Source organism: Mustela lutreola, chromosome 11, assembly GCF_030435805.1.
Source record: "Mustela lutreola isolate mMusLut2 chromosome 11, mMusLut2.pri, whole genome shotgun sequence".
Lineage (NCBI taxonomy): Eukaryota > Metazoa > Chordata > Mammalia > Carnivora > Mustelidae > Mustela > Mustela lutreola.
This window is the reverse complement of record NC_081300.1, coordinates 60982296-61270653: the sequence shown is the minus strand read 5'-3', so window position 1 is coordinate 61270653 and position 288358 is coordinate 60982296. Positions and strand designations below refer to the sequence as shown.

General features: G+C 39.7%; 2 protein-coding genes and 1 long non-coding RNA gene across 9 annotated transcripts; 1 reads left to right on the top strand and 2 right to left on the bottom strand.

Moving 5' to 3' along the window:
- Nucleotides 1-67937: 67937 nt before the first annotated feature.
- CEP192 (centrosomal protein 192) lies at nt 67938-194188 on the bottom strand. Of its 5 annotated transcripts, none has more exons than XM_059140950.1 (46): nt 193754-193915; nt 192933-193103; nt 188771-188938; nt 187624-187749; nt 178417-178592; nt 173426-173478; nt 171176-171296; nt 159304-159449; nt 158043-158181; nt 157337-157470; nt 145052-145412; nt 144500-144643; nt 138149-138213; nt 137511-137720; nt 135113-135239; nt 133550-133668; nt 126692-127520; nt 126479-126605; nt 120407-120575; nt 117367-118285; nt 116043-116191; nt 114281-114511; nt 110280-110405; nt 109936-110079; nt 109763-109826; nt 108985-109124; nt 108794-108886; nt 108120-108238; nt 107050-107226; nt 102810-102900; nt 102483-102659; nt 98841-99101; nt 98477-98592; nt 96728-96837; nt 93384-93531; nt 88235-88410; nt 87504-87627; nt 85703-85808; nt 85069-85276; nt 82595-82674; nt 81579-81674; nt 77251-77370; nt 76677-76798; nt 73836-73965; nt 73287-73345; nt 67938-68382 (listed from the first exon to the last, which is right to left on the bottom strand). In XM_059140950.1, the coding sequence occupies exons 2-46, from the start codon at nt 193040-193042 to the stop codon at nt 68241-68243; spliced, it is 7752 nt and encodes a 2583-aa protein (XP_058996933.1). In that variant the 5' UTR covers nt 193043-193103; nt 193754-193915; the 3' UTR covers nt 67938-68240. The 5 variants fall into 5 exon arrangements, with proteins under 5 accessions (XP_058996933.1, XP_058996934.1, XP_058996937.1 ...); XM_059140951.1 differs by having other exon boundaries at nt 73836-73962; XM_059140954.1 differs by lacking the exons at nt 188771-188938; nt 192933-193103 and adding an exon at nt 183949-184060 and having other exon boundaries at nt 193754-193914.
- LOC131811905 (uncharacterized) lies at nt 106037-110461 on the top strand. Of its 2 annotated transcripts, none has more exons than XR_009346163.1 (3): nt 106037-106234; nt 106887-107725; nt 109927-110310. It is a non-coding gene; the product is annotated as an uncharacterized LOC131811905 (long non-coding RNA). The 2 variants fall into 2 exon arrangements; XR_009346162.1 differs by having other exon boundaries at nt 106040-106234; nt 107628-107725; nt 109927-110461.
- A 3829-nt stretch (nt 194189-198017) lies between the features above and the next one.
- Nucleotides 198018-227102, bottom strand: SEH1L (SEH1 like nucleoporin). 2 transcript variants are annotated; one of them, XM_059139471.1, is made up of 9 exons: nt 226850-227102; nt 221952-222002; nt 219027-219173; nt 212591-212802; nt 208746-208844; nt 204024-204164; nt 202901-203058; nt 201375-201525; nt 198018-198695 (listed from the first exon to the last, which is right to left on the bottom strand). In XM_059139471.1, the coding sequence occupies exons 1-9, from the start codon at nt 226958-226960 to the stop codon at nt 198500-198502; spliced, it is 1266 nt and encodes a 421-aa protein (XP_058995454.1). In that variant the 5' UTR covers nt 226961-227102; the 3' UTR covers nt 198018-198499. The 2 variants fall into 2 exon arrangements, with proteins under 2 accessions (XP_058995454.1, XP_058995455.1); XM_059139472.1 differs by lacking the exon at nt 198018-198695 and adding an exon at nt 199852-200329 and having other exon boundaries at nt 226850-227101.
- Between the last annotated feature and the right edge of the window lie 61256 nt (nt 227103-288358).

Here is a 288358-nt window from a genome sequence, read left to right as displayed (position 1 = left end):
GCACAGTCCTGAGCTCCTGGGCTGGCCGGGTTGGATGAAGGGCAATGACTCCTCTTGCTGTCCTGGCCTCCCCTGCACTGGCTGTCACATGAGGCACAGCCAGGCACACAGCCTGCCACCAGCCAGCTGTCAGCTCACAGCCAGGGGACACAGGCCTATGGCCGCAGCTGAGGGACCAGGGCTGGTCCTCACATCGCTGGTAACTGAGTACATCTGTGCGCGAGAAGACGGTGTGAGCTGCCACCCCCAAGCCCCAGGCCAGTGCCAGGGCCGTTCCACCAGCTGACTTTGTCATTTGCACATAGCCCAGGGTGGTCCACAGAGCCTTTTGCTCCAACGACCGCCCTCAGTTCTTCCCATGCCCTCGGCAGCCCTCACTGCCCAAAAACGAGAGAGATCACTCATTGGACCCAAAACAGGGCTGCCCAATTCTAGCTGAGCTTCACGGCCACCTAAAACCACAGCAGTAATGATGGCAAGTGTACGTGGGATGCTCTCTGGGCCAGGTACCGCCTCTCGTGCTGTCTTTGCATTACCCCCGCTAACTGCCCTGCAGCGGCAGAGGAACACTAACTCTACTATCACCAACCCCATGGACAAAGGAAACTGAGGGAAGCCTGTGAAAACAGGAAGAGGTGACAAGTCAGATGCCAGAACTCTGACAGGCCCTCCAGGCCTTGGAGGGATCTTTCCAGGGAGGAGAGAAAAGCTTCCCACCTTCCTCTCCTTTCGAGCGTTGAAGGCTCTTCCTGGCCCCCCTGTAAGGCAGTGTGTGTATTTTCTCTCTCCCTGGGTACCTGATGGGCCTGATGCCTGACGGGCCTGGGAAGACTGGAAACCAACAGGAAGGCTAATGAGGCCCAGGATCTGGCGCTCAGGAGCAAACCACAGCAAACCACATTCCCAAGTGTGAAGGATAAAACCAACATGGCTAACCAGAGGGATGAAACTGTGGTTTCATCAAAGGGCAGGCTTCAGCTGCATCTTCTGGCTGCGGGAAGAAGCTTTGGGACAAAAATCTAATCCCTGATTAGCCTTATGGGGTCAGTCCTAACAAATATTCTTCCTCATCAATCTTTACTCAGTTAGCCAGCGTCTTCCTTGGGCCACTCATGGAATCCCATGTGGAAAGTTCATTTCCATTCTCCTCCCTGTATACACGAGGGTTTATTTCAGGGCTGATCTGTTCTACTGAGCTCTGTGTCTGTTCTTATACCAATAACCAGACAGTCTTAATGACTACAGCTTTCTAACAGAGTTCGGAATAAAGGTGTCTACTGTCCCCAGCTTTGTTCTTCTTTTTCACGACTGTTTCAAATCTTCAGGGTCTTTTATGGCTTTATACAACTTGTGGAACTGTTTCTTCTATTTCTGTGAAAAATGCCATTGGAATTTTGATAAGGATTGCACTGAAACTGAATATTGCTTTGGAAATTTTAACAGTATAAATTCTTCTAATTCATGAATGTGGAACATGTTTCCATATACTTGTGTCTTCTTGAAATTCTTTCATTAATGTCATGTACTTTTTAATATACAGGGTTTTCACCTACTTGCTTAAGTTTATTCCTAGGTATTTTGCTTTTTAGATGGATTATAAATTGGACTGTTTTCTATTTATTATAGTTCTTTATTAATGTATGGAAATGCATCTGATTTTTGTATATTGATTTTTACCCTGCAATTTTACTAAACTTGTTTATTAGTTCTAACAATTTTCTGATGAAATTTTTTGAGTTTTCCCTATATAATATCATGTCATCTGCAAATTGTGAAAGTTTTACTTTTTTCTTTCTAATTTGGAATTCCAATTTTGTTTCTTTCTCTTACATTATTGCTCTGGCTAGGATTTCCCATACTATGTAGAATAGAAGAGGCAAGAGTGGACATCCTTGTCTTGTTCCTGATCTTGAGGAAAAGTTTTTAGCTTTTCATCATTGAGAATGAATGTAGCCTTCATTATGTTGAAGTATGTTCCCTCTATACCTACATTGTTGAGAGTTTTTATCAGAAATGGATGTTGAATTTTGTCAAATGCTTTTTCTGTATCTATTGAGATGATCATATGAGTTTTATCCTTTAGTTTGGTTAATGTGTTGTATCACATTGACTGATCTGTGGATGTTGGACCATCCTTGCATTTCTAGAATAAATCCCACTTGATCATGGTCTATGATGTTTTTAATGTATTACTGAATTCAGTTTATTAATATTTGTTGAGGATTTTTACTTCTATTTTCTTCAGGGATATTGGCCTGTAATTTTCTGTTTTTGACGTGTCCTTGTCTGGTTTTAGTATTAATGTAATGCTGGCCTCATAAAGAGAGTTTGGAAAAGTTCCCTCCTCTTCTATTTTATGGAAGTGTATGAGGACTAGTATTAATCCTTTGAATATTTGGCAGAATTCACCAGTGAAGCCGTCTGGTCCTGTACTTTTATTTTTTGATAAGTTTTTTTTTTTAATTGTTGATTCATTCTCCTTACTAGTAATTGGTCTCTTCAGATTTTCGATTTCATCATGATTCAGTTTTGGTACATTGTATGTTTCTAGGAATTTAACAATTTTTTCTAGATTGTCCAATTTGTTCGTATGTAATTGTTCATGGTCATCTCTGATGATCCTTTGTATTTCTCTAGGATCAGTTGTAACATCTATTTCATTTCTGACTTTATTCAAAACCTCTCCCTTGTTATCTTGAGAGGAATCTAGCTAAAGGTTTGTCAAGGTTTTATCTTTTCAAAGATCCTGTTCTTAGTATCACTAACCGTTCTCTTTTTAGTCATCATTTCATTTATTTCTGCTCTAATCTTTGTTATTTCCTTCCTTCTGCTAACTTCGGGTTTTGTAATTCTTTTTCTAGTTCTTTGAGGTGTAAAGTTAATTGTTAATTTGAGATTTTTCTTCTTTCTAGAGATAGGCATTTATTATTATGAATTTCCCTCAGAGCTTCTTTTGTTGCATCTCACACATTGTGATACATTATTTTTTATTTCTCTTTTGATTTCTTCATTGATGCATTGGTTGTTCAATAGCATGTTGTTTAGTCTCCACATATTTGGGAAGTTTCCAGTTTTCTTCATGTAATTAATTTCTAGTTTCATATCACTGTGTTTAGAAAAAATGTTTGATATGATTTCAATCTTCTTCAACTAATAAGTTTCATGCACCACCCACCGCCACCCCTCCCCACTCTACCTCCTCACCCCTCCACTCCACCCCCCACCCCACCCCACCTCCGGCATCCCCCAACCCCCGACCCAGCAGCTCTGGAGCAGCTCCAGATCTTAGCTCTTTACATTCAAATCAACCCCATACTCTCGGGGACAGTTAACAAATTATCTAAACCTGAAAAACTCTGTCTATTTATAAACAATTGAAAGTTTTAATAATATCATTAAATGCCTATGTGGTTTGACAGTCTCTTACACTGAAGGCACTAACAAACGCTAATTAATAATGAATGCTAAATAATTATAAGATGATGGTAAAGTCTGTATCACTTTATAATTATAATCAGGAAGATAATTAATAATTAAACTCTAAACAAAGAAGAATACAGAAAACAGTTCATGTAGACTCAATTCTTTTGTACTTTCCATTAAATTCATTAAAGAAGAAACTTTAAAATCACAACAAAATTTACAATATCACTTTTTTTTTTTAAGATTTTATTTATGGGATGCCTGGGTGGTTCAGTCGGTTAAGCAACTGCCTTCAGCTCAGGTCATGATCCCAAGGACCTGGGATCCAGCCCCACATAGGGCTCCCTCATTAACAAAGGAGTCTGTTTCTCCCCATTCGCCTGCTCATGTTCTCGCTCTCATTCACTCTTTCTCTTTCAAATAAATAAATAAAATCTTTTAAAAAATATTTTATTTATTTATTTGAACGACAGAGCATGAGAAAAGATGAGGAGCAGAGGGAGAGGGAAAAGCAGGCTCCCTGCTATGCAGGGAGCCCAATGAGGGCTCCATCCCAGAACCCCCAGATCACGACCTGAGCCGAAGGCAGACTCCTAAACAACTGAGCACCCCCCAGGCACCCCTACAATATCGTATTCTTGACAAATGAGTTAAGACCCCACAAGAACGTGAAACAACAAAAACACAATGACCGGGTCTCTCATGATGAATTACATACTGAGTTTGGAAATCAACACAAATGGTGAAAGATACACGTGCATTATAAACTACTTAAACATCCAGGAAAATAAGATTACTCCAGAAAAATGTGAACATAGAGATTTCTGTTATTCAGTAAATCATAAGTAAATATATGTGCTAACCACATATGTATTAAATTATATATGTGAAACCTTTATGTCAGTTGAAGTTCTGAGATGCGTAAATGAATTCTATAAGCCAGTTTGACTATGAACTAGAAGGTCAAATGTATACATTTTGGTAAGTAATAATTCGTGTAATAAATGGGCAGTGTAGAAAGGCAAAGTTCCCTGTACGTGTTTCCGAGGCGATTCCCAGAGCTGACACAGGGCCCTTTCTCCACTAACCACCCAGTGTGTGTAGCCAGCAACCTCTTCCTCAAACTTCTCATGTAATCCTGAAATGACTCCCCATGTTGGTGGTTTGTTTTCAAAGTATTGCCCCAAGCATAGCTCAGCTACAATAACACCTTCAATTCAGCAATTCCACCTGTAAATCCGTTTATGCTGCTCAAATGTCAAACACAATTACACGTTCTGTAAAGTCTCTCTTTTTACTCACTGACAATCATGCCCTCACATAACACGTCATCAATACCAGGAAGGGATTCGATCATGCCTTAGTGCACTGATTTACAGCTTGAAAATGCCTTTTTAAAGTCCAAACAATTTACTAGTTTTCTGAAGGTCCCTGCGTTTTAATAAAATGTAGTTTACGCTTCTGCTACAGACCCAGAAACTGTCTTTTAACATCATCTCTTGGCACCAGATACCATCTCCTGGGACCCAGGAGCCCCATCAGGGCCAGTGTGCCAGTCCTAATGTTTGCCCCCTGTGGCCTGAGCTGGTTACATACTCTTTATCCTCATCCATGAAATGGCCACAATGTAGTGTTCACCCTGGTTTTTTCAGAGAAATTTTACAAACCAAATAAAGATTTTTGGGGGCACCTGGGTGGCTCAGTCATTGAGTGTCTGCCTTTGGCTCAGGTCATGATCCCAGGGTCCTGGGGTCAAACCCCACATCCAGGCTCCCTGCTCCATGGGAAACCTGCTTCTTCCTCTCCCACTCTCCCTGCTCGTGCTTCCTCTTTCCCTGTGTCTTTCTCTGTCAAATAAATAAATAAAATCTTTTATTTAAAAAAAACAAACAAAGATTAATTGAGACAAAATATCTGTAAGATGAAAAGCGCTATCTAACCTGAGATCCATGGAGAGGAGAGAGGGGACAGGGGACAGAAGAGAACCAATCAAGAAGAAAAAGGGGGAGAGTCATGGTACTGAATTAAGACAGCAGCACATGAGATAAATATATAGAAAAAAGTGGAATAAATAAGTTTATCCTCAGAAGCCTTAGTGGAGACATTCCTCCTAACACAGGTAAAAGGGGACTACTTAAGATGAAGAAATTCGTTTTCCAAGAGCCATCTGTAGAAGGTGCTTCCAGGGATGGTGGCAGGTCCTCACAGACCAACCCTCCCTCAGGCAACAGCCATAAACTCGGGACAAAATATAAGCAGCTTTGAGGAGGCACCAGAGAGCACCAGAGCAGACCAACTCTGAACGGAGTCTGTATCTGGAAGAAGGAAGCTGCAAATTCTTGTTTTCTGTGGCTTTTAGCCTGAAGACTGCCCCAGCCCCTCTAAGTGGGGGTAGCAGGCATTTAGAAGGTCTGAGGGCTTGCTGGCTTGAAGAACCAGAGAGCAGGATTTGAGCCTCCCAGAAACCCTGGAAAAGGAAAAAGCCAAAGAAGCCTCAATTCTGTGGTTACCTAAATCTCCTGGAGACTCCAGCTCAGGGAGGGGGTTGTAATTGATGGGTCTCCTTGCCAGATCTGATGCATTTTTAAAATAATATCAACATGGCCTAGTAGCATGTTGCGATATTATTTATTCTGGAATAAACTATGTTGAAAGAAACTGGTAATTGGTGGAAATGATAGTGCTTACAAAGCATGTTAATGTAGGCAACTACAACTTTTTATTGGAGTGAAAGTCTAAATAACATTTTGCTATCCAAAAAAAATTTTTTTTAAAGATTTTATTTATTTGACAGAGAGAGATCACAAGTAGGCAGAGAGGCAGGCAGAGAGAGAGGAAGGAGGAAGCAGGCTCCCTGCCAAGCAGAGAGCCCGATGCGGGTCTCGATCCCAGAACCCTGAGATCATGACCCGAGCCGAAGGCAGAGGCTCAACCCACTGAGCCACCCAGGCACCCCAATTTTTTTTTTTTGCTTTGGTTCAATACAACAAACTTTGAATAAAAGGTAAGCGAATTTCTTCAGGAGAGAAGCCTTCTGTGGAGCTACTGATGGAGGCTAGAGGTATGAGCTTCTGTGGAATGATGGCCTCAGTCTCCTAGGAAGTGAGTGATACCAAAAGGCACCAAAGATTTTGTGTCTACATCAAAATGTGGACCTTGGAAGAGCCGGCAGGCCTCAGAGAACTATGATCAGCAGCCAGCTATTTTTTTCACATGCTGGTTTTTTTTTGGGAGGGGGTTGTTTGGTTTTTTGTTGTCAGAGAGAAAGTGCACAAGCATGGGAGAAGCAAGGAGGCAGCCTTCTGAGCAAGGAGCCGGACTTGGGACTTGATCTTGGCACGCTGGGATCATGACCTGAGCAGAAGGTGGACGCTCAATCAACTGAGCCCCCCGGCGTCCCACCACATGCTGTTTCCATACATGCACATCAGAGTGCCTGTGGGATCCGTTCATGTCTCACTCTTGATCACATGCCTCCATAGGTCCAGGTAGACAGCCTTGACCAAAGGAGTCCCATATTCAGCCACCACATAGAGATAGTCAACAGGCTTTTTCTTGTGTAAACTGTGGGGTATAGCTAAGCCCACCAGAAAGATTTCAAAAGAGTAACACGGGCATTAGCTTCACTGTCCTCCTGATTCCCTTATTAGTGAGTTCAATACATCCGTAACACATCTTTACTCTACATTTCTATGAAAGGAATGCTTTTTCTCTTTCTGCAAATTAGTTGGACAATTTTGGCAGCCCCATTGAGATGCCTGGTGGACTCACCCAACAGAAGCACAGAATTCCCCCTCCTGAGAGTGCCTCAAGGCTACAGACCTGATTCTTGAACCCCAGAGTAGATCCCAAATGGCCCTAGAACGTTCCCTTCACTGACTCATTGGTTCTTTTTCTCCTGACCCTGTGTTTCTGTTTTTGTTTCTCGTTTTTGGCCAGCTTTGATTCTGTTTCTGGTTTGGCCAGATCCAGTACTTTCTTCCCCACTACCAGCAGCAGCAATGCCTAGAGCCAGGTCTTATGGCTTGCAATTAGAAGGCCATCTCCACTGGGGTGTCAGGGATCTACTCTGCACCAGTGACAGAAGACAAAAAGTCTGGTTTATTCACCTTTTTTTTCTGCTTGTGTGCTCACCTCCATCAGAATGATTGTTGAAGAAGAAGAATGGGTTTTTAAGGTCTCCGTCAGGGGGTTGTTATGTTTCTGTGTTGACTTCACCTGGGGCTGAGATTATAGAAAGAAAGCTGTAAGAGCTCGGTGCTGTGTGTTTCCAGTGAGAATTTTCTCATCTTCTCTTCATCTGTCTTCATCAAGCAATTGAAACATTTTCTGTATCAAGAGTAAATTAATAAATTAGATTATAAAGTCTATCACAATAAATAAATGTTGATTGGTTTATAGCCACTAATAATGCTTATATAAATGTAACATTCTCAGAATTCCTAGAAAATAAAGAAACTCAACTTCTAATAGTTTATTTAATGTGCTAACCTTTTAAGAGAAAATCTTTCTTTCCAAAATGTCTACCACTTACAGCACTTTTCTGTAAGAAACAAAGCGAATATAATCAAAATGATTAAATAATCATACTAGGTTAATAAGTACATTATTAAGTTTATTAATAACAATTAATGATTATTAAGTTTATGAAGAATAATAAAACAATTAACAATATCAGTATTTGTTATTAATTATATGATAATTAATTATAATTATATATTATACTATAATTATATATAATTACATATATTTGCATATTATAATTGTATATTTTATATATAATTATATTTATAAATATAATCAATTCTATATTATGATTTTATATAAATGTATAGTTATATAATATATTATATAATTAAAATAATTATGATATTGAATAGTGAATAATATTAATAATATTAAATAAGTTTAAAAACAGCTAATATGCTTTTTTCTTGTTTTTAACCTATATGAAGTATAATGCAAGCATATATTTTACTTTTTATAAATTTGAGTTTGTTTTATCCTGACTAAATAAGATAATCGGAACTTCCTATACCTCTTATATTGACCAGGTATGCTAATATTACTTCCATATAAATTTTCAGATTTAAAAAATGTAAAATTGTGTTCAACTCTATTGAATTACAAATCTAACTTTATTATACCACCAGTAATTATGTTCTGTAGAATGTCATTTTTACATATCATTTCCAAGGTCCTTAATTCCCTTTAAGACATTGCATTAATATTAAACTAATTAACAGATCATCTTCACATACTTACTTTTCTTATTGTTATATGTGCCATGTTACAAATGTGTCCATTTTTACCACTTTTTTTTTTTTTGACAGACAGAGATCACAAGTAGGCAGAGAGGCAGGCAGAGAGAGAGAGGAGGAAGCAGGCTCCCTGCTGAGCAGAGAGCCCGATGGAGGGATCATGACCTGAGCCGAAGGCAGAGGCTTTAACCCACTGAGCCACCCAGGCGCCCCTACCACTTTGATGGGTACACTGTAGGGGTCCTCTTCTATGTCCGTGAGCCTCCCTGGCTATGGTGGGTGTGCGGATGTGCAGCCAGGGGGCCCCACTGAGGAGGGACACACTGGAGGTAGTCAGAGCCACCTCCCTGGAGATGTGTGGTGCCTGGGGCTCACTACTGAATAGGGAGGGGCTTCACAGCCCCCACTATTCAGCCAGTGCAGGATGCCTCTCTCTGTCACTTCTGGTCCCACAGGCCCTGACTCCTTCCTCTGTCCAATTCTGCTTCTTCCCTGTCCTCCTAAGTGCTGGACCCTAGAAACCATTGGCAACCCCAGCTCTGTCTTAGCAACTTCCCCAGAGACTCCTACATGGGACACTGCTCAAATGCTGCACAGTCCGGGCAGTTCGCAGTCACCTACCTCCCAAGTCTGTCTGTGAAACAGAAGTTAATGACTTGGGTTAACCCTGGTAATTAACACTGGTAATTAATTATGGTGACTGAGACCATACTAGGAGCTGTAGTGGCTCTCAGGATGTGCTTTTGTTTATCAAGGAGAAGAGATTCATTTGTCTAAAATAAAGTGTTGGTTTACTCCAGAGTGGGAGAGAGATTTGCAAAAGATACAGTTTGAGAGAAAACAGAAAGTTATAGAAGGTTTGAAGAAAGTGAGGAAATGAAATGAAGAAAACTTCATTTTCCTTGGTTCCAAACATCAGCAAATAATGTATCCAAAGAGAAACAATGAGTTGTGTTAAAACTGGGGCAAAATTTGTTCATACTTAGTGGATTTGTTCATAAGAAAGTATAAAAGTGTATGAATTCTTCCCCACCAAATATCATATTAATGCAGCACTGGAATTTGGGTTTTCTCTCTGTTACAATAACAAATCAGCACTGGGGTATTTAGTCGGCTATTTTAGAAATGATCATAAGTTACTAAGTGATGGTGCATCAACCTGGATAACAACAATGTTGAAAAATCTAAATGTCAGAAGAGTTAGGAGTATGTGAACAACGCTATGCCAACAAATTTGACAATCTGGAAGAAATGGATGTATTCCTAGAGACATATAAACTACCACAAGTGAACCAGGAAGAAATAGAAAACCTGAAAAGACCTATAACCAGTAAGGAGATTGAAACAATCATCAAAAATCTCCAAACAAACAAAAGCCCAGGGCCAGACGGCTTCCCGGGGAAATTCTACCAAACATTTAAAGAAGAATTAATACCTATTCTCCTGAAACTGTTCCAAAAAATAGAAATGGAAGGAAAACTTCCAAACTCATTTTATGAAGCCAGCATTACCCTGATCCTAAAACCAGACAAGGATCCCATCAAAAAAGAGAATTACAGACCAATATCCTTGGTGAACACAGATGTGAAAATTCTCACCAAAATACTAGCCAATAGGATCCAACAGTACATTAAAAGGATTATTCACCATGACCAAGTGGAATTTATTCCAGGGCTGCAAGGTTGGATCAACATCCACAAATCAATCAATGTGATACAATACATTAATAAAAGAAAAACAAGAACCATATGATACTCTCAATAGGTGCTGAAAAAGCATTTGACAAAGTACAGCATCCCTTCCTGATCAAAACTTTTCAAAGTGTAGGAATAGAGGGCACATAATATTATCAAAGCCATCTATGAAAATCCCACCGCAAATATCGTTCTCAATGGAGAAAAACTAAAAGCTTTTTCGATAAGGTCAGAAACACGGCAGGGATGTCCATTATCACCACTGCTATTCAGCATAGTACTAGAAGTCCTAGCCTCAGCAACCGACAACAAAAAGAAGTTAAAGGCATCCAAATTGGCAAAGAAGAAGTCAAACTATCACTCTTTGCAGATGTTACAATACTATATGTGGAAAACCCGAAAGGCTCCACTCCAAAACTGCTAGAACTTGTACAGGAATTCAGTAAAGTGTCAAGATATAAAATCACAGAAATCAGTTGCATTTCTCTACACCAACAACAAGACAGAAGAAAGAGAAATTAAGGAGTCAATCTCATTTACAGTTGCACCCAAAACCATAAGATACCTAGGAATAAACCTAACCAAAGAGGCAAAGAATCTATACTGAGAAAACTATAAAGTAGTCATGAAAGAAATTGAGCTAGACACAAAGAAATGGAAAAATGTTCCATGCTCCTGGATTGGAAGAATAAATATTGTGAAAATGTCTATGCTAACTAAAGCAATCTACACATTTAATGCAACCCCATCAAAATCCCATCCATTTTTTTCAAAGAAATGGAACAAATAATCCTAAAATTAATATGGAACCAGAAAAGACCTCGAATAGCCAAAGGAATACTGAAAAAGAAAGCCAAAGTTGGTGGCATCACAATTCCGGACTTCAAGCTCTATTACAAAGCTGTCATCATCAAGACAGCATGGTACTGGCACAAAAACAGACACATAGATCAACAGAACAGAATAGAGAGCCCAGAAATAGACCCTCAACTCTATGGTCAACTAATCTTTGACAAAGCAGGAAAGAATTTCCAATGGAAAAAAGACAGCCTTTTCAATAAATGGTGTTGGGAAAATTGGACAGCCACATGCAGAAAAATGAAACTGGACCATTTCCTTACACAACACATGAAAATAGGCTCAAAATGGATGAAGGACCTCAGTGTGAGAAAGGAATCCATCAAAATCCTTGAGGAGAACACAGGCAGCAACCTCTTTGACCTCAGCTGCAGCAACTTCTTCCTGAGAACATGGCCAAAGGCAAGGGAAGCAAGGGCAAAAATGAACTATTGGGATTTCATCAAGATCAAAAGCTTTTGCACAGTAAAGGAAACAGTTAACAAAACCAAAAGACAACTGACAGAATGGGAGAAGATATTTGCAAACTACCTATCAGATAAAGGGCTAGTACCCAAAATCTACAAAGAGTTTAGTAAACTCAACACCCAAAGAACAAATAATCCAATCAAGAAATGTGCAGAAGACATGAACAGACATTTCTGCAAAGAAGACATCCAGATGGCCAACAGACACATGAAAAAGTGCTCCACATCATTCGGCATCAGAGAAATACAAATCAAAACCACAATGAGATACCTCCTCACACCAGTCAGAATGGCTAAAATTAACAAGTCAGGAAATGACAGATGCTGGCGAGGATGCGGAGAAAGGGGAACCCTCCTACAGTGTTGGTGGGAATGCAAGCTGGTGCAGCCACTCTGGAAAACAGCGTGGAGGTTCCTCCAAAAGTTGAAAATAGAACCGCCCTATGACCCAGCAATTGCACTACTGGGTATTTAACCTAAAGATACAAACGTAGTGATCCAAAGGGGCATGTGCACCCGAATGTTTATAGCAGCAATGTCCACAATAACCAAACTATGGAAAGAATCTAGATGTCCATCAACAGATGAATGGATAAAGAAGAGGTGGTATATATACAACAATGGAATACTATGCGGCCATCAAAAGAAATGAAATCTTGCCATTTGTGACGACATGGATGGAACTAGAGGGTATCGTGCTTAGTGAAATAAGTCAATCAGATAAAGACAACTATCATATGATCTCCATAATATGAGGAAGTGGAGATGCAACATGGGTGGTTAAGGGGGTAGGAGAAGAATAAATGAAACAAGATGGGATTGGGAGGGAGAAAAACCATAAGTGACTCTTAATCTCACAAAACAAACTTAGGGTTGCTGGGGGGAGGGGGGTCTGTTGAGGGGGGTTATGGACATTGGGGAGTGTATGTGCTATGGTGAGTGCTGTGAAGTGTGTAAACCTGATGATTCACAGACCTGTACCCCTGGGGATAAAAATATATTATATGTTTATAAAAAAATTTAAACAATTAATTAAAAGAAGAGTTAGGAGTATGATTCCATTCATAAGTTCAAAGCCGTGGAAGACTGAACAGGTATGGAAATGTGTGTGCGCACGTGTGTTCGGGAACTGGCTTTAAAACCACAGAAGGGCAAAGGTGTGACTACTCTGGCACTCAGGAAAAGGGTTAGTCTTGGAAGCAAGAGGTTCCCAGGGTGGAGACAGAGGGCTGAGCTGATGGTCACATCCCTGGTGACACTCAGGTTTCCATATTGGACATGGTGGGGCAGCACCCTAGACACCAGCCCGCTGCAGGTGCTGCTGGACAGGTGTCCGAAGCTGCTGCCTCTGGTGTGGAATGGGCCTGGGGACTGCCAGCAGGCACGCATGAGGAAGGGTACTAGCTGCCCTCCCCTACCCCTGGTGAGACCTGTGGGTGCTCCCACAGGGTGACAGTAACGACAGCACTCTGCCTCCCCAACTTTGGGCTGATTTCTCTTTGGGCTCCCTCTCACCCAGCATTGTGCGGAGAGGGGATTCTGGAAACAAGGTGTTAGCTGAACCTAGCCAGGAGAGAATTTATGTCCTCAACGGAAGTCTCCAAGCCTCGTGGAAAGGACTCCACTTCGTGGAACAGTCATTGATACAGTTTGGGAGCTGACATTGCTTAGATACTATCAGATAGTCCCAGGGAATAGAGTTAAGATTTCTGGGATTCTCTGTAGTCCAGAAGCAGAGAATTTTAGGTATAAGATCCCTTGAAACAAGAATTAATTAAGCAGACCTGAGTGGATGAGTGGAAGAGATGTTTTATTTTCTGATTAGAAGATGACGAAGCCCTTTCTCTTTCTTCTCCACCTCTCTCTAACTTTTAATTTAACAGACTATGCTTTTGCAAGTTGATATGAGACACTCTTAAATATCTTATTCTTGATTCTAGCTCAGAATTCATAAACAAGTAGTTTTATTAAATTCCTTTGCTTTGAATGGCATAATCTGTGTACATTCAGTAAAAACCTTCCTTATTTTTACCAGCATAAAACTGGACAAATTGTGCACTTTGTTTTGCACTTTTGTGTTTTTTTTTTAAAATTAAAGATTTTATTTATATATTTGTCAGGGAGAGAGAGAGAGAGAGAGAAAAGAAGCAGGGGAGCTGCAGACAGAGGGGGAAGCCAACTCCCCGCTGAGCAGAGGGCCTGATGTGGGACTTGATCCCAGGACTCTGGGATCATGACCTGAGCCGAAGGCAGATGCTTATCAGACTGAGCCACCCAGGCACCCCTAGTTTGCATTTTTGTATTTTTATAATAAATCCTATTTGATCAGGTATGGCAAACTCATCGTTGAGGAACATCGATTGGACTTCAAATGTGGTAATAATACCTCTAAAGCCCTCCTGGGGAAAAGAGAGTAAGGAAAGCTATTTTCTCGCAGGCTGGGAATTTTAGCAGTTTGTAGGACTTTAAAGAGAGTGGGATTCACCCTCTTTTATAGGTTCTGCAGGCAAAACTGAGCTTCATTTTGTGGGTTGAATGTCCCCGCATCAGAGTAGAACACATTAAGAGAATTTCTAAATCTCTGGACTGGTAAAGGCTATTGAAAATGCAGTCCTTGCGGCACCTGGGTGGTTCAGTGGGTTAAGCCTCTGCCTTCGGCTCAGGTCATGATCTCAGGGTCCTGGGATCGAGTCCTGCATGGGGCTCTCTGCTCAGTGGGGAGCCTGCTCCCCCCCCCCCCCGCCTGCTGCTCTGGCTACTTGTGATCTTTCTCTCTGTGTCCAATAAATAAATAAAATCTTAAAAACGGAAAGAAAAGAAAAGAAAATCCAGTCCTCGGGGCACCTGGGTGGCCCAGTCATTGAGCGCCTGCCTTCAGCTCAGGTCAGGATCCCAGGGTCCTGGAATGGAGTCCCACCTCGGGCTCCCCGCTCAGCAGGAAGCCTGCTTCTCCCTCTCCCCCTCCCCCTGAGAAAGAGGAAGGAAGAAAGGAAGGAAAGAAGAAGGGAAGGAGGGAGGAAAGGAAGAACGAACGTGCAGTCCTCAGATCCTCCTGCCGTCTCCTCACAAAATGAAGTGAATTTTCTGGCCGCATTTGTCACTCACACTCTGAGCTCCAGTTCTGATGAGAGAGTACAAGGAGTCTGACGTGCCTTAACTCTCCTGGCTCGACCTGTGTCAACCAGTCAGACCAGCCTTTCTGTGTGCTGGGTAATACTGGGAGCTTATCTGTGGTTACAGCGGGGAGCTCTTAAGAAAAGAGCAGTATCAACTGGCAGCCTGTTCTCTCTTTCTTTCTCTCTCTCTCTCTCTCTTTTTTTTTTTTTTTTTTTTTTTTTTTTTTAAGATTTTGTGTATTTATCTGACAGAGAGAGACACAGCCAGAGAGGGAACACAAGCAGGGGGGGAGTGGGAGAGGGAGAAGCAGGCCTCCCGCTGAGCAGGGAGCCCGATGCCCGATGGCCAATGTGGGGCTCCATCCCAGAACCTTGGGATCATGACCTGAGCTAAAGGCAGATGCTTAACGACTGAGCTACCAGGTGCCCCCAGCCTGTTCTCTTAATGTCACCCCAAAGCACCCACAAGACCCCACCCGGCAATTCTCACTGAACGCACTCTATCATGAGGGTAATTTATAAACCTCATAGGGTAGATGCTATCTCTTAGGAAACTGATAGCGATGCAAATTATCCTTGCCCAACAGCAAGGTGGTGAATCTTGTCCTGCAAACATACAAATGGTCACTGTCCAATAGAAAAGATTACAACCCAGAGGACACACTGTTTTTCTGCCCTGGGGTGTTGGCCAGTTTTGTATATAATTTAGCCACTTTATTCCTCCAATCTTTCAGTAACTAAAATATTTTTTAAACCAGCTCTATCATCCTACTTGTTCCCTCCTTGATGAGTTAAACAAGTCCTTTGTGTGTGCTCATTCTTAAAAACCAACCAACAAACAAAAAGAACAACATCAAGGTCACTAGACAGTGGGTTCTGTCCCTGGCTGCCGCTCTCTGCAGGGCTTCACCCTCAGAATTCCCCAGGCTCTCCCCTTGGTGCTACCCTTGCGGCCCCCATCCTCCTGGGGGCTTGGCAGGTGTCCCTGGAGGGTCTCGCACATCTCACGGGTCTAGTGCTCCCAGAAAGCCAGCTCCCGGGGCACTCGGAGCAAGTCATCCACATTGCTGGGTGGCTCTCCTGACCTCTACTCCTCTTCCCCACGCCAGCCCTTATTCCAGGGGCCGTCCTCCGTGTAGTGCTCAAACAGCAAGACGGGGGAACAAGCAGCTTCCTGACATATCCCCACATGTATGTGTACCTTTGGGGGCTGATGGCTCAAGTGAGTCTGGAAACCACACGGATTCCATCATGAGCATAAAGTTCTTTCTGTAGACCAGTTACAGCCCTAGCTCAGTCGTTGCCTTTTCTTGAGGGACAGAAGCGCCACTCCTGAGCTGACAGAAAAATCCTTCCAGACGGAGAGGCCAGTGCGTGGGGGCATGCAGGATGCTCCCTTCCCCACGTACCTGGGGAGCAAACCCCATGCTCTTAGCCACCCAGAGGGTGCGAGTAGGCTCCCCCAAGGCCTCAAGTGGTCTGTAGTCTAAGGTGAGGCAGCGAGGAGGGTCCTGGCCCAGTTGTCTATCTTTAAGCCTGGGCCATGCTCTGAGTGACCCCTCTGACTCCTTCCACCCCCTCATCACTGGGCTCCCAGCCAGGCACCTCTGGTCACTCCTACCTTCTGTCCCTTTGTCCTCTGTTCCTCTTCCTCTGGGCCCTCTGTCTGAAGTCATCAGTTGTCCGGACTCTCACTCAGGCCACTAGCCTCCCCAATACTTTTCCCTGGTCCCCATGGTGTGAAGCCATGCCCCCCACATACACACTTGTTGGGCGCTGTGGCCCCTGCTCCCCACTCCCAGGGCCATCACAGTCCCGGTGCTCCAGGCCCAAGACCTTCAGTGGCCACCCATGGGGTCCCAGTGCTGCCTGCCCTGGCCATGCCTACCCAGGAGGGCTGTCCTGCCCACAGTCCCCACACACCTCTCCCACCGGGCTTTCCCACATTCTGTCTCATAACCACCCACATGTAGAACAGTGTCCCCCAACAAACTGGGCCTTGCTCCCCTTGGCCGTGTCCCACTTCCCTCACCAAGTCTGTTCTGTGGAAAATTCTCCAAAACGTACTCAATTAAAAAGTCAAATCTGGTCTAAGCCTCTCATTTCACAGCACAGAAAGGGAGTTGTAAAGAAGTAATCAACTTGCCCAAGGTCCTGTAGCTGGCTACTCACTATCAGAACTGGGACAAGATCCCAAGTCTGCTGGGGCCACTCTAACACGTGGAGTCCAGGGTGGCTGCAAGGACGCGGCTAGGTTCATCAAGGCTACAGGCGCCCACACTGGAGTACTTGGGGGGGGTGAAGAATTCTGGGGTGAATACCAAGGATGACCGGGGTGAAACCTGACTGGGGTGGGGTGCTCAGGCAGAGCCCACAGGCCCTCTCTGCTGCCTCCTCTTGGGGGATTCCAACACATTGATGGAGCCCTTTCTATACTTCAGGGCACCTCATACTTCCCACCAAGCTCACTCTCTGGAAGGAAGAAGCAGAAGAGAAGAAGAAAGTGATGACAGTAACTCTTACCCCTACATGAAAATGTCTGCCTTCCCAAGGTGGTCCCTCAGCCCTGGGAGTGTTTGCCCAGAAGCTGGAGAGCCTTTGGCAGAGGTGAGGATGGGCAAAGGGGACCTGACCCTGGGGAGAGGTCTGGACCATTTGGACTCAGCCCCCTTTAAGCTAGAGTTCAACTCTCCAGTGGGACAGTCAGACCGAGTCATGCTGCCTGTGGTAAGGCTGCCCAGAGAGAGGAGGGAATCTGGCCCCAAGGTCAAGCTCTCTTCATTCTTGGCCAATGACCTCCACAAAGTGATCCCAAGGTACTTATCTAGCAGTCTTCTATCTATCTAGTATCTTCATTACTGTCCTTTCCTCCTCCGAAACAACCGCACATCTCCTAAGCTTACAAAGTCTATTCTTGGGACTTTGTTCTGGCTGAGTGCTTTTTGGCCAGCAAGCAGCACACTCTCTGTCATCCCCATGCACCTTCTGCCAGCCCTAATACTCTGGTTCCAGGGCCACAGCTTGCCACTGGCAATCAACACCATGCAGATGGCCTCACTGCTAATGGCAAGACTGAAGGGACAGTGCCTCTCAACAAATAGCATTCACATAAATGTAGAATAAAACCTTTCTCCTTGTTTTTTAGGGTTTTTGTTGTTGTTGTTGTTGTTGTTGTTGTGATTTTTATTGATCTCTACACCCAACATGGAGATTGAACTCAAGACCAGAGATTAAGAATTGCACTCTCTTCCTACTGAGCTAGCCAGGTCCCCAAAACTCCTCTACATGACCTGCCAAACCATGTTCTTGCCCACTAGAAGGAAAGTGGTTATATCCTGAGGACAGAATGTCCAGCACGTGGCCCTGAGTCTAACCACTGCTGTCACCTGCTGTTAACCAGATCTGGCGTCCTGTGTCTTCCCTAGGAGGTAACTTTCTACTGAGACTAAGGAAACTTCAGCTTCAGGAAGGTAGAAGGAGTGGTGCAAAGAGGTCTGGAATCAGAAGATGAAGACTTGGGTTCTAGTCTTAGATTCACCCTTTTCATACTGTGCATTTGGAGCAGGTCACTTAATCAGACCCCCAGTTTCCTTATTTGAGGAATGGGGATACTAATTCTTTCTTTCCCGCTTTGGAACATTATTTAAATCAAACAATCATTTCCTTAGCCAATGTGACAAACAATCCTCGATTGTTCACTGACTGATTACTTCTTAAGTAGTCCTTTTACTTTTTTTCTCTTAAGGTGTTTTAGTCTTGGGAGCCTGGGTGGCTCAGCCAGTTGAGTATCTGTCTCTTGATTTCTGCTCAGGTCATGATCTCTGGGTTGTGGGACTGAGCCCTGCATCAGGTTCTGCACTCAGTGCAGAGTTTGCTTGTCCCTCTCCCTCTGCTTCTTCCCTTGTTGCACTCTTTCTCTCTCTCTCTCTCAATAAATACATAAAATCTTTAAAAAAACAAATGAATAAAACTAAATAAATAAAAGTATTTTAGTCTTTTAACCATTGAAAAAGCACCAGATTTTCCTTCCCAAAATAAAATTACTTCTTGCACAAAAACACTCCCTACTTACTACCACTGAATTGGATACTTAAAAATGGTTAAAATGATCAATTTCATTTTATCTTAATTTTCCTACCCATAAACAGAAAGCACTCCTTATTCTCCTGGAATGTTCCTTTCACCCCAAACCACCCTAGGTAGCCAACTCGAGCTCTGCCCTCTCACAGTGCCTGCTCCAGTCCATAAGCTACCTCCTTGATCCCCCCATCATCAGGACACCTGACACCCACTGACCATAACAACTGGGGATATTGTACCTCTCCAGCAAGATGGCCATCACCAAAATTAAAAAACTGAGACTTCCAGCAGGTTGGCCAACACCTTATGCAAGAGGGATAGTCAGCTGATTTCTCCATCCACAGTGAAGGGAGGGAGATGAGGCTCAGGCCTTTCAGGGATGTGTCTTAATCGGGTGTCCTTTATGCCTCATGAATTTTGTTCACTGCATCTTTTTGATGTCCATATTAATTCCTATGGCTGTCATAAGAAGTTACCAGAAGGGAGTTATATCAGCCAGATGGCAGAATGGGAAGCCCCAGATCTCATTCATTTCCCCACAGAGACACCAACCGAGAAACCATATATAGTCCAAAAACAAAACAAACAAACCAACAAAACAAAACAAAACAAAAAACATTATGAGAACTCTAGAAATTACTAAATACGTTATAATAAGCCCAGGCAGGCTTAAAGCCAAGAACAGACAAATTGAAATAGGTAAGGAGAGCTGTTTAATTTCAAACCAGTTGCCTTTTCCCCAAGCTAGAAAGCTTGGTGCAATAGGGTGAAAGAGCCCACATGTAGCTTTTCCCTCAGGAGGAAAAAAAGACAGGTAGAATGTACATCTAACATTTCAGCTTTCAAGACGCTTCCTGAGGGACTGGTTTTGGTTTCACCTGCCTCAGGAGGCTGATGGAATAAACATACTTCGGATGCCTGGGGCCATGGAAAGCAAAAGACCTCAGAGGACCCAGGATTTGTAGTACCATAGACAGACACCAAAGGAAGGGGCAGATTACTAGCTTCTAAAAAAGAAAAGGCAAATGTCTCTGGTTGGAAGACACATCATCAGAAAAGGACTGAGAAGCTCCCAGCAACCTCTAGCTGTGGCTGATTGGTGAGATCTTTTCCTGTATGAAACCAGTTGAAAACCAAACACACAAAAAAATGTTTTAAAGACATATGAAGAGACAAGGAAACATGGCCAAATCAAAGGAAAAAAAATAACCCCCAGAAATTCTTCCTAAAGAAACAATATATGAAGGTTCCTACAGGCAAGATGGCAGAGGAGTAGCAGACTGAAATGACATCAGGTCCAGGAGTTCAGTTAGATAGTTATCAAACCATTCCAAACACCTAAACTCAACAGGAGATAGAAGAGAAGAAGAGCAGCAATTCTAGGAACAGAAAATTGACCACTCTCTGGAAGGTAGGACATGTGGAGAAGTGAATCTGAAGCCCTGGGAAGATAGAGCATGGTGGGGGAGAGGCTGGCTCCCAGCAAGCAGCAGAGGAGTGGAGCACAAAATTGGAAATTTTAGAAGTCTGCTCCACTGAGGGACATCACTCCAGAGGTTAAGTGGTGGTGGAGCCCTCACGGGGACAGTGTGGTCTCAGGTCCCCTGGGGTCACAGAAAGACTGGGGGTATCTGGGTGTGGCAGAGCTCCCAGGTGTCAGAGTGGGGAAGCCAGCTGCAGAGACTGAACTGAGGAGGGGCTCTCAGCTCAGGGTTACCTTACACCATGATCTAAGGCACAGTCGGGCCACTGCTTTTTGAGCAAGGACCCCACAAGTGGCAGATCCATAGAGAACCTTCTTCCTCTGGGAATAGTGGTGCAGGAGCAGCATGGCAGGAATCAGCTGGGTTTGGAGACTCCAAACGGGACAATGCACCAGAGACAGAAATGCTCAGTCACAGGCTGGGTATACAAAGCGTGCTGCCAGAGACCAGGGAGACAGGAGGGATTGAAGGCTTTTCGCTGAGGGCACACTGAGGAGTGGGGCTCCAAGCTGTCTGCTCCTATGGAGTTTGGGAGGCCGCCATTTTCATTTCCATCCTCCGAAGCTGTACGGAAAGTGTTCAGGGAACAAAAGCTCCTGAGAACAAACCCAAAAAGATTACTTAGCCTGGCTCTGGCAAGGACGGTGCAATTCTGCCTCCAGCAAAAACGTTTTAGAATTACTGCAACAGCCCCCCCACCAGAAGATCAGCAAGAACATCCAGCCAAGACCATCCAGCCAAGACCAAGTTCACTGATCAACGAGAACAGCGGAACTCCAGAGGCAGGGGGAAGCAATGCATAGAATTCATGGCTTTTCCCCCATGATCCTTTAACCTTGCAAAATTAAATTTTTTTAATTTTATTTTTTTCTTATTCTACTTTATTTTAACCTTTCCTCTTTCCTCTTTTAACTTTTTAAAACTAGTTTATCTTAACTAAACTTTTTAAAAAATCTTTTTAAATCTTCATTGTTATATCATATTTTATCCCTTCATTGTATTTAAACTTATTTTTTGTATACATACAAGGTTTATTTTCTTTAAAATTTGGGATGCAATTTCTTCTAATAGATCAAAATATACCCTAAATCCAGCACATGGCTTTGTTCTAGTCTCCAGCCTGATCACATTCTGTCCTCTGTTCTTTTTTCTTTTTCTAACAGACATATCTTATCAATTCCTTTTTTAGAATTTTTAAAAATTTTCATCTTTACAGTCATATTCCATCCCTTTGTCATGTTTACTCTTATTTTTGTATATATTTGTTTTTCTTTCTTTAAAATTTTCAGAGGTTATTTCTTCTAAGAGACCAGAATACACCCAAAATCAAAGGGATGGCTCTGTTCTATTCACCAGTCTAACATATTACATAAATATTTTTAAAAATTTTTTCTCCCTTCCTTCTCCCCCCAGTTTTGGGTCTCTTCTGATTTGGGTAGCTTATATCTTTCTGGGATCTTTGTGACCCTTTTAGTTTTTTATTCTTTCATTCAAATATTCTTATCTGGATAAAATGTCAAAGTGGAAAAACTCACTGCCAAAAACAAAAACAAAAAGAAGAGGCAGTACCAACGTCTGAGGACCTGATCAATACAGACATTGGTAATATGTCAGAACTAGAGTTCAGAATGACAATTATCGAGGTGCTAGCTGGGCTTGAAAAAGGCATGACAGATATTAGAGAAAACTGTCTGGAGAAATAAAAGAACTAAAATCTAACCAAGTTGAAATCAAAAAAGCTATTAATGAAGTGCAATAAAAAAAAATGGAGGCTTTTACTGCTAGGATAAATGAGGCAGAAGTGATATGGAAGACCAATTGACAGAGAATAAAGGAGCTGAGCAAAGAGAGACAAACAACAACTGGACCATGAGGGGAGAATTCGAGAGATAAATGATACCATAAGATCAAACAATATTAGAATAATTGGGATCCCAGAAGAAGAAGAAAGAGGGAGAGGGGCAGAAGGTATATTGGAGCAAATTATAGTAGAGAATTTCCCTAATACAGCAAAGGGAACAAGCGTCAAAATCTAGGAGTCACAGAAAACCCCCCTCAAAATCAGTAAAAATAGGTCCACACCCCATTATCTAGTAGTAGAACTTATAAGTCTTAGTGAACAAAGAGAAAATCCTGAAAGCAGCTCAGGACAAGAAGTATGTAACATACAATAGTAGAAATATTAGATTGGCAACAGACTTATCCACAGAGACCTGGCAGGCCAGGAAGAACTGGCATGATATATAGGGCACTAACTGAGAAAAATATGCAGCCAAGAATACTATATCCAGCTAGGCTGTCATTGAGAATAGAAGGGAAGATAAAAATCTTACAGGACAAACAAAAATTAAAAGAATTTGCAAACACCAAGCCAGCACTACATGAAATATTGAAAGGGGTCCTTTAAACAAAGAGAAAGACTAAAAGTAGTAGACCAAAAAGGAACAGAAACAATATACAGTAATAGTCACCTTACAGGCAATACAATGGCACTAAATTTATTACTTTCAGTAGTTACCCTGAATGTAAATTGGCTAATTGCCCCAATTAAAAGACTCAGGATATCATAATGGATAAAAAAAAAAAATCTGTCAATATGCTGTCTGCAAGAAACTCATTTTAGACCCAAAGACACCTCCAGATTTAAAGTGAGGGGGTGGAAAACAATTCACCATGCTAATGAACATCAAAAGAAATCTGTGGTGGCTATCCTTATACCAGATAAATTGTATTTTAGGCCAAAGACTATAATAAGAGTTGAGGAAGGACACTATATCATATGTAAAGGGTTTGTCCAACAAGAAGATCTAACAATTTAAAATATCTATGCCCCTAACATGGGAGAAACCAATTACATAAACCAATTAATAACAAAATCAAAGAAACACATCAACAGTAATACAATAATAGTAGGGGACTTTAACACTTCCCTCACTGAAATGGATAGATCATCCAAGCAAAAGATCAACAAGGAAATAAAGGCTCTAAATTATACACTGGACCAGATGGACATCACAGATATATTCAGAACATTCCATCCCAAAGCAACAGAATACACATTCTTCTCTGGTGCACATAGAACATTCTCCAGAATAGATCACATCCTGGGTCACAAATCAGGTCTCAACCAGTACCAGAAGATTGGCATCATTCCCTGCATATTTTCAGTTCACAATGTTTTGAAACTAGAACTCAATCACAAAAGGAAAGTTGGAAAGAACTCAAATACATGGAGGCTAAAGAGCATCCTACTAAAGAATGAATGGGTCAACCAGGAAATTAAAGAAAAATTGAAAAAATTTATGGAAACAAATGAAAATGAAAACAAACTGTTCAAAATCTGTGTGACACAGCAAAGGCAGTCCTGAGAGGAAAGTATATAGTGATACAAGCCTTTCTCAAAAAAACAAGAAAGGTCTCAAGTACACAACCTAGCCATACACCTAAAGAAGCTGAAGAAAGAACTGCAAAGAAAATCTAAACCCAGCAGGAAAAGAGAAATAATAAAGATTGAGCAGAAATCAGTGAAATAGAAACCAAAAGAACAGTAGAGCAAATCAAAAAATTTGTTCTATTCATTGACAGAATCAATTAATAGGAGCTGCCTTTTGGATAAAATTAATAAGATTGATAAACCCCTGGACAGACTTATCAAAAAGAAAAGAGAAATGACCCAAATAAATAAAATCATGAATGAAAACGGAGAAATCACAACCAACACCAAAAAATACAAACAATTGTAAGAACATATTATGAGCAATGATACACCAGCAAATTTGACAATCCAGAAGAAATGGATGCATTCCTAGAGACATATGACTACTACAACTGAACCAGGAAGAAATAGAAAACCTGAACAGATCCATAACCAGTAAGAAGATTGAAGCAGTCATCAAAAATCTCCCAACCAACAAGAGCCCAGGGCCAGACGGCTTCCCAGGGAAATTCTACCAAACATTTAAAGAAGAATTAATACCTATTCTCCTGAAAAATAAAAATGGAAGGAAAACTTCCAAACTCATTTTATGAGACCAGCATTACCTTGATCCCAAAACCAGACAAAGTCCCCATCAAAAAGGAGAATTACAGACCAACATATTTGATGAACACAGATGTGAAAATTCTCACCAAAATATGAGCCACTAAGATCCAATCGTACATTAAAAGGATTATTTACCATGACCAAGTGGGATTTGTTCCTGGGACGCAAGGTTGGTTCAACATCCACAAATCAATCAATGTGATACAATACGTTAATAAAAGAAAGAACAAGAACCATATGTTACTCTCAACAGATGCTGAAAAAGCATTTGGCAAAGTACAGCATCCTTTCTTGATCAAAACTCTTCAAAGGGTAGGGATAGAGAACACATACCTCAATATCATCAAAGCCATCTCTGAAAAACCCACAGCAAATATCATTCTCAATGGGAAAAAATTAAGAGCTTTTCTCCTAAGTTCAGAACAAAGCAGGGATGTCCACCATTACCACTGCTGTAGACATAGCACTAGAAGTCCTAGCCTCAGCAATCAAACAACAACAACAACAAAAAATTAAAGGCATCTGAACCAGCAAAGAAGTCAAACTCTCACTCTTTGCAAATGTTATGATACTTTACAGGGAAAACCTAAAAGACTCCACTCCAAATCTGCTTGAACTTGTACAGGAATTCAGGAAAGCATCAGGATATAAAATCAATGCACAGAAATCAGTTGCATTACTATACACCAAGAGCAAGACAGAAAAAAGAGAAATTAAGGAGTCAATCTCATTTACAATTGCACTCAAAACCATAAGATACCTAGGAATAAACCTAACTAAAGAGGCAAAGAATCTGTACTCAGAAAACTATAAAGTAGCCATGAAAGAAATTGAAGAAGACATAAAGAAATGGAAAAACGTTCCATGCTCATGGGCTGGAAGAACAAATATTGTGAAAATGTCTATGCTACCTAAAGCAGTCTACACATTGAATGCAATCCGTATCAAAATAACATTAAGCTTTTTCAAAGAGATGGAACAAATAATCCTAAAATTCATATGTAACCAGAAAAGACCCTGAATAGCCCAAGGAATGTTGATAAAGAAAGCCAAAGTTGGTGCCATCACAATTCCAGACTCCAAGCTCTATTACAAAGCTGTCATCATCAAGACAGTATGGTACTGGCATAAAAACAGACACATAGATCAGTGGAACAGAATAGAGAGCCCAGAAATAGACCCCAACTCTATGGTCAACTAATCTTTGACAAAGCAGTAAAGAATTTCCAATGGAAAAAAGATAGTCTCTTCAACAAATGGTGCTAGGAAAATTGGACAGCCACATGCAGAAAAATGAAACTGGATCATGTCCTTACACCACACACAAAAATAGATTCAAAATGGATGAAAGACCTCAAGGTGAGATAAGAATCCATCAAAATCCTTGAGGAGAACACAGGCAGCAACCTCTTCGTCCTCAGCTGCAGCAACTTCTTCCTAGAAACATCACCAAAGGCAAGGGAAGCAACAGCAAAAATGAACTGTTGGGATTTTGTCAAGAACAAAAGCTTTTGTACAACAAAGGAAACAGTAAACAAAACCAAAAGACCACTGACAGAATGGGAGAATATATTTGCAAATAACATATCAGATAAAGGGTTAGTATCCAAAATCTATAAAGAACTTACCAAACTCAACACCCAAAGAACAAATAATCCAATCAAGAAATGGGCAGAGGACATGAACAGACATTTCTGCAAAGAAGACATCCAGATGGCCAACAAACACATGAAAAAAGTGCTCACCATTACTTGGCATCAGGGAAATACAAATCAAAACCACAATGAGATACCACCTCACACCAGTCAGAATGGCTAAAATTAACAAATCAGGAAATGACAGATGCTGGCAAGAATGCAAAGAAAGGGGAAGCTTCCTACATTGTTGGTGAGAATACAAGCTAGGGCAGCCACTCTGGAAAACAGTATGGAAGTTCCTCAAAATGTTGAAAATAGAGCTACCCTACGCCCCAGCAATAGTACTACTGGGTATTTACCCAAAAGATATAGATGTAGTGATCTGAAGGGGCACATGCACCCAAATGTTTATAGCAGCAATGTCCACAATAGCCAAACTATGGAAAGAACCTAGATATCAATCGACAGATGAATGGATAAAGAAGATGTGGTATTTATATATACAATGGGATATTATGAAGCCATCAAAAGAAATGAAATATTGCCATTTGCAACAACGTGGATGGAACTAGAGGGTATTATGCTGAGTGAAATAAGTCAATCAGAGAAAGACAATTATCATATGATCTCTCTGATATGAGGAATTTGAGAGGCAAGGCAGGGGGCTTGGGGGGCTAGGGAAGGAAAAAATGAAACAAGATGGGATCGGGAGGGAGACAAACCATATGAGACTCTTAAATCTCACAAAACAAATTGACGGTTGCTGGGGGGAGGGGGGAGGTAGAAGATGGTTGGGTTATGGACATTGGGGAGGGTATGTGCTATGGTAAGGGCTGTGAAATGTGTGACCTATACCCCTGAAACAAATAATACATTATATGTTAATAAAAATACTTTTTCAAAAAATTTTTAAAAAGAAACAATATATGACTTCCCTTACAAAATAACCACCTCAAAGAAGCTCAACCTACTATAAAAGAACACAAATAATCAAGGAAAAGCAGGGGGAAAAATGCATGAACAAAATGAGAATACCAACAAGGACAGAAATGTAAAAAAGAACCAAACACAGATTCTGGTAAGATGGCAGAATAGAAAACAACAGAAAGCAGTCTCCCTACCTAGACGGTAATTTCATTGGCAGAATCTTTTGCTATAACTATTTTGGAACTCTGGAGCCTATTGAAATCTTGCAACTTCCAGGGGGAAGGCTTGGATAAAAAAGTTGCAGTTGGGGTACCTGAGTGTTTCAGTCGGGTAAGTGGCCAACTCTTAGTTTGGGCTCAGGTATCATCTGAGGGTCTTGGGATCAAGCACTAAGTCAGGCTCAGCTCTCAGCAGGGAGACTGCTTGAAGATTCTCTCTCTCCCTCTCCCTCTCCCCCTCTCCCTACTCCTGTGCATGCATTCTCTCTCTAAAATAAATAAATAAATCTTTTCCTTTTTATTTTTAATTTTTTTATTTTATTTTATTTTTAAATTTTTTATTTTTTATAAACATATAATATATTTTATCCCCCAGGGTACAGGTCTGTGAATTGCCAGGTTTACACACTTCACAGCACTCACCATAGCACATACACTCCCCAATGTCCATAACCCCACCCAATCTTTTCCTTTTTAAAAAGAGTTTCAGTAAATTTCAGTCAATTTTAGCTCTTTTTAAAAAAAAGATTTTATTTATTTATTTAAGAGAGAGAGAGTGAGAGTGAGAGAGAGAGCATGAGAGGGGAGAGGGGCAGAGGGAGAAGCAGACTCCCTGCCGAACAGGGTGCCCAATACGGGACTCAGTCCTGGGACTCCAGGATCATGACCTGAGCTGAAGGCAGTTGCTTAACCAATTGAGCCACCCAGGCGCCCACAACTTTAGCTCCAGCACAGTAGTGACACACAGACACATAGATCAATGGAACAGAATAGAGAACCCAGAAATGGACCCTCGATTCTGTGGTCAACTAATCTTTGACCAAGCTTCAAAGATTATCCAATGCAAAAAAGACAGTCTCTTCAACAAATGGTGTTGGGAAAATTGGACAGCCACATGTAGAAGAATGAAACTGGGCTACTTTATTACATTTTACACAAAAACAAACTCAAAATGGATGAAAGACCCCAATGTGAGATAGGAGTCCATCAAAATCCTAGTGGAGAACACAAGTAGCAATCTCTATGACCTTGGCCACAACAACTTCTTGCTAGACATGTCTCTCAAGGCAAGAGAAACAAAAGCAAAAATGAACTATTGGGACACAGAAGATAAAAAGCTTCTGCGCAGCAAAGGAAGGAGTTGACAAAACTAAAAGGCAGCCTACAACTGATTGAAGATATTTGCAAACATCTTATCAGATAAAAGGCTAGTATTCAAAATTTATAAAGAGCTTACCAAGCTCAACACCCAAAAAAAAAAAAAAAAAAACACAAAAAAATCCAGGCAAGAAATGAGCAGAACACATGAACAGGTATTTCTCCAAGGAAAACATACAAATGACCAACAGACAGATGAAAAAATGCTCCACATCACTTGTCATCCAGGAAATACAAATCAAAACCATAATGAGATACCACCTCACACTGGTAGTATCTCACTAGAATGACTAAAAATAACAACTTAGGAAACAACAGATGTTAGCAAGGATGTAGAGAAAGAGGAACTCTTACACTGTTGGTGGGAATGCAAGCTGGTGCAGCCACTCTGGAAAAGAGTATGGAGGTTCCTCAAAAAGTTTAAAATAGAGTTACCCTATGATCCAGCAAGTGTACTACTATGTATTTATCAGAGGGATAAAAACAGTGATTCAAAGGGATACCTATACCCTAATGTTTATAACATCAATGTCTGCAATAGCCACACTATGGAAAGAGCTCAGATCCATTGACAGATGAATGGACAAAGAAGAACTGGTGTGTATGTGTGTGTGTGTGTGTGTGTGTGTGTGTGTGTATAGCCATTAAAAAGAATGAAATATTGCCATTTGCCATGACATGGGTGGAACTAGAGGGTATTGCGCTAAGCAATATAAGTCAGTCAGAGAAAGACAAATACCATATGATTTCACTCATATGTTGAATGTAAGAAACAAAACAGATGAATATAAGGAGAGGTAAGGAAAAAAAAAATAAGATGAAAATAGAGAGGGAAGCAAACCATAGGAGATAATGAACTCTAGGAAATAAACAGGGTTTCTGGAGGGGAATTGGGTGGGGGGAAGGGATTATTGGGTAACAGCATTAAGGAGGACACTTGACACTGGATATTATATGCAACTGAGGAATCACTAAATTCTACCCTTCAAACTAATAATAGAGTATACATTAACTAAATTGACTTTAAGTAAATAATTTTTAAAAACCAACTCTATAGAGGGGGTATATTAGAAAGTGACCATGCCTGCCAAAAAGGCTCAGAAAAGAAATGAGAGTCTCATCTCCTGATGACCTTGGCCACAGATAAAACCTACAAGAATCACAAAACCAAAACATCAATAAAACCCAACAAATCCTGGGGAAAGGGGAGAATCTGATTTCCAGAGTTACCACACCATTGGATTCAAGTGTCCAGTGTTAAACAAAAAAATCATAAGGCACACAAAGAAGTAGGAACTAGGGCCCATTCAGAAAAAAAATAAATAAATAAATCAACAGAAAAAAATTAATCAAACAGTGGTGGGGCACCTTGGTGGTGAAGCTCCCAACTCTTGATCTCAGCTCAGGTCTTGATCTTAGGGTCGTGAGTTAAATCTCCCCACCCCTGCCTGGGCTCTAAGCTGGGCATGTATTCTCCTTTTAAAAAACGAACAGTGGCAGGTATATTGGGCCTGGTGGAAGGTATACAAGACAAAACTATCTTAAACATGCTCAAAAAACTAAAGGAAGATGTCAATAAAGTCAAGAAAATCTTGTGTGAACAAAATGAAATATCAAAAAGATAGAAAACCTAGATAGAAACTGAAAAGAAATTCTGGAGCTGAAAAATATAGGAACTAAAATGAAATATTCTCTAGAAGGAGTCAGACAGATTTGAGCAAGCAGAAGAAAAAACTAGTGAACTTGAATATAGGACAATGGACATTACTGTCTGAGGAATTGAAAGGAATTGAAAGAAAAAGCCATCCGAGAAGTGTGAACAGAACCTGACAGACACATGGGACACCACCAAGTGGACCAACATACATAATGTGGGAGTCCCTGGTAGAGGAGAGAGAGAAGGTCACAGAAAGACTATTGGAAGAAATAATGAAAATGTCTCATGTGTGATGTAATACATGAATCTAAACATCCAGGAAGCTCTGTGATCTTTAAGTAAGATGAACTCAAATAGATAGACATTGAGACACTTTAAAATAAAACTTTCAAAAGACAATGAGAGAATCTGGAAAGCAGCAAGAAAGGAGAGAATTATCATATACAAGGGAGCCTCAAAAAGATTTTCGGCAGATTTCTCATTAGAAATTTTGGAGGCCAGAAAGCAGGGAGTTGATATATTCAAGTACTAAAAGGAAAAAAAAACCTGTTAATTAAGAATTCTATATCTCTGGGGCGCCTGGGTGGCTCAGTCGGTTAAGCATCTGCCTTTGGCTCAGGTCACGATCCCGGAGTCCTGGGATCGAGCCCCACATCAGGCCTCCTGCTCAGTGGGAGCCTGCTTCTCCCTCTTCTCCCTGCTTATGCTCTCTCTTGCTATTTCTGTCACTATCTCTCTCTCTCTCTCTCAAATAAGTAAGTAAAAATAAAATATTAAAAAAAAAAAGAATTCTATATCTGGCAAAATTGTCAAAGTGAAGGGGGAATTAAGACATTCCCAAATAAACAGAAGTTGAGGACATATGTGACTGCTAGTCTTGCCCTGCAAGAAATGCTCAAGTGAATCCCGCAAGGTATAATGAAAACTGTAACCTGAAGCCATATGAAGAAATAAAGATCTCAGTAAAGGTAAATACATGGGTAATTACAAAAACTAGTATTATTCTAACAATGGTTTGTAATTCTACTTTTTGTTTTGCACAGAATCTTTAAAAACGAATACATTAAAAAAAAAAACTAAAAGTCTACAAGTTAGTATTACTGTAATTTTGGTTTGTAATTCCAAATTTTGTTTTTAGACAATGTAAGACACTAATGCATTTAAAGAATTATTAGCTTATATTTGGGGGCACACATGTGTAAAGTTTTTTGGTGACATCAACAACCAAAAGGGGTGAAGGCAGAGCTGTAGAGGAGCAGAGTTTTTCTGTGTAATTGCTGAAGTTAAGCTGGTATAGATTCAAATGAGGGTGTTATAACTTTAGGATGTTAAATGTAATCCCCATGGCAACCATAGAGAAAAATAGCTACAGAATATATACAAAAGGAAATGAGAAAAGAATTTAAACACTTCACTACAAAAAAAATCAAACATGAAAGAATAGTAATGCAGGACAGAAGGGACAAAGCTATAAGGCCAATAGCAAACTACTATATCAAATAGAAAAATGACAGAGGAAAGTCCCTCCTTAGTAATTACTTGAAATGTAGAACAATTAAGCTCTCCAGCCAAAAGACAGAGGTTGGCAGAATATATAAAGACCACATGATCTATATTCTGTCTACAATAGACACACTTTATTTTGTGTGTGCGGTGGGGGTTCTGAAACTGGTTTCCTCATTATTGTTATTTTGTAATGGACCGTGAACACCTTTTCCATGCACCTGGTGGACGTTCCTTACTGAAAGACAGAGAACACTGTAGTTGGATCAAAAGGCTGGTGGTAACAAGAGTGACACTGACAGCAAAGTGTCAGCATAACATCAAAACACTTAGCCTGTGGTGACTAACATAACCTAATATAAATAAATAAATATTAAATTAAATAATTAAAAAAAAAAAAACACAAAACATTTAGCCTGGAAAATGCCTGCCATGGAAAGCATGGTTAGAAATGCTCTAATCAGAGAAATTAGAATTGAAGGCCGAAAGCATTAAAGATATGGGTCCCTTTGCTCCTTACCTCTGTCCCTCACTCTCCTGACATCTTTGGGGTGAATGGGTCTTGTACATCTCTTTGTATCCAATAAAAACAATGCATTCTCTGTTTTTTTCTTAGCTTTTTCTGAGCCCTTGCCGTACTTCCACATTCTCTCGTGATCTTCTCACTGCCCAAGTGCCTTTTCTAGAAGCCCTCCTGATGGTCCTTGGGGGAATCATACATCCTCCCATTTTTCTTTTGGCTTTTCTGGGCACACCGTCTTCAACTAGGTGATTTTTGGCATGACCCATGGCTCAGTCACAGCCTTTGCCAGGAATTCTGGCTTGCCCTCACTATGTGCTTTTGCTCTCATTTTCAGACTCGCCCTGCTTTTCTTGCTTTCTCTCACCTTCTGGTTGTCTTTCATCATCTGGCTATCCCTCATTCTGGAGCTTTCCCTCATGCCCTGGGTTCCCTTCCACTTCCAACTTCTCTTCTCATCTGGTTTTCCTTCATCTTCAGGCTCGGCTTCATCTTTTGGCTTTCCCTCGATTTCCACCATTCCTACATTTACATTGCAGAGTTCTTTCATGTTATTTCCCTTTTCTTCCTGTCTTGCAGGGATTCTGGACAGGCTCTTCCTCCTTTTCTAGCCTTGCAGAGTGCTGGGGACAGACACACAAACCTGCAGGCCCAGGGCAAGCCTGTGTCTCCTCGGGCTCACCAAAGCTCCCACAGGAGCACCCCCACCAGGCAGCCCAGGCAGCTGGTTCCATGCAGGCAACAGGAGTGGTCAGTACAGGGACAGGATCGCAGGGCAGATGAGAGGGCTACAACAGACTCACTTTAGCCTCAAACACACAAATAGATTAATAATGGAAGTAAGAGAAAAGATTTCATGTAAATAGTAACCAAAAGAAAGCAAGGGAGGCTATGCGAATATCAGGCAAATTAGATGTTAAATTAAACAATCTACAAGAGACAAAAAAAAAGACATTATACATTAATAAAATATTTACTAGAGCAAGCACCCAGTATCGAACCATCAAAATACGTGAATCAAAAATAGATTAGGTTCTTTCCATAGCCAAACTATACTTTCATACTCTTAATCTCACAAAACAAACTGAGGGTTGCTGGGGGGAGGGGGGTTGGGAGAGGGGGGTGAGGTTATGGACATTGGGGAGGGTATGTGCTATGGTGAGTGCTGTGAAGTGTGTAAACCTGGTGATTCACAGACGTGTACCCCTGGGGATAAAAATACATTATTTGTTTATAAAAAAATTAAAAATTAAAAAATAAAGATTAAAAAAAAAAAGATTAGAACTGAAGGCAGAAATACACAGTCCTAAAATAATGACTGGAGACTTCAACATCCTATTCTCCATATGGATAGAACAACCAGACAGGAGATAGAGAAGGAAATAGAGGACTTAATATAATAAACCAAACAGATCAAACAGATACATACAGAAAACTCTGCCCAACAATAATATGTAATTCTTCTCAAGTGCATGTGAGACATGCCAGGATAGATTAGACCACAAGTTAAGTTTCAGTAGATTAAAATATGTAAATGTCTGACAGAGTATCTTCTCTAACCACAATGGGATAAGGTTAAAAATCAGTAACAGACATGGGGCATCTGGGTGGCTCAGTCAGTTAAGCATTTGACTCTTGATTCCAAGTCAGGTCATGGGTCATGAGATCAAGTCCTGCACTGAGCTCTGTCCTCAGTGGGGAGTCTGCTTGAGATTTTCTCTCCCTCTGCCCTTCCCCCCACTCACACATGCATGCTCTCTCTCTCTCAAATAAATGAATAAATATATCTTTAAAAAATCAGTAACAGACATAAAATTTGAAGAATCAGAAACGTGAAAATTAAACAATACACAATTAAACAACCAGTGTATCAAAGAATAAATCACAAGAGAAACTGCAAAATTCTTAGAGATGAATAAAAGTGAAAGCACAGCATACCAAGATTTTTGGGACTCAGCAAAAGCAGTGCTAAGTGGGAAATTTTTAGCTATAAACATATTTAAAACAGGGGTGCTTGGGTGGCACAGTCATTTAGAGCCCCAAGAGGGGTGCCTGGGTGGCTCAGTGGGTTAAAGTCTCTGCCTTCGGCTCAGGTCATGGTCTCAGGGTCCTGGGATCGAGCCCCGCATCAGGCTCTCTGCTCGGCGGGGAGCCTGCTTCCTCCTCTCTCTCTCTCTCTACCTGCCTCTCTGCCTACTTGTGATCTCTGTCTGTCAAATAAATAAAATCTTAAAAAATAAATAAATAAAAGTTAGTTCTTTGAAATTGACAAACCTTTAGATAGATGGACTACTAAAAAAAAGATTCAAATAACTAAAATTAGAAGTGAAAATAGGAACATTATTATTGACTCAATAGAAATAAGAAAGATTATAGGGAATGCTATGAATAGCCATATGCCAACAAATGGGATAACCTAGGTGAAATAGACAAATTTCTGGAAATACAAAACCACAAGGCAAATCACAAAGAAATCGAAGTTTGTTTTGTTTTTATGCATAGAGTTATAACTAGTAAGAAGGTTGAATCAGTAATAAAAATTTTCCAACAAAGAAAAGGCCTGGACCCTATGGTTTCATTGATGAATTCTCTCAAACATTCAAAGGAGAATTAACATCAATATTTCTCAAACTTTTCAAAAAAATGAAAGTGGAAAAATACTTCCTAAACACATCCTAAAAAGCCAGCATTAACCTGATAATGAAGCCAGACAAAGACTCTACAAGACATGAAAACTACAGACAAATATCCCTTATGAACTTAAGGGATGCAAAAGTTGATGCAAAAATCCTTAACAAAATACTATCACATTCAACACCACATTAAAAGGATTATATACCATGACCAAGTGGGATTTTTCCTGGAATGAAAGGACGGTTCAACATAAAAAAATCAATTAATGTAATACATCACATTAACAGAATGAAGTATAAAATCTCAATTGATGCAATAAAAGCATTTGACAAAATTCAACACCCATTTATGAGAAAAACACTCAACAAACTTGGAATAGAGGGTTACTACCTAAACACAATAAAGGCCAGATGCAAAAGCCCACAGTGGATATCACATTCAATGGCGAAAGACTGTAAAAGACTGAAAGCTTTTCCTGTAAGATCAGGAACAAACCATGGTTGTCCACTCTTGCCATTTCTAGTCAACATAGTACTAGCCAGAGCAACCGGACAAGAAAAAGAAATGCAAGATACCCATAGCAGAAAGGAAGAGGTAAAGTTATCTGTTTGCGGATGACATGATCTTATATGTAGAAAACACCAAAGATTCCACAAAGAAATTTTCAGAACTCATAAGTGAATTCAGCAAATTTGCAGGATACAAAGTCAACACACATAAAGGAGGGTTTTTTTTGTTTGTTTGTTTTGTTTTTATGCAGTAACAATGAACAGTCTGAAAAGGAAATTAAGAAAATGCCTTTTATAGTAACACCAAGGGGCACCTTGGTGGCTCAGTTGGCTGGGCGTCTGACTCTTGATTTAGGCTCAGGTCATGATCTCAGTGTCATAGGATCATGGCCTGCATCAGGGTCCCTGCTCTATGGGAGTCTGCATGAGATTGTCTCCTGTTCACTCATTCTCCCTAAAATAGATAAATAAAATCTTAAAAAAAACCAACGGCACCAAAAAGAACAAAGCATTTATGAGTAGATTCATCCAAGCAGGCAAGAGACTTGTACACTGTATACTGAATACTACAAAACACTGAAATTAAAGAAGGCACAAACAAATGGAAAGAAACCCTTTGTTTGTGGATTGGTAAACTTAATGTTGTTAAAATGTCCATACTACCCAAAGTGGCCAAGAGATTCAGTACAACACCTACCAAAATCTCAGTGGCATTTTTGCAGAAATAGAGAAAAACTTCCTAAAATTTACATGGAATTTAAGAGGATCCTGAATAACCAAAACAATCCTGAGAAAAAGAAACAAAGCTGGAGGCCTTGTACTTCCTGATTTCAAAACATGACAAAACCATAATGCAGTTTTGCAAGATGAGAAAGTTCTAGAGATGTATTATATAATAAAGTGCTTATAGTGCATACAATTGTACTGTATACTTTGAAGTGGTTAAGATGGTAAATTTTATGTTTTGTGTTTTTTATCACAGTAAAAATAAATGGAAGATAAATTCTATGATGTCAAAGACCTTGTCTCCATGGTCTAAGACAGTGCTGCCACATAGTAGTTGTTCAACAAATATTTGCTGAATAAATGAATGAATTCATGAGCCCAAATCCTATGCTTTTCACTATTATGAAGTTCTCTTTCTAAAGTGGTAATGACCATCTTATTTTGAAGATCTGGAATTATCTTGTCCAGTCAGTTCATTTAGTGGAAAAGAAACTGAATCTCAAAGCAGTTTTGTAATTTTTTCAAGGTCATCAAACAATCCCATAGGATGATTTCTGTAGAAATTATTGTATACAAATGTTTTAAGCAGTCACTTGAACTAAATAAAATGACTTTCTTGGAAAACAAGTCACCACAAGCTTAACACTTTAATCAAAACAAACATTTTCTCCTGCAGTTCTGGGAGTCAGAAGTTCTGTTTGGGTTTCACCAAGCTCAAGTTTGTGTTGGCTTGCTGCCTTCCTTCCTCAAAGCTTGTTTTCCTGATGATTCAGTGGTTGGCAAAATTCAGTGCCTTGTGGTTGTATGCCAGAGGTCCCTGTTTCTCTGCTGGCTGCCAGCTGAGGGCCATTCTCCACTTCCAGCGGCCACCCACACTCTGTGGTTCCATTCTCAAAACCAGCCCAGTGGACCCGGTCTCTTTCTTGCTTCCCTCTGACTCTCTCCTGGGGTGTCATCTGTCTCTGACCACACTGGGAAGTGCTCTCTACTTTCAAGGACTCAATGGCCACAATGTTAGTTGCATCTGCAAACCCCTTTTTGCCAAGTAAGGGGTAGAGGGACATCACAGGGGAGTGGACTTCTTTGGGAGGGCATTATTTTGTCTACCACACTGTCACTAACATTTCTTGTACATGTGTCTTTGCTGTAAACTATAGTTAAATCTAGAGATTTGAACTTATTCAGGCTTGATTTCTTTGGTGAGCCTATGTTGGACCTTGCAATGCACCAGGAAGCACGTGTCTGATTTGGGGAGGCTGAGATTAACCAGAGGGTGTTGCTATTATCAGATTAATGTATCCATTCCACATCAACAGTTCCCCGGACTGAGCAAGGATGGATGATTTTTGCCTTGACCTATTCCTTCATTAAAGGTTGAAATGGGGGGCGCCTGTGTGGCTCAGTAGGTTAAAGCCTCTGCCTTCAGCTCAGGTCATGATCTCAGGGTCCTCCTCTCTCTCTGCCTGCCTCTCTGCCGACTTGTGATCTCTATTAAATAAATAAATAAAATCTTTTTTTTTAAAGGCTGCAAAATGGTAATATTCTATTTTTCCTTCTTTATTCTGGACAATGAGTTGAAATTTCTCTATAAGAAAAAGAAAAAATTTCTCTAAAAGAAAAAGAGAAAAATCTCATCAATTATGTGATTACTGGGAGCTATAGTTTATAACACAAAAGCAGGGTAAATTCATGATTGTTTTCTTTTATTTACAAGTTTTTGTTCAAGAATCATGGCTTCTTAGCATCCTCCTAAGTGAAGCGATGAGTTGTGGGTGTTGTTTGTTTATTTCAGCATTACGGAGTCCCGGATTTAGATGTAATAATGTGTTTCAATCCTTTGCAATTACTATTCTTTTTAATGTTCAAATGGTTGCATCTGGGGCCTAAGGAAATGCCTTCAAGTTGGCATCTGAGTCTTTCTGGAATGACCCTGGTCAACTGTGATGACTTCCTTGTTTTCTGTTGAGACAGGATGTCCCATATTCTGGACATGTTTTGCCTCAGGCCTGGAAGCAGTGTTTCTCCAGGGATGTCTGGTTCTTTTTACTTTAGAAGCTCATCTGGAAGGCAGGGGCGCCCCTTGCTCTTTGGCTAACGTAGGCTGTTGTAGTATTTTTCAACAGATAGAGCCAGGAAACAAATTTTTTCAGAAGAAACATAACATGAGGTTATTCTAGTCCCAATTCAAATTTAGTATTAAAGGACTTTTACTTAATTTCTTTAATTTCATACTCCTTTCTCTTCTTCTAATGCTGAACGTTTTGACTCCTAATGACATAATACAATTAAGTATTTGCTTCGGCCTACCGAACCTAATAGCTTTTGAGTAACAATGCCAATTATATTAGTAGTAGTAATCATATTGTTAATAGTGCTGGTATACAATTCTTCACAATAGAGTTGAAGATACATTTATAATACTTTTTAGCCTTAGGATATATCCCACTAGGGATGTAAAGTTAAATTATTGAAATCTAAAGTCATTTGAAGTCATTTCTCTTGACGTGGTGTGAAGTCGTAATTCAGTAGAATTCGTTTCACCCGTTTTATTTTTATTTTTTATTTTTACGGATTGAGCTTCCAAACTTTAATATTGATTTATAATTATGCAGCCTGTTCACAAAATTTTAAAGTCAAATCTACAAAGCAAAGTACATTCAGGTGAGTGTAACTTTCCTCCTGTGTCTCCTCCCTCGCACCATACATAATGATTTTTATTAGCTTTTTATTCTTTCATTTTAAAAAAGTGTAGACAAACATACATTTATTTGAAAACATACTAGTTTTCTGTTGCTGCATAACAAATCACCGGGAACTGGAGAAGGCATGAAACACTGATTAGCTAGCTCACAGTTCTGGAGGTTGGAGCCCAGCAAGCTCTCGGCTATGTTCTCTGCTCAGAGTCTCACAATGCTGAAATCAATGCGTTGGCTGGCCCATGCTCTTATCGGGATCTTGGAGAGCCCTTCTAAGCTCATTCCTTTGGTGACTTTCAGTGCGTGGCTGCTTGTCAACCACTAGTCACCATCCTGGCGGCCTCTCTCAACTTCTTGGGCAGGTCACACCATAGCTGTTTGCTTCTTCAGGCTGGCAGGAGCTCACCTATAGATCGTCTTCTGCAACTTCCTGGAGAAAATCTGGCTTTCAAGAGCTCATCTGATTAGGTTAGACCCACCCCAGATGCTCTTTCTTTTGCCAGATAACACAACATAATCTCAGGCATGATCTGATTCTGTTTAGAGGGACACCCACACTCAAGGGGAACATATAGGGTGTGTATACAGGGTGCAGTGATCATGGGGAACACCTTAGGATCTGGCCTGCTCTTCCCCTTTCTTAGGTAACAGGTAGCATGTAATTTACACCATTCTGAACTTCCTGTTTCCACATAATGTTTCCCACAGTTCATCTAGAGAGGATACAATGATAAAGATGGTAAAAGATGATAAGATGATAAATAAGGGTATAGACACATTCCCCCATCTCTTTTGTTGTCACGGCAGTTTCACTTCTATTTTATTGTCTTAACATTTCACATGCAGGAAATTCACTCTTTTGGGTGCATATTTCTGTGAACATAAGTAAATGCACATAGGGATGCAACATCAACACATTCAAAATAAAAGCTTTTGGGGAGTGCCGGGGTGGCTCAGTCAGTTAAGCGTCTCTCTTCAGCTCAGCTCAAGATCCCAGGATCCTTGGATGGAGCCTCATGTGGCTCCCTGCTCAGTGGGGAGTCTGCTTCTCCCTCCTCCTGTACCCCACCCCCAGCTGTGCTTCCTCTATCGCTCAATCTCTCTCTCTCAAATAAATAAATCTTCAGAAAAAACCAGTTTTATCATCCCGCAAACTTCCCTGCATGCTTCCTTTTTGTAATCAACCCTTCACTTCACTTTTAATTTCTAGAAACCACTGATCTGTTTTCTGTACCAATAATTTTGCCTTTTCCACAATGTCCTTTAAACAGAATCGGATAGTATGTGGCTTTTGGGTTTGGTTTTTTTTTTTTTTTAACTTTTTACTTGCAAAGTACATTTGACATTTATTTATGTTCTTGCATATATCAGTAGTTTCTTCCTTTTTCTGCTGAGTAATATTCCATTATGGTGTTTATCCACTCACCAGTTGAAAGATATTTAAACCTGGTTGCTTCCAGGGCTTTTTTGGTTATGGTAAATAAAACTGCTATGAACATTCATCTAAGGATTTCCCCAGGAATGCATGTTTTCATTTCTCTTTGGTTAGTACTTAGGAGTAGGATTTATGATCATATGGTAACTATATATAATTGTAAAAGAGATTGCGAAACAGTCTCCAAAGTGTGCATACAATTTTGCATTCCCACCAGCAAATGAGTTCTGGTCCCTCCACATCTTCATCAGCACTTGGTGTTATCAACTTTTTGTTCTTTTTATTTTTAAAAAAATTTTATATATTGATTTGACAGACAGAGATCACAAGTAGGTAGAGAGGCAGGCAGAGCAAGAGAAGGGAAGCGGGCTTCCTGCTGAGCAGAGAGCCTGATGTGGGGCTCGACCCCAGGACCCTGAGATGATGACCTGAGCTGAAGGCAGAGGATTAACCTACTGAGCCACCCAAGCACCCCATGTTCTTTTTATTTTTAATGCTGTTCTAATAGACATACACTGGTATCTCATTGGCGTTTTAATATGCATTTCTCTAGTGAATAACGATATTCAGTATCTTTTGCTGGGTTTAATTGCCATCTGTATCTCTTCTTTAAAGAAGAGTCTGTTCAGATTTCTTTTTTGTTCATTTAAAGTTTTTCTTATTTTGACTCTTGAGAATTCTTTACTTGTGATGGATACAAGTCCTTGGTCATGTATGTAATATTAAATATTTCCTCCCAGTCTGTGACTCCTTTTTTCATTCTCTTAATATTGCCTTTAGTAGAATAGGAGTTTTAAATTTGATAGAGTCCAATTCATCTTCTTTTATGGATCTTATTTTTTTTTGCAAAAGATTTTATGTATGTATGTATTTGCCAGAGAGAAAGAGCATAATCAGGCAAAGTTGCAGGCAGAGGGAGAGGGAGAAGCAGACTCTCCACTGAGAAGGGAGCCCAACGTGGGGCTTGATCCCAGGATCCTGGGATCATGTCCTGAGCCAAAAGCAGACATTTTACCAACTGAGCTACCCAGGCACCCCTATGGATCTTATTATTTACAGTGTATTTAAAGACTCTTTCCCTTTCCTAAGGACGCAAAGATTTTCTCCCTTGTGTTCCTTTAAAAGTTTTATGATTTTAGATTTTACATTTAAGTCTATGGTTCATTTTGGGTTCATTTGTTATAAGGTGCAAGGACACGTTAATTTTTTTCTTTTTATCATATTTGCATTAAAATGTATTTATTAAATGCTAACCTCCAGATTATTAGGAATATTAAAGTTGCAAATATCAATAAATATATCATCACAATTGAATTTTTTTTTTAAAGATCTTATTTATTAATTTGACAGAGAGAAATCACAAGTAGTCAGAGAGGCAGCCAGAGAGAGAGAGAGAGGGAAGCAGGCTCTCTGCAGAGAGCCCGATGCGGGACTCGATCCCAGGACTCTGAGATCATGACCTGAGCCGAAGGCAGCGGCTTAACCCACTGAGCCACCCAGGCGCCCCCACAATTGAATTTTTTATTAAGTTTTTATTTTAATTCCAGTATAGTTAACATACAGAGTTGTCTTACTTTTAGATGTACAATACAGTAATTCAACACTTCCATAGGACTCCTGGTACTCATCACAAGTGCCCTCTTCAATCTCTATCCTATTTCACCCACCCCCTGCCACAATGTCCCCTCCAGTAACCATCAGTCTGTTCTCTATAGTTAATAGTCTGTTTCTTGGTTTGTCTCCCTCTTTTCTCGTTTCCTTATTTTGTTTCTTAAATTCCACATATGAGTGAGATCATATGGCATTTGTCTTTCTCTGATTTATTTTGCTTAGCATTATACTCTCTAGATCATCGATGTAATTGCAAATGGCAAGATTTTAGTCTTTTTTATGGCCGAATAATATTCCATTGTGTATATATACACATACCACAACATCTTTATCCATTCATCCATCAATAAACATGTGGGCTGCTTCCATTATTTGGTTATTGTAAATAATGCTATTATAAACAATAGGGGTACAATTATGCTTTTGAATTAGTGTTTTTTAAAATTTTTTATTTTTTATAAACATATATTTTTATCCCCAGGGGTACAGGTCTGTGAATCGCCAGGTTTACACAGTTCACAGCACTCACCATAGCACATACACTCCCCAATGTCCATAACCCCACCTCCCTCTCCCGACACCCCTCCCCCCAGCAACCCTCAGTTTGTTTTGTGAGATTAAGAGTCACTTATGGTTTGTCTCCCTCCCAATCCCACCTTGTTTCATTTATTCTTCTCCTACCCCTTTAACCCCCCATGTTGCATCTCCACTTCTTCATATCAGGGAGATCATATGATAGTTGTCTTTCTCTGATTGACTTATTTCACTAAGCATGATACCTGAATTAGTGTTTTTGTAATCTTTGGGTAAATACCTAGCAGTGCGATTGATGGATTCTATTTTTAACTTTTTAAGGAACCTCCATACTGTTTTCCACAGTGGTTGCATCAGTTTGGTCTTCCAGCAGTGCAAGAGAGTTCCTTTTTCTCCACATCCTTGCTACTTTTTTTTTGTGGTTTTGATTGTAGCCATTCTGACAGGTGTGAGATGATATCTCATTGTGGTTTTGATTTGCATTTCCCTGACGATTAATGGTGTTGAACACATTTTCATGTGTCTGTTGGCCATCTGTCTTCTTTGCAGAAATGTATGTTCATGTCTTTTGTCCATTCTTTAAATAGGATTATTTGTTTTTTGGGTGTTGAGTTGTATCAATTCTTTATATATTTTGGATACTAACCCTTCTTCAGATATGTCATTTGCAAATATCTTCTCCCATTCTGTCAGTTGCCTTTTAGTTTGTTGAGTGTTTCCCTCACTGTGCAGAAATCTCTTATTTTAATGTCATTCTAATAGTTTATTTTTGCTTTTATTTCCCTTGCCTCAGGAAACATATCCAGGAAGAAGTTGCTTGGCCAATGTCAGAGACATTACTATTTGTGTTCTTTCTAGGAGTTGCATGGATTTAAATCTCACATTTAGGTCTTTAATCCATTTTGAATTTATTTTTGTGTTTGGTGTAAGTAAGTGGCCCAGTTTCATTCCTTTTCCTATGGCTGTCCAGTTTTCCTAACACCATTTATTAAAGAAACTCTCTTTTTCTCATTAAATATCCTTTCCTGTATTGTCAAATATTAATTGACTATACTATAATTGAGGGTTTATTTCTGGGCTTCCTATTTGTTCCATTGATCTATGTGTCTATTTTAATGCCAGTACCATACTGTTTTGATTACTATAGCTTTGTAACATAACTTGAAGTCTGGAATTGTGACACCTCCAAGCTCTGTTTTTTTTTTTGTTTTGTTTTTTTTTTTTCAAAATTGCTTTGGCTATTCAAGGTATTTCATGTTTCCATATAAATTTTAGATGTTCTAGCTCTATGAAAGATGTTGTTGGTGTTTTGATAGGGATTAAATTAGATCTGCTGATTTTATTGTTAAAATATTGTTATTTTAACAATAACAATATTTTGTTATTGTTAAATAACAAAATTTTATATATTGATTTTCTGTACCAATATAGAAAATATTGGTACAGTATTGTACCAATACTGTTAAAATATTTTAACAATATTTGTTCTTCAGGGTGCCTGGGTGGCTCAGTCAGTTAAGCACCCAACTCTTGACTTTGGCTCAAGTCATCTCGGGGTCATGGGTTCGAGCTCTGTGTCAGGCTCCATGCTCAGTGTGAAGTCTGCTTGAGGTACTCTCTCTGTCCCCCACTCAGTCTATAAAATAAACAAACAAATAAATAAATAAATAAAATCTTAAAAAATACCGAACAATATTTGTTCTTCCAGTCCATGAGCATGGAATGTCTTTCCATTTCTTTGTGTCCTCTTCAATTTCTTTCATAAATGTTTTATAGTTTTCAGAGCACAGGCCTTTTGCCTCTTTTGTTAGGTTTATTTCAAGGTATCTTATTATTTCTCGTCCACTGTAAGTGTGGTTGTTTTCTTAATTTCTCTTTCTGTTGCTTCATTTATTAGTGTATTCAAATGCAACAGATTTCTACACATTAATTTTGTATCCTGCAATGTATTGAATTCACTCACCAGTTCTAATAGTTTTTCGGTGGAGTCCTTAAGGCTTTCTATATATAGAATCATGTCATTGGCAAACTGATTGGATGCCTTTTATTTCATTTTGTTGTCTGATCACTGTGACTAGGATTTCCAGTAGTATGTTGAATAAAAGTGGAAATCTTTGTCTTGTTCCTGACTTTATGGGAAAACTTTCAGTTTTTCTCCACTGATGTGATGTTTGCTGTGAGCTTTTTATATACAGCCTTTAATATATGGAGGTATGTTCCCTGTAAACCTACTTTGTTGAGGACTTTTATCACAAATGGATGTTGTACTTTGTCAAATGTCCTTTCTGCATCTGTTGAAATGCTTATATGGTTTCTATCCTTCCTCTTATTGATGCTATGTATTACATTGATTGATTTGCAACTATTGAACCACTTTGGAATCCCAGAAATAATCCTAGTTGATTGTGGTGAATGGTTTTTTAAGTGTAGGATTTAGTTTTCTAGTATTTTGTTGAGGATTTTTGCATCTGTGTTCATCAGAGAAATTGGCCTTTAGTTCTCTTTTTTGGTGGTTTCCTTATCTGATTTTGGTATTAGGGTGATACTGGCCTCATATAATGAATTTGGAAATTTTCCTTCTTCTTAATTTTTTGGAATAATTTGAGAAATATAGGCATTAACTCTTCTTTAACTGTTTGGTAGAATTCCTCTGTGAAGCCCTCTCATCCTGGACTTCTGTTTACTCGGAGTTTTTTTTAATTATTTTTTCAATTTCTTTGCAGGTTATTAGTCTACTTAAATTTTCTATTTCTTCCTGCTTCCGTTCTGGCAAGTTACATGTTTCTAGGAATTTATCCATTTCTTCTAAATTGTCTAATTTGTTGGCATAGTTTTTCATAATATTCTCTTATAATAGTGTTTCTGTCACGTCAGTTATATTTCTTTGCTTTCACTTGTGATTTTATTTGTTCCTTTCTATTTTTTCTTGATGAATCTGGCTAGATGACATCAATTTTGTTGATCTGTTCAAAGAACCAGCTTCTGGTTTCATTGATCTGTTCTCTTGGGGTTTTTTGTTTTTGTTTTTAGTTTCTATATCATTTATTTCTGCTCTAATCTTTATTATTTCCTTCCTTCTAGTTTTGGGTTTTGTTCATTCTTTCTCCAGCTCTCTTAGGTGTAACGTTGTTTATTTGAGATTTTTCCTGCTTCTTGAGGTAGGCTTGTATTGTTATAAAATTTCTGCTACAAAATTCCCTCTTAGAACCACTTTTGCTGCATCCCAAAGGTTTTGGACCATTGTGTTTTCATTTTTGTTTCCTTCCAAGTACTTTTCAATTTCTTTGATTTCTTGGTTGACCCATTCACTGTTTAGTAGCATGTTATTTAGAGTCCATGTATTTGTGTTCTTTCCAGATTTTTCTCGTGTGTTTGATTTCTAGTTTCTTAGTGTTGTGTTAAGAAAAGATGCAAGATATGAATTTGATCTTTTTGAATTTGTTGAGGCTTGTTTTGTGGCCTAACATGATCCATTCTGGAGAATGTTTCATGTGCACTTGAAATGAATATGTATTCTGCTGTTTTAGGATAGAATGATCTGAATATGTCTGTTAAATCCATCTGGTCCAGTGTGTCATTCAAAGCCCTTGTTTCCTTGTTGATTTTCTGTTTGGATGATCTGTCCATCGATGTAAATGAGGTGTTATATCCCCTACTATTACTATGTTACTATCGATTAGTTCCTTTATGTTTTTTATTAACTGTTTTGTGTGTTTGGGTGCTCCCACGTTGGGTGTATAAATATCTACAATTGTTATATCTTCTTATTGAATTGTCTTCTTTATTATTACATAGTGTCCTTCTTTGTCTCTTTTTACAGTCTTTGTTTCAAAGTCTAGTTTGTCTGGTATAAGTATTGCTACTCTGGTTTGGCATCTATTTACATTATAAATGTTTCTCCATCCTCTCCCTTTCAATCTGCAGGTGTCTTTAGGTCTAAAGCATGTCTCTTGTAGGCAGTATATAAATGAGTCTTGTTTTTTTATCCATTCTGACACCCTATGCATTTTGATTGGAGCATAGAGTCCATTTACATTCAAACTACTTATTGATAGATACTTATTTATTACCATTTTGTTGGTTGTTTTTGTAGTTTTTCTCAGATCTTTTCTTCTCTTTCTCTCTTCCATGGTTTCTTGGTTTTCTTTAGTGATATACCTGGATTCCTTGCTCTTTATTTTTTGCATATATATGACTGTTTTTTAATTTGCAGTTATCATTCTGCTTATAAAGAACATCTGCATGTAGCAGTCTATATTAAGCTGATGGTCCTGGGCATTAACAAAATTTGCGCTAAGCACAGGCTCTTGGCCAGCAGGTTTGAAGTGGGCAAGTCCTTAGGAGAACAAGTGGGCAAGGCACATCACTAGCTAGTAGGTAGTGTATCTGTGCAGCACTGCCTCCTGGCGGTGGCTCTGTGTTTATGACAGGGGGCGGGGTAGGAAAATGGCACCTGCCATTTCCTTTGTTTCCAAAGAAGTCCCTCAACAGGCTCTGAAATCAGAATAAATAGATCTTACTCCCATTTGCCCCAGTCACTTTGCCTCTCCATGAGCTGCTGTCTGTTTAAGGGCAGGCACCCAGCTTTCTCTGGCCCTCCTGGCTGGCCCAGTGTTAAGTCAGCTGATTTTTAAAGCTCCTGCTGGTTACATAGAGTCAGGGAATTCAACTCCTCTGGTTTTCAAAGCTAGATATCATGGGGATATGTCTTCCCCCGGTGGGTTCCCTGGTGCTTTCCCCTCTCCACAACTGCAGCTCTCCCCCTCCTGTGGGCAGCTTCCGACCACCATTTTTGTCCTTCCTAAACTCTCAGATGTTGCTTCTCTTCTACTACCTTCAGTTGTGGAATTTGTTCTGCCAGTCTTCAGATCATTCTTCAGTTTATTTACATGGATGTGAATGATAGTTAGTTGAAAATGTGGGACAGGGTAAGCTTTAGGTCTTCCTACTCTGCCATCTTCCCAAGCTCCTAAAAATTAATTTTTTTCATATGGATGTCCCGTTGTTCCAGCACAATGTGTTGAAAAGATTATATTTTCTTCACTGAATTGCCTTTGCACCCTTGTCAAAAATTAATTGACTATGTATGTGTAGGTCCATGATACATTTTCATTTAGTTTTATACCAAGTGTGAGGTATATGTCTAGGTTCTTTTTTTTTTTTTTTTCCATATGGACATCCAATTATTCCAGCACCATTTGTTAAACAGACTGTCATTTCTCCATTAATTACTTTTGCAGTTAAAATCAGTTGAATATATTTGTGTGGGTCTACTTCTTGGATTCCCATTATGTTCCATTGATCTAGATATGTCTATCATTTTGCCACTACTCTTGATTCTTGTAGCTTTATCATAAATCTTGAAATCAGGTAGTACAATTCCTTCTATGTTGTTCTTCTTTTTCAAAATTGTTTGATTCTTCTATTCCTTTTGTTTTTTCATATAAATTTTTTTGAATCACCTTGTCAATACCTATACAAAATTCTGATAGGATCTTGATTAGGATTACATTAAATCTAAAGCTCAGTTTGGGGATAATCACCATTTTAACAATTTAAGCCTTCCAATCCATGAACATGGTACATCTTCTAATTTGTTTAGGACTTTGATTTCCTTTGTAAGTGTTTATAGTTATCCGCACAGAGATCTTACATGTATTTTCCCAGATCTAAGTACTTCTTCGTTAAAATGTTATCCCAACAATTAATTTTGAAATTTTTAAACAAATGAAGATATTAATAAGTCATCTCTATACTGTAGTCTGTATCAGACTAAGTGTACCCAGATGAGTTGGTGAACAGCATTGTGAGGAGTGGCCATGAGGGATCCCTGGGAATAGAAACAAACATGTTGTTTGGTGTCTGTGGATATTCAGAGCAAAGTGACCTCTCTGCTTAATGAAACTCTTAACAATTAGTACAGATTGTAAATTCCATTAAGAACTGTGTGCTGGGGCACCTGGGTGGCTCAGTGGGTTAAAGCCTTTGCCTTCAGCTCAGGTCATGATCCCAGAGTCCTGGAATCGAGCCCTGCATCGGGCTCTCTGCTCAGCAGGGAGCCTGCTTCCTCCTTCCTCTCTGCCTGCTTCTCTGTGATCTCTGTCTGTCAAAAAAAAAAAAAAAAAAAAAAAAAAAAACTGTGTGCTGAATGAAGAAGCTTGCTTTCCCTTTGAGATGAAGAGCTCTAAGCAAATTCAAGTACTGTTTAATGCTAAAATAATCTGGTGGCCTTGAATGAGTCTAACAGGATCAAGTTATAAAAATGAACTTAGAACAGTGCTCCAACAAAAGAATTAAGATCTTTCTAATTTATTTTTACTCAAACAAAACAATGAATTGCAAAGCTTGCTAGTAAGGCAATTCTCTCCTTTGAAAATAAGCCAACTATGACTTTCCAGGGGAACTCTGATCACTCCCTTCCATTGTAATGATAAATTTGACAACTCTTTTTCAGAAATTAAACATTTGTTTGATATGCACCCAGGCAAGTAATTAGGACACAATATCTGCACTTTGTTTTGTTTTGCTTGACAGAGAGGGTGGGGGAAGGGGAGAAGCAGAAGGACAGGGAGAGAATCTCAAGTAGGCTCCACACTGAGTGTGGGCCTCCAGTGTGCCCTGTGTTGGGCATTGGTCTCAGCCCTGCACTCACAATCATGAGCCACATGGAGCCTGCCCTCTCCGGGGTTCATTCTGCCACCAGAATATTAGTGGGTAAAAGATGCTATCAGGAAAAATTAAGAGGGGAGAGGGAAGAAGTGGAGGGGTGAGGGACATTTCCTCTGGGGACAGCAGGGAAAAAGTGGAGAGAGAGTGATGTGGGGTGAGAGTCACCCATAAGCGTTTGTGGGGGAATATTCCAGACAGAGGGAATAGGGGTACCACACGGGAGGCCGGAACAGGCCTCCCCATGACTTACTATGAGAAAAAATGGTCATATCCAAATATTATTTGTGACTTACTCTTCAACCTTAACATTTTTCTTACTATAGAATTTTTTAAACATAGGCAAAGGTAGAAAGAATAGAGAATATGAACCCCTCCATATCCATCACTCACCTTCTGTAATTATCAACACTCTTCAGGTTTTCCTTCATCTAGTTTCCATCTCCCAGCTTTTGTCTATTGCTTTTCCAAAGACTCTGAAGTAAATCCCATACAACCCACCGTTTTATCCATAAATGTTCCAGCATGTACCACGGACATAAGGAAATTTTTAAAAATTCTTATCACACAATAAAGTTATCAATACTTTTGTAATAGCCAATCCCTTGTCCATTTGCCAGTTTCACTTTTCTCTTTTTAATAGGCACTTTGTTTGAATCAGGACCCAAACGGGGTGCTTTAGGCTGCTGTGGTTGGTGTCCCTCTCTCTTTTCTGCCTCTGAGACTTTTTTTTTTAATTGGAATATAACTGCCATAAAATATCCTATTAGTTTCAGGTGTGCAAAGTATTGATTTGGTATTTCTGTGCATCACGAAGTGATCCCCAGGAGAAGTCTAGTTACCATCCGTTGTGCTGGTCTCTTGACCTGGGTTAGGGCTCCAGAGCTGTGAGGTGCCCGCCTTCCTGTGCTGGAGTTCCCGCCTGTGAAATGTGAGTACTGAGCACCTCCCTTCACCTTCCTTACTGGGCATCTGACGGGACACCTGCATAGAGCCAGGGATTGGGCAAGAACTTGTCACCATTTCCCATGGCCCAAATGGGTGCACAGAGTACAGAGTACAACCGAAGCATGCTGTCTCAAAGGTGGGCCAGTCTTCGTTGTGCCTTGGAAGGCTGGTCAGGGTGTGTGGCTGTGGGGCAGCAGACGGGCTGACACAAAGCAAGGCACATCAGCACAGTCCTCAGCAGGGTCACCTGCCGCCAACACACAGTTGGGTCGACCAGCAGTCACAGGCCTGACCATCCCCTTGTCACATTAGGCAAACTATCCAGGAGCCTTGTTTTCTGCCCCTCCCCCAGCCACACCACGTCCCCCCGCCCCCCCCGCCCCCCAAAAACACACAAATGGGCAGAACCAAACCTTCAAGGGCACCATAAACTTGCCTCCTTGAGACAGTGGTTCAAGAGCTCAGGATTCATGAGTTGAGAGCTGAGGGGGATTTAGCCACGCCACCCTCCCCTCTAAGCCCTTTCATTCCGCTCACCGCCTAAAGGGGAAGAGCTATTAATAGTCCTTCTTTTCGGAGAAGAAACCAAGGCCCAGAGCAGGAAGCCTCTGAGGTCAGGTGTCCCGGCGCTGGAGCCCAGGTGGCCTGCTGCAGCTCCCCTTCCTGTCCTCTGTGTCACACGGGCACCGCAAACCCAGACCAGGTGGGCCAATCCCCTGGAGAGACTTGGGGGAGAAACTGAGGCTGGAGAGGGATTTTGAGGAGAATAAGGAGGTAAGAATAAAGGGCGGAGAGTGAGAGGCGGGAGGGAAGAAGAGGAGGACAGACTAGAGTGGGGCGTCTCACAGGTGAGGCCGGAGGTCCTGTGGACCAAAAGAAAGGGCATCAGTGCTCTTTTGCCCCAGGAATGATCTCCGTGCCACAACCTTCCTCCGCCACTCCCAGGCTTCAGACCACACCCAGAACTGCCCCAGAGGGCCCAGCGACCTCACCAGACCCTACATCCAAGAGCTTAGCAAAACAGTTTTATCCTAACACTTGACTGCATGACAGCTGCCGTAAGACTGAATTTTAGGCTTTGAGATAAAATAGGAAACAAATGAGATGTGTATTCTTTTATCCATTTCAAAATTCAAGGTGTGCGGCTGCGGGAGGGGTGCCCTCTGTGTGTCATTCTGGGGAATGAAAGCAGGTTTTCCCTGCTGTTCCCACTTGCAGGTAGAATCTCGCACCTCCCTCCCCCTGCAGAAGCTGTTTTGTACCCTGGATTCGTTCAGTTGTCCTACTCGGAATGCTTCCAGCTCCAACATGCCTTTCTTCCCTCAAGTGCTGTAGTGGGCGTGGTCCGGGGAGGCTGCCTCTGCCTCTCTTCCCTTTAGGATTCTTGAAGCTCCTGGCTGTGGGCGAACTTCCTTCCTTTTTATCAGCCCAGGACAACCTGCATGAAGACCGTCTCCCCCCAAATGGGTCAGGCTCCCTGAGGCCAGCAAGTGGATGGGTCTGGACGCCAGAGTTCTGGCCAAGGCTAAGTAAGCTACCGCAGCATTTTCTTTTTACCTTTTTATCGTCTCATGTGTGGAGAAGAATGGCTAAGCAGAGGATGTAGGAACATCAGTTAATTCTCTGTGTTGAGATTCAAGACACTTCAAGGCAAAAAACTCAGGATACCGTATCTGGAAGGGAGACCCCCTGCGCCCCCTGCCATGGTAAGAGGCTCCTTGGGGCCCGGTCTTTGGGTCCCTCTGGGCATTTTCTAGCACCGCGTGGAAGCAAACAGGATTGCTTGAATGTGCTCAGAAGAGGGTACTTCAGTGAGAAAAGCTGCTCCCTCCCTTTGGAGTGCTGCTAGAAGTCTCTAAATGGGACCCCTGTAGCTTTTTGTCTGCCAGACCTGCTGGACACAAAAGCTTACAGAGACACAGAGGTTGCTGGAGCCCTGAGTCTGTGTGTGGTTCGGAGCTCATGTGGTCTACTCACCAGGAAATTAAGAGACGCCAACTCTAAAATGAAAAAGGAAGAAAGGAAGGAAGGCAGGGAGAGAAATCTTGAAGGACTGATGAAGGATGTGATGAAAATGTGAGACATGGAACGCGTCAGCCTTCGATGTGTCCAAAGGTTCAATTTGGGACACTCAAGAAAACCGAGAGAGCATTAACTGTCTCCAGTGAGGCTTTGTTTGGGGTCAAGGTTTTCTTTCGGTCCTCATCGCCCTGAACAGCTTCGGAAAGGAAAGGCATCCATATCAGATGCCTCTTTCCGGACCTGAGCTCCAAACTAGCCGACAAATCCAAGTGCATGGGGACCTTGGGGCTGTGTGAGGCCCTGCCTTCCTCGGTCCTGTCCCCTCTACAAGGAGCTCCTGGCCTTGGGCTGTGACCAAATGAAATTCCAGACCAAATGAAATGCCACCAGGAAGAGCTATGTTTTGGAAGTTTGGGCATCTTTTCCATGACTGATTTTACTAATTTTATGCTAGGTGGGCTGACTGCAGATTTTCTTTTTTTCTTTCTTTTCTTCTCTCTCTCTCTCTTTTTTTTTTTTGTATTCTTTATCTTTTCCCTTTTTCCGTCCATTCCCACGTGGCTCAGTTTTCTTTTTTGACCAAAGCAGAGAAAGGCAAAGGAGCAGTGCCCTGAAGTTGCATGGTGGGCTGCCTGCTCCTATGATCAGAGGGCCGGGGGGTGCGGACACACACGTGTGCTCCCCAGACCCGCCCCAGCAGTTTGCCTCCGCCATCCCAGGTCCTGGGGCTGTGTAGTCTGCTTATTCAGCTCTCGCAAGGGCTGGATTTGAACTTCCAAAATGGCAAATGTAAATGGTTTCCCTGCAAATGGTTATCTGGTGTTCACAACACACACTGAGCGTTTGAATATTTATTGTGAGTGCGCAGCCCTTGTCAGAGAACGTACAAAGATCTCTTACTGCAATTATCTTGCTCCAGCTTTAAAATATCAGCTGTCACTTCTTTCACGGGTCTTGTGAGAAAGGAAAGTCCCTCTTTCTTTAACTCTCTTTTCCCTTGAACGCAATTACCACCCCATTCACGGCTCTTTGTGGCCACCTAATCTCGCTGATTATGCTGGTGACATGGCCACAAAGCGACATGACTGACGTACCTGACAGCTCTGGCTGGTGACAGAGCAGCCACAAAGAGGGACAGCCCTTTGTGGGATGAGTCCCACTGACCGCCAAGCTCTGAGGAACGCAGGGCGGGAAGGTGGGTGCACCCAGGGAGGGAGGGCAGGGTGACCCCTTCTTCACCCGCGGGGGTCCCTTGCTTTTAACTTGATAGCCTGGTGGCACGAAGAGCAAGGACTCCTGAGCACACCTATGGGATTTGTCCACTGTTGCCTCAACACAACACTTTGCCCAATGAGGCAGGCAGGCCTGGAGGCCTGGGCTCCCGTGGGGTCACTGGGGTTTAATCTACCCTTCCCCAGGCCCCTCCCTGAGTCCTGCCACCCCCCCTACCCCCTCAGCAGGCTGGGGGGCGGCACATGGTGCTGCAGCCGGACACCCAGCTGCACGCCTGGTGCAGGGACCGCGTGCGCAGGGTCTCCATGGGCAGCCTTCCTGGGTCAGAAGGAAGCAAATACACCAACCTGACCTGGTGTAGGGCCCCCAAAGAAGCCCCAGTGCTCTCAAGCTGCCTCCCAGCTCCGCTCCTTGGTGCAGAAAGTGGCCCTGAGATTCGCCCCTTGGATGGCTTAGCTACATTGGGCTGGTTATAGTCTCTGAATTCTGGTCCTTTTCCTTCACCTTTCCTTCTTGGACAGCAGCAATAACACATACTATTAAAACATTACCCACCCTCCCATAATACAAGCTGGTGATCATTGCAGAGCTTGTTCTCGGAAATGTTCTCTGTCCATTTAGTAACATCCATTCGTCCTACAGAAAAGGATCGCCCCCATGCATACGGTCTTACAACTGACTTCTTTTCTTTATTCTGTCGTGGCCATCTCTGCATGACTGATGTTTTTAGTAACTGATCTTCGGTCAGATTTAGGGATAGCTCAGGCTTGGGCTGGGGGGTGGGGAAAGCAGTCATCAACCCTAAGAATCAAAACTCACCTCGCCGGCTGGAGCCCACTCTGTGGTCATAGCTCTGGGGGAATCACCCCAGCCCCCTGAAAACAGGCTTGCTACATGTCCAAAGATCAAATGAGCTAGAAATGCAGAAAAACGCTTGGTGGCTAAGCATGGACATTAAAATAACAGAAACCCTTATCAACTATACTTCAATTAAAAACAACAACAACAACAATACAGAACACTGACTTGGAATGCAACAGAACAAAGCAGACACAGTGTGACCAAAGGTCTCCAGGCATGACTGATATTTCACTTCCCAAATGCCAGGCAGGATGGAGGGTCGTCCCTGCAATGGCTTCCAGATCTCTCGGACTGTCTGGGGTCTCTTTCCCCAAAGGCTCGCCAAGGTGACCGGCCAGGGGGACACCAAATCACCCAGCTCTGTAAGCTGCTTCTCACCGTGAACACCAAACTGAAACCCTTGGCAAAGCAGAGCTGATGGGGAACATCCAGCTCCCTGGTGACTTCTGCTAGATGAGCGTTCCCATGCCAGGCCCTGGGGAGGGACCCAAGGAAAGAATCCATCTAGAATTTTACTAGGAGGTGTCATTTCAAAAGCCTTCTGAGCAGCGCCTGGGGGGCTCAGTTGGTTAAGCGTCTGACTTCGGCTCAGGTTGGGATGTTGTGAGCAAGCCCCACGCTGGGCTCCCTGCTCAACTGGGAGCCTGCTTCCTCCTCTCCCTCAGCCCCTCCCCCTACTCAAGCCCTCTCTCTCTCTCAAATAAATAAAAATCTTTTTTTAAAAAAAAGCCTTCTGAAAAGGACTACTGTCAATAGGTAGTATTTGGTTGCCCAATTAATTGGCCCAAACACCTTAATTAAAAAGCGCATACCTTCCATCAAGTTTACTGAATGTTGACGGAGAAAATCTCTTACTAAACTCTGGTTATGTTTACCTTTAAAACGTCATTACAAAAATTGTTAATACTTGAACATGTTAGAAAATTGGGGTACTCCAGTAAAGGCAAGCTCTCCCCCAACTTAGTCCAGAGGTTCTGGGGTTCTATCTTGAAGCAACTGCAGTCACAGGCACCGCCATGGAGGGGTTCCCACGCACAGGAGCAGGGCTATCTGTGCAGGATCCTAGCTCAGTGTTGACCGTTACTGTTGTAAGACAGCGGGAGGTCGGGGCTGGCAGCTCCTTAGTGACCTACGTGGCCCAGGCTGTCATCCTCTGCCTTTCCATTCTCAGAAGTGGCTTCTTGTCCACATAGTTGTCGATACGTGGTCACAGATGGCTGCCATTGCTCCGGGTCGCATGTGACAGCATCCAGAGCCCAAAGGGAAGGATGGTCCTATCCTCAGAGGGTCTCTCTTTTGAGCTCAGCTTCCGGGGGTGCTAGCATAGCCAATGTCTGGCACATTCGACCTTCTTTACTGGAGTGAGCCCTGGTGGGAAGTGGGTGAGGGATGGCTCCTGGGGGCTCTGCTCCGTGTTCAGACACATTGTGCATTTTAAACCAGACACCATCTTTCACCTACTAGAGTGGGAAAACTGAAAGTTGGCTAACATGCCGTCTTGGCAAAGATGTAGAGAAACAGGCGCTCTTCATAGATTTCTGGCAGGAGTAAAAGCTTGTCCGACCACCATGGAGAGCAATTTGGCAATAACTATCCAAATTAAAACTGCTCATACCTTTTGACCTAGCACGCCTAGTATTTTATCCTGCCGATATCCTTGAACATATGTAAAATGACATCTGTATGTAGACAGTCTTAGTAATACTGCTCACGATAGAAAAATACTGGAATAGCCAATATGTCAATCAAATAAAAATTGTCAAATAAATAATGGCAGAGCCATACAAAGATGCTAGGTGGCCATTAATGAGAACAGAGGCAGTTTTACAAGTGCTGATACAGAATGATTTCCAAGGTATACTTTTAAGTTAAAAAAAAAAAGCAAATATACTGACTTGTGTTTTAAAAATTATATATATAATTATGTAAAACTACAATTATATGGGTGGCTCAGTCAGTTAAGCATCATCCACTCTTGATTTCAGCTCAGGTCATGGTCGCAGGGTCGTGGAGATCGAGCCCCACAAGAGGCTCCGTGCTGGGTATGAAGCCTCCTTAAGATTCTCTCCCCCTCTTCCTCTGCCCCTCCCCCCTCTAAAAAACCCCTACAATTATATATACTACTTTATGCCATTTATTATGTGTCAGGCATTGTTCTCAGCACTTTAAAAATATTTACTAATTTTCACAAAAACTCAAGGAAATGGATACTAGTACTGGTATTATACTAGTGAGGAAATGAAGCACAGGTCCGATTTGCCCAAGGTCACAGAACCAGTGAAGTAAGTTGGTGGGATTTGAACAGTGTCGGCCTGATGTATGCACGTGTGCGCTCTCTCTCTCTCACACACACACAAATACACACACACACACACTCAGGAAAGGCAAGAAACTGACACACTCGTTTGCTTCTAAAGTCATTCCACGGCTAGTGGGCAGATGTGAGCAGACTTCCTTACTATAAACCTTTTGTGTTTCATACCACGTGCCTGAATTACTTGTTCAAAAGAATATCCATCATGGCAAATGTGACTGTTGTTCCACATCCTTCATGACCTCCTGTAATACATAGAATTACACCCCTGCACCTTCTAGGCCCCCACGTTGGGTTTGCCTGTGTGACGTGCTCTGGCCCACGAGAAGGCAGCGGTAGGGAGTGACAAGAGCTAGTTCCAAGCCAAGGCCTTCGGAGTCCTCGCATGTGTCTGCTGGACCACCTGTGTCTCGAGTCTCACCCTGAGGAGAACATGACCCCTACTGGCCACAGCGAGGGAGAAACACAGGGGCTATCTGAACACAGGCAGCCTGGAGCCTGGCCCTGCCACGCCTACCCGTAGGTGGGATATACCATATCCTGTATGACACCTCCCACCCACCCGAGTGAGAAAGACAGGTGCATCCGTACAGACACTTGAGATTGAGATCATTTAAAAGTTGATTAGCATGCTTACTTAAAAAAATGTTAAAGTTATTTGTGTTCTCTATTAACTACCTGCCCATGTCTTTTGCCTGTATTTCTTTTTTTTTTTTTTTTTTTTTTTTTTTTTTTTTATTTTTTATAAACATATATTTTTTATATACATATATTTTTATCCCCAGGTCTGTGAATCACCAGGTTTACACACTTCACAGCACTCACCAAATCACATACCCTCCCCAATGTCCATAATCCCACCCCCTTCTCCCCAACCCCCTCCCCCCGGCAACCCTCAGTTTGTTTTGTGAGATTAAGAGTCACTTATGGTTTGTCTCCCTCCCAATCCCATCTTGTTTCATTTATTCTTCTACGCACTTAAGCCTCCATGTTGCATCACCACTTCCTCATATCAGGGAGATCATATGATAGTTGTCTTTCTCTGCTTGACTTATTTCGCTAAGCATGATACGCTCTAGTTCCATCCATGTTGTTGCAAATGGCAAGATTTCATTTCTTTTGATGGCTGCATAGTATTCCATTGTGTATATATACCACATCTTCTTGATCCATTCATCTGTTGATGGACATCTAGGTTCTTTCCATAGTTTGGCTATTGTGGACATTGCTGCTATAAACATTCGGGTGCATGTGTCCCTTTGGATCACTACATTTGTATCTTTAGGGTAAATACCCAATAGTGCAATTGCTGGGTCATAGGGCAGTTCTATTTTCAACATTTTGAGGAACCTCCATGCTGTTTTCCAGAGTGGCTGCACCAGCTTGCATTCCCACCAACAGTGTAGGAGGGTCTCTTTTTTGGTGGGATCCTTGTCTGGTTTTGGGATCAAGGTGATGCTGGCCTCATAAAATGAGTTTGGAAGTTTTCCTTCCATTTCTATTTTGCCTGTATTTCTATTGAATTGCTTTTTTCTTTTCTTTTTTTTTTTTTAATTTTTATTTATTTGACAAAGAGAGAGAAATCACAAGTAGGCAGAGAGGCAGGCAGAGAGAGAGAGGGGGGGGGAGGAAGCAGGCTCCCTGCGGAGCAGAGAGCCCGACATGGGGCTCGATCCCAGGACCCTGAGATCATGACCTGAGCCGAAGGCAGAGGCTTTAACCCACTGAGCCACCCAGGCACCCCGAATTGCTTTTTTCTTAATATCTGAAGCCCCTTTACACACTGTTGTAAATTTCTCCCCAGCTTGTCATTTGTCTTTTGACAATGACAAAAGGTTTTCTCCACCCAGAAAATTTTAATTTGTGTTTATTTGTATGTGGTTGAATTTTATCAGTCTTCCTTACAGAACTTCTAGTTTTTGTTTCATTATTAGAAGTTTACTGAAATTCCTGTCCCATATTTTCTTCTGGGACTTCTATAATTTCATTTTTAATGTAAAATTCATCTGGAAGATATGTTGGGATAACTCATCTTTTCCTCACAAAAATGCCACCATATATTAAATTTCTATATATATTTGGGTCTTTCTGGAGTCCATTCTGTTTCCTTAATTTTTCATAAACCAGTCTCACACAGGCCATCTTAATTACTGTTGTTATGGCTTGAAGTGGCCAACGAATCCCACCACCAGCTTTTCCCCCACAGGTTTCCACTGGCAGACGGGAAGATCAAATATAAGCTTCCTTGCTGCTATGTTGCTTCCTAGTACTTTCTGTCCTGAAGGAAGACAGCAGCTCTGACAGGCAGCGGCCCCAGCCCCTAGCCCTCAGATGGAGGGGAGAAGGCCCAGAGCTGATTCCTCCTCCCGAGGGAGCTGGAGTTGAGGCTGGAGAGGGCTGCCTGCTCTCTCTCCAAGGGCTGGAGGGTCCTCACCTCTTTAGTGCTCCAGAGGGCCAACAGCTGGAGCCTCCCTCCCTCCCTACCTTTTTTCTGCACTGTCTTGGGCACTTGTGCACAGCCTTGTTCCACATCAACATTAGAGTGATTTTTCCACTTTAAAAAAAAAAATACTTTGTAGGTATTGTCACTGGAAACACATTAAATATGAGATCAGCTTGGGGAGAATGGACAGATTTAATTATTGGATCTTTTTCTTCAAAAGCAGATTCCACAATAATGCAAAATACGTATTCCTAATGAGCCTCCCATTCACACACTGAAATTGAGGAAAGCAGCGTTTGGGAGTAACTGCTTAAATTCAACTTTGAGGGCACGTGGGTAGCTCAGTCAGTTAAATGTCTGTCTTCAGCTCAGGTCATGATCCTGGGGTCCTGGGATCAAGCCCTGCATCAGGCTCCCTGCTCCGCCGGAGTCTGCTTCTCCTTCTCCCTCTGCCTGCTGCTACCCCTGCTTGTGCTTTCTCTCTGTCAAGTAAATAAATAAAATCTTAAAGAAAAATAAACTTTGTAACTAAAGCAGTAATGATTGTTATATAATCTTCACCAAACTTTAGACAAGTTAAAAGGACTTGCAAAATTCTAGTAAAAATATACATTAAGTGTAGGGTTTTATCCTTTAAAAAAAAGGAGATGCTAGGTTGATGGAGGTGCCCTAAGGAAGGTTGAGGCAAGAGCAAAGATGAGGCAGCTGGACAGTCAGCTCCAAGCCCACAGACGAGGGTCGAGGCCCTTCCCTGTGTTTGTGGAGAGCTCCCACCCAGGAGGGAGTCCAAAGCGTTCGTCGTGGGGGGACACCACGGGGCAGGCATGCGTGACCAAGCTGCAGGGTCCCGCCCAGAGGTGATGTAGGCCTGTGACCTTCCTCCTCTTCGAGCTTCCTTCGGCTCCCTCCAGGGAGACTTTCAAGTCTCCTTCATATACATTTTACACATTTCTTTACACATTTATTCCTAGGAGTTTTAACTTGTCTGCCACTATATTGTGACTGTCTGTTATTATCTTCTCGTGTATGGAAAGACAGATTTTTGTATATCGATTTGGTACCAGTTCCAAGACTGAATTCTCTTGATGTTTATAATTTTTAAAGGAAATTATCTCGGAAACCCACATCAACACTGACATCACCTGGCTGAGCCATTTCACCTCTTGCCCTTGTCCACCTGCCCAGGGCCAACAGGTAGGCGTCCAGGGCCACACCACGTGCTGTCGACAGGGTACCCTGCTCCTGACTCCGGCGCTGCTCCATTAGCACCACTTGCTCGTGGCTCAAGATAGAAGTACATCATCATATTAGAGCACCTGGCTGGCTCAGTTGCTAGCGCACATGACTCTTGATCCCAGGGTCATGAGTTCAAGCCCCACGTTGGGAGTGGAGCCTACTTAAAAAGAGAAAGAAAGAAGTACATCATTAAATACATATTAAACAAGGGTCCATCCATTCCTATGTTATTATGCATACATTCTTAGTATTTTCACGTAAATCTACACACAGAGGCTTTCAAGGTAAACCGGACAGCCCTGGTCTCTGCCTTCATGGTGCTTGCAGTTGACTCTATGGAATAGACACTCAACAGAGAATTGTTCAACACTATTACCCATTAGTCATGGGGCCATCTTCCCTGAGGGCCTGGAAGGGAGGTAAGAAAGGCCCTCCTGTGGGGGAAGTGTCCCCCTGAAAGGGAGAAAGTGTTGGGAGGCCCATCCCGGGATGGGGTTGGGGTCGGCATGTGGCAGAGCGAGTGAGGGGGAAGCCGGCTGGAACAGAGGACCGAGGGCATGCGTGGGCCCAGCAGCAGAACAAACTGGACTTTCTGGGTGTTTCAGTGAAGATGGTTCCCCAAGAAGCTGCCGAAGAACCAACTTCCAAGACTGAGGATAGAGTGCTCTGCTGATTGAGGTGCCCTCTGCAAAGCTGTGCCACAGCCCAGTGGCACTGGTGCCCTCTCCCAGCCCCCAGCAGGCCTACACCCGCCCCCCCACAGATCTGGGGGATGCCTGCTGTGAGTCCGTTTGGATGACAGGGCTGTTTCTGGTGCCAAAGCTTCTCAGGGCCCAAGCCTCATGCACAGCCAAGCATACAAGACTGCATTTCCACACACTGATCCCTACACAAGGGCAGTTATGGGGGTCAACCACGATATAAGGAGAATCTAGCTGACTCAAGCAGCACAAGGCTTCCTGTCCCACCTGAAGTCATAGGAAGAAGAAGGCTGCCTTAGGCGGTATATGCCAAGCGTGCCTATGGAAGTCAACACAATCACGTTCGTGTGCTTACACATACCTTTCAGGGTAGGCACTGGCTGTCAAAATGAAAGTTATAAACATTCTAAGGAGGGCTCACCTAGCTCCTCCTACACCTCAATGTCACGCTCCTCAAAGCTGGAGTCGCTCAGCTGTCAGCTCCCAAATGGGTGCCCCATCAGGTGTGTGCCACCAACCCCACACACCCTCCTGTCTAAACAAGCCCATCCCTCTGGCCACCCCAGAAAAGTAATACAGACTCTCCTTCTATTTCCTTTAGAGCTCAGGAAGCTCTAAATGCTTGCAGTTTTTTGGTGTGCATTTGAAAACTTACAGGATTCATGGATCCAGTATGCCCAGATCTTTACTTGGGCGTAAAAGGGAGGGTCCATTTGGGGATTAAGAGAGCCTTCTAATCACTAAAGGATCTATAGTTGTTAAACTCTCTCCATCTGTTACATATAATGATTTACCAATGTAGCTGATTTGTATGAGCTTGTTCCATTGGCAATGGTTATTTTTTTCACTAAGCGTCACTATGTTAAGTATCTTCTGCCTCCTAACAAATTGCCACAAACTTAGTGGCTTAATCAGCAAACATGCATGATCTCAGTTCCTATGGGTTAGGAATTGGGGGCGGCTTAGCAGCTGGGGGTTGGAGTCTCTCACAGGCTACAATCAGGGTGTTGGATGAGACTAGGGTCTTGTCTGAAGGCTCAGCTGGGGAAGGGCCCACTTTCAAGCTCATTTACTTGGTGGTTGGCAGGATTCACTCACTGCCTTTTGACCTGCTAGATTGTACTTCGAGGCTTCCCCCAAGATTTCTTACCTGGTTTCTCACCGGTCTCTGGTACATCGTTCCTCATCATAACAGGTGAACATAATCAAGGGCTTCCTATGTGACAGGTAGCGTCTCAAGTGCCCTCTATGCACTGTACCCCCTAATTCTCATCAGCTTTATTACAGAGACAGACCCTTTCTCGGCAGGGAGGTCTGGGAGCAAGAGGGTCAGAGGCCTTCCAAGCCTCTGTGACTGTGTCTGCAAAAAGACTGGTGGATTGTTAGCAGGCTGTGGCAATAGGATACCTGCAGGTTTCTTATATTCCACATATGAGTGAAACCATGTAATTGTCTTTCTCTGACCTTAGCATAATCCCCTCCAGTTCCATCCACGTCAATGTAAATGTAAGTATTGATACTTTCTGATGGCTGAGTAGTATTCCCTTGTGTATGCATCTGTATGTATGTATATATACACACACATCCCCCACACCTTCGTTATCCATTCATCTAGGTTCTTTCCACATATTGGCTATTGTGGACATCGTTGCTATAAATGTTGGAGGTTTAGGTACCCTTTCAGGCCACTACAGTTGTATCTTTGGGGTAAATACACAGTAGTGCAATTGCTGGGTTGTAGGGAAGCTCTATTTTTAACTTTTTGAGGAAACTCCATACTGTTTTCCAGAGTGGCAGCACCTTGCATTCCCACCAACAGTGTAGGAGGGTTCCCCTTTCTCTGCATCCTCACCAATATTTGTTGTTTCCTGTCTTGATAATTTTTGCCATTCTAACTGGTATGAGGTGGTATCTCATTGGTATGGGTTTGTATTTCCAAGTGACGTGGAGCATTTTTTCATGTGTCTGTTGGCCAAAAGACCATGTCTTCCCTGAAGAATGTCTGTATGTCTTCCTTGGAGAAATGTCTGTTCATGTCTTCTGCCCATTTCTTGACTGGATTTTTGGGGTTTTTTTGGGGGGTGTTGAGTTTGCCAAGTTTTTCTTCTTCTTCTTCTTCTTTTTTTTTAAAGATTTTCATTTATTTGACAGAGAACACAAGGCTGAGAGGCAGGCAGAGAGAGAGAGAGGAGGAAGCAGGTTTCCTGCTTGAGCAGAGAGCCTGATGCGGGGCTTGATCCCAGGACCCTAAGATCATGACCTGAGCCGAAGGCTGAGGCTTTAACCCACTAAGCCACCCAGGCACCCCAATTGCCAAGTTCTTTATAGATTTTAGATACTAGATACTAGGGCTAGTATCTAAAATCTAGCCCTAGTATACTAGACATATCTGATATGTCATTTGCAAATGTCTTCTCCCATTCTGTAGCTGCCTTTTAGTTTTGCCGATGGTTTCCTTTACTGTGCAGACCTTTTTATCTTGATGAAATCCCAATAGTTCATTTTTGCTTTTACCTTTCGAGACATGTCTAGCAAGAAGTTGCTGTTGCCAAGGTCAAAAAGGTTGCTGCCTGTGTTCTCAAGATTTGGATGGATTCCTGTCAAACATTTAGGTCTTTTCTCCATTTTAAGTCTGTTTTTGTGTACAATGTAAGAAAGTGGTCCAGTTTCATTCTTCTACACGTGGCTGCCCAATTTTTCCAGCACCATTTGTTGAAGAGATTGTGCCTTTTCCATTGGATCTTCTTTGCTGTTTTGTCGAAGATTAGTTGACCACAGAGTTGAGGGTCCATTTGTGGGTTCTCCATTCTGTTCCATGGATCTATGTGTCTGTTTTTGTGCCAGTACCATGCTGTCTCGATGATTACAGCTCTGTAATACAATTTGAAGACTGGCATTGTGATGCCACCGGCTTTGGTTTTCTGTTTTCCTTTCTCCTTCCTTTCTTTCTTCCTTCCTACCTCTCTCCTTCTTCCTTTCCTTCCTTTTTCTTTCTTTTCTCCTTCTTTTCTTCCTTCCTTCCCTTCCCTTCCCTTCCTAGATTTTACTTGAGAGAGTGAGCAAGAAAGAGAGTGGGATCAGAAGGAGAGGGAGAAACAGACTCCCTACTGAGCATGAAGCACAATTTGGGGCTCAATCCCAGGACCCTGGGATCATGACCTGAGCAGAAGGCAGATGCTTAACTGACTGAGCCACCCAGACACCCCTAGTTTTCTTTTTCAACATTCCTCTGGATATTCGGGGTCTTTTCTGGTTCCATACAAATTTTAGGATTATTTGTTCCAGCCCTGTGAAGAATGTAGATGGTAGTTTGAAAGGGATTGTATTGAATGTGTAGATCACTCTGGATAGCATAGACATTTTGACAATATTTGTTCTTCCAATCCATGAATATGGAATGTTTTTCCATTTCTTTGGGTCTTTCCTCAATTTCTTTCATAAGCATTCTGTAGTTTTTAGAGTGGGGATCCTTTATCTCTTTGGTTGGGTTTATTCCTAAGTTATGGCTTTCAGTGCAATTGTAAATGGGATCTATTCTTCAAATTTCTCTATCTTCTGTCTCATTGTTTGTGTACAGAAATGCAACTGAAAACCATCTCTGAGTTTAACTGAAGACTAAAAACAGATGCCCTCTTACCTAGTCTCATTTCTGGACTAATTAAATCAGTAATGATGCACATTAATCATCCCTGAATCCTCCGGAACTTCTTGCCTGCTAAAATATCTTCCCTGGCTGAGAAGCATGACTGTCAAATGTGCTAATAATCTGTGATCTCAGGGTTTACAACCAAAGGGATTCAAACTTTTAAAGACATATACCAATGTTAAAATTTCTCTAATTACCGCAAGAACAGTTTCTACTATCTTCAATTAGGCACCCAAGTCAGAAGAACCAAGGTTTGGATCCCAGCCCTGGCCTATAGTCTGAGCCTGAGTTTTCTCATCCACACCAGGCTATCAGGGCCATCCTGCCCTCCTGAGGCTCAGCACCACCCACAGCCCGCTACCGATGCACCAGTCTGTTCCCAGATACAGTCACAAGTAACCGGAGACTACAGCAGGATAAAGGCCTCTGACCCTCTCTCTCAGGCCTCCCTGTCAAGAAAGTGTCTGTCTCTATGAAGCTGATGAGAATTAAGGGGGACAGTGCATAGAGGGCACTTGAGACACTACCTGCCACATAGGAAGCACTCAATTAATGTTCACTTATTATGGTGAGGAACAACCTACCAGAGACTGGTGAGAAACTAGGTAAGAAATCTTCGGGGAACCCTGGGATGATGTTTACTGGGGCTGGTGAAAAGCATGGCTGGGCTTTTGGGTCAGGACAGTGTGCAGAGAACCTTCCAGAACAAGGAATGCGGTCAGTCATATCATACATACATGGGGCTGACCAGGTCTGGGGATGTAGTGATCAGGATGGGAACCCAGGCCTGTGGTCACACAGAGCTGGCATTCCTGAGGGAGCACAAGTAAACTAGTCAACAAGTATATAAGAAAGACACAGGGTTGTAATGTGAAGCAAGAAGTATGATATGAGATAGTTAGGGAGGGACTCTCCTGGACACAGTGGTCAGGAAAGGTCCCCCTTGAGGAGGGAAGTAGCCATGCCAAGATCTGGGGAAGAACTTTAGAGGCCAATGGTCCAGCAGGCAAGAAGGCCCTAGTGACTGAGCCAAAAAACAAAGGCCACAGAGCTGGTGCAAAGTGGTTGGGAGAGTGGATGAGGCCTCAGAGGGAGGCAGAGAGGCCAGAGGACCAGTAACCTCCTAGGCCAACAAGGGAGTGAGTGTGGACTCAGACTATGTGTAATGGAATTATGTATTTTAGGCAGGGGAGCCTTGGCTCTGGTCTACATTTTTATCAATGTAACTCTGCCTGCTGGTGAAGTGCTTCCTGAGGCAGGAGTACAAGCAGCAGTGTGGTGAGAGGACTATGGCAGCGGGATGAGAGTGAGGATGGTGGCATGGGCTATAGTGGCTACCCCTGGACACAGACTGAAAGAGTTCTGTGAGACACGTTCAGTAGAGTTGATGGGGATGAGGGTAAAACACCCAAACCTATGGTTTTAGCTAAGAAATTGGATGGAGAGTGAGGACATCTGTGGAGACGAGGAAAGCTGGAGAGAACATCTTTGAGGTAGGGAAGGAATCTAATGTTCGAGATGCCTATTCGAGAACCACCTAGAAATGTCCAGCTGAGTTTGAAGCTCAGAGGAGAGGGTAAGACTCAAGGTTTCGATCTGGGAAGGAATGGGAAAGAAGGGGGACCAGCTTCTAGATGGAAAGCTAATTAGAGAAAGCAGATACGGTAACTCTGCCTATCAGATGCTCTTCCACGCTGTAGATCACAGCAAAGAGCCAGTGGTCACAGCTGCTTTATGGCAATGACTGGCTACAGTCAATCACTGGTTCACGTTCAACTGCTCTCGAAACTCCAAACATCCAGCTTCCAAAACACAGAGGCACAGGAAGAAATGAATATCCATAAAGGCATATGGTCTACAGGATAATCATTTAAAGTTTTTTGTTTGCTTAACCACCCCTCCCCCCCCTTTTTATTTTTACCTCCTGAGTATAATCTAAAAGGCAGAGTGATCACTAAAAGGCAGAGTGATCATTCCACAGATATGTAACAACCCTGAGAAACTGAAAGACCATGGCAAACACTTTTTAAAAAGCAACACTGGGGCACCTGGGTGGCTCATTTGGTGAACCGTCTGCCTTCAGCTCAGGTCATGATCCCAGTGTCCTGGGATCGAGCCCCATGTTGGGAGGGGGTGTCCCTCCTCAGTGGGGAGTTTGCTTCTCTCCCTCTCTCTCCCCCCAACTCATGCTCTCTCTCTTGTTCTGTGTTCTCTCTCAAATAAACAAAATCTTTAAAAAAATAAAAAATACCACTATTTGAAAATTTTTGAGGCTGAATGTAATCAAATTAACACATTGAAGCATCAAGTCACCCACATTTGATGTATGAAATCCAAACTGGAGTAGGGTAGTATCAGTAACAGCAACAACTGTTTAACTTGTGTTAAAATATGTTTTTATTATTTTCTATTTTATAAAATGTTTTTATATTTTTTAATCTTATAAAATGTTAAAGAATATGTTTTTATAAATTTTGGTTTTTTTTAAAGATTTTATTCATTTCTTTAACAGAGAGAGAGAGAGACAGCGAGAAAGAGAACACAAGCAGGGGCGGAGGGAGAGGAAGAAGGTTTCCTGCCGAGCAAGGAGCCTGATGCGGGGCTCAATCTCAGGACCCCAGGATCACAACCTGAGCCAAAGGCAGACACTTAACAACTGAGCCACCCAGGTGCCCCTATAAATTTGATTTCTAAGAAAGAACTTCTAAGCAAGAGATAATAAGGTAGAAGAAGAAAGAAAAAAATTATTTTTAAAGATTTATTTTTTATAGAGAGAAAAAGTGTGTGCAAGTGGGGGGAGGGGCAGAGCGAGAGAGAGAATCTCAAGCAGAGCACCATACTTGATGTGGGGCTTGATTTCATGACCTGAGCTGAAACCAACTAAGAGTTGGACACCTAACTGACTGAGCCTCCCAGGCGCCAATCCCCCACTTCTAAGGATGTATTGATTTCAGAGAGAAAAGAAATCTGTTTTTCTAGCTCCAGCTTACCATCACTGGTTCCAAACTATTGCAGACTGAAGCCATCCAGGAAGCTTCTTGCATGTTCCAGTCTTTCTACTCCATCAATAATATCCACTTGTGATGACCCCAAGCCACCACACAACTGCTCACAATCTGGGATTTTGCTGCTCCCAACAACAAGGCTGTTAGCTGGGGCTCAGGAAACTTTGTCAGGAGACTTAACAGTAATGGTTGAGAAGCATTTCATCATCCTGGTCTTCCTGGGTAAAACCAAGTCTGTGTCACGCCTTCTCCACCTCACAGCTCAAGATGCCACAATAGGGTACTTCTGCCCCCTCGGCAACTCACAGTCTCTCCACCAGCACCTGCTTGTGGAGCCTTCCTTCTATGAAGGGTTCTGGAGCAGCTGTCCCATTTAACTTTAATTACAATAAATGCTATTTTAAACTATATCAACCTCTCCAATGTATTTGCAGAGAATATGAATTCCCCTACTTTGGAGAAAATCATTTTCTTTAAAAGTACACTTCCTTTCTAGTCTGGGCAATTAGCTAAAAGACAGAAGGACCAGAGAAGGGATTTCTTAGAGGAAAGGAAACTGTGTAATGAAGAAAAAAAAAAATCACAAAATAGACCCAGCAGCTTGAGAAAATAATTAGCAGAATAAAGCAATATTCTGATTTCTGTAAGACATCATCATATAAAAAAGACAGGTTCAGTGGAAATTACATTTATTTCTGGGTATACCACATTAAAATATACACTGTATTTGTTCAGAGTATCATAATCAATGCAAAAATAGAATTCTCTTCTCCCCCATAAAAAAGTTAAGTACAATATTGTAGGCTACATACATGATATTTTAGTTGGGTCTTCAGTATTAGCTTCTTAAACAAACCAAAATCTAGTTATACATATCAAGTCTATCTTACAAAATATATACAAAAGAATATCGTAGTGTAAAAAAACAAAGTTACCAAAATATAACTTATGTAATTTACTTTACACACAAGGTATCTAGTTAACTTTTTCAAGAGCTTCACCCATTAGTCGAATAGCAACACTCTTGCCTTCATCTGTTTGGATAACAAGCAAAGCTTCAAATTTGCCCACTGCCTTTGGTCTGAACTGCACAGGCATGTTGATGTAATGCTGGGCTCTGTAAAGAGAAAGGAAAGGTCACTGGCCTGAAGTTCCGACAGCACGAGCATCCCCTGCCACATTCCTAAGCACGATGCATAGCAGAGCGCGCAGTCGGTTTTCGTGAAAGAACTTAGTATTGTTACGTTCCATTTAAATTGGGTTCTCATTTCTTTGATGCTATTACTAAGAAACTGGCCGAGGAGAGGATAATCTAAAATCAGATTTAAATAGTATTGCATATATATTCCTGGCTACCCAACAGAAGAAGGGAGAGGAGAGGTCTGTCCTATTGTGTATGGAACTCTGGGTTCTGTCTGCAGAGAGGACACCTGACATATCCTGCCCGTCTTCCACCAGCAGCATACTCAACAGGAAGGAAGTAAACCAACCTGTCCCATGCCCACCAGTATCAGGGCAGGGCTGTACAGGTTCTGCTCCAGGACCGTTAGGAACTTTTACAAAAAATTTTCTTGAAAATTTCAGATTACGTTTGACCCTTGAACAACACAGGTTTGAAATGAGCAGTCTGCTTACCTGAGGATTTTTTTTTTTCTCAAAAAAGTGTAGTACTATAAATGTTATTTTCTCTGATTTTCTTGATCACATTTTCCTTTCTCTGCCTTATTGTAAGAATATAGTACATAACACACATATGAAAATACATTAACTGACTGCTATTGGGAAGGCTTCTGGCCAACAGTAGACCATTACGAGTTAAGTTTTGGGGGAGTCAAAAGTAATACACAGATTTCCCACTGCATGAAGGTCGGTGCCCATAACCCTCGCATTGTTCAAAGGTCAACTATATCTAGAGTCAGGTAATGAGCACTCTGTGTTTAAGATTACTATGTTGGGGGCCTGGGTGGCTCAGTTGGTTGAGCATCTGCCTTTTGATTTTGGCTCAGGTCATGATCTCAGGGTCATGAGATTGAGCCCTGTGTCAGGCAGGCTCCATACTTGGCAGCGAGTCTGCTTGAGATTCTTTTTTTTTTTTTTTTAAACAAGTCAATTTTTTATTTTTTTAAATTTATTTATTTGACACAAAGAGAGATCACAAGTTGGCAGAGAGGCAGGCGGGGGGCGGGGGAAGCTGGGGTGGGAAGCAGGCTCCCTGCCAAGCAGAGAGCCCAATGTGGGGCTCAATCCCAGGACCCTGAGACCATGACCTGAGCTGAAGGCAGAGGCTTTAACCCACTGAGCCACCCAGGTGCCCCCTAATGTGCCTTTTTAAAAATGGTACCTAGTCCTTAGCACTGACAAACTACTATTTTATCTTTCATGTTGCATTTCAGTACCCAGAACAATGTACAATTTGCCAACTTAAGAGGCATAAGTTATAACATAAGTTATAAGTAACTTATGAATTACGAAAATAAAGTATCCTGAAACAAATCTGACAAACCCATCATTAAAAATTTTAATATGGAACATAGAACTGTTCTATACTCAGCTGAGAATGTGTTTTTGGATTTACAGATACTCTGAATAAACTAGAATGTAATTTAGAAAGAACTGTGAATTTAATAAGCTCTAGAACACTACATGATGGATGTTTTAAAAACAGTACTTTGTACTATTATCTCTTTAACCTCTCCCTCTTACACACACACACACTCTCTCTCTCTCTCTTAAAAGGGAAAAGGCAGAGTAAAGTATGCTGTAGCCAGAGGAAAGGTCTCATTCAAAATCCCTCACTAGCTGAAGTCTAACGTTAGAGCAAAGACACAGCCAAGAGGGAGGCAGGAGCTGTGGTAGAACACTCTAAACCACATCCATAACTACATGCCTCCATCTACAGAACCTACAAAGTATATAAACCAGGTTTCTTCCTTTTTTCTTTAATTGTAAAGGAATACTCTGTGTAGGAAAAAAGGAGTCCGTCAGCACAGTCAAGATACCATCGTTACCAAAGAAAGTGAAGAGGAGACAAACTCCTTGGCTCCTACGTGTTGGTAAGAAGGATGGCTCAATGACAGTGCTGTCCCGGCTGTGACTTCCCCCTGGGATGACCCAGCAGGGTCTGGCAGCTCAGCAGCAGGAGCCAGCCAGGATGCTTGGGTGCATGCAGATGTGGGCACAGGAGATAAGAAATGTATTCCGATAATGTCTCAGCAGATTAGACTCGAATAGAACAACAGGTGAGCAGAAAGAATGCTTTTTAGGGCTAAGTGGGAACATAAATGAATTCTTTTTACAGAGCTAGGATAGAAATGATCACCTGGAACCCCAAAAACAAACTTTACAAAAATTGACAATCAGGGTTTCCTTCCCCTATTACCTTCTTTATAATTTACTGCTTTAAGGGGGCTAAATCCCCAACATACTTCCACGCTCCCCACCTCTGAACTAGGCAAAACCTCTGTGGCCTCTGGAGGAAGCTCCTACTTCTGTGGCATATTGCAAAGGCCTCAGGCCACTTTCACAGTTCAGTGTGAGAACCTACCCCGAGCAGCCCTGTCAGGCCTCACGACTGCCCTGGGGAAGGTGCCTATCTGGAGTGAGGCACGGATCACCTCAGGTTCTCTACAGATGACTAAAGTCACAGTATTACTCTGGAAGGCTAGAGTTCATGGTGTCGTAGAGCAGAAAGTGATCAATGAACAAAAACATCACTAATGCAAAGCTGGGAACTGCTTCTCAGATTCTGAGAACAGATTCCGTTCCACCTGCCCAGGCAAGCTAACCATTACTCTGAACCAGCATTTGTATTTCATGAGCCCCTGTGCAAAGTCAAAGTGGGATAAACACAAAAGCACTAACCATTACAGTAAGAACAGGCAGCACTATTTCAGTTTTGTGGTAAAAATTTTCAAGTGAGGGGCGCCTGGGTGGCTCAGTGGGTTAAGGCCTCTGCCTTCGGCTCCCGTCATGATCTCAGGGTCCTGGGATCGAGCCCCGTGTCAGGCTCTCTGCTCAGCAGGGAGCCTGCTTCCCTTCCCCTCTCTCTGCCCGCCTCTCCACCTACTTGTAATCTCTGTCTGTCAAATAAATAAAATCTAAAAAAAAAAATTAAAAAAAAAATTTCAAGTGAGATACTGTAGCAAAGTTTTGCTTCCTCTCCAAAGCTGAAAGAAGTTGTTCTCAAGTACAAAGAAACCAGCTTTTCTGCTGAACTTTATGTAAAATTTCAGCCTATGGAGGGGTCTTGAGAGAAGTTTTCTGTGACCTGGGGTTTACTTACTTGGTCTTCTTACTCATGTGTTTCACAGTGCCCACCTACGGTAACACACAGGCTAACATCAGCAGTCCTCGATCAGTCGGGCAAAGCCTCATTAACTGGAGGCCCACAGGCTGCTGGGAGTCAAGGACTCAAGCTGCAGAAACTAGAAAATATGCAGCTACTGGTATTTTACAACTTAGGGCCTTTCTCCTCCACGTGGCTGTTGAAGCGATTAAAGGAAAAGCACGGACACAGAACCGTGGCGCTCCATTAAAATCCACGGGGTTGGTCCTGATGGACCTCACCAGGGATGCTGGCTGAAAGGAAGGCACGGTCAGTAACACCCGAGATGCTACCACCTCCCGAGTGCCCCCAAGGGCTAGACACTAACACCAGCACATCGCTTATGTCCTTCTCCTAATGAACCCGGGCTGCCAGGAGCGCGGTCGTCTCTTACAAATCAGGAAACTGAGGCTGAGATGAAGCCTATGGTAATTTTCTAGATACATTCACTATTTGGTTTGCACAGCTTGTGCTCTTAGGTCAGGCGCTGAGAGGCAATGGAAGTGCTCGACCCTCAAGTACATGCATAGCAGATTTTACAGTCCGGAGGCTGGGAGGGGAGGTAGAAGAGGTGAAGAGAGAAAAGAGAAAGAGGAGAGGGAACGGGCCTCCCCCGACAGCATCTTTTTGGTATCTAGAGATACAGGTAACCTTCCAGAGTGTGGCTCTGCGAGTCTTAGAGCCTCAGAGGCAGTCCTAGAATGTTCACAGGGTGGTCCAAGTTTTCATGGAACATAACATGTTTTTGGAATCACCTAATACTAAAATATAAGAGTTTATAATTAATTAAATGGCTTAAAGATTCAAAGATGGAGATAAAATTATTCTTCAGTGTTAAGTCTGACAGAACACTATTGTTAAAATTCTAGATAACAGTGACAACCCAGTTTGATATTTCAATCTAAATGTAGATCCTATGGGGGAAAAAAAAATAAATGAAGATCATATGGAAAACAAAAAGTAGCAAGAGTGACAAGAGAAAAAGGACCCGCTTTAAGAAGTATAGGATATTTCAGGGCAGCCGGGTGCTCAGTTGGTTAAGCGTCTGCCTTCAGTTCAGGTCATGATCCCTGGGTCCTGGGATGGAGCCCCGCATCAGGTTTCCTGTTCTGTGGGGAACCTGCTTCTCCCTGTCTCTCTGCTCCTCCCCCTGGCTTGTGTACTCTCTCTCTCAAATAAATAAATAAAATCTTAAAAAAAAAAAAAAAAGGGATGAAGTACAGGGTATTTGAAGAATGACAACCAGAAAAATATCACAATAAAAAAATTTTCCTAATTAAGCTGGGACACTTTTGTCCCAATTACTGAAAATTCAACTCCCTGATCCTTAGTATAGTAAAAATAACATTTAAAGAAATTATTCTAAATCACAAGATAATTAATGTTCTATGTATTTACGTGACAGACAAAATACCGGGTAACAGGAATCATGTGCTAAATTCCAAAACATCCCACAAAGTTTGGGTTGCTACATAGTAAAGCACACTTGTGGGCAGTCATAAAATGCTTTCCTGGCAGGTTCCTCAGCATTTATTAAAATTTATGACAAGGGATGCGCTGTGGTGCTGGTGATGGAGATGATGGGCTATAATGGAGGGGGGAGAGCTCACAAGGCACAACTCTTAGGAGAAATTCTGAAGTCCTGAAAATGAAGTCCTGCACTCGAATGAGAACATTCTGATTTATGATAAACTCACCTCAAAGAATATTTTGAATGTTTGACGTAGAAAGGCTCTCTAGGACTTAAAAACTTGAGCTGGAATTTAATATGAAACACTTTATTAAATTATGCAAGTTAGACATTTGAGCATACATAAACATACCATGCATTTCTTTAATTAAAGGTATTTAGTAAATTTAAATATAGCCACAAAATTAGGTAAGATAATAAATCCTCATGAAAACACATTTAAAATAATTTTAATATGAATTTACTCTGGTTCTGACTAGAGTAAATGTTATCCAGAAATATGTTGGTGTCAATTAGTACAGAAGAAAAAGAAAACAAGAGAAAAAATTTAAAAATGAAAATATGAAAACAAATGCCAAATATTTTCAATTTTCAGATAAAGGGTCATGAACTTCTCATGAGTTACTTTTCAAATACAGCATAAAGCATTTAAAAAATTAATCATTAAAACTTAAGTATAATTTACAAAACAAGCTTCTAAATTATCAGGAGAATATTCATTAAATAGTTGAATACATCCATCTTCCCAAAACCCACAGTACTATTTCCAACTTACGGAGTGCATAATGAAAGAATTATTTCGCAAGTTGACTTTCAACGTCCTTGACTCCCCAACCCTAGTAGGCAGAAACTGATACACATCTTCTGGGGCATAAACTCCACGGTGCGTCAAGTCAAACTGTCTGCTTTGGAAACAGGTTTAAAAGTCAACTATTTAAAATACAGAGTAATTTAAACAATTTATATATATTTGACAAGGAAGCGTTTTGTGTTTCGATTTGTATTTTCTCTCACAGCTCACAGGAAATTAGTTCTGTAATGGCAACTTCACTAATCCCTATGAAGACAGAAGGCGCAGCACAGTTCTCTGAGAAGGTGCAGCGGTGGGCTGCTGCGCGGACAGGACACAGATGACAGCACTACCTCTGCCCCCCTTCTCCCCGGGGCCTGGGTCTCTGCTCGCCTCTGGCCCATGTGTGCGCGGGTGCTCCTGTCACCTTAGTTCACCTCACCCAGAGCACTCCCAGCGCAGTCCACTGGACGCTCTTTATTTGTCCGGACAGACTACCCTGACAGTGGAACACAAGCTCTGGCCTCTCAGCAGCATCTGACGGCAGCGATGCAGACGCCAGCTCAGTCTGTGCTGGCTCACCCCCTCACTGCCCCTGCTGCTGTCCCCTGTGGCTTGGCCCCGGACACCTCTAACTGCTCTCGCTGCAGTCTCCCTAGAAATCCCAGCTCGGTGAACCAGCAAGCCTGCCCCCGTGTGACTCCCAGATCCACAGCTCAGCTCACAATGAGCTGCTGGGCAACATGCCTGTCACCACACAGTGATCTGATGCCACAAATCCGGATTAAACCTGGGATCCTTCTTCTCAGACCTGACCCTCCACTTGTATTTCTGTCTGGGAGCCAACTCTGATCCCCTTTCTCTCTCAAGCCCCCTTACTGAACCCATTCACTGAATCCTTCAAATTTCCTTCCTATACACCTCCCAAATCTGTCCATTTCTCATCATCTTCCTGGACACTGCTTTAGTCCTGGACTACTTAAATAGCCTCCGACTTGTTTTGCCATATATACTCTTGCCTCCTTCTTAATCAGACTGCACCACAGCCAGAGGATTTTTCTATAAATACTCAAATCTGATCATGTCATTCATGGCTTCCAACAGCTTCCCAGATAAACCCCAAATTAATATTTACCATGTGAGGCCCTGCACAGTCTGCCTCTGCCCACCAGCCCTCTGGCCTCACCTCACACTACTCTCCCTCCATCTGGGCTCTAGGCCTGGATGCTGCCTTTGGTTCCTCAAGGGCCAACGATCCCCACTACCTGGTCCTTACAAAGTCAGGAACTTCTCCTATGCTCGTCACGTCCGTCATTTCCACTTATCCTCCTCAACTTAAAGGTCCCATTTCGGGGAGGCTCCTCCCAGGTATCACACATCAAGCTCCCTCTGTCATGTTTCCCTTGTTTCCCATTTCTTTCCTTCCAGTCCTTTCCACAGGTTGTAATCAAGCCTGTTAGTGAGACTATCTGTGATGTGGCTCCTTCTCTAGGAGGTAAAGCCCCTGGAGACAAGGACTAGGGCAGTTCTGCCTCCACTACCCAGCACATGGTGTGTGCTCCGTAAAGACGAGATGAACAAAAGAGTACGTAGCGAAAGTGTGTGGTTAGAACACATAATCTTTAAAGGAGCCTCAATGCTTACAAAATGTTTACAAAACTCCCACTAGAAAATAAATAACAACATGAATATTAAATTTAGCAGGTACTTAACACATACTTTTCTTACAAGTGTCTTCCTCTAGGACAAAGTTAGATCTAAGTATTAGTTAATTAAGGATTGTAAGAAACATGTTTATTAGGCAAAATACTTAAATATTACCATTAGAGCTGTGTAAGCTACTGGTATAAAAAACACATTTTAAAAAAAGTTTTTAAGGGGTGCCTAGCTATCTTAGTTGGAGGAGCATGCGCCTCTTGATCTTGGGGTTGTGAGTTCGAGCCCCACACTGGGTGTAGAGATTACTAAAAAATATAACAAAATATATTAAATAAAAATTAAAGAATTTTTAAAAAGATTTTATTTATTTGGGTGGAGGAAGTTCAGATGGAGTGACAGGGAAAAGCAGACTCCCCACTGAGCAGAGAGCCCCATGGGGGCTTGATCCTGACCCCAAGATCATGACTTAAGCTGAAGGGCAGACGCACTCCCCACCAAAAAGAAGTTTTCAAGAATTGACTTTCATACAGTGTTTTTTGGGAACATAAAATGGTATGGTCGCTTTGGTTAAACTATTTGGCAGTTTGTTTTAAAGTTAAACACATGCTGACCATATGACCCAGCAATTCTACTCTTCAGTTATTTTTACCCAAAAGAAATAAAAAAGTATGTCCACAAAAATACACATACAATAGTGTTCATAGCACCTTCATTTATAATTCCAGGCTCCAAATGAGAAGCCACCCAAATGTCAAATGAATAAATTGAATAAATGAATAAATTTTGGTATGATCACATAAAATGAATAAATTATGGCATGATCACATAAAACAATACTCAAGGACAAACTAAATGTACACCCTACAACACAAATGCATCCCAAAAACATGTGTGACGAAAGAAGCCAGACTCAGCGAGTGTGTATGTGTACAAAATTCGACAAAGCCAACCTAGATCAGAAAAGAACAAATCTTGGGGTGAGGGCAGGGCTGACTGCAAAGGGATATGTAAGAGCTCTCTGGGTGAAAAGAAATATTCTCTATTTTGATTGGAGTGGTAGCAATGCATGAGAACTCACAGGTAAGGACACTGAGCATTTTACTGAATTTAATTATATCTCAATAAAGTACTGGAAAAAATGTCATAAGAATGACAAAGACAACATACCCGGGTATAAGAGCAGAAGCCTCTGACACAGCTTGTCTTCGGGACTTAACTAAATTATCTAGTTTAATGAGGGAGTTTGTGGAAATTTTTGAACTTTCAGGCTCATTTTCTGCTTTGACACTCTGTATAAAACAAAAATCACAGGGTGGGGGAGGAAAAATAAATATTCTTGGAAAATATATGGATAATTACCCGTTTAAATTCTACTATTTCCTTCACAATTTTTTGAAGAAAACTTAAGATTTTTAAATTCCCTAAATCGCAATACCTACATTTTTTCCTGGTCAGCTTCTTTACACACACACACACACACACACACACACACACACACAATCTCACCTAATCAAGTCAAACACAGATTTCACAGAGCCAACCCAGACCTCAAGGCATGCCAATCAATAAAAGCAAATGAGAAAATTAAGATTACAGGGCCAGACAATAGAATTAATGAGATTAGAATAATACCAGGAAAATAGTCTGCATTTTCAGGACAGTTTTCCCATGTCAGTTTCACTTAATGTTTTTAATACACACACACACACAATAATTCACTTAAATTCAGTTTAATACTCACTTGTCCAGAGAGTTGAAATCTCAGGGTATGTTTCATGTGAGACTCTTTAAGGGGGTGACACTCAACATCCCAAAACTGAGCATAATCCCCTCTATCTCTGGGCAAAAAAGTGATGGAGACCTACAAAACAACACACCCAGGGGAGAAATTTAGACACTAAGCCTCACACACCATGTAGTTGGTATATGATTTAGCACTGGCTAGTTTTGACACTAACTGAAAGGGATTTGAACAACTCTTCTTTTGGCAGAAGATTATACCAGATTCAAGATACACTCTTTTTTAGGGCTCTCTGTAACACAGTCCTCAAAATGCAAATGCTCTTTACATTATCAAAAAATTCTAGAGCTGTCAAGTACAAGACCTAAATGAGGAAGGTCAACCCCAGAAACACAATCCAGTCTTTCGATGAAATGGTTATGGACCCCTCTGCTGGCCACACAGTAAAGGCCTAAGGCCTAGAACCAGTTACCCCAACCACACACCTCAAAGTCATACACACGAACTGCATGCGTACAATCTGTAAAAAGGTCAGTAATGAGAAAGCTGTAGTATTTAAAAAATAGTATTTTATAAAGTTTGCCAGTGTTAAGTGCTTCCTTTATCAACGAATTTAGTGTTAAAAAATGCTATTAGCTACATTAACCATTAATCAGTATCTTTGAGTCTGGACTTTACATTAAAACTGTTAAGTGACCCAATTTCTATCAATACAGAACATAAGAAACAATGCAGCCAGCAAGTCTTAGGGTGTGGAGGCAAAGGCAGGATACTCATGGAAAAGAGGTGATCATCAAGATTAGGGAATTACACTGTTAAAGGGGGTATGGACACTGCCAAGATCAAGGAAGAAAGAATGAAACGAAACCATTTAGTTTCCCCTAAATGGTGAAACTTTATGAATTATCTGGAACACTGTTTTCCAACACCAAAAATAAAGAGGAGGGGACAACCTACTAGTGCTGTATGTGACACACACTAGACACATATTAGGAGCCTGAGCATTCGTTAGCTCATTTAATCCCATTCAAACTGACCGATGTTTCAGAAAATTACTATGTACATCTCTTACTTTAAGAAACAGGTACCTAACAAACTAATTTTTTTCTTCCTTCTGGATCACTATTACATACATCAATAGTGGTACTTTTTAGGGAGTATTTCCCTAAATGGTCCCAGAGCGATGTGCCTTGCTTTCTTCTCCACTAACATAAATTAAGTATTCAGACCTGGAATTCAGTTGATGAATGTGACCTGACAGTGTGGCAAGCAACGAGTTCAGTCCAAAATATACAGTGATGAACACACAAAAAAATCAAAGATCCCACAGAGGTTTCATTTTTATGTTCTACTGTGTGAAAGGAGAAATCCTGCATACTTTTCTTTTTTCAAAGCTTCATTGAGATAGAATTCGTATACCATACACCCACTTAAAACGCAGTCAGTGTTTCTAGTGTATTTCCAGAACTCTGCAACCACCACAACCTGATTTTAAACTATTTCCAACAATCCACAAAAAACCCAGACCCATACAATCAGCAGTCATTCCGCACTCCCGACCTTCACTTCCAGCCCAAACAACCACATATCTACTTTCTGTCTCTACAGATTTACCTATTTTACATATTTCACACAAACTCAGTCACACAATATATGGCCTTTTATCTCTGCACTGTTTCACTTAGCATGTTTCCAAGGTTCATGTTGTAGCATGTTATCACTACTTCATTCCTTTTTATAGCCAAGTATTACTTCACTGTATGGGTATACATTTTGTTTCTCCATCTATCAGTTGATAGACATCTGGGTTATTTCCACACTTTTTCGCTATCTTGAAGAAGGCTGCTATGAACATTTGTGTATAAGTTTTTGTTTGAACACTGGATTTCTTTTTTTTTTAAGATTTTATTTATTTATTTGAGAGAGATGGGGGTTGGTGCATGAGCAGGGGGTGGTCAGAGGGAATATGGAGGAGCAGACTTCCTGATAAGCAGGAAGCCCCATGCAAGGCTCGATCTGAGGACCTGAGCTAAAGGCAGATACTTAACTGACTAAGCCACTGAGGTGCCCTGAACTCTGGTTTGCAGTGTTTTGGGGTATATATTCAGAAGTGAAGTTGGTGGGTCATATGGTAATTCTACATTTAACTTATTGTGGAACTGTCAAACTGTTATGCAAAGCAGCTGTACCATTTTCCATTCCTACGAACGATGTATGAGGGTTTTAATTTCTCCATATCCTTACCAACACTTGTTACTGTCTGATTTCCAAAATCTGGGTCATCCTAGGCATGTGAAGTGATATCTCACTGTGGTTTTGTTCTGCATTTCCCTAATGAACAGTGATTCAAATATTTTTTCATATATTTATTGGTCACCTGTATATCTTTTTTTTTTATTTTTTTGAGAAACATCTATTCAGGTTTTTTTTTTTAAGATTCTACTTATTTATTTGGAGAGGGGAGAGAGAGTGAGTGCACAAGAGCCGGGGGAGAGAGCCCAATGTGGGACTAGATCCCAGGACGCTAAGATCAACACCTGAGCAGAAGGTACTTAACTGACTGAGCCAACTAGAAGCCCCTCTTTATAATCTATTCAGACCTTCACCCATTTTTTAAAACTGGTTATTTGTCTTTGGGTTATCTAGTTGTAGGAGTTCTTTACACATTTGGGGTATAAATCCTTCATTAAATGTATGATTTCTAAACATTTTCTCCCATAATCTGGTATCCCTTTTCATGTTCTTAATAGTATCCTTTGATGCACTCAAGTTTTACATTCTGGTAACTCATCTATTTTTTTCTTTTGTCACTTGTGCTTTATTTGTGTCATATCTAAGAAACCAAGGCTTAACCCAAGGTCATGAATATTTACTATGTTATCTTTCAGGAATTTTATAGTTTCAGCTCTTATATTTAGGTCTATGGTCTACTTCAAGTTACTTTTTGGATATGGTGTGAGGTAAGGATCCAACTTAATACTTTTATAGGAGGATATCAGTTGTCCTGGCACTACTTGTTCAAAATATTCTTTCCCTATTGAACTGTCTCAGTACCCTTATTGAAAAAAATCAACTGACCATAAATATGAGGGTTTATTTGGGAACCCTCCAGTCTATTCCACATATTCTATATTTCTATCTTTATGTCAATACTACAGTTTTGATTAGTATGGTTTTGAAAATGAGAAGTGTGAATCCCCTAACTCTATTCTTTTTCAAGATTGCTTTGGTTATTCTGGTTCTCTTGCATATCTACATGAATTTAGGATCAGCATGTCAATTTCTTTAAAAAACAAACAAAAACCCAAACACCACCTGGGATTTTTTATTGAGATTATATCAAATCTGTAGATCAATTTAGGCCATACTGCTATTTTAGTAATGTTAGATATTCTGATCCAAGAACATAGGATGTCTTTCCTGCTGGGGTTTGTTTTTTTTTTTTTTTTTGCAACCCTTCCCCCACTGCGCCTTTGCCCCAGATGTTGAACTTTTGTTAAGCAATGTGTCTGTTCTTTATTATACTGCTTTGCCATTACTGTGGGCTGGGAAATGAAATAAACTACACCATAGAAGAGTATGCCTTTCCAAAAAAGTCAGAAACCTTCTGGAAGCCTGTTACACAGACCTAGTAAAGTGCACAAGGTTTGTGACTATCATTGCTCAAAGATTCTTCGATAGTCAGTAATGAGTCCACAACTATAGTCTAGAACTGATTACCAGGCTGAATCTCTGAATAAATGGACCAATGTCATATAAATGCTATAGTTTAAGTGCATTTCAGCAGTTAGCAAATGCAAAAGTATATTACTGAGACTAAGTGAATGACTATGTCACTAAGGGATATTTGAAAAAAACTATGTCAGGTCTACCAATGGATTAGAACTTAAGAGGATCATGGTACTAAAAGGATCCATCACCATTTGCCCATGAAGATATACTGTTGACTATGACATGAACACAGTTGTTCTTGAGTGGTAGCAGATTATTACGGCTGGTGGACAAAATAATGTCTAGATTAGAGCTATTCCAAGTGTGTTATAAGTACTGGCAGCCTGTGGCCACCTAAAGCGCTTATATCAGAATGTAAATCAATCCTACCATTAAGCATGGCATTTTGTTTAGCTACTTAGAAAGCAAGAGCTCTGCTGCAGGAAGCAGCCCACTGACATGCACTGAGGCAGGTCTTCTCCTGTGGAAAGCTGGTTGTTAGCAGAGCAACACTAGTCTAGGTGAAGCCACTACTCTGGGTGGAAACAAATGAAGGTCCCCTGGTCAAGCAACACCATGTTCTTACCAATGGCTATGAAAAAAATGTCAAAACTCACCTTCCGAATTCCACGGCTTTCCAGTATACCAGAAATAGGAGAACATATGAATGCTGCATAGGTAGCTCTAAAAACATCTCCACTGTCATCAACTCCCTACAATCATTTAAGCAATCAAAGGAAAAAAACAGAAGTCAGAGTGACACCATTACCTTTATGGTTACCAAGGACACACAAACCCATTCTGCAGGGGCCAGGAGAGCTCAGTGCCCACCTAGGAGTGGGAGCACTCCTTAACTCTGCTCACAAAGGCCCATGCTGACGCCCCTCCTTCCATCAGCAGCCACTCCTTCCTGGCTAGTCAGCTTTAGGATGGTGCTCATTCTGTTCAAGGGCGGCCTGCTCCTCAAGGACCCTGAAGACCCTTTGCTGAATGTACATTTTAACATCATATGCAATACCAGTTTTTTTTTTTTTTAGTAGATACAGCACTATTTTTGCACACATTTTGTTAGTATGAGGGCTCCAAACTACCACTGTCACACAAAATATACGGCAGGAAGGACATAGCATTCTAAACAACATAGGTGACGACATGCTCAATTCAGGTATAGAGCCCGATGCTGGAGACCATTTGCAGTATAGGGTCGGCTAGCACTCACTGACAAAGAGTCTGTCTCCTACACTAGCTCCTACTGGCTGAAAACACGGAACAGTACCCAGACTGTGGAAAAGAAAAATGCATGTGCATGTGCACATGCACACAATATTCCATAATAAAACTTTCAAGTTTTTTCAAAATAAAGTTATTTTCAGATAAAAATCAGGATTGTAGGAGGTAGCATTAAATGAGCAAGCACATATTTCCAAATATACTTTCTAATCTGACTCTAAAAACAATCTTGTGAAAAAGATGGGGCATGTATTAGGCCCATCTATAGAGAAAATCAAGTAAGTGAATTAGTGGGACCAAAAAAAGCCCAATAATCTCAACCTATGTTCATAATTCAGTATAAAAACACCCTGAGTAAAGTTTAAACATTAAAATGAATATATTTAAGGTAATTATTACTGACCTTGACGTAAGGGGGAGCTAAGGATGACAGATGCCACTTTACTTCTGTGTTACCATGATTTTCAAGTTCCAGAAAATTTTCTACAAGAACACACATGTCACAAGTCAAACAATTCTTGGAGATGTAAGTAAACAAGCAGATTACTGTGATACTGTATAATAATGACTAATTACCTCATCAGAGGGGAAAAATACACTCATCAGATCCTCAGAGAAGCTCCATGGGAATTTACAGTATTTTCTAACAAAATCAAATTTGACAGATATCTTGTTTTGGATTTAATCAAAGGATAATGAAGGGCTTAAGCAAGAGAGCTGTAGATGATTTTCATGTTAATTTACAGAGTTACTGGCTGCTGTGGAGAGGAGAGACCACAAGGGGGTCAGAGTAGATGAGGTTCCCTGGTAAGCAACAGCTGCATGGAGAGAAGACACGTGGGGTAGTGTCTATCAGGCTTGAGTCAAGGCAGTGGGAGGAAAAGGAGCAGGCAGACAGGGGATCCATTCTGAACACGGACTGCAAAGGACTTGCTAGTGGACTGTGTGGTAAGAGGGAGAGAGAAGACAGCAAATAACTTCCAGGGATTTGGCTTAATGAGCAGACAGCAGGGCCACTTACGGACATGGGTAGAGCTGGAGGAGAGGCAGGCTTCATGGGTAAAACAGGAGTTCTGTTTGTGAGATGCCAACAGGGCAGAAGCTGAGCAGCATGCAGGAAGAGCCAAGATAAAGAAGGGGACACAGGCGGGCCCAGGAAGAAAGAGTCATCAGTGAAACCTGAGAAGGAGCCTGTGAAGCAGGGAAAACTGGGAGAGGCACAAGAAAGTAGTCCAAGGAAGAAGGAGTGGTTGACCCCAGCCTTGAGGGGTCAAATTAACAAAGACCTATCAAGGACACACTCCCTTTTCAATGACCTTGATAGTGGGGTCAAGGCAGGTGGCAGAACCAATTCGGTTACAGCCCGAGGAAATGAAGGCAGGGAGCACGATCCTTCCATGAGGAAGGGGTGTCGAGGAAGCAGGGAGATAGTAAGGAGATGTGGGGCCGAGAAAGGCATTCCTTAGACACGTGATGGCAGAGAGGACTGTGTGCCAAGGGAAAGGCATCAACAAAGGGAGAGGCTAAGGACACAGGAGAGAAAAGGGGCAGAGGAAGGCCCTGAGATGGCAAGAATAGATGGGCCTAGATTCTGGGCAGAAGGGTTCATTTGGGATGCAAGCAGAAGCCTCCCACTTAGTCTAATGGCTTTTGTATTTGCAGTGATGTGTGAGGCAAAATCGAGAGTTGGGAAGAGAAACCAGGAGCCGGGGAGGGGCACGAAGAGTGAAGATGTCGAATGACTACAGGAAACGGGAAAGGACACACACCAAGGAGGGCTGCTAGAACAGCCTGGTGGCCAGTGGCATCTGAGAACAGAGACCACAAATGTGCGGGTGCGGCCACCGTTTCCTCTGGCAGCGAGGTTCGGCTACAGGAGACACAGAGCTGGGAGGCGGCTGGGTCTGACTTGGCTTAGGATCTTGCCGCGCAGGACCGCAGAGGGAGGGGCACACAGCAGTTAAGAGCATTCCTAAGGCATAACTGCAGTGACAGATGACAGAATTCAAGCAGAAGTGGCCGAGACCTGGGTGCGGGAGAGTGAGGAGGTAGTAGGCCTAGTGGCCTGGACATCGGAATGAGGCCAGAGAGCTGCTGGAACTCCTAGAGGATGCGAACGGGGAGGATGGAGTGAGTGGACAGGCGATGACCAGGGAGGGACAGGCTGGACGGGCAGTGGAAATTGAATGTGAGTGCAAGACAAAGCCAGTGAGAGAGGCAGGGAGTGAGGGCCAGGTGACAGAAGGCCCACACCCTTTCCAACAAGTCCCACATGCAACCTCAGTCACTTAGATGAGCCATCACAGGGAGGTGAAGGGGGGCAAGCAAAAGCAGGGTTCACGGGACCCTGGAGGAGTACTAGCAATACTGAGTACCTACTATGTGCCAAACACTATGCCGAGCACCTTAAATACCTTATTTCATTTATACCTCAAAGCCCTCCGTGAGAATCGTTGACTATGACAGCCATTTTCCAAATGGGGAAACTGAGTGTATCTATTTAACCTCTTTCAGTGCTTCAGTCTCATTAGTGAGGGACGGAACCAGGTTTTACCTACTTTCTCCTCTTCTTCAGCTGCTAACTAGTTAGGAGGTCTGGTAAAAGACCCAGTGAGAACTGAGGAGGGATGGTTCTGACCAGGTGGAATATGAGACTCCCAGAATACACAGAGTTCTTAAATACCTAGATTTAACATTTTACAATTTTTAAGCTCCTCCAATCTGGCCTGTGATTGAAGTGACTGCCAATGACAACCTGAGTATCTCCTGAAATAGGGGACAATATTATCCCTGTCACTACAACGAAGGTCACTAAAAACAGTGTTAGACTCAACAAAACCGTGATCATTTGAATTATATAACCTTGTGATACCAGACCTGAGGTTTCACCAGGTTCTGTTGCAGGAAAAGTAATAGTCTTATTTCTTATCTCAACTTTTGTGGAACGTGGTTTTGTCACTGGTTTCACCAGATGACCAACTGCAGGCTCAGCTCCCGGAGAAAGGATTCCAAATGTGCTGGTGGTCAAGTGAGCAAGGAGTTCTTTCTGGGTTAAGTCTTCTCGAATTTGAACTTTCACAATTTTCTGAAATGAGCCAAATAATTTAGGCGGTAAGACACAAGTGGATCTATCATTTTAAAGAAACAATTCTTATTTTTAAAACATGGTGGAGAAAAGTAATGCCAAACAAATGAAACACGGATGCATTAGAAAATTTACTCAGATCTCAAAGTAAATCTTTGACTCTCCCAACTCCCTTCTTTTTCAATGCATATTTTACAAATCAATAGTGGTTTCTAGGCTCCACTTTCCATTTCTGCCCCATCCAGGAGAATCATTCAGATCACTAATGGAAAAAGTCTGTGCTAAGCTCTCTCTATGAATACATCTAGCCCGGCTGAAAGGACAGGCCCCTTCATTTCACTTCTGAAAAGTAAACGCTAATAAGGATCACAACACTTAAGTTGCAAAACAGGAAAAATGCTGCTTAAAAACAAACACTTAAAATACCTTCTGTCCATTGTCAGAGTGTACATAGATTAAACCACTCCATGGGAACATTGAATGTTTTGTAGATAAGGAGGAATTAGGACTCACAAGAATTTGTAGCTTACTCCTGGAAAAAATAATTTAATAATGAAAACCAAGGATATCCTATACTTGAACAGCAACAACCACAAGTTATAAATACTGTTCTATCAATGCCCAGCTCTCCTTGTTGTTCACAAAGAGCAGAGAAGAGGTGAGATCCCGGACATGTCTGATTCTGCAACAGCCCCAACTCATGGCTCACAAAAAGTTGAGTGGCATAAACCCATGAACCTAAGGGGAAAACTCATGTAAAAACAGACCATATTGTAGAAATACCATTTAAAAAGCAATTCAAAATAAAAATTTCTAGAGCACAGGACCAGTATACAAAAGCTCTGAGCCATCTGATAACAAAGAATGATACCGTTTACCATACACAGAGAATGAAACAGCAGGAAAGAAAACTGTAAGAAAAAGGGAGCGGGATGGAAAAGAAATGAGTAAGATTCCTTTTTATCCAATTGCTAAAACTTTCTGAGCTCACTGTCCTCTTCAAGAGCTATGGAATGTCAAAGATGACTTTTAAACGTGGACAATGTAATCAGATTTGTGACTCAGAAGAAACAAAAAAAGTTGTAAAAGATACTTTGGCACACATGTCAAAAATGGCAGAGCAAGCGTGCCTGGGTTAAGCATCTTGCCTTCGACTCAGTTCATGATCTCAGTGAGGACTGAGTTGGGCTCCCTGCTCAGCGGGGAGTCTGCTTCTCTCTTTCCCTCTGCCCCTTACCTACTGTTCATGTTCTCTTTCAAATAAAATAAAATCTTTTAAAAAAATGGCAGAGCAAGATTATTTTCCATTCCTAACAGCTAAATGTGTGGGATGATGTTAAAAGTTATTTGTGAACAATCTACTCTATCATTTCCCTATCTTTTCAACCATTAATTAGTAAATGTTTAATTCATTGCTTTGGTCCTACGAATGTTTCTCTGGAGTATCCCTAACCCTACCTTAGGTCAGTATTAGTCAACTATAACTCTTCTAAAATGCATACTTCATCACTTTGCAAAAGTAAGTAACTTCATGTTGCTCTTCTGCGAAGCTTCCATTCCCAAATAGGAAGCAACCTGCAGATGTGGATGTTCTGTGCCAACCCAGACGAAGTCCCTGAAAAGCTGCAGAAGTGCAGCTTTACCTCCTATTAATAATTAAGCTGCGCAGAGAGGACAGCTGCTTATCAGCATCTGGTCCCCAAGACTTCCTTCTTAGAATATTATTTGTAAAAAATGGCCAGCCAGGTTATGGTTCAGACATATTAAAAGTCAGGAAGCTTTGTCTATAAAATGTCTGTTAGACAAAACTAGCAGAATAAGTTGAGCCAGACCCAAGGTAATGAAGGACAGAACCATCTGGGCTTTAGGGACCACCACCCCTCATCATCCGCCCAGCTGCATCTCCTGTTTTGTAATTTGGTATGCAGAGTAACATGTCCGCACAATCTGATGTTTTCTACTTCAGGAAATCTTTCCCACCTCACTCATATCTCTTAACTCTTTTAGGCTATATACACTATAAGTGGCCATGGACGTGGGCTCTACTCTGCTAAGGAGCATGAATCTTAAATTTCAGTGTGGTCTCACAAAAACACAGGGAACTCTGTATAGGGAGCATATGACAAAATTCTACTGAATAAATTAAAATGGCATAATATCTAATCCTTCAAAAGTCACCATGCTAACATCTGAACAACAACCTCGAGGGAAGGGAAGTCATACTTACTCTGGTGGGATAAATCCATGTTGTGGTGTTACAGTAAGGCAATGTGCCGGCCAATACAATTCAAATTTCAGTAACATAACGGAATTATTTAAAATCTGGAAACATGCAGTTTTTGCCAGATCACCTATTATATCAGAGAAATAAAATATAACTTACATTTAGCATTAGTGAAAAAAACCCTAAACATTAATAAATAGTAAAAAAGAATCTTAAATACATTAGTCTACCAACTTAATTTTGCTTTATAGGAATTTCAAATCCCTGGTAAAAAAACAAACATTGTGTTTACTCTTAAACTACAATGATACTGAACAAAGAGGTAAAAGGACATCTGGAAATTGTTACCATCTGGTCTTATCTTGGGCACATACAGTGGTACCAGATTTATTCCTACTCTGAAGCAACCATATCAATGTGAAGAGTAAAACATGCCAAGTACCAAATGAGATCTTTGGGGCAAGGGATGTGGTGGTAGAAAGGGCCCATGGACTAGTGGCCCAGCCAGACGGAGAACTGGAAGCTTGGAATGAGAACAATGGCCTTGTGCTGGACAATGCAAAGGTTGCGTGTGAGTTAGGTCTCACTCAGTAGGGGAGAGGAGGACCTGCATAAGGCATTAGTCACATCTGTATACACTCCAAGTATATTTCCTAGATGAGCAATGGGCTCAGAGTGAGTTCAGCCCTGGTTTCCAGAGTGCACTGCTGTTGTGTTGTTACTGATATACTCACAAGAAGGGGCCATCAAAATCAAGTGTTCAGGCTGGACAGTCCACATTTCCTTAGAGGATGATTTATCTTGGGGTGGGCAAACAGCTTGTGAAAGAAGTGGAGAACCCTGAGGACCCTTAACTGGTAAAACATCCAAAGAAACATTGCCACCATGCTTCCCAGGACCTTCAGATTCACTATAGAAACAGAAAGAGAGATGGGGAGAGGAAAGAAATTAAAAATGATAAAAAGCTGGGGTGCCTGGGTGGCTCAGTCATTACGTGTCTGCCTTCGACTCAGGTCATGATCCCAGGGTCCTGGGATCGAGCCCCATACCAGGCTCCCCGCTCAGCCGGAAGCCTGCTTCTCTTTCTCTTGCTCCCCTACTTGTATTCACTCTCTCGTTGTGTCTCTACCAAATAAATGAATAAAATCTTTAAAAAATATCAAAAACTAAAAAGCTTATGACTAAGGATGTTAACCATTTGCCATGCACTATAAATGAAATACTGTGTTTTCTCGCCAATATTTTATTGCAATGTTTCACTTTTTGGTTGTATAGAAGCTGTATATTAAAATATTATATTTCTGCTTTTAAAAAAAGATTAAAAAGCCAGACCATGTCATATTTTTATATTAATTCTTCATAAATCTAAAAATATTTAGATAAAACTGAAAGTGTATTATGGAATATACTGTGTATGTTTCATGGAATAAAAATTGTTCACTGTGTATTCTTTTTTTTTTAAGATTTTATTTATTTGACAGAGAAAGAGATCACAAACAGGTAGAGAGAGGGGGGAAAGCAGGCTCCCCACCAAGCAAAGAACCTGATGCGGAGTTCGATCCCAGGACCTGGAGATCGTGACCTGAGTCAAAGGCAGAGGCTTAACCCAATGAGCCACCCAGGCGCCCCTTCACTGTGTATTCTTAAAGTAATGTATAAAAATACAGTATAGTTCAAATATTGTTATACTAATCTTTCATTAGAATACTGATTTAATTTCTTTCCGGTCTTGACTTAGCATGCCATCTGAAGTCTCTTAAAAGATTTATGAGAAAACCACCCAAAATTAAGAATTTTTAAAAAACAAAACTCTTAATGTATCTATAACTGTACAATGATAACTGGTTTCATGATGCTAACATCAAAGAAAGTCTTCTGGGCAAAATACTATGGTAAGAAATGCTGATAAGGTTTAATATTTTTATTAAGTGTTAAAAAGTGTTTAGCCTTAGATTACAAAAAATTGTAATTCTAATGAATTTTGTAATCATAGAAGCATATGATTTAACAAGTTCACTTGGGTGGTGCCCAAATTCTCCTACCACAGAGCAGAGCTCCATCTTTATTTCAAGCAGACACTCAACAGACGAGAAGAATCTTCTCCTCACCCTCTTACCCACTGCCTTCTCACCTGCTCCTTTTCCAATCAGACCTCTACTGCCCCAGAGACAGAGATATAATGCAGGTACCAGCTAAAAGTCAGAAACAATTTTTTACAGATTATAGAGCTGCTTCTTGGTTGTTTATTTTCCTAAAAACCAGCTCCTCACAATTTAATTGGTTTTTGATATAATTTTTAATCTATTTAACAACTATTTTAAACTCTTTGATTGAATATCTTAGAAAAAAGAAATTATCATTAGAAGCATAGGAATCCTTTTAATAGATTGTTGAATTCAGTCTGCCAATATTTTGTTGAGTATCTCTACATCTGTGTTCATTAAGGATACGGACATGTAATTTTCTTTTTCTAAGGTGTTTCTGCCTGGTTTCGATATCAGAGTAATGCTGGCATCATAAAAGAAGTCCTTCTTTCCTTTTATTTTTTGGAATAATTTGAGATACTAGCTTTATTTAGTGAAGGGAATCATCAAAACAAAATGAAAAGGCAACCTACTGAAACCTACTTACAAATCATTTATCTGATAAAAGGTTAATATCCAGATGACAGAAAGAACGTATACAACTCAGTACCAAAAAAAGGAAACAGCCTGATTTAGAAAATGGGCAGAGGACTTGAATAGACATTTTCCCAAAGAAGACATACAGATGACCAAGAGGCACATGAAAAGATGGCTCAAAAAGAAAGAAAAGATGCTCAACATTACTAATCATCAAAACCACAAGAAATCACCTCACACCTCTCAAACTGGCTATTATCAAAGACAACAAAAAAGTGCTATCAAAGATGGAGAGCAAAGGGAACCCTTGTGCACTGCTGGTAGGAATGCAAACTGAAGCCCCTATGGAAAATAGTATGGAGGTTCCTCAAAAAATTGAAAGTAAAGGTACCATATGATCCAGCAATTTATCCAAAGAAAATGAAAATACAAATCTGAAGAGATATATGCATCCCCACATTCACTGCAGCATTATTTAAAATAGCCAAAATATCAACATAACCTATGTCCATGATAGATGAATAAAGATGCTGTTTATATGCCCAGTGGAATATTAGTCATAAAAAAGAATGAAATCTAACCATTTGTGACAACATGCACCTAGAGGGTATTAAGCTAAGTGAAATAAGTCAGACAGAGAAAAACAAATACTAAATAATTTCACTTATATGTGGAATCTAAAATACAAAATGAATGAACAGACAAAACAGAAACAGACTCTTAGACACAGGAAACAAACTGTTGGTTTCAGGGGGTGGGAGAGGGGCTGGGTTTGGGTTAAACAGGTGAAGGGGATTAAGAGGTACAAACTTCTAGTTAAAAAATAAACAAATTATGGGAATGTAATAAACAGCTTAGGGAATATAGTCAATAATATTGTAATAACTTTGTATGGTGACAGATGGTAACTAGACTTATTGTGGGCACCATTTCATAATGCATAAAAATATCAAATCACTATGATGTACAACTGAAACTAAAAGGATATTGCATATGAGTTGTACTCTAATAAGGTTTTTTGTTTTGTTTTGTTTTTTTAAATATAGGGAAGAAGGCAAGTTGGAATGAGTTGGAGGCACTAGGTAGGTGTGTTAGCCCTCAGTTGGTGGCTGCAACTTCCAGAGAACTCTCAGCCAATACGAGTTGGCAACACTGTGCTAAGGAGAGCCCACATGATGAGAAGATGTTAAAAACAGGAGAACTGCATAAATCCAAATATACTGAGGATAATGAAGCCAGGTTTCTCAATACTGGAGATATCAGTGTAAACTCATGGTTTCAACATATTTATAAACGGATTTGGATACATGGGGATGTATATATAAATACATGTATTTCCTAGCTGTGACCACTGAGGGGTCCTAGAAGTAGTAACACCTGAAAAGCAACAGCACACTTACTACTCATATCCTGGTTTCTAATACTATTCTCTACCAAAAGGACTCAGGACTTCTATTCCAGGACTGGGACAGGGAAAGCATACATGAAACCTCGAATATCCATTGTGCCAGTGAATAATGAGCCAGGTTAAGTGACCAAATGGTGACAGTAAAGGATTAATACTGAATCCAGCAGTCTGCCCTGAAGTAAGTACATAAAAGAGGGTAAGGTAAATCTCTTCTTCATCGTGAAAGACAACTAGAAAATGTAGAAACACAGAATTAGAAAATCACCATTTGGTAAATAAGACAATACTAACAGGATTCAGGCAATAATCATCACTGGGGTGCTACAAGTGTGAAAAGAAACATGATACTCATTATCTCTAAGGATCTCCCTTTAAGTCATTCATTAACTATAGTGGAGAAACTGGCAGACACCATTTTAATTAAGCAATAAAACATTTCTAGTAATGGGACAAATCAGCATTGTTCGTTACCTGAGAAGATGTACTGAGAAAACAAACAGCATCATTTCCATGGTGTGAGGGACATTTTACAAAGTAACTGGTCTATACAAAAACATCAAGGTCACTGGCAAGAAAACAGTTAGCAGCTTGCCTGCACCCTTTCCCCCACTTTTTACTAGGGAATGCCCAGGAAAAAAAGAAGGATAACTTGGTCAAATTCCCTGTGATCTTCCTAATGACATTTCCCAGCAAACACACTAATTTACTTTTCTATGATATGCTTATAAAAGGATATTCCTGGTCTGTCTAGTATTGGTTATGGTAAAGAAATCTGAAATTTATGAATTTATGTGGCACAGCTGTTTGAAAAAATATCACATAAAGTATGTAATTACACAAGTATAAAATAGCTTTTGTAACTGAAATAGCTCCCCCTTTTGTGTAAGCAACGGATAATCGCATGCACAACTTAGAAACCTCATGTTAAATTTGAACCAGTTTTTTTAAAAATTTTTTAATAAACATATAATGTATTATTAGCCCCAGGGATACAGGTCTGTGAATTGCCAGGTTTACACACTTCACAGCACTCACCATATCACACACCCTCCCCAATGTCCATAACCCGACCACCCTCTCCCTAACCTCCTCCCCCGGTCACCCTCAGTTTGTTTTGTGACAGTAAGAGTCAGAGTAGAGTATTAATGTTGCAAAAAGTGCCTAGGAAGCATCATTAGCAATCCCAATTTCCTCATGTTTTCATCTAAAATTATTACTAAAGCTTAGTTCTGGGTAATTGATTCTGTGGCTCTGGGATGATGATGCAACCCTCCGTTCTTTCATGAAAGAGGACAGACTGAGGAAGTGCTCTATGTTCAAAAAGGATAAAGAAGACAGGCTAACTAAATGTAAGGTGTGATCTCAGATTAGACTCAGAACCAAAGAGGAGATTTCTTGCTTATTTCTTTGATTCAAATACATAAAACTTTATTAGGGAACTGGGGGATTTGCATGGAATCTGTGGACTAGCTAGATCTTAGCACTTTAACAATACTAAGGTCCTAATTTTGATGAGTTTACTATAGCTATTTGGAAGAAGGTCTGTGTTTTCAGGAAACTTAGGACAAACTGGTCATTATACCCGCAAATGATTCAGAAAAAAGTTATATATATACATGTATAAAATAATAAGGTAAATGTGGTAAAATGTTAGCAACTCAGGAATCTCAATGGAGGCAGCATATATTCTATTTTTAAACTCTTCCATAAATTTGAAATTATTTCAACTTAAACTAAAATATAAAGATGAAATAAACATTTTGGGAGGCAAAAAAGTACAGAGAAAAGATCAGCTCTACTATGAATTAAATTATCTTGAAATCTGGTGAAAGATGTTTTGTTTGTCTATTTTACCTTTTAGATTCTGAGTCAGCTTTGGAAGACTGAAGGAATTCACTGCTAGACCTGGAATCTCTGAATTCTCCAATTACTGAAAGTATAATTTTACGCATGTTTCCATAAAAGAGCTGAATATCATTAGGCCGTTGGGGAAGATCATATACTGAAACAGAAAATAATGTTTGAAATACATGAATCTTCACATAATCACACCACAAAGTAACAGATAAACTTACACATTAACCACCACAGAAAATTATTTTCTTAAGAAGGTTGAGGATGAGTGACAATTGATGTTTACCTCTACTGACTAGCATGAAATCATAGGCAGCTCAGGCTCTGGCTTTGAATTTGGCAACTTAACCTCTCTAAACCCTAGTCTCCTCAAGGATAAATATAAAGTAACAATTCATCTCAGAAGTTATTGTGAGCATTAGAGTATTAATATGCTTAAAACTCCATATGCAACAAGCTGACTGTGGGCCAGGTACTATTCTAATCCCTTTGTGCATATTAATCTAGTCAGCCTTCACAACAGCTCTTTGAGGTAGTAAGTATGTATTATCTCTACTTCAAGGATGAGGAATCTGAAGCACAAAGAGGTTAAGGATACACAATTTATAAGTGGTGGTCTCACAGACATTTAACTTTAGCAAATCTAGAAACCCAGAAATAATACTACTAAATTTGGTGATTAATAAAATAGTGCTAGAGTTGAACATCTCTATCTTAGTCCACCCAAATTTGTATACACAAGAAATTTTACAGAACATCCCTGTATTCCACATTTAAATAAAACATTAAGAGGGGAGCCTGGGTGGCTCAGTCAGTTAAGCCTCTGTCTGACTCTTGTTCTCAGCTCAGATCTTGATCTCAGGGTCATGAGTTTAAGCCCCCATTGGGCTCCATGCTGGGCATGGAGTCTACTTAAAAAAAGTAATAAGCTGGACATTAAAAATTACACTTTTTTTTTTTTAAAAGACTTTATTTGACAGATGGAGATCACAAGTAGGCAGAGGGACAGGTAGAGAGAGAGGAGGAAGCAGGCTCCCCACTGAGCAGAGAGCCCTTTGTGGGGCTTGATCCCAGGACCCTGGAATCATGACCTAAGCGGAAGGCAGAAGCTTTAACCCACTGAGCCACCCAGGCGCCCCAAGAATTATACTTTTTAAATGAAAAAATTTTTAAAAGAACACACTAAGTGTAAATTGACATTTATAATAACTAAGATATTGGACCATAAAAATTTAAATCAAGTATGAAAATATTTGCCGCAAATCGTATTGTCTTGCAAAAGCAAGATTATAAATACCTGTAATGATAACGTGTTCAAATAACCATATAAAAAGTTCAACTGCAACATTCTCACAGGTGATCTACTATACTAACCAACACAAGACAAAGTAGGATTGGTTCCTCCTTTCCTCTAGATAATATACCATCTCAAGGATTCTAGTACTCTGGTGTCCCAAAGACCTACCTGAAGTCCCAACTCAACCCCATCTTAGATGGGAGTCTTGACAGCTTACTTAAGCTCCTGGTTGGGTTTGTCAACATGACCCTTAACATAACACATTTCTTGAATTTCTGTACATGCAAATCTCTTTGGACTATCCTTCCCCATTCTGGTCCCCATCTTCTGCATCTTGTCAACTTCTCATTCTTCAAGATACTTCAAGAGTCACCTCATTTTAAATGGGGTATCCTTTCTCTATATTCTCCAGATTCCTTTTTTTTTTTTTTTTAAGATTTTATTTATTTATTAGAAAGAATGCAGGAGAAGGAAAGAGAACACAGAGGGGGAGGGAGAAGCAGACTCTCTGCAGAACAGGGAGTCGGATGTGGGACTTGATCCCAAGAACCTGAGATCATGATCTGAGCCAAAGGCAGACACTCAACCGAGCCACTGAGGCATCCCTATATTCTCCAGATTCCTAAACACACATCCATCATGGCCCTTTTCATACCACACATTAATCACCTGTGTGATGTTGTTGCCAAATCATGCAACTGTGCCAACTTCTGAACCACCACAAACCCATCTACCTATTTTTAATCACAGTATTCAGGACTGTTGTAGTATGTTACTAAGTGCTTCTGTCTACAAAGCATAATTCAGTTTAACTCCTTTATTTATTGAGATCTTTCTTACAATAAAGGCAGGAGGAAGGTAAAGCTCAGAGGAGATAAACTGACAGGCATGGCTTTACACTGTTTCAATTCCAAATCCAAGGTTCTTTCCATATTCAGCTCCCTTAAACTGCTGACAAGATCCATTTCAAATCTTTTCACTTTTTTTTTTTTTTTAACTAATCCACCCCTACCTTCCCTTTGAGTAGATGATCTAGACTCCTAATTACCAAAAAGATCACAGACTATTCTACATCACCTCTACATAGGCATAAATATTCCTTTATCATTTCATATCTTAGAAGTAATATATATTTTACCATTAAAAAACTAAGTAACAAAAATGGGGAGGGGGGAAACACTACCACCTGAAATTCTATTACCAGAACATAACCACTGTCAATAGTTGGTGTGTATACTCCTGCAATTTTACCTACGTAGCTGTATATAGACACATTATTTTTACCATGAGATCTTAATATGTAAATTTTAAAAGTTTGTCTTAATTAATGAAGAGATTTCTCTTGTCATTTAATATAGAGTCATACTGTTTTAAGAGCTTCAACATATTCTATTACATAATTAAACGATGCCCTATTCTTGGACACTGAAGTTACTTCTGACTTCCTGCTGTTATGAACAACACTGTGACAAAATCTGTCCATTATTACACAATTTGTATGTCTCAGTACATATATTTTTTAACAGTAATAAACACCATTAGATGCTTAAATGATTCAGCTCAAATACAGCTAAAAATCTAGGGTGGAATTATTCCACAGCTGTCTATTTTGGATTTTGTTCCCCACTGTCATATCCTCCTCCATATATTGCACAGCAGACACAGAAATCTCAAAATGAGTTCAAGTTTGCAATCATTAAACCTTAAACAGTAATTACTTTGAGTTTAATAATGACCATTCTCCTCCAGTTTATAAGTCTATTCATAGAATAGGTGCCACAATACATTAATAATATCCAACATTTATATAGCAAAGCTCTCTCATTTTACTTTCACAACAACTCCTTATGGATGAGAAGTTAGGTATTATAGCTCTCATTTCCGGAAAAGGAAACAAGCTCAGTGATGTCCCGAGTCATACAGCAGAAATGGGGCTCAAACTCAGCCTCACTCCATAATCTAATACTCCTCCACCCTATAACACATCACTGGACCTAGATAAATCTTTTGAGTCATTTGTAGTAGTTAGACATGTTGAAATTCTTACCTTCAGTTACTAGTAACTCATCCTGAAATTTTTCCGCAAAATCAACATGCTGCAGCACACTATGTTCTGGAAGTACTTGTTCTATGATCCCTGGTTTATGAGATAGGGCTCTGCCAATAGAGATTTTTATTCAAAAATGATTTTACAGAAATTAGATTTTCATTAGTGTATTTGGCAAATCTCACAAACAGCATGCATAATGTGTTGGTATATAGATCTCATGTCTTAAATCCTAATATAAGTAATTTTTAAAAGAAAATCTATTTTGGAAGTTCCCTTCAAAGTTATACATGGTAGTACAGTATCATCACTTTCAGTGAAATATTAACATTAAAACAAGAACTCCCTAAAATGAGGGTAGAAAGAAGAGTGAAATTAGCTTCTTTTCAGGTCTTACATTTTTCAATATTTGTATGAATTTGATCATAGTTAGAAATCTGTCTCAGAAAAAAAAAAAGAATATGGCAAGAACATGATATAAGTAAGAGTTGTCAGAGAGAAAACGTTTAAATTGCCATGTGACTGTATTTTACCTGACCTCTTCTAAAGAATCTCTGAGGTAAGAGAACAGAAATGTAAATTTCTCTGTAATACTCAGATGTTCACAAACAAAAGAAATCTCATTACTATGTATATGTGGCAAAGAGGAGTTCTAAAACAATATGCTCATTTCTATATCCCCGTAGAGATAAAGGGGGAAAAAAAAACGCAAACCTGTAATTTAATTTCTCCAAATGCCAGTTTCTATATTTAAAATACTTAATTGAGAAACAAAACCAGGTTCAAGGTTGAGCTCTTTATACTGGGTCTATTCTAACATCATGTAGCTATCTATCATTCAAGTCTCTTTTTAAAGGGTCTAACAATCCTCAACAAATTAAAAATAAAACGATTTCCTAAATTATGTATCAGAATAACACAAAGCAGAGCACAAACGGTTGGATGAAGAACATACTGGTATATTCATGTAACACTCTCCTACTGGGAGTGAATGATTTCCTACTAACAGATGAAATGTTGTGAGCTTCACTTATTTTATATTCAGGCCCTGTAGGCTAGGAAATAAAATTTTATAATGCAAGAACTCTTGAATTCACCATGCAAAGTTACCTATGTTTAAATCACACCTAAATCTAAATGTCTAAATTTGATATTTTTGTGTATTAAAGTATATTTAGAAGTACCAAATTTTCTAGAAGCACATGCGTTAAGCCAGTCAAGTTAAATACCCTTTTTAAGGGTATTTCTAAGTACAACTTTCTAAGTACAACTTATTCCTTTTCTAAGTACAACTTAGAAAAGTACAACACTTCTAAGTACAACTTAATCCTTTCAAATAATTCACAACACTCCCAGAAATACTACAAATAAGTAAGGTGTGTTCATACACAATATATTCTTTCAGTAGTTCCTAAATCTGTTCTAAAATTGACCTATCGTCATTAGGAACATCATCCTATTATGAAGTCTAAGGTTCCTATTTGCGTAAAGGAGAAGAGGCACAATATATATGTCTAGAAAAGAAGGCATAATGCAAATATGGCAAATGGGTTTCCTACACACATTTCTTCCTCATAAATTAGACTATCATAGTGGACTATCAGCTATACAAATTTTACCAAGATTTTTTCAGCCACCAGTTTACTAATAAGTAGCTGAGCATGTATAACTTTCAAATCCCAAACCATTTTTAAGCTTTCATTATTTCTACTGAAGAGTTTCCAACATCATCTAAGATAAATAACCTACCTTCGATATTGCTGTCTTGAAATTTCATCACCACCAAAGAAGTATATAGTTGACAGTTCTGTTGTGGTTGTATAATTGCTCTCCCTGACTGATGGATTATATATTATAGTAACATCCTGATGCCAAGGAAAAAAAATCATGAGTGAATATTAAATATTTTTCTTAAGTCATTTCATTGTGAGTTAAATATCATATGAGCCTAGGCAGTCAATACACATGGATGTACATGACAGAATTTCTAGGAAGATCAAGTATTCCCATTCCTTCATTACTCTCAAATACTAGTTTTTAGCCATAAAATATGTAATTATTAATTTAACCTAAAAATGAGTCCAATATTTTTAGTGCAGAAACTTATACTTACTTCTCGTGATTTTTCTTTGAGCACAAATTTATCTGGAAAAATCCTTAAAACTTTAGGATCCAGCAAAACTTTTTTCTGAGAATCCTTAAAACCTACTGCTTTAACAAAAGCTGCCCGAGAGCCAGTGTTATGAACAGAAAAAACAATTCTACTTTCTTTGCCAGGTATTAAGTCATTCACTGTTACCATGTAACTGTCAGATAACTTTTTAACATCTTCCAAAATAAGATTACTTGTTCCTCCATATCCAGACAAAGGTATCTATGAGCAGAAAATACATATATCCAAAATTATTTTTTATGTAAGCAGAAAGAAGATTAAATTATAGACAGAAAAAAAAAACCTTCACAAATTTAATACAACTATTATTTCTTGTGTACTTTGGCTAGTTACCCCAATTCCAGTCCAGCATTATATTAAAGAACTTCTCTTAGGACAAAAACAAATCAAAGAGTTGCAAAATTATTTACCTTCCAATTTTTAGGTATGCTAAATTATTTCATTGTTATACAAGCCAAGCTTAGATGATTAAGGAGTAAAAGATTAGTATAGATAAACTTGCTTAAGAAGCGTTCAGGGTGAAACATACTGATGTCAGTAATTTACTTTGAAATGCTTAAAAAAAAAGAGACAAACTGATGGATGGTTGAGATATGTGATCTAAGAAATACAGCAAAATGTTAATTGTAGAATCTAAGTGGTAGGGTATGTGAGGGTTCACCATATAATTCTTTCAACTTCCCAATAATTATCAATTTTGAAAATGAAATGTGTTAATGAAACAAAATCTATTGTTCTATACTCCTGTTAGCTTTTGATCTACCAGCATGAGAAAAGAAGTATGCCAAAGGGACTGAACAGAAGCCAAGAACTCAACTCCCAGAGGACAGACCCCCTGGTAGCCAGAATGCAGACTAGAGGCAGGCTTTAGGGGCCAACCGGTGTGGTCTCTAAGCCAGGCTGCTTCCACAGGGTTCAGCACTATCAGAAAACAAGGATTCAAGAATAAAGACTATAAATAAAAATGTAAGAAAATAGATATGGTGCTGGAAAACCAACTTTCCATATCCTTTAAAATGCACTCCTTGGAGCGCCTGGGTGGCTCAGTGGGTTAAAGCCTCTGCCTTCGGATCAGGTCATGATCCCAGGGTCCTGGGATCCAGCCCCGCATCGGGCTCTCTGCTCCACAGGGAGCCTGCTTTCTCCCTACTTTCTCTGCCTGTCTCTCTGCCTACTTGTGATCTCTGCCTGTCAAATAAATAAATAAAATCTTTAATAAAATAAAATGCACTCCTTTAAGTGGCACCTGGGTGGCTCGGTTTATTAAGCACCCAACTATTTTGGCTCAGGTCATGATCTGAGGATCCTGGGATGAGCTTCTAGCTCAGCGGGAGCCTGCCTGAGATTCTCTCTCTCCTGTTCCCTCCCCCAGCTCACACACACGTGTTCTATCTCTCTCTCTCTAAAATAAATAAACAGGGGTACATGGGTGGCTCAGTCAGTTAAGTGTTTGCCTTTGGCTCAGGTCATGATATCTAGGTCCTGAGATTGAGCCCAGAATCTCTCTAATAAATAAATAAAATCTTTAATAAAATAATCTTTTAAAAATGCACTCCTCGGGCACCTGAGTGGCTCAGGGGTTTAAAGCCTCTGCCTTCGGCTCAGGTTATAATCCCATAATCCCATAATCTCTGCTCAGCAGGGAGACTGCTTCTCCTTCTCTCTCTCTCTGCCTACCTCTCTGCCTACTTGTGATCTCTGTCAAACAAATAAATAAAAAATCTTCAAAAGAAATACACTCCTTTAAAAGTGATCTATCATTCCTAATTATTAAACTGTGTTTCAGAGGCGCCTGATGGCTCAGTTGATTAAAAGTCTGCCATCTGCTCAGATCATGGTCTTGAGGTCCTGCAAGAACCTGCTCAGGCTGCCCGCTCAGAGGGGAGTCTGCCTCTTCCTCCCCTTCTGCCCCTTTCCCTCTCTCTCTCTCTCTCTCGCTCTCGCTCTCTCAAATAAATAAATAAAATCTTTTAAAAAATAAAATAAAATAAAGTGTTCCAAAGAATGTCTTGCAAACTTGAAAACACTAATAGCTTATTTTGAGTTGTGTTATGCACTTAAATTAACGTTTTGAAAAATTAAATTAGGGACCTCATAATTGGTACTGGCTTGCCCATGTAGTCCTCTCCACAAACCACCTGATTCTGACTTGAAACCAGACCATTAGGTTATGTGGTACTCTGGCACTGTGTCCTCAGCTCACGTAGAAGAATGTTCTTCCTGAAGACAACACTTACATGCTCTTTTTTTTTTTTTTTTTTTTTAAATTAAGTAAACCCTACCCCCAACATGTGTCTAAAACTCAGAATCCCAAGATCAAGAGTCACATGCTCTATTGACTGAGCCAGCCAGGCACCTGACGACTTACATCTTTAAACAATTTTGCCCACCACAGCTCATGGGGCCAAGGTGAGAGCTCCACAGAGAATAAGTCAAGCTTCAGCATCAAAAAAAGCTAGATTTGGGACGCCTGGGTGGCTCAGTTGGTTGGGCAGCTGCCTTCGGCTCAGGTCATGATCCCAGCCTCCTGGGATCGAGTCCCACATCGGGCTCCTTGCTCCGAGGGGAGCCTGCTTCTCCCTCTGACTCTGCCTTCCACTCTGTCTGCCTGTGCTCGCTCTTGCTCGCTCTCTTTCTGACAAATAAATAAATAAAATCTTTAAAAAAAAAAAAAAAAAGCTAGATTTGCCATAAAGATCTACTGTTTTAAAAAACCATTTCAAGGGTGCCTGGGTGGCTCAGTAAGTAAAGCGTCCAGCTCTTAATTTTCGCTAGGTCATGATCTCAGGGTCATAAGATCGAGGCCTGTGTTGGGATTCTTTCTCTCTCTCCTGCTGCCCTTCCTCCTATCCCCCCTCACTGTTCAGTCTCTCTCTCTCAAAAAACAAACAAGCAAAAAAACAACCTTCTAAGCACTGCTAATCTTGTAATTCATTACATTCCTTCTCTAGCACTAGAAAATAGACCAACATTTTAGTTCCAGCCCCACAGCCAAAAACTGGGTTGTTTTAAAGGTATGCACTTTTACGGAGTACACTGTGTTTGATTACCCTGTCCTTCTTTCCTTTTCTCAATGATACACCAACTTCATCTCTCACTGCTCTAAATAAATCTAAAGAAATGAGTTGAAATCCTTTTTAAAAATTATGTTGGGAAGAAACAAAATATAAAAAGCTCTCGTCTTTGTATCCCTAGTTCTGGATGAGTCTAGTAAATGGTGTCAATAGATATGTTGCTGAATTGAAAGAATACAATTTACTTGGAAAGGCAGTATATTAAACAATTTGATCTGGTTTTACCAAAAAATATGTTCCTGTTGGGTACACTTCAAAATTCTCAAGCTGAAATGAAATTTAAAGGCACAAGAAGAGATGGTTTCCTATAGGAATACTATGGAGACTACTCTCAAAATACAACACTTGTACAAAGTACATTAGTTACTTCCTAACTTGTTTGCAAAGCAAGGCAATCACCTATTCTGACTTACAAAAAGCAGAGTATACATAATTTACCAATATTAAACTAATAGTTACAACATGTAAGAACTCCACAGGAGGAAAAAAAGCAATAAAATCATCTTACCGTGAACTTAATGCCTGGTTGTGATCGAATTCCCAGTTGTTTAATTTCTAGTTTAGCCAACATACAAGATAATCGAGTAGGTGCAAATAATACAGAGATGTGAATGTCTTCTTTTGGACGCATTCTGATCTCACAGTTACTGGTTAGTCGTTCTTCTGAACCAAAAGTGTGCTGAAGCTATAATTTAAAACAATCACTGCATACAAAAAAGCAGGAGTCCAAATAAAACTACCATCAACCAACCCAAAGCTTTTGAAGCACTACCCAATGGTCTGCACAGGTAAGTGGTCTAAAAGAACATGGAACAGCACCAGGCACTCTACCAACCTGAAAGCAGTCCTGGTCTTGTCCTCTGATGAGCAGTCGCAGATGTTGGGTTGTAGATGTACAATTATTGCGTAAAGCTAGCTTCTGAAGCCTAGAAACAATTACACATTGTAAATGCAGTTTCCCTCCATGGATACTGCTACAACTATAAAACCAAAGCCAATTAAAACTGACTGCAATGTTTAGAGATGGGCTGGAATATACTACTTTATTAGCAGCCTGGAGAGGTAATCTCCACAGTCCTAAGATGCCACATTTCTGAAAACATACTCAAAACATAACCACTTTGTCAAAGAAACTCTTTGGGCTTAATCATTCTCCTATTATAGCTCCTTAGCAGACCTTGTTATTTACACTACACATAGAAGTCTTTAGCTGTCTTGTAAAACAATCAAATGAAAATCCAGATTAACAAATTCATTAAGTCGCTAAGTCAATACTATGCTTAGGTTGAATTCCTAGCTTTCATGCGAACAAGGAGTCCCAGGCACACCACTTAGACGTTTCACTCTAAGAGCCTCATTTGCACAAATTAGTCTTTTAAACAGTACATTGAATTAACCATACTTTTAAAAAGTTGTGATATGCAAGTACAATAGACTATGAATAACAGCTGGCTGGTGGTAAAAAAAAAAATAAATAAATAAACAAAAAAACAAAAAACCTCCTTCAATCTTTGAAAATACATGAATCCTCTTCATTGGGAGAATAGAAGATCATTAGTAAATCTCCATTTTATTCAAATTCTGAATAATGGCAGTTACGTTATTTAAACTGTGGTCTATGTCTTGTCCAACTTGGGATAAAGGGGAAAGGGTGCTGAGCTTAACGTCAGAATAAAATATAAGACCTTCTGCTATCAGCATATCCAAGAAGAACATTCATACTGACTAGGAGAGATTTACTGAAAAAAAAAAATTCTTTAAAAGCTTTTATGTTTTGGGGCACCTGGGTGGCTCAGTGGGTTAAGCCTCTGCCTTCGGCTCAGGTCATGATCCCAGGGTCCTGGGATCGAGCCCCGCATCGGGCTCTCTGCTCTGCAGGGAGCCTGCTTCCTCCTCTCTCTCTGCCTGCCTCTCTGCCTACTTGTGATCTCTGTCAGATAAATAAAGAAAAAATCTTTAAAAAAAAAAAAAAAAAGCTTTTATGTTTTATCTTTTTTTAGAGAAACGTAGTTATCATTTTCAAGTAGCAGAGTTACCAATCTGGGGAAGAGGGAGTTCAGTTTCTAGTTTTAAAAAGGAACTACACAAAATAAAAAAGGGTTAACTTCTTTATTATATAGGGGGTCACACAAATTAGTAAGAAAAAAATACTAAATCCTAACCAACAAATAACCAAAGTATAGATGCAGACTTATGAGAGAGAAGCTAGAATGAATGAATATATGGAAAAATGAAGAACTTCAAAAATCCAAAAACATTGGAATGAAATACCACTTTGGACCACTTTACCCTTAGAAAATATAATTTTATTAATTATCATTTCTATCTATAACTGAGGCAAAACGCATTACTCAATGAGAACACTGCGCCCCCACATTATACATGAATTTTTTCCTCTTTACTCTAGAAGAGCTCCCTTCAAATCTCCATTTTGCAACAAGCACAAAAACAGGCAGAGAACAGGCAAGTACCACATCAGAAGGGCATCTAGTAAGAACCAGCGTCTCCCACCCTTTGTTTCTGAGTCCTCTCCTAGCACCCACAGGGTCACAGCCCTCTGACTGTTTCCTACAACATTTCTAATGGACAGAAAATGATCTCTTTCTAAGCAGACAGTACACCACTTCATCATAAACTCTGCTGCAACATCCTTACAAAGGATCTATCCTTTGTAAGATAGATCCAAAGGATCTATCGCTTTCAACAAGACCACTTTTAGGCATCATGTGGCGTAGCATCCAAGGACTAAGGTAGGCTCCTTTTTCATATGACTGGCAAGCTCCTCCAGGCTGAGTTAAGAATAAGACACCTAATCAACTATAAACAGGGGACATGACAGCTCTTCAGGTCAATTCGCTGTGCTCGCATGGGGCTTACACTTAGATCTGTTGGATTAGAAGGTGGACCATGAATCTCCATGAGGAAAGGAATTCGAGAAATAAAAGAGGACAGCCTGAAGTCCCTTCACTTAGGAGAGAGCCAGAGAAAAAATGCCACTGACAAGTCTAGAAGTATGCATAAGGCAGTGCCCCCATTTTCAACCTCACTAATGGAATTTCTTATCTGGAAAAAAAAAAAAGTTTAGCACACATTAATTTTGTTTCACATGAGCTGTAAGATTTTAGGATGTTACAGCATCTGGAGCAGCTAGATTTTAAGAGCAGCCATTTTTACCACATTAATCATTTGCTACAAATTTTATCAGAAGGTAGGGAATTCTGTCAAGAACAACACAAGGATGATGATGACTCCTACTGAGCTCTCTTCTGCCTTTGGTTAAAGGAAAGAGCAATAATAGAATAAGCTGTCAACAGAGACACGTAGTAACTGATGCTTGCCAGAGTCTGCACTGTCGTAATGCCTGTGGTTGCCAGGGCGTACTGGAAAGTGATTTTCCACTTCCTTTTACTTAGACATCAATGGCTGATCTGAACAGCTAAGTTATTTCAGCCACCTTCGACAGCATAGAACTTCAAGGTCTCAATCACTATTTGTATATATATTGGAGCAGACCACAAATTAATGTTTCAAGGAAAAATCTGGCATACAGATGCTGTTCAGATGCTGTACAAAACTGGAAAAACCTTCTATAGAGAAACAGGCCCTTGGTTCAGCCTTTCCTTTCAATGTGTATTCCTTCTTAACTGCTGCAAAAAGCATATGACCTAAGAACACAGGAGCTAACTGAAGAGGGCACAATACCTCAGGATTTTTCAAAGGTCTAGCTGAGAGAATCTTTACTGAGAGCTGCTTTAAGAATACACAGCCCATTAGGCCCCTAGAAAGGTCCTAAGCTGTCTCAAACAAGCCACCACATGCTTCAATACCAAGAAAACGCTGTTAGCTGAGTGTTCCCATGTGATGCGTCCAGACTGGACTGAGCACCTCAAAGAGGGAGCATACTCATAGGAGTATTTGCTGTGAAGCTGTTGTACTTTGAGACTCACTATATTGTATGGATTTCTCTTTAAAAGGATCCTGGAGGAAACGCCTTAAGTCCATAGCAGGAACAGCTACACGCCCTCCTCACACAGTAACTGGCTTGTTCTTAACCTCTGAACACTGTGCCTTGTTTCAGGATGATGGGGGAGGAGTCAGAACTGAACAAAAGACCCACGTCAAGGCAAGCGTACAGGGTCTGCACTGTACGCTTGGACACTACCTTTATGGTGACCACGTCTCATTTTCCCACAGCCATCTGCCCTCAACTGTTTTTATCTTACTGTGTCTTTTTGAAAGCTGCTTTTGGAACAAGACAAGGTAAGTATGACTACACGGGTGGTTAAGCAGATGTATGAACTCTATAAAGTAAGGCGGTTCAATTAGATCCTTTGTGCACTGACAAAACGAATTTTAAAGAAGATTCAGCCAGAAGTTTCTGATCTCTCAGGTGTAAAAAAAAAAATGTATGGGGGGAAAAAAAAAGGTATTGCGTTTTAGGTCAAACACAAAAATGCAAAGTATGAAAGAGGAAACACTGAGGTTTAATAATTACTAGGTTATTACTTGGTATGTATGAGGTTGGTAAAAAAATTTTAGCTATGTTACCAAGCTTATGAAGGGAAAAAAATTACCATACTATATATTATATGCCAATTTATTAATTCAGAGTTCATATTCAAAATGCATAATCAAAGTACACATAAAAATAAGATCCAAGATGTAATTCACATTAAGCTATGACAGAATATATCTGCTCTACTAAAGACTCCCTACACTCTTTAAAGTACAAAGTATTCACCAACTACTTCGTGAACTCCTTAAGCAGAATGCCAGGTCTCTGATTATTTTTCCTTCCTACCTTCCCATACGGCTTTCCAGAGAAGGAACAAAGAAACTCTTAATAGCTAAATTTGGTAATCAGCAGAGAAAAGAGCTAAAGAAAACTGAAATGTATTTTTCTGGATTGCAGAGGTGAAAATTTTAATGAAAACATCTGAATTCATGATAGGAAGATAAGACAGCTTTATTTCAACTCTAAAAACATGAACGTGATCAAAATTATTACAGCAGAGACTAACACTAGGTGCTGACAGCAGAATCTTCAGTTCAGAGGCTGCTATGCGCATACTTACTGAGTTCTACCGAGAGGAACACCCCCCCAGGCCAGAAATTGCTTGTTGGACAAAATCGCTGGAACATCTGAGCAGCAAGAGCCAGGTGCCAGAGGTTTATTTCCCGAAGAAACTACTTCACCTTTTAACACCACTTCATACTGAGGTCCAAATGGCTGCACGAATATTTTCAGGATCCTAACAAAGAAAACCATCTAAGTTGAATGCCCAGAATTCAATTCTACTGGCATCTATTACCCACAGGCTTCCTCTGTCCCAAGAGACTGAATGGGTGCTGAGGATACAAGGACATTCCCACCCTAAGCTTGTACTCCAGAGAGGAACAGACAAGGAAAGAGACAATCACAACCTCTACATAACGGGAGAGGGGACGTTCATGGGGCCATAGGAATGTTACCAACTACTATTAATGAGGTGTTTGAGAAGAGTTGAGGAAACCTTCTTAGATGAAAGAATTAACCCAGTGATGTTGCAGGCACACGTTGCAGAGACAAGCAGTCCCATCTGTGCAGGCCAGCTCTTCTCCATAAGGTCACAGGGGCGGACTGAGCACACTAAAGCATTCTACATTCTTCCAGGTGGAGGACAGGCCATTGTGTCTCAGGACAACAAGCTTATAAGCTGTTTACCAAGCAAGTTCAAATACTAAGGACAATGGTGCTCTGCCCACTATCAGGTAATATTCACTTATGATTTGGGCACCAAAATGTCACAAGCCTGGAGAAGGGGTGGTGGGTGGGGAAGCATCTTTAACAACTGGCAATGATTCCCTTGGAGAGCAAGAGCAAGGAAAGGTTAAAGAGAAATATCAAGACTGACATTTTATTATTTACTTTTGTCAGAATATATTTGAAAAATAGTAATTTCTTAATTTCTAGTCAGCTGGTTTAAAAGAGAGTTTTAGTAAACAAAAAGAAGAAATCTGAGGCAAAAAAAAAAAGGGTAAAGAGAACTATACTATCTATTCGGTGAGATAAAACATGTACTCTATCACTCAGGCTGTGGACTGAAGCACATGGCTATTTTGAGAGAAGAGTAAAAACTTGTCATTATAAAGAATTTTATATTACCTTTCCTCACAGGCTTTGGGGTCCTTTGGAGTAAAGGTAACTATAACTTCGTGTTCTTCTCCAGGTTTAAGGAATAGATTCTCTGGATCCACTGAAAAGTGACTTCCTTGATCTGGGATCTAAATATTTATACAATTATAACTAAATGCTGACTTGGGCAAATACGGCTTTTACTCAGTTACTCTCATTTTTCATTTACTCTGATAGGTTATTTTTCCCTTCTGTCTTGTCTGTCACTGCCCCACCTTGTCTTATTCTTTTGGAAAGGGCGCTTTCTCTTCCATAACAAATTTCATCTCCCAACCCTGACATCCCAAGAGATTCCTGTCACTGATACCCTCTTGCTCACTGACCCGTTTCAGAACTGAAATCTACATATGTGATCACTCTCCTCCAATTCCACCTATCCACTAGGATAACACATACATTTTTCCAGAACTAATCTAGAACTTGGTTCTTATACATAAAACAGCAGATGTCAAAGTTATAGTACCCCACCATCTATTTCATACTAGTGTAGCCCCCGGCTTTTAAAGCACTCATACGGGTTCTTCTGTTTGATCCCCATAGCACTCTGCCAACGTAGGCAGCTGAGCAGCCTTCAGAATGTGAGGAGATACATTCTCACAGTCTGAGGAAATACTATGTCATAGCATTCTGACACAAATCCTTACCTTGATGTCTAAGTAAACATCAATATTCCCCGCATTTTTCAAAGGTAAGTGCTGCTTTGTTGAGGAAGCCACACTGGCAAACAAGTGCATAGTCTGGAGGACAGGGTAAAACCAACATTTTAAATAATGTCACAATTAGAATGAAATCAACCTGAACATAAAATCACGGCAATGAGAAGAGTTTAGGGTACCTGTAAGTCTTTTGGAGCATGTATCCTAGCTATTCCTGTTCTTGCTTGAAGACCAATACTTTTAATGACTGGAGTAGGGTTTGGGCTGTCAACTTCTATATCGACTCTTGCCAAGAACTCTTCTGCTGAGTCTAAAATCTCTGTAAAAGTTCATTCTTTCAGTTCGGAGACCAGAGACGTATTTCATTCTAAATGCTTCATGTGCTCCAACTTTATCCCCTCAGGGGTCACAAGAAATTCTAAGCAAAATGTCTTTCTGTTCCTTCTTTTTCTTTTTAAAGATTTTATTTATTTATTTGAGAGATCACAAGCAGGCAGAGAGGCAGGCAGAGAAAGTGGAGTGGGGGAGGGAAGCAGACTCCAAGCTGAGCAGAGAGACCAATGTGGGGCTCAATCCCAGGACCCTGAGATCATGACCTGAGCTGAAGGCAGAGGCTTAACCCACTGAGCCACCCAGGTGCCCCTCTGTTCCTTCTTAAAGGAACAGAAATGAGTGGAAGGGAAAGGAGAGAAAGAAAGAAACATCCAACTAGTAGATGTGATAAAATCAGTGAACAGAAAAGATGCCGAAAAGTTTTCAGTGGTCCTTACTGGGGTTACCCATACATGGGTTTGACTCGAAACAGCATGCATGCTCTCTGCCCCATTTTAAAAACAACATAAAATATTTGACAAATTACTCAAAAGTATTCACATTTATTGATGGAGGAAATATGCCTCAACTTTGTGGTTTATTTAGCCAGAGTAAAGCAATTCCCTAAAAACATACACATGATACCTGAAGAAGTGACCCGTTTCTTTGGACTATGGAAAAGAACCCAAATGATCAGAAATTCTGGATCCTGTAAAATAAAATAAAATAAATTTACATTATAGCATTAAGATTTAAGTCTTAATGAAAGATAAGCTATCTGGAACCTTAACTTCCTCTTTAATTCTAAGCCATCTTACCTGTCCATCGTAAGTGGCAGGCATCATGTGGTTGACCACAGAAGGAGCTGCCAGCTGAGCGATCACGTCGGCATATGGAGCAGCTTTCAAAGAAGCATGGATGGGTGCCTTGGAAAACGTGAAGCAGCGCCAGGCTATGGCATTCTGTTCAGAAATAGAAGAATCAGTTTCAATAAAGCCAACAGTACAATGTTGGTGTGATGTTAAATGTTAAATCTGTTGACAGAATCCTTAATCAAAAAATTTACTTCTGTAAGAAAAATTAATCAAGAATGGTATCAGGAGTGTCTACAATGCCAAATCAATGTGCTCTGTAAAGTTTCTTACTGTATGTTCGTACTTACAGCATTAATAACAAGTCTGATTGGCACAGTGGCATGAGTCTTGTTTATCAATTTTAATGGCAGAGCCTTCCAGCCACCATAGGTCAAGTCGCCAAAATCAAGAACATCTTTCTTTTCTGTTTCTACCTAATTACGAAAGAAAATACTGATTTCTAAAAAGCAATAAATCAATATATACCACAGCTTATATTCATGTCACTACTCTTTACAGCCACAAATAGTCAGCATTAAATGTAAACTTACTTAAGTTTCCCTAGGCCATTTACAGCTGCTATTTTCTACAACAATAAACATTAAGGGGTTTTTTTGAGGTAGTCTATGTATACAAATATAAACTATAGAATAAAGCTATACGTTTGTTGTTGCTACTTTGAAATGACTGTTAGATCTTAAGACAAACTGACAATTTTATAAAATATATAGGCTTCCCTTCAAAAAGCTATGAGCTTATTATTACACAATTTTAACTTCTCAATTCCCTTCTAAATATATGTTGACATTTTCAGATTTAGTCCAAATTTCTGACAAAACTGAAAATGTTTAAAATGAAATCAAAATAGACATATCAGAAGTTTAAAATGAGTGCCTGTCATCATGACAGATGACTTCTTTAAACACTGGAGAACAACCTAACACAGACCTCTCACACCCACACATGCAGAAATGTTAGATAATATTTAAAATATACATAAATTTCTTTAGCCTGGTCAAATGCAAAAGGAAATAAAAGACAGGGAAAAACAAATGGGAGCTGATTTCCATGAAGGTCTGGGATCAACCCGTTCCCAAGGTAGCTGAGCTTCAACACCCTCCTGAGAACAGAAGGTAGGACCCTGAGCTTGTTATGGGCAGGGTGAGGCTGGGATGGAGTGTGAGCTCCTCGCATCAAATGCAGAGTTCCAAAGAAGTGTCCTTTTTATGAAAAGGGACTTGGAAAAATTCTGTTTACATGTCTGAGGTGATATCAGGGAAGTTTGTCCAGAGATGGGTGGGTGTTAGAAGATCATTTGTAGGAAAGTAAAACCCCAGGCCTATACCACACTAGGCATGGGAGCTCCAAGTTGAAAATCAATGAGACCTTTAGAGCCCCCAGCATTTCTACAGAGTACTCTCCATGGACACACAGGATTTCTATAGCAGAGAGCACCTCCGTGACAAGAATCCACATTTAAAAAATTTAAATTACTAGGGACACCTGGGTGGCTCAGTCGGTTAAGCATTTGCCTTCGGCTCAGGTCATGATCCCAGTGTCCTGGGATCAAGTTCCGCATTGGGCTCTTTGCTCAGAGAGGAGCCTGCTTCTCCCTCTACCTGCAGCTCCCCCTGCTTGTGCTCTCTCTCTCCGTAAATAAATAAATAAAAGCTTTAATAAATAAATAAAAATAAAAAATTTAAATTATCAATTCGAAAATCAGAAACCACATGAGGAAAGTAATCAGGAAGACCTAGCAAAACTAGTGGAAGAATCAGCAGCTGAGGAACTAGAAATAAGGATTAATTATAAAATAAGTGCATTTTAAATACAGATAATAGAGTCTGTGAAAAAGGTAAAAATATAAGATTCAAGAAACAATAATGAGCAAAAAAAATGTATAGCTTGATCAGTCTGTTAAAAAAAGTTCAATTCTGGAGTTTTAAAATGGTTTGGGACTAAAGTATTAATCAAAGATATTACAGAAGGAAAAGATGAACACTAAAATACTGACTACAGGTTTTTGAGCTGTTTGAGCTCTTGATTAATTTTATACCTGAGTAACCAATTTGAATAAGAAGGGAAGAGAAACCCATAATTTCCAAACATACAAAAGAAGGGTTAAAGACCATTTTTATTTTAAAAAGGAACAATTTCACACAACACCTAACAATTCACATAACAACAGAGCTCAGAATACACAAGACATAAATAAATAGAAGAATTATAAGGAGAAAGAGACAAATCCACAAACACCTCTCTCAGAGGCCAAAAGACAAAGCACACAGAAACATTCGTAATGATACAGAAGACTGGAACCACAATAGTAATAAATCAGAGCTAAAGGATATGTGAAAGAATTTCTCCACTCAAGAGAAAGAAGAGCAAGCCATTCTTTTCAAGCACACAAGAAACATTAACATGAATCAAACACATACTACACTATGGAATCTCTCACTCCTTTTCCCTCTCCCCAACCAGTATTCTGACTCCAATGTGGGGAGTACAATAGCGAGAGGCAGCTGAAACATTCCCAACACATTTGCAAACTATAAATGTACTTCAAGGGCGTCTGGGTAGCTCAGTTGGTTAAGCGTCCAACTCCTGGTTTCAGCTCAGGTCATAATCTCAGGGCCTTAGATCAAGCCCCACATCAGGCTCTGCACTAAGCAGAGTCTGCCTGAGATTCTCTCCCTCTCCCTCCACCCCTTCCCCAACATTGTGCTCTTTCTCTCTAAAAATAAATAAAATCTCAAAAAAAATAAACCCAGAGAAACTATAAATGTTCTTTAAATTGCATAACAATCCAATTTCCCCACAAAAAACTATCCAAAGTCTTCTTTAGCCAGACTTAATACATAAACCTTTATCCATATGGATGAAATAGCCAACTGACTATATTCATTGGTCTTGGTACACATATATGCAATATGTAATAAAATATTTCAAAAACCATACATGCTTAGAAATACTGCTATTTCTACTTCTATTTGCAGCAACAGTTCAACTATTACTTGAGCCCCACTATGTGCCAAGCACTATTCTGGAAGTGCAGAAGAGACAAACATCCTGCCCCGCAAAAAGCTCTAGTGGAGGCAAGGAGGATCAGACAATAGACAGGTATTTAGTATGTCACTGCTGAAAATGCTAAGCAGAAAAGTAAAGTGAGAGGAAGGGAACTGGGCATGTGGGGATGAGGGGAGAGGTAGGGATTGCCATTCTATCAACAGTGTGAGGTAACATCTGGACAAAGCGACAGTATGGTATGCAGTGTGTGGGAGAAGTACTCCAAGGAGAAAACAACTGTACTCAACCTCTGGCAAAACTGTCAACACTGGTGGCTTCTTCATCACTAGAGACACTGAGCCGTCCTCCAGCTTTTTCTTCAAGTCCATTTAAAACTAACATAAGGGCACCTGGGTGGCTCAGTGGGTTAAAGCCTCTGCCTTCAGCTCAGGTCATGATCCCAGGGTCCTGGGATCGAGCGCCACATCAGGCTCCCTGCTCATCAGGGGGCCTGCTTCCCTCTCTCTCTCTCTCTCTCTCTGCCTGCCTCTCTGCCTAGTTGTGATTTCTGTCAAATAAATAAATAAAATCTTAAAAAAAAAAAAAACAAAGCTAACATCAAACATTTAAAACTAATATCAAAAGTTTTTAAATCTGTATGTGATGTGGTCAATGAACATTATTCCAAACTGAAACACTCATTCCTGTAACATAGGGCAGCTGTTCTTATTTTCCCTACCTATATACAAGATTTCCCCTACCTAACCACTTACTGTATTGTGATATTTAAACAGGTAATATTTAAACAGGTGATATATGATATTTAAACAGGTGATATTTACACAGGTAATATGGGGCACCTGGCCGGCTCAGTTGGTGGAGCAGCAACTTTTGATCTCGGGTGTTGTGAGTCTGAGCCCCACATTGGGTACAGAGATTACGTAAATGAATAAATCTTTTAAAAATTTAAAAAATAAGAAAAGGCTAATAAATAACATCCAACGTTTACTACAGCACCAGGGATAATCACTGATGTGGTTACCTTTCTTAGTCTCCTTTAAAATAAACAACCCAGTATGTCTAGTGACTTAAGAACATCCCAAACTAACACCCACATCTAGCAAGTATATCTGTGTTTCTGTAAAATAACAGAAATAATTTTAAATTATAAAATAAGAAGATATGAAGAACCAATGGTTAGCTTAAAAGCTATTTAACACCATATTCATTTTTCCCAAGTAACAACCTTCATTCAAATGCCAGGCATGTGGACAAAGACCTGCTTACAGGTCGAGGTAACTACCTCGATCACAGGGGTCTCAGCAACAGCCGTGAGAATGACTCGACTTGCCAAGGCTTCTGCTTGTGCTATGGTCTCAGCATCTGCTGAAAATGGCCAAGAAGCAACACTGAATATACATCTGAAAATCCCAGGATCGGATGGTATGAAAAGTACTTTTATCTCTTCCGTGGCATGAGGTCTTATGATGACTTTATTCTTGAAGACTAAACAAGGATACGCTGAAAGATCCACCTAAAAAAAAAAAAAAAAAAAAAAAAAGGCCACACAGTTCATTAAGAAATGGCTTCACAAGGAAAATCAAGAATTAGGGTCAACTAGTTTAAGGTCCCTTTCTTCCTGAACTATCAAATCCAAAAATTTATTACTCTTCCAAAATATCCGAGTCTTTTAACTCATTATCTGTAAAATACAATTAGCCAAAATTATGAAGACTTATGGAGCTCAGTTGAACGTGTATTCCCTGGTCTGTTTTAAAGTAAACACAGCTATCTACACTCTCACTTGCACTGAAAGAGCCCCTGGAGCAGTACTCTGGCACCCCACACATTGTCTATGAATGGCTTTTGCAACTGTAAATCAGGGGGCCTAGACTGACCTCTCAGGTCCTAATCAGGCCTCCAAGTACATGGTTATGACTCACTTCAACCCTTCCCTCCTCACTGTACACAAGGGCATTCTTTTCTACTCCTAGGTCCAGAAGCAACACTACTTTCTAAGTGCCCCTAAAAGGGCCTCCAAGCTTACCTCTCACTGTTAACGCTTTGCTCCAATGACATACATTCCACCTAACCTCAGGATCAGAGAGGAAAGGGTAGGAAGAGGGAAAGCAGACACAATCTTACTTTCCCAGTAAGTAAGGGTTATTACCAGGAGGTAAGAGGGAAAGTAAACTCATACACTAACGCTCACTACAAGCAGCAGTTGCAAAACCAGGATATTCCAAAACAGAAGTTGTTGACCGTATTTCCCACCCTTCCTGCTCCCTCATGTCCACATAGGTCACTGTAATCATGAAAGGAGACGTAGAATCGTGTCCTTTAGCACCTCTAGCTGATCATGTGAGAGACCATTGCTGGAAGAGTTTATGTTAAAACTGTATTTCCAGGTATTTGAAGATTTTATTTATTTATTTAACAGACAGAGATCACAAGTAGGCAGAGAGAGAGGGGGAAGCAGGCTCCCCGCTGAGCAGAGAGCCCGATGCAGGGCTTGATCCCAGGACCCTGGGATCATGACCTGAGCTGAAGGCAGAGGCTTAACCCACTAAGCAACCCAGGTGCCCCTGTAGGTATTTAAAAAGAGCATGTTAAGAACATGGTCAGATAAATTAGTCAAAAAGACTCCACTTACTGAATGAGGGTATAGGGCCCAAGAGTAACTTTTTAAATAAAAGTCAGTAACTTATATTCGATCACATTTAACAAAAACCAACAAACAGCAGAAATCAGAGCTTTCAGTGGTTTAAATAGCACAAAAAGTGCATTTACACAGTCTGATGAATAAATAACAAAATATAAATAACTGATAGAAAAAGGAGAAACAAAGAAATTTCAATTCTTACACTGGATGTACTACAACAAAATGGGGGGCTAAGAAAAAGATACAATGTTATTCTTTCATATATCATTGCAATGATTCTGTGCAAGGCATGCATGGATGGGGGGGGAGAGACTCCCCTGTATAAAAGGAAGTACTAAAGAGAGATCCAGCATTAACTGTAACGCAACTGCTAAGTCACAGGAGAAAGACACAAAAAGCTTACCTTTTCACCATTAACACTAACGGTGAGAACCCCAATGCTGACCTGCAGCCAGCGGTCAGTTGGGTTAAGTACACTCAAGAAGGTCTGCGAAGCAATGCCAACACAGCAAGCATGAGGAAACTTCAGTTCCTCAGGCACTCTGACCTTCCCTGGGCAAAGACAAAGCATGGTCAAATGCTAGTTATATCAAACACCTGATTAAAAGCACAACTGGCTAAATGGAAATTTTTACAGAAGACTACCTGCTGACACCCAAGAGCTATGGTATGACGTGCCCTGGGTCTTAAGGAGTCCTTGACATTGTATAAGCCTCAGCACAGGCCAACAATTTTCTCCTGTTGTATCCAGCCCAGAAAGAACAAACTGAAAGAACTGATCAAACCCACAATCTGCAGCTAATCAGTTCTTTGATGTGACTACCTATTAGTAATCTCTTCCTTTTTTCTCCCACAAATACAAGCCACTGCCTAATAAAAAACTTACAGAAGGCTCTTTCAAGGTTTGCACATCTATGCAGAATTTTAGTAAGACCAATCTTTTCACCATCCTTATGCAGAAACTTCGGAATTTCCTCAAGAAGAAAAGAGGGTAGAGAGGAAGACCGCAAGCCAGTGGCCGTGTGCACTGCATCAGGGAAAGCACGGCACCCAGCTCTGCTTAGAGTGGCCGTCTCTAGCGAAAGAATCTGGGGCCAGTTCAGCCATTGCAGATAAGGGTGGAAGGGTGCTGTCTCTCCCAACTGTCATCCCTCAAAAGACTTTAAAAAGTGGAAGGAGACTTACTCCTCCAGGGAGCCAATTTCAAACTGGGTGGTTGCTAACTGAAAGAGGAACAGAAATCTAGGCACAGAGTACAGGAGAGACAGAAAGACAAAGGCAGCAGGGAGTTTACCTGCATAAGTATTTCTGTTTTTCTAAGGCCATGTCAGGGACCCTCACACAGAAATGTATTATGGTCTGTGTTCTCAGTTTAGGACAAAGAATAAAATGAAGAGAAATTCAGACCAACCAGTATGTCCTTGAAACAAACTCGTTTTGTGGCCTTGTTTGAGAAAACTCAATTTTTCTTTTTTTTTTTTTTTTTTTTTTTATTTATTTATTTGACAGAGACCACAAGCAGGCAGAGGCAGGCAGAGAGAGAGGAGGAAGCAGGCTCCCTGCCAAGCAGAGAGCCCGATGTGGGGCTTGATCCCAAGACCCCGGGATCATGACCTGAGCTGAAAGCAGAGGCTTTAACCCACTGAGCCACCCAGGTGCCCCGAGAAAACTCAATTTTTCAATAATAGCAAGCAATAATAAGCAATAACAGAGAAAAAGCATCTTACCAAATCCTGACAGCATTCCTGAATCCCACGGCTCAATTCCACAATTTGTACCAACAGACTGCACAGGAAAAGGTTTTGCAGTACTTAGAAGATTCTGATTTAAGGCATTAGGGTATGGGTTATAAAGGGAAGAGGGACCCATCAACCCAGAGCCGATATTTTGTCCTAGACAAATTCCCATGGCCACAGAATTCTGAACGTGCTCTCCTGCGACAGGTGGATATGGACAGCTTCCCGAGAACCCACAGACAGTGGCACTGCCAGCACGGCACTGGGGCAAAGCAACATTTCCAGCTGAAGGTAGCGTTCCCAAATACTGCTGGGCAAAGGGAGCTGTGGTAAAAGAATGTTGAGTCAAGAGTGTAGGAACTGCGCTGGGCATGTTCTGCATCTCAGGAGCAGAGCCACAAGACAGAGTGCTGGGAATAGGGGTGCCCTGGTGTCCAGGGGCCATCCGATGAGGAATCTGGCCACTTACTGCACTGTCGGCAGTCAGCGTATCTTCAGAGGCTACTCTTTCACCTTTGTTCACAGACGCCTGGTGTGACACAGGGCAGTGTGGCATCGCTGACACAATTGGGTGGGTGAGACCTGACTTGCTCTGTAGAGCCAGGCTGATCTGGTCCAGTTCACTGGGGTTAGAGGTCAACCCTACTGTACCAGTTTCTGTTAGGTCTCCACTCCTGGAGGAAAGATCTTTATTCAGCCTAAAGTAAGGTTTTACATCTTCAGGTTTGCTACTCAGATAAGCTGTTTCAGTCACACTGTCTGTATCTGAGTTCTTCTGATTATACGATGGTGCTACTTTACTTCTACTTTGACATGGACCTTTTTCTTCCAGCTTTTCCACAGCCTGCTCCTCTGATGGAATTAGACTGGCTTGAATAATCGTGGCGCTCAATTCACTGGTGACATCACTCTGTGTGACAAAAAATGTTAAATAATCCACAAACTATTACTAATTCAAACCATGCTGATATAAACTCAAAGAAGAGATCTACACAACATGAGCTCTCTGGAAAAAAAGTTAACTTTTTACAGCTGTGTAACTCAAGATTAAAAGAAGGTGTTAAGTTACTGCTTCACAGAAATTATGAGGAGATTAAAGAGGAGCTACATACCGATTACATCTCTAACAAATTTACATAAATAAAGGACCAGCGACAAGTACTTCCATTCAAATTTAAGGGATTGTTTTCCTGGCAGCTGTACAATAAAAATCTAATTAAATTAATAATACAGGCATGGAGGCTAAGCAAGCTTTCCAATGAAATCGACACACGGTCAGGAAGAATCTATGCAGGTCACAGGCTTTCCCACCCCTGGTGTTTGTTTATACCACTATTATGCTTGAAGACACTAATTTCTATGAGCACTAAGTCTTGTCGGTGCCTAAGATGAAGCAGTTGTTTTCTTAGGTAAGAAGTAACAGCCCCAGTCAATGTTCGTGTGCTCATTTCATTATAAGGCATCACCTCAGGAGTGACGCCTACAACTCTGCAGGATGGACCAGCTGGAATTTACAAATAAGCTAAGATGCACTTAATGATTCTCCAAACTTGGTTTGAAAATTTCTCTTAGACCACATAGAAACAGACATTAATAAACAAAGACCAGGTTATTTACTAAACATCATCAACCCATCAGTCAATAAAAATAAGTAACAGCCAATAAGTATTTAGCGGTAACTTCTCAGTGCCAAGCACTGTTCTCACATCACTGTCCATCCATACCGATGAAGAAACGGGCTTGGGGAAGTTACAGTCTATCTTAGAAAACAGTGAGGAGAACCCATTTAACTCTACAACTTAGCCTGTAACCACTAAGCTAGGAACAAAGAGACCCAACATTTACCACCATCATCAAAAAGATGGCTTTCAATGATTTGTCCAATGTGACACCATATATATAATAACTCTAGTGGATATATTTACTAAGGGCTTGGTGGAAGAGGACTGTTTTGAACACAACAGTCATATTTAGCTCATTCAAAAACTGAATACTATCCTATTCTCAACACACACACACACACACACACACACATATAGATAATAGAAGTCTAGCTTCTCCCACATAATCTCTTGGATCTACCTGCTTCTCTCTACCCCTACTGCCACTACCTTAATCTAAGCCCACAACATCTCTTGCCTGACTACCGCAGCCCTGTGTCAAATTCTCCTGGTTTTAATCTCACCCCTCCTCGGGGCCCCCTCCACAATGCTTGTGCCATGAGCTTTTAAAACATCTACACAGGGGTGTGGGGGTGGCTCAGTGGGTTAAGCGTCTGCCTTGGGCTCAGGTCCTGATCCCAGGGTCCTAGGACAGAGCCCTGCATCAGGCTCCCTGCTGAGTGGGAAACCTGCTTCTTCCCTCCCTTTGCCTTGCTCTCCAACCCTGGCTTGAGCGCGCTCTCGCTCTCTCAAATAAATAAAATCTTAGGAAAATAAAAATAAAAAACAAAACATTAACACAAATCAAATCATGTCAGTGCCCTGCTTAAGGTCTTTGAACTCCCAAATTTTACATCCAAGACTCTTCGTGGTTCGGCCTCTCCTCCTTGCCCCCTGTACAATTCACTGTAGCCATTCCAGACTTACAGGGGTCCTTCAAATGCAGTGTGCGTTTTACAACTCCATCTCTTCCCTCGTTTGTTTGTCTGCTTCCTTCTCACAGAATATGCCTTCGGTGTATTGCTTATCCCCCCGATAACCTTTGTTGAACCATCACTAAGTCCACTTAGATTTATAGTTAGCTCCCTCTGGATCCCACAGCACAGGTGGATCACAGCACACTTCATTCCAGCGTGCCTGGCAAGTGTCCTCCACCAGAATGAAAGATTAAAATAGCTGTACTTCTGCCTCCTCAGCATGAGTAGCTATTTGATCAACACACACACACACACACACACACACACACACACACAATTTTAAAGTTAAAACAGCAAGAGAAATTACAAAGACCTCAACTTCAGTCTGACTCCTACAACCACTAACTTCAAAGCCATAAGCCTTACTAAAGAAATAATAGAAATGCTGCCTACCTTGTGGCCCTCAAGGCCAGGATCGGAGGCCGCAGTGGGACAGGAGCTGTCCTGTTCAGACACATAAGTCAGCCTACTCACACTTGCTTGTGGACACACCATCTGAGACGACTCACCCTCAGAAGGGGGCTTCGGATGAGCTGCTAAATCAAAAGACTCTAAAGCACACCTGAAAAGGAGAACATCTTGTGATTAGTTTTCCATTCCTTTATCTATGCTAACAAAAAAAAAGCCATTTCTGCTTGCCTATGAGCTTGTTAATCTATAGTCTCTGTTCTTGCTGCCATGTATGGTAACTCAACAATTGTACTCTTAATTATCTAGAATTATAACTCATAGTCCCGTTGAGTGAAATACTTGGTAAACTCTTGTAAAAGAAAAAGGCTGTGGCATTTTAATTAATAAATTTCATACAGTCATATTAATAATGTTAGCTATTCATCTGATAAACATTTATCGAATACCTGATATAAAGCAATGAGCCAAGCCTTCAAAAGTTCCTGCCCTGAAAGAGCACATGATTCTTTCTTTTCATAAAGAAAGAATCATGTACATATGTTCAAAGAAACGGGACCGGCCATACACTGCTAAGTGGAATATGAAGTGGGGCACCTTCTGACTGAGTAATTAAGCAATGCTTATCACAGCACTTTGACTCAGACATTCCAAACCTAGGAACTAATCCTAAGGGGGGAAAAAAATCAATGCTAATTATAAAGACTCTGCCAAAAGGCTACGTCTTAAAAATGTGCGAGAAATTAGGCTATGACACAAACATACAATAAAACCCTATTCAGCTATTTTAAATCATGCTGTTAAGTACTATCCTTTGACTCAGAAAGATGTTTGTGGCATTAAGAAAAAAAAAATTAGAAAGCAATAAATATGAAAAGATCCCACATCTACCTAATACACATGCCATGTTCTGTTAGCCAACACCCATCCCAGGGCCAGATCAACCCATTGCAAGGAGAGAGATGAAGCAGCAGAGCCCCACTGAACAGGAACAACTGCTGTGGACAGCAGCTGTGGCACCTATTGCAAGCACACTCGGCCCTGTTGCTTCAGTTCAGCTCTTACTGGACTGAATTTTACCCCAACACTTTTTTTTTTTTGCACAAAGTTCAGAATACTAAGCTGGGCATCACATACTGAGAAAACCCCATTTTGAATTCTGGATCTTTGGAAAGCCCCAAATTGAGACAATGTTACTGACAAAAAACTAGTTAGTGCATTTCTAACCAATGGTCATAGAATATTAACCAAATTGCTTCAGGCCTATTTCAGCTTCTGCATGACATGCACCCACATGGGTTCCTATATGTATGTACACACATGCACATGCACACATGCGTGCACACACACAGATACCATGATACAACATGAAAAAAGTTCTGGGTTACTAGGGTGATGTGCTGCATTACTCTAGTTCCTTTTTTTTTTTTAAACGATTTTTTTTTATTTATTTGAGAAAGAGAGAGCACAAGCAGGGAGGAGGGGTAGAGGGAGAGGGAGAAGCAGACTCCCTGCTGAGCAGGGAGCCCAATGCAGAGCTCCATCCCAGGACCCTGAGATCATGACCTGAGCTGATGGCAGATGCTTAACTAACTAAGCCACCTCAGCACCCCTAGTCTAGTTCCTCTGATTGAAAGGAACAAATGCATTTTGGGTGTAGTACCTCAAATAATGAGAAGTGAACTGTAAGAACACTTGGAAACAGTTAAGTGTAGCTTAGTCAGTTAAGTGTCCAACTCTTGATTTCAGCAGGTCATGATCTCAGGATTGTGAGATCCAGCCCCAGGTCAGGGTCTGTGCTCGGTGTGGCGCCTGCTTAAGATTCTTTCCCTCTCCTTCTGCCCCTCCCCTTCTAAAAGAATGGAAACAGAGAATTTTAGCTAAGATGTCAAACTTCAAAGGAATCCCAAAACTGCCAAGGTGCCAGCCACACAGAGATAGAAAGGTAGTTCTGGAACTAGAAGGTCTAAATCAGCTCTATGGACCTGCTGGAAACCAGCTGGAAGACTAGCTAACAGGAATGCTAACGAGCAGCAAAACTTACCAGATAAAAAGTACACTCACCAAGAAAATGTTGCCACTGAAGAGAGAAAAATTCTGGCCAACAGTATAGCTATAATAAATATTAAAACAAAACACAAAAAGGCACCTGGGTAGCTCAATTGTTAAGTGTCCGCCTACAGCAGACACATCGGCTCTCTACTCAGCAGAGCCTGTTTCTCCCTCTCCCTCTGCCTACCTCTCTGCCTACTTGTGTTCTTTCTGTGAAATAAATAAAATCTTAAAACAAAAAAAACCAAAAAACAGGGGCACCTGGGTGGCTCAGTTGGTTAAGGGGCTGCCTTCGGCTCAGGTCACTATCTTGTGGTCCTGGAATGGCGCCTCACATTGGGCTCCCTGATCAGCGGGGAATCTGCTTCTCCCTCTCCCTCTATCCCACCCCCAACTCAGGCACTCACGCTCTCTGTCTTTCTCAAATAAATAGTCTATAAACAACAACAACAACAACAACAAGAAAACCTTAATGCAATACAAGTTGGTAGAAACCAGAGAAAAAGAATAAAAATATCACACTTGAAAAAAAAAATCACACTTATTTTACCATATTAAAAAAGTACAAGGAGAACTTCAATAAAAATAAATGAACACAAATCCAAAGTTGATATTGGCAGCGATAAAAAGCCTAACTGATGCTACAGAAGATCAGTGATGCAGATGATAAACACCCGAGCCACTACCCCACGGTACAGAGTAAATGTATAAAGAAATGAAAATTAGGGAAAAGAAAATCGTCATAAATGACCAGAGAATGGAGTGTCAACTAATGGGAAATCAAGGTTCTCAAGAGGAAGAGAGAATCGGTGGAACATGTCAACAATCAAAAGTAACAGAAAACAAAACTTCTTCCGCTGAAGAAATAACTATGTATACAGAGTTTACCATAATTCAGGAAAACCAACAAAGAAACTGACACAGGCATTTGAAGTTGACAAGGAAAAAAAGAGAAAGCTGTAGGGGAAGCTAAAACAGAGCTGGAAATGAGGCTTAGATGCAAATGCATACTCTGCCCCAGGGGAACAGATACACAGGATGGTGACAGTCACATGATGGGAATGCTACACAGCAATGCACAAGAGCAGCTACTGGTACAGGCAACCACAGGATAAATCTCAGAAACCTGTCAAAGCATTGGCAGCTAGACACAGAAAAATATATGATTCCACTCATATGAAATATAATAACAAAAACTAAACTATGACGATACAAGTGGGTGGCCGGGTGGGAGTGGGAGGAGGAGAATTGACTTGAAAAAGGCAAAGGGGGCACCTGGCTGGCTCAGTTGTTAAGCAACTGCCTTTGCTGAGGTCATGATCCTGAAGTCCCAGGATCAGTCCCACATTGGGCCCTCTGCTCAGCCCCTCGCCCCTCTCATGCTCTCTCTCTCAAATAAATAAAATCTTTAAAAAAGAAAAGAAAAAGGCAAAGGATTGTTAATGGAGGGACGTACATGTTTTATATATTCTAGGTGGTAATGTTTAAATAGGTATATATAAGTGTCAGAAACCCACTGAATGAAACCTCTAAGATCTGTGTATTTTACTGTATGTTAATTATACAACAGTAAAAATAAAATACAACAATGCATACTGCGAAATCCTAAAATTGAGTTAGGAGTGGGCCAAAAATCTGACAGGAAGCACGCTAGCAGACTAAACCACACCCCCAAATGATTCATGGATTAATCTACATGCCAGGGAGTGATGAAGAGATCTCAACTAGTATTTGTTTTGGTGGCTATGGCAGTAAAACACGTATGCTGAGCAACTCAGCAACACTCCCTCACTCTCACTGCATCTTCCCCTGCGATTTTAATTCAGAACACACTTACCCTCTTCTAAATTGGCCTTTTCTTTTTAAGCCCCGTTGTGTTGCCCCACGCTAAGAACTGGGGTTGCAGGTGCCTGGTTAGCTTACCCATGTGGAGAAAGCTTACCAATTCCATGGTCACTTTAGAAAGGTTAAATATTCAAAGTATCTGAACATATACCAAGTTCATGAGAAACGTTAGTATTCCCCTAATATTTCCTACACATAACAGATAAGTATATTTTCTTAGAAAGACAAAAAAAAAAAAAAAAAAAAGGCAGGTGAGTCCAAGAGTAATAAGACCAGCCAGCCAGCATTCTATCTCTGACCAAGGGCAGTGTGATGGAAAAAAATAATAATGTAAGGCTTTATATGAGAGTACTAATAGTTTTTATTAAATGCCTTCATATGTAATTAAAAAATACCAAAACCACAGAAAACAAGATGAAAACTGTAAAGTACGCACAGAAAAGGAGACCCTCTAAAAAACACTGCAAGGAGTGCAGAGATCAAAAATGTGAAATGCAAATAAGATGAAAGAGAAATTAAGAAAGAGTCAGAGCATTGTGGTGGTGGTGAAGTTCTGTGTCTCTGATTGTGGTGGTGGTTACATGAATTCACACCTGTGATAAAATGACACCAAATTCTACCCACACATTCACTGTTCCACAAGTTTCTGGTGATGACACCCTGCTATAATTATGAGAGATGTAACCACTAGGGGAAACTGGTTTAAGTGGATATGGGAATCCCTCTATATCTTTGTAACTTCCTGTGATCTATAATTTTTCCACAGTAGTAAGTTCCTAAAGGATTAAAGAGAAAATAAATGCAGATGTCAAGCAAAATAGATCCCACATATGCATCACTAGAGTTCTGGGAGCAGTAAAGGGCTGGAGCAAATTTTCCTTCAATAAATAAATGCTTGAATTCCCATATTGAAGGGTATACTGTATGATGCAACAAAATAACCATGAAGAGTCAACACAGAGATACAGCCTAATAAAATTAAACTAGACTTGAAAGAGAGCATCTCTGGCATAAGCTTACAAAAAGACCAGGTCTGAAGCGGAAAGAAGTGGGGTGCCTCAGATTTCTCTCCTACATTCCACAGAAACAGTAAAGCATTCCACAGAAACAGTAAAGCAATTCCTACAAAAGACTTAGGGGAGGAAAACGTAAGCCAAAGATTTTAAACAAAGCCAAGCTATGCTTTCATTACAAAAGCCACAGGTTAACTGTGGAACATGAAAGAGCCTAGAGTACTGTTCCCTCCGTCATCTCAGCAAACTACCACAGGACCGACTTCCCTCAGTGGAGAGAGGAAACACCTGATGACTAGAAAAGAATGTACCTAACTACAGAATAAAAACTAAACAAGTGTAGGATACAGTGATGAATCAAAATGCAAATGAAATGCCAATGCAGAAATTATGTAACTAAAAAAAAAAAAAAAAGCAGAAAAGGAAAGAACATGAGAATAAGCTCCCTCATTTTCTCATTGGTGAAAAGGCTGTTATGGGTTGAGCTGTGTTTTCAAAAAAGCGTATGTTAAAGTATTAATCCCCAATACTTAAGAATGTGACTTTACTTGGAAATGGGGGTCACTGCAGATGTAATTAGTTAAAATGAGGTCATAGTGGAAGAGGCTGGACCCTTGATCCACTGTGAATGTAGAGGCAGAGATTAGAGTAATTCATCTAGAAACCAATGGATGCCTACAACCATCAGAAGCTGAAAGAGGTAAGGAAGGGTCCTCCCCTAAAAGCTTTAGTCTAAAGATTTTTTTTTTTTTATTTGTAAGTAAACTCTACACCCAACAAGGGGCTGGAACTCACAATCCTGGGGTCAAGAGTTACATGCTTTATCAACTGAGCCAGCCAGGTGCTCCTCCCCTAAAAAGCTTCAGAGAGAACATGGCCCTGAACTTCTTGCCTACAGAGTATGAGGTAATACCTTTCTGTTGTGTTAAACTACCCAGTTTGTGGCACTTTGCTATGGCAGCCATGGGAAACTAACACAGGTGGGACTCAAAGAACATCATTTAAAAGTTGGCAAAACAAGTGGTTACCTTTGAGAAATGAACCTATAAATGATTATTTTTCTTCTCTACACTTTTTCCAATTTTCTTATACTGCACACATATTTTTATTTTTAAAGAAAAAGGAAAAAAAAAAGGTAAGCACCTACCCTGATAAACTTGTTCCAGAAATTTCACTAGGAGAAGAATGACTCAGTGGAGAAGAGGAAGGTCTGAAGCTATCCTGGTCATCCTCTGAGCTATGTCCACCATGCTCAGGAGAGTGATTTTTCAAATCTATCAGACAGGTGTTATTTTTGATGAGAACAACAAAAAAAATCACTTGTAATTTTGTGAACATGACCAATTACTTCAATACTTACCAACATTTTTAGGTGTGATTATGGAATGTTTTCCAAAAGTCACATGTTTTTCACCATTGCTTGCTTCACTAACACACTCATTTTGCCTCTGATTTTCTCTACTGTTTGGTATTTCTTCACAGTCTCCTGACAGCCAAACGGATGCTATCCTGTGGTTCGGTACTAATGAATACCTATTAGATGTTGGAGTGGATACTGAGGTGGCTGTTTCACAGTTACCAGTATCTGGTAATTTGTTGTCCATAGGATATATCGTCACATCAACTATGGTACTTTCACTCTCTTTTCTATTTGTAAGAATTGAATTGGGACAGTTTGTTCTCAATGATTCTTGATTCTTGCTCTCTCTGTTTTCACCATAAACAGAAAATGCTTTATTTTCTTCTGGTTCCCTTATACTTATATTAGTGGCACCTAAGTCCACTGTATGGATGTCTTGTGTAGTCCGTTCTTTTGGCAAAGATGAATCCCACAGACCAGATGTACCAGCTCTTGAAAAGTTTTCTAGTCCACTTTCGTATCTACTGAATTCTGTTTTTTTAAGGTATTTCTCCATATCAAACATGCTGGATCCATTACTTTTTTCTGTATCATTAGGCAAGAAATGAGGCAGCATGGAACAGTCCTTTTGTTTATTATCTTCCTGAAAAGTCTTCTCTCTGGTTTTATTTGAAAGTGCCTTGATCATGGCAGCAAGCTGGGCAGGATCGGTACTTACCGACACATCTGCAATGGCTGAAGCGATGGTGCTTATCCTAAGGACAGAATCATTGCCAGAAGGCGGCTTGCTTTTGTATCTTTGGGGTTGGCTACTCATGAAGAAACTGTCCTAGAAAGGAGAAAATTCACATCAGATAAATTTATCTCAGTTCCCACGGACATATACATATTAGTTTAATCTTTACATGTCACATAAAGTTTAATAGCAGCTAGAAATTAATGGTATACCAATTAAATATCCTAATTAAAAAACAGATAGCTGATATCAACTTTAATTACAGAGTACTAGGTTACTCACAAAATTGGATTATCAATTATTTTTGAGAAGTCTTCAGTTGTTGAATAGATGCTAAAGAGGAGTTAAAACTGAACCAGATGATAATTATTTTTTTATTTTTTTAAGATTTTATTTATTTATTTGACAGACAGAGATCACAAGTAGGCAGAGAGGCAGACAGAGAGAGAGAGAGGAGGAAGCAGGCTCCCCGCCAAGCAGAGAGCCTGATGCGGGGCTCGATCCCAGGACCCTGGGATCATGACCCGAGCTGAAGGCAGAGACTTCAACCCACTGAGCCACCTGGGCGCCCCCCAGATGATAATTTAAAACAAAAAATTAAGATATTGGGATTGAGAAACCTTTGAGCCATTGTGATTCCAAGTATAATTCTTGGTAATTTCATTCAGTTGTTAGAAATGAGGAACACTAACAGTCTCAGATCACTTTGATCCAGGTATTGGGATTGAGCTGATTGGAGCTGGGCCTCAGCCCTTATGAGAGCCAGCCTAATTTTGGTTCATCTTTTCTCCAAAGGTGTGTAGCCCTTTATGGTCTCATCCTAAAGCATGGTTGTTTACATGGTTAGGCTCTCATCATTGGTGGACACTGAACTCTGTTTTGATTCCCTCACTCCCATAAGAACACCTTTGCTAAGTTTCTTCTTAAAACTCTTATCCATAGCATCTTCTTGAAGCAACAGATCTCCACAGGAAAGAGTATCCTCAGTACTGGGATTCTTCCTTCTCTTGGATTCTTGGATTTTGGCCCAATATTTTTTTGTTCCTTTTTTTTTTTAAAGCTCTCCTGCGCCTTCTAAGAGATGCTTCTGGATACACTATCCAGTTCTAACAGTTGTCAGCCAGAGTTGGTTTGCATTGCTTAGTCTGCTATTACTGGAGCAGAAGTCTTAACTTGCATTTTTAAAATAATAAATAGGTTTATGTTTCTTTGCCGTGGCTTCCATTTCAGTTGTTTACCCATGGTTCCTATTTATGTCTTGCTAGTGTCCTCTTTCATGTCAGAAGCAAACACAAATCCTGTCTGGAAGACTGTATCTCCCATGGCCTCAAATTATTTCAGCGACTTTTCCTGTAAAAGGTTAAAAGCAAAATAGGAAAAGATACAACACGTAAACACTCAATAAACACTACAGAGTAAAAGCTGGTATCACCTATGTTAACACTGGACTCGACTTAAGGCATAAAGCGTAACCACAGACAAAGGCAGACATACACAATGACAGAAGGTCTGATTCATCAGAGAGAACAATTCTAATTTGTATGTACCCTAAAAACACAACTTCAAAATTTTTAAAGCAAATAATGCCAGATTCACAGTATGTAATAGACAAATCCATAATCACAGTGTGAGATTTTAATATCTAAATAACTGAAAGAACAAGTACAATATTCTTAATGATAGTTTCATCACTATGATTTAATAAATTTTCCTAAATAAAACATACAAAAGAGAGCAACCAAAGATCACACCACAGGCATTCCTGTCATGTGCACAGAAGATATTTTCAAAAATGGAACAAATGTTGAGCCATACATCGTGTTTCAACAAACTTCAAAGGACTAAAACCTATCTTTCTCTGACTACAGTATAACAGGCCTAGAATCAATATTTAAAAATCTGGAAAACCCCTAAATGTTTGGAAACTAGGCAATACACTTGCATAACACAATGGACCAGAGAAATCAGAAAATATTTAAAATGGAATTATAAAGACAGTATGACTAGGGCACCTGGGTGGCTCTCTGCTCCGTGGGGAGCCTGCTTCCTCCTCTCTCTCTCTCCCTGCCTCTCTGCCTACTTGTGATCTCTGTCAACTAAATAAATAAAATCTTAAGAAAAAAAAAAAGAGAGTATGACTTAGCAAAATATATGTGATGTAAAAAATAGTACAGGATGCAACAAAATCCCTGCTCTCAGGGAAATTTATACCATTAGATGTTTATGTAAGAAAACCAGAAAGGCAGAAAAATTAAGCTTAACATTTATATCTAGAAGTTAGAAAAACAACAAATTAAATCCCCAGAAAATATAAGGAAGGAAATAAAGACCAAAAAATATGAATAGAAGATAGAGAATACATAAAATGAATGAATTAATAAAATTGAGAAATACCTGCTAAGAATGACTAAGAAAACAGAGGGAAAAGAGCCAATATATAACAAAGAAGATATTCCTTAAGAACCTAAAATATTGGGCGCCTGGGTGGCTCAGTGGGTTAAGCCGCTGCCTTCGGCTCAGGTCATGATCTCAGGGTCCTGGGATCGAGTCCCGCATCGGGCTCTCTGCTCGGCAGGGAGCCTGCTTCCTTCTCTCTCTCTCTCTGTCTGACTCTCAGTGTACTTGTAATTTCTCTCTGTCAAATAAATAAATAAAATCTTAAAAAAAAAAAAAAAAAAAAAAAAAAAGAACCTAAAATATTAAACAATCACAAGAGGATATTACGGTCAATATTTGTCAATTTATACAGAGTGATAGATTTTCAAGTTTAGATGAAAGGTTGTAATTCCTAGGAACCTACAATTTATTAAAACTGACACAAGTTTTAAAGATCAGAATAGTCCTATAACTATTTCAGAAATCGAGGGGCACCTGGGTGGCCCAATCAGTTAAGTGTCTGACTTCAGCTCAGATCATGTTCCCGGGGTCCTTGGATCAGGCTCCCTGCTCAGTGGGACTCTGCTTGCTCCTCTCCTTGCCATTTGCCCTTCACCCTGCTCATGCAGTTATGTGCTCTCTCTCTCAAATAAATAAAATCTTTAAAAAAAAAAAAAAAACTGAATCAGTGATTAAAAAGTATTAAAGAAAATTCCAGACTCTGAGGATTTCACTGATGTACACTACCAAAATCTAACAGCACCAATTTAAAATAAATAAATAAATAAATAAAAATAAGAGTACCATTCTTCCACTCTTTGAGAAAAACAGAAAAAAAAAAAAATGAGATGATCAAAACCTTGATAACGAAACCAAAAAGGCATTCTGCTCACTCACAGACACACAGTCTAAATAGACCATAAGCAACGAATCCAACGATCTATAAAAAGGATAGGTGTATTCCAAGTATAGAAGAACAACAGAACATTTAAAAACTATTTCTTGTGATTCACCACATTACCAGAAAAAAAGAAAGCTGATGCTTACCTTGACAGATGCAAAAAAGCATTTGACAAGATTCAACCTCCTTACAAGTTAAAAACAAAGCAAATTAGCCAACAAGTATCAGAAGGGATTTTTAAAAACTGATAATAAATAAAAAACTACAGCACCCATCTAATTTACCTTTTTCTTCCAAATTTTAAAATTCTAGTTAGTTAACAGACGGTGTAATACTGGTCTCAGGAGTGGAATACAGTGATTCATCACTTACATATAAACACCCAGTGCTCATCATAACAAGTGCCCTTCTTAATGCCCATCACCCACCCACATCCCTCCATCAACTCTCAGTTCGTTCTCTATAGGTAAGAGGCTCTTGTGTTTTGCCTTTCTCTTTTTTTCACCCGTGTTCATCTGTTTTGTTTCTTAAATTCTACATATGAGTAAAGTCACATGGTATTTGTCTTTCTCTGATTTATTTGGCTTAGCATAATACGCTCTAGCTCCATTCATCGATACAAATGACAAGATCTCTGATGGCTGAGTAATCGTCTATTTTAGATATACACCACATCTTCTTTATCCATCCATCAGTCAATGGACACTTAGGCTCTTTCTGTAGTTTAGCTATTGCTAAACTATTTAGCTATTGCTAATGCTGCTATAACCACTGGGGGCCATGTGCCCCTTCGAATTTGTATTTTTGTATCCTTTGGGTAAATACCTAGTAGTAGTACAATTGCTGGGTCATTGGGTAGCTCTATTTTTAACATTTTGGGGAACCTCCATACTGTTTTCCAGAGTGGCTGCATCCATTTGCATTCCCACCAACAGTGTAAGAGTGTTCCCCTTTCTCCACATCCTCACCAACATCTATTGTCTCCTGTGTTGTTCATTTTTGCCGTTCTGACAGGTGTGAGGTGGTAGCTCATCTTGGTTTTGATTTGTGATTCCCTGATGATGAGTGATATTGAGCGTCTTTTCATGTGTCTGTTAGCCATCTGGATGCCTTCTTTGGAAAAAAGTCTATTCATGTCTTCTGCCCATTTCTTAACTAGATTATTCGGTTTTGGGGTGTTGAGTTTGATCAGTTATTTATAGATTTTGGATACTAGCTCTTTATCAGGTATGTTGTTTGCAAATATCTTCTCCCATTCTGTAGGTTGCCCTTTAGTTGCGTTGTTTCCTTCGCTGTGCAGAAGCTTTCTATCTTGGTTAAGTCCCAATAGTTCATTTTTCCTTTTGTTTCCCTTGCTTCAGGCAACATATCTAGTGAGAAGTTGCTACGGCTAAGGTCGGAGATGTTCTTGCCTATGTTCTCCTCTAGGACTTTGATGGTTTCCTATCTCACCTTTAGGTCTTTCATCCATCTTGAATTTATTTTTGTGTATGGTGTAACAAAGTGGTCCAGTTTCATTCTTCTCCGTGTTGCTGTCCAGTTTTCCCAACACCGTTTATTGAAGAGACTGTCTTTTTCAAGATTTGTAGAAGATTAGTCGACCACATAGTAGCACACATCCAATTTAAAAATAAAATACTGAAGAGCTTTCCTGCCCTGTCAGGAAACCCCAACATCATTACTTCTTCTTCAACACTGCTCTGAAGTATAATCAGGTAGGCCAGTCAAAGAAATTGAAGGTATCAAAATCAGAAAGGAACAAAACTATTGTTCTCAGAAGATAAAACTGCATATATAGAAAATACGAGTAATTATTAGAGTTAATAGTAAATTGAGCATGGTCACTACATGTAAGTTGAGTATTTGAAAAAACATGTATTTCTGTTTAGCCAAAAAAAGGAAGAGTGAAGCTAAGCAAGGCAGTATTAAAACACTGTTTCAACAAGTTAGAAAGAAATCCAAATGATGCACAGTCATCTCTGCACGCCCACAAAACAATCATAAAATACAGAGAAAAATTAAAACCTAAGTGGAAGGTATAAAATTTTCATGAATTGTAAGATTCAGAATTATAAAGGTGTCAAGCTGACTGTTTGACAGATTAAATGGAACACCAGTTAAAAGCCCAACAGTACTACCGGTTGGTTTGCTGAAGGTGGCAAAGTGATTTTAAAATATATATGGAAATGCAAATGGCCAAGAATAGTCAAGATACTTTACAAGAAAAATAAGGTAACAAGACTTACAAAGCCACAGTGTCATATTGACATAAGACCCCAAATGTCCAAAGGACATGTCTAATGGGCTTAATGCAGGGTATTCATATAATAGAATACTACATATAGTAATAAAAATGAGCTTCTTCTTATACTTAAGAGGTGCATCTAGCAAACACAAGTGAAAAATAAATCTAAGAAAAAGAATACATGGTACATGATTTCTTATAAATAAAGTTCAAAAGCAGGGAAAATTAATAGCACATAGAAGGAGAAGTGCTCAGGAGGAGAAAAAAAAAGTGGTTTCTGAGCTACTACTGATGTTCTTTCTCGACCTAGGGGTATGCATGGGTAAGCTGTGGTAATTCACTGACTGTAAGGTTGTTTTATAAATAAATTTATGTATCCTTATTATGTTTAGTATGTACATATGTACTTGGCATGCATATTTATTATACATGGACTAAAATATTTATGAAAATTCAAAGGACATTTATAACAAAACTGAATCCAAAAAAACCCAACAAATATTATACTGTATATATTTTTCACATGTGACCTTATGTTGATCTTATACAAGAACTATGACAATGCAGTTTCAGTTTTTCTCTATGGAAAGCTCAAGATACCTCTGTTTTGCTGTTAGAGGCAGTTAATGTCACATCACTTTCATCCACTTGTGAAATACTCTCCAGTTCTTCAGCCTGAAGTGTAACTGATCCTTCACTTAGCTGTGCTTTTAAGTCTCCTGTAGAAAATAAACAATAATTCAACTTACATCTATAGACTACCTCACAGAAACAATCTGTGGGATAAGGACCACTCAGCGTGACTAACTGCCAAGGAAGTCTTTGGACCTCAATTTGAGTTTGCCAAGTTTCAACTTTAGATTGTGGATTTTAATCTCTCCCTTTCAAGTACTGACAAACTCACTTAATATTTTCAGCTTTAAACATTTCACAAATATACAATAAGCTGAATTCAAAAATGAGAACTTCTTGGGACACTAGGTGGCTCAGCTGGTTGAGCATCTGACTCTTGGTTTCAGCTCAAGTCATGGTCTCAGGGTTGTGAGATCAAGTCCAATGTCAGGCTCTCCACTGAGTGTGGACCCTGCCTGAGATTCTCTCTCTCTCCCTCTATCTCTCTCTGCCCCTCCCCTGCTGCTCATGCACACACTTGCTCTAAAAATGAATAAAAATTAAAATGAGCCCTCTTTACAATAATAGAAAATCAACTAATTTTATATCTAATCTCTTCATCCCAACTCCTCCACTGGATATAGGCTCTTTTTTTTTTTTTTAAGATTTTATTTATTTATTTGACAGACAGAGATCACAAGCAGACAGAGAGGCAGGCAGAGAGAGAGGGGAGGAAGCAGGCTCCCCGCCGAGCAGAGAGCCTGACGTGGGGCTCGATCCCAGGACTCTGGGATCATGACCTAAGCCGAAGGCAGCGGCTTAACCCACTGAGCCACCCAGGCGCCCCTAGATATAAGCTCTTTAAGGACTGGAGCAAATCTTGTACAATTTTATATACGTAGCACCAGGCACTGTACTAACAAAAAGTAGCTGTTCAGTAATTGTATGTTATTACTGAGAAAGTCTGATTTTAAATATTTATCATGGAGGGGTGCTTGGATGGTTCATTTCGTTAAGCATCCAACTCTTGATTTTGGCTCAGGTCAAGATCTCAGGGTCATGAGCTCAAGCCCCGCATCAGGTTCCACACTCAGCAGGGAGTCTGTTGGAGATTCTCTCTCTCCCTCTATCCCACCACCTCCTAAGATAAATAAATAAATCTTTACAAAAAATATTTATCATAGATACTTGTCATACTTAGACTACTATGGTCCAAATCTCAAAATATCATTTTAACCAAAAGTCTAATTAAGTTCATCAACTCAGTAGTTGAATAGACCAAAATTAACTAACCCATTTGAACTAACCCATTAAACAAAAGATGTATTTCATTTACTTTGTTTTTTACAAAAGGATTTAGGTGGGTTTTGGTTGACTTGTTTCCACTTTTGACTAAAAAAGGCAATATGGGTTATATAAGAATAGAATCTGTAACAAATACTGAAAAAATTCAAAACAACATATACATTTTCACTCATTAATACGATCACAGAACCACTAACTTATAGTTTAAAAAAAGGTTACTAAAAACTCCTTCATTTAATCCATTACCTGAAAATATATCATGCTTAAGATGAGCCATTTCTTTTTCCAAATTACTTCCTGATACATCAGATTTTCTTATGAGAGCAACAGGTTCTCTCTTCTCTGGTGATCTAATAAAATAACCAAATGATGGCTACAAAATAAACATGTGAGTTATTTCCTGAATTTTTAACTGCTCTGAGAAATTCTAGACTATTTTATTTTACTATTGGTAACCTAGCTAAATTACTTCAACAAAATAATTGTTCTTTTCATTTAAACTCAACTAGAGATAAATTTTAAAAGTCTAGTTTTATTTACTTACTGCCATATTCAATCATCAAACTAATACTGTCAGATATGCTGCTTTTACTAAAAAATCCAAATTCAAACCACCCAGGAAAGACATTTCATTCCTTCAGGAATTATTATGGAGTAGCTGCTGTGTCAGTCACTGTTTATAATCAGTGTGATATATCAATGAGATAAAAGATAGAATGTCCTGCCTTCTTAAAACTTGTAAGTATAAGGGTATTTATTTTATACAATACATCCACAAAAATCTGCATTAAGATTAGTTGGGGGTGGGGGGAAGATTAGGTATGTTCCTAGCACCTGGAAGAAAGGGCTAAGGAGCAGGGAATTCCCACTTGTCTTTCTTATACAACTTTGACATGTCAGACCTGAAATGTAAATTCATTAAATGCACTCAATTTTCAATTGAGCTTCACCTGGGAATTTTTTCCCTTGATCCAGTAACTTGAATGCAAGTAACATTTCATAATTTAAACCAAAACAGAAATTCTAAATGATAGATGTATTTTTCCACGATCCAGTGCTTTGTTTGTTCAGTAAGGATTTCATTTAATCTTCAACTTCTCTTATAACGTCAAATTAAAACAAAAAATCTGTCTCTCCAAAGCACTTATTTTCATTTTTTAATTCACTGCGCAGACAGGAATGTATAGGGATGGGATGTGTCAGCGAACCCCAACATCATCACTCCTCTTTAACACTGCTTTGAGGTGCAATCAGGTAGGCCAGTCAAAGTAACTGAAGATACCAAATGCAGGTACCAGTTCAAATCAAATTTAAGTCCTGTATCTGGACTTTGAGTTCTAACACCATGGCTATTATTTCAAGTTATATTTAGTAAAATCCAGTTTTAATACCACTCCCTCCAATAACCCAACTCTCCTATAAAGAATTTATCAAGCCTTTTGACTCGACCTCTGAAAGGAATCTTGAATCCTTGATTTTTCTGGGTCTATACTATAATTCTAGACACCGGCCTTCACATCTCTTCCCAAGTATGAACCCTCTGCCTGTTGCTATTCCTCTTGCCCCTCTCCACCCAGGTTCCTTATACAGTAGCATCATGTCACACTTGGAGATGGCGCCGGCACCACGACAAAGCTGCTTCCTGCCTCCAAGCATTTCTTCCCAATTAATTTCAGATGAACCCAAGTCCTACAATGACCCCTCATGATCTGGTCCTGGTATTTTTCTACCACTGAACCATCCTACCCTCTCTCCCTTCCCCCATTTACATCAGCTCCCCTGGCCTGCTTTCCAAGCCTCCACATAGATGATTGCCCTTTCCTGAGAGCACTCTGCCTCCAGATCTTTTGGCAGCCTCCTCCTTCCCATCATTTAGGTCCCAGTTCAATGCCATCTCCTCAGAGGTGGTCGCCCTGACCACCGCAGCTAAAGCAACTTCTTTTTTTTCACCCCATGTTCCAAAATGCATTGTTTAGGCACCACACGCACTGCTCCCTGCAATACGTGCCCTCCGTAATTCCCACCACAGGCTCACCCAACCTCCCATCCTCCTCCCCTCCAAAACCCTCAGTTTGTTTCTCAGAGTCCACAGTTTCTCATGGTTTGTCTCCCCCATTCTTCATAGAACTTACTATTATTGCTTACATTTTCAAATTTTTACATGTATTACAGCTTATTAAACCAAAACTTTCCTATATTCCAAAACATGTTTTCAGGTAAAAATTTAAAAAAAAATCAATCTTCAAATTCTTCCCATCAACCAATGATATAACAATAGCAATATCAACTAACAGGTATTGAACACCTGCTGCAAGTTAGTGTTAGTGCTAAGTGCTTTATGTGTCCCATCACACTTAATTCTTATGAAACCCTATAAAATAGCACTCCATTTTAAAAACTGGAAAATTAAGGCACAGATGAGTTAAATAAATTGCTCCATGTCACAGAAGGAGTTAAAAGATAGAACCAGGACTGGAGTCAGGGTCTGACCGACTATAAAACCCGAGCTGTCTACCACAATTCTATCATATGCCTATTCTGTCCCGGCTGTAAAGATACTATGCTATAGTTAATATCATCATAACATTCAAAATATAAGGGCTGGTGAATTAATTCAACCATTTTCAGCACATATCATACTTACTCTTTTCACATTGTAACCACCACCAAGGCAACCAAGAGCTTCAGATCTTTGAGCAAAGAACTCTCCTAAAGATAGGCGTAAATAACTGGCATCATCTTTGTCCAAATCTGATGTGCTAAGTGATTTCCTTAACAAATTATAATTAATTGAAGTTCCCCAAGATGTATCCCCTAGTGCAGCTGAAGTGTTCTGGGCATCTATATTTTCTTCCTAGGGAGAAAGTTATTGTTTCATTTTACTTCCCCATCAAGGCTTCCTTCTGTTCTTCTAATATGCAAAAATAAGAAAATTTAACTAAGAAAATTTAAACATCTTCATTTTAAAAACATCAGGACAAAATCAAGCTTAAATAGCTAATAATAAGGTAATCAATATATTCAATTTGTTTAAATAGCATTACTTCATTTTAAAACATGGTTAAAAACTATGGTAAGATCTTTAAAGCCTATTAAGGTGAGTCTAAGTAAACTGAACTTATTTAGTATGCAGTTATTTTTAATTAATAATTGAGAGCATGACTAAAAAAGAAATTGTGTAAACATGAGAAAGCAAGATATAATTCTATACAAACTATGTATCTATCCAGAAAGAATATAGGTAAAATTTTGAACTTTGGTTAATCCCAATAAAATACGAACCTGCATAAATTGATGCTCTTTATTAAATTCTTCTTCATCTTGGTCAATCAAATCCAGGGCTTCAGCTTAAAAAAGAATTAGTTTATATAATTAAATTATACTAATGCCTAATTAAAAACTAGCAGATATTGAAAACTTAGTTAGGAAAATGAAACAGTAAAGAAATAACTGAGAAAAGTATATGAAAGCTTTCATCATATAACTGATGTATCTATTTTAAGTATGTTAAGTCTCTGGTTCTTAAACTTTTAGTAATGAACACTCCACTGTTAATGATTTTATCAGTTACTAACTTGTCCTAACTTGCTAAAGGGCCCTTACAATGTAAGCTTATTTGTAAAAGATGCACTTTAATTTTAGCTTTTGAAGATTTTGGCACAACTGACTTAAAGTACTCCAGGAATACCTGTGAAATTTTATCTGGAAACAGCACAACAGGAAGTCACCCTATAAACTTGTAGTGAAGAGGTCTGCTGGGATGCCCAACCACCTGTTTGCTCAGGACTGTCTCACAGCCCCACATCCCAGCAAACCCCAAAGGCTGGACAAACTAAAACAAGCGGTCATCCAAATTCTGCCCTCAAAGTCCCTACTGAGCAACTCAGTTTACCTTAGGGAAATGAACGGGCCTGGACACCTTAAATCTCTAAGTCAAATCCACAAACTAAAATGCCTCAGAGGCCAGAAGTGGATGAGCATAAAGGTCCAGGTGTGACATGGCAGGGAGTGATGGGATAGTGGCAAACTAGAAAGCACATGATCCTGCTCAAGTCATTGAAAGAGAAAAGAATTTTAAACATTTGACTAATCAGACAGTCTGCAGGCTCTCCGCCTACCTGCTACCCACTCTGGGTCTGTGCTTGGTACTTTGGGAGACTGGCTGAAACAGGAAGCTGTATGCAACCCAGAAGAGACAGTCTACCATGGCCCAAACAAGAGGTATCCCCCTCTCTCATTAGCTCATTAGGAGCTAATCAGATCCAAACTGCTTTTTGGAAACCCTTACAGTTCAACATTAACATCCTGAGAAACATAATGAGAATAGAAATAGACTTATTTCCAGGGCGCCTGGGTGGCTCAGTGGGTTAAAGCCTCTGCCATCGGCTCAGGTCATGATCCCAGGGTCCTGGGATTGAGCACCACATCAGGCTCTCTGCTCAGCGGGGAGCCTGCTTCCTCCTCTCTCTCTGCCTGCCTCTCTGCCTACTTGTAATCTCTGTCTGTCAAATAAAATAATAAAAATCTTAAGAAATAGACTATTTCCAATCAGGAAAAAAAGAACACCAGAGATAGCTCAGGTCCTTACTTGATGGGATAGTGGGGATTTTTTTTTTTTTTTTTTTTTTTGGTAAAGATTTATTTATCAGAGAGAGAGTGCGCATGCACACAAGCAGGCAGAGTGGCAGGCAGAGGCGGAGAGATGGGCAGGCTCCCTGCTGTGCCAGTAGTTCCATGCAGGACTTGATCCCAGGACCCTGGGATCACTACCCGAGCCGAAGGCAGTGGCTTAACTGACTGAGCCACCCAGGCATCCCAGATAGTGGGGGTTCTTTACTTTGTGAACCCATCATTTCTTATGTAAACATATTCTTAACCTATGAATAGGCATCAGGAGAACAATGAAACTCTCAAATCACATTAGAGATACAATCTTTCACGTAAAGACTTTTCTATGAGGATTCTCTGTGATGCCCATGACTCAAAGAGTTAAAAGCCACTGCCCTAAAATGTGAAAACATCAACCAACCATCTCTAAAAGCCAAGGGAGGGGAAGTAGGAAATCAGACCACTAAGAAGATAACCCAGAAAGACTTCATTTACTTCACTGCATTAAATATCGAGTGTTTTTCTGTGGTGCATGGGTGGCTTAGTTGCTTAAGCAGCTGCCTTTGGCTGCATCATGATCTCAGGGTCCTGGGATCGAGCCCCACATCAGGCTCTCTGCTCACCAGGGAGTCTGTTTCTCACTCTCTGTTTATACTCTCCCCACCCCTCTCTCAAATAAATAAATAAAATCTTTTAAAAAAATCAAATGTTTCTCAAATCATTAACTAAACAGTTCCAACTGATATTTGTTAGATTCTGAAGTACTTTCTTCTCCAAACTTTAACAGATTCTTCCATTCAAGAAAAATCTACAGTAATATTGCTACTCTGTATGCTCACCAGAAAATCAGTCAGCAATTACGAGAAAAAAGAACTTCATTTTTTATAAGAATCTATACCCACTTTTTTGCCAAATATAAAATAGTCCTTTCAAATATCTCCTGAATGCTTCCACTGTTAAATTTTGAAGCAGGCCATATACCCCAGCCCTCCAGCCAGTTTTAATCCTAGGCCATAAGCACAAGTGATACAGTGACTCAGATGCATGGAGCTGTCAGAGAGGGGGCAGAGCAGAAATGGAGCAGAGGGTGCCATATCTCTTATTTTCTGAATAAAGTTTATTAAGTAGATAAATTTTCATTTTGAATGACTTTGACATTATGAAATTACACTTTGGTCCAACCTTCCTCTTCTGAATTATCTCTTCTTATGTTTTAAAAATTCCCTTCCCCTTTCCTATAAAAATGCTTCCCCTGCATTTATGCTCCCCTGATGCTGATTTCCCTTAACCTAGTTCATCCTTTCTTTCCTTCCATCACACTTTTCCCCACAGTATTCCATAATCATTTTCCCCATTTCTTCACCACTCATCCTTTCCAACCTGGCCTTTGTTCATTCCCTGATCACAAGGATGGTTTCATTAAACTTCTTTTATCTATTTTAGTTTTCCGTGAATAGCAACACACCCACATAATTCAAAATGCAATGGTACCCATATACATGTTATGCTTCAACAAAGAATTTTTAGAAGTTAACCAAAGACATAAAAGGGAATATGGCACTGAAAAGTCTCCCCCTTATCCCTGACCCTACATCCCACATCTCCAAAAGCAACCAATATATAAAGTACCCCTGATATCACGATTTGAATCTATTTGATTTCTGAGTTCAGTAATTGGGGATTCCTTGCAATCCATTTCTTTCACTTTCAAAAAAATCTTGGCCACCATATGTATTTATGAATACATGTGTGTCCTTCTCCCTTCCACCTTTTTACACAAATGTCAAAATATTTTATGTGCGTTTCTATGTCTTAGAATTTAAACTATTTCAGTGATTATTCCACATTAGTACCTAAAGAGCCTCTTTCCATTTTTTTAATGACCACAATGTATTTTCCTTATATAGATGCACCTTATTTAATTAGTTCCCTATTTTGTACAACCATATTGCTTCCAATCTTTTGTTATTATAAACAATATGTATTCACATACCATTTCTGCAAGCATATCTGAAGAATAAATGCCCAGCAGAACCCCTTGGTTACAGGGTATATACATTTATAATTTTGCCAGATGCTTTAATACTTCCCTACCTACATAAATATTACATAAATACTACAGTACCTTTTCCCTCACACTCTTGCCAATATAGTTTTATTACCAAACTACTGGATCACTGCCAAAAAAATAATGGAAAAATAGTATCGTGGAGTAGTTTCTTTCCATGAATAAATTCCATTAACTTTTTTTGAACATTTAACAACCATTTTCATTTCCTTTTCTCTAATTTGTCTGTTTATATCTTCTGCTTAATTCTACACTGAGAAGCTGGTCTTTTTCTTACTATTTATTAGAACACTTTATACATTAGGAAAACAGGCCTTTAACCCATAACAGGAATGCAAATATATTTCTCAGTCTGACCACTAATTTTTAAAAATTGCTGACCAAAGCATAATATATATATATATATATATATGTGTGTGTGTGTGTGTGTGTATATATCTATATATGAAAAGTATTTATGTGTACAATTCAATGAACACATTTGTGTGGCCAGATTAACACCCTAGGTCAAGAGAGATAACATTGCTAGCACCCCCAAAAGGCCAATCAAGCTTCCTTCCAGTTACTACATTCCCATCAGAGGGTAACCAGTATCCTTACTTCTTACTTCAGAGAGCAGGGTACATTTTGAAATATATACAGAGAGATTTATATAGCATGTACTCTTATTTTGCATTATTTCATTCAATATGCTTGTGAAATTCATCCCCGCTGCTACAAGTAGCTACACAGCATTCATTTCCATTGCTACATAGCATTCCAATGTGTGAATAAACACCATCCATTGTATCATTAATGAGAATCTGGGAGTTTCTAATTTGGAGTTAATCATATAGTGCTGCTATAAATACTTTAGTCTTTTGGTGAAGAGTACCTCTATACATTGGGTATATACTCTGGTGTAGAATTACTGGGGGCCCTAAAGTATGAAGTTCATAAAGTTTACCTTCAAAAGCTCCTGTTAGACAAATTTCCCAAATGGTTCTATCACTTTATACTCCCACCAGTTACACATGAAAATTCCATGACCACTGACTTTTAAGTGATACAATCGCTATCCACTGTCCAGTCTGTACCCTCTTGTTCTTTCTAAATCAAGATATTGTTGAGCAAGCTCGAACTGTAACTTAATTTCCAGTTTCTGGCTCACACTTCCCACCTCAAATTATAATCATTCAAAATTCTACAGTTTCTTCTGATTTTCCCACCTCAGTTCATGGTACTTCCATTTTCTCAAGTAACTCCAACCACAAACCTCAATCTTTTCTTGCCTCTCTCTCTACTGAAATCCAGTCACCAAATCCTAACCATTTTATTTCCAAGTCTTTCAATCTCTACTTGCTTTTCATTCTCACTGTGACACCTAGATTTCTCCAACATCCTGAGAAATTTCCCAGTCAACTGACCATTGCTGCCAGAAGACAACTCACAAAGGAAGTTGGACACTGAAGTCTGCAGTGGCTCCCTATTGCTTATCACACAAGCCTCAACTCAGACACGGCAGTCAAAGCTCAACTCTACTTTACTTGGCCCTACTCTACCTCTCCAGCTTCACCTCTTCATCTCTTACTACTCTCCTCTTCCCATACCTTGTCATAAATGCTAGCTACATTGGACTATTTACCACTCTCAAAACACACCCAGACTTCCTCATTTGATTCTCTTTAATTGGGTTTTCTATCCATTTGGAATTTCTCATGCCCTGAAGCATTTGCCTTTTGAAACTCTTACCTCAAAAGCTACTACCTCCTACGTGAAATCCGTCACCCATTCATGCAAAAGTTATTTTTCCTCTAAATTCCCAAAACCATTTGGTTTGTGTCTCTTATGCTGCTAATTACTGTTTTATTCTTATCTTTTCCCCCTTTAGCTGATGGACATGGAAAAATACCTTATGTGTCTCTATCTTCCACATCATTACATGGTTAGGAGGAGCTCAGGACAAGCAGTAGTCAGAATGACTTCTTCCTGAGGTATGTTCTGAGACTATTAAAAATACGACTAGGCTTGACAGGCCACTGAATGCCTTTCTTTATCGCAGGTTTACAGATGCTCAGGGGCTGGAGGCCTCAGTGGCACAACACCTCCACAGACTAAGGCTCAAAATGTAATTTGTTCTGCAGACTTAAACTGGTTTTTCCTTTCACAGTCAGAGATAATCAACAAACCTAGCTGATATTCCTAATGCTCTCATTCTTTGAGATTTATGTTTTCCGTCACTTTTCTCCCATCATTTCCACATTTCTTAAGTTTAACACCAAAATGGATAGGACTTTGTAATTGCTCATTTTTCAGAGGATATTTCTTTTGTTCAGGACAGAATTTTAAAAGTGAAAATGTACAGCTTGAGGTCCCTTCCAACTCTGCAAGATGGAAGTTTTAAACTAATGTGAAAGAATGATAGTCTGACTCACTGTCCTTGTTTAAGGAAAAGGCTCAGCTCATTCTATAATGATTAGCACTGGCTAATTCAAGACTTTGTTCCTATAAAAACTACTGATAAGCTCAGTATTACAGCTGACCCTTGAACAACATGGGTTTGAATCCACACAGGTCCACTTAACAAAGATTTTTTTTTTTCTTTGATCAATATAGTATAGTGCTATGAATGTATTCTCTCCCTTATGATTTTAACTTTTTCTTCCTCTAGCTCACCCTACTATAAGAATACAGTATATAATGCATGTAACATGTAAAACAGGTGTTAATTGTTTATGTTACTGCTTAAGGCTTCTGGTAAACAGTAGGCTGTAAGTAATTAAGATTTTGGGAAGTCAAAAGCTATATACAGATTTGAAATATGCAGGGAGTTGGTGCCCCTTAATCCCCATATTGCTCAAGGCTCAAATGTATAGTCCAAAAACGATTTGATATGGCTAATCTATATATAGAGTAATCTCAGAATACCATGAAAAACAATGAAAATGGTACAATAAAGTGGTTATCAATACACTTACAACCAGATCTGAAGTCTTCATTCATCTCGTCAGTTAGAGACATATTTAAAATTTGTTCTTTATTAAAAGATGTATAATATGCAAGGTCAGTGACCCATCTGCCCTCTTCGTTCTGATAGACAACATTTTGTGGTAGATCTGTTTCTAAAAAATTCCAAAAATATCCAATCACATATGAAATAAAATGATGTAATATTCTAAACAATTTTACTTTGTTGACTTATCTTAGATATCAACAGTATTGCAATCTGCCCAAAACTAGTTAGAAAAAAGAAAATCCATTTCCACAAAAGAAAAATTCTCTTATGGTGGATAAGCCAGCCTTAACCCAGAAAAGATCTGTAATGGAGAACCAGTGGCAAAAGGAAAAACTGAGACTTAGAGTAGTATACTTCCACTAGATCTGTGAATAAATATACAATTTCTAATCCATAAGAAACAAAATTCTAATACAAAAGATTAGGCAAGTTCCACTTGAAAACATATTCTATTCAAAATGTATAAACATTTTATACATTTCTTAACTTTTATTTTTTTTAAAAAACTACTTACGCTCTTTGCTCTTTTCAACAGACTTGTAATATTCACATGTTCGCCTTTCACTAGTTGGTGACCGAAGACTATCAGTGTAATTAATTTCATTGTCATTAATAGACTTCAAAGATGCTACGTCCACATATTTTTGAATGGACACTTCAGGAGTTTCAGTGTCTAAACATTTATCCACAGGCAAAACTGTTTCTGAATCAGATCCCAAATGCTTATCTTGATGAAGAGACCTGGCCTCCAGCTTCAAAGGGTCCATTAAATCAAAATCACCTTTACTGGTATTTGTGTCATGAAAATAGACAGGGTTAAGTTTCACATTAGGAGCCTGGATAGTCTTCACAGGAATTTCTTCTCTTTCACTTTCCTTTAAAAATGTATAACAGAGTAGCCATTAGTTTTGTTTTTCATAATTTATTCTAAAACTTTATGGGAAAAATTTATGTAGTAGACATAAATGATTATTATATGAAGCATCAGACTATAAGGAATTCATTCTATTCTTTTAGACTATATGTAAACAAATTTTAAGCAATATACCAGAACCATAATGTGGTCATTATGAACATTTATCAACAGATTCAGATACCAAAAGTAAGTCCAACATGTTCATTATATTACAGGATGTAAGAAATATCACTTTAATTTTTAAAATTACCACCAGAACTCTCAACAAGGATGACAAGCCCATTAACGTAACCTAACTCATAAGTACGATTAACATCCCTTGAAAAGATATATTAACACCTTTTAGAAATAATCCCATTTACAGTTACACCAAAAAAACCATAAGATACCTAGGAATAAACCTAACCAATGAGGTAAAAGAAGAACTGTACTCTGAAAACTACAAAACACTTATAAAAGACATTGAAGAGGACACAAAGAAATGGGAAAGCATTCCATGCTCATGGGTTGAAAGAACTAACATTGTTAAAATGTCTATACTACCCAAGGCAATCTATACAATCAATGAAATCCCTATGAAAAATACCATCAGCAATTTTCAGAGTTAGAACAAACAATCCTAGAACTTATATGGAACCACAAAGGACCCCAAGTAGACAAAGCGATCCTGAAAAAGAAAAGAAAAGCTGGAGGCATCACAATTCCGGACTTCAAACTATATTACAAAGCTGTAGTCATCAAGACAGTATGGTACTGGCACAAAAACAGACACACAGTTCAATGGAATAGAACAGAAAACCCAGAAATGGACCCACAACTATATAGTGAACTAATCTTCCACAAAACAGGAAAGAATATCCAATGGAAAAAGTCTCTTCAACAAAGGGTGTTGGGAAAACTGGACAGCAACACGCAGAAGAATGAAACGGGGCCACTTTCTTACACCACACACAAAAATAAATTCAAGATGGATGAAAGACAAAAGGTGAGACAGGAAACCATCAAAGTCCTAGAGGAGAACAGAGGCAGGAACATCTCCGACCTCAGCCGTAGCAACTTCTCACTAGACACGTTGCCTGAAGCAAGGGAAACAAAAGCAAAAATAAACTATTGGGACTTCACCAAGATAGAAAGATCTGTACAGGGAAGGAAACAATCAACAAAACTAAAAGGCAACCTACAGAATGGGAGAAGATATTTGCAAATGACATATTGGATAAAGGGCTAGTATCCCAAATCTATAAAGAACTGAACAAACTCAACACCCCAAAACCAAATAATCCAGTTAAGAAATGGGTAGGAGACATGAATAAACTTTTTCTAAAGAAGGCATCCAGATCGCTAACAGGCACATGAAAAGATGCTCAAAATCACTCATCATCTGGGAAATACAAATCAAAACCAAGATATGCTACCACCTCACACCTGTCAGACTGGCTAAAATGAACAACACAGGAGACAACAGATGTTGGCGAGGATGCGGAGAAAGGGGAACACTCTTACACTGTTGGTGGGAATGCAAATGAATACAGCCACTCTGGAAAACAGTATGGAGGTGCCTCAAAAAATTAAAAATAGAGGGGCACTTGGGTGGCTCAGTCAGTTAAGCCCGACTCTTGACTTAGGCTCAGGTCATGACCTCACAGTTGTGGGACTGAGCCCCACATCAGTCTCCATGCTCAGCATGGCATCCGCTTGAGATTCTTCTTACCCTTACCTCTGCCCACACGCCCTCCCCCACTCACCATTTCTCTCAAAATAAATAAAATCTTTGAGGAAAAAAAGTTAAAAATAGAACTACCCTACAACCCCGTAATTAGACTACTAAGTATTTACCCAAAGCACACAAAAATACAGATTAAAAAGGGGTACATGCACCCGATGTTTATAGCAGCATTACCAACAACAGCCAAACTATGGAAAGAGCTCAAGTGTCCATCGACTAGTAAATGGATAAAGATGTGGTACATACATTATTTTTACACACACACACACACACACACACACACACACACAGAGGAATTTATTTTTTTTTAAAGATTTTATTTATTTATTTGACAGACAAAGAGAGATCACAAGCAGGCAGAGAGGCAGGCAGAGAGGGAGGGAGAAGAAGGCTCCCTACTGAGCAGAGAGACCGATGTGGGGCTTGATCCCAGGACCCTGAGATCATGACCTGAGCTGAAGGCAGAGGCTTAACCCACTGAGACACCCAGGGGCCCCCACATAGAGGAATATTATTCAGCCATTAAAAGAATAAAATTTTGCCATTTGTAATGATGTGCATGAAGCTACAGTGCATTATGCTAAGTAAGTCAAAGAAAGACAAATACCATATGATTTCAGTCATATGTGGAATTTAGGAAACAAAACAGATGAACATATCAGAGTAGGGAAAAAGAGTGGCAGCAGAGGGGAAGCAAAACATAAGATCTTCTTAACAACAGAGAAAAAACAGGGTTGCAGGAGGGAGGTGGGTGGGGGATGGGCTAAATGGGTGATGGGCATTAAGAAGGGCACTTGTTATGATGTGCATTGGGTGTTATATTAAGTGATGAACCACTGCATTCTACTCCTGAAACCAATATTGCTCTATATGTTAACTAGAATTTCAATACAAATTTGGGAGGGGGAACAAAATACCATTTAACAGGAGTAAAACAGCATATACTACAGACATCCATGAGATGTCCCATAACAACTGCATCAGACATGGCAAATTAAGCCAGCACCTCAAAACCATGCTCTTTCCTAATTGGTATTTCTTATTCTTTCCTAGAATAACTACTGCTGAAAAAGGGCCCAAGTGCTTAGAAAACTCTTCTCAGACATTCAGCTACCATCATAATGTCAAGTCCCCATAAAGCATGTTAAGAGTCATCTTTCCTGTTACAAGATGTATGATGACAAAAACAGTCTTACAAAGTTCTTTAAAGTTAAAATACTAAAAGCAGGTAGTTCTACATAAAGGAAAAGATGCTGACTTTGAAAAAAAAGCCATAGGTTTAAATCCTAGTGCCAACACTTATTAAATGAGTAATCTCCCAATAATGTTATACAAAAAATAAGCTTACATTTATCCTACCTTACATCAAAATAAATCCCAGATGGCTTAAACATTCGAAAGCAAAAGTGCCAGGAGAAAATACAGATGAATAACCTTATACTTTTTAGTAGATAACATCTATGTATAACACTCTTGTGAGTTAAAAATTTCCCAGTCTTGGGGCGCCTGGGTGGCTCAATGGGTTAAGCCGCTGCCTTCGGCTCAGGTCATAATCTCAGAGTCCTGGGATCGAGCCCCACATCGGGCTCTCTGCTCAGCAGGGAGCCTGCTTCCTCCTCTCTCTCTGCCTGCCTCTCTGCCTGCTTGTGATCTCTGTCTGTCAAATAAATAAATAAAATCTTTAAAAAAAAAAAAAAATTTCCCAGTCTTTTTTTTTTTTAAGGTTTTATTTATTTATTTGACAGACAGAGATCATAAGCAGGCAGAGAGAGAAGGAAGCAGGCTCCCTGCAGAGCAGAGAGCTCGATGCGGGGCTCGATCCCAGCACCCTGAGATCATGACTTGAGCTGAAGGCAGAGGCTTTAACCCACTGAGCCACCCAGGCACCCCCAAAATTTCCCAGTCTTAACCCCAGGTCCCATAAATTGTCATCTTATCTTATCTGGAAACGGGGTCCTTGCAGATGTAATTAAGGATCATGAAATAAAACCATCCTGGATTTTTAATGGGCCTTTAACCCAAAGAGCAATGTCCTTATAAGAGAAAAAAGAGTTACCAGGACACAGAGACACTGAGAAAAAGACCATGTGAACATGGAGGCAAATATTCAGATAGTGCCACAAATTAAGGCAAACCAGGAGCTACCAGAGGCAAGAAAGGAGCCTTTGAGGGAGCTTAATTAGCCCTTCCAATACCTTGATTTACATCTGCTGGCCTCTGGAGCTGTGAGAGTAAATTTCTATTGTTGCAGGCTACCAAATGTTGGTAGTTTGTTCTGGCAGCCCTAAGAAACAAATGTAAACATTAAAGCCTAAAATGCATAAGGACTGAGAGAGGGAATGCCATCTGAAGACACAAGGAGAAAAATGCCATCTGTAAGGCAGAGAAAGAAGCACAAGGAGAAAACAACTCTGCTGAAACCTCAATCTCTGACTTTTCTAGAAGTGTAAGAAAATAAATTTCTATTGTTTGAGCCAAATAAGTAAATAAATAAATAAAATGTGTAAGAATCAAAATATCTCCTTAACTCAGAAAGCTTATAAAAACAGTAGTTAAAATATGAGTATTCCAACAGAAAAAAAAAAAAGACAAAGAAACAAAGTCATGCCATTTAAAAACAGATAACTATTTTTCATATAGAATACTAGCAAAAATTAAAAAGAACCAGAGTGAAATGGAGATTAAAAGAATAATAGATAAGATCAATGAAACCAAGAGTTGGTTCTCTGAAAAGATAAAACTGACAAGACCTCAGAGAGACTTATCAAGATAGAGAACTCAAATAAATAACATTAGAAATGAAAGAAGAAAAGTTACAACCAACACCACAGAAATACAAAGGATTATAAGAATACTATGACATATTATAATCCAACAAATTGGACAATCTGGAAGAAATGAATTAATTTCTAAAAACATCCAATCTTCCAAGACTGAATCAGGAAGAAACAGAAAATCTAAATAGACTGATTACTACTAACAAATTAATCAATAATCAAAAAACTACCAAAAAACAAAAATCCAGAACCAGACAGCTTCACTGGTGATTTCTACCAAACACTTAAAGAAGAGTTAACACCTATTCTTCTTAAACTGTTTCAAAAAAATAGAATGCTTCCAAATTCATTCTACCAGACCAACATTAATCTGACACCAAAATTATAGACCCATATCCCTCATAAACATAGATACAAAATCCCCTAAAATATTAGCAAACCAAATTCAACAACACATTAAAAAGATCATTTACTATGATCAGGTGGGATTTATTCCAGGTATGCAAGGATGGTTCAATATCCATACCTCAATCAACACAATTACCAAAATGAAGGCTAAAAATAATATGATCATCTCAATAGGTACAGGAAAAAATATTCGACATAATTCACTATCTATTCATGACAAAAACACCAAAAGTGGGTTTAGAGGAAACACCTCAACATAATAAAGGCTATGTATGACACACCTTAACTAAATCATACTCGATGGTGAAAGCTGAAAGCTTTTCCTCTAAGATCAAGAAAAAGACTTGTCCACTCTTACCACTTTTATTCAACATAGTCTTGGAAGTCCTAGCCCAGCAATAAGATAAGAAATGAAATAAAAAGCATCCAAATTTTAAAAAGGACCAAAACTGTCACTATTTGCATATGACATAATGCTACAGATAAAAAACCCTAAGATCCCACCAAAAAAACTATAAAATAAATAATCTGAGTAAAGTTGCAGGATACAAAATTAATATACAGAAATCTGTTGTTTTCTGAAGCTAATAATGAAGTAGCAAAAAGATAAATTTTTTTAAGTTCTATTTAAATATCAAAAAGAATAAAATACCTAGGAATAAATTTAATCAAGGAGGTAAAAATCTATACTTCAAAAACTGTAAGACACCAATGAAAGAAACTGAAGACAACCCAAATAAATGGAAAGATAAAACCATGTGTGTGGATTGGGAAATACTGTTAAAATTTCCATACTACCCAAAACAATCCACAGATTAAATGCAAGACCTACTAAAATACCAAAAATGTTTTTCACAGAACTAGAACAAACAATCCTAAAACTTGTTTGAAACCACAAAAGACTCCATATGGCCAAAGCAATCTTGAGAAAGAACAAAGCTGGAGATATCACCATCCCAAATTTCACCCTATACTATAAAGCAATAGTAATCAAAACAGTTATGGGGTACCTGGTTGTCTCAATAGGTAGAGCATGCAATCTTTGATCTTGGGGTTGTGAGTTCAAGCCCCACATTATGTATCGAGAATACTTACAAATAAAATAATAAAAAAACAAAGTTATGGTACTGACACAAAATAGACACAGAGATCAATGGAACAGAATAGAAAGTCCAAAAATAACCCACACTTAGTCAGTCAATTAATCTATGGCAGAAGAGGCAAGAATATACAATAGTGAAAAACAATCTTTCCAATAAGCAGTGTTAGAAAAACTAGACAGCTACAAGCAAAAGAATGAAACTGGACCACTTTCTTTCCCAATATACAAAAATAAACTCAAAATGAATTAAAGTCCTAAATATAAGTCCTGAAACCATAAGACTCCTAGAAGAAAACATAAGCCATAATCTTTTAGACTTCAGCCTTAGCAATATTCTCCCACAACTGTCTCCTCAGGCAAAGTAAACAAAAGAAAAAGTAAACAATGGGGACTACATGAAACTAAATAGCTTTTGCACAGTGAAGGAAACCATCAACAAAATGAAAAAGGAATCTACTGAGTAAGTGAAAGTATAAATAAGTCATATGTCCAAAAGGGGTTAATATCCAAAATACATAAAGAACTCATAAAACTCAACAGTAAAATAATATCAAACAATCCAATTAAAAAATGGGAAGAAGACATGAACAGACATTTCTCCAAATAACACCTACAGATGGCCAAAAGACACACGAAAAGATGCTCAACATCAATCATCAGGGAAATGCAACTCAAAACCACAATGAGATACCACCTCATACCTGTCAGAATGGCTAAAATAAAAAACACAAGAAACAAGTGTTGGTGAGGATATGGAAAAAAGGGAACATTTGTGCACTATTGTGTGGGAATGTAAACTGGTGTGGCCTCTATGGAAAATGTATGAAAGTTCCTCAAAAAAATCAAAAACAGGGATGCCTAGGGGACTCAGTCACTTAAGCATCTGCCTTCAATTCAGGTCATGATCCCAAGGTCCTGGGATCAAAGCCCTGTTTTGGATTCTCAGCTCAGGAGAAGCCTGCTTCTCCCTCTGCCTACAGCTCTGCCTGCCTATATACTCTCTCTTCCTCAAATAAATAAAATCCTTAAAAGAAAATTTAAAAAAAGAAAACCTTTTGATCCAGTTATCCCACTGCTGGGTATTTATACCAAAAAAATGAAAATAGTAATTAAAAAGAATAAATGCACCCTCCAGGTTTATTACAGCATTATTTACCATAGCCGAAGAGATGGAAACAACTCAAGTGTCCATCAATAGATGAATGGATAATGAAGGTGTGGTGTACACCCTTACATACACACACACAAACACACACACACACAGAATATTACTCAGCTGTGGAAAAGAAAGATTTGGCCATTTGTGACAAAATGGATGGACCTAGAGGGCACTGTGCTAAGTAAAATAAGTCAGACAAAGAAACACAAATATGATTTCACTTCTTTGTGGAATCTAAAACACTAACCAAATGAACAAAACAGAAACAGACTCATAAATACAGAGAACAAACTGGCAGTTGTCAGAGGGGAAGAGGGTAAAGGGATGGCAGATAAGACACATGAAGGGGCATTAGGGATACAGACTTCCAGTTATAAAAAAAAGAGGGATAAAAAGTACTGCATAGGGAATACAGTCAATAATACCATAATAACTTTGTATGATGACAGATGGTAACTACACTTATCAAGGTGAGCATATCATGACATTTATAATTGTCAAATCACTATGTTGTACACCTGAAATCAATCTAATCTTGTATGTCTACTGTACTTCAATTTAAAAATAAAAAAAGAAAAGTCAGAATGTTGGAAACTAGCTATCTTCTCAGTGAAACTACTTAAAATAGTCGTGAATAAAGAATGCAGCCAAGTGAGTCTCCAGAAACACTGCACTATCTGATGAAATGCATCTGAACCCTTTATGTGTTGGGCTGAGGAACCAATGGAGCAAAGCTAGCATCTGTGGGATTATGACTGAAAGCCTCTATGTCAGAATCCTGCCCAGGCTGAATGATAAGGCAGTGACATGGGGCCTCAAACCATTTTGTCAAACCCACATTGATGCACTGTTGGTGGGAAAGCTGGTGCTAAACCATTTCATCAATGACCTGCTCCTGAGTTGGGGTTCCCTCCAGAACAGAACAGTCCCCCTCACTCTGATCTAATAATAATGAATAAAACAAAGACAAATGCAGTTTCTTTGACAATTTTTAAACCTAAACATAAAATAGGCTTTTGTTTATATTTTGAAGGTGTAACTTTCCCAGAAAACTTGAGTTAGGAAATGTGAGGTGAAAGGAAAAAGTAAAAGAATCCCAAATTTTCTTAGGAGGTGGGTTTTCAAAAGGAGATACGGAAATTATTGTAAAGTCCCATCTTATTGGCATCTAAAAGAAACAAAGAGGCAACAAAACACCCTGATGGGAACATGTTGACGTCATCTCAAATAATGACTGAGCAATATGGCTGAGAATGAATTAAGGAAGAGATGCCCTCCAAAAAATGAAAAAAACAGCATCCTCCATAGACTCTAACCACTGATTTTAAGATTGCCATTACTGTATGTGCCACTAAGAAAGAGAACATAAAACTACAACATATCAGTAACTATAAGACACATATTGATTTCAGAAGTGTTAAAATATTGGGCGTCTGGGTGGCTCAGTGGGTTGAGCCTCTGCCTTTGGCGCAGATCATGATCCCATGGTCCTGGGACCGAGCCCCACGTTGGGCTCTCTGCTCAGCGGGGAGCCTGCTTTCCCCTCTCTCTGCCTACTTGTGATCTCTCTCTGTCAAATAAATAAAATCTTAAAAAAAAGAATGTTAGAACCAGTATCTTAAAGATGCTCAAGGAGCTAAAGGAAGATGTGGACAAACAAGAAAATGATCAATGCACAATATGCATAACAATAAAAAGATAATTTTTAAAAAGAGCTAAACAGATATTCTGGCACTGTAAGGTACAATAACTGAAGTGAAAAATTCACTAGAGGGGTTTGAAAACAGATGTGCACAAGCAGGATAAAGATACAGCAAACCTGAAGATAGGACAACTGAAATTACAAAGTTTCAGAAAAAATGAGCAGAGTCTAAGGAACCCATGGAATATCATCAACACATTGGGGACTAAGAGCACTTTCTGCAAAACACAGAAGACAGAAAAAGGGAAAGAAATTATGGCTGTAATAAGTAATGCAAGCAGTACACACTACAGTATTCCTAATAATACCAACGTATTTCTCTTACAATTACCTTAATAAGTTTCTTTTCTTTAGCTTACTTTATTGTAAAAATACAGTACATAACTTGTATAACATAAAAAATACTTATCACTACTTATGTTACCAGTAAGGTTTCCAGTCAATATGCTATTAGAAGTTAAATTTGGGGAACTCAAAATTAGTAGCTTCTGAGTTCCTAAGATGGCATTAAGGAAAATGGGCTGCTAATCTTCCCAAAAAGAGAACAGAAAATTGTCACCTCATGGTAACACAAACCACATGACCTTATGAAATGGGAAAAATAAGACATCTCATGAAATAATGTAACATACTTTATGGTTGACCCACAGGTAGGAATTTCCCCCCATCTAAACAACAAAGCTCAAATGCAAGTGCTCGTTCCACACTGTCTGGAACATCAGCAGCCAGAGGCCACTCCTACCACACTTGATGCCCTCCTCCAACCACAGCTGAAGGCATCAGGGCTTTGTAGTCAGAGGGTCTGAATGCTCCTCCAGAACCTGGTTATCTTACGATTAAATTCTTTTTTAGAAAATGGACTAGAAATGAATCATCAGAAATTATGTTTTCACTTAGAAAGACCTCAAAACTCCAAAGAGCTTTTTAGAATGTAACTCAATCTAGAACTTGGGGACTTCCTTCAGTAAGCATGATAAGATTCAACAGAAAGGATTCTGCCTTATTTTACAGTTATCCAAGTAATTCTTTTACTTTCCTACTATGTTTCATGAAGGAAGATGACCTTTGTATGACCTACAATACCAAGCACCACACCTATCACCAAGATGTTACCAATGATTCTTTTCATTAAAATGGCCTGACGAAGATGCCAAGCAATTTGCGAGTATTCAACAATATTAACACTACTGTTTTTTAATGACAAATAACTGCTGATTAGAAAATAATTATTATAACAGAACAAAGTCCTTAGCCTAAAATTAAATGGCCATGGATAGAAAGATTTATAAAGTTTATCAACTACCACATTTTGACAAAATGAAGATTAATAGATGCAGTCTCCCTTTTCTCATTGGCTACCCCTAATCAGCTGAGGGCTGGACTATTAAACTAGATATATTAGAAATATAACTCTAAACCGTCAGATGACTAAACATATGACCAAGTGCCCACAGCACTGTCCTAGAAGGATAAACCCATTGACTCTGAACACTTGTTCTGGTTGTCTGAGGCAAGGGGTTCGACTGTATTTGTACATAACTGGCTCTTTGGATGACTAAGAAATTCTTGAAGCTGCTGACTAGGCAACTTCTGGATAAGTAAAATACTCCTGTATAAAAGAAAGTACTATACTGTGGAATACAAACACTGTAATAAGAATTTAGAATAATAAATGTAATCTAGAGTTACTGAAAAGTAACCAAGGCTTCATGAAAGATTGGAAAAATGATCATAATCAGGATTAGGGAAGAAAGGGAGAAAACAAAACAGGAACAGGGATTTGTAGAAGAAACATATAAGAGAAAAACAGATTAATATGGGGTCAGATTATATTAATTTGAAACACTGAGGCATAGAAAATACTTATATGTATTATATACATTAAAACCCATTTTAACAAGATTAACCTGGTGTTGACAAATATAATGGAAAGGCACAATAAATCAGACATGAGGTAGTAAGCATCTTCAACTTTAGTAGTGGTTAAGGAAATAAACCAAGGAAATTAACCAAGTTAAGTGGTTAACTGAACTTGGTGGTTAACTTAACTAAGTGGTTAAGTGGTTAACTTTAAAGAAATAAACCAAAAGAAATTAACCAAGTTAAGTGGTTAACTTTAATAGTGGTTAAGGAAATAAACAGGAAACAATAAACTTAAGACACAGTCCTGAGAACACACTGAGAGAAATCAGTTTTCTGAGCTGCATTACCTTTAAAATGACAATCCCATCACCACTTACTGCCTTAATCACTCAAAGGATTACTATGAGGATAAGTGACTGTCTCTACATATACCAACACACACACTCCCTCTAAATTAAAAACCATCATACAATCTTGAGGTATACATTACTTTTAAAAAGGGGACAAAGAATTGGTTAAGAGTCAGAAATGACTATTAAGTTTCAAGTGTAGGAGTAATGGGTTGCTATTAAGAAATAGAAAACAAGGGGCTCAGTGGGTTGGGCCTCTGCCTTCAGCTCACGTCATGATCTCAGGGTCCTGGGATGGAGCCCTACATCAGGCTTTCTGCTCAGCAGAGAGCCTGCATCTCCCCTCCCCCTCTGCCTGTCTCTCTGCCTACTTGTGACGTGTCTGTCTCTTTCTCTCTCTTTCTCGGTCAAATAAATAAATAAATAAATCTTTATTAAAAAAAAAGAAAGAAATGGAAAACAAACATGCTTAAGCAAGGTTAAAGATGAACAGTTTGCTTTTTTATTTAATGTTTTGGTACCAAGCTGAAGAACTTTTCAAATTAATAATCTAAATGCAAGTCAAAAATATTTAAAATTAAGAAAAATGTACATAATTATATATTAATATAATCTCAGTGATCTCAAAGATACATACCAACATACACATAAAACATTATCAATAGGGAAATTTCTTAATATTTTTTCTATGTTTTCCAGAAATCAACAGTTGTTACTTTGAAAAAAAACCTGATACAATTCAAAAGGCTTTTCATCCTTTTCAGAGAAAATTTGAAGAAAATGTATATAAACTTACTCTGCCACGATGTGGGACAATATCCTTCAAACTGTCTGCCCTTTCTTTCTCCTGTTCAGTTCTCTGAGTACTAGAAGAAAATGATAATACACCATCTACATGCCTTCTACTATCTCCATTATCTATATAATTACCTGAAATACAAGAAAAAAATTTAATAGAGCAATGTCAAAGTTTCAGTAATCTAAGAACTGCTTCGTGCTATTCAAATTATTTTATGTAAACCTAGTAACTAACAATCATAGGACAAATATAGCAATTTGCATACAAGAAAAGGTAACCATCAGTAAGAGACAACAGGAAATATGACAAACTGTGACTACACAGTTCATTTTTAATTCTCAAATGTTTGAATAAAACATACTCATTTGTAATAAGTGATGTAAGCAATATACATTATGGTTTTTCTAATAATATTCTTTTGAAAAGTTTGAAGGAATTCAACAGTTAAAATAGGTTACACTATACCACAGAAATGAATTCTTTGGAGAAAAGACAAAGTCAAACAGAATTTAAGAACAATGGTATTAAGAAGGACACGTGTTATGATGAGCATTGGGTATTATACACAACTAATGAATTACTGAACACTGCATCAAAACCTATGATTTACTGTACGGTGGCAAGCTTAACATAATAAAAAATAATAATAAAATCTTTAAAAAAAAAAAAAAAAAGAACAATGGGGTCATATTTCCATACTTACTGGTCCCAGGCAGACAAACAACGTGGCCTATTTCAAACTCTCTGTGGGTTGTTTCAGAATTTCCTGAAGAGTGTGAGCCATGGGAAATCAGAGAGCTGTTACCTTCTGATTGAGATTTATAGCTACCATTTTCATTTGCCTGTTGAGAAAATATCTTAGCTGTATTAATTTTTTAAATTAAAACCAACAATTTTTAGGGGGAAAAACATGACTGAGAATGACTTCTTGACAGAAGGATGCCAAGTTATTAATGTAGAAGGAACTGGAAACATCACCATGGTGATTATTAGAAACAAGTGTTTCTAGGAGGCCTCAGCAATGATACTAAATCCAATTTGTGGAAGGTTCTTGGGGAATAGGAAGTTCACATGGCCTCAATGCATCATTCCTCAGAATACTTACTGACAACAAAGAAGAAAAGAAAGGCACCTACACAAAGTAGACATCTAGCCAACACCACATTAACCAAGATTATCAAACACAACATCACCAACAGTGGGACCAACATACTTCTATGTCTCCTGATGTGATTCAAGGAGAAGCACACATCATCCTTACTGTTTAATCTTAACCTGTTCATGATAAACATGCTTACTGGGACTTCTTGCCCAAATCCTTAATCTAATCAGGAGGGAGAAAAAGCAATCAGATATAATTAGCTTATGGTTCATTTTATAAAAACTTTAATAATATGGAAGAACTACTCCAAAGTGAAATACTGAAGAGATATGAAAACCAGAAGACCCTGTAACCCTTGATTAAATCCTAGATCAAAAACAATAAAAGGACATTTTGGAGACAACTGGGTAAATGTAAATATGGACTGTATATTCATTTACATTACTGTATCAAAGTTAGATAACAGAATTGAAATTATGCAAGAAAATATCTTCATACACAGGAGAAAATGTCAAAGTATTAGGGTGACTTGTCAAAAATATCCAAATTCCTCTTAAAAGTACCCATGGAAGGACAAAAAAAAACCCATAAAGATGACCAAATGTTAACAACTGGTTAAAATGGATGAGGGGCATACACATGTTCACTATGATATTCTTCAATTTTTCTGCAGAGGAAGCAAGAGTAAGAAGCAGCAAGAAAGGATGGGCAAGGTATTTCTCATCACAAGGTATTTCTTATCATAAGGTATCATCTCATCACCAAAGAAAACCAAAAGCTTACACCTTATGGTAATATCTAATGAGACCAGTAATAGTTTTCTAAAGTCAAATTTATGAAAAACCATAAAACTAGAACATACCTGACATGGATCACTTGTTGGTAATTTAAAATCTTTTTCTGGATGTTCCTGTTCTAGGTCTTCATATATCATTCCTGGAATAGCCAGTTGTTCAAAGTAAGCCTCCAAATGTTCATCATAAAACTCTTCATCATCAATATCATCATCTATTGGTAAAGTGGGGGGAAAAAAGGAAATGTTTTAAAGTACTGATTGAACTACAAATAATATTTAATCAAAAAGGTTGATAAAGACTTCTGAGGAAGAAGGAAAAGTATGGGGGTCCCTAAACTTACCTCGTTATATGGATACAACTAGATACCACCCACGTAAGTATGAATAACCCAGAAAAGACCCAAAGACTGCCAGAACAGACATTCCACAGCTAAATGTAGAGAAGAGGCCACATCAAAGAGGACAGGAAGGGCAGAGACACAGTCAGGAGCTAAATGAACCCATGGGAGAATCTTCAAAAGGGAGGGACTCCAAGGGTGCAGAGACAGGAGAGAAACCGACCCTCACACCTGGCACCTTACAAACCCCATGACATCTAACTTTGAAAAACATAGGGGTTAAATTTCACAAGTTCTTTCAATCACTGGGGCATATCACCTGGAACTTTAAAAATCAGTGGGCTCGGAGCCAAGAGGGCAAGAGAAAACTGAGTCCCTGCCTTTAAAAAAGACAGCACAACAAATAGCTCTGCAGAGATACAAACACAAAACCAATAGTCCAGAAACCATCTCCCTTCCCTACTCCCCAGCCTAGATACACAAACACCTGTGGGGACCAGTGGACAAAGACACTCGCTACGTAACTTGCTAACAGTGCACCCTGCCCCACGTTCTCCTATAGACATACCCCTTCCATTATGCCCTTGGCCGGAGCCCATCCAAAGCAGTGCCACAAGCCTGGCAGTGTGCAAGCAGCCCTGACAGGGGCCAGCACCACTCCAAAGGGATTCCTGCCCCAGGGAGAGGGGATTACAGCCATACACATATCAAGACTGTGGTGCCAGCAGTAGGCTTGAAGACAGCTAATCTGACTACCAATCTACCAATGAAAGCTTCTCAGGGGAAAGCTCCCTGTAGTTTGGTGCTACCACAGCTCTGGCAAATACTTGGTCTGACTCACCTCAAGCCCAAGGCAGCCCCAGACTGCCCCAATATAACACAGAGACCAAACCCTGCTCATAACAGACAAACAGAAACTGCAGATGACTGCACTGAAAGCAAAAGGGGCTCAGCTCAGCCACAAACACACACAAGAGACAGCCCTTAAGCACCAGGCTCTGGTAAACAGGGGAAACTGCACTGGAGGGCACTACAGGACCTCTCTGTCATAAGGCTGCCACTTTCAAGAACAGGAGATGCAGCTGTCAAACCACATAGAAACAAACAGAGAGAGTTGGACAAAATAAGAGGAAAATGTCCCAAATGAAAGAACAGAACAAAAATCAAAGCAACAGACCTAAGATAAGTAATATTCCTATAGAGAATTTAAAGTTATCGTCATAAAGATAGGCACTAACTAAAAAAAAGACTAGAGGACATCAGTAAAACCCTTAACAAGGAAATAGAAAACAAAAAACAACCAAAGTTCAACAATATAATAAGTACAATTAAAATACATGGAATAAACAGATGGAATAAATAGACGAGATAAAGCAGAGGAATGGATTAGCAACCTGGAAGACAGAATAACGAAAAATAATCAAGAAGAACATAAGAGAGAAAAAATAATTAAAAAAGTGAAAATAGACTTAGGTAACTTAACGATATCACCAAATTTAAGAACATTCACAATATAGGGATCCCAGAAGGAGAAAAGGGAGTAGAAATTTATTTGAAGACACGAGCTGAAAACATCCTGAATCTGGGGAAGGAAACACCAAATCCAGACCCGGAAGGCACAGAGAGCCCTCAACAAAATCAACCCAAGGAGGTCCACAACAAGATACATAACAATTAAAATGGCAAAAAATAGAGATAAAGAGAGAATTCTAAAAGCATAAGAGAGTTGGGGTGCCTGGGTGGCTCAGTCAGTTAAGTATCCAACTCTTGATCTCAGCTCAGGTCTTGATCTCAGGGTCATGAGTTTAAGCCCCATGTTGGACTCCATGCCTTAAATAGATAAAAATAAAAATAAATAAAAGCAGCAAGAGAAAAGAAAACAGCTACATGCAAAGGAATCCACATAAAGCTATCAGAGGATTTTTCAGCAGAATTCTTCTGCATGCCAGAAGGACCAGCATGATATATTCAATGGGCTGAAACGAAAAAACATGCAGCCAATACCCTATACAGCAAGGCTATAATTCAGAATAAAGAGAAAGTTAAAGAGTTTCCCCCACAAACAAAACTTAAAGGGATTCAAGACCACTAAACCAGCCCTATAAGAAATGTTAAAAGGCACTCTTTACTGGAAAGACCTTAAGTAGGAGTATGAAAAGTAGGAAGCACAAAGCAGTAAAAATAAGTACAAGAATTAGTCTACACATTCACAAAATAAAAGGATGTAAAGCATGACATATACCTAAAACATACACATATACCTAAAATGTGGAGGGGAGAGAAGTAAAGAATGGGTTGAAACTCAAGCGATCATCAAATTAATAGGCTGCCATATGCAGAAGCTGTTATATACAAATCTAATAATCACCACAAATCAAAAATCAGTAATAGATAAGGAAATAATAAAGAGAAAGGAATCCAAGTACATCACTAAAGAATGCCACCAAACCCTGAGAGAAGAGAGCAAAAGAAGAAACAGAGAACTATATATACAGACATAAAACAAATAACAAAATGGCAGTAAGTACTTATAAGTATTGATAAGTACATACTTATCAATCATTACTCTGAATGTAAATGGACTAAACACTTCCATCAAAAGTTGGGGCACCTGGGTCACTTAGTGGGTTAAGCCTCTGACTTCGGCTCAGGTCATGATCCTCGGGTCCTGGAATTGAGCCCCACATCGGGCTCTCTGCTCAGCAGGGAGCCTGCTTCCTCCTCTCTCTATGCCTGCCTCTCTGCCTACTTGCGACCTCTGTCTGTCAAATAAATAAATAAAATCTTTTAAAAAAAATCTATTTAAAAAAAAATAATAATAAGATACATGGTGGGCACCTGGGTGGCTCAGTGGGTTAAAGCCTCTGTCTTCAGGTCAGGTCATGATCCCAGTGTCTTGGGATCGAGTCCCGCATCGGGCTCTCTGCTCAGCAGGGAGCCTGCTTCCCCTTCTCTCTGCCTGCCTCTCCGCCTACTCGTGATCTCTCTCTGTTAAATAAATAAATAAAATCTTTAAAAAAAAAAAAAAAAAGATACATGGTGACGGAGCAGATGAAAAAGCAAGACCCATCTATAAGCTCCCTGTAAGAGACTCATTTCAGGGGTGCTGGGTTGCTCAGTCATGAAGCATCTGCCTTCGGCTCAGGTCATGATCTCAGGGTCCTAGGATCAAACCCAGCATTAGGCTCCCTGCTGAGCAGGAAGCCTGCTTCTTCTCCCTCTCCCACTCCCCCTGTTTGCATTCCTTCTCTGTCTCTATCAAATAAATAAATAAAATCTTAAAAAAAAGAGAGAGAGAGAGAGAATCATTTCAGACCTAAAGAAACATGCAAACTGAAATTGAAGGGAAGAAGCATTTATTACGCAAAAGGAAGTGAAAAGAATGCCAGGGTAGTAGACAAAACAGACTATAAAACAAAGAAGGTAACAAGAGACAAAGGACACTATATAAACATAAGGGGACAATCCAACAAGATATAACAATTATAAATATACATGCACCCACCATGGGAGCACCAAAATACATTAAGCAACTGATAACAAATATGCAAAATGTAATCAACAGTGACATAGTAATAATAAAGAGCTTTAACACCCCATTTACAGCAATGGACAGATCATCTAAACAGAAAATCAACAGAGAAACAGTGACTTTGAATGACACACTGAACCAGATGGATCTAATAGATATATTCAGAATATTCCATCCTAAAACAGATACTTCACAAGTGCACAAGAAATATTCTCCAGAATAGATTACGTATTAGATCACAAAACATGCCTCAACAAATTCAAAAACACTGAAGTCATACCATGCATCTTTCTTACCACAACACTATGGAACCACAAATCAAACAGAAGAAACCATCTGGAAAGAACACAAATACATGGAAGTTAAATAACATGATACTAAGGAATAAGTGGGTCAACCAAGAAATCAAAGAGGAAATATGTAGACAAATGAAAATGAAAATACAACAGTCCAAAATCTTTCGGATGCAGCAAAAGCTGTTCTAAGAGGGACATTTATAACAATAAAGACCTAACTCAAGAAGCCGAGAAAAATCTCAAATAAACAATCTAACCTTACAAATAAAGGAGCTAGAAAAAGAACAAACAAAACCCAAAACCAGTAGAAAGAAGGAAATAATAAAGATTGGAGTAGAAATAAATGAAATAAAAATTAAAAAACAATAGAAGAGATCAATAAACCCAGAAGCTGGTTATTTGAAAAGATCAACAAAAGTGACAGATTTTTAGCAGTATTCATTTAAAAGAGAGAAGGCAAACAAAATCAGGAATGAAAGAAAAGAAATAACAACTGACACCAAAGAAATACAAAGGATTTTAAGAAAATATTACAAAAAAGTTACATGCCAACAAATTGGGACAACCTAGAAGAAATAGATGAATTCATAGAAACATATAACATCCCAAAAGTGAATCAGGAAAAAAAAATAGGAAAACTGACTGATTACCAGCAAAGAAATTAAATCAGTAATCAAAAACACCCAACCAAAGTCTAGCACCAGATGGCTTCACAGGTGAATTCTACCAAACATTTAATAGAAAGTTAGTATCTCTTCTTCTCAAACTCTTCTAAAAACTAAAAGAGGAAAGAAAGCTTCCAAATTCATTCTATCATTACCCTGATACCAAAATCAGATAAAAATACTACAAAATGGGCACCTGGGTGGTTCAGTGGGTTAAGCAGTTACATTCAGCTCAGGTCATAATCCCAGGGTCCTGGGATTGAGTCCTGCATTGGGCTTCCTGCACCATGGAGAGCCTGCTTCTCCCCAGCTTGTGCTCTCTCTTGCTCTCTGACAAATAAAGAAAATCTTTAAAAAAAAATCCATCTTAAAAAAAGAAAGACAAAATGGAAAAACTCACCTCAAAAAAGAAAACAAGAGATAGTACTGACTGTTAGAGACCTAATCAGTATGGACATAAGAAAGATGTCAGAACTAGTGTCCAGAAAAATGATTATAAATATACCAGCTGGTCTTAAAGAAAAGAGAGAAGACACTAGAGAATCCCTTTCTGGAGAAATAAACTAAAATCTAATCAAGTCAAGATCAAAAAGTTATTCTAAGATACAATAAAAAAAAAAAAAATGGAGGCTCAACCTGCTAGGATAAATGATGCAGAAGCAAGTATTAGTGATATAGAAAACAAAATGGTGAAGGATAAAGAACCTTAAAAAAAGAGAGAGAAAGAACTACTGGATCATGAGGGGAGAATTTAAGTGATTAGTAATCCTATAAAGCAAAACATTATTAGAATAATTGGGATGCTACAAGAAAAAGAGAGATGAGCAGAAGGTATATTAGGGCAAATTACAGCTGAGAACGTCTTTAATCTATGGAGGGAAATGGGCATTCAAGGAGGCACAGAGAATCCCCCTCAAAACCTATAAAAACAGGTCAACACCCAGACATCTAATAGTGAAGCTTGCAAATTTCACGGATAGAGAAAATCCTGAAAGTAGCTCAGGACAAAAGGTCTCTAACCTACAAGGGTAGACACATAAAGCTAGCAGCAGACCCATCCACAGAGACCTGGCAGGCCAGAAAGGACTGGCATGATACATTCAGGGTGCTAAATGAGAAAAATATGCAGCCAAGAATACTTTATTCAGCAAGACTATCATTAAGAATGGGAGTAGAGATAAGAGTTTCCAGGACAAAAAGAAACTAAAAGAATTTGTGATCACTAAATCAGCCCTGCAAGAAATAATAAAGGGCATCCTGTAAGCATAGAGAGCCCAAAAGTAACACAGAACAGAAAGGAACAGAGACAATATACAAAAACAATGACCTTACAGGTAATACAATGGAAGTAAATTCATATCTTTCTCTGAATGTAAATGGGCTTAACACCCCAATCAAAAGACACAGTGTATCAGACTGGATAAAAAAAGGAAGACCCAGTGATATGCCGCTCACAAGAGACTCATTTTAGACCCAAATACACCTCCAGATTTAAAGTGAGGTGATGGAAAACCATTTATCATGCTAATGGACACCAAAACAAAGCTGGGGTGGCAATTCTTACATTACACAAAATAGATTTTAAATCAAAGACTGTAATAAGAGATGAGGATGGACAGTATATCATACTTAAAGGATCTGTCCAAAAAGAAGATTTAACAATTGTAAATATTTATGCCCATAACATGGGAGCAGCCAATTACATAAGCCAATTAATAACAAAATCAAAGAAACACACTGGCAATGATATAATAATAGTAGGGGACTTTAACACTTCACTCACTGCAATGGACAGATCGCCTAAGCAAAATATCAGTAAGGAAATGAGGGCTTTGAATGACACATTCCACCACATGGACTTCACAGATATATTCAGATATTCCATCCCAAAGAAACAGAATACACATTCTTCTCGAGTGCACATGGTATATTCTTCAGAAAAGATCACATCCTAGGTCACAAATCAGGTCTCAACCAGTACCAAAATACTGGGATCAATTTATGCATATTTTTGACCACAATGCTTTGAAACTGGAACTAGATCACAAGAGGAAAGTTGGAAAGAACTCAAATACATGAAGGTTAAAGAGCATCCTACTAAAGACTAAATGAGTCAACCAGAAAATAAGAGAACAATTAAAAGAATTCATGGAAGCAAATGAAAATGACAACAAAATTGTTCAAAACCTTTGGGATATGGCAAAGGCAGTCCTAAGAGGGAAAGACATAGCAATACAAGCCTTTCTCAAGAAACAAGAAAGGCCTCAAATACACAACCTAACCCTACACCTAAAGGACTGGAGGAAGAAGAGCAAATAAAGCCTAAATCCAGCAGGAGAAGAGAAATAATAAAGATCAGAGCAGAAATCAATGAAATAGAACCAAAAGAACAGTAGAATAGATTAATAAAACCAGGAGCTGGTTCTTTGAAAGAATTAATAAGATTGATAAACCCCTGGCCAGACTTATCAAAAAGAAAAGAGAAAGGACCCAAATAAATAAAATCACAATTAAAAGAGGAGAGACCAAAACTAACAACCAAGAAATACAAACAATTATAAGAACATATTATGAGCAGCTATATGCCAACAAATTAGACAATCTGGAAGAAATGGATGCATTCCCAGAACGCATGAACTACCAAAACTGAATCACGAAGAAACAGACACCTGAACAGACTCAAACTGGGAAAGAAGTGGAAACAGTAATCAAAAACCTCCCAACAAACAAGAGTCCAGTGCCAGATGGCTTCCCAGGAGAATTCTACCATAACATTTAAAGAATAATTAATACCTATTCTTCTGAGGCTGTTTCAAAAAATAGGAATGGAAGAAAAACTTCCAAACTCATTTTATGAGGCCAGCCATTACCTTGATCCCAAAACCAGACAAAGACCCTACTGTAAAGGAGAATTACAGACCAGGATCCTTGATGAACACAGATGCAAAAAATCTCACCAAGATATTAGCCAACAGGATCCAACAGTACACCATGACAAAGTGGGACTTATTCCTGGGCTGCAAGGGTGGCTCGACATCCACAAATCAATGTGATACACTACATTAATCAAAGAAAGGACAAGAACTGTATCATCCTCTCAACAGATGCAGAAAAAGCATCTGACAAATACAGCATCCTTTCTTGATCAAAAGTCTTCAAAGTGTAGTGATAAAGAGAACATACCTCAATATCATAAAAGCCATATATGAAAAGCCCACAGCAAATATTGTTCCCAATGGGGAACACCTGAGAGCTTTTCTTCTAAGGTCAGGAACACAGCAAGGATGTCCACTATCACCACTGTTGTTAGACATAGTACTAGACGTCCTAGCCTCAACAATGAGACAATTAAAAAAATAAAAAATAAAAGGAATCTGAATTGGCGAAGAAGTCAAACTCTCACTTTTGCAAATGACATGACACTCTATGTGGAGTATACAAAAGACTCCACTCCAAAATTGTTAGAACTCCTACAGGAATTCAACAAAGTAGCAGGATATAAGATCGATGCACAGAAATCAGCTGCATTTCTATACACTAACAATGAAACAGAAGAAAAAAAAAATGAGTCAATCCCATTTATAATTGCACCAACAACCATACGATACCTAGGAATAATTCTAACCAAAGAGGGAAAGGAACTGTACTCAAAAAAGTATAGAACACTTATGAAAGAAATTGAGAAAGACACAAAGAAATGGAAAAACGTTCCATACTCATAGATTGGAAGAATAGTTAAAATGTCTATGCTACCTAGGGCAATATATACATTCAATGCAATCCCTATCAACATACCATTAACTTTTTCCAAGCGCTGGAATAAACAATCCTAAAATTAGTATGGAGCCAGGAAAGACCACGAATAGCCACAGGAATGTTGAAAGAGAGAACCAAAGCTAGCAGCATCACAATTCCGGACTTCAAGTTCTATTACAAAGCTGTAATCATCAAGACAGTATGATACTGGCACAAAAATGACACCTAGATCAATGGAACAGAATAGAGAACCCAACTCTATGGTCAATAATCATTGACAAGCAGGAAAGAATACCAATGGAAAAAAGAGTCTCTTCAACAAATGGTGTTGGAAAAATTGGACAGCCACATGAAGAATTATGACAGTGGACCATTTCCTTTCACCAGACACAAAAACAGACTCAAAATGGGTGAAAGAGCTAAACTTGAGACAGGAACCCATTAAAATCCTTGAGAACACCAGCAGCAACCTCTTCAACCTTGGCCCCAGCAACTTCTTGCTAGACACGTCTCCAAAAGCAAGGGAAGCAAGAGTAAAAATGAACTATTGAGACTTCATCAAGATAGAAAACTTTTGCAAAGCAAAGGAAACAGTCAACAAAAGCAAAAGACAACCGACAGAATGGGAGAAGATATTTGCAAATGACTTATCTGATAAATGGCTAGTATTCAATATCTAAAAAGAACTTATCAAATTCAACACCAATAAACCAAATAATCCAATCAAAAAATGGGCAAAAGACATGAACAGACATTTCTCCAAAGAGAACATACAAATGGCCGGCCAATAGACACATGAAAAAATGCTCCATATCACCTGGCATCAGGGAAATACAACTAAAATCACAATGAGATACCACCTCATACCAGTGAGAATGGCTAAAATTAAGAAGTCTGGAAATGACAGATGTTGGCGAGGATGAGTAGAAAGGGGAACTCTCCTACACTATTGGTAGGAATGCAAGCTGGTACAGCCACTCCGGAAAACAATATAGAGGTTCCTCAAAAAGTTGAAAATAGAACTACCGTAAGACCCAGCAATTGCAGTACTGGGTATTTACCACAAAGGTACAAATGTAGTCCAAAGGGGCACCTGCATCCAAATGTTTATAGCAGCAATGTCTACAATAGCCAAACTATGGGAAAAGCCCAGATGTCCATCAACAGATGAATGGATAAAGAAGATGTGGTATCTATATACAATGGAATACTAGTCACCCATCAAAAAAATGAAATCTTGCCATTTGTAAGACATGGATGGATCTGGAGAGTAGTATGCTGAGCAAAATAAGTCAGAGAAAGACAATTATCATATGATCTCACTCATACATGCAAATTAAGAAACAAAACAGAGGAGCTTAGTGGAAGGGAGGGAAAAATAAAACAAGACGGGATCAGAGAGAGAGACAAACTGTAAGAGACCTAATCATAGGAAACAAATTGAGGGCTGCTGGAGGAAAGGTGGTGGGGGACGGGGTAACTGGGTGATGCACATTAAGAAGGACACATGAGGGGCGCCTGGGTGGCTCAGCGGGTTAAGCCTCTGCCTTCCGCTCAGGTCATGATCCCAGCGTCCTGGGATCGAGCCCCACATAGGGCTCTCTGCTCAGCTGGAAGCCTGCTTCCCCCTCTCTCTCTCTGCCTGCCTCTCTGCCTACTTGTGATTACTCTCTCTCTCTCTCTCTCTCTGTCAAATAAATAAATAAAATATTTAAAAAAAAAAAAAAAAAGGACACATGATATAATGAGCACTGGGTATTATATAAGACTGATTAATCACTGAACTCTACCTCTGAAGCTAATTATATACTACATGTTAATTTAGTTTAAATTTAAATTTTTTAATTAAAAAATGAGGGAAAATAAATAAAATTTAATTAACCTAATCAAAAAACCCCACTAATTCGAAGGGCTTCCAGCACCCCTATGTTTACTGCTCATTATTTAGAATAGCCTAACTATGGAAGCAATCCAAGGGAGTCTCCATCTTCCTCCCTCTCTGCCTGCTGCTTCTCCTGCTTGTGCATGTGCTGTACCTCCCTGACAAAATAATAAATTAAAAAATCTTAAAAAAAAAAAAAAAAAAAAGGCAGGAAGAAAAAAAAGAAAATAGTGTGCCAAAGGATAACTATCAAAAAGGGACAGATAAGCATGTCACAGGAGTAGTAAAAATAAATTTCAGGTGAACTAATGATTAAGTATAAAGTGAAACCTCACATATCTGATCTTGAGAAAGAAGCAACTAAGGAAAATATATATAGCAAAGTTGAATACTAATAGATATGAATAAAAATTATTCAACTTCCATCAAACCAAAAAGATGTATATAAATAAAACACTACCTGGTTTTTAATATTCTAAAATCCAGCCCAGCAAGGCCAGGACTAGAACTAGAACTCTCAGTCACTAGTAATGGTATTATAACATGTCACTGCCTTTTCAAGAGGATAATTTTGCAATCATTAAAAGCCTTAAAAATGCTCTTAACTTTGGACTTCAGCATTTCACCTCTAAAAACCTAGTCTACTAAAACAAAGATCTGTATGAATTCAGTCAATGATTCCTTATTTATAATGCCATAATCTGAAAATATTTTAAAAATTTGGCAGGAAAATTCTGAATCCTGAATTCATAATTTTTATTTATCCCACTCAGCTCAACAGCCTGGCCTTCAAAGCTGTAATTAATGTGGTCCCTTCCTAATTGTCTGAGTTTATTTCCCAAAATAGCCTTCTACAGGTGCTGTAAACTTGCTGCACAAAACCACAAAGTCTGGTCATTCTCCAAACATGGTCTAAAATGCCCCCACCATAGCACCTTTACAGATGCTGACCCACTTCCTGAAATATAGTTCTCTTCACAAATCTATGTTAAGGCCTATTACGGGCCTCTTCATGAAAAAGGAAAACCGGCATCCCCTTTTTAATAAAGCTTCATAAATACTTCCCTCGATGAGAACTAATTTGTCACCCTCCTATGATTCCTGCACGATTTGTACTGTTGAAATATACTTAAGGTATCAGAGGGTTAGCTGTGCATCTCTTTTCTCACTTGACAGAACTTTCAGAGAGCAGAGGCTAAATATTTCATTGTTCCTCCAATTTCTTAACGAACTGCTTTATACTCGGTACCCTAATGATAATAAACTGAGGATGAACATAATCATATCAGGTTTCATATTGCACAAGTTTTTAAAAATTCTACCAATGGAAGTGCCTGCAAGTGCTGATAGGGAGGAAGTAAAGGAGAAGATAGAAACAAAAGGCTGGCATAGTAACTATGAAACAAAGAAGCAGAAAGACATGGAGCAGCAAGGTAAGGACTAAGAAAACACAAGTCACTTTACGGTACCAGAAGAATCCTCCAAGCTCGTCAGTGATGTAAGTTTCTCATCTTCTAATAAACTAATGTGGCTTAAGTCACTGGGCGGATTCTTCTCTTCAAAATGTTTCCCAGAATGAGGTACAACAATCTGTAAAAAATAAAATGCCAAGTAACAGAAGCAAACTTCATTACTCTGAGGACCACAGTACAAGGTTGCAAAAAAGACCACCAAATGTGCTCAGTATTTGTAATCCACAATTTAGGCAATGAAGGTCTAGCTGTTTTATGTGTATCAATAATTTTCTTCCTGCCCCCATGCCTCTCTCCTCCCCTGACCCACCCACTGAGACACTGTTAAAATTTAGCATCTCAAAATGTACATACAAGCTCAGAAGACCTAGTAATAGTTAGGACACTAATATCCAAATGAATATGAATACAAGGCTTGCGGTAGGAAGTGAAGATAGAGCCAAGTTGGACTCTGCAGCCTATACTAGAATCACTGATTGTTCTACTTCTCAACTCAGGGACAACATAATCCTAAAGGCACACAGCAGGTTGTTAAGGGCATTCAAGGCCAACAAAAGGTAACATTGCCTTCAACTTTATTTCACAATCTTATTAAATTTATCTTTAAAATTAGATTGCAAAATACACAATTTTTAAGATAAAAACATGGGCTCGCTATATAACTGCATACTTGCAGAAAACAGTGAATTATGCTCATAAAGATCAAAGATGTGGCAATGAAAGAAACAATGAACAAACAAACAAAAAAAGAAAAAAACAGGAACAGATTCAAACACATCTGAGAACAAAGTGGTGGTTCCTGGAGGGGAGAGGGTGGAACAATGGGTAAAACAGATGGAATACATAAAATCCCAGTTATAAAATAGATAAGTCACAGGGATGAAAAGTACTACATAGAGAATATAGTCAATAATATTGTAGTAATTTGCATGGTGACAGAGAGTAACTACACTTCTGGTGGAGAGCATTTATGATGTATAGAGTTGTTGAACTGCTTTGTTGTATACCTGAAACTAAGAGAACATTATATATGAACTATACTATACTTTCATTAAGAATAAGAAAAAGAGGCGCCTGGGTGGCTCAGTCCATTAAGTGTCTGGTCATGGTCATGGTCCCAGGGTCCTGGGATTATACCCCACATTGGGCTTCCTTCTTGGAATATTCCTTTGAGGAGCCATGTGGAACTGGTGGGGCTGACAGCTGTATGTATATACATACACACACACACACACACACGCACACACACACACACATATATGTACACTGATGTATATGTATACACACACACACACTCACAAAGAAGTGGACCTGAGTGCAGGCTCAACAAACAGAGTATTTTATTCCAACCTACCTCTTGACAGTGATTTACATAGGGGAGAACTTAGGACCCAAGTGAGCCCATTAGAGTTGTCTTTTTTTCTTTCCCCTCAAAGAAAGTTCATGGTCTTTTTTTTTTTTTAAGATTTTATTTATTTATTTGTCAGAGAGACAGCAAGAGCAGGAACACAAGCAGGGGGAGTGGGAGAAGGAGAAGCAAGCTTTCTGCCAAGCAGGGACCCTGAGGCAGGGCTTAATCCCCGGACTCCAGAATCATGACCTGAGCTGAAGGCAGACGCTTAACGACTGAGCCAACCAGGCACCCCAGCATGGTCATTTTTTTTTTTATCACAAATGTTAAGAATGTAGGCTTGCTACAAAGAAAGACAGCTTCCTGATCATTCAAGTAATCACTGAGTGCCAACTATGTGCCAGGCACTCAGGATACAATAAACAAAACAAAGATGGACACATGGGTGGCTCAGTCAGTTAAACATCCACCTTCAGCTTAGGTTATGATCCCAGGGTCATGGGATCGAGTCCCACGGGGGGCTCCCTACAGGGAGCCTGCTTCTCGCTCTGCCTGCCATACCCCCTGCTACTGCTCTCTCTGGCAAATAAATACAACCTTTTAAAAAAATAAAATAAATGAAACAAAGAGAAACCTTTACCCTCCCAGAGCCATCTTTCAAGAGGGAGCCAGCATGGAGTGAAACAGAGCAAAAGTAGAAACGTCCTAATGACAAGGAAGCCCTGGACCAGGACTACACTCACGTGCCGATTACTTGAGGCAGTAACGTGGATCTCTGCTATTTAAAGTACAAGACTTCTAACTGAAATTACTACTGTTTAATACTTGCACATGTGAAATGGAAACTTTCACTCTCCCAGTTACACTCCAGAAATTGGTAACATATAAAAGATTACCTTGTTCTCCTTATTATCCATCCATGGTTGTAAACAAAAATCAACAGGTGAGTCTGTTTTACAAAACAAAAATAAGTGAGACCAAATTATTTTATCAATAAAAACGCAATAACCCCTAAAAGTAGCAAATTAATGAACTAAACATTTTTTCCCTTTAGTAGAATAGAGCACTTTTATATGATGGTACAAGAAGTTATCACTGGTCAATTTAATTAAAAAACTATCAGGGTGGGAAGTATGAAAAATTATACATATGCCAAAAAAACACTCACTATGAATCTAATCAAGGCTTTAAAGCTAACTTTTGCTTTACAGAGGATACAGGGAAGAGAGAAACAAGAAAAATGACAGCATGACTAAACAGACAGACAAATCCAAATCATGGGACAATCTACAGGGTCACAAACTGAGCTTTTTTCAACAGGAACTGACTTGGGACATACAACAAATAATATACTTGAATTGGACTCCAATTCAAGCAAACCAACCTGGATAATTAGTAAAATGAATATGGACTAGAGTACTATATGATAATAAAAGAACTGTTAAGTCTGTTAGCAGTGTTAATAGCACTGTGCTTATGTAAGAAAACATCTGTATTTTTACAGATGCACACTAAAATATATAGGAATAAAACGATACTTGAATTTTAAAATATCAGAAAAAAGTAACACAAAACAGAAGAGATAAAGCAAGTATGACTAAATCTTATACTAACTGGGACTGTGATATAAGTATATGGGTTTTTTTAATGGACATAAAATTTGCATACCATGAAATCACCACTCTCCTAAAGCATTCAATTCCCTAGTTTTTAGTAAATTCTCAAGGCTGTACAACCATAAGCACTCTTTAATGCCACAATATTTTCATCACTCCAGAAAGAAACACTGTATCTACTAGCAGTCATTCCCCATTCTCCCCTTTCCCTGGCCCTGGCCACCACACATCTACTGTCTCTATGGATTTGCTGATCCGATCCGATGTCTACATATATCTATGGATGAAAAGATCCTACAACATGTGGCCTTTGTATCCGTCTTCCTTCACTTAGCCTAATGTATTCAAAGTTCATCCATATTATAGTACATATCAATACTTCACTCCATTTTAAGGCTCAGTAATATTCCACTGTATGAAGTTTTTGCATTGTTTCCACTCTTTCACTATTGTGATTTATGCTGCTATGAACATTCATGTACAAGTTTTTGTGTGGACATATGTTTTCATTTCTCTTGGGTATATACCTAGGACTAGAACTACTGGCTCAAACAATAGTGTAATGTTTAATGTTTTGAAGAACTGTCAAACTAGTTTCACAGCAACTGCATCATTTTAACTACCCACCAGCAATGAATGAGAGTTTTAATTTCTCCATATCCTCACCACACTTGCTATTTTCCAACTTTTTGATTATAGCCTAAACCCAGCAGGAGTTAATAAGCCTAAACCCAGCAGGAGAAGAGAAATAATAAAGAGCAGAAATCAATGAAACAGAAACCAAAAGAACAGTAGAAGAGATCAATGGGGACACCTGGGTGGCTCAGTCAGTTAAGCGTCTGCCATTGGCTCAGGTCATGACCCTAAAGTTGTGGGATTGAGTCTCACAACAGGCTCCTTGCTTAGCAAGGAGCTCTGACCCTCCCCTGCTGTGCTCTCTCTCTCCAAAAATTAAATACAATCTTAAGAAAAAAAAAAAGAAGAAGAAGATGATGATGATGAGATCAACGAAACTAGGAGCTGGTTCTTTGACAGAATTAATAAGCTTGTTTAAACCCCTGACCAAACTTATCAAAAAGAAAAGAGAAAGAAACCAAATAAATAAAGTCACAAATGAAAGCAGAAAAATCACCACCAACACCCAAGAAATACAAACAATTATAAGAACATATTACGAGCAACTAAATGCCAACAAATTAGGCAATCTGGAAGAAATGGATGCATTCCTAGAAAAGAATAAACCACCAAAACTGAACCACGAAGAAACAGAAAACCAAGAGATCCATAACTGGCAAGGAAATGGAAACAGTAATCAAAAACGCCCCAACAAACAAGAGCCCAAGGCCAGATGGCTTCCCAGGAGAATTCTACCATAACATTTAAAGAAGAATTAATACTTATTCTTCTGAAGCTGTTTCAAAAAATAGGAATGGAAGGAAAATTTCCAAACACATTTTATGAATCCAGCATTACCTTGACCCCCAAACCAGACAAAGACCCTACAAAAAAGGAGAATTACAGACCAATATCCCTGATGAACACGGATGCAAAAATTCTCACCAAAATATTAGCCAACAGGATCCAACAGTACACTGAAAGGATTATTCACCATGACAAAGTGGGATTCATTCCTGGACTACAGATTGGCTCAACATCTGCAAACCAACGACTGTGATACAATACACTAATCAAAGAAAGTACAAGAATCGTATCATCCTTCCAGATGCAGAAAAAATTATTTGACAAAGTACAGCATCCTTTCTTGATTAAAACTCTTCACAGTGTAGGGATAGAGGGAACATATCTCAATATCATAAAATCCATATACGAAAAGCCCACAGCGAATATAATTCTCAATGGGAAAAACTGAGAGCTTTTCCCCTAAGATCAGGAACACGGCAGCGATGTCCACTATCACCACTGCTATTCAACACAGTACCAGAAGTCCTATCCTCAGCAATCAGACAACAAAAAGAAGTAAAAGGCATCCAAATAGGCAAAGTAGTCAAACTCTAACTCTTTGCAGATGATATGACACTACAGGTGGAAAACCCAACATTCTAATCCAAAGTTGCTAGAACTCATACAGGAATTCAGCAAAGTAGCAGGATATAAAATCAATGCACAGAAATCAGTTGCATTTCTATATACCAAAAATGAGACAGAAGAAAGAGAAATTAAGGAGTCGATCCCATTTATAATTGTATCCGAAATTATAAGATACATAGGAATAAATCTTACCAAAGAGGCAAAGAATCTGTACTCAGAAAACTATAGAGTACTCATGAAAGAAATTGAGAAAGACACAAAGAAATGGAAAAACGTTCCATGCTCATGGATCAAAGGAATAAATATTGTAAAAACGTCTATGCTACCTAGAGCAATCTACAGAGGTAATGAAATCCCTATCAACATACCATCAACTTTTTTCAAGTGCTGGAACAAACAATCATAAAATTTGTATGGAACCAGAAAACCCCAGATAGCCAGAGGAATGCTGAAAAAGAAAACCAAAGCTGGTGACATAACAGTTCCAGACTTTAAGTTCTATTCCAAAGCTGTGATCCATCAAGAGAGCATGGTCTTGGCAAAAAAACAGACACACAGATCAATGCAACAGAACAGAGAACTCAGAAATGGACCCTAAACTCTATGGTCAAGTATTCTTTGACAAAGCAGGAAAGAATACCCAATAGAAAAAGACAGTCTCTTCAACAAATGGTGTTGGGAAAATTGGACAGCCACATGCAGAAGAATGAAACTGGACCATCTCCTCTCACCATACACAAAAATAGACTCAAAATGGCTCAAAGTCCTAACTGTGAGACAGGAATCCATCAAAATCCTTGAGGAGAACACAGGCAGCAACCTCTTCGACCTTAGCTGCGGGAACTTCTTAGACATACAGCCAAAGGCAAGGGAAACAAGGGTAAAAATGAACTATTGGGACTTCATCAAGATAAAAAGCTTTTGTATAACAAAGTAAATAGTCAACAAATCCAAAAGACAACTTACAGAATGGGAGAAGATATTTGCAAATGACATATAAGATAAAGGGCTAGTATCCAAAATCCATAAGGAACTTATCAAACTCAACACCAAAAAACAAAAAAATTCCAATCAAGAAATGTGCAGAAGTCAGGATGCCTGGATGGCTCAGGTCATGATCCAAAGGTTCTGGGATCAAGTCCTGCATTAGGTTCCTTGCTCAACAGGGAGTGTGCCTCTCCCTCTCATTCTGCCTGCTGCTCCCCCTGCTTGTGCTATCTCTGACAAGTAGATAAATAAAATCTTTTTTAAAAATAAAAATGGGGAGAAGACATGAACAGACATTTCTGCAAAGAAGACATCCAAATGGTCAACAGACAAACACATGAGAAAGTGCTCAACATCACTTGGCATCAGGGAAATAGAAATCAAAACCACAATGATACCACCTCACACCAGTCAGAATGGCTAAAATTAACAAGTCTGGAAACGACAGATGTTGACGAGGATGCAGAGAAAGGGTAACCCTCCTATACTGTTGGTGGGAATGCGGTGGGAATGCAAGCCGGTGCAGCTACTCTGGAGAACAGTATGGAGGTTCCTCGAAAAGCTGAAAATAGAGCTACCCTATGACCAAACAATTGCACTACTGGGTGTTTAACACAAAGATACAAATGTAGTAATCTGAAGGGGCACCTATACCCCAATGTTTATGGCAGCAATGTCCACAATAGCCAAACTATGGAAAGAGCCCAATGTCCCCCAACAGATGAATGGATAAAGATGTGATATACAGACATACAGTGGAATATTATGCAGCCATTAAAAAAAATTAAATCTTGCCATTTGCTACAATGTGGAGAGAACTAGAGGGTATTATGCTAAGCGAAACAAGTCAATCAGAGACTCTTAATAACCTTCAGCAAAGTGAGGGTTGCTGGAGTGGAGGGGGTGGGAGGGATGGGGTGGCTGGGGGATGAACACTGGGGAGGGTTTGTGTTGTGGTGAGCACTATGTATTGTGTAAGACTGATGAATCACAGACCTGTACCCCTGAAACAAAAATACATTATATGTTAATACCATAAAATTTTTTAAATAAAAAGATTAATCAAGACACCATTTCCTATAAAAATATTAATAGGTAAATGCCAAACCGTAAGTGTCTTTCAGTTTACCGTACTGTAGCTTAAGATAAATAACAAAGATAGACAAATCAAAAAGGAAACTGAAATATATACATTAGGCAGTAATTTCTAAAAGTAATTTCTATAAGTTCAGTACCTTGCACTTGTTCCAGTGGTGAAATCTTATCAAAAGGGTCTTGGCTCTGAAAGCATTTTGCAGTTTTAGCCTGCTCCTCTTCTGTTCTTGCTATATCACTTTGCAAAGCAGACTCTTCAAGAACAGCATCTGACAAATGTTGACTTTCTATATGGTTCTTTTTCTTAGAGACAGAACTTTCCAGTAGGGAACAGAATGATTAAATGTTAGTTACCTTGGGTAAATCAATAAAATATTCATTAACCAGTTATGTATTTAATATCACAAAAAGAAAAAAATGGATACAGTGGAAAGAAAAATTTCAAGGACCAGCCAGACACTACAACTGGCTCCACTGTAGGTGCCCTGGGGACTGCGAACCATCTTGGATCCAGAGATACAGTCTACCAAAATCAAATACAGTATCATATTGCTATCCTGCCTCTCAAGTGATAAAATGAGGGGTTTTATTCTTTCCTAAGTAAGTATCTCTGAATCTATCATATATGGAGAAAAACTCAGCTTTCTAAAAACAAAGAAGACTTAAAGGACACTAGTATATATGCCAAAAAGCTGATTCTCTGAATTATGAAATGCTTTAAAAGTTTTACTTTTAGCCCCTGCCACTGGCTTTGTCCTCATCTTTGTATCTCTGTTGTTTTATACTTGGATGACAATGTTTTTCCTTAAAGACAATTTTTCTCCCAATCTTCAGCAAAAGCTCGTGGGTCTCATGCAGCTCATCACAGCCTTCTGCCAGCAAGAGGAGGGGTAGGGATGAACTTTTTAGAAAAATGCCTCTAAATGCAATCAAGCCATCATCTGACAAACTGCTATCTAGGGCCAAGCTTAAATCTGACCAGGATGGATGAAAAGATAGTCCTTTTACATATTCCGAGTGCTAACCCTCTTTGCCTGAGGCAACTCCCAACTGTAATTTACCTCCCAGTTTCTCCATGTCTGTACTGGGGTTGTAACACATAGAAAGCCATTACCAACAGTTCAATCCAAAGGTGCATTCATAGGTTGATATAGGAAAGTTTCATCCCAATCAAACAGAAGCTGAGTAAAAGAGAGGATAGAGGTCGGTGGAAAGACTGTAAGTGGATACAAAGTTGTATGATAAAGAAGAGTGTGGGGATGTGCACAAGAAAGGAAACTGAAAAAATGAAGACAGTCTACAGAATGGGAGAAAATATTTGCGAATCATATCTGACAAAGGGTTAATATCCAAAATATATAAAGAACTCATACGACTCAATATCAAAAACAAAAACAAAAAGCAAACAAGCAGACAACAGGATTAAAAAATGGGCAGATCTGAATTTTTTTTTTCCAAAGAAGACAGACAGATGACCAACAGGTACATGAAAATATGTTTGGAGCGCCTGGGTGGCTCAGTGGGTTAAAATCTGTGCCTTCAGCTCAGGTCATGATCCCAGAGTCCTGGAATTGAGCCCCGCATCGGGCCCTCTGCTCGGCAGAGAGACTGCCTCCCGCCCCCACTCCGCCTGCCTCTCTGCCTACTTGTGATTTCTGTCAAATAAATAAATAAAATTTTTTTTAAAAAAAAGGTGTTCAATGTCACTAATCATCAGGGAAATGCAAATCAGAACAATAATGAGACATCACCTAACACCTGTTGTAATAATCATTATAAAAAAGACAAGAGGGACGCCTGGCTGGCTCAGTTGGTGAAGCATCTGCCTTAGACTCAGGTCATGATCCCAGGGTCCTGGGATTGAGCCCCACATTGGGCTTCCTGCTCAGCAGGGAGTCTACTTCTCCCTCTCCTGCTGCTCCCCCTGCTTGTGCACACACACACTCTCTCTCTGACAAATAAATAAAATATTCTTAAAAATAAATTAAAATTAAAAAATTTAAAAGACAAGAAATAACAAGTATTGGTGAGGATGTGCAGTGCTGAGATGTGAACTGGGAATGTAAACTGGTGCAGTCACTATGGAAAATCGTATGGAGGTTCTTCAAAAATTAAAAATAAAACTACTACATGATCCAGCAATCCCACATCAGAGTATTCATCCAAAAAAACTAAAGCCTTAACTCAAAAAGATATATGGCACCTCCACGTTCACTGCAGCACTATTTACAATAGCCAAGAGGGAAACAAGCTAAGTGTCTGACAGATGAATAAAAAAAATGTTGGGGCGCCTGGGTGGCTCAGTGGGTTAAACCGCTGCCTTCGGCTCAGGTCCTGGGATCGAGTCCCGCATCGGGCTCTCTGCTCAGCAGGGAGCCTGCTTCCCTCTCTCTCTCTCTGCCTGCCTCTCTGTCTGCTTGTGATCTCTGTCTGTCAAATCAACAAATAAAATCTTTAAAAAAAAAAAAATGTTGTATATATACACGATGGGGTATTATTCAGCCACAAAAAAAGGGAAATCTTACCATGTGCAGTAACATGGATAGACTTAAAGGGCATTATGGTACGTAAGACAGAGAAAGACAAATACCACATAATCTATTTATATGCAGAATCTAAAAATAAGAACAAAAAACTAACCTCACAGATAGAATAATGGTTCCAGAGGTAGGGGATCGTGGCAGGAGAAACAGGTGAAGGGGGTCAAAAGGTACAAACTTCCAGATATAAAATAAGTAAGTCATGGATATAATGTATAGCATCGTGACTACAGGTCACAGTGCATATCTGAAAGTTACAAGAGTAAATCTTAGAAGTTCTCATCTTAAGAAAAAAAATTTCTGCAACTATGTAAGGTGACCAATATTAACTAGACTTATTGTGGTGATCATTTTGCAGTATATATAAATATCAAATCATTACGTTGCACAACTGAAACTACTATGTTATATGTCAACTATATTTCAAATAAATGAGAATATAAAAGGGAAAATAAAGACAGTAAAGGTCCCTAAGTGACATATTAAAAAAGAAAAAAAAAAAGGTGGTGGGGAAGCAAAATGGTGACATGAAATGAATAAAAAAGTCATGACATTTAGGTTAATTTCATATTTCAAAGCCCCCCCACTCCAAGAAAAGCATGTGCGCTTTACCCTCGAACAAGATGGGGGTTGGGGCACTGACCTCCTGCATAATTGGAAATCCACGTCTAACTTCTGACTCCCCCAAAACTTAACTACTTAATTGAACTACTGTTGACTGGAAGCCTTACAAATAACATACAGTTAATTAACACACACTTTGTGTATATATACATATTTACATATATATATGTATATAAATTACATGCTATTTCTTATAATAAAGCTAAAGAACATGTTATTAAGAAAATCATAAGAGAAAATACACTTTTAGCACTATGTATTTACTGAAACAAATCTACATGTAAGTGGACCATGCAGTTCAAGGGTCAACTGTAGCGTGACCATTAGAACTTTATAACAGAGCCAGTTAAATTAACCACCTCCCCTAAATCCATGTCCTCAAAACTATAGCTATCACTTGTTCTTACTAGCCCATCAAAATTCCTCAAATTAAGTCAAATATTAAGTCAAATAAGCTTCAAATAAGTGGCAAGAGTAACTTCTAGGAGTGCATGAAAATGACAATAAAGGACCTCTATAAAAGTGAAGCAATCTTGGGGCGCCTGGGTGGCTCAGTGGGTTAAAGCCTCTGCCTTCAGCTCAGGTCATGATCCCAGGGTCCTGGGATCGAGCCCCGCATGGGGCTCTCTGCTCAGCAGGGAGCCTGCTTCCTCCTCTCTCTCTGCCTGCCTCTCTGCCTACTTGTGATCTCTCTCTGTCAAATAAATAAATAAAATCTTAAAAAAAAAAAAAAAAAAAAGGTGAAGCAATCTGTGGGGCTGGGGGGCTCAGATGGTTGGGCGTCTGCCTTCGGTTCAGGTCATGATCCCGGGGTCCTAGGATTGAGCCCTGCATCGGGCTCCCTGCTCAGCAGGGAGCCTGCTCCCTCCTTCCCCCACCCCTGCTCCCTCTGCTTGTGCTCTTTCTCTCTCTCTCTAATAAATAAATAAAATCTAAAAAAAAAAAAAAAAAAAAAAAGTGAAGCAATCTGTATGAGAGCCACCAGTCCTAGCCCAAGCTTATCTCAGATTCTAGAATCTGAACAGCAGATGGGCTATGCAGGAGAAACAAAAGCATGGTCCAGAACAAGAACAAAAGGGCCCGGAAGCAGAAAACAAATCTGCCAGGAAGAATTGCAGAAATGTTTCCTGACTACAGTAGGAAGGAGGACAGGAGGGAGTCCAAAGGAAAGGGATGACTGAAAGTTTATCAGGTGCCCATGCTGGGCAGTGCTCCACTCTCGCTCCCCAGCCCACACAAACAAAACAGCAGTGTCAACATGTCGCTGTACACCTAGGAAGGCTCTTCTAGGAACGCATATGAAACGCCTGTGCAGAATGAAGCTATGGTGGTGACAGCAGCATTAAATACCCGGCATGGAATCTGTAAAGTGAAGCCGGCCATGAGCTTGCATGAAGACCTAAGAAAAATGAGATCTGGATACCCACTAGCCCACACTAGCAACCTAGAAGACAGCCATAAATCAGATGCAGGAGAAGGAGCAGCTTGAGAGATAAAAATAAAGATGAACAAAGTAAACAACCCCAGACACAAGGATAATTTATAGAACTTTGAAAAATCTCAATTAGAATTCTCAGAAAACATTGAAGTCGCTATTATATCCACAAAAAGGAGCTATTATAAAAAAAAAAAAAATGAAAAGTTCAGAAAAAAGAGCTCTCAAAATTATGACTGTCAAATGATTTAATAGAAGGGCAGGGAAAAAATTAGGAACTTTATCTAGAACACTGCCTATTTGCACTGAAACAAAAGAAAAACAAAAACAAAAAAGGAAAAAAATAATGGAAATAGATCAGCCCAGGCAATCTAAAACAGCAGTCCCAGAAAGAAAGAAAATAGAAAAATACCAATGTAATAATAATTACCTAGAACTAAAGCATACAAATCTCTGGATTGATGCCAATTAGAATTTAGTTGGGGGTATGGACTCAGGGAGGATTCTAAGAGTTTCCAGAGAGAAAAAAGTTCAGATACAAATGGTCAAGTATCAGAATGACATCAGGCTTCTCACACTATGTAGCAGTGCCTTCAAAATTTTGTGAAAGTTATTTTTATCTTTAAATCCTATCCTCAGCTAAAATATTCCTTAATTCCAAAGTTAGAATAAGGATATTTTTTTTTAAAAGATTTCATTTATTTACTTAACAGACAGAGATCACAAGTAGGCAGAGAGGCAGGCAGAGAGAGAGGAGGAAGCAGGCTCCCTGCTGAGCAGAGAGCCCCATGCGGGGCTCGATCCCAGGACCCTGGGATCATGACCTGAGCTGAAGGCAGAGGCTTTAACCCACTGAGCCACCCAGGCACCCAGAATAAGGATATTTTAAAAACGTAAATTTCACCCTCCCCCAGAAGGAGCCACAGAAGCCATCCTTCACACGATAAGAGCATACTTCTGCAGGCTGTGCACCCACCATCACAAGCAGCCCACAGGAAGTCCAGGCTCTCAGACTAACAACCCAGATCTTCAGACTACTCAGTGGGGGCAAGGAGCAGCCCCAAAGCACTCACCTCTACCCAATGAAAGTCTAGAGTGAGGCCAGTACACTGCATGTAGGACTCCACCTTACCAGGTCTTCTATCTTCCTTTAACAGGGATCAACAAGACCACTTCCCAGATCTCCTGGCCCACATCAAAGAGTCAAGAATTACTTCCGATAGTCTCCTCCCCTCCCCCCATGTCTAATGTCTCATTGCCAACATCAGTTCAGTGGCACTAACTTCATGATGCCCTTCAATAAGCCCAGGACTCCTTACCAATGACAAAGATCCACAAGGATACTCCCCCTACCCAGCCCAACAAATCAATGCTGAATCAGCAAAATCTATTCCTGAACCCTTCCTATGAATATCCCTTTCACCTCACTGCTTTATGGAAAACCTGGATGTCCTGTGAGGACACTGCCTCCTTAAACACTGGCAAGTGAGGACTATCCGTCTCTCCCACAGCCTTGGAATCACTAGGTGTGGAGATGGAATGGGTGTCTCCATCACCATGTCCCCTCAGTACAACTTCCAGATCATCCTCACTAAAGCCTCCTAGCCTGGAGTCACCTATGACCGCTCACAGCACCTGCCTTAGTACCTCAACTCTATAACCCTCTGCCCCCAATCCACTCATATCCCCACATCTCACACTCCCTTGCCATTCTACTATCCTCTCCTCTTCCTTAACCTCATCAGATGGCCAATCATCACACACCTCAGCTTCCTCATCCCTCACTGCTTTCATCAAACTACAAGCCTAGTTAAACCCAACTCTCTCCTCACACCCTGCCAGCACCCCTACAGCTGAATGTGGTTGGAGATAACATCACAATCACAATAAATTCATGACCATGACCCCTGAGTGGGCCTCCTGATGCTGTCTGACAATGCCACTATTTTCCTCTCTCCTCCCCTCCCACATGCCCATGACTGTTTACATCTCTCTACTGCTCCTCTACCCTGAGTTGATGTCATGTCTCCCACTGCACTGAGAGACCCTAAGCACTGAAAAGACAACTTCCTCAGATTCTTACCAGGACATGTACCCATACACTCTGCCTTCCCACTGGTTAATACAGAGGAATTATCCATGGTCTTACCTCTCTAGTCATTCCTTCCATGACACATTAGTTCCTCGCCTCTTATTTTTGTAGAAGTGTTGCTCTAGCAATTCTCTTCTTTCTACATAATCAGATTTTCCTATTCCAGATCATTCCTATTACTACATAAACTTGCAGTAACCTTTCCCACCATAAAAGAAAAAAGAAAAACTTCTCTTGACACACTCTACTCATCAGGTATCACAGCCCCATTTTTTGGTTTCCTTTTGCAGCAAACTCACCATCTCCAAAATGAACCTCCCATTCTCTCCTAAACTCATTCTCCTACACTACTTGCCTCCTCCTACTTCCATCAAAACCACTTATCAGGGTTACCAATGACCAAACCTATGCAAATTCCAATGGTCACTTCTTAGTCCTCATTTTATTTGACACACTGGATCCCTCTCTCTTCTTTTACATATGTTCTTTCTGTGGCTTCTGAAACACTTTGTTGTCTGCCCAACCTCCAGTCACTAATCTTTAGCCTCCATGTCTACTCCTCCTCTCCTCATCTTAACAATGAAGTGTACTGACATGAGGCCCTGGTGCTCTTCTGTTCTCCATCTACCTCTCTGCTTTGATAATCCAACCTCCTAAGGGGTCTTCCTGTTTCCAGACTTGCCTCCCAACAGTCTGTTCACCCCACTGTAGCCAGAGTGAACCTTCTAAAACATAATCCTTCAATGGTTTCCACCTCTTTCAAAATCTTGCTCACCCCATGGCAGCCTACTTCCTGCTGTTTGAACATAGGTATGCTCTGACCTTAGTGCCTCTACACTTGTGCAGCCTCCACCTGAAGTCCTCTTCCTCCTAATGTCCACATGGCTAACTGCGTCCTTCAAGTCTTTGCTCAGATTTACACCTCCCTCAATGAGACCCACACTGACCATTTCCTTCAGCTTACCCATTTACCCTCCTTATCATGTTCTGTTTTTTTCCTAGCACTTTTCCCTTCAAATATACTATAAAACTGATATATTTTTAATGTCTTTTTGTTTTAATGTCTGTTCTGGTATTTCCCAAGTACTTAGAGAAGTACCTGGCACATAGTAGGCACGCGGTCAAAAATACACATGGAATGAATGAGTATTCAAAGAGTTAACATCTTTAATATATAGAAAGTGCTTATATCCAAATGTTACCAAGAGGCAATTCACAACAAAAATATAAGTAATGAATAAACATTAAAGTATGTTCAATTCCATAAATACTCTATTATGAATTCAAACACAGAAACTTTAAGAATGCCTGTAATACCACCATCAAGAGATAACTACCATTTACATTTTGGTTTATAGCCCTCCAGATTTTCTTCTATGCATTTATGCATGTGTACAAGTTTTTTTACTTCTAAATTCAAGGATTAAAAATAATACCACCAAATGTTGGGGAGGGCTCAGAGAAGGCTTTCTCATGTACATCTTCCAGTGGGAGTATAAAGTGGAACAAATCTTCTAAAGAGCAATGTGCTGCTTTGTAGCAGTCTTTAAATATTAACTCAGCAATTTCAATCCTAGGAATTTATCTAAATACAATAATTTGCTAGGTATGCAAATGAAAAAATTTCAGTAAATTTGTAATAGCAAAATTCCAATACTCCAAATGTCTAACGTAGTGCAGCCATTAACACGACATATATCTACATTAATTATAATTGAAAGATGAGCATAATACACTAATTTTTTATAGTTATAAATAGTATGGCGGCGCCTGGGTGGCTCAGTGGATTAAGCCTCCGCCTTCGGCTCAGGTCATGATCTCAGGGTCCTGGGATCCAGCCCCGCATCGGGCTCTCTGCTCAGCGGGGAGCCTGCTTCCCCCTCTCTCTCTGCCTGCTTCTCTGCCTACTTGTGATCTCTGTCAGATAAATAAATAAAATCTTTTTTAAAAAGTTATAAATAGTAAATACAGTTCAATCCCCTATTTGTAAAGGAAAAAAAAAAAAAACCACAACTTAGTATGTACATGTATAGATGCATAGAAAACAGTCTGGAAGGGGCTCCTGGATGGTTCCGTTGGTTAAGCATCTGCCTTCAACTCAGATCATGATCTCAGGGTCCTGGGATCAAGCCCTGTGTCAGTCTTGGTACTCAGCGGGGAGTCTGCTTATCCATCTGCCCCTTCCCCTGCTCCTGCTCTGTCAAATAAATAAAATCTTTAAAAAGAAAGCAAGCAAGCAGTCTGGAAGACTATAAATAGATAATCAATGACTATTCTCTCTTACTTTTTTGAAGATCTTATTTTAAGTAATCTCTCTACCCAGTGTAGGGCTTAACCTTAAAACCCAGAGATCAAAGGTTACATGCTCTGCAGACTGAGCCAGTCAGGTGCCCCAGTGACTATTCTCTAGTTAGTAAGACTATAGACTTAGCATCTTCCTTACAATTCTTTGCATTTTCTACTTTTTAAAATAAGCTTATATTACTTTTGGAATGAGAAAAGGTATTCTGACAGACTAAAAAACATATAAAGAAAACTCTTAAGAAGATTCTTATAATTAGACTTATTCAGAGACATAGTCACACTTTCATTTTCCATAAGACTGAGTGAGGCCTGCTTTTAATGTGGCAAAAACAAAATGAAGGTATGAACTTACTCATCATCCTGGAAGCTAAGTTGTAACTTCTCTCTTGGGTCACCTTCACTCTGGCTGCTGGGAGATGATTCAGATGGAACTGAAAACTTCCCTTCTACTAAATAAGATGCCTGGATATCAGAATACCTACACACATACAAAAAAAATTTGTTTTGTTAAAAGTTAAATTATGCATATTTAAAATTCACAATGACATTAGGACCACAGGACTATAAAACCAATTGCTAGGGGATAAAAATAAATAGGGCCCCCAGTATTCAAAACCATCATCTCATGTGCAAAGCGCTGAAAATCTACATGTCAAGAATGAGGTGTGTTCATATTAAACAAAGAGTCACAGAAATCTTAAAGCTAAAAGTTTTCAGAGTTAAACTCTTCATTCTAAAGGTAAAGATAATGCTTCTTACCAAACATTCAGGTTGGGAGGAGGACAGGAAAGCAGTTAGATTATTTAAGCATGGGCAAACTTTACACATCATACAAGATGGATAAGCTGTACACATCACATACAGAGATGCAACTCAAATTACTGGCTGCCAGGAAGGCTGAACTAATACAAATCCAAAACACTATGAACAGAGAAAACAATTAGTAGACCAAAAGGTCACTGGTACTCAGTTCCAAATCCACCCAACCACTACTGATTAAGGCAACAAAGTAAGGAAATGTATACGTTTTTCATAACAATTATATATACATATGAATATATATACCATATATACACACACATATATCATATACTTATATATGATATACATATCATATTACATATATAAATATAAATAAATATAAATTTATGTATATAAATATACATAAAGCAAAAGCTCAAGCTTGGCTGAGAAGCTTTTTAAATATATTTATTATTTGAGAGAGAGAGAGAGCCCGCCACATGTACCCACACAATCATGCAAGGGTGAGAGGCAGAGGGAGAAAATCCCCAAGCCAACTCCCTGGAGAGTGTGGACCCCAGTTCAGGGCTCAATCCCAGTACCTGAGATCATGACTTGAGCCAAAGCCAAGAGTTGGGACACTTAACCAACTGAGTCACCCAGGTGCCCCTTGGCTGAGAAATTTTTACAGAAGTATCAATGTATTGCAGGCTTTCTAGACCTTAAAAAAAAAAATCATGTGTTCTAAAAGTTCTTACCTGTTGTCAGCACTGGATCTATTTCTAGCAAGTGTTGAAACAGCAACAGGCAAGCCAAGATTTGAAGGAAGAGTGACATTTTCCAAAATCTCACTATTACCAAATAATGAATTGGTTAAAAAGCTTGGAAATGACTCTTCAGCTATTCCTCGGAAATCTTCCATCTCACTACAACAATAAAAGCTTTTTAAAAATCAAATACTACTAAAAAATCTTTCCAAATGATTAAAAGTCTCAAAAATTTTAGAAAACTGATAGATCATTTTCTTGGAACAGCACAAAGGGGATAAAATCAACAAGCATTTGGAGGTAAAGTAATTCTCAGAATACTTTGCTACTTCACAGCTGAGACTACAAATGTCAATCTTTTTATAATTAACCTAATAACATAAATGTTATTTATAAATAACATAACAAATTTGTAAAATATAACACAGATTAATTTGCTCTTGGTTTACTATCACAAAGAATATCAATTGCTACACTTGTCTAGTAAAGAAGCAGAGACCCAGCACTGAAGGAATATACAGATGATTTCAGGAAGTACTTCATTCTAACATGGAAGAGGAAAAAAAAAAAATTAAACCAGCAAAATCTAGCCCCTAACTTCAGAAATTATTCTTAAGGAAGAGTAAATGTTAGTTTAAAAGGGAAGTCCATTGAAGGAAAAAATTAAAGTTAAATCAATTCGAGCTGGCACATGGACAAGACAAAAATGGTGAAAGTGGTATACAAAGGATTTACTCTGGAAATACAAAGGACTCATCTGGCACAGAATCTGTATTACTGAGAGATCTTCCAGCCCATATTGGACTCTGGCTCTACTTAATCCTGATTACAGTACTTAGGAGATGCAATCTCAAAATTACTTCAGTGTTTATCATATAAGGGTTATATGGAATTCAGTAAAAAAGTTAAATCATGAAAGGCTCAATAAATGAGAGAGTATAGGCCCCCTGCCTTGAAAAATGAGTAGAACTTTGACAGGCCAAGTATGACATGAGGGGGCTCTCAAAGATAACAAATAAACATGAGCAAAGGTGGAAGAGAATTAAGATTTATTGTATATTACAACCTTAACTCATTTACCCAACTTTATGAATGAAGAAACAAACGGAGACTAAATTAGCTAAACATACCAGGGTTGCACAATTAGTAAAATTCAAACCCGGGTCTGACCCCAAAATCCACCCCAAGTACTAAGTGTGTGGAGGCAATAGACAAGTGCTTCAATGTGTTTTGGCAACGGGTGTACAAAAAACACAGTGAATGAAACCATGAAGTCAGATTCTAAAAGTCTTAAAAGGTACATTAGGAAGTATGGACAGTATGCTGCAGCCCAGGGACGGACTGATCCTGACAGAGGAAGGGAGAGGGCTTAACACCTGAAAGGATATTCAAAGAGCTACCACAACTGGTGAGATAGAGGCCAATGACGGACTATGCTGGGGCCAATGACAAATGCATTCAAGTATCGGTATTAGAGAGAATGGGCTAACTAACTCTATAGAGCAGAAAATATTTACGACTTTTAGATAGCTATAAAACTCATCTGACTGTGAAGTATCCAGGTTCCCGTGCGAAGCTCACCTCTCTACCTGCACTTGATCCCACCCGTTACCAGTGCAGTGACAACCACTCCAGGGACTACCCTCCTTCTATCCATCATCAAAACTTCTCCGTGCAGCCATTCCTACCAGCATGCTGTTATTTCCTCATCTTTTAAAAACATCTTCCGCTGTCTCATACCCTGTCATCCCCCTGCAGCTGTACCACTTCTATCTGCCCTCCCTTTACCACATACTCCTCCAAAGGAATCACTACCGCCATCTGTTTCCACTCCTGTCATCTCCTAGACCCATGCCAAGCTGGCTCTTATCCTACTGCCCCATCAAAACACTTGCCAACATCACCACTGAGCTCCCTGCTGCCACATCCATAACCCCACAGTCAATTTTCAGTCCCATCTTCTCTGACCTAACAATATGGGATTTGTACTCCTTCCCTGAAGAAATCTATTCTTCACTGGTTTTCAAGACACAGCTGTCTGGGTTCTCCAATCTCACCGGCTGCTTCTTTTCCTTCTCCTTGGCTGGTTCCTCCTCATCTCCTGGACTGCCATACAGTAAAGGTATGAGGGGTTGCTCCTGGACCCCTTCCACCTACCCAACCTCTCTAGGTGACTGCCCTTAGTTTCAGAGTTTTAAATTACAATATGAAATTTATATCTCCAGCCTGGACCTCTTCCCTGAAACTGAGATATGCAACTACCGACTAGACATTTCCACTTAGTTTTATCTAACAGGCACCTAAACCTGAAGTTTGATTCCATCTCCTTCCAACCCACTCAAAAAATCCTGCTTTTCAAGCTTCCCCACAGAGAAAATGACAAATCCATCCTCCACCTGCTCACACCAAAAACCTTACTGATTACTAATCACCACCTCCAACCCCTCAACACACACACACACCCTAAAAGCAATCCCTAGGCAAATCCCAATGTCTTTACCTAATAATACACAGAACCTGCCATTTTCTCACTACCTCCACTTGGTCAAGCCACCACTACCTCCTGCATGGATACTCACTACAAGACACTTTATATTATATAACACTTTATATTTATATAACTATCTCCACCCCCTCCATTCTTCCTCCCCTAGCCTATTCTCCATACACTGAAATTATCCCTGCTAAGTTAGTCAAATACTGCCACTCCTTAGCTCAAAACCCTCCACTGGTTTCCCATCTCATTCAGACTTAATACCTACAATGGCCAAATGAGGGCTGGACGATCTGATCTCATTCTCTTCTACTCTTCTCCCTTGCTTTTGCTCCATCCTCACCATCCTAACCTCCCCGCTGTCCCCACGACTTGCCAGGGCTCAGCTTCAGGGACTGTGCCCTGGCTCTAACCTCTCTTCAGCACACTGATGCCCCACATGACCTCACATCTTGCTCCTTCACTTTTCTCAGGTTTTTGGTAAAAGTCCACTTATCTGTCTGTCTGGTCTCCCTCACCAATCTTCTTCATTAACTCCAAGCTTTCTTTTTTTCCCCTGCTTTCTTTTTTCTCTGGTGCTGACCACCATCCAGCATGTTATATAATTCACCTATTTAATTAATTTTTTCCTCCATATTAGAATGTAAGCTCCATGAGGGCAGGGACTTGGCGTATTTTACTACTGAGTTTCTACTTAAAGCAGTGCCTTGCCCAGAGTAATTCTCAATAAATCTGTTGAATGTCTTCAAATTATTTCAATACAGAGCACATTCCCATCCTTCATTTGTGCTTTTTAATCTAAACTATTGCATAAATCTTCCAAGTAGCCTGCCTTCCCACGTCCAATCTTGTAATCACTAAGCTATTCATTCATTTATAGACATGTAAACCACATTAAAATATATCCCAAATTCTTTAAGGATTCGCTTCTATTTAGAGTCAAATCCAAGAAAATTCAGATATTAAGCAATTATCATTCATGCAACAATCATTACCAAGCGCAAACCATGAAACACACTCTCTTATCTCTGGAAATACAAAAATAAAGCTGCTCCCCTTCACGGAGTTGATGACTCTCATCAATTATAATCACTTATGCTCCCTATTAATTATGATAGTGTTAAGGGCTGGGATGGAGCTTGGCTATGGGTGCAGGGGTAATAGAAGCCAGTGGAAGATTCCTTAAGATGTAATCCAATATCTAATTTCTCGTTTCCAGAAAGGATTACACTTGTTTAAACCATCCATGGATGTACCACATTCCTAAAGTTTTCCTAGAAGGAAAAATTCCCTAAATTCCCTCTATATTGCATTACCCACCCCTCCTCCATCACCTAAAGTGAAGGAAATGTAACCTTACCTTTTCTTTTACTATATCTGAACTAAGTAGCCATCTTTGGAATAGCTCTTGCTATTTTCTTAAAGTAGAGACCTCAAATTTTCACAGTTGAATTGACTAATATTTAACTGCTTTAATTACATTTCTGGATATGTAAAATACCATTTACTGTAGTCATTAATTGGAAGTCTACACGTACAGTTAAACGCATTTAAAAGCATATGCTGTCAAGCTTCCTAATATTCATCATTTACTCTTGGTGTTCTAAGAAATAATCTGTAATTAGGCAGGCATTTAATATATCACTTTTCAAAGCTTACCGTAAACTTTGATCACAAAACTGAAATTCGGTGAAAAAACTGATTTTGGAGCAGTAAAAACTCCAGTCCAATGACCTCAAAATGGTAACAGCAAACGGAAATACTTTCATAAAAACAGCTGTTCTCCAAAAGACTGCTTCGAAAGGGACCTCATGTTTTACTAAACAAAGTCTGTAATTAAAAGAGATCAAAAGTATAGTGATATTAAACAGTCTTCTTTCATGGTTTTGTTTTTTGTTTTCATAAAGAAATCAGATGTAAAGAATGTAGTAAAGGTACTGGGAGTGGATGAGAACGCGGCCTAGCAGAAACCAAAACAAAAAGTGAATACCCGGGTGACACTAGCAGACCCCTCTACATTTAGTTAACAACCTTGCTTCGTGGGTCAGTTTTGGATAAAAAAGAGAAAAAGACCGCCTATCACGACGCACATGAAGCAAACACCAACCAGGTCAAGAGCACTTTGCAACAAGAAACTCCAAAGCAAAGCGCAAAGTGCGTTGGTCCCTAGAAGTCAGGAAGTGGTAGAGGGTGGGGGGCTACCAGGATGTTATCCCCAAAATCAAAACCCGTTTCTTTAAAAGCCAATCTCTCAGAGGCGCCCAATTAAACTCACTGAGCGGAATTCTGCGTGGCGGCCGGAGCAAGGCCGTCAGACCCTAGCCAGTGCCCCGCAGTCCCTGGCCCGGAGCCTGCGCCCCGCGCCCGACCCTGGCCCAACCGCTACTGCCCCATCCGCCCGGCGGCCGAAATGCCTGCGGAAAGAGGGTTCGCGTGCCCCCTGCCGAACCGCAGTCAAGACACAAGGGACCCCTCCTCACCAAGCCCGCGACTCCAGCTGCGGGAGCCGAGAATTGGTCAGAAAGGTCCAGGGGAGGGGGCGTCCCGGTAGCTCTGCAAATGCGCGTGCGCAAGTTGCAACCCCCGCACCCTCGGCCACCCGGACTGGCCGTACAGCGCGCCCCTGAGGTTTACGTCTGTTCGCGGCACGAGCAACGGGGCAGGGACTCGGAGCTGGCCTTGGATTGGACAGCGACGAGGGTCGGGGCGGGCAGGAGGCCGACGATTGGACGAGGGCCGCTAGTCCCTGAATTTGAAGCGAGGAAACCGCGCTCCGCTGGTCCGGAGGAGGAGCTCGGTGTTCGGAAGGGTTGGGTGCACTGCGAAAGTCCTTCCCCCCGAGACTGAGCCGAACGCAAAATAATGAAGGCCTTGGCCAACTCGGGGCGGGGGGGGGGGGGGGACGACTGCTTACCGTATTCAGTCTGGAACCCCAAAACATCGTCACTCACCTTATACAATACTTGCGGTGAACGAGTCATCTGATACTACCCTGAGTTTAGAACTGTGTCATTTTTTTGTCTTTTTACAAGAGCAGATGCGGATCTTTTCTACCACTGCTTGGCAGACACTGAAATGTGTCATCATTTGCCTTATGTTATAAACCGCAATAAAGCTTCAATTAGGAAATCATTTCTCAGGATCCAAGCTTCATGATAGTTCTCCACCTAGTCGCCTCTTTGTGACGGAATAAGGCTGGTTGAGGGTGGTAAGAGCTGAGGAGACATAATTCATCCCTAATTACTCCCTACGTTTTCCTGTTCTCCTTAGGCCACAAATGCCACCACTGCTTTAACTACTACTATACTGAAACCAGAGGTAATTCAATTTCGTGCCTTTTACTTTCCTTCCTCTCAAAATTTCTTCCATACAGTCTGAGAAAAAGTCCCTCTTTTCCAAAGCTAGCTAACTTCATTCATGCAAGTTACTTAATGTTTAAGATGCAACAGCACACTTGGGGGAGAAAATGAAAAAGTTGAGCTTAACAGTCCCTACTCCTAATGTTAGCCTGTTGGGGAATGACATGTTTATTTGATCGCTTTACTTTTGTGTCCTCTAAAACACTGCTCAATTATCATTCCTGGATACCTTCTCTACTGGTAACTGCCTTTAGAAATGCTGCATCTTTCCACCTAAAACCAACTCACTCTTCCTTGATTCTGTTTTATCACCTTAAGACCATTCTGTTTCTCCTACCCTTAACCTTACCTTCACTTTCACACCTTATAGCCATTCAACCTATCATATCTGGTTTGGTCCTGAGTCTTCTTTCAACACTTATTTTATTAGAACTAGCCTCCTGTCAAACTCAGTTGATGTCTCTGCAATTCTCCTGCCAAACTCTAATTACCCCATTCTACCTTTGTCTACACTCAATGAACAAAGGTAAATGGAGAAAATCTCAAGGTTTTCTGAATCCAGAAAAATAAACCTACTAGCTTTAGAACTAAAAGGATACTATTTGACTGTAATGAGCAATCCTGTTTCACAAAGTATCTTAACTACTCTGTCTACACCACGAGCATACATTGGAGGTGAACTACTGGAATGTGTCTATTCGTTTACCCTGTCTCCTTCTACCCAACTCAATAAATGTCCTTCTTCCATAAAAATCAAGTGACCAAAGCTCTCCCCACAACATCCAGCAACCTGGTGGAACTCTAATGACAAGGATCCAAAGTATCTGCAAGCAGGAGAGCAGACTGATACCAGCCTGCCAAAATCTCAATTCTGGTTCTCACTTCCTAGCTGTGCAGCCTTGGACAAAAAGCTTTAACCTTCCAATTTCCTTACAGGTAAAATGGGGTACTTAGAGCACTTGCCTCAGAGATTTGTTGTGAGATTAGTTAATTCACATGAAGTATCTAGAAGAGCACTGACACATGGACGTACTCAACAAATACTAGCTATTATCCAAACTTACTTGCCAAAAGAAAAAGAGGCACACAACTCCCAATGATTTCAAATCTCCTTAGACACTGGGTAGATCTTTTTGTTTTGTTTTAAAATTAAATTCAATTAACATATGCACTATTAGTTTCAGAGGTAGAGTTCAGTGATTCATCAGTCTTCTATAATATCCAGAGCTCATTACATCACATGCCCTCCTTAATGTCCATCACCCAGGACCCTGGGTAGATCTTGCAGAAGTCTCAGGGCTAGGGATGCCTCCCAGGAATTAGAAGTGATGTTTATCCAGTTAAGAAAAGGCAGTCATCTCCCATAGTTCTCCTCTACCAACTGCTTTGTGGCAAACCTCACCCACAGATATACAAAGCCACATACAATGTGACCACAAAGTTTGATTCTAGATTAATCTCCCACCAGCTCCCCAAATGGACCTCACATCAGACTAACGCTTATACCTTGTTGCCGAAATAACCCATCCTCTTTTACCGCTGGGCTATCACCTCAGAACTCCTACCCTTTTCCGCTTGAACTTCTCCACTCTGAGGGCCTCACTAAACCATCCAATCGGTAGTAGCGACGGGCGGTGTGTACAAAGGGCAGGGACTTAATCAACGGAAGCTTATGACCCGCACTTACTGGGAATTCCTTGTTCATGGGGAATAACTGCAATCCCCAATGCCCATCATGAATGGAGTTCAACGGGTTACCTGCACCTGCCGGCGTAGGATAGGCACATGCTGAGCCAGTCAGTGTAGCACATGTGCAGCCCCGGACATCTAAGGGCATCACAGACCTGTTACTGCTCAATCTCGGGTGGCTGTGGAATACCCTCCCACATTGTTTCCAAACCTGGTCAGACCAAATAAATCACTTTCTGTGTTCGACCTTTATTATGCAACTGAATCCTGGTTACTTTTTGTAAATTCTGTAAAAGGCTTCTCCCACTAGAATAACTTTGTGTGCAGACATTTCGTTTTTTGTTTTGTTTTATGTATCAGCACAGTATCTGGCACGTAGAAGATGCCCGATATTCATTAAATTGGAGAATCTGTCTCATTTCATTTGCCCATTCTAACCCCATGCACCTCTACAATTGAAATCTCAAAGACATGAATTTTTAATTCTTAGCTAGATTCAGCCTTAAGTTAGACCCCTTGCTTTGAACATAAACAAAGCTAACAAGTCTAAAACAAGTCCTTTAACAGAAGGAAGACCTTTGAGAATTATCTGGAAAAGGCTCTTCTCCATAGATTGAAATGCTAAAATACTAACAACTTTACAGAAAAAAAACCACTTTAATCAGTCACCACAAAACTCAAATATTCCTTAAGTTAAAATTATTCTCTTATTAGCTCTTTATCCCTTGCAGGTTAAGAAGTTTCAAGGGTATGACACTAGACAAAGGAAAGGTGTCTTTGAAAATTGATAAGAAATTATATGGTTATAACAAATTGTACCTACATGTGATTAACTGAGACACATATGAAATGCTACTCAAATTACACCTTCTCTAGTCCTAAGGAAAAGTTAAATCCTTGGCAATTCTTAAGAAAACTGAACTAAAAAGAATATTACTAGTCTCATAGTTTTAATCACTTTATCATAATTATTGTCAATTATTTTCTGATTTCAAATTTTAAAAGTATTAAAAAATAGTGTGTAATTAGATTGGAAGTCAACATGTGTCAGTTGTAGATGTTAGTCTACATATTGACCTTCTACCTTCTAAATAAATGTCGTGCTCATCTCCCAATTTTTTATTGTTTGGGTTTTTTCTTTTTCTTTCTTTTTTTGCAATGTACTATTATAAGGAGATACAAGCGTTATCATATATCAAATAGAACAGAGTTGACCCTTGAACAACTAGGGCTTAGGTGGTGCCATGCACCCGCATAGCTGAAAATCTGGGCTTAACCTTGTACTCCCAAAAAAACTTAACAGCCTATAGTTGAGAGAAGCTTTACCAGTAACATGAACAGTCAATTAACACCTATTTTGTATGTTATACAAACTAATGTTTTCTTATAATAAAGTATGCTAGAGAAAAGAAGTATTAAGAAAATCATAAAGATGAGAAAGTACATTTACAGTACTAAATGGCATTTATGGGGGGGGGGGAGACCATCAACCTATGTATAAGTACATCAGTGCAATTCAAACCCATGTTGTTCAAGGGCCAGCTGTACATTCTCTTTTCATAAGGCAAGAGATTCATATCTTTTAAAATATATTTTATTAAATAATCTACTTGGAGAATAATTACAAAAGCTTTAAACAATAATTCCAAGTAGTAAAAGGCAATTTCTTTAAAAAAAAAAAAGACCCAATAGTCCATTATTTTGTTTTGCTGCTTTATACACAGGAATAATTTATTTTACAAACTAGTTGGTTGCAACAATAGCCTGTAAAATGTAAAACATTTCTTAGTACGTCTCAAAGGCAAAGTGAACTTTATGGTAATCCTTTCACATGAACCAGAATGACAAACCATAAGAAAACTAACACCATAACAGTTCAAAATAAAACTTACAGAATAGGCACTTTGAAATTGAAATCAGCTACTGTAACTCACAGTTCATGTTACTTGTACTTATCTCATTTCATCAAAGGTTATCAACCAGTGAGGCAAATGTTCCTTTGATGCAGAAGCACAAACACATTTAGGTTCCAAAACACTGTGTTCTGGTGTAATACATGCAAGACAGACCCTAAGTTAGAAAAATCTTCTAAAAGAAAATGAAGAAAAACAAAAAGCAGCCAGGAATGAAAGCATTTACAAGCACTTGAATAAGGCCTTTAAGTGTTAAATCAGTGTTTTAAACCCCTTCATTCTCAGGTAAGGGATTAAGAGGCCGAGAGAGAGATCGTCTGCGAGGGTGAGGATACTGGAGGCTGGCAGTGTCAGCATCGCAAGAGTGCTCTACCAGAGGAGGAGGAGGAGGAGGAAGGAGCTGGGCATAACTGGACCATCTCGATCCAGCCCGTGGGGAATCCAGAGGGGGAAAGAAATACCTGAAACAATGAAGACAGGAACAAAACACCAAAACAAAACAAAAACAACAGAAAAAAAAAAAAAAAAAAAGAAAAAACAGAAGAAAAAGAGAAAAGTAGTAAATACAAAGAGAACCAAAGAGGAGAAAACACATGCTGAAAAAAAAAAGCTTTAGTATATTCATGCCAAAACTAACAGAACATAATCGCAAAAATCAAGACCCTTACTCAAATCAAGCTTGCTTAAGCAAGTATAGAAACTTGAAAGAAAGAAATACAATCTGTTAAACTTAAAATGTTAAAAAAAAATTATCAGTATGAATGTTACAAAAAAAGACATTTTATAATTTAAAACATTTTCTAATCTTTCAGAAACATATTTGATGCTATCCTGTAAATTTACAAATCTAATAAGCTTTTTCTTTATTTTAAGCAATGCTTCGTTTGTAGTAGCAGCAGGCACAGGTTTTTTAGTGCATACATGACACTGAGAACCAATCCAAATATACTTTCATATAGTATGGCCAGCTATTGCAATATACTTCTGAAGAAATACAATCTTTGAAAATACTTAGGTGATTTTCTGCAAAAACCTTAAATAGTACAAAATTTTGTTAAGCAAAAGAGCTCAAAGAATATGTCCTTGTTGTTATTCTGCCATTTTATAACTTACCCGTAATACTTAAGCATTTTAGCAAAGACTTATAGCTTTATCATTAAGGTCAAAGTTCTAGAGAATATGAACTAAATGAAGCAGCCAAGTAAATTAAATTCCTGAGACTTGGAATGTGGAGGTTAATGTGCATGCACAATTTTAGCAAATTTTTAACTGCTCCTCTTACGGTAGCCTTCCAAATTTTGAAGAAAAACTTAAGCCATGGAATCATACCATAAAAAAATATACAAGCACATATTAGAAACGTTAAGCTCTTTAGTGAATATGAATTGAAAATTTACAAAGATGTCTTCATTTTACTACCAAATTATAAAATGAAGCAATACCAAATGTTTAATTTGGCCGCAAACTGTACAGTCAAATCACTTTCATTTTACTACTACTTCTCTCACTCCTTTACTAATATTTTTTAAATATTACAAAGAAATGACAGAGTTGTACTAAATAATACCATGTGTAAACCAATTCTACAAAAGGTAAACAAATTAGCACTCAAAACAATCTTTATGAAAAATATTTATTCAACCTTCAAATTATAAAAATTCATCATTTTAGCCTACTGTTTTAGAAAACAAAACAAATAAGTCTATTTTCTCCAAATAGAATAAAGTGATATTTACCCTCCTCCCAACTGCTTGTAAGGATAGTAACAATCCTTTTAATTTTAAAACCCATGTTAGTTTCAGGAACATTTCAAAAAATTGTTTTGGTGACAATGTCTCAACAAAAAGCCTCTCCATTTATATTTCAAAAGCTTCAAATAGTGTCAATAAACTGCTAGTACAAAAAAATGATATACACTGGATTTTTAAAGGCCTTTTGGATTGCGTTTAGTAGTAAGCAGGCTGCTGGTGTATCTTGGGAGAGGTCAAACGGCGCTGGGGAAGGGGAAAAGGAGCTCGCTTTCCATTCCTGTGTGCATGCAACAAGCAGCAAAACAGCAAAGTTACTCCAGTTAGCTGGTACTCAGCTGTGCTTTCTGTTAAAGGACATAATACAAATGGAGAAGGGAAAAATGCATCACAGATCTAACACACACGGTTATTGGCACAATAAGAATACAGATCAAAACTTCAAAGCTCTTTACAATATATGCAGTACAGACAGCAACCACAAACCAGATTTTTTTTTTTTTAAATTAACGGTAGTATCCTTTGTTTCATGAAATCTTCTTTATAATCTGGTATTTTCTGTGGTAACCTGAAATTGTTTTCATGCAAATACTTAAATCTCAAAAGATTTAAGGACTTTTTTTTTTAAACATAACAATATAAAAATAGCTGAAATTTTAAATAGTATTCTGTTATTTAAGATGACAACAGGATAACCACAGGACAATTTGTTAAGGCTGTGCTTTGAAGTTTCCTGAATTGTATTCCAAATTATTCACAAAGGCATATTAAAATAACTTTATCTTACCAATTCACATATTTGAAATTTGAATATAAAAACAAAGGATGACTCTTGAGATCACATCAAACATTAAGATAAGCAAGAATCTAAAATATGTTAAAAATTCTAAAAATCAAGAAATCAGAATTTACCATTTCCTCTTAAATATCCATTGAAGTTTTAAACACACACCAAAAAAACCACATCTAACTCACTCTCTTCTACAAAGCCTTGGTTAATGCAGTTTATTTAAAATTTCAGCTTGACCTAATTTAAAGGCTGCACTACTATCACTAACATACTCATGTTCATTTAGGACTAAAAAAAAAATCCTTGGCATTATGCCAGATTTACTCTTCATCTGACTTCAGAAGCAAAGTAAAATCTTAAAGTTATAAACATTTCTGACAGACCACTAAATTTCAGAATATAGTTTAGTTTAAAGGTTAACAGTCTACCTATAAATATGGCCACATAAGCTAAACACAGAGCTAACAAAGTGAATTTTTTTCTACTTATGTATGAATTTCTTCATTCAATCTTAAAACCCACAAAATCACAGACTTATAGTATGCCTACCAGAATGATTTGAAAAGGAGATTAATTTCTCGTTGTCCCAAAAATCAGCCTACCTGCCAGAAGAAGATCCATTTAATGAATTTTGAAGATTTGGGATATTTGAACCTAGGGAAGGATTTGAGTTTCCCTGCTGAGAATTCCCATTGACAGGGCTCCCATTACCTTTCAAAATACCAGTACACTTCCAATTGTCCATATAATTAGCTGAAAAGAAAATGGTCAAATACATTAACATGACTAACAACTATAACTCAAGGGCACAAATTTGTGGTCAAGTCCTTTAACTATAATTTTAAAAAAACAAGAAATAACTACAATAAAAAAACTATAACATATCTCTCAAGATATATTAGACATATTTAAAATGAAATATATATCTCTCTCAATTTTAACAATTATTTTGTAAAAAGTTTTACAAGAACTAATTTTAAAAAAATTTTTATCATTCTCCTTCCTTATAAGATAAATATTAACAAAGACTACTCTCTAATTTACCACATTAACATTTTACTATCAAAATAAATTCTTCATCTTCAGGAAAATGAATTTCAATCACAAGTATATGGAGGGTAATGGGAGTTATCCTCTTAGCTATGCAAGTACAGATCATATGGGTACCTAATGTCCTCAGAGATGGATGTAAGTAACCTTTAGGATTTGAGTGGCTTACCCAACATGGCCTAATTCTCTGAATGCAAAACAGAGTGCTGGAGACACTGGGTCCAGGAAACTCAAGTTAGGGAGCCTGCTTGAGTGGAACTGTGTGTTCCTGACTAAAGCCCAGAGGCATGAAAAGGAAGCAAAGCCCTTGATATCAAATGACACTGAGGAAATTGAGGTCTGGGCTGGTTCTACCACAGCCTAAAACTGGCCATGGGAGACTCGGTCAAACTGCATTTTGAGAAACAGTGACTGCTCAAGGTACATGAACTAAGCTTAAGTTTGGATCCTAAAAGTGGGATACCACCAACTAGAGTGGTACAAGGACCAAAGACACCTCCGCCCAATGGATAAACTTCCATGGAAAAGTGCAGACCATGCTGCAGCAACCAGTCAGCATTGAGTTACTAGACGGAATTCTCAGCATGGCACAAGAAACTTTCAGAATCAGTGGCCAGAAGCTTCAACTTCTGAGAGCTGCAGAGAGGAAGTGGGGTATATACTGGGTTTTATCCTATGAAGGGCTGGTTGGCTAAAAGCAATTATTTAATAGGAGATGTCTGTAGTCCTATCCTGAGTCTGCAGAGCAGTCACACAGATTACATATATAGCAAATGGTATTTTTTGGAGATACCACATAATATAGCAAATAGTATCTTAAACCGCATATTCTGTTACAATTACTTTTAGTTTTAAAAGTTGCTTTTTTCCACATGGAAACTTAAAAAACAATTGAATCAGTCCTAACTGCCATGAACTAAGTAAATGAATGGAGGTTCAAAATAACACAATTTAATGTTAGGACATCAATTTAAGTAACTGTAGAAAGATAATTTTTCCGAAGTATTTCTGAACTTACATTTCTAAGTGAAAATTCTGACGAACCAACACAGCAACAATTGCTTCATTAAAATCTTACCTTTCCACAATCTCACACAGCCATCATCTCCTGAAGATGCTAGCACTGTTCCTGTTATATTCCAACTCACTCGCCAGACCTGGGAATTATGATTATCAAACTGAGCCACTATATGGATTTCAAATTTTGTTGGTCCACCAGAGGAAGTAAGTTCTTTCCTATTAATAAAAAAACTTCCCTAAAAATGCTGATTGAAGATTTTATACACACATATACAGAGTTCTAATTTTAAAAATACAAATGGTCTCACATACTATATTATTTTTACCATATTACATTATAAAACCGTGCATATCCATAACTACCACCTTCCCTCCCACACCCCTCCAACCTTATGTCATTGAGAGCTGGGCCATGTCGCTTTCATTTGACTCCCCAGCACCTAGTATGACCCTACCACATAAAAATTATTCAGTAATTATTTCATGGAAGAAAGGAACAGGAGTGCCTGGGTGGCTCAGTCAGTTAAGCATCCAACTCTTGATTTCAGCCCAGGTCATTATCTCAGAGTTGCAAAATTAAGCCTCATGGCTACTCTAAGCTGGGCTTGGAGCATGCTTAAGATTATCTCTCTCCCTCTTCCTCTGCTCCTCTGGGCCCCCCACCACCCACTCTCTCTCTTTAAAAAAAAAAAAAAAGAAAGAAAGAAAGAAAGAAAAAAGAAAAAACAAAAGAGGATTCCCCCAAACAAAACTGAGAAATAAAATACATAACAATTTTAAAAGGAAAGCTGTAGGAAGGAAAGAATAGAAGGGGGAAAGGAAGGAAAAAGGAAAAGAACTGAAACTCACAATTCCAAAACTAAAGATTGAACAGATTATTCACAAGAATGTCTCAGTGCTAATTTAATTTTCCTAAGTAAACTCCCACCTCTCATTTGTTCAAACATTTACAGAGTACCAATTATATTCAGAGGATCCAAATCATATCAGCCTAAAGAAAACGCAATTAAGAAAACATAAATCTCCTGTCTTTATTCCATTCCCCAACCCCAAAACTCATATATTTGTAGATAAAATGTTCAATAAAGAATCCATTCTTCAGTTCACAGTTGCCTCTTCACTCTTCTCCATGGAAGAAAATTAAGAATAGTTTTAAATTAGTAATTGCTTCAAAAACTCACCTCACAGGCTTTAATGTAAAAATCCTCACATCTTTGGTTGCTATGGCTAGAATATGGAAAGACCTTCCCAAGTTTGGAGCAAAGGCAATGTCATGCACAGGATCTGTGACTGTCATGAGGGTTTCCGCTTTTGCGTATTTCCTAATGAAAAACCAATTCAGATAAAAATTTCAGAAATGAAAATTTTTAAAAATCCACATTGAAGCAGTGTTTACCACAGCAGTATACAATAAGGCCAAGGCCTAACCCCAGAAACAGAAATGTGACCTAATTTAGAAAAAGGATCTTTGCATATATAATTAAGGATCTCAGGATAAGATCATCCTGGATCATTTGCATAAAAGACAGAAAAGGAGAAACAGACCGAGAAGGCAGCATCTGAAGACAGAGGGAGAAACTGAACTTACGCAGCCACATGCCAAGGACCTCCCAAAGCCACCAGAAGTCTGAAGATGAGGAAGGACTGTGGAGGAAGCACGCCCTGACTACACCTTGATTTCAGATTTCTGGCCTCCAGAACTGTGAGAATAAATCTCTGTTTTAAGCCATTAGTTTGTAGTAATTTGTTACGGCAACACCAGTAAACTAATAAAGCCGCCTGGGTTTCTTTCTTTGACTTCCTAAGTTTAGCTTAGAACCATTTTAAAAAACTTGAATTATTAAATGAGATCCTGATTCATTAGCCATTAGTATCTAATTCCAAGAAAAGAGTAATTCAATTCTTAAGTACTTGAGTATAAATTGAAAAATGAACCTGATAACAGCAAGAATTTTAGTGGGGATAAAGGAAGCTATACCAAAGTCTACTTCAACCCTACAATTCTATTTCTCTATTTGCAAACAGAGAAGAAAACAATGAAGGAAACAACAGATTAAGACTTTCCTATTCCATTTTTCTATGTCATCGATTGAATATCAGGGACAGAAGTGAAGCACAGAACCCTGTGTGTAACGGAGGAGTCAGAGAGAGGCACCTACCTTACCTTCCTCCTCTGAAATACTAGTGTTCCCAACATTCTATGCTTGGCCTTCTTTTCACCCCAACATTTTTCTCAAATGTCTCCAAGCCAGGGCATGCCTCATTGTTCTTTCCTTAACCTCTCCTCACCCTATATTGCTCACCCTGAGTAATCTAAGCCACAGCCTTGCTGCTTCTACTCTTCTACTCCTGACTTCTGTTTGATCTTAGACAAATCATTTTACCTTGATCTGTTTCTTCATTTATAAAATGGTGCTAATATAAAAGCTACCTACCCTATTCATAAGATGACTGTTAGAATCTGAATTTCATAAAATATGTGAAAATGCCTTATATAAAAGTAGGCACTTACATCACTATGAAGACCAGGTCTTTCTTAATATTTTCACTCACCAAAGAAATAACAATATCCAATACTAGTTAATTGGACAAATGTCTCTTGTGTACTAAATGGTGTTATTACTTACAGGAATATCAACTAAGTATTCATCACTTCATGCTACACAGTCCACTATCACTCTATGTTAACATGTTCAATCTATATAAGAACCTTTGAACAACTCTTGCTTCAAAGAACCAGACCAAAAAAAATCCAAAAATGGGTGAACTTAAAGGTCTGCTAACTTCCTAAGTCAATCCCTCACACACTCACACACAGACACCTTTACCTACCCAATGCCACTTCCCAGTCATATGTAGAAAATACCAGGCACTTACTGTTTGACTCCCTTGCATCTAAAGCATGGTAAGTGACCCAATTCTGGCCAGAGGACCCAATGAAAAAGCCTGCTAAGACGCTTTCAGAAAATATTCTCTCTCCCTAATATAAAGAGACATGAAAGCAAATGCCCTTCTTTGTATTTGCATGTGAAAACCTAGAAAGGCTCTTGTGATCTAAGAGGGAGCTGTCACCACACGCTAAGTATGACAGCAAAAAAAAAAAAAAAGGAAAGTACCAAGACCACTGCACCAAGTGAGCTGCTTAATTGACATCTGAACTGCTCTGCTGCCAGGCTCCTTGTTATAGGAGATAATGCAGGAAATCCAGCTCCTAATCTAGATTTATTCTGCTAGCTAAGAGATTCATTCGGTTATCTGTATCACTGAATTCATTTAAGTTTTAGGTTATTTTCTATCTGCCCTGTATTTTCTTTCAGAACTAACTAGAAGTTCTTATCCCTTTATTCAAATATTATTTATGAAGTACTTTTCATTCTTCTATGTTTTAGAAATGATCCCCCTTTTAAATTTTCGATTTATGCCTCCAAACTCATTCTGTTCAGCTAAGGCTGAAAGAAATTACTTTAATAATATTAACTCTTCATGAAGCCTCTTTAAAATATGCTATTAGGGGTACCCGGGTGGCTCAGTCGGTTAAGCATCCAACTCTTGGTTTTGTTTTAAGTCATGATCTCTGCCATGGGATCGGGCCCTGCATCAGACTCCATGCTCAGCAGAGAGTGTGCTTGGGATTCTCTTCCTCTACTCCTCCCCTGTCATGCATGTGCACACTCTCTCACTCTCAAACCTTTTTTTAAAATGTTTATAGGGCAGGTGGTGGGCGGTTAGGGATAGAGTTATGGATATTGCTATGGTGAGTGCGATGAAATGTGTAAGCTGATGATTCACAGACCTGTACCACTGGGGCAAATAATACATTATATGTTAATCGAAAAAAATGTTTATAGGGCATCTGGGTGGCTCAGTCAGTTAAGTGTCTACATTCGGCTCAGGTCATGATCCCAGCACATCAGGCTCCTTGCTCGGTGGGGAGCCTGCTTCTCGCTCTGCCTCTCATGAATAAACAAATAAAATCTTTTAAGAAATGCTTATTTAAAAAAATGTGCTATTAATATTGCTCATAGCTTTAGTAGCTTAAAAGGTTACAAAAGCCTCAGAAGTTCTAGAGGAAGGTTCCTATAATCTGGAACTATGTTGGCCAATACTGCAGCCACTAGCCACATGTGCCTATCTAAATTTAAATTTATAAAAATAAACAAATGCAGTTCTGCCGCTGTAGTAGCACATTCTGAGCTTCCACAGCTGCCATGTGGCTAGTGGCCAGTACGTTAGCTGGTACAGGCATGGGTCAGTTCCATCAGCACAGCAAGTTCTATTGGACAACACTGTGTAAGCACAGACTCTCTGAAGAAATCAATAATCTGGGAAGTTAGAGAGCTGGTATAAGAACTCTGCAAAAACCCTAGAAACATTCTGAATTGCAAAGCCCAAAGGAATTAGCGGTCCCCCCCTTAGCCAGTCTTGCTTCTCACAGTTTGTTACCCACGATCAAACTGCCATCCAGAAGATGATCTCCTGATATATCATCAGAAAGTCAGCAGTAGCCTAACGCTATGTCACAGGTCTACACCATTCCCCTCCTGCTATCTCATCACATTATCATCTCACATCATCACAGGAAGAAGTGTGAGTCCAACACAGTAAGATATTTTGAGAAAGACTGCATTCATATAACTTTTATTTACAGTGTATTATTTCAATTCTTACATGTTACTACTAGCTACTATTGTTAATCTCATATTCTGCCTAACTTATAAACTTTATCATAGGTATATATGTATAGAAAAAAACAGAGTATATACAATTTCATACTATTTCAGGTTTCAGGGAGCCACTGGGTGGTCTTGGAACATATCCCCTACAGATAAGGGGAAAACTCTAGTTCTTTTCTGCTTCTGGTCCTGCCCAATATCTGGTTCCTCGACTCAAGACTGTTGTCTAGCACATGTGAAGCCCACTTGAACAACTGATGTGTGCTCTCTTTTCCTATAAGACTCTGAATACACCTCTTTACAGCTCTAAGAGGTGTTGCAGGTATCACAACATGACCCAACATAAATTTTCCATCATGTGCTGCTATACTCTACTCAAATCTGTCCTATTTCCAGATGCCCTTATTTCAAGAAATTACACAGCATCCATTGAACTATTAAGCCAGAACCTTGAAAGTCATCTCAAAAGCTTCCCCCATTCTTCACCTTCTACATCCAGTCATCAGATCCTATTCATACCATTTAATTTATTCTCCAACTGCCTACTTCTCTCAATCCCCATTGCCATGACTCTATCCCAAAGCCACTACAATCTCCCACCTCAACCTCTGCCCTCAAAAATACTTTCCATACCTATGGAAGAGTTAAACTACAATGCAAGCCCATCATTCCCCAACTCAAAAATCTTTCAATGGCTTCTCATTTCCCATAAAATAAAATCTAAACATGGAACACTAGGTCTCACAGATCTAAGTTTTGTTTCTCACCACACTCCTTTTTACCTATTTCATTTCAACTACAATAAAAATATATTGGTTCTCTCTTGTTCACGTACCTTATCATTTGTAGTTTTCTCCATTTGGAATGTTTTGCCCTCTTTGGCTAACTTTTACTCATCCCTTAAGTTCTGTCTGGAGAACCTTCCTGGCCCTCTCCCCACCAGGTATAGTAAACCCTTAACACCCCAATTCTCCCAGTTTATAAAATTCATCATCACTTTAATATTTTTGTTTGTTTTCCCAGCGAGATGCTACATACTGGAAAATCAGTCACCTTCTCTTCTATACCATTTAATTTTATATTATCAGAGCCTAGCACAGAAATTGGCATAGCACAGGAATTAGTAAATAGGTAATGAATCATGCGTAATTCAATGAATGGATAAAGAAATAACATTTTTAAAAATTAAATGCAATTTGGGACACTAATTAAAACCAAAGCAGTACTAACCTGGTATTTTCATTATACTCGAAAATCTGAACCTTGGCCATTGCATTTGGACTACTGTCATCACTTCCTACAGCTATCATGGGGGAATGAGCACGAGAGCTAGAAATGAAAAGTAAAAACTTTTTTACATAATTATCAAGTTAATATACATCTAATTCAGAGAATTAGAAAAACCTGGCATCAAGAAGCTCTACAACCCACAAATAAGCATGTCACTACCATGACTAGATAGATCCCTGCCATACATCTGACACAGCCACACCTTGGAAAGGTATGTCCTTGAGAATGCTCAACATGGGGACAAATAATACCATCCTTTTGCTAATAGACAGTAATTCTTGGGGCGTCTAGTAACTCAAGGGTAAGAAACCGACTCATGACTTTTGGCTTGGGTCATGAGATCAAACCCCATGTCGGGCTCTGCACTCATCACAGAGTCTGCTTGAGATTCTCTCTCTCCTTCTCCCTCTGTCCCTCCTCCTGCTCATGCACAATCTCTTTCATGTGCTCTCTCTAATTAAATAAATGATTTTTTTTAAAAAAGTAGCTCTTCTCCCAAAAGGTTTCAAGCATTCAGTAGAGCTTAAAAAAAAAAAAAAAAAAAAAAAAAAAAGAGCCGGGAGGTCTTAGAATTCTTCTTCCTGAAAGATTTGGTCATTACCTATGAAATGAAAAGTAATCCTATGGCGACCAATTCATGGCAAAAGGATTTTAAGTGCTTTGTACAAAAAGAAGAAACCCTGACAGAAGGAAGAAAAGCAGAGAAAGATCAACCCTCAAGAAGGCATGCTCCCCACATGTCATTCTCTTCTTTAGATTCATTTGTGGTCAACTTCATTTTTAAAAAAGTCAAAAGAGGGGCGCCTGGGTGGCTCAGTGGTTAAAGCCTCGGCCTTCAGCTCAGGTCATGATCCCAGGGTCCTGGGATCAAGCCCCGCATAGGGCTCTCTGCTCAGCAGGGAGCCTGCTTCCTCCTCTCTGCCTGCCTCTCTGCCTATTTGTGATCTCTGTCTGTCAAATAAATAAATAAAATCTTTTTAAAATAAATAAATAAATAAAGTCTGTTAAAAAGACAAAAGATAATAAAAGCATGACCTCTACTGAAGTGAACTCTAAGTTGAATTTTTTTTTAATTTCTATGCCTAGTTACCTCAATACTGATTTCCTTTGCCTCCCTCATCCAGATTAAGTAATATCCCTATGAACATGACCCCTTGTTAAACCTCTGACCTTGTCATCTGCCAACCTCATAAAGTTGAAAACAGAATGTGGTAATTAAAAAAAAAAAAAAGGTTTAGTTCTTTATTAATAGAGCTTTACAGCACTCTAAAACTGGCAGAGAGAGGGACAAGAAGAAACAAAAATTAAGGTGCTCCATCCCCAAAGTCAAGTCCTCCTGAAATTCAGGGATACCCCAGCCCACCAGTTCCCTTGGTTTATACTCCCTACAAGGGAATTTTGCCAACACACTCTACCTACTCAGTTGAAACTCAGCCAAGCACTAGGTAAGAGAGTGTGCTACTAAGAAAACAGAGCACCTAACAGTAGAAAAATACCAATACTGGTTCCTAACTATAAATACTACTCTTGTTCATAACTACAAAAAAACAAGCAAAGACTAACACACAATGAAACCAAGATGCATGAAAATAAAGACCAAGGTATACAAATGATCTCTGAGAAAGTAGATACAGCCAATCCTTATCATCTGCAGGTTCTCTATTTGTAAACTGGCCTGCTTACTAAAATTTGTTTGTAACCCCCAAAATCCAATACTTGGGGCTTTCACGGTTAACTCATGAATATGCCTGGAGCGGCTCTGCAAAAAATGAATCATCCGACCTACATGTTTCATGCTGAGGTCAAACAATGTAAGGCTATGCCTTCTTATTTCAGCTCTCACACTGAAAACAAGTGTTGCACTCTATTTACCACCATGCTTTTTGCATTTTTGTGGTGGGTTGGTGATTTCTTTTTTTAAAATGGTCCCCAAAAGTGGTACTGCAGTACAGTCTAGTGTTTCTAAGCTTAGCAAAAAGACTATGATATACCTTATGGAGAAAATACTGTATTAGATAAGCTTTGTTAAGGCATGAGTTTTAAGGCTGTTGGCAGAATTCAATGTTAATGAATCAGCAACATATGCTAAATAAGGTATCTTTAAACACAAACACTCATAAAATAAGGTTAAATATTTATTAGTTGACAAAAATGTGATCAAAGGCTCATGGGAAACCAATCCCATATCTCCCCAAGGAGTAAAATACTCAGTTATCCCCTTGCCAGTTATAAGCAATGTAATAAAATATTAGAAAATGGGTGAATGAGAGGTGTAAGCTAATTTGTTTAAAAAAAAAAAAGAGGTGAGTCCATATCTAATCTAAAAATTGGTAAATCACTAAGTTGAAAATGGATACACTATCTGAAATTCTGATAATTACCAATATAACTAAAAAACCATCATCAACATTCCCACAAATAAGATCTCTCAAACCAGCTGGCTCCATTGGTGAAGCATGCAACTCTTGACCTCAGGGTTGTAAGTTCGGCTCCACGCTGGAGGTAGAAATTACTTAAAATCTTAACCAAAAAAAAAAAAAAAAAAAAGGAGATATCTATCTAGTCATACATTGAGAAATGGAAAGCTTTTGTAAATGTACTAAATTCATCTTTCTTATAGTGAGTATAGGTACTGTTTAAAGCTAACATAGCAAGAACCTGAGGCATAAGTAAATAAATATACTAAATATACTAAATATAATAGCAACTGGGGTGCCGGGCTGGCTCAGTTGGGAGAGCATGCAACTCTTGATTTTGGGGCTGTGGGTTCAAGCCCCATGCTGGGTGTAGAGATTACTTGAAAACAAAATCCTGTAAAAAATTTTTTAAAAATTTAAAAAAATACCATAGCAACTGGCAGAATTAAAATCTAAAATCAGAACTATGAAGGGCATTTTTAGCAGGTAGGGGAACTTTTAACCTTTCATTTTGTACTCTTCTAGATTTGAAATTATTCTTTTTCTTTTCTTTTTAAAGATTTTACTTATTTGAGAGAGAAAGCAAGACCATGGTGGGGGAGGGTGGGCCAACCAGGTGCCCATGAAATTTTTTCTCTACCAAGTAATTCGTTATTCTTTTATTTTAAAAATAACTTAATAGAAAGCAACTATGAGGAGCACCTGGGTGGCTCAGTTGCTTAAGGGTCTATCTTTGGGTCAGATCATGATTCCAAGATCCTGGGATCAATCCCAATGTCAGGCTCCCTGCTCGGCAAGAGTCTGCTTCTTTCTCTCTCTCTCTGCCCCTCACACCCACTTATGCTCTCTCTCATAAATAAATAAAATCATTAAAAAAAAGCAACTATGATATAGTATAGCAGTTAAAAAAACAATGTAAAACTAGATATATATACTAATACACTGGGAAATACCCGCAATATATTTGTAAATGAAAAAGGCAAATTTCAAATAAGGAGAATATATGTCTATACACATCTGTGTGTTCTGGTCTACCTTTACATGATAGTATATGTGCATGTTGCCTATATTTGTGTATTTAAAAACACATTGAGTATTTATTTGTATATACATGGAAAAAGCCCAGAAGTTGTACACCCAAATATTTACAATGGCTGGCTTCTTCTATGGAATAAAAATAGGGGACAAGAGACATAACAGGGTGAGGGCAGATTAAAGAGAATTTTTATTCTACATAACATGTATTTTTAAAAATAATAAACATGACTAAGAAAATATTTTAAGGAAATTAACCCATCAAATGCTTAGCTTAAAAATACTAATTTGCTTTACTAGGATTATATTATCAGGTTTTCTGTGTAAGCTTACCTTGAAGGATTCCAAGAAATACAACTACAGCTTAGCTTACATGAAATCTCATGCTGCAGAGACCACTGGCTGAGATTCATAACATCTGGCGCCTCATATATTCTTACTATACCATCTGCCGAACAGGTTGCTAACATAAGGCCCATATGTTTAGGAGCAAATTTCACATCGGTAACAGATGTTCTGCTATCCACTAGAGTTGTCCTCTTAACCTGAAAAAAAAAAATTATTTACATACAAAAAGGAAGGATGGTAGAGTAGAAAGAACATGGGTTCTAAAATCCCACTGCCATTTTACTAAGTAACCTTGAATAAGTTATTTAAAAACCACCGGGGTCTCAATTTTCTCCACAGCAAAATACCACATACACAGTTGGCAATCCGTAACAAATTAGTGACCTATAATTAATTATTCCCTTTAAGGGAGAAAAAAAGTTGCCTTAGAAAGTCTAACTTTATTAAGAGTGCAAAAACTCTGCCTTAAGGAGACCAGTCACTAAACTACAAACTGTTTGCATTTTAATATAGGTAGTTTTGTTTTGCACAGTATGATGCAAGCAGTAAATTACATGAATTAAGATTCTTTAACAGTAAAATGGAAAGCATGCAACTTCTTCCTTTAAACATAAATGCCAGTTAGCCCTATTTGGATCACCACCAACCACTTTAAGAGAAGTCGTTTACTAGAGACCAAGAGAATGGTACAAAGCTGGCATTGTGATAATTAGAGAATGCCAACAGAGCATATTCAAGCTACTTTCTGGCATCTAGATTTCTGACTGAAAATATCAACAAAATTTAGAAATCAGGACTTTATTGTCTATGGTTACTAAAATACATCTTAAGGAGTCTCAATAGTAGAAAAAGAGCACATAAAACTCCAAAGATTATATCCTTGCAAACATCTGTCTATGAACACCACTGAATAATCAATACCAATACAACTGCTGAAATATTAAATGCATTAATGACAGCTGATTTAACTAAATACAATAAATATACAGATATCCCCTACTTTTCTAAGGTTTATGTTACAGCACTTTGCTTTTACAAAGACCTACTTCAGTACCTTTCTTGCTAACCAAAAGAAATCTGAAGAGGATCCCAGCTTTTGCGACAAGAGAAAATAGAATTGTCATTTGTTTTACAAGTCTTTAGAGGCAGCAAGCACCCTCATGTATAAGAATGGCACCACCCAGCTCCTTCCCTGAGACCTACACAGCATCTCAGCATCAAGCCTCAAGAGCTTTGAACTGTGTCTGTAAGCATCTGTGCTTTATCTTGATTTATGTTGTGCTAACATTAGCAAAGTGTGTCTTAAGGCATCAGAAAAGCCTAAAAGAGGTTATTTTTTAGCTCAGGAACACTAAAAAATTCTTCCATATAAGTTAGTGCTAACTGATTCTCTACTTTATGGCCGTTTCAGCTTACGAAGGTTTTCCTAAGAATGCTCTACATTCATATAAAGGGGGAAACCTTTACCTCTAAGTTCAAACAAAAATCCTTTCTATGCCACCACTCCTCAACCCAACCTATCATTCTAATTAACCCATTCCTGACTGTTAGAAAACTCCCTCCAATTTTATACATTTCCCTTCTCTCCTCCCCTCAAGCAGTTGTTTGCCTTTTCCCTAGGGAAAAGGCAATTAAACCAACCCCTCCCAACATTAAAAAAAAAAAATTTTAAGGGCATGTGGCTGATGACTCCACTTCTCAGAGTTGTGAGTTAGATCCCCACGCTGGGTGTAGAGGTTATTTCAATCAATCAATCTTAAAAAAAAAAAAAAAAATTATAAAACTGTGAATAGCATGCAAGCTACAAACCTGGAGTAATCAGAAGAATATGATATTGGCATTAAGGAGAGACACATAGGCCAATGGAACAAAATACAATCCAAAAATAAACCTTCTTTCTATACATAGTCAATTGATTTTTTTTTTCATTATTTCTCTCTTTTTTTTTTTAATTTCTTTTCATTGTTTATGCACCACACCCAGTGCTCCATGCAATACTGGCACTCCACAACACCCACCACCAGGCTCACCCAACCCCGCCACACCTCTCCCCTCCAAAGCCCAGGAGATGAACCATGAGAGACTGTGGACTCTGAGGTACAGTCGACTGATTTTCAATGAGGACACCAAGACCATTCAAAGGGGAAAGCATCTCTCCCTATCTGATGGTGGCCCCCAAATGTGGAGAAGCCTGAAAAACAGGCAGTGAAAGGATCCACCAGACGCAGAACAAAGGAGGCAGGTATAGGAATTTATCCAATGCACCGCAAGGGAGCATAGACAGCATAGAGACTGTCTGCTAGGAGGCAGTGGATGGGGACTGTATTTAAAAGAGGAAGACAAGGAGGTATGGGGACTTCTGGAATTTTCCCTTTTTTGGTAACTGTGCCAGGTTGTAAGTAGCCCATTAGTTAGTTAGGGCCTATGGATATTTTGAGGTGGGTGGCCCTTATGGGCCTGTTTGTATTTAGCCTTGCTTTACATTCCACTGTTCAAGCCTATTGTCTAAAAGCAGCCTCTACAAAGAGCAGTCATTCCAATAAAAGATACTGGGGGAGGGTATGTGTTATGGTGAGCACTGTGTATTGTGTATTGTGATGAATTATAGACCTGTACCCCTGAAACAAATAATACATTTAATAACTTAAAAAAAGATACTGGGGCGGTGGGCACCTGGGTGGCTCAGGGGGTTAAAGCCTCTGCCTTCGGCTCAGGTCATGATCCCAGGGTCCTGGGATCGAGCCCCACATCGAGCCCCACATTGGGCTCTCTGCTTAGCAGGGAGCCTGCTTCCCCCTTCTTCTCTTTGCCTGCCTCTCTGCCTACTTGTGATCTCCGTCTGTCAAATAAATTAAAAAAAAAATATATTTTTAAATCTTAAAAAAAAAAAAAGATACTGGGAAAACTGGATATTAACACACAAAAGAATAAAGTTGGAAGCACCTGGCTGGCTCAGTTGGTAAAGCATGTGACTCTTGATCTCAGGGTCATGAATTTGTGCACTGAGGGTAGAGATTACTTTAAAAAAAAAAAAAAATTGTACATTTACTTTACACCATATACAAAACTTAAATAAAAATGGAAAGAAAAAAAAAGACCTAAATGTAAGAGCTAAAATTTTAGGGATGCCTGGGTGGCTCAGTTAAGTGTCTTCCCACAGCTCAGGTTATGATCCCAGGGTCCTGAATCACACTCCTTGCTCAGCAGGGAGCTTGCTTCTCCTACTGCCTGCTGCTCCCCGTGCGTGTACTCTCACTCATCTCTGACAAATAAAACCTTTTTAAAAAACCTACAATTTAATACTCTTAATATAAAACTTTGGAGAAAGCCTTTTTGACATTGGATTTGCCATGGTTTCTTGAATATGACACCAAAAACACAGGAAACAAGAAAAAAATAAATTGGACTTCCTGAAAATTTTTTAATTGTGTGCATGAAAGGACACTGTCAAGAGAGAGAAAAGGCAACTCACAGAACAGGAGAAAATATTTGCAAATCATACCTGAGAAGGTACTAATAGCCAGAATATAAAGAACTACATACAACTCAACAACAAAAAACAAACAACCCAATTTAAAAAATGGGCAAAGGACTTGAATAGATATCTCCCTAAAAAAGTAAAGGACTCTGGTACCAATGCCAATTCAGGGACTGTTGGAGAGGAGATAACCCCAACAACTAATTCTGACATAGCAACAGGCTGTCTGAATTCAAATCTATACTGACACTATCTACCCAGAAATAGCATCAGATTCCACAAATTATCAATCCTGTAGGACTTCCCACACTTCAGAAACATGAACAGTTATCAAAACGCAGACAGGCAATCTGTTTAAAAGATACCATTTATTATAAAAGGATATAACTCAGAAGCAGCCAGATGAAGAGATGTAAATTGTAAAGTAAGGGTTAAAGCATGAGAAGCTTCTATGTCTTCTTCTGGCCTACAACTCTCCCAACATCTCCACCTGTTCACCAACCCAAAAACTTTCTGAACCCACGTTCTTTGGGGTTTTTATTGAGACTTCATTACATAGGCATGACAGATTAATGCACTGGCCATTGGTGATTAATTCAACATCCAACACCTCTCCCCTCCCCAGAGGTCGGTGGGGGGACTGAAGTTTCACCCCTCTAATCACATGGTTGGCCCTACTGGCCACCAGCCCCCAAAGTCACCCCATTAATATAGCAAAAGATGCATTCATCACTTTCAACATTTAGAAAATATCAACAACTCCTGGAGCTGTAAGTCAGGAACTGTATGAGGAAGACCAAACACATAAGAAAAATATATTTCTTATAAATCAAAACATTACAAAACATACACAAATGGCCAATTAGCACATAAAAAGATGTTCAACATCACAAACCATTAGGGAAATGCAAAAAAGAAGAAGAAGAAGACCTCCATAAAGAGATACCATTTCACACCTACTAAGACAGCTGCAATAGAAGAACAAAAACCGCAAACATTGGTGAGGACATGGAGAAACTGGAACACTCATGCATTGCTGGTGGAAATGTAAAATGGTATAGCTATTGGAGAAAACAATTTAGCAGTTTCTCAGAAGTTAAACACAGAACTACCATATGAGCCAGCAATTCTACTCCTAAGTACATACCCAAAAGAACTGAACCCACGATCCGTTCACAGTAGCAATGTTAGTTAGCTAGGATGCAATGGGGAACCTACTCAAATAAGAAGGCTCAAAGGAAGAAAAAAAAAGGCTGAAAGCTATCAGCAAAGGGGAAGGGGGAAGGGATAAAAGCAGGGAAGAATATGTTTTGTTTTAGAGAACCAAAAGTCCCAGCCAAGGAGACCCCCGACTAGGTGTTTCACCTCATAACCCCTTAGGTGAGCCACTCTGAGCTGTACTAGAGCTGAGGACAAGCACAGAAGCGCTTGACCTTTAGCTCCTTTTATTAAGATCTTCTACGGGTAGAGTTTTCCACCACTTTTTGAACACACGTGTTTTTTTAACAAGCATGCTGATATGCTAAGCATGTGCAACTGAACTGAAGTATTTATGCAAGCTCCCTGTCCCTGCCCCCTATACACTGAATAAAAGCTTCCTTTACTAACCCCACTCACAAGTGCTTTGGAAACTATCTCCTTGTCTCCTTACTTGTAACAAATAATAAAATGTGTTTTGCTTTCAACACTTTCTAGGGTTGTGTTCAATTTGATGTACCCCAAACGGCAAATCCCTTGAGTTCAGTTACAGCATTATGTACAATAGCTAGAAGGAAGGAAGAACCCAACAGTCTATCTACAGATAAATGGATAAACAAAAAGTGGGGTATACATACAACAGAACATTATTCAGCCATAACAGGAGTGAAACTGATCAATGTGACAACATGGATGGACCTGAAAACATTCTGCTCAGTGAAATAAGCCAGACAGAGGACAAACACTGTATCAGGTAGCCACAGCAGCTGAATTGACAGAAAGTAGAACAGAGGTTACCAAGGGTAGGAAGAATGGAAGGAGGAGGTACTATTTAATGATAAAAAGCTTATGCTGGGAATGACAACGCTTTGCTATAGATATTGGTTATGTATACAAAGCACTGTAAATGTAATTAATGCTACTGAATTGTACATTTATAGTTAACATGTTAAATACGTATAAACCACAATTTATAAAATGCAGCAGAAAAAAAAGAGCAGTACTGACAACACATAAACATTAGCGTTGGATGGTGAAGAGGACTATTAGGAACAGAGAAGAAAACACTATATTAATATCCTTAAAAAGGCACAGAATATATCTAGAATATAGAAAAATCTCATAATGGTGGTTGCCTCTAGGAAATAAAATGTGTGGCCAAAGAGAAGGAAGTTGTCACTGTTTACACTCATTTTTACCTTTCACATTTTATACCTTGTACCTGATTATCTATTACAAAAAATAAAGAGGGAGGAAAAAGAACATTGGAATGGGTCTTAAAGGTAATCTAGTTCAATTCTGGAGTTTGGCCAATACAGACACTATACTCTTGTTGAAATTTGAACATCCAATCAGGGAAGAGCTAGAGCAAATAGCAGATACAGATAAGAATGTATTTTGTAAGCGGCAAAGGTAACCACAAAAGAGAAAAAACAATTTTTTAATGGATTTTTAGAGGGCACTCACTGTATGACAAAGGAAATACCACAGATCCATGATGAAAGTTATAATTAAACAATGCCACTAGTGTTCCTCAGTACCACTTCAGGCCCAAGACAAAATTAAATAAACAAGTAGGAGAAAAACATGGAAGAGGAAAAAAATGGAACTAGTAAATATAGTGAGGAGTGGGAACATCTTATCAAGTGCCTGAAGTGTTCTTGGAAAGACTGATGCTCCTGGACGTTCATGTACCCTTCTCCCCATTCTACCCTCCCAACCCCTGAAAACCAACAAATGTCTCACCCAATGACTCTGTCCTCGAAGTTTATCATTTGATTCTCCAACTATTTCTTCCCACACAGCAGCTGTTCGGTCAAAAGAACAAGAAGCCAAAACCTGTCCAAATTCGGGATGGGCCCATGTCACACGCCACACAGATCCACTATGTGTCTGAGGAATTATTAAAAAAACAAAAAAACAAAAAGCTGACTTTACTCATGTTTCATACATACAAAATTTTACTTGAGGAAATACACCACAGATGTGTTTACTTTAATAAGAGCAGAAAACTATTTAATTTCTTACTTTTTTTTTTTTGAGATTTTTTTTTAATTTATTATTTGACAGAGAGAAACATAGCAAGAGAGAACACAGCAGGGGGAGTGGGAGAGGGAGGGGCAGGCTTCCTGCTGAGCAGAGAGGCCAATGCCAGGCTCGATCCCAGGACTCTGGGATCATGATCTGAGCCAAAGGTGGACGCTTAACGACTGAGACACCCAGGCGCCCCTAATTTCACATTTAAATAAAAAGTTAAGTCCTACAAATTTTTAACTTTTAGAAGATATTCTCTACTTAGGATTGTAGCTGTTATGGAGTCAAGTCCTTCTAACATTTTACTAATAAGTAAAAATCCAGCTGGATAAAGTTGACCTCTTCCAGTGCTAACAGAGACTTGCTTCAGAGTTTAGCCTAACCAGGGTTTAAAAATAAAAAATCTACTAGTCCACCACTTTTTTTACTTGCAAATTCCCTCTACAGGAAACAGCCACCTAATAAAATAAATAAGACTAATAAAAATTATTAGCTTCAAAAACCTACCAGTACATAGAAACTGTAGTAATAAAACAATTCCAAAACCTGGCTAGACAGTGGACTATTCCAGGAAAAGCAGCAATGAGCGATCAAATTTAGAGAAGACAAATCCTTGTATTCTGAGAAAACAATCTAAAGCTCAGTAGCATTACCTTTAATATTTGAAAAATGGCAAATTACTATTCTTCAATTCTTCATGTTGACCAATTTTAAAAAAAAGCAAACAGATAGGTCTTAAAGCATTTCACATCCACAGAATTTCATTTGTGCTTTCCAGTAAAGACACAGTATGACAACGAGCTTCAGGACACATATAATGTTTCTAAAGTTTGTTTTACACTTCTGTATATCTAACACTTTCACACTCAACAATCTCAGGTAACTTTCATAACTGTATAACTTCTACATGGTAAATATGTCATCCCAAAGTACATTTTGCACTCTTATTTTTTATCCTTTGTTTTGTTCAGTCTTTTTGTTTCATTTTAAATTCTTATTTATACAGGCTATCAGGTAAAAAAATGCACTAGAGCAGTGAGATTTTGTTAAATATTAGATTTCCAGTAAAGTACATCCTAACTAAGAAATAAAGATTACAGAGATAGTCATAGTCATCAAAATAAAAAGAAAACAACTATATTAACTATCATCAGTTGAACAAAACATGATATATTTACATTTTACTGTTGTTTTTTAAGAGGATTTAAAAACCTACTTAAGTATTTATGAACTAAGTTAAACTAAAAAGCAAGAAATAAGGGTTCCATTTTGGAGTGATATATAGTTCCAGAACTGGATAGAGGTAATAGTTATACCAACATTGTGAATGTAACAAATGCCATCAAATTGTTTATAAAAGATCAAACTACTACTAGATGCCACAACATAAATGAACCACAAGGAAAAGGGAAAGAAGACATTAAGAATTAAGTATTTTAGAATTCCACTTATATGAAATGTCTAGAAAAAGTAAAACTACAAAGACAGAAAATAGGTCAGTGGTTGCCTAGGGCTTTGGTGGGGAATGGGGATTGGTCCCAAAAAGGCAGAAGGGAAATTTCAGGGTTGATGACAGTGTTCTGTACTCCCACAGTCTTTTGGGGGTGCCTGGGTGGCTCAGTGGGTTAAGCCTCTGCCTTCGGCTCAGGTCATGATCTCAGGGTCCTGGGATCGACCCCTGCATCGAGGTCTCTGCTCAACAGGAAGCCTGCTTACCCCTCCCGCTCTGCCTGCCTCTGCCTAGTTGTGACCTCTCTCACTATCTGTCAAATAAATTTTTTAAAAAATCGTTATAAAAACTAGACTGTGATGACAGATGCACAAGTGTATAAATTTACTAACATTTGTTGAACTATTTCATTTAAAATTGATGACTCTAGGGGCACCTGGGTGGCTCAGTCAGTTAAGCGCCTGCCCTCGGCTCAGGTCATGATCCCAGAATCCTGGGATCAAGCCTGGCATCAGGCTCCCTGCTCAGAGGGAAGCCTGCTTCTCCCTCCCCCACTCCCCAAGCTTATGTTTACTCTCACTGTGTCTCTCTCTGTCAAATAAATAAATAAAATCTTTAAAAAAAAAAAAAAAAGGCTTAAAAAAGTAAATAAATGAAATAAAATTGATGACTCTAATGGTATGTAAAATTCTGAGTAAAGCCGTTTCTAAAAAAAGAAATAGAACTTGTACAAAATATCACAACTATTAAAAATATGCAGGGGCGCCTGGGTAGCTCAGTTGGTTAAGTGTCCGACTCCTGATCTCAGCTCAGGTCTTGATCTCAGCATCATGAGTTCAAGCCCTGTGCTGGGCTCCACACTGGACGAGGAGTCTCCTTAAAAATATATATATATATGTATATGCAAAGGAAAAAGTAAATAAATAAATACTATAATAAATAAAAAAGTAAGTAAAATAAATACTGAAATACTAAAAATAGTTTTATTAGAATCCTATAAAATTGTACATTTTCCTACTTTCAAAATTTCTAAAATATATTTCTGTTACTTTAATAGTTAAAAACATAAAATACTTTAAGAATTATACATTTTACAATTTTCTCGAAGATGAATAGTAAGTCACTGATGATACCAAATAAATAGTAAACATCTAAATTTTTTTAAAAGGCACTGTAAAAATACTAACCTTCCAGCTAGCAGTACAATGCCAATCCCCACTTTCACTTTTATCCCAGACCTGTAAAAAAAAAAAAAAAAGACTTATTTTATTCCTACACAGTCCTACAAACATGAAAAACACTGGATCAGCATTAGGGCAAAAGAAGTGAGCATAAATTCACAAAATAACAACAACCAATAAGTAAACATTCAATCACAAACTAATTGAGAACCTGAGGAGTGCCAGGCACCAGGCTGAGCACTGAGGGGTCAAGGAATCTGTGCTCTCACAGGTAACAAAGACAATTGCAGTTGCAGTCCAGTCTTGTCATTGTACTAGTTATTTTCTACAATGTTGCTGGGAACACTGCATCAGCAAATTCTGAACCACTTGCTCCCAGGGAAAATACAAGGTTAAGATTCACAGGAGCTTGTGGTCACAAAATATTTGTCAACCAATCAATACATAACCTTGTTTTCTGTTTGTACCTGTTAAAGACACCTTTTTAGTGTGTATCATTGATTCAATAACACTGAAAGCACAGCTAATAGCAACTCATGTCTGGGGCACCTGGGTGGCTCCATGGGTTAAAGCCTCTGCCTTCGGCTCTGGTCATTATCCCAGGGTCCTGGGATTGAGCCCCGCATCCAGCTCTCTGCTCAGCAGGGAGCCTGCTTCCCTTCCTCTCTCTGCCTGCCTCTCTGCCTACCTGTGATCTCTGTCTGTCAAATAAATAAATAAAATCTTAAAAAAAAAAAAAAAAAAAAGCAACTCATGTCTGAATGAAGCTTTCCTAGCACATTTTCTTTGTAGGGCAATCACAGCCTTCTTGTACCTAGGCACACTAGTCAGCACTTCAGCATGACACCTGGGGACAATTTTAAACAGTGAAACCACCAACAAACAGCAAAAAATAAAAATGTGAAAAATGCAGCAAAAAATAGACAAGGAAAAGGACACTTGTTTACAGAATGACAGTCCAAATAAGAAGGCAGTATCACCCTGTTTAACCTCAGCAGGAAACATGCACATCAGGCAACTCCAATTTTTTGCTACTCTGTCCTCAGGTCAGTAAGAAACTGTGAGTACTGGTTATGGGATTACAAATAAATTGTACAGAGTAGGTAAATTCACAAATACGGAATTTGCTAATAGTGAAGACCAACTGTATATGAAACAAACAAAAGCAAAACACTGGCTCTTACTATCAAGAAAAAATATAGATGACAGGGGCTGCTGGTTGGCTCAGTTGGTTAAGTGTCTGCCTTCGGCTCAGGTCATGATCCCGGAGTCCTGGAATGGAGCCCCATGTTGGGCTCTCTGCTCAACAGAGAGTGTGCTTCTCCCTCTGCCCTTCACCCAACTCGTGCTCTCTCTCTCTCACTCTCTCTCAAATAAATAAAGAAAATCTTTTAAAAAATAAAAATATACAAATATAGATTACAATAATGAGACAACATTTTAAGCTCCTAAAAAATGTAGTGATGGGGCGCCTGAGTGGCTTAGTCATTTAAGCAGCTGCCTTGGGCTCAGGTCATGATCTCAGGGTCCTCTCTGGAATCCACATGGGGCTCTCTGCTCAGTGGGGAGCCTGCTTCTCCCTCTCCCTGCCACTCAGCCTACCTGTGTGTGAGCGTGCTCTCCCTCTCTGTCAAATAAATAAAATCTTTTTAAAAAAATGATAAATTCCTCAAAAAACGAAAAATAGAACTACCACATGATCCAGCAATTCCACTTCTGGGTACATACACCCAAAAGAGCTGAAGGCAGGATCTCAAGGAGGTATTTGTATACCCACATTCATAGCAGAATTATCCACAATAGCAAATCATATAAGCAACCCAAGTACACGGACAGATAAATGACAAGCAAAATGCAGTATTTATAAGACACATTCAGCCTTAAAAGGAAAGGAAGCAGGAAGAAATTTTGAAGAACTACATTTTGCCTATCATTCAGCCTTAAAAAGAAAGAAATATTTACAATACATATTCAACCTTAAAGAGGAAGAAAAAATTTTTTTAAGATTTTATTTATTTATCTGGTGCAGAGAGAGAGACAGAGAGAGAGAGAGACAGAGTTCACAACTAGTCAGAGAGACAGGCAGAGAGAGAGGGGGAAGCAGGCTCCCCATTGAGCAGAGAGCCCAATGTGGGGCTCGATCCCAGGACCCCGAGAGATCATGACCTGAGCCGAAGGCAGAGGCTTAACCCACTGAGCCACTCAGGCACCCTGAGGAAGAAAATTCTAACACAGGTTCCAACAGGTGCAAACTTCAAAGACCCTATGCTAAGTGAAATAAGCTAGTCACAAAACAGACAAATATTGTATGATTCCACTTATATGAAGTACCTAGAGTAGTCAAATTCATAGAAAGTAGAATGGGGATTGCTGGGGGTGATGATACGGAGAATGGGTACAGAGTTTCAGTTTTGCAAAATGAAAAGGTTCTGTGGATAGATGATGGTGATAGTTGCACAAAAATATGAATGTACTTAATACTACTAAACCATACACTTAAACATGGTTACAATGGTAAATTTTATGTTATGTGTATTTTGACACAATTTAAATAAATAAAAGAAAAAATGTTAATAATGCCTGACATGGATAATGATCCCATCAAATCAACACTCTGGCAGTATAAAATATATTGCAGAACCTTGGAAAAGGCAATCTGCCAATTATTCACAAAAGCTTTTAAAATATTCATACTTGAATGAGGTTAAGAAAATCATTCAAAACACAAGAAATGCTAAAGTAATGAACATTTTAACTGCAATACCACTACTGACAGACAAAACCTACAAAATTGAAAGATTAATTAAGATTCAATAATAAGTGGATAAGGAAAAAATGCATGGCATATTCGGTTAAGAGACAACAATGCAATATTCGACAAGTGGATAGATGAATGGATAAACAAAATGTGTACATATACAACAGAACATTCAATTTTTTTTTAAAGATTTTATTTATTTATTTGACAGACAGAAAGCAGGGGGGAGCTGGAGAGGGAGAAGCAGTGAGCAGGGAGCCCCATGTGGTGTTGATCCCAGAAAGCTACAATCATGACCTGAGTCGAAGGCAGACACCTAACAACTGAGCCACCCAGGCACCCCATCAATCTTTTTTTTTTTTTTTTTTTTTTTAAGATTTTATTTATTTGTCAGAGACCGAGTGTGCTGGCACAAGCAGCAGGAGTGGCAAGCAGATAAAAGAGCAGGCTCCCCAGCTGAGTAAGGAGCCAACCTGGAAATTCAGTCCTGCCCCAGGACCAGGGATAATGATCTGAGCCCAAGGGGCAGACCCTCAACCTACTAAGCCACCCAGCCATCCCATTATTATTCAATCTTAATGAAATTCTGTACATGCTCTAAATATGGATGAACCTTGAAAACATCATGGTAACTTGTATGGTTACATTTATATGAGATACCCAGCATAGTCAAATTTATACAGAAAGGATTGGAAGTGACCAAAGAAGAGCTGGGGGCAGTGGGGAAGAAGTTACAGAGTAGAATTTTAGTTTAGGATGAAAAGAAAGTGTCAGAGATGAATAGTGGTGATGGCTGCACAACAATGGCAATGTTGTGCTTTATGCCAGTTAACTATAAAATACACTTGGAGATGGTTAGTTTAACACAATAAAAAAAAAAATTCAGGTGACTTAAAACCTTTTAGGAATTACAATGCTATAGTTATTCCATGGATTTGACGATACGATTTTTCAAAAGGGAATATATGTATGTATGTATGTATTTTAGAGCGTGTTTCTGCGGACAGGGGAGGCGGTAATGGGAGGAGAGAACCAGACCCTCGCGGGGCTCAGAGCCCCATGCAGGTCATCTGCCGACTCTGAGATCAGGACCTCAGCTGAGATCAAGAATCCCACGCTCAGGGGCACCTGGGTGGCTCAGCGGGTTAAGCTCAGGTCATGATCCAGGGTCCTGGGATCGAGTCCCGACATCGGGCTCTCTGCTCTGCAGGGAGCCTGCTTCCTCCTCTCTCCCTCTGTCTGCCTCTCTGCCTACTTGTGATCTCTCTCTGTCAAATAAATAAATTTAAAAAAAAAAATCCCACGCTCAACCAACTGAGCCACCCAGGCGCCCCAAAGCAGGTTGTTATTAATAACTATCTTTGAGGGATCGCTGGTATCAAACCTGTCCGTGAAAACTAGTAAAAACGTCCTTCAGATTTTCAGTTATTCTGGAGTCGCCGAGAATACAAACAATCCACACTCCAGCTTTCAACTTCAAAACTACTATCATTTACTGTATAATAATCTCTACAGCTCCTAAATCCCAAATACCATCCTCTTATCCCAGAATTCCTGCTTGTCAGAGCCGTGTACATTTACACCAACTCTAAGAAACAAACATGGATTTAGGTTTCTTCCACGGGGAAAAGGCACACAGCACTTGAGACAACACTGCAAACGGACTGCATGACAAGTCGCAAGGCCAGGTCCTCTGGCTGAACCAGTGTGGTAACAGCACAACCACCCCCAAACCCGCGCGGTCTGAAAAGCCCCTCACGCAGACAAGGCTGGGGTTCTCTCGGCTCTTGCCTACAAGGACTCAAGCCTGCGCGGGCGGGAACACGCGCGCTCCCAAGGCTCCCAGTGGCAGGAGCGCGCACGTGGCTACGACGCCCGCCCTCCCAGTCCGCGCAGGCGCAAAGCAGCGCGCTACCTCCCACCCCGAGAAGGGGGCGGCTATGACCCACAATGCTGAGGCAAGGCTGGCGGAGCAAACCCGCTGCCCGCCCGCCCTGGGCTCCAAACCTCGTGCCCAGCGGCACGCCTCAAAATCGGCGGGTAGTCCTCTTTCCAAGCGCGGCTCGCTCCGATCTAATAGGGAGTCGTGCACGTTCTCACTTCCCCCCTTTCTGGGCCCGGTCCCACCCCAAGGCTCCGCGCACACCTTGACGCTCTGGTCGCTGGAGCAGGTAGCCATCCGTCGCCCGTGGAAGTCGAAAGAGACATCGTGGATGAGATCTTTATGGTCCGCCGGGATGTGGCGCGCCACAAACATGGCTTCCGTCAGGCCGCGCCTCCTCGATCTGCCCCTCCCACCACCAAAGAGGGCGGCCGCGGCGGCGCGGAGACTGCAGCCCACCGGGACCCCGCCGCCGACAGGGTGCGCACGGCGCGTGGCCCGCGCGCCCCGGAGCCGTGCATCCCGCCCCTTTACCCGTCATGCCCCGAGAGGCCGCGGGGAGGGCGACTGCGCCTGCGCGGCCTGAAAAAAAGTCCCACGGCGGTAAGGCCGTAGGAGACCGAGCTTTGCTGTGCTGTAATAAAGTTTAAAAGAATTAGTTGTTAAAGTATGATTATTGGGAAAAGTGAGAAAGTTAGAAAAAAACATCCACAGCCGTGGGATTTGAGTCAGTATTGGTTAGTGTCTAAGCCCCAACCCAGACACTGGCTCAGAGCAAGTGAAGACGGAGGGGCGCTTTTCCGGGACAATTAAAGGGCAAGGAAGGGTGGAAATATGTCTGAGGAGTCCAGACTCAGCCGAAACGTAAAGGCAGGAGGGATGGAGTTGAGAGGGAAAAACCGAGGGATTTGGGAGGTTGAAGAGCTGGTGTGAAAAAGAGAAAAGGTAAGGATCCAAAGTCACCAAAATGGTTTAAAGTTTACACAGAGCAGGCGTTTGGTGTCAAGAACCAAGATATGGGCAATGGGAGACTAGAAGTTTCAAAAGTTCTTTATGAAGAAACTCAAGTCACCTAAAAAAATAGCAGTATCCAAAACGAACTGGAAGACTGAGATGTCTGGAGCCAGAGTTCTCAAAAAAGAAATAAGTCAAACAAGCAAAACAAAAAAACCCTGGGAAGAGATCCCTGGAAAAGAGCCCTCAAATCAATGATTTTGTCAAAGCCCGGAAGTGGAGGAATACGGATTTCTCTTGGCCTATCTGAAAGTAGAGCATTCCTATAAAACCTTTACTAAGATGAGATGGCAGAAAGGAAGAATCAATTACCGTAAGTTTACATGAAAATTTCTTAAGCAGTTTCGGACCCCAAAAATAAATACTTTGGGGCTTTTCTGATAGCACCTTAGGGTCACATCTTGTTAATGGATGCACAAAAATAAATCAACATAAGGAACAGATGTTCACACACACAGTTCAAAGCTTTGGCAGTCTGACGTTCAGATGCTGTTTAGCTCCCAGGGAAGAAGCTCTGCATCCCCGCTGATGGCTCACGGTTACTGCCGCTTCCATGACAGCTAGCTGCAAAACAAACACTGGATCTTTCTGCAAAAGTAAAAAATCCCCTTTAGATTTTTTTGTTGTTAACAAAAACAGGTACTGATGTAGGTCTTGCATGAAAGCGAAGTGCTGTAACATGAACTTTCGAAAAGAGGAGCATGCCTCTATTCTGCAGAGAGTGTAGCGATTTAGGGTGTTTTGTTTATCAGGGATTCTAGAGGGCTTATGGTAAAATGAGGATGGGAAATGGTGGAATATTTGGAGAATGAAAATAGTGGGAAAAAAATCTCAAAAATAAGCCCGCAGAAAGGGTTTATATTTTGGATTATGGCCAGGAATGAGAAATGACAAGAATGTGGGGCATAATGAGATTAGCAGGCTAGAAAGTTTTCAAAATAATTAGTCCCAGGTGTCCTTCAATGGATTGCAGAGAAACCTGCAGAGGGAGGTGGAGAAATGACTTAGCCTTTCTGGATTTTTTTTTTTTTTTTTTGCTTGCCCTTTTTTTTTTTTTTTAAACTAAAAATAGGGACGCCTGGGTGGCTCAGTTGGTTAAGCAGCTGCCTTCAGCTCAGGTCATGATCCCAGCGTCCTGGGATCGAGTCCCACATCTGGCTCCTTGCTCGGCAGGGAGCCTGCTTCTCTCTCTGCCTCTGCCTGCCCGTGCTCGCTTGCTCTCTCTCTCTCTCTGACAAATAAATAAATAAAATCCTTAAAAAATATAAAATAAAATAAAATAAAAATAATAAGATTTGGGGGCACCTGGGTGGTTCAGTCAGTAAAGCATCCTACTCTTGATTTTGGCTCAGATCATGATCTCAGGGTTGTGAGTTTGAGCTCCATGTTGGGCTCTACTCTGAGCATGGAGCCTGCTTGAGATTATTCTCTTCCCCCACCACACCCCCTCTCTCAAAAAAAGAAAGAAAGAAAGAAAGAAAAGAAAAAGTAAGATGTTACTGACAGTTTAACAGACTCCAAATCTGTGAGTTGCCAGTATGATTACTAATAACAGCTGTGACTGCTTTAAGGTCAAAGAGACTCATTTCCAAAAACAGTACTCACAAAATTCAATCAATTTAGAAATGTTCTAAAACTTTTTGAAGTTTTATTTATTTAAGTAATCACTCTCCCCCATGTGGAGCTTGAACTCACAACCCTGAGATCAAGAGTCATATGCTCTTCTGACTGAGCCAGCCAAGTGTCCCTAAAAGGTCTAAAACTTTTTAAAAATATTCTTTAAATTAGGGGTGCCTGTGCATCACACGTTTATAGCAGCAATATCCATAATAGTCAAACTATGGAAAGAGCCTAGATGTCCATTGACAGATAAATGGATAAAGAAGATGTGGGGTGTGTGTGTGTGTGTGTGTGTGTGTAGAGAGAGAGAGAGAGAGAGAGAGAGGAATATTATGTAGCCATCAAAAATGAAATCTTGCCACTGCAATGACAGGGCTGGAACCAGAAGGTATTACACTAAATGAAATAAGTCAGTCAGAGAAAGACAATTATCATTTGATCTCGCTGAGTTATGGAATTTAATAAACAAGGCAGAAAGAAGATCATAGGGGAAGAGAGGAAAAAATGAAACAAGACGAAACTAGAGAGGGAGACAAACCATGAAAAGACGCTTAGAAAAAAAATCTTAGGAAGCAAAGAGGATTGCTGGAGGGGAGGGGGTTGGGCGATGGGCTACCTGGGTGAAGGACATTGGGGAGAGTATGTACTGTAATGAGTACCGGCTGCTTGTTATATAAGACTGATGAATCCCAGACCTGTACCCCTGAAACAAATAATACATTATTTGTTAATTATTTTTTAATTTTAAAAATAATACATTAGTAGCGCCTGGGTGGCTAAGTCAGTTAAGCATCTGCCCTCAGCTCAGGTCATGATCCCAGCATCCTGGGATGGAGCCCCACATCGGGCCCCCTGCTGAGCAGGGAGCCTTCTTCTCCTTCTCCTCCCCACTCATGCTCCCTCTCCTCTCTCTCTGTCTCTCTATAAAATAAATAAAAATTTTAAAAATATATCTTTTAATTAAAAAACATTTTTAAAGCTCAGAGACAGTAAACAGATCAATTTGCCAGAGATTATCCAAGTGGAGGGTTGAATAGGTGAAGTACAAGAGATTTTTTTTAAGACTATTTATTAGAGTAGCTTTCAGTTCACAGTAAAATTGAGCAGAAAATACATAGAGTTCTCATATACAAGCCTTCTCTACCCCCACACACAGTAGTGTTAATGGATGCTAGCAACTATCAATTGCTAGCAACACAGTAATACAGTTGTAATAATTGATGAACTATAACTGACTCATCATCATCACCATCACCCAGAGTATATAGTTTCCCTTGAGGTTTACTCTGGGTAAATGTATATTGTATATTCTATGGGTTTTGACAAATGCATGGTGACATATACCCGCCATTGTAGTATCATACAGAATAGTTTTACTGTTTTACCAATTCTCTGTGCTCCGCCCTCCCCCCAACACCTGAAAACCACTGATCAATCATCACCAAGTTTTTTCTTTTCCAGGATGTCATAAAGTTGTAACCAGAGTACATAGCCTTCCCTGATCAACTTTTTTCACTTAGTAATGTATAAGTTTCCCCCACATCTTTTTAGGACTTGATAGCTTTTTTTTTTTTTTTAGCACTGAATAATATTTTTCTATTAATGTATAGCTGACTTTATTTTTTTGAAGTATAGTTGAAGCTCTGAATAATGTTTCATTGTCTGGATGTACCACAGTTTATCAATCCATTCACTTACTAAAGGACATCTTGTTTGCTTCTAAGTTTTGGCAATTATGAACAAAGCAGCTATAGATATCCATGTGCAGGTTTTATGTGGACATGAATTTTCAATTCTTTGGACATACACCAAGGACTTTCATTGAAATATCTTATGGTAACAGTCTGTTTAGTTTTGCAAGAAACCACCAAACTTTCTTCCAAGCTGCCTGTACCATTTTGCATTCCCACCAGCAATGAATGAGAGTTCCTGTTGCTCACATCATCACAAGCATCTGGTGTCGTGTTTTGGATTTTCATCATTTAACAGGTGTGTAGTGGTATCTCATTATTGTTTTAATTCGCATTTCTTTGATGGTATATGATATGGATCATCTTTTCATATGATTATTTTCTGTCTGTTAATTTTCTTTGCTGAGGTGTCCAAGTCTTTTGCCTTGTCCACCCCCGCTTTTTTATCAGGTTTTTGTTTTATTTTTGAGTTTTAAGAGTTCTTGGTGAATTTTGGATAATAGTCCTTCATCAGATGTGTCTTTTGCACATATTTTCTCTCACTTTGTGGCTTATCTTATCATTCTCTTGGCCATTTCTTACATAATTATTGTAAGACTATTTATTGTAAGAAATGTTGGAGGGACACCTGGGTGGTTCAGTCTGTTAAGCATCTGCCTTCAGCTCAGGTCATGATCTGAGGGTCCTGGGATCAGGCCCTGTGTTGGGCTCCCTGCTTGGCAGGGAGTCTATGCCCTCTCCCTCTGCCCCTCCCCCTGCTCACTCTCTGTCTGTGTCTGTCTCTCCCAAATAAGTAAAATCTTTAAAAGAAAGGAAGGAAGGAAGGAAAGAAGGAAGAAATGTTTGAAATACAAGTTTATGTAGGGGCACCTGGGTGGCTCAGTCAGTTAAGCACCTGCCTTCAGCTCATGTCATGATCCTGGAGTCTTGAGATCCAGCCCCTCCTAGGGCTCCTGACCAGCGGGGAGTCTGCTTCTCCCTCTGCCCCTCACTCCACGCATGCTCTCTCTTTCTTGCTCTCACTCTCTCTCTCTCAAATAAACAGTCTTTTAAAAATAAAGTTTATATAGAGTAAAAAGATAAGGTTCCCTTTCATCCCACTATCTAATCTTCCTACCCAAAAGATATGATTGTTACTGTGTTACCCCTTCACACATTTTCTAAGGATTTACAGAACATAAAACATATATGTGTACCTAGTATCAGAAAGTTTGAGTTTTTGAAAATAAATTTACAAATATTATACCATTTTTGGCTTTTTAAAAAATATCCAGTATGTCTTAGAGATCTTTCTACATGGCCCCAGTTCATTCTTTCAGTCTTGTAACCTATGCATTCCAAAATATGGATGAATTGTGGTTTATTTAACCATTCTCCTACTAATGTACTAACATGTGAAGACCACCATAGTAAGTTCATATAAGTTTAATTATATGTGCTGCTAGTTTTTCTTCATGTAATTGTACATGTTTCTCATTAGGCTCAGTAAATCTTTTAACAGATTCTTATACTATTATGAATGGGCTATCTTTGGGGGGTAGAACTCTTTTTTTCTATATTGTTTATAAGAAAGCTATTACATTTTGTTTGTCTAGTTTTAAAAAAGATTTATTCATGGGGTTCCTGGGTGACTCAGTTGGTTAAGCATCTGTCTTCGGCTCAGGTTATGATCTCAGGATCCTGGGCTCGAGCCCCATATCAGGCTCTCTGCTCCATGGTGAGTCTGCTCCCATCTTTCCCTCTGTGCCTCCCCTGCTCATGCTCTCCCCCTCTCTCTCTCAAATAAAGAAATAAAATCTTTTTAAAAAAATATTTATTCAGTTATTTGGGAGGGAGTGGGGGAAGAGGCATAGGGAGAAAATATCCAAGCTAACTCCCACTCAGTGCAGAGCCTGACACAGGGCTCAATCCCATGAACCATGAGATCAGGATCTGAACCAAAGCCAAGAGTCCAATCCCCAGCCAAATGAGCCACCCAGGCACCCCTGAAATTTGTATGTTTATATTTATTCCTTTATTGGGCCCTTAGTTCATTTGGCTTCTACATTGAATTTCTTGGGTATATAGCTAAAAAAAATCATACCAGGCACAAATAAGGAGTTATAGATACTTTGTATCAGTCAGTATTCAATCACAAAAACAGTATCCATTCAAGTTCTTTGAAACAGGGAATTCAACACTGGGAAATTGGTTATAAATACATTGGAAGTATAAGTTAAGAACAAAAAGGGAACAGAGAGATTAATAACTGCAGGAAACCCATCCCACCCTTAGGGCAGGAAAAGTGAAGGGGAAAATAGCGCCCGTCATCACTGACCCCCACGTGCAAATGTTGGAACCTCAGCAACAGGCAGAAAGCCTGAAGCTAACTCTCCAGATGATTCCGTAGGGGTCCGACGGCAGCCACAGCCAAAGGAGCAAGGGCCACAAGATTCTGCACAGCTGAGGTTCTTGGAGCCTCTGCTGCAAATGCAGAAGCCAGAGAAGAGTGCTACTGCTACTGTTTCTGTTAGAATCCCACTCCCAAGCAGGAAGCCAGGCTTGCTATTTGCCATCTGAGATGCCTCCACAGGAAAGGAAAAAAGCTCCAAACTTTCTCTCAGGTTCCAATCTCCGACCAGAGTCTCTAGTAGGAAGAACCTGACTAGGGAGAGCTGGTAAGAGTCTGGGAAGACAACAGAGGTTTCCAGTTCCCTGTATTATGGAAAGAAAAAAGGGTGGGATAATAAAACTAGTGCTGACTCTCATAGAGTGTTGATTAATAGCTATGGCCATACTTATCTTGTTACTAATGTTAACGAAACTGCTTTTAATGTGGTAGAATTTCTTGAAAGTATGAATTTCTATTTCTAGCTTCTGAGAATCTTAATTAGGAATTAGTGTTTTCAGGGCACCTGGGTGGCTTAGTCAGTTAAACATCTGCCTTTGGCTCAGGTCATGATCCTGGGGTCCTGGGATCAGGCCCTGCATGGGGCTGTCTCCTCAGTGGGGAGCCTGCTTCTCCCTCTCCCTCTGTTCCCTTACCTGCTTGTGCTTGCTCTCACTCTCTCTCTCTCTCTTGCAAATAAATAAATAAATTTTTAAAAAGGGATTAGTGTTTTATCACCTTTTTCATTACAGTACATTAATAAATTTGCTAATGCTGAACCATTATTGTCCTAATACATGGCTGGTAATTCACTAATATTTTATTTAGGATTTTTGCCTCTGTCTTTACAAGGAACATAGGCAGACAGTTTGTGTGCACATTACATGTACACATGCATGCTGTTCTTGTCCTTTTATGGTTTCTGAATTAGATTAACCAAAAATAAGTCAGGAAGTTTTCACCTTTTTCTGTTCTGGACTAGTTTAAATAACATTAGGACAACTGTTCTAAAATATTTTGTGGATGACATGCACAAAATTATACAGGCCTGATACCTTTGGTAGTGAGGAAGTGGTTAATTTTAATTACGTTTAAGTTTTTAAAAAATTCGTGATCTTTTGGGATGCCTGGGTGGCTCAGTTGGTTGGACGACTGCCTTCGGCTCAGGTCATGATCCTGGAGTCCCGGGATCGAGTCCTGCATCAGACTCCTAGCTCCATGGAGAGTCTGCTTCTCTCTCTGACCTTCTCCTCGCTCATGCTCTCTCTCACTGTCTCTCTCTCAAGTAAATAAATAAAATCTTTAAAAAAAAAATTCGTGATCTTTTTAGATTTCCCACCTTTCCAAGTCAATTTTCGTCATCATTTTCCTTTAAAAAGCAATCATTTCACTAAGATTTTAAATATCTCAATATAGAATGACATCTGGTAATTTCTTATAATCAAAAAATCTCCATAATTGATGTAATGCTTTTTTTCTTGTTTCTATTGTGTTGTCTTATTTCTTTTTTTCTAAGCATTTTTTAAAAAGATTTTATTTATTTATTTGACAGAGAGAGACAGCAAGAGAGGGAACACAAGCAAGGGGAGTGGGAGAGAGAAAAGCAAGCTTCCTGCAGAGCAGGGAGCCTGATAAGGGGCCTCAATCCCAGGACCCCAGGATCATGACCTGAGCCAAAGGCAGACACTTAACAACTGGGCCACCCAGGCACCCCTAAACATTTTACTTTTTAATGAAGTAAAATATACATTCCAAAATGTACACATAATCATAAGTATACAGTTTGCTGAATTTTCCAAACTGAACACATCAATGTAGTCATTTTTAGATCAAGAAATAGTACATGACCAGCACCCCAGAAGAGGTGCTTATATTCCCTTCTGGTCATTATAACCCTGCCCCAAGGGTAACCACTATCCTCATTTCCAATAGCATAAATTAGTGTGATGGTTAATTTTATGTGCCAGCTTGGCTAAGCTATGGTGCCCAGTTGTTCAAATAGTAGTCCAGATGTTGCTGTGAAGTAACAGCACATTTGTAGGCGTGATTAACATCCATAATCACTTAACTTTAAGTAGAGATTAGCGTAAATGAGGTAAATGTGCTTCATCCATTCAGCTGAAAGGCTTGCAAGCAAAGACTGAGGTTTCCCAGGGGAAAATAAGGACTTCAGCCTTGAGACTAAAACACAGAAATGGTGCCTGAGTTTCCAGTTTTCTTGCCTGTTCTAGGATTTCATATTTGCCAGCCCCCACAATCACATAAGCCAATTCCCTAAAATACATAGAGATCAGAACCAGTAGAAAATATATATCTGGAAAATTCTTTTTTTTTTTTTAAGATTTTATTTATTTATTTGACACAGAGTGAGAGAGAGAGCGCACAAACAAGTAGGGGGACTAGCATGCAGAGGGAGAAGCAGGCCCCCACAGAGCAGGGGGAGCCCCATGTGGGACTTGATCCCAGAACTCTGGAATCATGCCTGAGCTGAAGGCAGTCGCTCAACCAACTGAGCCACCCAGGTGCCCCATATGTCTGGAAAATTCTGGTACAGATTTTAATACCAAGAGTGGTTCTAAAGAAAGAAAGTCTTGAGAATGAATTTTCTGAATTATTTCTCTAATCTGAATATATGTAAAGGCAATAATGACTCTAATCCCAGAAGGGAGAGGGGACTTCAATAGTCCATGGCAAGATGTTGCAAAACAGATGCCCAAAATATCAACATTGGATACTCCTAGTCAAATGCGTATGAGAAATAAAGTTCTGAGGTGTACCATATATTTGATACCTGAGAATCTTTTTGTTAAACTAATGAGACCGGCTGGTTACTCTTATCTGTGCCAGAAAAATAGGGAAAGAAAAGGATGAGCTCAGGACTTCAAATTTCCAGCTCAAGCACCACATAACTAACTAGAAAGTTTCTGTGACTGCCCTGAAAGAATCTTTTATGTCTTTTCACTGTAGTCAGACCAACTTGAGTTCACTCCTTGGTGAGTCACAGATACACCAGGTGGAGTTGTCACACAAAGTAAACTTTATTTGAAGCAAATAAGATCACAGGAAATAGCTTCCAAAGCCATTAACTCTCCAAGAGAGGTTAAATGGGTAATTCCTTTTATTTAGGGTTAGGATGAATATTTAGATAGAGAAGTCTTGCCATTGTGTGTAGAGGCAGGCATAGGGTCATACATGCACCTTAAGGAAACGTTTCTATACATACCTTGTATGTTATGTAAATGAGGCTGGTGCTCCTCCTTGGGTGGAGATTTTAGTATTAAAATGAGGTGAAGGCGATTGCCTATCATTCAAGGGGTCACTCCACCATCTGTCTGCACAGGTAGGAGTCAGGGCTTTAGCTTGAAGGGTCTGGGTGGTCTGGGCCAGCAGGAGGTCTTGCCTGAGGTGTGGTTTCAGGTTTCACGAGCCTGACTTAAGAGGTAAGCCAGAAAGAAGAGCTTAAGGAAAAATATAAGACAAGAGGTTAGTGAGTATAAGCAGATGGGCAGTAAAGATCGGGTCTTGGGGTTGAGCTGGTGATGTCACCACAGAGCTGAGATTTCTGAAAATCGAATCCAGAGTCTCATCCTGCAGGTCGTTCAATTACAATACAAATTGAATCCCCAATCTCACAGGGAACTGCTGCAAGGTCATGGATTGGGGAAAAAATAAGACCCTGAAAATTGGAATGGATACATATGGATAGAGTCTGATGAAGCTAAGAACATTGAGCCCTAAATTATATGTCTTATTTGTTAGTAGAAGCAACTCTTCTGGGGCACTTGGGAGGCTCAGTCTGCCTTCTGCTCAGGTCATGATCTCAGGGTCCTCCAGTGGAGACCTGCATCAGGCTCCCTGCTCAGTGGAGAGCCTACTTCTCCCTCTCCTCCTAGCTGCCAGTCCCCCTGCTTGTGCTCTCTTTGTCAAATAAATCAATAATACAATCTTAAAAAAAAAAAAAAAGAAAAAGAAAAAACAGCTGGGAAGTGTTGGCTGGGATGCAGAGAAGGGGGAACCCTCTTACTCTGTTCGTGGGAATGCAAACTGGTGCAGCCACTCTGGAAAAAGTATGGAGGTTCCTCAGAAAGTTAAAAATAGAACTCCCCTACCACCCAGCAATCACTCTACTAGGTATTTACCCAAAAGATACAAAAATGCAGATTTGAAGGGGTACAGACACTCCAATGTTTATAGCAGTACTATCAACAATAGCCAAATTTTGGAAAGAGTCAACCATATATATGTGTGGAATATTAGTCAGTCATCAAAAAGAATAAAATCTTGCCATTTGCAATGATGTGAATGAAGCTACAAAATATTCTGCTAAGCAAAATAAATCAGAGAAGGACAAATTCCATATGATTTCACTCATATGTGGAATTTCAGGAACTAAACAAATGATCAGAGGGGCAAACCAAGAAACACACCAAGAAACACACTCTTAACTATAGAGAACAAATCAATGATTCCCAGAGGAGAGGTGGGTGGGGTAATGGGTTAAATAGGTGATGGGGATTAAGGAGGGCACTTCTGTGATGAGCATCAGGTGTTGTATGGAAGTGTTGAATCACTATATTGTAAACCTGAAACTAATATTACACTATATGTTAACTAACTGGAATTTAAATAAAAACTAACAAAAGAAAGAAAGAAAAAAGGAGAGAGAGGGAGGGAGGCAGGGAGGAAGGAAGGGAGAGAAGAAGGAGAGGAAGGAAGGGAGGAAGGGAGGTAGTGGGTAGGAAGGAAGAAAGGAAGAACCATTGGGAATTACTGCTTCTAAACTGAGATCCCTAAATGCAATGGGAATAATTGAATCCCAGGGCATTGGATAATTGCCAAAGACAAAGTAGGACTAGTTACCATAACTGACAAGAGATTCAAAGCAGCAATCGGGATAGTCTTACTGGCAGAGACCTATGGCACTGGCTAGTAGACCATGGTGTCCCTGGAAGGAAACAGAGGCAGTCTATCAAATTCTTCCTTGTTCTGTAAAAGTGGAGGAGTTCTAGGTCAAGTGCACAAAAGCCTAACTTACATCATAAAACCAAGAGTCACAGCCTTTTAATCCGTTCCTGACTCGACCCACTTTACAGACCCAAAAACCCTTGAATAAAAGGGCAGGCCAGATCCCCTTGAGGAAGGACTGTGGTGCACTGCCAAAAGTATGTACTGTTAATCTTCCTCTCAGCCTTCCCTCAGGACCTACGGCCTTTTACCATAGTGATTATGCATTGGAGCAAAGGAAATAATTAGACTTTTCAGGAATTACTAAACTCTAGCTCTGAACTGACAGTAATTCCAGGAGACCCAAAACATCACAGTGGTCCACCAGTCAGAGTAGGGGTTATGGAGATCGGGGCAAGCAGAGGGGTTTTAGGCTGAGGTTCATCTCACTGTGAGTCCCCAAGCCCATTTTCTGGTTATTTCCCCAGTTCTGGAATGTATAAGTGGGACAGACATACCCAGCAGCTGGCCGATCTTCACATAGATTCCGACCAATAGAGGGAATGCAAGTGGAAGCCATTATTGGAAGGCACAGAACCACCTCTACCTAGGACAATAGTACACCAAAAGCAATACTGCATTCCTGGGATTGCAGAGACTAGAGCCACCATCAAGGACTCAAAGAACACCCATTCAGCTCGCATATTTGGCCTGCACAGAAAACAAATGGATCCTGGAGAATGATGGTGGATTATCATAAATTTACCCAGGCAGTCAGTACATTTGAAGTTCCTATTACAGATGTGGTTTCATTGCTTTAGAAAATTAACACATCACTGGTACCTGGTTTGCAGCTATCAATCAAGCAATTGCTTTTTTCCTCAATACTCATCAAAAAGATTTCCACCAGGGGGAGCCTGGGTGGCTCAATGGGTTAAGCCTCTGCCTTGGGCTCAGGTCATAATTCTGGGGTCCTGGGATTGAGCCCCACATCAGGCTCTCTGCTCGGCAGGGAGCCTGCTTGCCTTCCTCTCTCTCTGCCTACCTCTCAGCTACTTGTGATCTCTCTCTCTGTCAAATAAATAAATAAATAAATAAAGAAAGAAAGAAAGAAAGATTTCCACCAGAAACCATTTTCCTTCAGCCAACAAGGCCAGTGATACACTTTCACTATTGTATAAGTCTGCTTGGAAGGCCACAGTAGAATATTCCAGACTGGGTGCCTTAAACAACAGAAATTTTATTCCTCACAGTTCTGGCTGGAGGTTAGAAGTCTCAGATCAAGGTACAAGAAAATCGAATTTCTGGTAAGAACTGTCTTCCTGAGTTTTAGACATCTATCTTCTCATTGTGTCCTCACCTGATCTTTCTTCCATGTGCATTCAAACACAGAGAGATCTCTGATGTCTCTTTCTCTTCTTATTAGGATCCCAGTCACAGTGGATTAGGACCCATCCTATTTAACCTTAATTACCTCCCTATAAGCGCGATCTATAAACGTAGCCACATCAAGTCCCTAAAATTCATATGTTGAAGTCCCAACCCCTAGTGTTCTGGTGGTTCCACTTGCAGCTGTAATACCAGATATGACTTCATTGCTTGAGCAAATTGTGCATCCCCTGATACCTGGCATGAAGCTATTGATCTGACAAATGCTTTTTCTCTATACCTGTCAATAGAGAGCACCAGAAGCAGTTTGCTTTCACCTGGCAAGGCCAGCAATACACCTTCACTATCTTACCTCAGGAGAATATCAGCTCTTCAGCCTTATGTCATATTTTAGTTTACAGGGATTTTTTTTTTTTTCTTAAAGTAATCTCTACACCCAACATGGGCCTTGAAATTAAGAGTTGCATGCTCTCCTGACTGAGTCAGCCAGGCATTCCCAGTTCACAAAGACTTCCTTAAATAAAGTAACTTTATTATAATCCATAGTTCTTGGCTATAATAACAATTAAAAGCAGTAAACCCAACCAAAATCTTCTTTTGAGATTTTCCTAAGCAAACCACATATCCTACATGCACTATGTATGTTTTAACAGTCTCGCCAAAGTTTACATAGAAAGGATTCCTGATGTTGAGACAGGTTTATCTTAGAAAGTGAGATCACTGGGATCTTAATTGCCTTTCTCTTCCATAATATATCACACTCATTCATTATATTGATGACATTATGTGGATTGGACCTAGTGAGTGAGAAGTAGCAACCACTCTAGGCTTACTGGTAAGACATTTTGTTCCAGAAGGTAGGAAATAAATCTGACAAAAATTCAGGGGCCCTCTACCTTAGTGAAATTTCTAGGGATCCAGCAGTGTGAACATGTGTAGTTATCCCTTATAAGAGGAAGGATAAATTGTTGTTTTCTGTCTCCTCCTATAACCAAAAAAGAGGTACAATGTGTAGTAGACCTTTTAGGACTTTGGAGGCAATATAGTCTTCATTTGGGTTTGCTACTCCACCCCTTTACTGGGTGACCCAAAAACTTGTTATTTTTGAGTGGAACCCTTGGTTCCCACTCTGCCTACTTACCTTCTTTGTTGCAACCACCCCTGGAATCATGGAGAGTTGCCTATAACCAGTTGACTGGGAAGAGAAAACATATACAGAGGTTCTGCCCAATATGCAGGCACCAGCCCAAAGTGGACTGTGGCAGCACTACTGCCCCTCTCTGGGACATCCCCAAAGGACAGTGGTGAAGGGAAATCCTCCCAGTGTGCAGAACTTCCAGCAGTACATCTGGTTGTTTGTTTTGCTTGGAGAGAGAAATAGCCAGAAATGCAATAGTATACCAATTCATGATCTGTGGCTTGATGGTCAGGGATGGGGAAGTAACATGATAGGAAAATTGGTGACAAGGAAACTTGGGGAAGAGATGTATGGACAGACCTCTCTGAAAGGGGAAAAAAAAAACCATGAAGATATTTGTGTCCTGTGTCACCCAATGGTGACCTCAGCAGAGAAGGATTTTAATATTCAAGTGGACAGAATGACATATTCTTTTTTCTTTTTAACAGAGAGATCACAAGTAGGCAGAGAGGCAGGCCGGGGGGTGGGGGAAGCAGGCTCCCTGCTGAGCAGAGAACCTGATGTGGGACTTGATCCCAGGACCCTGAGATCATGACCTGAGCTGAAGGCAGAGGCTTTAACCCATTGAGCCACCCAGGCACCCCAGGATGACATATTCTGTGAACACCAGTCAGTCTCTTGTCCCAGGCACCCTGTCGCTGCCCGGTGTGCTCATGAATATTGCTGAGGTGGCAGGGATGGAAGTTATGCAGGGACTTATCAGCATGGGTTGCCACTCACCCAAGTTGACCTGACTGCTGCTGAATGCCCAAACTGCCAGCAACAGAGACCAACAGAGTCTCTAATATGGTATCATTCCCCTGGGTTATCAGCCAACTATCCAGTGACAAGTTGATTACAACGGACCACTTTCATCATGGAAGATTCAATGTTTTATTCTTACTGGAAGTGACACTCTGGATATGGATTTACCTTCCTTGCATGCAGTGCCTCTACCAAAACTACCATCTGTGAACTTACAGAATGTCTTATTCATCATAACACTTCACACACATTGCTTCTGATCAAGGAATTCACTTAATAGCAAATGAAGTGTGGCGGCAATAGGCCTATGCTCTTCGGACTAACTGGTCTTACTACGTTCTCCATCATCCAGAAGCAGCAATCATGGTAGAATGGTGGAATGGTCTTTGAAGACTCAGTTACAGCCAGTGACTAGGAAGTGAACTAGGCAGCAATACCTGGCAAGCCTGGAGCAGTGTTCTCTAGGAGGCTGCATTGCTCTGAGTCAGTATCCAATACATGGTGCTATTTTTCCCATAACCAGGAATCAAGGGGTGGGAATGAGAGGGACACCACTTGCTGTTGCCCTTAGTGACCCACTAGCAAAATTTTTACTTTCTGATGGTCTTGAAATCTTAGTTTCAAAGGAAGGAGTGTTTCCACTGAGAGACACAAAAATGATTCTGTTGAACTAGAAATTAAAACTACTGACTGGCCACTGTGGGCTCCTCATGTTTCTGAGTTGGCAGAAAAAGAAGGGGTTACTGTGCTAACTGGGGTGATCAGTCAGGAGTACTAAGGGGAAACTGGGCTTTTATTCTACAGCAGAGGTAGGGCAGAGTATGGAATACTGGAGATCCTTTAGGTTCTTTCTAAGTATTATTATGCCCTAGAATTAAGATCAATGAAAAACTTCAGCCATCCAATTCAGGCAGAGCAAGAATGAAGGTTTGAGTCACCCACCAGGCAAAGAATCATGGCCAGCAAAGATGCTTGCTGAAGGCAAAGGAAATACATAATAAGCAATGGAAGAAGTTAGTTATAAATAACAGCTGTGACTACATGATCAGTTGCAGAAATGGGAATGGTGATTATCATGACTATTTCTCCCTTATTTGGCTACAAATGTGTGTGGTAAAATATCTTTGTCTTTTCCCCTCTTATTCCCTTTTATGTAATGTAAGATGTGTTAACTTTACATTATAGTATTAAGACTTTCATATCATAATATTTAAGGAGAGGAGTAAACATCATTCAAAGACTTGGCCACCTCTCCTGGGGAGGGGATTAGTTGCATACAAGAGAGTTGTATCATGCTAGGCAGAATCATGACCTTGTTACTGTCTTTAATTAAAAATTAATTATGGTTTAAGGAAATGTGTGCAGGTAACAAGTTGACAATGCTATGGCTAATTTTATGTGTCAGCTTGACTAGACTATAGTGCCCAGGTGTAAGGTCAAATACTAGTCTAGAAGTTGCTGTGAAGTTATTCTGTAGATGTGATTAACATCTATAATTACTTGACTTTAAAGATTATCCTTGATAATGTAGATGGGCCTCATCTATTCAATTGAAAGGCTTACCAGCAAAAACTGAAGTTTCACAGGGGAAAAGAAGAAAATCCACCTCAAGACTTTAACACAGAAATCCTGCCTGTGTTTCCAGCCTGCCGGACTCTCCTACAGATTTCAGCTTCCCAGCGTCCACAATCACATGAGCCAATCCCTCAAAATAAATCCCTTAATATAAATATAAATAATGGCATTCTCCCGCTTATCTCTTGCATATATGGGGAATTAATTTATGTAAGTTATTAAATAGCACTATTTTATATAAAGGAGATTGAAGGGGCACCTGGGTGGCTCAGTGGGTTAAAGACTCTGCCTTCGGCTCAGGTTATGATCCCAGGGTGGTGGGATCGAGCCCCACATCAGCTCTCTGCTCAGCAGGGAGCCTACTTCCTCCTCTCTCTCTGCCTGCTGCTCTGCCTACTTGTGATCTCTCTCTGTGTCAAATAAATAAATAAAATCTTTAAAAAAATAAAGGAGATTTAAGGAATTTAAGTACTATATATATGACTTAATAATATATAGGTTCTGTTTCTCAGGAAAACTCTGACGCACTTCGTACCATCTGGCTTTGTACTTTCTGTAAATGGTATAATATATACTTTTTCTATCTAGCATCTTTCACTCTGTATTATACTTAAGAGATTCAGCCCTGCTTTGCTTAAGTCCCCTCATCTCGCTGTAGATAAACTGCAGTAGGCCACTTGGTGGTCTAGAGCTTCTCATTAGTAGCCTGTAGGTGGCGGTAAAACACCTTCTGTAGAACTTTGAACAGCCCAGTAACGAATTTCTAGGTGTAAGCAAAGTCCCAAATTTTCCATGGTCTAGAACAGAGCAGACAGTGTATCGTGAAACTGGAAATGAGATCTTTATATTTCTAAATTCACTGGTAATTGATTCGATCAACTTGAAGTCCTCAAGACTTAAAGGCCTTGACAGAATAGGCAGGAGGTCCGGGGTTCGGGGGTGGGGAGGGGCCAGATGTGGAATCTGCCCTTAATCCAGCACTAGGGAGTGTTGACACCCGGAAAGGGAAAGAGTCTGAGATTTCATCCTAGTTGTAAGCAAACAAGAGAGGCTGTGCAAGTTTCATGGAGACTTGCTGGCAAAAGCCACGTTATCACTCATGACAAAAGAAATAGCCCCAGCACCTACCTTTTGTTGCATCTTTTCCTTGATCCCCAATATGACTGAGCCAGGTGACACCAGAACACTCAAGGGGTTGTAATTCAGAAGGAATTCTGAACATAGAGACTGAATATGTAGGCAGTAATCCTGCCTACCCATTTGTTCCAGAAGAAGACACTCTATCCACCAATGGTGTAAGCAAACTGCCCTTTGCCTTGGAGAAGGTTTGTTCGCTATACAAATGTTCTTGAGAAGATAATCCAGAGCAAAGAGAAGTCAGCGCCTTAGTTGTAAGACATGCAGAAAATGAGAGACCCATAGAGAATCATCTTGTGACAGGAGGATTGCAGAGGTGAGAGAGGTCCTCTCCCACGGGAAGATTTGGTGAAGGAGAAAGAGGTGCACTTCCAGAATTAAGAAGGTGGCTTGTGAGCACTGACAGCAGTCCTCAGGGGCAAAAGGTGTGTGGCCTTTCATGGTGTTCCCCTCCTGAGGATTTGAGAAGGTAGCATTCTCCCTCCTATCTCCCTCCCATGGGTTATGTAGAAGGTGGTCATGCAGACTTCCTTTGCTATTCTGCTCCTGACCTTTGGAAGGCAGAGCCTGTCTTAACTGGGTGTAGAGAGCTGGGGACATGTTTTCCTTTCTGGTTGGGGCAAAAGAAGAGAGAAAAGGTGGTGATCTGTGGCCCCAGCAGAAGCATCAGCCATGCTAAAAAGGGCAGAAGGAGATGATAGGAGCCCAAGAAAGCCGCTTTCCTATGTAGGTCCAACCAAGTTTTGGTGAGAATAGAGAATGTTTCTGGAACACTGGTGAGATTTTAGACGGAAACCGTTGCTATTCTAGCCTCACCATTTGAGGCTGGGGTAAAAGACTCAATCTCTTTTCTGAAAAGCTTTTAGAGGGAATTGGATTGAACTGACCATAAGGGTCTAGGATAAGGACCATAAGGGTTCAGGACAAGGATGCCTGTGATTGTGGGTATAAAGGAAGAACAGATTTTCCATTGTCACTTCTCCGGGATCTGTACCTCCCACTATAATTTCTATTATATATTAAGAGGACACAATAGGAGCAAAATTATAGGACAACAGATTTTATTAGTAGAAACGACCTCAGAGATGGCCTTCTCCTTCTCCAAGAGTTTCTTAACTGAGGTCCTAGGACTCCTCAGGCCTTTATGTATGGGTTTCAGGGATCCAACCCTTTCCTAGCATGATGTATTTGACCCTCTGGATGTTCGCCTTTTGACTGGGGATCAAATAGAATAAATAGGTCTTAGGAGTTTAGGCAAGAAGAAGTTGGCGTGGTCTGGTATGCCTGGCTTGGCTGCTGTGGGCCGGTGGGAGGTAGTGACCTTAAGCAGGACAAGGCATGAGACACCACGCACTGTGAGTGTCTGTAACATGCGAGAAGGATCCTGTATGCTATTTTATATCAACATGTTAAGTGACAAAACATAAAAGACTTAAGTTTCTCTATTTAAATTGGTTCTGCTGGAGTGTGAAGTTCATTTTGTGAGTCCTGGAGGAGAATGTTGGGCAGGACAGGACCCCAAACACCAGACAGAGACCCAGGTCTTCATCCCCTAGGCTAGAGAGAGCCATCAGTGCTCCAACAGCTCAGAAACCAAGTAGAAAAGTGGTGTCTTAGGAAGGCTTATACCCCTGGAGGAAACTGGAAGGAGAGTAGGTAAGGAAGAACAACTTCTTTCTGAACATTTGTCACTTGGCACATGACAAGCCCTTGAAAACATTTGGGGAGAATAAGAGAATGTCTTACACTTGGCTCTCCCCACATACATTGTTCTAAGAGCCGGCTTTCTATAAACCCACCCTCACAATAGAGGTAGGAATATCTATGCCTCTATAAGTATTCCTCACTGCACTTTTAACTAATATTTGCACTCCCTCTTCCCTCACAATAGAGGGCAGTTACTCTTCTCAAGTTCTCTCACTGTAATGGGGCTTGTTGTCTTGGGACCTGAGAAAGGAAATTGAGTTTTCTGCTAATGGATCACTGCCCCAGGGCCTGCTTATTTGGGACAGCTGACGTGCAATCCTATATAGTCTAGGGAGATAAGGAAAATTTTTGCAGGTCACTTTTAAAAAATAGTTCGAGACGGCTGTGGAAACTTCCTCAGCCCTTTGAATTCCAATGTTCTAGGTGACGAGTCAGTCCTCCCTCTGATATCTGAGAAACTACGTTAAAACTTTTTTTAAAGTCATCTCTACCCACAACGTGGGGTTTGAACCCATGACTCCGAGATCAGGAGTTGCATGCTCCACCAACTGAGACAGCCAAGTGCCCCTAAAATGTTATTTTCCAAGCAGCAGTGTGGTAGGCCCACCAGATATGTCTGCACCTAATCCCTAGGACCTAGGAATAGGTTACCTCACACAGTAAGGGAATGGGGCAGATGGAATTAAGTTAAGGGTCTGAGTTGGGGAGATGATCCCACATTATGCAGGGGAGTCTGATATCATCACAGAAGTCCTTGTAAGAAGGATGCAGGAGGACCAGAGTCACAGGAAAAGGTGATGTGATGAGAAACAGAGACAGGAGCCAAGATCAGAGCCTACGTGGGTCAGTCTCTAGAGGGTGCAAGAGGCAAGGGACATGTCCCTCCTGGAGCCTCCAGGAAGAACAGAGCCTACATTTTAGCCCCTGAGGACTCATTTTGCCATCCAGAACAGCAAGAGAATAAACTTGGGTTGTTTTACGCTACTAAATTTGTTACAGCAGCAGTAAGAACACACACAGCAAACACTGGGTTCTTGGTTATTACACGCGCTTCTCCCTCCACTGAGGAATTTGTACTGGCCTGGTGCAAAGGACCTCAACCTTTGCTTCACATTGGAGTCACATGGTGGACTTTTTTTTTTTTTTTTTTTTTTTTTAACATGGTGGACTTTTGAAGCTTCTCTTACCCAGAGTATATTCAGAATCACTGAACGAGGATCTCTGGGAGTAGCACCCAGGAGTTATCATTATATGTATGTATGTATATATGTATTTGTAAATAGAGATAGTCCACATGACAATAAAATGTCCATATCTTAGATATTCAGTTCAAAGGGTTTTCACAGTTGTCTACACCTGTTTAACCACTGCCCAAAACAATGGACAGAACATTTCTACTGTAAGAGAAAGTTCTATGTCCCTTTGCAGTGAATTCTGACCACCCCCCACCTCCAAGACGCAGCCACTTTCTGACTTTTATTACTCCAGGTGAGTTTTGCCTGTTCTTGGACTTCGTGTAAATGGAACTCATATTTTGGGGGTAGGTTTGGCTTCTCCAAAATAATGTTTTTGACATTCATCTGTGGGCTCGTATATTCCTTTTGATCGCCGAATACGATTTGTTTACACAAATATATTCCAATCTATTTATCCATTCTGAAGTTGTGGGATTTTGCAGTTGTTTACAGTTCTGAGTGGTTGCAAGTAAGATGATGTAGTGATTTTTAAACATGGCCACAAAATTTTTGCCACTCCTTCATCAGAAATGGTCTTCTCCCCACCTCTCCTGCTAAAGCTAAGCAAGCTTCTGATGGCTTCAACTAATAGAGAATAGTGGAAGCAACACTGTTCCAGACTGAACTGTGGCCCTGAAATCCTGTGTGGGAACCTTACCCCCCAGCATGAGTGTATCTGGATATGGGACCTGTAGGGAGGTCAGTAAGGTTAAATGAGGTCAAAAGACCAGGGCCCTAATCTAATCTGTAAAAACAGGAAACGAGGCACAGAAAGGCCTTGTGGGGAAGCAGAGAGAAGGTAGCCATCTGCAAGCCAGGAAGAGAGCTTCACCAAACACGAATACTCCATCTTGGACTTTCCAGCCTCTAGAGCTGTGAGAAAATAAATGTCTCCTGTTTAAGTCTACAGTATTTGGCAACCCTAGCAGACTAATCATACAGACTTGACATTATTTCTGAGGCTATAAAAGAGAAGGTTGTACAGCTTCCCCAAACTGGGAAATTGTCTGGGAATACCTGCCTTAAAGCCCTAAACTACCATTGGAAGAAGCCTGGCTACCTTGGTCCCACCATGCTAGAAGGCTACTCAGGATGCTCGGAAAGTCCCAGCAATAGCCCAAACTTCAACCAGCCCAGCCCAGCCCAGAAGTTAGAAGTGAGTGGGTGAGCCATCTGGGAATGGCTGGGGCACAGAGGAGCCACTCCATTGTGTCCCTCCTGATTCCCTCACCACAGAATCTGAGCCTGAAAAATGGTGGTTGTATGCCATTAACTTTGGGGTAGTTTTTTAGTCACACTGGATAACTAGAATGATGCTACTATGAGCATTCTTGGACAAGTCTTTTTTTGGAAACTTTTTTTGGAAACTATGTATAGTTTCTGTCCATTAAGTATGTCAGATAGATTGCTAGGTTAAAGATTAAATGTGTGGGGCGCCTGGGTGGCTCAGTGGGTTAAAGCCTCTGCCTTTGACTCAGGTCATGATTCCAGGGTCCTGAGATCAAGCCCCGCATCGGGCTCTCTGCTCAGCGGGGAGCCTGCTTCCTTCCTCTCACTGCTTCTCTGCCTCCTGTGATCTCTGTCTGTCAAATAAATAAATAAAATCTTTAAAAAAAAAAAGATTAAATGTGTTTTTTACTTTATGCCCACATTTTGGTACAGTTCTCTAATGTAGTTATATTCGTTTACACGCCCAACTGACAGCTGGGCATGAGTTTCACTTGCATATCTGCCAACATTTGGTATTATCCTTGTTTTTGATGGTGCCCACCCCGTGGGTATGACAGGGATTCTCACTGTTGTCTTATTTTTAGTCCTTTTGTTACTAATGATGTTGAACACTTTTTCCTGTGCTTATCGGCCATTCATACGTCTACTTTTGTCTAGCATCTGTTCAAGTCTTTTGTCTATTTTTAAATACTAGGTTGCTTGTCTTTTTATTGTTCATTGGTAAGAATTCTTTGTATATTTTGGATAGAATGCTTTTGTCAGATAAATAAACTGTGAATATTCCTCCCCAATCTGTTTGACTGACATGACTCCAAGATGATTCCAGGACATTACCCAAGGTTGAGATCGCTGACCTAGTGCCAATTTCCTTTTCTCTGAAGGGCAAAATGGTGGTTCATGTGCAGGGGTTTGGAGTCAGACTGCCTGGTGTTGGTATGGCTTTGACCGTTGCCTGCTGCAATATCTTTGGTAAATCATGGTAAGAGAGGAAATGAGGCACATTAAAATTTTCAGGAGTTTGAGTGTTCATCAGTCCAAAAGGGGCAGCACAGACCAATGTGGTTGGGAGTGCTTCACAGCAGGATCCAGGGGAGAGACTTTTCTAGAGAAGACACTGAAGCAAAGTGAAGAAACGATTTGATTGACTGTAGCCTAAGCGGTTGCCCTATTTGGGAAATTCCAGTTTTCTGATAGGTTGTTCAGAATTTCATTTCTTGGATTAGAGCACATTGACTCTGGCCTTGGGTTTGGTTTGCTTACATGGTCTGTCAGGATGTCAGAGACACCCCAGTCTAATGGCCTCCTTGTTTAATTACTTTGTCACTTCATAGCCCTGTACTCATTTTCTTATTTCTAAAATTGAGTTAATAATAGACCCATGAAGAGTGTCGTAATAATTAGAGGAGATCAAATGCAGAACCATTAGTACGGTAGCTGACACATGCATGGATTATGGCGTCTTCAGGACAGTAGCAGGCTTTCATATTAAAATTTCTCATACTTGGGGCACCTGGGAGGCTTAGTCAGTTGGGCATCTGCCTTCAGCTCAGGTCATGATCCCGGGGTCCTGGGATCAAGCCCTGTATTGGGCTCCCTGCTCAGCGAGAAGTCTGTTTCTCCCTCTTCCTCTGTATGCAGCTCCCCCTGCTTGTGCTCTCTCTTTATGTCAAATAAATAAATAAAATCTTTACAAAAAACTTCTTGTACTGATACACAATACTCTACATTAGGTAAATTTTTCACATCACCCTGGGAGGGGATGATATATAAGGAAATCCTTGAAAATAATATCTCCACTAGGTATATTCATTTGTCTTTAGTATTTTATTTATTTATTTGACACAAAGAGAGAGAGCGCACAAGTAGGCAGAGAGGCAGGCAGAGAGAGAAGGGGAAGCAGGTTCCCTGCTGAGCAGAGAGCCTGATGCGGGGCTCGATCCCAGGATCCTGAGATCATGACCTGAGCCGAAGGCAGAGGCTTTAACCCACTGAGCCACACAGGTGCCCTGCTATTCATTTGTCTTTTAAACTCCTTGTGCTTTGGATGGTCTCCAGTTAATAAGGGAAAGGAAAGGAGGGAGGACATGTAGGGTGGTCAGCACTGGCTGGCGATGACACAGTCTGGCATTGCAGGTTTTCCAAATGCACTGTTTCAAGCCTGAAATTGGCATTGGGTACGTCAACTGTTCAGTAGTGCTAAACCAGGTCATTCTCATACCTGGCTTCTTTTGGGATCGAGGCTCATGTCTGCATGGTGACTCTCTAAGCCTGTGACAAGACACAGATCCAGGTAACAGATCAACATAGGAATTGAATCCACTTGTGTGGTAATACATTTTTATGTTATTTTATTAAACTTTTCTAAAATTTTAATTTAATTTCCTTTTCCACTGTTTTATTGAGATATAATTGACATATAACATTGTATAGGTTTGAGGTATACAACAGAATTATTTGGTATATACGTTGCTAATGATCACAGTAAGTTTAGTTAACACTGAATCCACATTAAAAGCAGCATGGCCTTGTTATCATTGTGCTTTAATCAAAATGATACATGGTTTACAGGAGCTTTAAAGGTTTGGTGCTTTTTGTTTTTTAAAGATTTTATTTATTTATTTATTTATTTGACAGAGGGGGAGAGTACAAGCAGGGGGTGCAGCAGGAAGAGGGAGAAGCATGCTCCCAGTGAGCAGGGAGCCCTACAAAGGGCTTCATCCCAAGCCCCTGGGATCATGACCAGAACCGAAGACAGGCACTTGACCGACTGAGCCACCTGGGCGCCCCTAGAGGAATTTTTACATATTTATTTTAGGTGGACTTACCTTGTAACCATCTTGTGAAGAAGGAGCAGAAAGGGCAACCATCTCCAGTTTGTGGATAAAGAAGCTGGACCTCCGAGGCCACACAGTTGGAGAAACTCAGAACTATTGTAGGAAGTCAACTTTTCCAGGTCCAAGCCCAGGGCCCTACCCCACTACCCAAGGCATCTCAAACTTGAATCTGCATCACCTGGGGCAGGGTGGGGGGAATGCTGTTAACAGGCAGATTTTGACTCAGTAGGTCTGGTGAGGAACAAGTTCTTGTATTTCAGTTGGATGAGTGTCCGTGTCCAAGTGATACCAATAGTGCCCATGGACCACACTCTGAAGGGCCAGGCGCTACACCACACTGTTTTAGTGACTCAGCTAGCCACAGGGTTCCATCTTCCGTGTCCTCACTCCCCCACTGCTATCCTCTGCACAAAAATTAGGGAGTCGTTGGCTTTTGGCCAGGCCTCCAAGGGTAAGCCTCACTAATCAGCCAAACCTTGGTTGTTTTCCTTCGATGGCTCCTTCTTTCCCAGGACCAATTAAGGGGAAAGAGCAGAAGAATGCTTCAGGTGAAAAAAAGGTTGTGGTGCCAGAACCCATCTTATCCTAAACTTTGTCAAGAGCTCTGGCAGTGAGGAGGCCTGACGCCTCACAGAAGGAACCAAGAAATAATGGAGATACTGCAATTTCTGGCCTGAAGTAGGGCACTGGTGTGGCCTGTAGATTCCCCTTCTTATTCTGAGATCTACCCACCAATGCGGGAACATTATGTCGGTGTTGCAACAAGCAAACTTGACACAAAGATGCAAACAAAGTGAAAAGGCATCAGGTTTCTCTAAAAGCAAAGGACACAGAAACTTTCCTGCACAAAAAGACTACACACAGGTAAAAAAAATAATGTGGAATACTCCAGCTGGACGTGAAGGTTCTCCCCCAAATCCTCCTGGAGACACACTGTTGCCGACTAAACCTCCTTTGCAGAAGCCAGTAGTGTTAGGCATGTGAAGCACAAAACACACCCTTGGATGTTCAGAAGGGGCTTTACGCCCTCTTCACCCCTTCTGACTGTTCCCAGAAACTGTGCCTGCCAGGTGCAGGTGTGCAGAATGTCCCAGCTCTTCCTGTCTGTTCACTGCTGGCTGGGGGAGGCAGAGGCCAAGTCCCAGCTACCTGGCAGGACCCTGACCAGATCCTGGGGCTCCCTGAGGGTCTGTCCCACCGTTGTGTGTGTGTTTGGCTGTCCTTGTCTCTTTTTAATCCTCCATTCTCTGTCATTTCTCTTTTCTCCTGCCATCTTCCTTACCATTATTTGTCCCGATTAGAACACTACTCCCACATTTCTTTCCCAAGGCCATGTTCCCTCAAGTGTTCCAGCTACTCTTCTGTTGCTAGAAACATCATCTGGGGGACCAGCTAGATGGAGGGTCAAGGAGGCTGGTTAGGGTTCGAGCAGGGTTGACCATTAGCTGGGAAGCCTGAGTTCAGCCTGCGGAGACACATCTGTTCTGTTCAACCATGTCCCAGCTGTCCTGACCCTGCCATGTTTTTAATATCTTCCCTAGGTTGGGGATACAGAAAAAGTCCAAGCAGCTCCTGTGTGGAACTGGGGAGATATTGTTGAACACATTTGCCGACAGTACTGAATCCTAGGATGGTCCTGGGCCAGCGACCTGCTCCCCAGCCTCTCTGGATCTCTATCTGTGTTGCAGGGACAGGTTCTGTGCACAAGAGAGAGATGGGAGCAGATGGAGAGCCGGGACACTGAAGCTGAGCTAATTTAGTGTCTAAGTTTGTGGAGAGAGTGCGGAATCCGGGCTTCTTTCCCATCAGCCCAACCTTAGAGCAGGGAGATGGTTGCTTATTCGGTCCCCTGAGGCCTTCCCGCATCAAGATGCTCCTGAATATGACAAGAATAGCGCTGGACCGTCAGAGAATAATTTGCCAGGCAATTATTAAGTGTTTTCCGAAAGTGATGTTGCTTTGCTAAATGTTTTAAAATAAATTGAATGGGCAAGTTCCACTTAGGGATGAAGCGAAGCCTATCATTTGACTCCACTTAATAATGATTTAGATGACAGTAAGAGGGGCAAGGAAACTCAAATTAAATCATTGGTTTTCATGATTATAAACCAGAATGCCAGCAAAAATAAATGACAGATCTTTTTCTATCTGAATAAATTCTAATTCTTAGAAGATTGCATGAAAAATACATATTAGCCACTGTATGTGATGAATGGATATGTTAATATTGTTATTTATGGAGCCCTTGTAGAGTGCAAGCCTTTGCAATGAATTACCATAGAGCCATTTTTCTCCAGTGACGTGGGAGAACGTTATGGGTTATTTGCACAGCATCAATGTCTGCCGGTTAGTAGCTGTTCTGCCTGGTGATGGATGTTTTCCAGGCAACTGATAGAACTTGCTAATAATAACTCAATCTTCATTGAATAATCTGCAATAGCAATGAAATTCAATTCAAACAAACCTCAGTCTGCACGTATTTTTGTGATTCACCCATTGGCATATTGATTCCATTTCTCACATTACATTAAGAATGTTTTTTAATGTGGGAGCCCTATTTATGTTAGGAGTAGAAGACAGAGGTGAGAAGGAAGATTTTTATCCTACCCTGAAGTTTACTTTCAGATAAGAGGTTTGGAATCAGAAACTCCCACTGAAAAACAATCTTTCCATCCCTGGGAAACACAAAAGCAATTTCTGCCAAGGTTTTTTTCCTTATTCACAGTACCTAGATCATAGTTTTGTCCAACTAGAACATATGATTAATGCATTTTGGCAAATGTACTTGTTCAAATCATAAATGAATGAAAGTCAGCTTTATATATTCTTTTATGCTGGATTTTTATTGCACTCATATATGTAAATAATTTATACAGTTTCGGACTAGGACAGCGACTTTAAGACTAATGGAAAGTCCTACATCATACCAAAGCTTATCTTGGGATTCTCATAAACTAAATAAGCTTTCTAGGATCTTGAACTATCTGTGGCCTAGGATTTAACTTAGCTACCACCTGCTCTACTTTTACATTCCCACCCATTCTTTGGACATAACGGAAGACCCGGAACAAACTTCAAATCCAGCTCAATGGTTGCCGGACATCTCTTATCTTCTCCACCCACTTGTCTCTGGTTCCAGTTGCCTCTGCAGGGCTCAGCTCCACGTGGTTCCAGCTGAGCTCCTACAGGGGCATCCTGATAGCCCTTTGCCTCTGTCTGTCCCTCTTGCCTCCTGCCCAAAGTTCTCAGTTGACGATGAGGTGTGGAAAGAGCGGACCCATCCCTCGATGCCCACACAAACAGAACCCAGAAGTATGGGGGTGTTAAGTCCCTGGGGGGTAAAGTTCCATCCAACAGGACACAGGAACTGGTGGACATTTGCTTGCCCTGGCATTCCCACATTCAGCTGCACAGCAGCTCATAGCACTGTCCCGCAGACCATGACCTGCACTCAGCAGGAGCCAAGTCAAAAACCATTATCTCAGATTGACCCCTCTTCCTCCTCTGTTGGGTTGCCCTGGGCCTTCGCTCCTGCTCCTAAGAACTGTATTCCTTAATAAAATAGAGCACTTATCCTTCGCCCCAGGGCCTGCTTTTTGGACCTTTCAGGTCAAAAACAATTATGTTCCTTTGATTGAAGCCTGCTTTCCTCATTTTCAAGATGGTGCAATAATACCTACCTCACAAGGTTACTTTGTGGGTAACTGGGTGCCTGGGGTAACTGGTTAACTTAGTTAAGCCTCTTGGCTCAGGTCATGATCTCAGGGTTGTAAAATTGAGCCCCGCGTCCAGCTCTGTGCTCAGCACTGAGTCTGCTTGGGATTCTCTCTCTCCCTCTGCCCCTACCCCTGCTCACAAGCACGGACTCTCTAAATTAATTAATTAACTGATTAAGTAATTATAAATAAATAATAAAGATTTTAAATAAATAATTTTAAATAAATACATAATTTTTAAGAAATAAGTAGTTTTAAAATAAATTTTTAGAAATAAATAAAGCTTAAAATAAATAAATTTTTAAATAAATAAATAAATAAATACTGGGACACCTGGGTGGCTCAGTGGGTTAAGTCTCTGCCTTAGGCTCAACTCATGATCTCAGTGTCCTGGGATCAAGCACTGCATCAGGCTCTCTGCTCAGTGGGGAGCCTGCTTCCTCCCCATCTCTTTCTGCCTGTCTCTCTGCCTACTTGTGATCTCTCTATGTCAAATAAATAAATAAATCTAAAAAATAATAAAATAAATAATTTTAAAAAGTAAACAGATAACTTTTTATAAATAAATAAAATTTTAAGAAAGACATAATTTTTAAAAAATAAAATTTTATGAATAAGTAGGTCAATAAATATGATTACTTTGATGACAGTATTTTGTGGAGTGTAATGTTGTTGCATATAATTATTCCCCTGTTGTTTCTCTTCTTCAGGTCTGATTTTGAATAGCATGATCAGTTGGGTTTCCCTACTGCTTATTATGTCCTAAGCCCCACAGAGAAGAATTAACCTCCACTTGCTTTTAACCCCTGTGTTTCTGCAATTTCCTTTGTTCATTGTCTGACTTGGTTGATCCATGGAAACTAAGTCAATGGGCCTACCAGCAACCTGTGCATCTTACTTATTTTCTTTGGTGTACATTTATTCACATTGTGAAATACTTGGGACATCTCTCTCAGTTGAAGCCTCTGATCTTCCAGAAGCCTTTCTAATTACCAAGCTTCATTTTCAATCCATATAAAGTGATGAGATCTCATTTTATTCCCAAACCACTTATGGGCCAAAGTGAGATTTGGTCTCTCAGCAAATAACCAATCTAATTCAAAAGCTGTACCTTTATAATTATACTAGAACTAAAATAGAATACTGCTTGCTATAAATGCAATCTGGTATTACAGTGACTTTGTTTTTACCATGTTTCATGTACATACCCATCAGATTTCTTGGTTGCAATGTTAAACATGGGGAACATTTATTGAAGAAATATTGGGGCTCACAGACTCAACAGCAGGCTGGAGGATCCGAGTTGGAAAATAGATGGGAACCAACAGACCTTTGGAGGCAACAGAAATTGTAGCAAAGACCACACTATGGAGTGTAACACACGCTTGGGCTGTATGTTATACAAGGAGTTGTCAAACCCTGGAAAGATATCACATGTCTATTAGTTGGGGTAGCCCAAATTATGTTGCAGTCACACTTTAACCCTGAAATATCAGTGAATGAACACTACAGTCTACCTTTTTTGCTTATTCGGCCTTCCTTGGCTCCTCAGGATGGCTCTTTTCCATGTAGGGACTCTGGGATTCAGTTCATTATGCCCTGTGGCCCTGTCACATCAGCACATGTTTCCAGGCAGCCTCAGCAGGATAAGAGAAAGCTAGAGGGCTGGACAGGGAGTTTTCATTACTTCAGCCTGCAGCTGACACACCTCACTTTCTTTCATGATCCATTGGCCATAATTGGTCACTGGCTAACAGCAAGGTTGCTGGGAAGTACAGTCACCATTATGTGCACCACCATGAGATTTTTCCCATTCCTGAAGTGCTGCCTTAACACCTCTTCTCCTACCAAACTTCCCTATGCACTTTTCACCATTCAGCCTAAACACCCTGTCCTTTTTGAAGGTGGCAATTTGGGCAGAGGTGCCAGCCACACATTCTTGGGTGCTCCTGGAGGCCATGGTGCACCACTCTAATGTGACCCCAGACACAGCCTGTGCATTTTAACTTGCAACCTAAGTCTCAACTGGGTTCATCCTTTTTTTCAGATGCAAATAAAATACGGCTCAAATGAAGATTCCATTTAGGATGGCTCATATAGTTAACCTGGGGTCTTCCTAGATGTCTCAATATTCCCCACAGGCTAACGCTTCTTATAGTCACCTTATTTCCTACTTTCTCTGCCTTGGATCCTCACCCTCTCTCACACCCACTTATTTTGGTGTGTTCTGCTCTTTGCTCTGTGGATTAAAGCATAGACCTTTTTCCTTGGTTTCCCTAAAATAAATGCTCACAAAGCATTTAAGTAAGTAGCCAAGTTCAACAAAGATTTGGGGTTACAAAGGACATTTATGTCATAGAAATACCACTTAAAGTTGAATAGTGGACCTGTTTGTCCTTGGTTTAACCTTTATATAAAGAGTTTAAACACAAAGTGCCATATAAACACAAAGGAAGTGATGTACGAATGAGATTGTTGGTTCTTTTTTTATTTTTTTAAAGATTTATTTATTTCTGTGAGAGAGAGATCGCAGGGGTGAGGGGGAGAGAGAGAAGGAGAGAGAAACTCAAGCAGACATCCCCCTGACCTCAGAGCCTGATGTGGCGCCTTCCTCCCATGACCCGAGGTGAAGTCAAATATTGGATACTTAACTACTTAACCGACTGGGCCACCCAGGCACCCCAAGGTAGTTTGTTCTTTTTATCATAAAAGTAATAAAGAACAATTTAAACACAATTTAAGAATTCAAACTACAAACTACAAAGGGAAAGGTAAATATCCCTTTAGCACTTTCTCCTCTACCATTTCTACTCTCCAGAAATAGAATTGTTTTTTTAATGTATCCCTTCAGAAGTTTGAGATGCATAAAAAATCATTATTTTCAAAAATTGACTATTGGACTCATTTGGTTGGCTGTCTGCCTTCAGCTCAGGTCACAATCCCAGGGTCCTGGGATCAAGTCCCTGCTAAGTGGGGAGCTTGCTTCTCCCTCTGCTGCTGCTCTCCCTGCTTGTGCTCTCTCTCTCTCTCTCTGACAAATAAATAAATAAAGTCTTTTAAAACAAAAAGACTCCTATTATGAATAAGATTATCTTGTGATTTGCTTTTTTCATTCAACTTTATCTTGGCCCTCTTTATGTACATGTATATATGTATGTATGTATGTGTGTATATACATATATATGTGTGTATGTGTATTTAAACTGCAACATATGTTTCATTTTATACGTTTACATATGCACTCATTCACTCAATGAACATTTAGTGAGCATTTACCATGTGCCAGGCATTTTAACCAGTATCCTATTGATGGACATTTAATTCCAGTTTGTTGCTGTTACACACTGCCCAATTACGAACATTATTGTGAAACTGCTGGGTCGAAGAGCACATACACTGTAAGTGATAACACTGACAGATTATCTTTCACAATGCTCACATCAGTTCACAATCTCACCAACAGCATCCCCATGGCACCAGGCAATACTGGGAAATCAGCTTGCTTTTTCATTTTTTCCCCATATGACAAATAACAATGGCCTTATTGTTTAATTCTGCATTTCTCTATTTATAAGTGAGCTTGTACATCTCTCCACATTTGTTAGAGAACTCTTTGCTCTTATAAATCTGGCATTCTGTCACCAGAAACTTTTTCCTGGGTCCCTCAAGCCCACTTACAACTGCCACCCTATTTGTGGCCACTTTGGCTCTTCCCCAACCTTCTCTTCTTTCTCTAGTTGCTCTACTGTACCTCAAAATTCCTTTCAAGGGGTAGAGGTTAACAATTCTGAAACCACTACACATATATTGAACAATTTAGTAAATAGAGGATGCATGATGTGAAGCAGGTCTTTCATTGTTGAAGTAGGAGGTCATAGGTCAGAAAAAGGGAGAGGCCGCAGTGACTCATATGATAATGAATCAGAGCAGGAAACACCAGTAAGGACTTCTCTTTAGCTTAATATAGATAAAAATACTGAGGGTTTTGGAGGGGAGGCAGGTAGGAGGATGGGTGAGCCTGGTGGTGGGTATTAAGGAGGGCACATTGCATGGAGCACTGAGTGTTATATGTAAACAATGGATCTTGGAACACTACATCAAAAACTAATGATGTGGGTACCTGGGTTGGTTGGTTAAGCAACTTCCTGTGGCTGAGGTCGTGATGCCACAAGTCCTGGGATCGAGTCCTGCATTGGGCTCCCAGCTCCACAGGGAATCTGCTTCTCCCTCTGACCTTCTCCCCTCTCATGCTCTCTCTCACTGTCTCCCTCTCAAATAAATAAATAAAATCTTAAAAAAAAAAAAAACTAATGATGTATGGTGACTAACATAACACGATAAAAAAATATAGAGAGGTACAAATAGTTACACATAGAAATGTTTCTAGATACTAGTATATATACATATATTTTCTCTTTCTGTCAGCCTGGTTGCAATAAGCAGATCTAGCAGCCTTATCTTGATTTCTAGTATCATTTCAAAGGACACAACCGCTAACCAAAGGAACTCCCATAGCCAACACTGGAACAATTTACAATAAAGTAAATAAAGTACAATAAAGTAAATAAAGCATTCGATTATAACACAAAGTATAAAATCCAGGCATCTGTACCAATATTAATTAATGATTGAAAAATAAGTGAATGAGAAAGAATAGCAATCCTGCCAAGCTGAAGACATCCAAATAATTTATGTAGGTACTCCATCCTTAAGGAAGTGGAGCATCACTCTCCAATCCATAACTGTGGGCTGCACATGGTAACTTCTTACAGGGGCGCCATGGTAACAGTACAGGGGCGCCTGGGTGGCTCAGTCAGTTAAATGTCTGCCTTCAGCTCAGGTCATGATCCCAGAGTCCTGGGATTGAGTCCCACATTTGGCTCTCTGCTCAGCAGGGAGTCTGTTTCTCCATCTGTCTTTCCCTTTGACTTGTGCACTCTCTCTCTCTCTCTCTCTCTCTCGCTCTCTCCCAAATAAATAAATAAAATATTAAAAATAAATAAATAAAATAGTACAATATATCCAGGAGGAAAAAGAGTAATTTAACAGCACAGAACCCTGACAGGTGACAAAGAGCCAGGTGATCAAGTTCAGCATCAACAGTGATAAGTCTTACTGACAGCATGTTGCCTTGTTATAATGTGATGAGAAGGGCACTTTACCTCTGTGGTCTTCCCTCCCCACCCCACTAACACATAACCCCAGTCTTATCATGAGAAAAATGTCAGGTAAGCCCCAAAAGAGGGACATTCTACAGAATACCTCAAAACTGTTGAGATCATCAAAAGCTCATGAAGTCTGAGAAATTGTCAGTCAAGGAATCTAAGGAGACATGATGACTAAATGTAATATAGTTTCCTGGATGGGATCCTGGAAAAAAAAAAGTGATAGCAGATAAAAACAGTTTTCAAAAGAAGAGACTCAAAATGAAGTCACTTGTGCTAAGCACCACATCAGCAAACCAAGACTTAATAACTGACCTAATTGCAGTTTCAACCTGTCCCCAGAATGTAACCTGTAACCAGTCCATCTGGAATCACCTGGTCAGCCGTAGTGAGGTAACCCAACTGACAGACCCTTTCTTTCCCCCAAAGAAAGAGAAGGTAATCATCTCCTTCCTTGTCCCTGCCCCCTTCTGCCTGTAATAATCTCCATTTTGCTCAGTTCTTCTGAGCTCCTTACTTCCTACAAGATGGGATGCTGCCTGATTCATTAATCACTGAATAAAACCAATAAGATCTTCAGAGTTTACTCAGTTGAACTTTGTGGGTTGTTTTTTTTTAAACAAAATTAAGGAAATCTGAGTAAAATATGAACTTTAATAATAATGGCTCAATATTGGTTCCTTAGTTGTAACATGCATAATACAAATGTAAGATGTTAATAATAAAGGAAAAGCTAAGTGTGGTGTGTGGGGACTTTCTGCCTTATCCTCCCAATTATTTTGCAAATCTAAAACTATTCTAAAATTAAAGTTCTATTTTTGAAATTCCTGCTAACATCTTATAGAGACCACCTACTACCTTATTCTGCTCCCTCCTGTAGACCATGCATTTAGGTTTCACCTTTACCCAAAGGCTTTTTGGTGCTACTATAAACAAACTAACAAGAGTTTGCTCCTTGGTGAGTCTCAGATAGGAACTATACCAGGTGGTGTTGTTGCACAAAGGAAACTTTATTTCAGCACATAAGGAGATTGCAGGGAAGCATTCCAAAGCCATGCCTCCCTGAGAGAGGGTGAATGGGTTAGGATGAATATTTAGATAGGGAAGCCTTGTCTCATCCTCTAAAGGCCATTCATGCACCTTAAGGAAATAGCTTATACAAACATTGTATGCTCTGTTAATAAGGCTGAGGCGCCTCTTTGGGTGAAGATTTTGGTATTATCAGGAGAAAAAGGTAACTGTTGGTCACTGCATGGTCCATCTGCACAGGTATGAGTCAGGAGTTGAGTTCAAACTGGTCTGGGAGGTCTAGGCCACCGGAGCTCTTCATATGGGCAGTTGTTATTGCTTGAGGAGTTTCCAAGTTTGCTTGCGTCTTTTGCCTGAGTTAAGAGAAACTAGAAAGAAGAGCTTAAGGAAAAATCTGGGACAAAGGACAATCGGCAAAGCAGATAGGGAGTAAAGAACAGGTCTTGGGGTCTAACTGGGGACAATACCTGTCAAAATAGTCTTTTCCCCTACTTCCCTGTATCTTTTTATGTATCTCTATGAGTTTGAGTTCTTCTGGCTGTTACAGGTTGACCGTTTCTGGGTCTCAGTTGTCTTTGCCGGAAGATAAAGTAACTTGACCTCTGGACCGTATATTCCAACATTCTAAGGATTTATGATCCTCATGAATTTACATTCTATCATTCTAGTTCTTAGTTGTTGATAACATTGATTTGTAGTTTCTCCTCATGCTGTTTCATATGTGTTTGGTTTACTTGATGCCAGAGCATTCACAATTTAAGAGAAAGATAGGATGTTTTATGTCTTTCCTTTCCACAAAACAGTGTACAATGCTAGTGATTTAGCAGTTTTCAATAACAATATTGCTGTTCATACAGAAATGTGATCATATTGATCTCTTGTGTGAATAGTTGGAACTACCTGTGTTACTTCTCTACCCTTGGCAATGGGTTTTCATTGACTGGCCCCATCATTGTCTCATCTCTCACTTTTGAGAGACGAGTGGTGATAGGAGAATGGACATTGGCCCACTAGGGCAGTAAACCAATAAATTTGATGGAGAAAGATGCTTCACTCCAACTAGTCATGCCAAATGTTTGATAAATATGTTTGAAATATTTGGTAAACATTTGATATAAATATTTGAAATATTTGATAACTATTTCACCAAACACCTGGAAGTTTGCTCACAACTACAATTGAAATATCCTACCTGTTTTTGGACAATGTGAGGTTTCTTCATTTCTTATTTTAGGTCGCTGTTATGTTTTGAGTTACACCCTAATTTAGCTGAAAGATCAAAGTTTATATTATGAGTCTGAATTTTTTTAAAAAATTATTTTCTAGATGTGTATTTTTTTCAATGCATGCCTATTTACTAAGTTTATTGATATACTTTTTCTCATTAGAGTAAAATTTATTATACATATTTGTATATGATCTGAGCTATTTAATGTCAAACTTCACTCCTTTCAATGATGAAAACTAGTCATTAAAATTAATACTTATTGCTATGTGGTCCAAGTGGCAGAGAGTAGGAGACCTTAGTTTTGTCGGTCCCAGAAATTGAACTAAATAGCTATCAGATTATTCTGAACACATGTGAACTCAACCAGAGATCTAAGAAAAGAATAGATGCAACTCTACAAATAGAAAATTGGCCACTTCCTATAAGTTAGGAGGTGTGGAAAAGTGAATCCAAGATGATATATGGGTAGCTAAACCATGGTGAGGGAGTCTCCATAAGTCAGCTACTGGAAAGTGATATGCAGGAGAGCACAAAATCAGAATTTTTAGAAGTCTGCTTCAGTGAGGGATGTCTCTACCTGAAAGGTGCTCAGTTGGCTAAGTGGGGCAGTTCCTAGGTGGGACAGTGTGGTCTCAGAATTCCCAGGGTCACAGGAAGACTGGAGGTGCCTGAATGTGACAGAGTTTCCAGGCATCAGAGCAGGGAAGCTGGCTGCAATCAGCAAGGCCAGGAGTAGGCTTTTAGTTCAGAGTGGCTGAAAACTGAGAACCATGGAAAGGTTGGGTGACTGCTCTCTGAGCAGGGGCCCAGCAAATGTCAGAAGCAGGCAGACACCTCCTAGGTGTCTGCAGGATTTGGAGACTTGATATGGGATCACATGCCTGAGATAGAAATACTTGGTCACAACTTGGGAGAGCATGGAGTGTGGCCCAGACAGGGAGACAAAAGTGATTGACTGCTTTTCCCTGGGGGCACACTGAGGAGTGAGGTCCCAAGATTTCTGTTCCAGGGCTAAAGATTGGGAGGCTGCCATTTTCATTCTCATTCTCTAAAGCAGTGTGGAAAGGCTTCAAGGAACAAAAACCACATAGAGTAATCTGGAGCAATCTGGAGCAACACTAGACACATCTCTATAGGCAAGGAATAAGCCAAAAATGAACTATTGGGACGTCATCAAAATAAAAAAGTTTTTGCACAGCAAAGGAAACAGTCAAGAAAACCAAAAGACAACCGACAGTACCCTTTCAAGGGCCACGCAATTCTGCCCCGGGTTGGGGATGGGAGAGGGGACAGGGAAGACACCTGAATCAACACAACAGGCTCCTTCCTGAGAAGATCAGCAAGAACATCCAGCCTCGACCAAGCTTACCCATCAATAAGAATGGCAAAACTCCAGCACTAGGGGAATATAGCATATAGATGTCATGCCGCCCCCACCGCCAGGCTTCTTTAAACTTTAATTTTAATTTTTTTCTCTTTCCTTTTCAACCAATTTCTAATTTTATCAACTGTTTTTGCTTAAATCTTTTAAAGTTTTCATCTTTAAGGATACATTCTATCCTTGCAGTGTATTTAATTTTATTTTTCATATATATGTATTTCTTTCTTACAATTTTGAGATGTAGTTTCTTCTAACAAACTGACCAAAAAACACTCAGGATACAGTTTATTGCTCTGGTGAACATAACCTGTCTGTTCATATTCCTCCTTTTTTCTTTTTTTTTTTTTTTGTCTTTTAATTTTCATTTGTACAGTTACATTCTACCTTTTCACTGGATTTAGTTTTTTTTTTTTTTAATATACATATACATTTTCTTTCTTTACAATTTTGGGATCTAGTTTTCAAACAAACAGACCAAAATACATGCAAGATCCAGTGAATTTGCTCTATTCTGTTCACCTATCAGATTTATTCTCTTTATAAAAAATATTTATTTATTTACTTACTTTATTTATTTATTTACATACTTACTTTTGGGTCTCTTCTGATTTGTTTAGTGTATATTTCTCTAGGGTTGTTCTTACCCTTTTAATATTTTGTTCTATCAATTATCTATTCTTCTCTGGACAGAATGACAACACGGAAAACTCACCTCAAAAAAGAGAAAAGAGGCAGTACTGACTTCCAGAGACCTAATCAGTAAGGATATAAGTAAAATGCCAAAACTGGAGTTAGGAATAATGATTATAGAGATATTAGCTGAAAAAAAACAAACAGAAAACACTAGAGAATCTCTTTCTAGAGAAATATAATAACTAAAATCTAATCAAGTCAAAACCAAAAAATCCATTATGAGATACAATAAAAAATGGAGGCTCTAGGGATGCCTAGGTGGTTCAGTCAGTTAAACATCTGCCTTTGGCTTGAGTCATGATCGTAGGGTCCTGGGATCAAGGCCCACATTGGGCTTCTTGGTCAGGCTCCTTGCTTAGTCAGGAGTCTGCCTCTCCCTCTGCCTGCTGTTCCCCCTGCTTCTGCTCTCTCTCTCTTTCCCTGACAAGTAAATAAATGAAATCCTAAAACACACACACACAACAACAACAACAACAACAAAAAGCAGAGGCTCTAAATGTGAGGATAAATGAAGCAGGAGAGAATTAGTGATTTGGAAGACAAAATGATGGAGAATAAAGAAGCTGCGAAAGAGAGAGAAACAACTACTAGATCATGAGCAGAGAATTCGAGAGATAAATGATACCATAAAGGGAAACAATATTAGAATATTTGGGATCCCAGAAGAAGAGGAAAGAGAGAAGGGTGGGGCAGAAGATATAATGGAGCAAAAATATGCAGGGATTGGTCCCAATCTTTTTGTACCAGTTGAGATCTGATTTGTGACCCAGTATGTGATCTATTCTGGAAAATATTCCACGTGTATTCAAGAAGAAGTGTATTCTGTTGCTTTGGGATGGAGTGCTCTGAATATATCTGTGAAGTCCATCTGATCCATTGTGTCATTCAAAGCCCTTGTTTCCTTGTTGATCTTCTGCTTAGATGATCTGTCATTGCAGTGAGTGGGGTGTTAACGTCCCCTACTATTATTGTATCATTATTGATGTGTTTTATTTTGTTATCAGTTGGTTTATATAATTGGCTGCTCCCACATTAGGGTCATAGATATTTACAATAGTTAGATCTTCTTGTTGGATAGACCCTTTAATTATGATGTAGTGTCCTTCCTTATCTCTTATTACCTTGGTTGAAAATCGAGTTTGTCTAATATAAGGATTGCTACCCCAGCTTTTTTTTTCATGTCCATTAGCATGGTAAATGATTTTCCACCTCCCTGAATTAGTGTTTTTCTTTTTTTTAAATTTTGGGGGTAAATATCCAGTAGTATGATTACTGGATCTTAGGGTAGTTTTATTTTTAACTTTTTGAGGAATCTCCACACTGGTTTCCAGAGTGGCTGCATCAATTTGCATTCCCACCAATAGTACAAGAGGGTTTCTTTTACTCCATACCACCATTAACATTTATTTTTCTTGTGTTTTTTAATTTAACCATTCTGAAAGGTGTGACTTGGCATCTCACTGCAGTTTTGTTCTGCATTTCCATGATGATGAGTGATGTTGAGTATCTTTTCATGTGTCTGTTGTATGTCTTCTTTGGAAAAATGCCTGTTTATGTCTTCTGCCCATTTTTAAAATTGGATTATTTGTTTTAGGGCCCAGAGTTTTATAAGTTCTTTATATATTTTGGTTACTAACCCTTTATCCAATATGTCATTTGCAAATATCTTCTCTCATTCCATAGGCTGCTTTTTGTTTTGTTGATCATTTCTTTTTTAAAAAAATTTTATTTATTTATTTGACAGAGATCACAAGTAGGCAGAGAGGCAGGCAGAGGTGGGGAGGGAAGCAGAATCCCCACTGAGCAGAGAGCCTGATGCGGGGCTTGATCCCAGGACCCTGAGATCATGACGTGAGTGGAAGGCAGAGGCTTTAACCCACTGAGCCACCCAGGTGCCCCTTGTTGATCATTTCTTCACTGTGCAAAAGCCTTTTATCTTGATGAAGTCCCAATTGTTGATTTTTGCTTTTGTTTCCCTTTTCCCAGGAGACGTATCTGGGAAAATGTTGCTATGGCTCATATCAGAGAAATTACGGCCTGTGCTCTCTTCTAGGATTTTTATGATTTCAGTTCTCACATTTAGGTCTTTCATTCATCTGGAATTTATTTCTGAGAAAGTGGTCCAACTTCATTCTTTTGGATGTAGCTGATTAGTTTTCCCAACACCATTTGTTGAAGGCACTGTCTTTTTTCCATTGGATATTCTTTCCTGCTTTGTCAAAGATTAATTGACTATATAATTATGGGTTTGTTTCTGGGTTTTCTATTCTGTTCCTTTGATCTATATGTCTATTTTTTTACAGTACCATACTGTTTTGATTACTACAGCTTTGTAATATAATTGAAGCCTGGAATTGTGATACTTTCAGCTTTGTTTGTCTTTTTCCAAATTGTTCTGTATATTTGGGGTCTTTAGTGGTTCCATAAAAATTTTAGGATTTTTTGTTCTAGTTCTGTGAAAAATTCTATTCGGAATTTAGGGTAGGTGTCCCCACCCCCAAAATTTGATGGTATTAAATCTGTAGATTGCTTTAGGTGGCATAGACATTTTAACAGTATCTGTTCTTCCAATCCATGAGCATGGAATATCTTTACATTTCTTTCCTTCTTCAATTTCTTTCATCAATGTTTTATTGCTTCAGAGTACAGGGCTTTTACCTCTTTGGTTAAGTTTATTCCTAGATATCTTATTATATATAATTTTCTTTTGAAATTTTTTTTCTTACTACACTAAGAAATTATGGTTTTTTGAAAACCAAACCAAACATTCATTGGGATATGGAATCAAGCCCCCTTCAGACAACATCACATTGCCCTGCCTTAAACTGTAGTAAAATTTCATGAAGAGAAAATGACCCTCAGTCCAAAATAAAAGTTTTAAGAGTGCAATGTTAAAGAAATTAATATTATATTTTACTTTACTCATTTATTTTTATTTTATACTATCAAAATTCAATTATAGTTTTATATAATTAACTTTTAAAAGATTTGTTTATTCATTTGTGAGAGAGAGAAGGTGTAGGGGGTAGGGGCAGAGGGAGAAGGAGAGAGAATCCCAAGCAGACTTACCACAGAGCGTGGAGCCCAAGATGGGGTTTGATCCCAGGACCCTGAGTTCATGAACTGAGCTAAAACCAAGAGTCAGATGCTCAACCTACTGAATCACCCTGGTGCTCCAGTTTTATATTAATTAACATTTGAAAATGAAAACAGTTGTTATATGTATAAGTTACCTTTTAAGCAGCAGAGTAGAAATATGTGAACTTGGAGAAATAACTTATTCTCTCTGCGTCTCAATTTTTCTCATCTGTAAAATGGGTATAATAATTCTTGTTATATAGGGTGTTGTGCCAGAGATTCAAAGATATCATATATGTAAATTGTCAAGCATAGTGTTTGTCAGATAGTAGGATCTTCTTTGATAGTAGTAATTCTTTTTGTTTAAAAGATTTTATTTCTTTATTTGAGAAAGAGAGAGAGAGAACACCAGAGAGAGAGCTGGAGAGAGAGAGTTCAAGCAGGGGGGAGGGGCAGAGGGAGAGGGAGAAGCAGACTCCCTACTGAGCAGGGAGCCTGACATGGGGCTTGATCCCAGGACCATAGGACCCCAAGATCATGACCTTACTCAAAGGCAGACACTACTTGACTGAACACCCAGGCATCCCGTAAGTAGTAATTCTTATTGTTAATATGACTAATGATAAATATTTAAAGTTTACTAAAAATTCTGTGTGAATATGGGTAGGCATAATATGTTATTTATCACAGAGCAGCATTCTTAAGTGCACATTGAACTGGTAATTACTCTAACTCATTTTTAAAAACCAGACATGCCCCAATTACAAGATATATTTATAAAAATCAATAGCTTTCCTATATATAAAGTGTTAGAAAATGCAAAAGGATATCATCTCATTCAACATAACAATAAAATATAAATCATTTTAGGAATAATGGTAGTAAACGTACCTATCTATATGATTGTGTGCATTATATAGTACTAATACATTTAAAGTATTTGGAACAGTTCCTGACACATAGTAAGAACTCAAAATTCACTGCTAATATTAAGGGGAAGAATTATGCAGGATTTATATAATAAGAGTTCTAAAACTTTACTGAAGTGCTACACTATACACAACTGAATTGAAAAAAAAAATAGAATGAAATACTATTTTTCTATATGGGAAGTTTCGATATTATAAAGTAATTTTTCCCTCAAAATAATCCATGTATTTAAAACAGTTTCAATCAAATGCAAGTTAGATTTTGTGGGCCCTTAAATTTTATTCTTAAGTATATCTAGATCAATAAAAATGTTATATATTTGCTACAATTTGTTTAAAAGAGGGGAGATTTTGGCCCACTAGTTTTTACAATGCATTATAAAGATATAAAATAGTATATTACTTGCATGGGTTAAACAACAAAACAGTACAGAAAGTCCAATAACAAATATAAGTACAATATATGTACAGAAATTGTATATAATAAAGGGATCAGTATGAAACAGGGCAAAAGGAATAGTTTTTCAATCAATGGGTTTATGCTAGTGGCTATACAACACAAAAATTGTATCGATACTTTACATCTACACCAAAATAAATTTTAGATGGATTAAAATATAACTGTGAAGCTTAAACTCATAAAAGTAGTAGGTATTTTCGGGGGTGGGATTATGGACATTGGTGAAGGTATGTGCTTTGGTGAGTGCTGTGAAGTGTGTAAACCTGGTGATTCACAGACCTGTACCCCCGGGGATAAAAATATATGTTTATAAAAAATAAAAAATTAAAAGTAAAAAAAAAAAGTAGTAGGTATTTTCTTTCATTTATTCCACAAATATTTATTAAGGTGTTACTATTTCCAGGTACCATTCTAGACACAGGGAAAGAGCACTCAACAAGATTAAGGAGGTCTGTACTCTCTTAAAGCCTATATGCTATTGGGAGAAAACAGGCAATAAATTAAAAAGTGATATAATGAGAGTTACTAGAACACTACTGTACACAGAAAGGTCAGAAAATAGTTTTTTGAGGAGATATCATCTGAGCTCAGAACTGAATGATAACATATAACCAAATGCATCAGCTGAATTACACTGGCAACAAAACCAACACAAAACAATTACACCAGGCAGTTAAATAGAGGTCATTTAATATGAGTGTCAGAAGAGTTGTTAAGTCAAACAGGGTGTGGTAAGGCAACCAGAGATGAGCAGGAAGGAAATCCACTCCTAGTCCTATGCAAATGAGACATACTATTACTGTGGCAGGGGCTGCCAGGCCAGAGCTAGAACCACAGAAAAGATGCAATCACTGCTGATGATACCTCCTCACAGAGGGGTGAGGGGAATAATCTCTCCCTTACCCCTAATGTTTAATCTCTTGTCGGATCTCTTCTTTGGCTGAACCTAGGCAAAACCTAGTATGCAAGGGAATCTCAGGAAATATGTTTGCAGATTTTGGTACCATGCAAAGCAGAGAGGATCAGTCTGACAGCCAAAAGTTGTGATGATCTGGGAGAGCTTTCCTGGCAAGCAATAGCAATGCAAAGGCCAGTAAGTGGGAAGCAAAAAGAGAAACAGATCTTGGGATGTGATAGGAAAGTATGGAAATCAATGTTGGTAGAAATTTGATTAGTGAGAAAAAGTGTGGTATGAGATGCAATTAAAGAAGTATCTAAGATCTATAAAAAATTTCTCAAACTCAACACTCAAAAAACTAATCACCCAGTCAAAAAATGGGCGGAAGACATGAACAGACACTTCTCCAAAAAAGACATAGAAATGGCTAACAGGCACATGAAAAAATGCTCAATATTACTAGCCCTCAGAGAATACAAAATTTGAGAAATTGAAACCACAATGAGAAACTACCTTATACCAGTTAGAATGGCCAAAATTAACAAAACAGGAAACAACAAATGTTGGCGAGGATGTGGAGAAAGGGGAACTCTCTTACACTGTTAGTGGGAATGCAAGCCAGAATAACCACTCTGGAAAACAGTTTGGAGGTTCCTCAAGATGTTAAGAATAGAGCTACCATACAACCCAGCAATTTTACTACAGGCATTTACCCCAAAGACAGGTGTAATGAAAAGAAGGGGCATGTGCACCCCAATGTTAATGGTAGCAATGTCCACAATAGCCAAACTGTGGAAGGAGCAATTGAATGGATGAACAACAGTTGAATGGATAAAGAAGATGTGGTCCATATATACAATGGAATATTACTCAGCCATCAGAAGTGATGAATACCCACCATTTGCATCGAAATGGATGGAACTGGAGGGGACTATGCTGAGTGAAATAAACCCAGCAGAGAAAGACAATTATCATATGGTTTCACTTACATGTGGAACATAAGGAATAGCATGGAGGACATTAGGAGAAGGAAGGGAAAGATGAACGGGGCTAGTCAGAGGGGGAGACGAACCATGAAAGACTATGGACTATGGGAAACAAACTGAGGGTTTCAGAGAGGAGAGGGGTGGGGGGATGGGTTAGCCTGGTGATGGGTATTAAGGAGGGTGTGTATTGCACGGAGCACTGGGTGTTATACGAAAACACTCTATCATGGAACACTACATCAAAAATTAATGATGTACTGTATGGTGACTAACATAACATTAAAAAAAAAAAGAATCACATGTAGAGCACTGTGGGCTGTGATAAGGAATTTGGATTTAAGTCCAGATAAAATAAGAAACAATTGTTGATTTTGCAAAAGGGAATCCGATTTTTCACTTAAATGAGTATTCTGGCTTCTCATGGAGAATGGAATATAGAGGTTGTCAAGAATACAAGCATGGAGATGAGTTAGTAGACTACTTCAGTAATCCACTGAATATATCAGCATTGGTAGAATTACTGGAGACAGTGGTGGATAGATTCAAAATTTATACTGTAGATATAGTTGCTTGAACTGCAGAGAAATTGGATGTGAGGAAGGAAAAAAAAGACTCAAGGAAATTTAAGACATCTTGAAGTCTGATTCCAGTTAGGATGTAAAAGGACATGAAAATTTTTCCCTGTCATAGTAACAGCAAGAAACACCTGAATAATGTATGATTTATCATACTTTTCTATGAACCTAATAAATAGTGGGAAATAAAGTCCAATTAACTGAATTTAAAGAGAAAGGAGACCTTCATAGGTGAATAGAGTTGCACCAGCTTTCACATCTAGAGGCAAGCACATATGGACCGGAGTAAAAACCTGCCATCAAAGACTTGAGGAGGAGGAACTGGCTAAGCCTTAGATGAAAGTAAAGACTAATAGGATTGATTAGAATCTAAAAGTACAAACCAAACACAAGTACAAACCACTTAACTGAATAATCCCACATTCTGTCTTTACATTTTGAAAAAAGGTAGTGGAAGAATGATATTTAAGTGACCCACAAACAAAATTTTAAAATCAAACAATAAACTGGAAAATATTTAAACCAAGGTAACAGACAATGGGTTAATTCAAGTCTCTTACAAATCAATAAGAGAAATTGACTACAACAATAGAAAGTAAGTAAAGGTCATAAACTCAAGACATACATATACAAATATAAGTGCCCATCAATATTTGAGAAAAAGTTCAATCAATGAAATAAAAATTAACAATGAAATACTTTTCAACCCAACATATTGGCATGTATGGAAAAATAAGAATGGCAGTATTTAGGGAATAGGTTGAAACGGGATTGCCATGCACTGCTTGTCCAAGTATAAATTAGTTGAACCAAAGGTAATAAACCAAAGGTAATAAACACATCAAACTATCCAAATAGCCCAGGAGTTCGGCTTCTTGGAATTTACCTCTAGAAAAAAATGATAGATGGACTCAGATTACAAGGATGTTTATAATGCAAAATATTAGAGATGATGAGAGATTTATAAATAAACTATGGTTTGTTTATTTCATAAAATGGACTATGGTACAGCCATTACATACTAGTTGAATACTAAAGGTGTCTCAGGAAAATCTGGGTTTCTCTGGGCCAGTGTAACCAAAGGGTGTAAGTACAGTGAGTCATTGATGACTTAAGGACTGAAATGAACTTAGCTGGGATACACTGGGAATTTAAAGATATCAGAGAAAATATCTCTCTATGATTCTGGGGCCACGGTCTTTAATTTCTACATCCTCTCCATCTATCTCTTTCTCCCTCCAGGCAAGACTCCTCTGTGATTCTCTTAATTTCTGTCTTTGGATGGATCTTACTGACTGCTTGTAGCTCCACCAGAGTTTATAGCTAAAGGTCTCGCGTCATATGGCTGGCTTGATCTCTGGCCATTAAGTTCAATTCCTTGAGAAAGAATACCTGACTGGCTTAGCTGAGCTTGTGGATTGGTTTTCCCTGGGTGAAAAGTGTCAGTCCCAGCCTTGTGGGCTGTGGTCAGTGATAGGACCAACTCCCACTGGGCTCCTGTAACACACCCTTCTGCTATTTCTAGTCCTGGGTGTCTCAACATCTCTTGTCAGTGCCCTAAACACGGCACACAGTTCTGAAAATAGTCCCCACCGTAACTCCTCCTTAAAATTCCAGCCATGGATGTCTTCTGTTTTATGATTGTTAAAGATGTGAATATGATGCTTTCTGGAAGTTGATTGACTGAAACTGAATGGGTACTCTTCAACCTTGTAATAGCAGAGTACCTTCTTGTCCAGCTACTCACCCATCCCAGAATCGTATTACAACATAATGTGAACAAGACTGTTACTAATAGTGAAGGTCTTTCTTGGCCACTAAACTCTCTTCTTTGCTCAAGCATGAATTCTCTGTTTTCATGAAGCAATGAATTCTTAGAATAATAAGGACCATAGAGGTCATCTACAAAATGCCATTTTATTTCTTACAGATGTTGAAACTTGGGACCAGAAATATAGGAGGATAAGATATCTTTTTGGTATCTTTCTGTGGGCAAGGAATAGGCATTCCTACAAAATGTCAATATTCTTGATTCTTCCATATTTTTACATGATATATTACCTGAGACAAAGGTATGGCAAACACTCAAACTCAACTTCATGTCTTTTCATATCCCTGACTCTACATGGCATTGGTGTCATGATAGGATCAAGCTCAATCATTTGAAATTTTCAAATTTTGTTTAAAATTTCAAGTCTCAGGAGTACCTGGATGGCTCAGTCAGTTCAGCATATGCCTTTGGCTCAGGTCATGATCACAGGGTCCTGGGATCAAGCCCCTGAGCTCTGTGCTCAGTGGGGAGTTTGCTTTTCACTCTCCCTCTGCCCTTCCCCCCACTCATGCTCTCCCTCTCTTTCTCTCTCTCTATCTCTCAAAAAAATAAATAAAATCTTTAACAAAATCTTTAACAAAAATTTCAAATTTCAACCAACTAAAGTATGTCTAAATCTATATAACTAAAATAAGTCAAATACTGATTAAGAAAAAGAATAACTAATTATTTGAAATTAATATTAGTGGAAAGTGGCATTCCTGGGGTGGTGAGAAGTCTTTTTAAGTGCAACATGACTTTGGCAGTCCTCTTGGCTGTGAGGCTGTTGACATCAGAGCAGTGTTTAACTGGGGAATTAGGCAGCTCAGCAGTGCGGGAATTACTTCTGTGATATCATCTATGTTATGCTGCCAGTAAATGTTCTGAAAATACTCTGCTCCGGAAAAGCTATGTCTGAATGAGAGAAGTCAGTTTTCCAAAATAATTCTCATCAATTCCTGCCTGCTCCCCAGAAACCTGGTTGTGTAGACCAGAGAGAAATACAAGGGGACATTGCTGAGAATCCAGGTGGAAGGAACATCTGCTGGTAATGGTCTTCAAACACAGCATAACCTGGTGTCATTAGATTGATGGTCCGTTAACTGTGAATCCAGAATGTTCTATTCTGCCTCTCTCTTCCGTTCTTTCCTTCCTGCCTCCCTCCCTTTCTTTCTTTTCTTCTTTTTTCCATGGAAGAAAACCAGAAGGGCAGAACTGCTTATGCAAACTTTTCACTTGAAAGCTGATGTTGGAGCCTAAGGAACATAGGATGGTCAAGGACTAACATTTCTATCAAGTTTAAGGTCTGTGTAATGAAGAAACAATTACAATTCACTCTTGTAAAATAAGGGAGTGTCCTTACCAGCCTATAAAAGATCAAAAATGCATTTTAAGAGATTTTAACAACTCTACAAACTGTTCTTCAAACCTTGTATTTTGTTAATTAGACTATTAGCTTACGCTTTAAAAAGATTCCAAAAATGTTATAAGGGGTATCATACAGCATTTTTCACAATTTCAGATTCTGTGTTCTTTGTTTAAAAAAAGTCATTACATATTTCCTGGAACTGGTTTTTTTTTTTTTTTTTTCTTAAGTCATTCCTATCTATTTTGGCAAGCTCTATGAAAACATTAGCTTGTCTTGCAATAACACTTTAAAAAAGTTAGTCTCAGAGCTTAGCTAAGGGGAGTAAAGGATCCAACAGCCTACGAAGCAAATTTATAACTGAAAGAGTATCACTAAAAAAAAAATAAATAAAAAAGCATGAAAAGTTATTTTTAGTTGATGAGAACTATGTGTTCCCATATTTTCCCTCCTTTATCCTATAAAACCATTCCTGTACATTTGCCAGCAATCTGACTAAAAGGCACTGGGGTACCCCTGGCTGGAGGGCATAAGACTTCCCACATTTGCTTAATACTGGTATTAGACTCACCACCAACAGTGGCAACAAAAATAATCTTTCCTCTCTGTGAATATATTGCAAAAGCAGTCATTCAGCTATTGCTATGGGCAGTGTTCTCAAGATCTGGGACTAGATGCCTGTTGTGTACTGCCTTTCTCAACATTTTCTGTCTCCTCCCAAGCCTGGGCCATCTGGGTGGTCACCCTGCTCCCAGACCAGATCCCTCATGAGCTCAGAACCCATATCTCTTTAGTATACACTCTGACTCTCTGTACTCCCCCCAGGCAATGAGCTGGCTGGGGTGGAAGAGAGGGAGTGCCATGAGACTGAGGACTCTCTGTTGATGGGGTAGTTCCTCGTTCTCATGACCAAGGCATTTCCTGGAGGACTATGAGTACATCACAACTTTTTACTGGTAGTGTTTCTTTCACAGAATCTTGAGAGACTGGGTCACAACAGTGGAGCTAACACACTGGTTTTGGTAACTTTCAATCATCTTTGGCACACAGTGTTGCTAATAGTCTGTGTGCGGACCTATATAGCCCATTTAGATTGGATGTTGCCTGTGGTCAATAGCAACTGAGGCCAGCAGAGCAGGCAGCAGGTGTCTTTACCCTGCACACCCCCTCTGGTACCCAAAGTTGTGACTTTGGACCCTCTGTGGACACCATGCCATATGTCATCTCTTCTGAGAGTTTGTATGATCTTTGTTCTTGGACCCCAACAGGACCTTCCAATTGATGTTCTCTCTTACACTCAGCCAATGGGATGATGTCTTGCTTTCCCTGGTCAGTCTTAAGTCCTTCAGGATGAACTTCTTGCTCGGTCCATCGGCTCCTTGCCTGCCCTCTCACCCCTGCTGGTGGTAGTATGGAAAGCATGGTGGGGTCAACATTGAAGGAGACCACATTCTAAAAGTGCTGCAACTATAGCCCAAAGGGATAAAGAAAAAACATGGTTGGAAAGCTGTTGTTCTACCACTATGCTATAAAATTCCAAACAATACTCTTACCAAGACAGGAAAATAAACCTTCATTTGCATCTTCCTGCACTCTGGGAAATCCTGGCATTGGTGGCCACATCAGCAAAGCACAAAGAAAAACTTGGAGAGCGTTTATAGCATTGGGCAGACAGCATGCCTTGGCCTCCTCAGCAATGATGCCACAGTGTCACGGTTCCAAGGAGCCTCAAGAGTCAGGAAAGTCTCCATCGTGTCAATACGAACAGGTGCCAGCACCATGGCATTGCAAGTAATGGCCACATACATGACTGCTTTTTCTCAAAATGGGAACTCTAACACAAGCCAGAATGGCGACTTGACAATACAGAACAGGAAGAGTTGGTGCCTGGACACAGCAAAGAGTCTTCATGAGTACTGCCTGGGTGATAAATAAATATAGAAATATCCCTTTTTGATCCACTGTTCCAAATCTGTATCAGTAAATCCATATATATCAAATGGTCCTATGAATTTTGTAAGACATTCTTCAACAAACTGTGCATATATTTGTTTCAAAACAAGTTGTGTGTCTTTGTCCAGGGCACTGCACAACCTAGGGGCATTGCTGGTTTCTCGTGGCATATTCCTATTTCCAGGCTAACATGCCCCAGTCACACAGAGCACACTGCTGTCGGGAAGTGAATTAGTATAGTGTCTCTAGAGGGAAATTTTGGCAACATGCATCAAAATGCTCTTTATTTTACTGTTATTTATAACAGCGAAAAGTTGGAAACAATGTAAATGTCCAACAATAGAGGACTGATTAAATAAAACATAACGCGGCATTTAAAGGGGACTGCTAAAATGAAAATGACACCTAAAGATCAGTTATTGTGTTTTTAACTAAAATTAAGTGCGTTTAGGGACGCCTGGGAGGCTCAGTCAGTTAAGGGTCTGCCTTCAGCTCAGGTCATGATCCCGGGGTCCTAGGACTGAGTCCTTTATCAGGCTCCCTGCTCGGGGAGGGGGAGCCTGCTTCTCCCTCTGCCTGCTGCTCCCCCTACTTGTGCGTGCGCTCGCTCAATCTCTTCCTCTCTCTCTCTCTCTCTCTCTCTCTCTGTCCTTCTCTCTGACAAATAAATAAATAAATAAAGTCTTAAAAAAAATTAAGTGAATTTACTTTCTCTTCCTGAGAACCAGCATAAGGCAATACAATTTCCAGTAGGGGGTGTCCTGAATATTTCCTATTGGCATCTTCTTCATACCCTCTGACAGCATGGATCCCCCTGCAGCACCCTGTCTGGGCCAAGAATCTATGTGATACAGCAGAAATGTATGAGGCATGCGCTCAGGGCTGGGAACAGTGCTGGGAACCGTGCTGGATGGGAAATGTAGAGTTGAATTCCACATAGCCCCTGTCCTCAAGAATCTGGCAGTCTAGGTGATGAGATGAACCAGCAGGAATTTATAATAGAGTGGTAGATGATACGAGGTAGCACTTGGGCTGCTCACAACAAGGGAGGGAAATATGGCTCAGTCTTAAGGAACAGGAAACAGGAAAAATTCACAGAGAAAATAATATCTAAACCAAGATCTGAAGAATGGGTAGAGTAGCAAGCGAAGGGGTGGGAAAAGGAGGGAATTCATTCCGGGGTCAGATCCCGAGGGTCTTACAGGCCCACACTGTGGGGTCTTTGCCCACTGCTCTTCTCTGTTAAGCATTGCATGATCATGACTGACACCCTGTTAACATCCTTAAAGGAAAACTCTGTTCTGGTTTTTAAAAGTTTTTAAAAATTGTTTATTAGGGCACCTGAGTAGCTCAGGCGTTAAGCCTCTGCCTTCAGCTCAGGTGATGATCCCAGGGGGCTGGGATTGAGCTCTGCATCAGGCTCCCTGCTCAGCGGGGAATCTGCTTCTCCCTCTCTCGCCTCTCTGTTGAATAAATTAAGTAAGTAAATAAATAAATAAATAAATAAAATCTTAAACAATTATTAACTGTTATACTTTTAAAATTTTAAAATTTTTATCTTTTAAAAGATGTATGTATTTATTTTAGAGAGAGAGCATGAGCAAGGGGAAGGGCAGAGGGAGAAGGAGAGGGAGAAAGACGCAGACTCCCTGCTGAGCCTAGAGCCCAGCGCAGAACTTGATCTCAGAACTCTGACTCCATGATCTAAGCTGAAATCAAGAGTCAGATGTTTAACCAACTGAGCTTGGAATGAACAGCTCAAATAGTGAGCCATTGTGATAGTCCGTAGATGCCAAGCAGATCAAGATCCCAGAGGACAATACTGTGACCAAAGTAAAGAGTCCTGGGGAAAAAATGAATGTGTATTACTGTTCATTCCCTCTTCTTCCCATCCCCTCCCTGGCTATGCTACCCTAACTACTTTTGAACCTTTCTATTGATGGATATTAAGAGAACAACACTAACAGGGCGATAGCCACTTAAGTTCTGGAAACTGGGTTGATTGTTCAGTCCATACTACGTGGAGCATGGCACCTGTGATTGGGGCTACTATTTAGTTAATTTGCAGTGTGCCACCCTTGTCTGCCACAGTCTTTCTGAGTTTTATAAGGGCCAGTCAGGTAAATTGATGGGACCACCACCCTCTGTCCTTGAAGCCTTTTAGAGTGGTACTAATCTCTGTAATTCCTCCTAAGATTGGTTCCATTTTTTTTTTTTTTTAAGAGATAGAGAGCACGAGAATGGTGGGAGAGGGGCAAAGGGAGAGAGAACATCTTAAGCAGGCTCCATGCCCAGTGCAGAGCCTGACCTGGGGCTCCATCTCAGGACCCTGAGATCATGACCTGAGCTGAAATCAACAGTCAGATGCTTAACCGAATGAGCCACCTAGGCACCCCCGGTTGCTTCTAATTTTTATCCTGGCTGGATTGGGTGCAGTTTCAGCGACCTCTCCCTATCTCTCTTATTCTACATGTCAGGAAATCATTGTAAGTGTTCTGCAAGTTACTAAGTATCTATTGCTATTTCACATGTGGGAAGAAGGAAAGCAACCACAGGGCAGGTCCATGGACCCAGTGGATCCATTGTAGGTGTACTTGGATTAAGCTGTATGTTATCATCTGCCCTTCACAAGCCCCAACTCTAACTAGAGGGACATAATGATATTTCAGGTCCTGTAGTATCTGTATCAACCCAGATTCTCTACCCATTTCCTTAGACACCATTATCCTGATATATGGCTGTAGGGAAGGATTGGGGTAATAGTCACCATTTATACTTTTAGTGGTATTGCAGAGTCCTTTATCAAGGAGAACTGGCAACCTTCCCTTCAATCAATGTGCTTTTAGGTCTGTGAATTGATTTAGCTTTGGAAATTGAATATGGGATTGTGATTTTTCCATTGCTGTGGTTAATTTCAAACTTCACCTTTCCAATACCCTTTTTTTTCTTTTTAAAAAATTATCCAAGTCAAAACCCACCTTACTTGGCTGGCATATTCATTCTAGCTCACCCACTAGAACAGAACACCATTATTTATTAGTCTGTACTACAGAACTTTGCACTCTAATTGCCATTCTGGTGTTGCTACCCATTACAGTTATTCCATCCTCCTTGTGCTGTGCCTCCCCTCTACTATTTCGGAATCCTACCATCCACATGGATACTTGGCAGCCCATTGGCAATATCTTCTTCTGGTCAGCTCATGTTCTACCAAGCTTATCAAAGATGCCCATGCCTCCCTTATCAATGTAGTCCTTGTGCTTTCTAAAGGGTGCCTCTTATGAGTTGTCCTAAGGAACACAGCCAGGTGGTGAGTTCTCTGCTCTCATATAGTGGATCCGTTCTAACATCTAATTTCACTGAGTTTTTCTAGCACTCTGCCAAGGAAAGTTAAACATCTTCACCTCATTCATTGTAGGTCATAATCCTGTCCAGGCTTCAAGAAGCTGTCTCAGCAGTGAAGTAGAAGTAGATTCAGATGATCTCACCAGGACTCCCAAATCATCAGTGTATATCTATATCAATGAATTTTCCAATTCTCAAAAAAAAAAAATCCTTATATTTGCCTCTTCCTTCATCCAACACCTTTACTGTTGCCCATTTTCTTCTCCTTCCTTCCTTTGTGGGTATTAGCCAGGTCTCACAATTCTTTTGATTGTATAAGCTTTCTTCTTAGAGTAGAAAAGAACTTCCTAGAGTTCTTTTCCCCCCATTCAAGCTGTACTGAGAGTGAACCCTTGATTATCAGTCAAGACGTAATGAGTGGTGGCAGGGGTAAATCTTGAGAAGTTAGAAACATCATTTTAGACACCTCTTCAGGTGAGGTCTTCAGTAAACCTAACAAGAATGAAAGTGTGCTTCTGGTGCACAAGGTTCCAAAAGACACTGGAGGTTCAAAAAGACTGGAGTTACAAGATCCCCAGGCTTTCCACCCAATAATTCTAATGCCTTTGATTTTGATGAAGAGATCTTTTATGGCTATGAATTTATTCTCCTCTGCATCTCTGTTTTCTTTAAAACAAGACTTTGTGCCTGATTTTCATTCAGCACAATCTGTGGTTAAGAAGCTGTCACCTTGAACACTGCCAGCCGGCCCCCTTGCTCCTACAGCCTGACTCATGTTGAATGATGGTGACCAAAACCTGTCTTTTATTTGTTGAAGCCTTCCAAAGCATTTGACAAAGGCCAGTACCTCCAAAATCTTTATAATTACCCTTGCCCCAATATCATTTAGGGTCTAGAACTACCACATAATCCAGTGTTTCACTTTCTACTCCCACCTCATCCAAGCCACCACAGGTGATATCCTTAGCAATTGTGATGTTACTGCATACATGTACCTCCAGCAACTGGGTCCATATTGCTGTGCAACACAGCTCCAAAAACCCATCCAGAGAGTCTGCTATCCATGGCAACTTCTGAACCCTGAAAACAGAGTCCAAGATAAGGGCTTATGTGCAGGTGCATTACCTGCAAAAGTGTGTCTAGAGAGCAATGGTGTGGGATGGGGAGTAGAAGAGGTAAGGAGAAAAAGCTAACAGGAAGAAAATGCCTTATCATGTTGGCCATCTCTAGGGACAAATGGCGCCCATTCCTACCAGGACCTTATGAGAAACCTTAAGAAACATATCTCAGAATTGTGTGCCTGAGGGATGAAAGAGGAAATCATTTGTCAAGAGTGACCCCACTAACTTAACTGCCCTTCTAAGTTACGTATGTTTGGATAAATAATGGGTACTTTAGGGTTTGCCATGTTACAGCATCAGAGGGACCCTAGGCCAGGAAGTGAAAGGTGCTCAGAGATAGAATTCTTACTGATACGATGCTGAGTGCAGCTGAGTAAGATTTAGGCATTTGAATGTGTATTCAATAGCAAGCATATACTTTTCTAATAAAAAATGTGAACTTTTCTAATAATTAAATATTATTTAAATCTATTTAAATAATTAAAATATCAATTAAAATTGTCTAGAGTCTCTGTCCCAGCTAGGCATGAAAGTGTCTTTGCAACATTAATTTTTTGTGATTTTATATTGATTTAGTTGCTATTCACTTTAGAAACAGCTCAATTTACACATAAGCATGAAATTGTAGGAAGTGGGGAGAATTACAGGTAAAAAGAAAGCAAAAGGAAAACAATATAGAGCATTCAAATATCCTAAGTTTTTAAAGGATAATTATGGTTACTAATGTTAGTAAGGGTGTGGGTAAACTCATATAGTTTTAGATTTCTTCATGTAGTACACATTGGTTCTATTCTTTCATAAATCAGTTTAGCAGTGCATTTCAAAAGCTATAAAAACATCTTCAGTAGATGCTCTACGTGCCTTGCCCACATGCCCTCAACATTTACCCCCGCTCTCAGAGGTTATCTGCTTAAAGAAGTTCTGACCATGGGTACCCTTTTAGACCATTTGGTTTGCTTTAACAAAAATAATGTCTAAGCCAACATTTATTCCTCATAGTTCTAGAGGCTGGGAAATCCAAGATCATGGTGCCAGCAACTTTAGTGTCTGGGAGCAGACAGCTTTCTGGTTCATAGATGGCCATCTGCTTTCTGTCTTCTCAATGTGTCCTCACATAATGGAAAAAAGATCAAGAGGGTCCTCTGTGCTCTCTTTTATAAGGGCACTAATCCCATTCATAAGGACCCCACCATCATGACCTAATCACCCTCAAAGGCCCCATCTCATCATACCACCACATTGGGGTTAGGATTTCAACATATGAATTTTGGTTTATAGTAGGGAACATATTCTGCTTACACACAGAGAAAGTTGGAAGTGCCAGAGAGCTAATAACCTCTAGAAGCATTCTTCAGTGTTGGGATTAATGTAGAGCTTGAAATCATCCAGAATTCCTGGCTTGTTTAAATATAATACAGAGGCCGCTGAGGGCAGGGAAGTTTTCAGAGAAGGGCATAGACCTTTAGAATGCTGAGGCTTGCGTGACCACTCTGCTGTTGGAATGCCGTGAAGAGTTGCCTTTTCCAAAGATTTCTTAGCCCAAACCAGGGTCCTGTGATCTAAGAGATGTCTGCATTGTCTCCCTGGGCTGTTTAGCAGAACTCGTAGAGCACACAGATCATATCTTTCTTGTAAACAGATCCTCCAAGTTCCAGTAGGACCCCTTGTCACACATTACATGCTTGAGAAATGGCGATAGAATTTATGATTACCCTGAAGGTCCAATGAAAGCAGGAGCAAAAAAGAGCAAAGGGTCTTCGTCTCTGAGCGTTTCACTCCCTTGCCTTCTCTCTTTCACAGCAAGGTTTGGAGTAATCTCATCCCTCCGTACAGGGATCGCTGGCCATTCCTGGCACTTAAAACTATGACAGCTGGGGAGTTGGTGGATAACACCCCAGCTTCCTTGCCCTTCAGTTTGGATAACTCAACAGTATGCTCCATACTTCCTCTCAGGGTTCCCCAGTGGGACTGAAGTCCAGCTGCCTTTGGTGGTAACTGGTTGTTAGCAAACCCTTTATTAGCTCCCTTCCTTGCTTTGCCTCCCTTCCACACTCTCTTACCAATGTTTCCTGGCATCACCTTCCACATACCCAACTTACATTCAAATCTCTGCCTTAGGTCTCGCTTCTGGGAAAATCTAAATGGAAATAACAGTAAAAATTTTGCCAATAATTATCCATTTGGGTATTTATCCAAGTGAAATAATCCTTTTAAAAAAGGAGGGAGGAGTTATATCCGAAAAAGATACTACAGCATTTTTATGTGGATAGGAAAGTTGGAAACAATCTAAATGTCCATCAGAGATTCATTCAATCATTCTCTCAACCACATATATTCTGTATCTATTATATCCCATGCACTGTGCTGGCATTCAGGAAATCGAAATGAAATGTCATATAATTGGATAAGACAGAAGACAAACAGGAAAATGATGAAACCTGAACTAAAAATAATAGGAGAAGGAGAAAGAGAGTATAGTATGGATTTGGGAAATTTAGAAGGCAAGAATCAGCAGAACCAAGTGACCCATTAAACACAGAAGATAAACGGAGATGTTGACAATAACTCCCAAGTTTGGGGCTTGGGCAAATGAGTGTTGCCATTAACAGGGATAGAGACTGCAGAAAAAGAAGCTATTACCTTTCTTTGACATTAATTTTTTTTCTGTAGTTAATAACTGGGTTGTTTTTAATTTTCATATATAACATATATACATATCTTTTAGCATGTCTGAAAATATATTTAAAATTGAGAGTTTGAAAATTATTCTAACTACATGCGTTCTCTGCTTCTCTGGCCTTAATGGTGGGATAATGGCTTCGTATTTTCACTCCATTTACCGCCAGAGAAAAACTGATAGGCCTGATTCTAAATTTCTGAGAGGGAGGTTCTGATTGGATCAGCTTAAGTTTGGCATCAATCTCTGTCCAATCAGCTGCAAATATATTACTTTCTTAATAAGAACAAAGAAATTATCTGTCAGTATGTATAAAATTCTTTTTTTTTTTAAAGATTGTATTTATTTATTTGAGAGAGAAACAGTGAGAGAGAGCATGAGAGAGGAGAAGGTCAGAGAGAGAAGCAGATTCCCTGTGGAGCTAGGAGCCTGATCTGCCAGCCTCGATCCCAAGACTCCAGGATCATGACCTGAAGCGAAGGCAGATGCTTAACCAACTGAGCCACCAGGTGCCGAGTATGTATAAAATTCTTAATTACCTTTGTACCAGATAGTCTACATTTGCAACTGCAGATGTATACTTCACCCTTCTCTCCCCTTGTGTGCCCCAGAGGTTGGCTTCTATAGACATAGATGGTTTACTTGCCTCTGGCTATCTGTTTCTCGCCAATGAGAGACACCAGCAGGATATCAGGGTCAGGAGAGAGAAACCATGGTTCCCCAAAATGTCCGTGTCCTCATCTATAACCCCTGCTAAAGACGACTTTGCAGATGTGGTTAAATTAAAGATCTCAAGATGGGGAGATTACCTGGGTATGTTCAATGTAATTATAAGGGTCCTTGAAAGATCAGAGAGGGAAGAGAAAGGTCAGAATAGAAGAGCTGATGTGATAATGGGTGCAGAGGTCAGAGTGATGCTGTTATTGGAAGGGGCCATGAGCCAAGGAATGTGGGAGGCCTTTAGAAGCTGGAGGAGGCAAGGGTTAGATTTTCCCTTTAAGTCTCCAGAAGAAACACAGCCCCACGAACCCTTTGATTTTAGAGCAGTAAAACGCATTTCCAGACTCTGAACTCCAGAACTTTAATATAATAAATTTGTTTTAATCCACAAAGTTTGTGGTAACTTTTCACAGCAGCGGTAGGAAACTAACACAGTTTGTCTTCCTGCTAAAAGTCATTGGACTGCACAACTGTGTTTCTCTAAAGAAAGCCACTGTGCCCATCTGTCGGCCCTCTCATGCCTGCCCTCTGGGTTTGGTAACTGTTCCCTTCCTTTCCTTTGTACCTTCAGACCCATACATGGTAGGATTTCTCCACCATTGCTGACTTAAGGGGTGTCATCCTGCTTTATTGATTTTGTTTAATCTTGTTCACAACTTTGTGAATTGTCCTGTCCTCCAACACTCTTGAATTACCCTTTTTGAGTGTACTGTTTCTTCCTAAGACATTGATGGGTACATCCTAGATTGCAGGAATTAAGACTTAAAAACCCTCTGGCACATACAAAAGAATATGGTTGTAATAAAGTATTAAAAAATGAATCATTTCAGAATCCTGGTCATCGTTACCTAGTTTGTGCCTTCCTTCACCCATTATTCATACTTCCTTCCAAAACTGCTTAAGGCAAAATGATTTGGCAAGTTACATATTTATCCCTCTCAGGCAACTTCTCCTTTTAACAGATTTTATGCAACCTTTTGTCCTCTAGAATTGTTCAATGAGGCTTGACTCACTAGAACCTTACTTCCCCCAGTCAAAACATACTTATTCACCCCAGGGGAAGAACTGTGATTGTTCCATTCTGGTGGGGGTGAGGAATGATGTCGTTGTGGATTTACTTTGTAATCTCTAATGACGCCCTGAAACGTTGACTGGCCATCTGAATATCCTCTCCATAAAAATGCCTATTCAGATTTCTTGTCCATTTTCCTTTTTTCTTTTACATACTGATTTGTAGCCAGTCTTCATGCATTCTGGACCTGAGTCATCTGTTAAATCTATCTGTTGCAACACTTCTCCAGGCTGTGGCTCACCATTTCCCTTTCCTAATGCTGTCGCTCGCTGAACAGAAGTTCTTGATTTAAAGTAGCTCAACTTATATTTTTTCTTTGTTATGTTGCATGCTTTCTATGTCCCATTAAGTTTGCAATATGTCTTTTTTCATATTTTTCCCCTCAAATCTTTATATTTACTTTCTGTATTTAACTCTCTAGTCCATCAGAATTGATTACTGTGAATGGTCTGCATTAGAAGGTCAAGATTTATTTTTTCATATACTTATCCAATTGACTCAGCCTCATTAATTTTGTTTTTATCCTCCTCTTTGATATGATTATTTATTAGGGGAAGGAGTGCATAAGGCAGGATAGATGAATTCCATAGATATGTGTATCATTCATTCATTTATTTAGTAATTAAATATTATAACCAATTATCAAGAACAAAGTGTGGACATTTCTTCATTCAAGAAGTTAAATTTTGGGGCACTTGGGTTGTTCAGTCAGTTAAGCATATGTTTTTGACTCAGGTATTTTTCTCAGGGTGGGATAGAGCCCTGAGTCAGGCTTCCTGCTACGTGGGGAGCCTGCTACTCCCTCTCCCTCTCCCCCTGCTTGTACTGGTACATGCTCTCTCTCTCTCTGTCAAATAAATAGATAAAATCTTTTTAAAAAACAAAGAAGTTAAATTTAGAAACACAATTTTTTAAGTCTTCTTATTTCTCAGAGTATCAATCTGGGTCTAATCAGAAGAGAGTTATCACACAATAATTTGAAGAGAGAAAATGTAAAGGTTCATTAACTATAACAGGACACTGGAGTAACAAATGATTCTTTAGAAAAGTACAAAGAACTCTGAAGAATATAAGAGTAGAAGGTACAGGGGTGCCTGGGTAGCTCAGTCAGTTAAGCGTCTGTCTTCAGCTCAGGTCATGATCTTGGGGTCCTGGTATAGAGCCCCACATTGGGTTCCCTGCTCTATGGGGAGTCTGCTTGTCCCTCTGCCTCTCCCCCCACAGCCCGCAATCATGCTCTCTCTCTCTCTCTCTCAAATAAATAAATAAAATCTTAAGAAAAGAAAAAAGCATAGTAAGTATAACCATTACCCCTCTAGCTGAGAGAATGTCCAAGGAAGGGCACCCCCTCTACTCGCCCCCTATCACAGACACCCTCTTGGTGTTGAGAGCCACACCTCCTTGAGAAGCCATGCCTCTGACATACCAAATGGCAGAGGAGACCCTGTGGAACTACAGCAGTGGAACTTGCCAGAAATCCTGTACAGCTGGCTGCCCAAATACCTCACCATGCACTTGGTGGCTTAAGACAACAGCAATCCATTCTCTGTCAGTTCTGGAAGCCAGAAGTCAGAAATGAAGGCATCTGTGGGGCTCTTCTTCTTCTGAAGTCACCGTGGGTGGAGGGGAATCTTCTCTTGCCTCTGCTGGCTTCTGGCGGCTGCAGGTGTTTCTGGGCCTCCATCAGTTCGTTGCTATTTCCCGTTTCAAATCTCTCTCTACCCTTTTTTTTAATTTTAAGATTTTATTTATTTATTTATTTATTTATTTATTTATTTATTTATTTGTCAGAGATTGAGAGAGAGAGAGAGAGAGAAAACACAAGCAGGCAGAGAGGCAGGCAGAGGCAGAGAGAGAAGCAGGCTCCCTCCCAAACAAGGAGCCCGTTGTGGGACTCGATCCCAGGACCCTGGGATCATGACCCAAGCCGAAGGCAGCAGCTTAACCAACTGAGCCACCCAGACATCCCTCTCTGCCCTTCTAAGGACACTTGTCATTGGATTTAGCGCCTACCCAGATAACCTACAATGATCTCATCTTGAGACCTTTCCCTTAATTACATCCACAGAGATCCTCTTTCTTCATAGGGCCACACTCACAGGCTTGGAGGAGACATCTTTTTGGAAGGCCACAATTCAACCCACTACACGGCTTTCTGAAGGCTGCTAGAAATCAGCTATCGAGGGGGCCCAGGAAAGCTATTCATGGGAGATATCTCACTGAAGGTACTCTGCTGCATAAAGCACCCAAGGAACAGGGTGATGCAGGAACTCAGGGTTGGAGAAGCCTCCTGAACTATGGGAACCTGCTGAAAAATCACGCTGGAGTCAGGAGGGAAATCCTTTTCTCTTGTGATGTCTCTTCACTGATCTCTTCTGACAAAGATGAACATCAGGTCAGCTAGCAGGGGGGCGGGGGACATGTTGAAAGGACCCAGATCTGTTTTTCACAGAGAAGACAAAAAAGGAGGTTTTGGAGCTTAAAGGCCATGAATTGATAACCAGGATACTCAAGAGACAATGAAAGTTCATTTGGAAGTCTACCATATATGCTGTGTAGTTGGGTTACATAGTTATTTTTGAAAAAATTTAAAATTTTAATTCCAGTATAGTTAACATACAGGGTAGTATTAGTTTCAGGTGTATAACATAGTGATTCAGCACTTCCATACAATGTCCAGTGCTCATCACAAGTGTCCTCCTCAACTCCCACCATCTACTTAACCCATTCCCTTGCCCTCACTCCCCTCTGGTTACATAACCATCAGTTTGTTCTCTACAGTTAAGAGTCTGTTTCTTGGTTTGCCTCTCACTTTTCTCCCCTTTGCTTGTTTGTTTTGTGTCTCAAATTCTACATACAAGTGAAATCATACGGCGTTTGTCTTT

Coding starts and splice junctions, on each gene's coding strand:
- CEP192 (XM_059140950.1), bottom strand. CDS start 193,042: ATGAAAGTATTTCCGTTTGCTGTTACCATTTTGAGGTCATTGGACTGG. Junction 178,593..187,623: donor CTTAGCTTCCAGGATGATGA/GTAAGTTCATAC, acceptor CCTACTGGAAAG/TTCTGTCTCTAAGAAAAAGA. Junction 173,479..178,416: donor ACCACTGGAACAAGTGCAAG/GTACTGAACTTA, acceptor TTTGTAAAACAG/ACTCACCTGTTGATTTTTGT.
- SEH1L (XM_059139471.1), bottom strand. CDS start 226,960: ATGTTTGTGGCGCGCCACATCCCGGCGGACCATAAAGATCTCATCCAC. Junction 201,526..202,900: donor CTGTGTGAGATTGTGGAAAG/GTAAGATTTTAA, acceptor TTTTCTTTTCAG/CTAATTATATGGACAATTGG. Junction 198,696..201,374: donor AATGGATCTTCTTCTGGCAG/GTAGGCTGATTT, acceptor TCATTGTTTCAG/GTATTTCTTTCCCCCTCTGG.